The 226047-nt window shown below is 45.4% G+C and overlaps 3 protein-coding genes across 8 annotated transcripts; 2 read left to right on the top strand and 1 right to left on the bottom strand.

Moving 5' to 3' along the window:
• The first annotated feature begins 29129 nt into the window (after positions 1 to 29129).
• gjc4b (gap junction protein gamma 4b) lies at positions 29130 to 35962 on the top strand. 2 transcript variants are annotated; one of them, XM_086145336.1, is made up of 4 exons: positions 29130 to 29319; positions 30049 to 30204; positions 32931 to 34110; positions 34567 to 35962. In XM_086145336.1, the coding sequence occupies exons 3-4, from the start codon at positions 32964 to 32966 to the stop codon at positions 34578 to 34580; spliced, it is 1161 nt and encodes a 386-aa protein (XP_086001462.1). In that variant the 5' UTR covers positions 29130 to 29319; positions 30049 to 30204; positions 32931 to 32963; the 3' UTR covers positions 34581 to 35962. The 2 variants fall into 2 exon arrangements, with proteins under 2 accessions (XP_086001462.1, XP_086001461.1); XM_086145335.1 differs by lacking the exon at positions 30049 to 30204.
• Positions 35963 to 38396: 2434 nt separating this feature from the next.
• LOC147234720 (lactase/phlorizin hydrolase-like) lies at positions 38397 to 51103 on the bottom strand. Its single transcript, XM_086144513.1, has 18 exons — positions 50533 to 51103; positions 49441 to 49511; positions 48977 to 49054; positions 48682 to 48775; positions 47477 to 47561; positions 46715 to 47387; positions 45983 to 46631; positions 44335 to 45885; positions 43983 to 44251; positions 43620 to 43910; positions 43348 to 43546; positions 42429 to 42631; positions 42246 to 42352; positions 40682 to 40813; positions 40377 to 40600; positions 39872 to 40108; positions 38908 to 39046; positions 38397 to 38406 (listed from the first exon to the last, which is right to left on the bottom strand). The coding sequence occupies exons 1-18, from the start codon at positions 51101 to 51103 to the stop codon at positions 38397 to 38399; spliced, it is 5583 nt and encodes a 1860-aa protein (XP_086000639.1).
• Positions 51104 to 70729: 19626 nt separating this feature from the next.
• hdac4 (histone deacetylase 4) lies at positions 70730 to 218129 on the top strand. Of its 5 annotated transcripts, none has more exons than XM_086145331.1 (28): positions 70730 to 70806; positions 78059 to 78342; positions 114372 to 114434; positions 146665 to 146847; positions 148415 to 148560; positions 149463 to 149613; positions 152767 to 152887; positions 153937 to 154055; positions 162900 to 163028; positions 163184 to 163290; positions 163909 to 164022; positions 164431 to 164638; positions 165157 to 165374; positions 170055 to 170336; positions 172319 to 172505; positions 172596 to 172729; positions 173359 to 173461; positions 175553 to 175599; positions 179818 to 179925; positions 182455 to 182510; positions 183976 to 184063; positions 185515 to 185634; positions 185763 to 185860; positions 196055 to 196173; positions 197669 to 197802; positions 211674 to 211758; positions 213864 to 214005; positions 214092 to 218129. In XM_086145331.1, the coding sequence occupies exons 2-28, from the start codon at positions 78321 to 78323 to the stop codon at positions 214129 to 214131; spliced, it is 3324 nt and encodes a 1107-aa protein (XP_086001457.1). In that variant the 5' UTR covers positions 70730 to 70806; positions 78059 to 78320; the 3' UTR covers positions 214132 to 218129. The 5 variants fall into 5 exon arrangements, 4 of the variants coding, with proteins under 4 accessions (XP_086001457.1, XP_086001458.1, XP_086001460.1 ...); XR_015106039.1 differs by lacking the exon at positions 70730 to 70806 and having other exon boundaries at positions 76267 to 78342; positions 214092 to 214508; positions 216393 to 218129; XM_086145332.1 differs by lacking the exons at positions 70730 to 70806; positions 114372 to 114434 and having other exon boundaries at positions 76267 to 78342.
• The last annotated feature ends 7918 nt before the right edge of the window (positions 218130 to 226047 follow it).

Raw genomic sequence — 226047 nt, 5'->3', positions numbered from 1 at the left:
GCAACACCCAGGTCTGTCTTGGAATAGATGCTGATTCACGGTGAGGCTTTTGCAGCTGCAGATTGGGATTCTTTTAGTCACTTTATTTTATTTCCTGTAGCGTACTTTATCACAGTTGTGACTCATTCTAGCTGTATTACACACACACACACACACACACACACACACGCGCACACACACACACACACACACACACACACATGCATTAACGCTTTTTATGATCCGTTAACCAACTCTCCCGCTCCCCCGCTATGTTTATTTACGATCACGCTTAAATTTAAGAACCCCCTTGTTTTCGGCCGATCTGATCTGCCGGACCGAATCACCACACCGTCACCCTCTGAACCATCTGGATTCTCATTTCTGAAGAATTTGGGAAGATCACTCATTTATCGGATCGATCTCCCGCCCTTTATTAAATGAAAAAAAATGTGCGATGAACTTCCAGCGATGTGCGAGAGACACGTGTGTGTGTGTTTGTGTGTGTGCGTGCGTGCGTGTGTGCATCCCATGCAATGGTCACAGTGTGTTGTGCAATCAGCAGAGCACAATAGAAGGAAAGGACATGAACAACAATCTGCAGACACGCAGAAGTGCGTTTGTTTGTGTTGAGTATGGACTAATACCGGATGTGAGTTGGTGAATGATAAAAGTAGTGATGGCGGTTTTCCTTACTTGGAGGATGCACACACACGCACATACACACACACACGCACCATCGCTGCAATATCCACAAATGGTCAGCAGCATGGTCGTGCCAGGCGTCAACCTTTGTTATTTCTTTTATGAATTTTTTGCTATTATTTTAGCTATTATTGTATCCTTTTAGCGATTAGCATGTAACTGTTAGCACTGCTGCTATCATTAGCATTAGATCGTTCGTGTCTGTCCCCTTGAACCCTCATATCTCTCTTTCCACCCCGAGTGGTCGAGGCAGAAGGCCCCCCACATTGAGTTTGGATCTGTCTGAGGTTCCTGTGTTTGCATTTCCTCGTCAGTGTCGCCAAGCAGTTGCAGTAGCCAGTGGTAACTAAACAAGTTTAATCGATGTCAGACGCTATTAGCGCATTTCAAGGCTTCAATTGTTCTGCGTTTCCAAAGAGGACTGAACTTTACACAAACAAGTTTGGAAATTCAGGCAAAAAAGGAGACGCAGTGTTAAATTTACAAAGCACTCAGAGACCATAAAGCTTGCAATGTGTCAACTGGTTTGGAACATTGCATCGGCCAAAAAAGCCATATTCATCAAAAAATGCCTCAGTTATCTTATCTCCTGTAAATGACAAACTAAAACGAATAGTATGAAACATCCAACTGTCCCTTCAAACTGTTGAACACATAATATTGGACATTAATATGGCTATTGAATAACAGTTGCATTCTGACCTCCAAACAATGTGAGCATTGGATGATTATTGCAGTTTTCAAGACAAGCCTGCGCTAGCAATATTTGCTCAGGCTGTGTCAAACGAAGGTGCAACAAAAGAAGAACGCCTTGATACGGTGCCATTAAAAGACAGAACGTGTTGCATGGACAGGAATGAAACAATGGTGGCGGCATTTGCAAAAGCAAATCCACCAATACAGAAAATAACTGCTTTAACCATGGATGGAGCGCAAGCCATGATCGGATCTGTGAACGGACTTGTTGGGCCGTTCAAAGCCGAACAAACATTACATTACATTACATTACATTACATTACATTTGGCAGACGCTTTTATCCAAAGCGACTTACAATAGAGGACATAAGGACTGCAAATAACACTTGCAAATACAAGATGCACAGGAAATATACAGAACAGTAAGCTTGGGTTAGTGAGTTTTTTTTTTGTTCCTTTTTTTTTGACAAAGACGTACACAAACGTACACACACACACACTGCATAGCCTAACTTGGTGCCTAACCTGATCTGGGGCATCAGCGCAGTAAAAGGTCCTGAAAGAGAAAAGTTTTTACCTGTTTCTTGAAGGTTGAGAGAGATGATGCTAGTCTTGTTGCTTCCGGAAGTTTGTTCCACCACTGAGGTAGTAGAACTGAGAAAACATTTCCTGGGAGCGACTCGTGTCTAAATCATTGAATTTTAGACAAAGTAATGAATCCCATGATGGGAACTAGCTAACTATTGTTGATCCGGACCGAGGACTTCCAGGTGAGGTGGCTCTCAAAAGACTAGGTACTGTCTCGCTCTTTTGAGCCTCAGGGTGCCGTAAAACTGCTCCTGGAAGAGAAGGGCACGGACTATCCCGAACTATCGGACACCGACTGGATTATGGATCCGGCCTTTTTGTTCCACGTGCTGCGTCCCTCTGACAGGCCGACCCTGACCCTGCAGGGTGAGTCAGAAATTCTGCAACAAACTGTAGCCGTCCAAGACACATATTCAAAATGCGGAGGGTGGGTCAGCGGCACTGCCCTGAAGAAGCAAACAGTAACAATGGTTGAAAACCTGTACCGAATTTTTGTACAACCAAAAACGCCACAGATAACATTCCTTGTCGACCTGTTTCGTGCGGAAAGGGAGTGTAGAAAGTCCTGCTGGTAACAGATGAGGCTGCAGCTGAGTTGGAGATGATCGACCAACCGAGAGCTCTCTTTTAGGGAAGGGACCGTTGAGTTTTGGACAATTGTGCCGATGGAAAAACACCCTTAAGTCCAACGGGGCTGCACTTAAGATACTTTTAATGTTCGGCGTCGACATTCGTCTGCCAGTTGGATTCTACACTCATGTTAAGATTCAAGATTCCAAGTGTTTTATTGTCATATGTACAGTGTGGAAACGTGTTTCCACGCAAAGAAATTGTGGAGTTGACAAAACCAAAATTGTCAAAAAGAAGTATGAGGATAAATTGCGTGATTTTCACATACTGGACTTTTGGGGGGAGGTGCAAAGAAACCGCAAATTACTTTAATACATGTGGAAAGCAGAATGGAAGAATTCCTCTTGCAAAACTTATGTTGGAATACGTTGTGAAAATAAGCTATAAAATAAGTGACTGTTTGATTGTGCTATTTTGATATAAAAAAAAAGGTACAACCACAGGACACGACCATAAATGAATTCTTAAACCCTAATAATGATGAGATAAATAACCAAAATGCTAAGAATCTATGGTCAATATTTAAAAAAATGGTTAAAAAGGAAATAAACTAACCTGAAATCTAATTTTAAAAACTACATGGCTGTGTTTGTTTACAAGAAAAGCTTAGATTTTTTTTTCAAAGACATTATAACTCTGATTATTTAAAAAAAAAGACTATTTTTTCATTAAATAGGTGATAAATGAAGCCATTTTATTTTTTGAAAGTTATTAACAAGTGGGAAAGAAGACGCTTTTCACCAAAAAGTGAATTGTTGTGAATTATAGTATTTTTTGCTTTTTTTGCAGACTTTGGTCTGGTGATCTACTGGCAGCCTCTCGCCAAATGACAGCTGGGACAGCGAGTGCAGGATCAGTGTTATTGATCATGAATGAATGAATATGCTCCTCATACATAATATGATCTTTGGTCTCGATCTGAGTTGTGGAACAATCCCTTTAGAAACCTCTCCCCTACATTGTTGCAACATTTCCGGCTTGGTTTTAAAGTGAATAGTGAAACCCGACCGATCCTGCCAGACCATCGGCTTCCTCTTCGACTCACAATTCACAAAAAAAAAAAAAAAAAAAAAAAAAAAAATCAAGGAAAAAATCCGGCCGCAGGGTCTAAAACTGGCTCTCATTTATGGCCGACCGCTTTTCCATTCAGGATTTTTTTTTTCAAGCATCCCAGTCAAGTCTAAAATAACAGGTCTGTTCTCTCGCTGGGGGAAATGTGATGCTGGCTGACGGTGGCGTGTGTTTTCACTTCAAACTGAGGAGGAGTTCGGTTTGTCTGGGTTTCTTAAACAGTTACCCCCTTTGTTGCTATGATTCCTCTAAAAAAAGAAAAGAAAAATCTGCAACCTGCAAAGCCCGGCCCCGTGATGTGTAATTTGCCCTTGTATCGTTAAGGAGAGATGCAAATAAATAAGATTTCCGTCATAACTTGCAAGAAATGGGGTAGGGAGTTCCAGGAAATATCGTGAAAATGGTTTTGTGAAGGTTTAGCCATACGTCTTCCGCTTCTTCCAGCTCTTCCGGTTGGGGAATGGACCGGTGTGATGCAAGTGTTGGTGACGCACCTGAACCGCCACACTCATGAACAACCCATCACATAGAAGAAGACGAGAAAGATGACTCACAAGACATGTAGAGCAAAGCCGCCACGGCAGTCATGGCGGACAATCAAATGGGCTGATGCTGCTATGTGAGCGCTGGAAACAACCTCTTTGGTGTTGTTGGTCATAGGAAGACCTCATTTTGGTCAATTTCTGGCTGGTACTGCCCATTTTGTTGCAAAAAAAACAGCTGACCGGTGACCACAGTACTTTTCAAAAATGTTATCCAGTAAAGGTGAGTTCCATGGGGCGCCTGTGGAACCGTAAAAAGACCCGTGAGTAGGAGCTAAGATGTTTCTTGGAACTGAGGCCCATAGTTCCTGCTTCCTTCCAATGCACCAAGAAATGAACTTGTTCCTGAAAAGGTTCTAGGAACCGCAAGAAGTCGTTCATGCCAGGAACACCTCACCGGGGAGGCGTGCTGACGTGACGCCGTGGCGAGTCGAGCTCGTCACCCTATCTATGAGGAGGAGCCTCATTTCAGGAAAATGGGAACATAGGTCAACTGGTAGATCCTTCTTTGACAAGTCAGCATGACAACTGACACAGCAAGGATCCGCCACCCGGTCTGTAGCTCCAAGATCTCAAGATACCTGAGGTTGAAAGAGCTGAGAGATTGCGGCTGGGTTGAAGCCAGCAGAACCACATCGTCTGCAAAAAAGCGGAGAAACCGATCCTCAGGCCACCGGGAAATTCAGTCCATTGAAGCTGTGACCTTCACACGGGGTTGGCAAACATCAGTAGCAGTTCAAACATTTCGTTTGGTGTTTTGTTTACTGTACCGGAGGTTTTTGGCTGGTCACGAGCTGGACTCTCAGGATTGCTGTTTTGTTTCCTTTATGAAAGATCCCATGTACTTTGTGTCAACCATTTTCTTTGCCAATGACACTGTCCTCCTGTTCCTACTGTCTGGTCCCTCACTCCATCGCGTTTTAGCCCTCCGGAACTTCGCAATCCGGTGCAAAGCCTCCTGCCTGAAGCTTAATGTGAGCAAGACCAAGGACATGCTCATCTATTCTCCAGCAGGCAAAGGCAACTGGCGGAGGCAACCACCACCGCCATACAGGGGGAGCCAGTAGAAACCGTGAGTATCGATACCCGGGTACTGTCGATGATAACTGTAATGTTTCTCGGTTCGAGAAATGTACCGTGTGTACAAGAACAATCAGTGGGACGTTAGAACGGGTGTTTGCTTTAATGGCAGATCATATTCCAGAGTGAGAATAAGAAGAGGAAGAAGAAGGCCAAATATACGTATCGTTAACATTAAAGGCACAACATTAAAGGATCAACATTAAGGCATCAACCTTATGACATCAACATTAAGGCAACAATATATTCCTACGGAATATTACAATAACCTCCTGAAGTTCTCCTCTAAGTTCACCAGTGGCAGTGCCAGCACAATCCTGACCAGGTCCTTTTACTCCTTCATTGAGAAGGTAATGACCTTCTCCTTCACCTGCTGGTCCCACTCCATCATCCAACCTGGAGCGCACCGCCTTGGTCTGCTCCAAAATAACCTTCCAACCCCCCAGACCCCTCCTGCTTCCACGACTGTCAAACTATAAAAACAGCCAAAAGGATCCTCCAAGCTCTGTCCCACACCTTATACCGGGTTGCAGACTCTGCTGCCCGGCTTGCGAAACCCAAAAAAGGAGTGTAACCTTTGTCCCCCTGAACCTTCCAACTCCTCGACTCCCAGCATCTTCGCAAACCCCTCATCCCCATCCTCACAAGTTCCCGAGACTCCTGCGACTGCGATCGCTCCCGAGCCCAGAAACCTACGTCTCACTTTTCCTTGCAACTTCCTGAGTTTCGATGCAACCCCAGAAACACCCCGGATCCAGCACAATCATCCGTGCACTTCCTTTGTAAATAAACCCCTTAAAACATCTTACCTCCTCAGAGTGTTTTTGCATTTGGGTAAAGTACTTGCAAAAACCATGACATTTGGGGACGAAAAGTTTTTCCGCTTTTGAATCATCAGGTATAGTGTTACTATCGACCACCTAAAAATACGTAAACCTGGCTCAAGATACACAAACATACTGTGCGATACTTCCCCTTCCTGACGCGCAGGATTGCGTCTCGCTCCGGCGACTCGGAGGACACGCCCCACCGCCGCCGCTGCACGTGGCACCTCCTATCCTACCCTTGCCTCGGGAAACAAAACAAAACAATCAAGTTTGGGATATATATTTTTTTGTGTGGCGAGAGCTGTTTGAAAAAGGTTCGGCTGGCATGCCGCTCGACGAGCCTCATTCCGAGAAGCGAGGGCTGAGTGGTTTGAGGGTGGCGGTCGTGAACAGAACAACATCTTCGTCACTCGTGACAGCCATTATTCTAAATCAGCTCCGGTTATTTATACAACGCCGTAACCGTTGGAGAGTCTGATTAGAATGAGTGAATACCCGGATGGCAGATTGACATTGTGGGTGACTGATTGACAGCCGGCCGCCAAGGGGCTTGGCTTTGTGTTCGCCTGCAAAAAATAAACCCTGGACACAAAAGACATAGCAAATAGGACACGGAGAAAGAAAAAGCCCCAGGACCAGGTTTCACTCGGTGACCTGGAAACATGATTTTTTTTTTCTTAATCCGCTGAAAACGCAGATGACGCCCTCTGTCATATGGACGACGTCTTAAAACAAGAATTGCGCAATGTTCCTCATACCGATCCAGGAGATTCGCATAGGAAGTAGCTTCGTGAAAAATGAAGGACTGTCTTTGCTTACTTGTCCCTTTTGAGCTTCATTTACGCTATGGTTACGTAACGGCAAATGTACTTCCAATGGGTTCTTTATGTTGCTATGGTTGCTCCTTTGTACCGCCTGTCTAAATCTTTTGTCGTGACAACTGAATATCTTCACTTTAATACATTGCACCCCTTATGTGGAGGCTTTTTAATTCCAGTGCTTTTGTTTTTTGTTATTTTGTTATCTTTAACTTAAAAAAAATACAAATACTGTGCAATATTTCATTTCACTGTGCAATATTTCATTTCATAACAGCTACACTACAATTTTTCCTTTTATCATACTATTGTGCACTCCTTACCTCACTTGTTACTAAGACACTTATAGTTTTATCACTTGTTTACTAAGACACTTTATAGTTTCACTGAGACACTTTATAGTTTATAGTCTATTTCTATTTCTAATTCTGCCTTTTTCTTTTTATTATTTATTACTGTTATATTTTCTGTAACTCTGGCACAACAATTTCCTTCGGGATTAATAAAGTTGTTCTTATCTTATCTTATCTTATCTTATCTTAAAACTTTTTGGTTACTATTGTTCTGGTTGTCTCCAAGGCAGCATTACACTACAAACGACTGAGAATTTCAAATTTTCATTGTGATTGAGAAAAAAAAACCAACAAAAAACATGTATTCTGCACTCCATCGTGCTAGGTGTCTACAATTTCCCCGACTGTGACATAAAACCGCAGCCAAAGGGTCGAATATACACTGCTCAAAAAAATAAAGGGAACACTTAAAAAACACATCCTAGATCTAAATGAATGAAATATTCTTATGAAATACTTTGGTCTTTACACAGTTGAATGTGCTGACAACAAAATCACACAAAAATGATCAATGGAAATCAATTGTATCAACCCATGGAGGTCTGGATTAGGAATCACACTCAAAATTAAAGTGTAAAAACAAACTCCAGGCTGATCCAACTTTGATGTAATGTCCTCAAAACAAGTCAAAATGAATCTGTGTTGCTTCCTGAGTCGACACTATGATTTCACAGAAGTGTGATTGACTTGGAGTTACATTGTGTTGTTCAAGTGTTCCCTTTATTTTTTTGAGCAGTGCATTTCAACCAAAAAGAGCACGTCTGCCACTGGACTGTGATTAGTGTGAACGCTTCGTGGCCCTTTTTTTTGCCGTGTCATTGTCCCGGCGTACGCGGTGACTCGGCACAGAATACCTGCCTGGCAGCCGGTCGGCGACGGGACACGCGTTCTCATTTACCGTCACCTGGGTTCTGTCTGTGGCATTCAGGAGCGACACCACTGGAGTTGTTGAGGGAGAACACCGATAGCTTTGTCCTTCTCCTAATAGCTTTACCAGGAGGGCAGGGTGCTGCACAACAATGCACACACACACCGACTAAGTAGTAAACGTGGGCTTCTCACCCCTGGAAATACGAAACAGCTTTCTTCGCCTCAGGCATTTCTTATGCAAGTCATGATGACTCCGGCACCGCAATGTGGGCTGAAATGGAGCCAGAGAGCTGACAACCGTCCACACAAAGGGGAAATAAATCTCGAACCGGGGGTTTATTTTCTCTGCAGATACTATTGTGTTAAAAAAAAAACAAAAAAACGCAATATGGAGTCGGAAAAAATGCCAGAGAAACCAGAGTCTGCGCACATAAGGCTCTTTGCCAAACACAGCAATGTGGCGTTAGAATTGATGGAAAGGTGCCATGTCAACATTTTTACAGTCCGTCCGTCGCGGCATGTTTTTCTGCTTGTTGTGGACTAACCCAAAAATCCCCGGATACAGCCATTGGTTGGCCGGTGCCCTCCAACGGGAAGTGCCAGGGAAGCTTTCAAGTTAAACTCCCCTCCAAGAGAAGCTCTACTTTATCTACCTTAGCCTGTCACTGAAGGGGACTTCAGACGACTCGGAGGATTCGCGTTCATGTTAAACTTTTCCCTGCCAAACACAAAAATGGTCGCGCAGTAACCGAGGCTTTACTGACTGCAATCATGTGTAGATGGGGAATTCTGACCGAACTAAGCAGTGATAACAGCGTTCACGTTGCGAATCAGGCCATTGATGAGGTCGGAACCTTCCAAGGGATCGACATTGTGATCGACACTGAGCTTACCGCCCACAGAACGCGGGTGCGGTCGAATGAGAAAACGGCACTCTAAAAGCTAATCTGGCAAAGCATTGTGTGGAAACAGGTCTCCCCTGGACAAATGCGCTGCCTATAGGACAGGTAGGACAGGTGAAGAACACACTTCCCGGGTAAAGAACACAATTCCCAAACAGGCTAGGCGACTGAGCCATCAATCTGAGGTCGGACCCAAGCACCAGCGCAAGTCTGGATTTAATAACTAAGCACTGGATGGTTGGATGAATTGGTGAGGGCAGGAAAAGGTAAGTGGACGCTGGGCTGGACAGGTAAAGGAAGGAGCAGGAAGTGCTGCACGGCTAGGTGTCGGGTCCTGGCATCCATGCTGAAACCGACGGGAGCCCGGTTGGGGAACGGGCTGTCAAGCACAAGGCGTTGGCATACACCAATGAGAGAGGGAGGAACGGGGACCCGGACAAAATTGGGGAAGTGGCGGCGCTGGTTTGGACCGCTGGGGGAGAGGGGGTGTCTTCCCAAAAGCCAAACTAGATAGGAGAGCGGATGTAAACCCGGGAACGCCCGATGGTGACAAGGCGCCTTCCAGGTCCTCTTCACCACACGCCACGGTGAAGGTCGAGCAATGTCGAGCAAGGATCCACGCAACTCATTGATGACTTCCATCCCAGACTGCGTCATCCTACTTACCATCGAGGGAACACCTACCCCTCTCAAGGGTCCGACAAGTGGCCAACACCCAACATGTAGACATGTAGACTAGGATATCGCATCGCACACAGGACAAGAATGAGTGGTCCGAACTCATGCCCGTGACACCCATTCCGACAGACATGGGGACTCCACACAGAAACCCCCCCCCCTCGCCCCATTGTATTAAAGTCGTACCTTGGTTGAATATGGGTTACGACGTCAGACAATGTTAGATAACTAATTATGTAATGCTGGAATACAACCTTTTTCCAACCTCATAAAAACTGGTTGTGAGTCCAACCGGGGAGCTTCTTGACACAAGGCGGAAAGCGCTAACCACTACGCCGACGTACGGCCATGTCCGTGTTTTATCAAGTAAGCAAGAATGCAGAAAACAGGTAAAGGAGGAATGAAACAAGAATAAAACCTGGAAACCAGAGTGGAAAAAAACAAACATCGCAAAGTCAGAGCTGAAGTGTTGACTGAGATGATGACACAGCCTGAGACTGATGAGGGGGAGAAGCTGGTCGGACAGATGTACAAGAAACAGAAAGTGCTGACAAGGACCAGTAAGAGGACGTGAAGACAATACAAACAGGACAACAGCTGGCAAGGGGCGGGGTTTAACCTGGACCTGTCAATCACAGGGTCCAAAAACAGAGACATCTCTTAAGAGTCTTTAAAGAACGTAGGTGGGAGGACGTGGAGAGAACTCAAGCAGATGGAGAACATCAAAACTCTGGGCAGAGAGAACCCAGTGGAGGATGGCTAGATTAGAACTTGGAGCCATTTTACTGGCAGGTGAGCCTGCTGAACACTGGTTTTGGAACTGTGGAAGAAAGTTGGGAGAATCCAGGCGGAAGAAAATGGAAAAAAAAAACAGAGGAAATGTTGAGACAGCATTGACAGAACTCAGACAGGAGAGCTTGGGGAGAATCCAAGCGGGGAGAATCCAGGCCGGAGAACCTCAACTGGGAGGGAGTTGGGGCGCCTGCCCGAAAACTACCAGCTCATCTGATGTTCGCTGATGACCAGAGAGGCCTGCTGAGAGTGGAGGGAGTTGGGGAAACGGCAGCGTTGCGCGAGAGCCAACCGGCTTAGATCCCGGACAGCTGCGCTGCTACGAAAATGGAAAGAATGACGGTATTATTTTGGTTTGGAGGAAAACACGGCTGTTGCTGTGAGCCTACGCCACAACCCCCCTCCCACTCCATCTTTTTGTGAGTAAGAAGTGACATAAAGCTGCCAGGACAAAAAAACAAACAAAACAAAAAAAAAAAAAACAGGGGCGTTAAACCCGGAATACTGCCTGAGTCATCACTGAGAAGCGGCCCAGTCATGGCGCTCGTGGCGTCACTCGTTGAACTAGTTCGGCAACGGGGCCAACTGTAAACTGGTGTGAGATCCAAGTCCGATCTACATCAGGTAACGCCAGAAGATGTAATTCACCTTGACCTTCTTGAAAGGAGTTGATGGAAAAGTGGCGCAGGGTGAACTTACTGATGCCGAATGTTACATTACACTCATTCGCTGACTAGCTGGTCAGGAAATTATTCATTCAGCTCAATTACCGGGCAACATTAAAACGCTTAGATTTTCTCAAAAATCATCCGTTCGCCTTATAATCTGGTGCGCATTATGCATGAATTTTTCTGCTTACTGACCTTAAACCATTTTTATGCGGCACTCTGTGCTCTTTGGGAAGCAACAAAGCAGCTCCGCTTGATCGATTGTTGGCCCATTGTATTAAAATCGTACCGAATATCGAATACAACCTTTTTCCAACCTCATAAAAACTTCAGGTGAACCAACCAGGGAACAGTACATAGTAGGCTTACCTCCTCCACGTTTCGTAAGGCTAATACGTACCGTGCTTTGACATAATATCACTGTAAATTTGTGCGTATGAGGAAAAATGGCACCTGTTAAGAGACATGCTTTCGAAGTGGAATTCAAACTCAAGGCAATCGGTCACGCATGAGACATCATGAGAATAAAGAGACTCCAAAAGAATTAAACATAAATGAAAAAATTGGTACGGAAGTGGAGGAAGCGAGCAGAGGAACTGCGTCAAGTAAAGAAGACCAAACAGAGTTTCCGAGGGAACAAAGGGAGATGAATAAAGTTGGACTAAACTGACTGTTTTGTTTTGCTGTATATTTCGTGTGTTTTATCACGCGCCTTTCAACGTGGTGCGCCTTATATATGAAAATAGACCCATTCATTGATATTGCTCCTTATAATGCAGTGTCTTATGGTCTGCAAAATACAGCACTGACTCATTCATACATCATACAGGGACATGCAATCATTCACCCTCTCATTTACGCGTCATATCGAGAAACAATCATCCACGTTTAATTATGAATAAAATGTCGTTTGAACATTTCGTGACGTAAGACGCAAATGCAAATAAGTCGCCCGAGAATGCAAAAAAACCTGCATAAAAATACCGGTCCAAGGAAACCGACTTGGAGGCAGACACATCTTTGAACTGAGTTCTTCGGACTCCTCTGACAAATGTGTGTGCAGTAAGATCCCTGATAATGGTTGGTAAATCCAGTGATGTATGTTTGTGATTGTGAGATTTTTTAATGGTAAAAATGACTTTTATTTGTTTGTTTTCCCTATTGGTCGTTAAAACAAGCCGCGAAAGTTTTCCATTCAGTCCTTTCATTGGCACCTTTTCACAAAGGCTAAATAAGGTGCGGCAGTGATTGATTCTCTGCATATCAGATGTGGATTTTAATAGAAGCGAGTCTGAACAGATGTCCCCGTTGACGGTTTGCTCGGGCTTGTCGTCATGACAGGGACGGGCGTGAAAAAAAAAAAAAAAAACAACAGTAAAAATTCATTCCAGGTCCCTCCTGCTGAATTAAAAGTGCCGCTCTGCTTGTCGCGTCATGTCTGCCGTTTCGTCAGACTCGCATTCCAAACGCCGATCTGGATCGGATTAAGGAAAACACGCAGAGTGGCGGCGGACCCAGATGTCTCTGGGCCGCCGGGTTAAGTCGGTGCCGCTCGTAGAAGAGAAGACCCCAAGTATCGGTCGATCTGAACCAGGGACGTCGAGTACCGTCCGGTTCGCGATGAAATAGCCAATGGGGGAAGAAGGAGAGGACGATGTTCAGGCAAGTAATGTCAAGCATTGAAAAACCCTGATTTGACAATTACCATCACACACACACACGCGTTTGTTCCGTTGAGTGGTGCAACCACGTGCTACGCTCTTGTCCACCGGCACCTCGGCAACGCCGGCACATCCCAACATACTCCACCGCTGACTGCAATAACCTTCCGGCAGAAGAATATTAAAGCTTGTAGTTTCACTTCTGCTTCCTGACTCTCAAAGGAAGAGCATTCAGTTGGGTTTTATTTATTTTTTTCGCCTGTCACTCCCAACATGTCATCACACGAAGAGTTCAAAACTGTTGATTGGGCGTGGGATATGTGCAACGCCATCAAAACTCCAAATGTCAAGTCAGCTTAGCTGTAAACTGCTCCGCTGGCCACAGGAAAACAACAAAAAGGATTGTATAGCAACTGGTTTGAACTCGGTGACTCAAACATCTCCTGGAGTGTTTTCAGGGACTGGAGTTTGTCAGCGGTTGAATCGCGGCTGCTCGCTGAGACATCATCTGTTTACTTGCATGAGTCTAAAGGCCGTCTGCTCCTTTCAGCTCCAAATTGTTTGTGTGTTTGCGTTTGCTTATGTGTGTGTGTGTTATTTGTCTATGGAGATCACGTGGAGGTGTAATGGAGACCTAATGAGTTAGCAGGCTGACGACTGGTTGACAGGATAATCTTCTCATTAAAGCTGCATAGCTCTAAACTTTAGCTTAAGCGTTAAGTGTAGGTAGGAAAATACAAATCGCTGCGAGCGTCCGACTGATAGCCGGGATGTCGGCTTGGATATTCGAGAAGCAAAGCATAACCTGACGTTGACTGGCGATGTCCTGTTGGTGAAGAAAATGACTCATTTGCGCTCACATTATGAAATACGTAAATACCTGCCACATACTACCCATGCATACATTACGTCGCCATGGTTGCTGAACAACGCAGTCACTAGAGGGCAGTGCAAAGTTTTGTGCGGCCATTAAATAAATAGCGTCATGTGGACGGAGAGTTCTCCTTCCTGGTTTGACCATGGCATGTTCTCTACTTTTTCTTCTCTGTTCCTTTCCCTGGTGAGCATACAAGAATGGCCCCCCTCACGACTTCTGGCGGTACTGCTGAGTTTGCTGCATTATGCTACGTACGTGCCGAACTCCCCGAGACCCTGCGATCCCAGAAATCTGCGCAGACAATGAAGACAGACGATGGACAGAAGACCGTGTCTGCATATGGAGTTAGTGTGGAGCATTAATAAGCTAGTGCTAATCCTGGACTCGCTTGTTTGTCAAACAGGGTTTTCCAAATGTCAACCAAGAAACTAGTACTTATTTTGTCAGAAGCATTTGGCTTTTGTTTGTAAAAAAAAACAAAACAAAACAAAACAAGGTCTCGGATCCAAACCGCTGCTGTTGCCGATGTTCCCTTGAGAATTCTACTGTGCTGCCTCTTTATTTCTTTTCTGAATATTGGATTGCGGGAACTTGGGATTTGAGGGTGAGCTCCGCATTCCCCTCTAGTGGATCCGTAGTTTAACAACCACGGCAACATATAGCAAGCGCTGGTAAGTATTCGGGCAACGACATATCTATTTTGGCATGAAACCTTAGCCTAAATGAGCCTTTAGTCTCTCGAAATAAATCTGAATGTTGCAAAGATGATGCGCTCGGCGCCCCTGACCTCCTCAGCGACATCGTTTTCTCCCGATTCGCATTGATTCATGGACATACACGGCAGGTGACGCTCGGCTTCATTAAATCAAATACATGCGGCGAGTGCATGTATGAAATTCAAATGTAATCTAAAAATAATAGTAACTCTGCAGCCTGAATCTTGACGACTGAGCAGTCAAGCATGTGTCATCTGTTCGATGGGAGTGACCGACCTTTCCGGCTGTATCTCTATTTTGTTTAAGGAGCAAATCAGGATTTTTCTTCTCCATCTGCCATCTGTCATTTTGCTTGTAACCCCCACCCCCTAGAAATGGCCATTTTTATAGGATCAGATAGTCAAAGGTCCCGAAAAAAAAGGGAACCCAAAGACCCCTGCAGCCCTCCTTCTCCAATTGTGAGTAAGTACTTAGCGGTGAGAGAGGGGGAAAGAGCTCTGTCATGGAAAAAAACTTGGACTGGGATGAGGGGGTGGGGTGGGGGACTAAAAGAACGCATGTAGGGAAATTTCAATGATGCTTCTTCGACACATTGAAGTAGCATCGATAGTTCCAATTCCAGCCGTGGTCCAGCTATTAATTAGTCAACCCGCGCCGCTGATGAGGTCAGTTATTTCCTGGCGATGATACTCTCGTACAGGAATTCCCCGTTAAGTGAATGGAATCACAGCGGACATGCTCTATCTCCCACAAACAATGAGCAAATTCATTCATTCATTCATTATCTAAACCGCTCATCCTTCAATCGGGTCCCAAAGGGAGTCCATGCAGACGAGGGAAGAACATGGTGACTCCACAGAGAACCCCGCCAGAATCCAACTAGTGATCTTCTTGCCGTGAAGAGGAAGCGCTAACCACTTCGAATTAGTATGTCGGAATGCACATTGTAAGCACGTCTTCGCACCCGGCTCGTGACACGGAGCAGTTGTGCGTAACATCTTCATCGGGAGGTTGCAGGTGCAGCAGCTCTTCCTGTCCTAATGCCCGACTTCTTGGCATCTGATCTACTGCAAGCACCGCTGGGTACATGTGGTTTCCCAGCTGGCTGCACACCTGAATGTGTGGAGACCAGACAGGATGAGTTTTCCAGCTTTAGGTTTGACGTAGCACCATTGGCAATGATTCCGGATAGGGGGGCGTCCTCAATTGGTGTTTTTATTCGGGCTCTGCGGCATACTGATGTCTCCTAGGGACTCCACCTTTGTGCGCCATAGATATGTTTTTGCTTTCCCCCGGTGTTTTTGTCCCTGTCGGCTCAGACTGGTTCCCCGTGTGCTCATCCGGTCGGCTCCAGACTTGCCCTCTAGTTGCTCATCTGACTCCCGTTGCGCTTGTTTGTGTTAGCTTGTATTCCTTGTCAGTGTGAGTCACGGTTGAACCCCCAAGTCAGCTTTCCTTTAACCACGTAAACTCTGCATTCGGTTCCAGAAAGTCAAAAACTTGGATGACTCCTAAGATATATAAAAGTGGCGCATCCCCACACAAGACCCAGTGGGACTACCTGAGTAGCGTTAGCATGCAGGGAGGTTCTTTTACTAGGGCTTTAAAATGGTCTTTGATCTGATGACTGCATCATAAAGCATTTTATTAAAAGCCCTGGAACGCCGGCTCTTTACGGAACCTTCTGCCACAGACAAAGCCATTAATCAGAATCAACCAGCATTCCTTTTAAGCATGACAAGTGGGAGCTCATAACAGCGGGTTAATCTGCGATGAGTTAGGATCGCACTCTGTGCTGATGGCACCCTCGGGGGTTTGGGGGCACAATGGCGTGGCGGCGAAGTACCCGAAAGAGTTCTGCGACCGTGTCGTTACATCTCGAGAGTTCAGATATGTCACTGGAATTTTGGCTGTCGTTCTGCAAGTGAACTGGGGGCCAGATGTGCGTTGGGCCATCAGGGGTCGGGAGGGAGATGGGCCACAACAAAGGGTAGCTTTGTGATACAGGGTGGATGGGTGTCACTGAGTCAGAAGATGGCTTTTGCATAGGGGGGGGGCAATGAGTGTACCTGTATTGTAGTGGAGCTATCAGGGAGCAGAAGCTCCCTCCAGGGTTGGAATATCCGACCCTGGAGATCGTCCGCAAAAACGTTGCGCGTTGAGAAGCCGGGAGACCCCGAAGAGCCTCCGTCGTTCATGACATCACCACTCAGACATGAGCAGAGCTGAGACAGATGGAATAAAACACATGTGCGAAGGGCAAGAACCACAAGTGCGAAGACGGCGTGTGCGCCGCGCAGGGGGAATCTGGCATTTATAACCATCACCTCTTTTGGTTTGTTTGCGAGTTCCGCGCCCGACATGAGTCACGCCCGCGCTTTCGAGCAGGGGATGAAAATTCCAGTTCTGGAGGGAAAACCGACTCTGGGCTGCGTACACAAATCATCTTTTCCTCTGCAGTCTGGATCCGCCGCTTTGATATATGATCTTATTTTCCCATCATCTGGGCTGCCGGGAGGGGAGTGGACGGGGGGAGACTGTACGCGCTGAATCAATGGCCATCTTTGCAGTTTCGCCCCGGACCCATAATTCCTACAGTGTCTCCGGCGGTACGAGCTGCCAAGCCTTTCAAACATTTACAACCCCGGCAGTCACGCCGGCATCGGGGAGTCAATGAGAAGACGGTCGAGGGCGAGGAGGGGGTTCATAATCCCAGTTCAGTGGTGTTATTCCCACGCTTGTACGTGGACTCGGCTCCGGTCGCGTTTTCGTAGAAGGCGGTACTTCTGCAGAGATGCGGCACAAGAATTACATTTTTTCTTCCTTTCCAGAGTCGTGGTGAAATTGCCAGCGGTGTGTGTGTGTGGGTGGGGGTGGAGGGGTAGAGTGCATAACGTTGCAAAATATCCAGACCAGATGTTGACAACTAAAGAGTTGAGTAACATGGTAGGTTTTCTTCGGGGAGGGATCCAAGAGATAACTAAGTGTTTATGAGTCAATCCTCCCGGACGGTCGGCGCTTCTGCATCTTTTCTCTGCTTCTCTTCGCTAAGATGCCAATCAAAGCATACAAGGAGAGGAACATCTCTTCGGGGGAGAGGCGGGATTTGTTTTTGTGCGACAGCTTGTTTTGCTTGTGCTCTTCTAAATGTAAAAAACGCTTGAAACGGATGAGCGTTTCGCGGCGTTGGGGGAAAGAGGCCTTGATACCAGCAGCGGGGGTGGGGTCTCACAGTGTCTGTTTTCCTCCCTTTAAAGCTCTGCCATTAACCTCATGTAAATTGGACACTGGGCAATCGCAGATTCCTCCTTTTCAGGCCTTTGTGACGCCCCGGCGCAGCTGTCAGGGGAGGGGGAGATACCGAAGCACCAAGGGAAGTCATGCCGTTGCACGCCGGGAATTTGAACTTGTGGCCGATTTCTGCAGGTCAGAAAACGAAAAAACACACATACTTGGGGAAGCGGCTAACATCTGTTTTTTTTATTACAGTGGCAGAACCTTGAAGCAGTCGACCGGTTCCACCTGTAACTGGAACCGGAGGAGACATGCTAATTCCAGCCTTGGTTCTGGAGTCTCTTTGCCGTCAGGTGGAAACTTTTGAGACTCTTTGCAAAGTAGTGCTTAAATTGCAATGAAATAGGTAAATTTAGATGCAATGGCATGTTTTAAATTTTCAATTAAATCTGCGTTGCAGCCAGACAACAGATGGCCACTTTGGAAAGTCATAGAGCAAGAGGCAAGAGGATGAGTGATATGAAAAACAGAGGTTATGCAGATAATAATCACAATAATCATTTCAATCAGATTGTATTAATGTTTCCTGACGGCTGTGGTGTCCGAGCAGGTAAATGCAGGTGATATTCCCCCTTAAAATGAGCTCAAAGTCAATGTAATCAAGAAGAACCATGAAGCTGCACAGCGGAGATGCAATAAAACAAGGGTTTTATGGACGTATTAAAAAAAAGAACGAGTGAATAAAAAATTAACCCTCCGCTCTTCTCAACTACACGGGGACTTGTTTCCGAAGCTGTTGATTCGGGAGGAAAATCCAGAGTTCCGCCGTCACAACACCCAGCCCCCGATACCCCACGCCATCTGCTACGGGGGCAGGGCTGTCTGTTTCCATGGAAACCAAGTACCCCTCCTCCCTTCCAGCGTGAGGGTCTTCTTTTGTACGCCCCACGTGCGGTCTGTTGTAACTGTAACCTTCGCGCGCCGCCGAAAGGGCCCGCCGGTCAGCGACTCCGAACACACGCGGTACAAGACCGACACGCAAGCGGCGTCGGCGATAAATAAACTGCGAATGCGGACTCGTAAATAACCGCGTGCGTGTAAACTTCTGCTGCAGCCCTGCTCCCTACGCTCACCTCCCCGCTTTCAAAACAAAGTGACCTTGCAAATTAAGCCCCTCTCACCAAGTGCCTCGTCACCCTGCACCCCTCCACCTCCACCCGACCGCCCCCCGGGCCCTATCCCAAAGCCGGGGGGGGGGGGGGTGATGGGCAGGAAAGACAGACACAGTAAATCGGCTCGTCTGGGGCTGTAAACCACACACACAAAAAAAAAAAAAAAAAAAAAAAAAAAAAAAAAGGTCCTTCTGGGCCGGACGAAAGCGGGACGGCTTCAGAGGTCCTCTGGGTTTTACAAGCGCTTGTAAAAAAAAAAACACCAGCGTTAGTTCCAGCATGCCATTTTTTTTTTGTTTTGTTTTGTTTTGTTTTTCCAGGGCACAAATTACCCTCGCTTTAGTAGCATACCACGCGAAGTCTTGAGGTGGTTTTTGCAGCCGTGGTAATTATAGTTTCACCAAGCCAAGTGCGGCGCTCTCACACCTCTGCCTATTGTTCGGCTATACTTAGCTCTGCAGGTGTGAGGCAGCGGGAAGCAGTTTAAGACTCCATGCGGTTTTTGACGCTCTTTGGTTAAAACAACGGAAATTTGTCAGCCCATCTGTATCTCTCATGAGTCGATGTGAACTTGCGTCTTCTTATCCCGAGGCGGCGCCGTTATAGGCGTTCTGTGGGATTCCCTTTGGCGTGCAGGTTTAAAGGAATTCGCTAGCTGTCAAGAAACCCCGCGTCCCCGCTGCCTTGTTAATAAGGCCGTTACCGCTCTGACTTAATCGCTCCACGTTTCGGTGGGTAATTGGTGAAAAACACTCCAGGTGTAGGGAGATTTAGTGCCGAGGGATCACTTTGCCTTTTTCCAATTTCCTGACTCTGCACTTGGCTGGGGCCCCATCGTTAGCTGATCTCGGTATTTACTTTGATAAAAGTCTTTTCCGTACTTTAGGTTTGAATCAATTTATAGAGGGCTGAAGTCGTTCTCCTGTATCTGCTTTGACAACCCGAGTGACAGTCAGTTATTACAGTTATTCCTAATACTTCTCTAGAGGGCTTGCAAAAACAACTCCAAAGGAAAAAAACAACAAATCAACAGATAAATTTTCGTTCGTGCAGTTTTGCAACGAGCTGTTGTCTGGCTTGAATTGCTTTTCCTTTTTTCGAAAGGGGAAAATAAAATGAATTGTCAGGATGAGTCAGTTTTAATGAAGACTATGAAATGAAATTCTTCAGCCATTGAAATGTTGTTGGTTGGCGTCCAGCGAGGGCTCCAGATCAGCGCCTGGTTTTCGCTTTTCGACCAAAATCTTGCACGTGTCAGCTGTTGCAGGGACTAGGACAAAGAATAGTACGGGAGGGGGCATATAAATAATTGAAGCGGGGGAGGAGGCTCTCCGGCCCACAGCGAAATCCAGACTGGTCAATTTTTTTTTCAAAGAGTCGCGTCGGACGGTCGCCAGGCTAACCTTGCACTAATGCTATTTAATAAAATGATTCAGGCTCTCGAGCTTCCTGCCCCCCTAACCCTCCAACACCCCCACCCTTGGCTGTGTTGGCAGGGAGACGGCCTCAAGAATGTGAGTTAAGAGATTAAATCCAGCAGCAGCGTGTGGGCATTCAACCCTGGCTTGCTCTTAAGACTGGATCTGCTTAGGTTACAGAATCTATGATAGACATAGGAATTCCACCAGCCGCTTTGTCAGTGCAGTAACAACCACGTGGGTTCATTTGAGATGTAGTATCGGCCAGGAACGGCGGGCTTGTGGAAGCGGGAGTTGCACAAGCGGGCCCTTTTGCCGATCGTGACCGAGCGGACATCACGCCTGCGTGATTCACTTGGCCGGGGTGAAGATCCAGAGCGCAGCCCTTATACCTCCTCCGGAAGGTTGCATCATTGTATCCGCGGCAAGGGGAAAATTAGAAGCAGAAGGCGAAAGGAGAAGTGTAGGGTCGGAGTCAAAATACTGCACAACAAGCACCGCTGGCTCCACGGCTGCGGTTAGAAAATAAAAACGCCGGAGTACCACATCAAAAAGCGAGTGGAAATCTACCACTATTGACTAATTACAGGACTTCGACAAGATTGCTTTTTCTTTCCGCAGGTTGCCGGTGAAAGACGAACAACTGCAGTCAGTAAAACTCAACTGATCTCTAGAACGAAATTAATAGCAATGAGCTCCATCAAAAAAAACACAACAAAAACACAACAGATACTGCCTTACTGCCATTGGTAGACTCAATATTTGGAGTAGGGATATTGGATGAAACCTGTCATTTCCTTATAAAAAGGTGGTTTCTGCTAAACATCTGTATTTGGTGCAAAACACAATGGAATAGCCACTTGGGAACTTGCAGTTCCTAGAACCTTTTCAGGTTCAGACAGCATAGGAACCAGGGACCATCTTAGCTCCTGCTCCATAGCAGGGTCTTTTTGCAGATCCATAGGAAATCATGTAACATGGTATGTGGTCATTGGTCAGCTTGGTCTTGCAATAAAATGGACGGTGGCAGCAAGAAATGGAGTCACGAGAAGGTCCAGGGTCTTCTGGCCTGCGACGCCACAGAGCCGTTTCAGGGGCGCGCAGAGGAACATCAACATTTTAGCCAAAATAAGTGCAGTTAGCCACAGGTGGGGCTCTTCACATGGCAAAGCAGTGCAGGGAGAACAACTGAGTTCTTGGAATTTTTCTGTTTGAAAGCCGCCGGCCGTTCTGTCTTGTTGTCAGGCACTGGACCGACGTCTTGACATCTCACAAATCAAAACATCGACGTTGGCAAGTTGTGGCAAAGACAATTCAACACATAGACAGGAGAGGCCAAGAATCAAACTAATCAACCTTCTTTTTGGAGGGATGCCTGCTCTCTCAAATGAGCTTAAGCTGCCCCTAAAGTAGGATTCAAAGGAAATCTTCAATTGCTTCCTGTTTGTTTGTGTGACCCCAGGTTTTGTACACCGTACACCGTCAGGAATGCGGGCCGATCACGGGGCGAGCGTCTGCAAGGAGAATCAGATATCTCAGTTCCCCCTCGTTGCCGAAGCGCGCATCTGCACATCCGCCGGAAGGCACTCACGACCGTCGTCGGTATCTTTCCATCTCCACAGCTGGTGGGTCGATGAGGAGAACGCAACGCAGCCACGTCGCAAACATAGAGAAGCTAGCATGGAGACGTACTGCTGCTTGTGCAGGTGGAGAACATAGACGCTGGTATGGCTTCTGCCAAAGCCTGCAGTTTGTTCCGGTGCTGATTTACTGCTGGGACACAAAGGGCACGGGGGTGGGTGGTAGGGCGGCCGTCAGGGTTTAATAGGGCTGGTAGTTTATGTCAACAAACAGAAGCATATATCTGATCCTCTTTGACCCTTGTCTCACACAACCAGATGTGCCCCTCCAACAAGATGTACGGCGCGCTCAGGAGCGGGAAAAACGTCTGGTTTTAGATTTTGTTGGGCAATCGGAATCTTCCAGAACACAACTAATGGATGCCCAAATGAGTCTACGGGAAGGTTGACATTCGGGTTCCAATGCAGGAACTCAACTAGGTTGCCTAATTAGCTCCGTTCAAGTTAAGGCTTGTCTTCGCCAGTATGCGGGGGCAGCTAACAGGTGGCTACCAGCTTGCTAACTGGTTCACGTTTCTACGGCGACCCTGCAACACGATGGCGATGGGTTTGTGTTAAGTCATGTGTGTAGCTTTTCTTTGCTTCACGGCAGACAGAATATTTTCTCAGCACATCCGGCCTGGATGTGAGATGTGTATACGACAACATACAAGTCACAGATGAACTCCGACAAGTTCCATGCAAACAAGTGCATTCATGTTCCTATTCCACTTGACCCTTTTCTGCACTGCAATCGGTATTCAAGAAGGTATTTTGTTTTTGTCTGCTTGTTGCTTGAACCTTGCTGGGGCTTCACTAACAGTGATGATATTTCGGAAAATACTGTAATAGTTGCGGAGGAGAGGTGTCGCTATGTCCCTTTTGGAGGGCGGGACCAAACGCGCTCGTGTTGTCCTTTGGCTTGATTTAATGTTTGTGGTCTGGATTGTTTTGAGAGCTCCTAACGGAGTGGAGCTGATGGAATTATCCTCCTCTCTTCACGGCGGTGAGTTGGCCACAAAACAAATCTTCAAAATGCCTGTCAAACCACTCGTATCCTGAAAAAACCCGGCTATATATGGTCATCTCCGCGATGTTGAAAAAAAATGCCGGGGGTTTTAAAGAGGCATTTGTAGGACGCCGGCAAGTGGAACAAAGGATCGCCCTCACAAAATGTGGATGAGCTCACTTCATCTCAGTCTAGCTGAATTTATGAGCCAAACAGCCACAACCTGTCCCGGTCCTCAAGAAATGTTCGGTATAAGAAATATTTATATCGCGTGCAAATACACAAATTTAATCTGCTCTCATCAGAGGCAGAGCCACGTGGCTTGGCTGCTCAGCTTCCAGATTATCATTCCCTTCCCTTTTGGACCGTGGCACCCCACGTTACACCCCGTGAATAGAAGCACGCTTGCGGCTCACAATGGAGCTCCGCCGCTCCCCTAAGAAGGGGGAAGGGCATCGCATTCCTTCACTGCCCCCCACCCCCTTCCCCACCCCCCATTTTGCAGCAGATATCGAACAATAACCACTGCTCATATGAGGTTTACCTGCCATAGGTTCTCACACATAAGCTTTTGGCCTCTTATTTCTTTTTTGTGCCCGAATTCACGACAAGAAGTAGTGGAGGCCAATTTGTTTAGCCCAAAGAGGCAGTGATTGACGTCTCAAGGGTTCTCGGTTAAAACAATGCTTTCATTCAGCCTGAGTGATAACTTCCGGACATTTAGCGGCGTACGGCTTTCTCTCTTTTCTTTAATCTGGTTAACCATATGGATGTTATTCCGGTCACGTCAGCTGAGAAAGTGCACCGTAAGCTTGACCGCTTAAAGGGAATCTTACTTTTGATGGAGTGCAGCTTAAAAGCCAACACAACACGCTATTGTGGAGGATGGATGCCGCACAGTGCCCGGCCCCGAGCGACTTGTGATTCATGACGGCGCCGGGCCAGGCCCCTCGGTTAAGACTGTGCGACGTAAATCCGGGAGAAAAAGGGAATGAACGTGCATTTTTCTCTGTAGTGTCCTCGTGTGAACCTCCTGTGCAGACGGATCAATTTTGGTGGGGGCTTGCAGCATCATGCTGTAAGCAGGTATGCCTAGAAGCTTAGAAGGTATGTGCCTGGCTGCAGAGGCAGACTGCAGGTTGCCCCCCCCCCCCCCCCCCCAAAAAAAAAAAGCAGAGATAAGGTGCTGATAAGGCCACATTGTGCTCGTCTTATCTTAACCTGCCGGTGGAGGGCTTGTAAGAACGGAGATGCAGATAACACTTTTATCAAGTCAGAGCAAGAGGAACAACCTCAGACGTTGTATGCTTGGTTGAGTCGGGGTGTACCAGGGTATCCGATGTCGTCTGACAGTGACGTCAGATCTTGGAATCTCTAGTTTTTCCTCCCTCAAAAATGTAGGTACACAATATTCCTTCATGTATCCATGAATTTTTTTAAATACGGATCATAGTCTTTGTGACTACACTCATTTGTTCATTCTCAAAGGGAAATGTGAGATAAGAATGCTATCTTGCCCCAGAGGGCAGTTGGAAAACCAAATATGTCTTGAAGCACCTTAGGCGCCACAAGCCTCCAAAAAATCATTTGATAAAATCCTGCCATGAAACTCGAACCGCACAGGCGAAGACGGGGGAAAACAAAGCTAAGAAAGAAAAAAACAGGCACGATACACTGAAAAAGCCAAAATTAATGGATGGCACAATGGATGAACAAAGTGAGAAGAATATTAACTGATGAAAAGCAAACGAGATTCCAGGGTGATATATCCGGCATGATTTAATTTGGGGGATTATTTATAAAGATTTGATCATAAAATAGCAGAAAAATTCCAAATGTTTTAAAAAAATTGCTCCACAGAAAGAAACCCAGAAGAATTGCATCCAATCCAGCCCTCATCAAGAAGAGCCATTCATTATCAACTCATTCATTAGCTAACTGTACAGCAACCCCTTCTTATAGACAAAATTACAGCATGTAATCATATACATGTAATTGTAAATGCACATGTATATACGTTACACATATTTTTATACATTTTTACATACCTATAACTTTATCTTCATTTCTGTCTTTCAATCTTTACTGTTCTTTTTATTTTATTTGTATAATTCACTATTTTTTTTCTTTATTTTTATATAGTTCTATTTTGATTCTTCCTCACTTTACTCTGTAGCAGGAGCTGCTTTAGACAAAAAGCAATTTCCCCTGAGGGGATCAATTAAATATTCTGATTCTGATTCTGATTAACCGCCTATCTTGCGCTCAGGGTTGTGGGGATGCTGCAGCATATCTCAGAGGTGATTGGGCGAAATGCGGGGTTCACCCTGGACCGGCCACCGGTCAATGGCGTGGCCACACACAACAGACACACATTTTCTCATCCCCCATTCCTGGAGTCATACAGCCACTCACCATCTCATTCACACATCTGGGCAATGCATGTTCTTCAATTAACCTCTGGGATCGTGGGAGGAAGGCGGAAAACCCAGAGGAAACCCACGCAGACGCAAGGGGTACATGGTGACTCCACGCAGAAAGGCTACCCTGTCAGAATCCCACCAGTTAGCTTCTTGCTGTGAGGCAGAGGCGCTAAATATCAAGTCATTTCACTTCATTCTTAAAGGAATGAGTTTGTCAGAGGGACAGTACCTGTTAGGTGTTCAGGAGATACAGTCAGACGGAGATGGTTTGGACACGGACACAGGAGGGAAGATCTGGGGAAGAAGATGCTGAGGTTTTAACTGGCAGGCAGGAGGTTCTAGATTTATGGATGGAAAGAGGACATGAAGTTAGATGGTGTGAGTGAAGAGGATGCAGATGAGGGAGTTAAATGGTGGATGATGATTGGCTGAGGCAACCCCTGAAGGGAGCAGCCCTAAGGAGAAGATTACTTATCTATTAATCTAGTAGACGCAAATGAAAACCATTTGTCCGTCTTGCAGCAAAATCACTGCTGCATTTTATCGCAGTCTTAAATAAAAAAGAATCTTCTTTGGGATTTCACTCTGGGGGGAAAGAATGGGGAAACGTAGCTCTGTGACCAGATGGGATGCGCAGCTTCAACATATTTGACAGGGAAACACGTGTTTCTGAAATCATATTCTCCCAATAAATATGCAATACATCCTGCGGATCTCCTGCAATGAGTGTGACATGAGGAAAAGATTTTATTGTAAAAACTGCTAAGAGAGAAAATTTCAACATTGTGCCCGTACTGCTGTCATGTAATCATACAGAGTCACATGATTAGACACATTTTCCTGGGACGTTACTCGGTGCACTGTTTTGTTGCAGGTTCAGGGATTTATTTTTCACAGAGGGACTTGGAAGTTTTGTGGATTTCTTCCAGGTTTCCTCCCACAGTCCAAAAACATGCAGGAGGGTCATTGGAGAGTTTACATTGTCCAGATATATGAATGTGAGAATGAATGGATCTTCGTGTCCAGGGTAAACCTCGCCTTTAAAAATATGTGGAATTTTTCCTCTATTTCATGGTCAAATCCTCAATAAGAGATTTAGATTTATTCTAAATGGATGTTTTTTTTCACTAATTCAGTTTGTTCTTCATCAGTAAATATTATTCTGACTATTTTTGATTAATTGTGCCATTCATTCAATTTGATGTTTTTGGTTCATCGTGCCCGTTATTGAAACTTTTCTTTCTTGGCCCCATTGTTTTCTTGTCTTCAGTGTGGCTCGAGTTTCATGGCAGGATTTTATCAGGGGATTTTAGGCAGGCATTAATACGTATTTGGTTTGTCGACTGCCCTCTGAGTCAAGATCGTATATTTATCTCCCACCCCGCTGTGGTTACTGATGCAGATAAGGAACTGTGCGTTTCTGTGACCTTTCTTGAAGTTTATGCAAGATCACATCAGGGACATGGTGCGCCCTAATGGTCCTTTTCCATTACTTCACAGCAACTCCTCAATGTGGGCGGGATCATTGTAGCACGGCACCGATTGCCGTGACGTTGTCTTATATGCACATTAAAAATCCTAAAAAGTGAAAGATATGGACGCAACGGCTTCAGGCTTAGCCAGTGGCTTCTTGTCAGTCAAAGTGGGGGATGAGTCAGGGAAAATGTAGCAGTTGCAGCCATTCAAACATGGAGCATTGGCAAGTTTTATTTTTTCTGAAGTGGCAGTTGTGATTCTTGTGTCAAACTCAGCAACGACATTCTCTGGCCAATCGGTGGCCGGCAGCCTTTCAAGGTCACATTTTCATATCAGCTTGGATCCAGGCAGGTACCACAAAAAGTAAAGGTCCCAAGGCACTATTCCTGATGGACCAACTAAAAAGAACCGAGTGCGGTTGAGTCTGCAGGGAACTGTTGTGGAGAGGTGCCTTGAATCTTGCCGCCATGATGTCTGCCCCTGAAAAAGCAGCTCTGGCACCTTTATTTTAAAATAGCAGTTGCAGATCTTGTGTCAAGCATCCTTTGACCTCCAGATGACTCCTGTTCACTTTGTGATCACATAATGTGCAATTTCATTATTTCACTGTTAGGTGATACCCACGTGCCCTCTTCAGAGACCAGCAGATAGTCAAACATGGTGGGAACGGGCAGTTCCCCTTTGCAAACGTTGCACTGTAAGTACTTTTTGCAGTTCCTAGAACCTTTACTAAAACTGGAGAGTTTCTTAATGCATTAACATAGGAAACAGGGACCTTGGTCATAGAATTTGAGCTCCGATGCATTTTATGGTGCCATAAAAACTCATGTAACATAAATGGTTAGTCATTGGTGGAATTCACAAGCTGCATTCATTGCAAGATACTTCTTGATGACTGTAGATCGGCAGTTTTATTAATCATTGTGGTCACTGGACAGCATTCTTCTTGCGACCAAGGGGACAGATCCAGAACATGCTGGAGGGACTACAGCCTCTTTTGCATTATAGGAACTTTTTGCACCTCCCAGAACCTTTTCAGGAGCAAATCAGTTTTTTGGAGAACTGGGACAGCATAGGAATCAGCAGGGACCATGGATCTCAGCTCCCAGAACCATCTCAGCTCCTACTCAAAGGCAAGGTCTTTTTACGGTTCCATAGGAACTCATGTGACGTAGATGCTAGGTGACTGGCAGAACTCATAAGTCGTGCCCATTACCAGATACCATTTCGAAAAAAGTACTGTAGTCAGTGATCAGCTGTTTTCTTGTGACAAAATAGACAGAACCAGAGAGAAATGCAGTGAAGAGCTCCAGGGTCTTCCAGCTACTATGCCATAGAGAGGTTTCTAGAGCTTGCAGCGAAACATGAACATTTTTGCCAAAAGAAGTATATGATAGGGTTCTTCACATGGCGAAGCAGCGCAAGAAGATGAAAACACTTCAACCCATCTGATAGTCCATGGTTATTATTCCTGCCATGCAGAACAGAAACACTGTGGCGACTTTGAGCTTCATGTCGTGCTGTGTCTAACCCTACCGTGGACCCATTTTGTCTGTGCAAATGCAAAACGAAAGGTCCCCTGGTGGAGGGAAGTTCCCAGAACCAAATTGGAGCTGAACAGTTCTTTTGAACCGCATTCTTGGAACTTTTCTGTCTGAAAGCGGCTCAACAGTTCAAATGAGCTCCGTCACTTCTGTCCTAGAATGTCCGTGGAGGTTCTCAGTCATCCAGGTCATGGTTAATTCTTGTTGTGGCAGCTGGACTTGAATTTCTTCACTCAAAGACATTTCACCCCTTATCGAATGGCTTCTTGAGTTCCAATTAAAATCTTTCTGAGGCAACTGTACTTGAATTCCTTTTCGCGCAGACATTTCACCTCTCACCCGAGATGTTTCTTCGGTTTCAAAATGTAGAAACTGAACTGAAATTCAATGTCAGTCGCCAGAAAAAGATTTCAACAGCAACAATTATCCCAGAAGACACAAACATGACATGGGCAAGTTTTAGAAATACTCCCAAGTATGCATTATTTTTAGTTCACTTCGTGGTAAAAGGGGCTAAAAGAACGAGGTGTTTTTTTTCATATAGGCAAATGTCAACAGTGCCAACAGTATGCAAGAGAGTAAACACTGAACTTAACTTGTGGAGCAGCGGCAGGAGGAGCAGAAGGAAGAGGAGGAGGTGTTGCAGCCACGTCCACGCTCACTCCAGTCCTGCAAGAGGAGGAGGAGGAGGGTGGGGAGCCCCTGATGAGAGAGGGAGGGGTTTAGGAGGGGAGGATTTAGGACTAGTCTTTGTCTCAGCCACCCCCAAACATAACGACGCACAGCTGGAGGAGGAGAAGGAAGAGGAGGGAAGACGAGCTACACGAGGGGGAAACGGAAGGAGAAGAAAACCTCGGATGGCCTGATCCCAAAGGAGGAGAGCCTACCTGTTGGAAAACCAAAATTCCTGTGGGAGAAAAATTAACCCGAGGAGGGGTGGGGAACCTGAGATAGAGAAAAAAAATCTTAAGGTAAGTTTTGCAAAACAAAAGCGAGGCAACGCGGCGGTATTATCATTTTTTACATCATCATCAACGTGCGGTTGTAAAGCCGTTTTACGCTAGCAACAGACGTTAGCTCACCCCCACCCCCCCAAAAAAAAGCTATATTCTCAAGCTAGATACCTTGTCTGGAAGCGTCTCCCCAGTTGGATTTTTGGCATGGGGACTGTCTGCTTGTCCGCCCTAACGGCTGGGGGGAATAAGAGAGATTTAAGTAAAAAAAAAGATATGTATATGGAGACAAAATTATAAAAAAAAAAACCGTCGCCGGAATGCGCTCTGAAGTTTGCGCGCTCTGGGGGTACGGTTAGCGCGGGGGGCAGTTAGCATCGCGCGCTAGTAACCGTCGCGTTTCGCGAGTAATTTTGAATAAAAGAACTTATCGATATATAAAATATATATTAATTTGTTTTTCAAACGTAAAACGATGACGGTCGACTAGGGGTTTATTAATTTATATGTTCTTTTTTTATATTTATATTATCTGAGAAATCGAAGAAAAGCACGCGCACCGTTTGGCTATCCCATTCCTGAAGTGTGCGTTCACTTCACAGATATTACGGTAATTGACGGCACTCGCCGCTAACAATGAACACTAATCGTGGAAAAATGTGGAGCATTTCTACGTATTTTTTTTAAACTTATTCTGGTATTTCACAATACAATTCTTATTTTTCTTTTTGTTTTACTTGACCATAGCGCATGGACGAGTCACCCCCAACTGACTCATGTTTCTGCTCATTCCTCTTGACCACTACCAACCCCCCTTCGCTCAGCCCAGTCTGCGGATGCACTGAAATATCCCACCAGATGTGAGAGCCACAAACGTCTCTTTCTGGTCTGCAGACTGAAACGGTAACCAGAAAAACATTACTGCCCCGGCGTAGGATGTGATTTAAAGCGGCATCCTGTCTGAAAATTGCTCGTAAAACGCCATAAATAGCTAATTCTAGGTTGCTGAATGATCCTTGCGGACCCCGCTGTATGTGATTGGATTTCCAGAGTTTGGTACAAAAAGGGGGCTAAAACACACATCTCAACACATAAATATGTACAAGCGCCCTTAAAATTTCATCGGAATTTATTGTTGGCGGTGTAAGCAAATTTAAAAAGCCGCCGGCAAACTCTAAACACTGTCTGTGTCTCGCATTTGCCTCACATTTCATTATTGATCAGTGTATTGATTTAGGTAATCGTGCATTGAGAGCAATTTGGCTTTTCAAGGAGTAAAAAAAACAAGACTGATCCATCAGTAGAACGCTGGGTGGATGCTGAGTTGCTTGCGTCGCAAAATGAATTGCATTCTGGGCTAAATAAAGAAATAGTCTTTGGAAACGACCTCTGGTCGCCGCATTGCAATACCCATCAAATTTGTTGCGTAACTTGCTGTGGCAATAAATTATGTCCTAGTATTAAAGTGCCGACAAACCCGAGCTGGCTTTGTGATGGGACCAGAGTAATTTAGTGTAATTTAGGTGAGGCTGTTACATCAAGTAGATTGAAATGAATAAACAGGGGTGGGTGGTGTCGTACAATGCAGGTTTGTTTACTCAAATTGATGCGGGGGACGTCAATCAAAACCAATTGCCCCGTACGGTGAATGGAGATAAATTACATGTTAACTTGTAATGTCTCATTTCAATGGCATACCCCGCTTACAATATGGTCGACGGTCTGAGCTGCTTCGCCACCTGGTGGACTGGAGTCGCCCTACTTCCAGTTGTAGTCGAAGGGTCCTGTGCCAAATCTTGTATGGAGAGGGGCAATGCGCGTTATTCACGTCACAAAAATACTACCTGGAACAGGGTTGTATTAATCCTTGCCTTCATCGAGTGCCATTTTTCTGTTGCGGCATATTAAACAACTCTCATAGGAGATTCCTGCCTTGTTCGTTCCTGCTATTTGCTGCTGTAAACGCTAAACAATGCAAGCAACAAGTCCCTGTCTTGGCTGCTTCTCAGTCCTTTCAGCTCTAAATGGTCTTCATTGTCCAGTTCCCCCCCCCATATTATGCGCCACATGCGATGACAATTGTTCACGTGGTGCTGACCTGCCACGGCCACTTTCCCAGATACTTGAGACAATCAAATCGACTACATTCTCAGTTCCAGTCTGACTGGCTTCATATTATTGCCGTTCGACGGCACCGAACACACGTCGGAGGGAGCAGGCGGCCGATCCATTGCGCCCGACAACACAATCACACACTTGAAGTGTTAAAGGTTGTTGTTTTTGCAGATTGCCCATGAAAGACTTTCTCAGAGATTAGAATCACACCAAAAGCCATTGGCAACATCTAACACTGACCCTTGTTACAAGTCATCTTTTGTTCAGACCCATTGTGTTGAGTGACATAAATCTTGGCATTTCAGTGCTGTAACTGATACCTGGATGTACCTGATGTGAAGGACACTAAGTTTCCCAGGCATATTATATTCAAAGGGCAGAGCCAAAAACATCTTTGTTTGTATTTGGATTCAAGCCACGTCTCCCCAGTGCCAAACACAGATTGGGAATGCGTGAAGATCGCCTGCAATGTTCTCCGGGCCTTTTGGTTATCAAGGGATACTGTCATCTCGTCACTTTGGGAGCTTGCATGCCTAGGAGCTGCCCAGCACCGACACTTTCAATTCCATGCCTCCACTCCCGGGGGACCATTCTCATCCCAGACGTCCTTTCAGCTGTTGTTTATTGTAAAGTTAATTTCACTGATTCGCCCAACCCGAGGGGAAAAAAAAACGCAAAGATTAATGTTACATCTCCACCGCTGTTAAAGAGCTCACTGTGTTCACAGGACTGGCATTTTACACTTGAAGATGGATGAAATTTTCTTTGCAACACCCAAAAGTTGCAGAAATGTAAATCAGTAGATTAATATCAGCTGGAAGTGAATGAAAGTTGAATTGAAGTCGGCAGCCAACTAGAAGAATATCTGCTGATGACAGTCAGATCAAATCATCGCACCAGAGGTGGAGAATTCTTTGGTAGAATTCTGTTGCCACCAACTCTGTGCTATTTTTGTGTCTGACAATCAAACGATTAGTTGATTTATTTAAAGCTTTGAAGCAAACCCCAGGACCTGGCAACGTCGTTTACAGTGACCGATAATTTATTCAGCAGAAGTGCCTGTGGTTGGTCGCAGATGGTGGGAAACCGCAGGATTTCTTCATTGTGTATTAAAGTGCCAGCGCTGTGTGTGACCCCGCGACGGCCCCGCAGAGGAAAACAAAAATTACAGCCTGAATTAAAGCAATAGCTTCTTATCACGGCCAGAATAAAAACAAGCAGGATTGTTTGTATCTGATTGGAAACTTCCATCGCAGAGGGAGCGCTTCACGCACATGTTTGCACTTCACAGCTGGGCGTTTCTGTTTGATGCAACCCTTGTCAGTGATGCAACAGCGCTATCCAGTGGTTGGTACGGCATCATCTCCAGGAATTTGTGTTTGCCTGTGCTCTGTCCAACCATGTCTCATTTGAGACCTGTTGAGGCCGGTTCCTGGTTCAGATCTGTAAATGGGAATGTTTGAGGGGGCAAGATTGCAAAACTAACTGCAGCTACCCCCTTGTTTGCTTTCCAGAGTTGACAGCTTTCTCCAAATACAAGAGGCAAGATGAGCTGGAGCTTTCTCACCCGCCTGCTGGATGAGATCTCCAACCACTCCACCTTCGTGGGCAAAATCTGGCTCACGCTCCTCATCGTGTTTCGCATCGTGCTGACGGCAGTCGGGGGCGAGTCCATCTACTACGATGAACAGAGTAAATTTGTCTGTAACACCAATCAGCCCGGTTGCGAGAATGTGTGCTATGACGCGTTCGCCCCACTGTCGCACATCCGCTTCTGGGTGTTCCAGGTGATCATGATCACCACCCCGACCATCATGTACCTGGGCTTTGCGATGCACAAGATCGCCCGCATGGATGACAGTGACTACCGGCCCCGTAGCAGGAAGCGCATGCCGATTGTGAGCCGCGGCGCAAACAGAGACTACGAGGAAGCCGAGGACAACGGGGAGGAAGACCCCATGATCCTGGAGGAGATCGAGCCGGAGAAGGAGAAGGAGGTGGTGGAGAAGCCGAGCAAAAAGCACGACGGGCGCCGCCGCATCAAGAGGGACGGCCTTATGAAGGTGTACGTCTTCCAGCTGCTGTCGCGTGCCATCTTTGAGGTCGCCTTCCTGTTTGGCCAGTACGTCCTCTACGGGCTAGAGGTGGCACCGTCGTACGTGTGCACACGCTCTCCCTGCCCGCACACAGTGGACTGTTTTGTCTCTCGCCCCACGGAGAAGACCATCTTCCTGCTCATCATGTACGCGGTCAGCGCCTTTTGCTTGCTTTTCACTCTGCTGGAGATCCTCCACCTGGGCATCAGCGGTATCCGCGACTGTTGCTGTGCGCCGCGGTCCCGGCCTCCCACCCCTCGCCACCCGGCCATGGCCAGCCAGAGGTCCTCCATCTGCCGCCAGCCGTCAGCGCCTCCAGGCTACCACACAGCTCTGAAGAAGCCCCCGCCGGGGAAAATGGCCTTTAGGGACAACCTGGGGGATTCGGGCCGCGAGTCTTTCGGGGACGAGACCTCGTCGCGGGAGCTGGAGAGATTAAGGCGGCATCTGAAGCTGGCCCAGCAGCACCTGGACTTGGCTTATCAGAACGAGGAGAGCAGCCCTTCCCGCAGCAGCAGCCCGGAGTCAAATGGCACGGCAGTGGAGCAGAACAGGCTGAACTTCGCCCAGGAGAAGCAGACTGGCACCTGCGAGAAAGGTGAGGTTTTCGACCAAATCAACCTTCTGATCGAGGGTCCAGGGAAAAAATCTGATGTGAACCTCGTAAAATAAGTCTGCCGGTACAGTGTCTCAGTAAGGCTACGGTTTTCAGTACGTGGACATGGTCCCTTCACTGACCTCTGAAGTAATGCGTTATCATCCTCATTGAGCACTGCTTTGTGTTAAGTGACACAAATCTTGGAAGGTGGGTCTCGGGATGTTATGCTCTGTCATATGTCAGTGCTGCCCCCCGCTGGCGTAAGTAGAAACTGCACCACCTCAAATTCACTGTAGGCTTTGTTTCCTCAAAACTTGGCATTTAAAACATCTGGATTGGATTGTTCTGTTAGTGCATAATGAAACACTTAGAAGAGCAAGACACATTTTATTGTTTTCATCACTCTAAACTTTAGGTTAAGTGAAAATCTAATCCCGTCTTTTGCTCTGCCCCCAGGTATCCGTGCCTAGGTTCTCCTCGGTCCTGCTGAAGCCGTGGACCAAAAAAGTTCATATCCGAAGCGGCGAGCAGACATGGGGAGGGGGCAGGGACTTTGCGTGCGATTCGTCGAACGTGCTCGAGACCGATGAAGTAAAATAAGACACGCTCAAGGTCGCAGAGCGACACCAAGTCAATAGGAGGAGGGCCTTTTTGTCTCAGCCCAGCAGTGCTCGAGACACCATTTTGTCTGAAGATCCAAAGTGCTTACAAGTTACCGTTGTGCAACAAGAACGGTGGTGATTAAGAAGTGCTTCTCCCTCAGGGCAGCTAGTCTTTTTCATGTTCTTTTTTAATAAGACCTTAGTGCTATTTGTTGTTGAAAACTTTGAACTGTTGGATGTGCATCTAAAGTCTGCCTTTGACCTAAACTGGAAAACTCTCGTTTTTCTTGTCTTTTTTTCGTCTTTTTTTTTTTTTTTTTTTTGAGGAAAAAGGCAAAGTTATCGGTGCAAAAAAAGAAAAGATAAAAACATTTAAGCTGTAAGAGTTGAGTTTTGTGAGTCAATGAGTGAGTTGTTTGTAGATGGCAAAGGTTACAGGACAAGGCGCTACTAGCGAACAAGGTACTGGAGAGCCATGCTGGCATTTTCTTTTTCTTTTCTTTTTTTTTTTTTAAAGAAACATGTTCATCCAAAGGATTCCTCCAAGTGTGTTAACGGATTTAATGTTCTGACAATGTCGACGCTGCACCGTTCCAGCTTCTGTTTCCAGGTATGGAAACCGAAACCCACTTGTCGGGCCTTTGTCCAAAGGAATAAACAAACCTGGGTAATGCTTGAAAACAAAACATTTAACTCTTTTTATATTGTCTCGTTCAATTACGTATTTTATACAGTTCTACTGTTAGTATTAGATAAGTGTTGTGGTATTGAATAAGAGGCTCTTTTGGTTTGACGTTCACTGCTGTCTTAGCTCCTGAAGCCTGGCTCATCCTGGGCGGACACATTCCTTTGGTACCCTGAGTTCAATTGTTTTGCTTGCTAGCTTGTTTGAAGAAAAAAAGAATCCCTTTCTAAGGTACGTTGATGTTGGGCAGCATTCTGCAGAAAACAGATTTTGTTGGTTTGTGTGTATGTATGTGTGTGTGAGGTCCATCTGGCGCTCCTGAGTTCTGACCCCAGGGTCGTAAAACATAATCATTTCAATGTGAATTCAATGCCTTTCCAAGAGCGCTCTTGAGACGCTGTCTTTTGTAACGTGCTTTCATACCCACAGTGCCATGAACGCCGACTCAAATACTGTCATCTCAAGTTATTTTTTTTCAATCAATGTTTTTTGTACTTTTTATACCTTTTTTGTATTGATAGTATTTTTGTGGCTAGTTTTTAAAATAAAAAACATTTTCAACAAACAAGTTGAAGTTCTCTGTTTTCTGCCTGGCTTTATATCTGGACCTAATGTTTTTGAAATAATAGCGGTGTGTTTACAAAAAAGTGAGTAAAGCTAAATTCTTGTTAAACAGCTTTTCTTTCCATTAATGTCACATTGTTCTTCAAACCAAAATGTAAGAGGATTATTGATCGCTGGCTTTACGGAAAGTGATGAAAAAGGAGTTTTAGACTGTTCGAAAACATACACATTTCTTCATACACTAAAACATTTGCTATACAAACTGAAAATGTCTGAAGACTCCGCTGCCCTGTGAACCACGGCACTAATATTTACTTGTATGACCACTGTTTCCAAGAACATCTGTGTTGCATGTGCTTGGCCAGCTTCCTGTATGCAGGAATTCTTACTTTGGCAGATTGGACTACATTCCATACTTCCGCTCCCTTTTTAGGTTGAGCCTCAGAACCCCCTCTTTTTGGTGTCGCCCTACAAGTTCCATACAATTAAGGGTCCAGGGACTTGGCTGACCGCTCCAAAAATGATCATCTCATTCGTCTGGAACCAAAATGCTGCTCTCTTACCGTCAGATGTTAGGTTTTCCGGCATGGCGCTGTACTGCTGGTGCGTGAGTAAATCAAACAAACTCCAACAGTGACTTTGACCAGTTATCTTTTGCAAATCAAAGTGATGGGTAGCATTATTAATGGTATGGCACATTGTGCAACACGACCGCAAGTCCTAGCCTATCATATGTAGACTTGTTGGATGGGCGTTGAAGTTTTTCAGTGTACCCCATGACAGGTTGAGTCTTAGCAGCTTGCTAGCCTGTGAACCTGGGGAAAAAAATTGTGTGTGCTCGGTCATAGCTGAACGTCGTCAGATCTGTGCAATATTAGGCCTTATACTCGAATCTTTGCGGCATACAATCAAGATTTTCACTAGGCATCACCGAACCTCTGTGTGCCACTGCCGCATCACCTAAGGCCACTGCTGCCATCCCAAAGCCTCCCCTGCACCACCCCAAACCTCTGCTGTGCCACCCAAAGCTTTCATGGTACAAAATAGTCAAAAAAGGGCTTTGAACCAATTTTATAAATTTTGACCCGCTGTGAATTTTTGTTTGACCTGTGCTTGAAGCAACGCCTTTGAGGTTTCTATTACTTCACTACAACTACTAGTACAGGCATGTCCAAAGTCCGTCCCAAATTGACACTGGCCCGCAGCCTTTGTCATAAAATCAATAATATGCAGCCTCCAGTACTGTTACAGTACAGTACAATACAAGGATTCATAGTTCGTATGTTTGGTGCTTCTGAATAAAATCACTGTGAGTGCTGTTTTCCTGTTAATGTTTTGAATTTAGAATAGTGCTCATAGTTTGCATTTAACAATGAATAATATATATTGTTTCAAATGAACCTACATATGTTTTATCTGATTTTTTTTTTTTCCCCCAGACAGACGTTTTCTTCATTTGATGTGGCATACAAATATGAAAGACGGATTGATTTGAGTAAAAACTTCAGATTTGTGTTCTGTGTTAATGAGATGAGATGAGATGAGAACAACTTCATTAATCCCGAAGGAAATTGTTGTGCCAGAGTTTCAAGTAAAAAACATAACAGTAATAGATAATAGTAGAAAGGAGGAAGAATAAGAAATATAATGAAATATGAATTGTCTTAACTGTTAGCAGTAACTACAAAGATTGACATAAGACATGAAAAGTATCCCATTTGCAATAAAAACAAAAGAATGTCAGGGTGAATAGTCAGCCCTCACTCATTTTCACCTCACCAAATAAGGTCCTCTTTGCAAAAAGTTTGGACACCCGTGTACTAGTAGGTTGTCTACAGTCAGAAAGAGTGATCTGGTTAGTGCTATTATTCTTAGCATAACCATATTTCCCTAATTGACCTCAGGCCTGTTCTATGACACTCAAGAGCATCACGCTCTGCCGATCGAATCTTTATTTTTCTGCCGATTATTAACACTTCTGAGGGGATCGGACCTCATTCTGGGTGGCACTGTAGCCTCGAAGCCAGTCGCCAGTTTTCAAGCTTGTGAAATCGGTTTTAAGCGATTGCAATAAAATATGAACGGTGCAATGAGTGACTGTTGAAACCGTTGGAACATGTTCTCGCCGTTTGGAACAACCTGACAGCCTGTTTAAGTGTTGATAGATTACTACCAAAAGATACCATAAAATGCATGGCAGAAAATCCCCCAATTGTACTCCTGGTTGTGACATTTGGACTTGTAATACCCAGAATATTGCAATTGGCTAGTAGTATTCATGAATGAAGTAAACCAGGGACCTTCTTGCTTTGAGCTGGAAGTGCGAACCTTTGCACCATCCTGAACTTTTTTATGTTAGCAGAAATTTCAGAAACCCCACATGGATACTTTTCCTGCAGGCCAAACTGGGTTTCCTAGAGGATTCAGCTTTTCTGCTAGATACCACTGGGTCCGCGTAAGCCCTTATGTTTAACACAGAGGATTTTTTTTTCATTTACACAAGTGACACACTGCTGCACAGTGGTTTATTTCATTCAAACTTTCATTTTTGCACATTGAGAAAAAATCTCATGGAAAACTAGATTGGGTAAAAAAATAAAAACGAAATTCTCTGTTGATGTGCATGAAGGAATCTAAACATGTCATAAAAGAGAGCAAAATATGCAAAAAAAAAAAAAAAAAGCCCAAAGATGAGAAAAGTGACAAGACTGAGATTTCTTGCATACAGTTCGGTTTCCGTGCATTTAAGTCGATCAACTTAGCTGGGAAAAATACAAATATTTTGAAAAATTAACTAAAAAAACAGAAAATACAAGTCATTTAAATGACTGACTCGTTGTCTTAGGTGAGAATTTAAATGCCCACCAGTGAAACTTGTGGAAAGCTTTTTCTCCATATCAATGGACTACCTTTGAATGCTTTCTGGCCTTTGAAAAAACAACGTACGACAAACCGAAGGCACCGAGCACGGCCACCGCCAGGAGAGCCAGTGTGGTGTACAGTCCAGTCTCGGCCTGGCTGGCGGACAAAGCCATACCCAGGAATCTGACGTTGCCGGCAGGGGGGACGGACGGGTTCGGAGGATCTGTCCTTGCAGGGGAAGATGTTAGTGGGGTATTTGTTCCTGCAGATAAAGTTGTGCTGGTTGTGCTTGTTCCTGTGGAAGGGACTTACCAAAGACCTTAAGGTTAGTAACTGAGAGGGGGGGGGGTTCTGTACATGAATTCACCCAAAAATGACTGATCTGGATAGAACCAAAGCTGTTGTCACCGAGCTTTTGTCATCCTCTACTAGAAGTAAGAATTCAAAATATTAAAATCCTAGGATGACAATGACCATCCTAGGTTTTTCAGAATCAGTCCTGCGGTATGTTTGGCTAAGGATGCAAGAGGTTTAGCTAGTAGAGCTGATAGCTAAAAGGACTAACAGGGTGTGGGAAATTGACAGCCTTATAGAATGGATGCACACAGAAAAAAATGATTTCTGTGACCGGCAGCCACGAATTCTCTATGTCATCTTCTAATGTAAGTGGGTCAGGAGGCCAGAAGTGCAGCTGACCTGGTTACAGACTAAGATATTGTGTGTGTGTGTGTGTGTGTGTGTGTGTGTGTGTGTGCGTGCGTGTTTATGCCGATCTTGTTTATCTCAAGTGAGCTTGAAATGTACCATGTAAATTCACCGTTGTGGACAAACACAAGTATCTTTGGGAAAGATAATATTCTAGACCTTTTACAGAACTTTTGTTGCTAATCTTTGCATGAAATCCAAACTAAACAGACCATTAAAAATGGACGTTTGTTTAGAATCACTATTAAATATCTCAGAGGCTCTTGAGTACACAATTATACTTTCAGAAAATATAAGTCCTAATTCCCTCACATACTGATCTGGAATCTTTGGAGCCGTTTACCTTCTGGCTCCGGGCTCAGGCACTCGTGGGGCCCCGAGGCGGGGTCCGGAAATCCGTTGCAGCTGACGATGGCGGAGTAGGAAGCGACAGAAGCCTTGGCCACCCGACGGAGTTCGGGGTTTGAACGGTTGACGTAGAAAAGGCCGAATCTTTCCGAAAACCCGGTGGCCCACTCCAGGTTGTCCATCAAAGACCAGGCCGTGTAGCCACGGATATCCACATTGTCCAGTAAGTACGCTGCAGCAAGGAATCAACACACAGCTGAACACACAGCGTCTCCGCTGGGCATCGTATGCACTCTGTACTCTGAATCTGGATTGGCTGAACTTATCAAAGTATATCACGATTGCAAACCGAGCTGCCTCGCAGGCTTATCAAACTCCAATACCGCTTCAGTTAGCTGGCTAATCTGCTCTTACCGATGCGCTAACCTTGGTGTACCGATGAACCCGCATCTCCGATCTGGCAAGCAGGGTTACCAGATGGTCGAACTGTGGTGTCTTACCTTTCAATGCTTGGTTGATGTATTTTGTGTAGTAGTAGCTCCGGTGGGTGTCATTGAGGTCCACAGGGCCGCGCTCGGAGATACCGTTCTCCGTGATGATGATGGGCGGGTTGCCGTACTCCCGCTTGATGAAGTTCAAAATCCGTCGGAACCCGAACGGCGTCACCTTGAGCCAGGAGGAACCTGAGTCGAGCCATGTCCGATCCGCGACAGTTCCGGCACCCCTTGGGAAATCGGATCAGATGTTTTTTTTTTTTTTTCTTGAGAAACTCAGCCACGGGTTTGGATCCTGAGCGGGAGCTGACCTGTCAGCGTCGTAGTGCTGGAGGTTGTTGTAGTCCACTGGAAAGGCCAGGACGGTGGTGTAGTGGTTGAACCCGAAGTAATCGTGAGTGCCCTTGATCCTTCTGATCTCGGCGGGAGTGAATTCGGGAAGCCTTGAGGAATTTCAACTAAGATTATTAAAATGCCCCACGAGTTTCACTTGAAAATGACCTTTAGAAACTTTTTTGCGTTATTTATACAATTTCTTGTGCATAACTAAAACATTGTCTGCAATCATTCAATTAGTCACATAATATATATAATTTGGGCCATTTTTAATGACTAGTTTTTTGGCCCTGTCTCACAAAACTGAATTTTGTAATGGTCATTGATCTGTACGATAATGTTCTTCACCACTGCCAGTCATCTTTTTCCATCTTACCATCTTTTCTGCATCCCCTTCTTTAACACCAGTTAACTTCCTGTTCTCCTTCCCTCCATACCAGACATCATGGCTGTTCTCGCCTTTGTCTTGTACACCTTTCTGATACTCTTTTCTCTCCCCTGACAGTTTTCTCCACCTGTTTTTAAGCCGCTTGCTTCTTCACCCTCTCCATTGCTCTGGACTGTTGAGCCGAAATGCTTAATCCTCCACCTTCTTTATCTCCACTTCTTGTAGCCTCATTATTAAATTTTGGTCCCCCTCATTCACACATATGTATTCTGTTGTGGCTAACTTTCATCATGGAGATTCCTGTCTAACCTCATCTGTCAGCCTGTCCATCACCATTGCAAACAAGAAGGGGGTCAGCCCATCCTGATGTAGGCCCACCTCCACCTTGAACGTTTCTATCACACCTACAGCACACCTCAGCTTTGTCTCACAGCTGGCATACAAGTCCTGTACCAGTCTAACCTACTTCTCTGCTACTCCAGACTTCCTCATACAACACCATAATTCCTCTTTCCTCTTTCTTCATCCTATTGTATGCTTTTTCTAGGTCTACAAGGGCACAATGCAGCTCCCGCTGACCTTCTCTGGAATTCTCTACCAGCATTCTTAGAGCAAACACTGTATCTGTTGTCCACAGAGTTTCTTGCCTAACCTCATCTGTCCATCACCATTGTAAACAAGAATGGACTCGGAGCTGATCCCTGATGCACTCCCCCCTTCACTTTAGAGTCCTATGTCACACCTCATCACTATCACTCTACAGCCCTCATCTGCATCCCGCACTACTCTAAAATACTTCTCTGCTACTCCTCGTACTCCTCACACAGTACCACAGTTCCGCAAGAGGTTTCTTGATGTTCATTATCCATGAAAACAATATCTGTTGTTGATACGTTATGATTACACATGATGGTTTCCAGAGACCTCTTTGGAGACCCCTGTTGCTCATTTACTTGTTTTTTTTCTTCTTGTGATATTTTTTGATCTTTATACACACTGGTCACCCATTGCGATTTGCTAATTTGTTTTTAGCGTTTCACTTTCCATTAAGTTTTATGTTGCGTTGAGGTTTTATACACAAATCAGTTCTTATTTATATCCAGAGGGAGCAATAAGGCGTGGAGGTTTTTCTGTCTGTGACGTCCTCGTACCGAGACTTTGGCAGGCCAGCAGCTAGACTTCTCTCTCGAATGATTGTCTTCATCAGACTGTTGTAGTCGCCATTGAATATGGGATGGGCGAACCAGCCGATGTAGAACTGTAAGGAGGGAAGTGAGTATTCACTTCACTGAACCGTGTGTTCAAAAATTGAAAAGGCTTTACATTAGACGTACCTGAACGACGCGCCTTGCAGCATCTACGTCCTCCTGCTTGTAGGGGTTTCTGGGTTCGGACCAGTCGGAGTTAATGGTGATGGAGATGAGCCCTTTCTGTTTGGCGCGGTACTTCTCGTCGTAGAGATGCCAGGCTTCGGCGTGAGCCTTGATCAGGTTGTGACCCACAATGTAAGGCAGGGTTCCCGGCCGGAAACTGATCCCTAGACAGATGGGGAACATGAGCGCTCAAGGCGCTGCCTCGAACAGACTCTTATTTGTGTAGCAACACTGTTCTATCTCATTCTCACAGCCCGCGCACACACTCGCGCACACACACACTCACACAGGCAAGATTCATTTTCTTGCCCCAGTAAGTACAAAGTTCTCCTTCATGCTTGGTGTTGGCACCTGTGTCCGAGTAAATTATCCGAATAATGACATCCGATTCTTAAACCTTCACATCCTCTCTGGGTGTCCCCTTATAATCTCCGCATCCTTTATCTCAGTCGGCGATCAGATAAAATGGCACATTCCAGGTCAAGCAGGAAAGAAGGAGTGACATTCATCACCTGTTCCAGAACACTGAAAAACTGCTGTGACGGCAACCCCTGTTTTTGTCTGGCTTAGGTAAAGCTGGCAAGCTAGCAGCCTCATATGACCTTTTGGATCAAACCTGACAGTATCCGACCACGAGGTAATCTTTTTGTGCAGTACAAACAAGGTAGAAATACCCTGTAGACTTGGTTGGTAAAATAGTTGAGTTCAGCGACAACAACAAACATCATCAACTAGATTTTGGCAACAATCTTCTTGGATTAAATGTATCAACTGGATCACCTTCGAGCCATAAAAGTCATCGGAAGACTCAGGAAAAACTTCATGATTTAGGCAGAACGACCCAAATCAGAAACTGGTTTCCATTTAAGAGGAAAAATACCTGGTGCCGCTGCTCCGTAGCCGTGACCTACATTGGCAACATTGTAGGGCTCGTTGATTGTGATCCAAAATTTCACTTTGTGGCCAAGACTGCTGAAGATGAGATTGGCGTAATCTCGGAATTTGTCGATGATAGTGTCATTCTCCCATCCACCAATATCCTGCAGAGCCTGCGGCAGGTCCCAGTGGTAGAGGGTGACCTGGAGGCGGAGCAAGAGCCATTTGGTCGTGGTGAAATTTAGCATCGGTGCGGTATATTTTAGTCACGCTCACATGCGGTTGAATGTTTGCAGCCAGCAGTGCATCCACCAGCCTGTGGTAGTAGTTCAGCCCGGCCACATTGACGTGCTTGGTGGTTCCGTCAGGAAGGACCCGGGGCCAGGATATGGAGAAACGATAATGGGTCACTCTCAGTTGCTTCAGCATAGCAACATCCTCGTCTATTTTGTTGTAACTGTCACAGGCAATATCTCCGTTGTCGTCATTGAAGACCCGGAGGGGAGTGTGAGCGAATTTGTCCCAGATGCTAAGGCCTTTTCCGTCCGCTCTCCACCCCCCTTCGATCTGGGGAAAGGAGAACAAGAGTGAGGAAAGGTATCTTGTACAGCTAAATTTAAGCACAGTTTTTAGAGTTACCTGGTAGGATGCGGTTGCTGTACTCCAGATGAAGTTCTCGCGGAACTGTCCATAAAGTGGCTTTTCATCATCTGGTAGAGGAAAGCCGTTGTCCTTTATGACTTGGTGGTAGTAATGAGCCGAGTACTTGGGTGTTCTTGGCCGGTTGGGGTTTGTGAAGTCAACATGGTGCAACCCAAATCCTACTTTGTACCCATTTAGCCACTCGAAAGAATCCATGAGAGACGTCGCTATGTATCCTTTCACCTTCACGGCATCAAGGTCAAAGGCTACAAATAGATCATATTTTAATAATAGGAATTATAAAAAACGATGGTTATGGATAATGAAATTAGCATACAAGTCGCCGCACCTTTGAGAGCCTCGTTGATGTATGTCTTGTAAAAAAATACCCTGGCAGAGTCATCCCACGTAATCTTTGAAGGTGTGGCCACCCCGTTCTCAGTGATGTAAATCTCTGGATCGCCGTACTCCTCCTTGACCCAATTGAGGAGTCGTCTCAAACCCCAAGCGACTGCTCTCTGGCCACTGATGGCGGTTGTAGGTGCGTCACCTTCCTCCTCTTCCGCCAAGTCACGGTCGTGCTCATACGAGTGAGGGCTAAGCTTAGCTGTGATGTGTCTCGCTACCTTTGTAGTGTAGTGGTTTAGACAGAAAACGTCAGCTGTCCCTCTGATGAAACTCTTCTCCTCTTTGGTGAAGGTTGGCAGTCTGGACTCTGGAAGACCCTGGAGTTCACTCTTGTTTCCAACTTGCCATTTCATTGCATCAGGATAGTCACCGTTCTTGAAGATGGGGTGCGCGAACCAGCCCAGTTGGAACTGCAGGGCACGGTCAGCAGCCTCTACTTCACGATGGACATCGACATCTTTAGGTTCAAACCAGTCTGAGTTGAGGGCGATGGAGACCAGCCCTCTTTGGGATTTCCGGTATTTATCATCATATGTGTGATAGGCTTTGGCGTGCGCCTTGATCAGGTTGTGTGCGACTCTGTACGGCGCAACTCCCGGCCTCTTCACGTTCGGGGGAATGCGTCCGAGGCCATATCCCAACCATGAGATTGTGTACGGCTGGTTGAAGGTCACCCAGAACTTTACCCTGTCTCCAAAGGTGGCAAAGCAGAAGTCACAGAAGTCATTGAAAATGTCAATCATCTTCACGTTGTCCCAGCCGCCCATGTCCTGCAAAGCCTGGGGGAGGTCCCAGTGGTAGAGGGTCACCATGGGCGTGATGTTGTTCATCAGCAGCCCGTCAATGAGCCTGTTGTAGAAGTCAACCCCGTGCCGGTTGAGGGAGGCCCGCTGACCATCCGGAAAGATCCTGGACCAGGATAAAGAGAATCTGTACGACTTTGCCCGCAGACCTCGCAGCATGTAGAGGTCCTCTTGGGGTCTGTGGTAGCTGTCACAGGCCACGTCTCCGTTGGAGCTCCCTGAAATGCTGCCAGGTTTGTGGGTGAATACGTCCCAGATGCTGGGTCCTTTTCCATCCGCATTCCAGCCGCCTTCGATCTGGTAGGCCGAACTCGAAACCCCCCAACTGAAGCCGGGAGGGAAAGTACCATAGTGGTAGAGTTTGCTTTGGAATTTTGACTGCCGGGAAAATTTCTCCCAGACGACTTTGGACTTAGATGGAACCACTGAGGGCAGTAACACTCTTGAACGTGGGGGACGAGGCATCTCTATACCTCTGACAGCGTCAGCTTTGAGCGGAGCAAATCCATTTTGCTTGATCACCTGAGAATAAAAATACGCAGATTGTTTGGGGGTTCTCGGCCTGTCGCCGTCTTCGAAGTCGACGTGATGGAGACCGAATCTCTGGCTGTAGCCTCGCTCTCCCTCGAATCCGTCCATCAGTGATTGAACCGTAAATCTCTGAACATCCACTCCGTCCAGTAGTATCGCTGCGAAGACCAGAAGCACAACAGAGGAAGAAACTGGAAATAATTTCAACAGTGGATCTTTGGTCGAAGTTTGTTTCCATCCAATTCGGGCACAAACCTTTCAGGGCCTCGTTGATGTAACTCCTCATGTACTCCACTCTGCCGATGTCGTTGAGAAGGTCCCCGCTGTCTTCGGTGGGAAGACCGTTTCCTGTTATAAACACAGGCACTCTGGTGATACTTAAGTATTCTGCGGAGATGTAATTCAGAAGCCTCCTCAGTCCCCAGGGTGCCGAGTAGATCCAGTCGGATGCAGTTGTGGGCCAGGAGGGGTCCACGTAGGCCCGGAAGTCTCCCACCCCCTCAGGCCCCGGGACGCAACTGCCATCGCTATGGTTGACCATTCGTGACGTGTAGTGGTTTAATCCAAAGAAGTCAGCCGTCCCGCGAATCCTCTGCTTCTCCTGCGCTGTAAAAACCGGAAGGATGGCCGGCGCAAAGCGGGAACACTCCTCACGTTTCTTCTCCACTTGGGATTTCAGCACGGCAGGATAATCTCCATCCACAAATATGGGATGTGCAAACCAACCAAGCATGAACTGCAGGTAGCGATCTGCAGCTGCGACATCTTGAGACGCGGAGACGTTCACGGGCTCCGCCCAGTCCGAGTTCAGCGCGATGCCAACCTTACCGCCCTGAGCGCTCCTATACTTGTCACTGTAGACGTGCCAGGCCTCAGCGTGGGCCCTGATGATGTTATGAGTGACCTGCGGACGTGGAGAAAATGTCGGGTCGGTGTTTCGGAGTGTCTTTTTCTATACCGATACTCCGCTTGGATGATCGTTCTCACCTGATAGGAGGCGGAAACATAGTCCTTCAGCCCGGGGGGGTGTTGGCCGGTTCCATGCCCAGCGTGACTCACCACCCACGGGCTACTGAAGGTGTTCCATGTCTTTACCCTGTCTCCAAACCTGGAGAAGCAGAAGTCTGCGTAGTCCTTGAAGGCTTGCACGATGGAGGGGTTGGTCCATCCTCCCTCGTCCTGGAGGGCTTGAGGTAGATCCCAGTGGTAGAGGGTGGCGACAGGCTGCACGCCCGACTCAAGGAGAGCGTCGATCAGCCTGTCGTAGTAGAGAGCGCCCGCCTCCGATTGGCTGCTCCGACGGCCCAGGGGGAAAACACGCGCCCAGGAGATGGAAAACTGGTAGGCGTTGACTTGAAGGCCTCGCAGGAGGTAGACGTCGTAGTCTACCTTGTGGTAGCTGTCGCACGCAACATCCGCCGTCTGATTCCTGAAAACCTGGTTCTGATGCCCAAAACGGTCCCATATGGTCTCCCCCTTCCCGCCTTCAGACCAGCCACCTTCCACCTTGAAAGACTCGCTGGACGTGGCCCACTGGAAGCCCGCCGGGAAGGACTCGTTCAGGAAGACGTCCCCGTCGGATATCAGACGTCCCCCAAATTTACTCAACACATTCGTCTTCACGACACTTGTTTCGTCATGGACTGAAAAATTGCCGTCCCTGTTGCAGAGAATTGATTTCAAGTGCTGAACAGCAAGTAAAGACATTAAAAGGAAAATTAGTATATTCTTACAAATGTAAACTTTTACCAAGTCATAAAGTCCTGCAGGTCCAAGTTAGGCAGCATACCCGTCACCTCGCATCCTTCAATCCCAAGGTCATTTTCAATGAGGACTGTGGTGAGCAACACATAGAAATAAAGAGACGTAGGAACTTTTGCAGTTACAAGAATCTTTTTGGCAACTAGGTTGTTTCATTGTGCATTCAGACTGCAGAGGAACTAAGGACCGGGGACCTTATCTCTGAGAACCATCCTAGCAAAGAAGGGTCTTTTCCACAGGAGTTACATGTTGTCTGGTGGAACTCATAAGCCACGGCCATTCCTAGCTACTTCTTGCAGACCACGGAGTGCCATTTATAGAGAATAGCCGTCACTGGTCAGCAGTTTTTTTTTTGTGACAAAATCTACATTTCAAGCCAAAATACATCTGGAAGTAGCTAAACTCTGGGTTCTTCAAACAGCAAAGCAGAACAGAGAGAAGATAGAAAAACTTCAACCCAATTTGATAATCCATGGTTGTTATTCCCACCATGGAGAACATGAACACTGCAGGAACTTCACTCTCCGTGTTTTCCATGCCGTCCTCCTCTTCTTCTTCCTAGGAGTTTGTTTTTGATTGTGGCACTAGAGCCACAAGCTGTAGATGCTTGTGTCACAACTGTTCCTACCCTGGTCCTTTACTGCCTGTGGGGATGCAAAACTAGAAGGTACCCCTGGGGTAGGCTAGTTCCTGGAACAGAATCTGACCTGGACACTCGACACACACTAGAATCTCCAACAGCGAAATTCTGACCAAAAACAAGAGCCAAATAAAAATCCCCTTTTCTCATCACAACATAGCTTGGAAACTCCACTTTTGAATTAAGTAACATATTGATAAATATCCAAAAATGCCATCGATTTGCCCTCCTCTTACCACGCGTAATTCCTTGTGACAACCAGGAGGGGTTCGTGCTAATCACCGTCACCTGATAGCACCCAGCTTTATGGCACCTTTCATGATCATTGCACTGTCAAAGTTTCTAAAAATAAAACTGATATCTGGTCATTGCACACGACAGATGTAAACCAATTCGAGCTTTAAACCGCTGATTGTGTCCGAAACATGTCAATAACTGACTTGACTAGCATGGAAAATGCTTTATTTGTCGCTAACTATGCAGCACTAAGGAGACGCCGCTACAGGTGCCTTCAAGTGTAACCCTAAATCCGAGTGTGTGATGTGACGTTTACCACTTAGGAAGTCCCCGAGGAGTCGGAGGTGATCGCCGGGGCAGTCTCGAACCGTCACCTGGTATATCAGGATGGGCAGGCCGCCGCTCGCCTCCTGCAACATAACACAGGCCATCGCGGTCCAAAATTATCCAGCCAAGTTAGATTAGATTACATTGGATATGCTCCAATAGTACATTGATACTGTAAGGAATAAACCGCACCAAGATAAAGTCCACAGTGCAGAACAAGACAAACAGATCCACAAAACAACATCACCGGCGATAAAATGCGAAATAAACAGATTTCACCGCACCTGTAGTCTCCTCAGCTCTTCGGCCAGGTCGAACGTGGAAGCGCAGCTGTAGTAGATGTGGACCGACAGGAAGTCCGTCTGTTCGGAGATATCGGACGAGCAATTTAGTGAACCTCCACGGGCGCCGGGCAGTTTGACCGACAGGGAGATCGGGACAAATCACAGGCTTTTGTTCTTTGGAGCTTCAAGAAGCCGGAAGACACTCATCTGAAATGTTTGAGGATTATAAAAGAAACGTATTGACAGATTTAAAATCGAGCTAAGCAATTTATCAGGGGAGGTGCGAGATGGTCTGGGGTTGGATTCCAAGTTTGCAAGTTCCTCCCGGTTCTCTGGCATGGAGACATGCATTCACACATCGCCTTAGTGAATGGTTGGATGCGCCTGGAAAGGTTCATGTACCCGCTGCTTGTATTCCAATAAAGTAAAAATGTGAAAAGGTGCCGCAGAAAGCATGTTCTTACCCAAGCGGAGGATTTTATCTGCGGGAGAAGAGCAGCGTCGGCAGCTCTCAGCCCCACCGACACACGACCACCTGCCAAGAACAGGGTGGGATGAAACTCAGGCCAATGGGTGTTTATGAACAACCGGGAACAAAGTTATCATCGTCAACTCCGCTGAGTGGAGCCTTCCTCATCGTTCTTTCACACTGATCCAATATTTCTCTCCAGCCTGTTTGTTTTTATTTTCTCGTAAAGTTGAACAACTTAATTCTGTTTTTTGGTGGTAGCCCAGTCTTCTGTTGATTTTCCCCAACGCGGCTTTGCTAATCACATGTTATTGCTCTTCTTTTGGAAAATGATGTTGGAAAATCCAAATAATCATTTGTTGTTGCTGTTTTTGATTGTCTCTCCAGCTGTCTGGTGCCAAAAATCGTAAATAGATATTAAAACTTTAAGCTGTATTGAACTTGAATCAATTTTTAATTGGACAAAAAACCCTCAAATGGGGAAGATGGGTTTATTTTGCTTTGTGAAATGAGCTGAAAGTTAATGATCTTTACTTTCATCGCCTTTACTTTATTTATGCCCAGTGTACGTATGAAAACAGATTCATCCATTTCAAATTTTTGCCCCCCCAAAAAATTTGGCTTCCTATGCCTGCTTTTTGCGTTGCCACGCATGTTAAGCAAGACTTCATTTCCAAGTTCCAAGTCACGCGAAAAGGGGCGCAGTGGACGGTGAAGTTCTGCGCAGCTACTATATTCCTGGTAGAATTCTTCACCCTGGTCATACCGAAGCCACGCTGCCTTCTTCTTTTCTGTCCCTTTCGCCGGTAGCCCTCGAGCATACCGTGCCACACTGCACCCCAAATGCAGTTACACACCAGACGTATAAATGAACGTAGACGAGCCTTCAGTATGACGACAACAAGTCATGCTCAAGGAACCTCATGTCATCATAGGACTCAGGTTGCACGAGGGGACTAAATGTAAAAAAGGCAGTTATAGAAATGTACTTCTTGGGCACTTAGGGAGTTTTGAACCCATCTTTGGCTCACAGTTGACGACTTGATGAATTCTAAAGGCCCTGGAATAAGAGACCGAGCTTACTCACCGTCATTGGGGAAGAGCTGATGATAAAGCTGGGAGACGTTCCTGTGGAGCTGCAGGACATTCTGCAGGTCAACAGGTTCACCTGCAGCCTGCTTGATGTCGTCCAGCTCGGTCAGCGTCACCCAGGACCGAGCCAGCGCCCCTAGCTCTCGGAAGACAAACTCAGCGTAGCCGACGAACATCTCCTGCACCGCTGGGCTATCCCAGCCCCCGAACTTGGACCCGAAGTCCTTCGGCACCGCCGCCCCATTGAGGCTGACCAGGGGCTGCAGACCCGCCTCCACCAGCTGCCCCAGGAGGGCACGGTAGCATGTCAGCGCTGCCCGCCGGGGTTGACCCGGGTGGCCCGACGGCAGGAGTCCAACCCAGGAAAGGGGCACCTTGAAGTGAGTTACTCCTCTGCTCTGGAGGTACTGAAAGTATCTCCTGGACCCCGTGGGTAAGGAGCTGCTGCAGTCCAGTCTGCTGCCGGGCTCCGGGCCTGCCAGGAGGACAAAGTCCTCTTTGGTGCCATGTGCAGCCCCATCGCCACGAAAACCAATGCAGAGAAAGACGAGCCAAAGGTGCTTCATAACTACGGCTGACGGACAGACTGAGCCGCGAGCTGCTCACGGCAATGCGCCCTCCTCCATCGCCGTTACGTAATCGCATTGCTAGCGAACCCGTGGCGTCGGCCCCAAAGATTTATTGCAGGTGATAGGATCCCGGAGACTATGGACTTCAGATTTCTGCCGATAAACCGAGGTTCTCTGGCAGGCAAGGTGAGAGCGTGCCCACTAGCGGGCCCGGGCCAGCCCACACACTCACACAATGCGGAAATATAACAAGCTTAGCATCACTAATAAAATGGACTTGATCATGAAATAATAAAAAAAAAACTGTGTGAAGAAAGTGTTAAGAAAATATTTTAAAATCAGGGGTGTTATTATCATTATTGTTATTATTATGATCATCTAGTAATAACTCTATTAAATATAGACATCAACTCAGACTGGTTTGAACCCAAAGATGTTGATGTCCATGGTGATGTAGCAGCTGCACCCCGACTTCAAGAACGGCGACTATCCTGCGGATAGTATAAGTTAAAATTAAACTGATTTTTATTGAATAAGCTACAATATCCTGTATATGACAGGGAATTTACACACATCTTCAGATGAATCCAGATAATATTTAATACATTATGATATTCCATATGGCTTCACAAAGAGAAGTTTTTCTACTCAATAGCAGGTAAAGCTGTCAAATACCTTTCAAGGAGCAGAAAAATTTAGTGTTCACAAATTATTTTAAGTATTTTACTTCATTCATTCATCTATCCTGCCTGTAACAACGGGTGCATCGCTGTTCGCAAGATTAATTCAGTTCTTTATCGTTGATTCACCTATCCCATCTACAACGGAGATTATCCTCCATCCCGGTAAGTGGACGCTCAAGTGCAGATACTATAAAATAAGGTAAGCTAGTAGGAATTTACAAGTAAGAATCTTATGATATTATTATCATTATTATTATTATTGTCCATGTCCTCCGTGTGTCTGCGTGGGTTCCTCTGTGTTCTCCAGTTTCCTCCGACTGGTGAACGACCGGTCCGGGGTGAACCTCGCCTCTAACCCTGCTGGGATAGGCAGGAGTGTAGATAATGTAGATAAGCAGTGTAGATAATGAATGACTTAATATTATTATCATTGTTATCATTATTATCTTACAAGGGACAAACACTTGCTTCGCCCCTTCCATGGCTCTTGACCTGCAGCGAACATTTACTGTCAAAAATGTCATTTCTGATCCAACACTGATGAGTTCAGGTCAATCCCAGGACTATCCTGTTATTTTAATTCCAATTATCCAAAGGGCCAATTGCAAAGCAGAAGAGGAAGTCTGGCTGTTACACACTGAAGCGGAAATGTGTTTCCATTAATTTCCTATATATATCTTTTAAATATCCATATTTACATCATATTTGATGGCAAATATCCAAGGACATTTGAAATGTTTTGATAAGCAGGGGCCTAAAAGATTATGTTGACTATGGCGATACTAAAGTGAAGCGGTTTTCAAAAGATAGAAGAAAACAGCAAAGAAGCGCGATATAAAAACAAACCAGTTCAGGTTAATAGAGCATTGATGCGACTTTATCTTATCTTCTTTACAAACACCTTTATTTATTATTTTGAATTGTGAATCCACCATATCACTGCGGTTCTTCTATTGTCCACAAGGGGGCCACAGTCCACACAACCACGTCACAGAATTCAAGGGTTTTTTTTGCAGTTATGTGAATTACAACTTACAGCTTTTGAAGGACAATTCAAAAAATGTCAATTAAATCTGTTTTTATCATATTTTAATGAGTAGTGAATCATGTTTAGACTTCTTCTTATGGGGGCGGTGTGGCACAGGAGGTAGAGCGATCGTCCAACATTCCTGGTTCGATTCCCGGCTCCTCCTAGTGTATCGAAGTGTTGCTGAACAAGACGCTGAACCCCTAACTGATCCCACGGTTAATAAAAAATGATATCTGCTATCTGGTCGTCGGCATATCAGCAGTGACTTTCTGGGAAAATTACACGCTGTGATTGGCTCTTTGCTGTATCCCGCCTCATTCGCTGCTTGGAGATTTAGCGAGTGTTCAGTGAACGCAAATACAGTGTTTTCGACAGGGAGTTGCTGGCCCTGCACCTGGCAACGCGACACTTCCGCTTCCTTCTAGAGGGCTGCTCCTTCATGGCATATGTGGACCACAAACCGTTGAGTTTCGTGGTCTGCCAGCCAGCAGCGACACCTTGCGGCCGTTTTGGAGTTCACCACAGACATTAGACATGTGGCTGGGAAGCCTAACCTGGTTGCGGATTGCCTGTTAGGGATTCTTGTGTGTTCTAGCTCTGAAGTCATCGCACACTGGCTTCGAGCTGGAGGATGTGCAGAACGGTAGCCCGCCCTTCTCTGTGACGTCTCTACCGGCCGGCACTTCCCGGTGGTTCCCGTTACTTGGCGGCATCAAGATTTCCACTCTCACTCACCCGGGGATCCGGGCATCAGTGAAATTTCTGTGTGCCAAGTTTGTCTGACCCGGTGTTCATAGAGGTGTCAAGGAGTGTGCGGCCGCTTGTGTGGCGTGCCGGTGCGCCGAGGTTCACCAGCACGTTAGGGCAGTCCTTGAGCCATTTTGAAGGTGTTTCGACCACATCCGTGTCGACCTGGTTACCTTCTTCACAGGGCTTTACGCACCTTCTCACCCCTCTGGGCCAATCAAACCACCAGGTGGCCAGAGGTGGCCAGTCCTCCATGACTGCTGTAGACGTGTCTCTGGCTTTGCTGTCTTCTTGAGTCGCCTGTTTCGGCACCCTGTCCGACAATACTTCAGATAGGGGTCTACAGTTCGTGGTGGCGCTCTGGTCGGCACTAGCAGGGTTAATGGGTCACCGTACGACGATGTACTACCCTAAGGCTAACGGCTTGTGCAGGCGGTTTCTCCACCCGCCCAAGACAGCTTTGCGGGCTGCGTTCTCGAGTGGCAACTGGTAGACTTTGCCGTGGTTCATACTGGGGTTGCGTTCTGCCCCTGAGGGCGACCTCGACTCCTCGCCCACCAAGCTGATGCTCGGCCATCCGCTATGCAGATCCAGTGCCTTGTGCCTCCCGCCGTTATGACCAAGGGACGCCGCAGCCATTTCGGCAGGCTGATCAGGACTCCCGTGTGGGACGAGATGTTTTCACAGGGTCCCTCCTGGGTAATCGGGGAGGGCAATCCTGCATGCTCAAGGTTGTTGTTGTTGTTGTTGCTGTTTCTATATTAAAATATCAGACTCCTCCACGTCTCCGCCATCATTTCCCCATAGAAACACTACACTCTAGCCCTTCACACGTGAGACAAGTTCTACTTCCCGTCTGGCCTGGATTTAACACAAACCCGCTGGCCGATGCTAACTGGAAGCTATTAAAAAATTTTTTGGTTGATAATGAGTCAAATTATCATGTTCATAATGTTTCATATGTCATAATTGGAGCTCTGTCCTTCCGCCTGTGAGAAAAGTTCTACTTCATGTTTGACCTCCAGCTGTGGTCCTGGATGGCGTGGATCTCAGGGGCTACACCGCCTGATCATCGCCTGAACATCTTTGAGTGGGCAGCAGGATACTTGGAGATTTTTGGCGTTTTCTGCGCCAACCACTTGGACCCAGCTCTTCCTTGCATCGTCAAAAGCTCTTTTTCCTGCTACCCTTCCATCGTCACGTGCAATGGGTTCCCGGACCCTGCTTTTGGGCCCCACAACCGTCTGAACCCAGAACCACAAGGTGATTTTACTGAGTTCATACCTCTGAAGGTCAGGATTATTATGTTCTCAGTAAATCATCTTATTTCATTACTTTTATATTTTGAATGCATAACAGGAGTAAAGAATTGAATTACAATTTTACCTTGATTTACGAGTTTAATTTGTTCTGAGACCGAGCCCGTTACTCCTATATCAAATTAAAGTTCCCCACTGAAATGCTATTAATCGTTTCAAGAGCTTTGTTTTGGTAACTTGTTTTTGAAAGAGAAAAATGTGCTTTATAAATAACGAGTAATTTATAAAATTACTGGTTTATAGATGGCTATTGGTAGAGTGGTGACTTCTGAATTACGACTACTGGTACTTTGGATCTTCGGTTATTGAATTGCAATTTGGATAAAAGCATCTGCTAAATGACTGTAATGTAATAGAGATATTATTTTTTTGTGCAATTTTTGTGCAAATGTATGCAATACACATTTTTTGAGTGTTGCACTTGAAATACCAAAAAGGCAAGGGAAAACGTCTTTCATGTTGTTTTTTTTCCCCTTAATGTTTGCAAGTAAGAAGAGTCTTGTGGTTATCCAAAACTTTGACACCAACACCATCTATATAGGATTAAACCAAATTGATGTAAAATGAAACAGACTGCTTGAAGCAGTCACGTTTGTGGAGGAGGAGGTTGTACAAAATAAATAGCAATTTTACTATTTCTTCTGATTTCCTTATTTCACTATGGTTTCTGAATACTTTTAGTATGTTTCCTGTTGATAGATGTCCACCTTTTCATTTAATTTTTTTTTCTTGATTTCATTTTTGTTCATCATTATTTCCTTCTTTGATTTTTAATTTTTTTTTTGCTTTTTTGCTTTGCTTTTCCACATCATTTTTGCTAATCTGCTGGTTTTATTTTACTTTGACAATTCACACAGTGTTTCACATTTTTTTGTTGATTTGAAGTTACTTCCTCACTCACGGTCACTCAAACATCCCTCTATCCTCGCATTTAAATAATTATTTGAAATAAATAATTGAATTGCATCAATTATTTGTGAAAAAAAATGTAAAATATTTAAAAGGTCTAGACACTGTCTTGGATGCGTTCACCTGAAGACATCAGCCCTGAGGTCAAAATCAGAGTAAGATTGAGATGAATAGGATTGTGATTATTACCCTGTAAACTGAATCTTCAATTGAGGGTATTGGGATCATCTGCTGCTTCACTGGTGTTTTTATTATTATGAGAAATGAAGCATCTCCACATGACACTTGTGACACTTCAATGACTGACCTCTTGATGGTGCCATTTTCCATGTGTACTCCGGCTCCTCTCCTCAGGAGGAAACGCTGGTTTAATAGCCAGGTTTAAAAGGTAAACGCTGAATGGAAATCATGAAAATAGATGTGGAAATAGTAATTTGTCCTGGATTTTTTTTTTTCTCAAACTATAAAATATTTCCTAGCTCAGAAAAGTACTACAAATCAATGACTTTTTGTGGCCTGACTGACCTGTTGTTGACTCTGACGCTCAGTGATGTGCCGTGAAACGGAGCAAAAAACAAAATTGCTTGATTTTGTTTTAGTTTTTAGACTGATCTTAGTCAGTTTAACATTCAAACGATAAGGTCCTCCGGTTACTGAAATCACAGCTTCAGATCACATCTAGCGGATTGTTAGCTGGCTATTAGCTGTTAGCTGAAGACGGCAAGGATATTATACCATGATGGCCCCATGGCGATGACAACTACTGGTAAATTTAGATGGAACAGAGATATTATGATGTTTGCATCAACTTTATGTTTACTTTCTGGTGACCTTTTTATACAGTCTTTGCTTTTTGCAGTGAATGTTAGCCTGGTATACAGCCATTATAGTGTAAGGCTAATTTATGCTTTGTATAGGTGTTGTGTGGCTAACGATACTCTGGTTGGGTTGCAAAATATTTGTGGCTAACTCTAGCCTTCAATGCAGTTATTGTTTGAGTTTCTATTTTTAGTCTTGCACACCGTCATTGTTTTTGTGGCTTACGTTAGTCTGGTATACAGTTAAGTGCTTGTTGCTAACGCTAGCCAGTTATAGGGTAATTGTGTTTGTGGCTATTATAAGCCTTGTATTGCGTCAAAGTGTTTGTGGCTAACGCTAACATTGGTAAACGGTCATAGTGTTATTGGCTAACATTGGCATGCTATACAGACAGACACAGGAAATGGGTTTTTGCTAACACCTGGAACAGGATGCTATTGATAATTTACACCTAACCTGGTGTGTGCAGTTGTCATAGAGCGAATTTAGATTTTATGTAGCTTTGTAAACCAAAATCTGTTTTGGGTAAGGCTTATTATATGCATTTTGGGGTCTGCTAATCCTGGTTCGGGTCAGCCGTCCTGCTTTGAGGATATGTGGTTTCAGTCGTTTAAGGAAAAATATCAACTATTATTGGGGGGAAGTTGTGAGAAACTGCTAGAAAAAAAAGTTAATTAATCAAATTAAGTCTCATAATATCACCTTCTGAGTATGCTGTCCTTAGAAGACAGCTTCAACACTTTGCTATAAAAACAAATTCATCTCTCAGTATTGAAACATTGTATGTTATATGTAGGTGTAATAACAATATCATAACAGCACCATTTTATTATTTTTATTTATCTGTAATGGTTTGATAATTTTTTGTGCAAATGTCATTTTAGCTGGAGAGAATTTTGCTTTTTCACTACTGGTAAACAAACATCAACTCCAATTTTGGTAACTTCATTTTTACATTTTTTTTCAACAGATGTTTTTCAACTTTCTAATCTCTTATCTTAATGTATAATAGCTATTATCATAATATCATGACTTTATTTTTCTTATATTATTCTGTCATGGTTTGCTATGTTTTGTAATGTGCAACTGTCAGTTTATCTGCAAGGCAAATTGTTTTTCTGGTTAACTGGTTAACAAACATCAACTCCAATCTTGGTTACCTCACATGTTTACTTTTTCTTTCAATGAAAGATGACGGCTGCTGGTAATGCAGTCCAAGTTATTTTAAGAAAAATGTCATGAATGTCACGACCGCCCCCAGAACTCTCCAAAACATCCAAGGAAAAATGTAAACTATTATGGGAGCGAAGGTAAAAGAAATGTGAGAAAATTATTCATTGATCAAATGAAGTCTCATAAAATCGTCTGCTCAGAAAATATCAACACACTTCTAATAACAACAAATGAGTTATTTTCATGTATAATTACTGTTATTATAATATTTTGACTTTTTTCTGTGATATTTTTTCTGTCGTGGTTTGTTATGTTTTGTAATGTGCAACTGTCAGTTTATCTGCAGGAAAACTTGCTATTCCACAACTAGTTAACAAACATCAACTCCAATCTTGGTTACTTCATATAATAACAATTTTTTTCCTCACTAAAGATGTTGGTCGTGCAGTCCAAGTTATTTTAAGAAAAATGTCAAAAATGTCACGACCGCCACCGAAACATGCAACTCCCCCTGCAGCCTCCTCTAATAAAAGACAGCAGGAACCCAGTAAAAGCCTAGAAAGAGAGGGGGGGAAAAAAAAGACTAAAACAGACCGCGTTCGCTCGTATTTCTTATTTGACGTCTGAAAATGAAGTGTCATAATTCACAGGGAGTCGGCGGTTGTAATCTGGCGTCGGTGCTCAGCAAACAGCCCGCGGGAGCCGGCGAGGAGCGGCGAGCTGGATGCCAGCTGTTGTCCGCCGCCGTGCCAAGCGTCCTTTGAAAAGCTGCAGCCGAACAAACGAGCCAAGGCGACACACACACACACACACACACACACATGCAGAAGTCTAGAGGCACCACATGGCACAGCACTGCCGTGTCAGTGCCCTGATAGTAAAATGTAATTGATCTATGAAGCAGATAGGGTATTATGGGGTAATGCTGCCGTATGAGTCCTAGCAGGATTGTCCCTGAAGGACAGTGAGGGTTATTAGATGGGGCATCTGGTTAGACTGGCAGGTTGGGAGGAAATAGCAGTAGGCACAGCGGCCTCCAGAACACAACGGGACCCCTCTTTTCAATTTCCTGCTCCACTTTCCATTCCCCGCTTTTTTATTTTGTGTAGGGACCAGTAAAAGCAGGGTCGCGCGGGAGGGGGGTTAGGGTACAAAAAAAAGAATGAAGACAAAAAGCGAAGATGGAACATTTAGCCGATATGGCCCCACGGAGCACCTGACGGCGGGAAATAGTCTGTCAAAGGCAATATTCGCAATAATGATGCGGGCGATGAAAAAAAACAACAAAACAGAACAGCGATTTCCAACAGGGTTAGCAGGTTTCCACCCAAACCCACCCCCAGGAGGTTTTACTGCTAAGTGCCGCGCACATCGAGTTTAATATCAGCCTTTTCATTATTTCCCTGTCCAAACAAAAACTTGTCTTGTGCAGTCAATCAGAGTTGATTATAATGCCTTTTCTTCCTGTTTTTTTTCTTTTTTTTCTAATTTTCCACTGCAATTTCAGGGCCAAACAGTTGCGGTCTGAGTAGCAGATGTCTTCACATCCTTTGAAAGGAGGGCCTCCCTTTTTCCACTCGTCTGATAATCTGAAGCAGTTCTGCCCAACAAAGACACTTAACTGTATTATGACCATTGATGCTAACAATACTGCTAGGAAAAGAAAGTAGATGGAGTTTACATATTAGTATTTATGCTGCTAATGTGAATCAGTGCCGTCCAACAAATACACTTAACTATATTATTAGCATTTATGCTAATAATGCGGTTAGGAAAAAAAGTGTTTGGAAAAAAACAGTCTATGGCGTTAACATATTAGCATTTATGTTGCTAATCTGAAGCAATTCTGTCCAACAAAGACACTTAGCTGTATTCTTAGCAGTAATGCTAATAACGCAGCTAGGAAAAGAAAATACGAGGGGTTTATGTATTAGTATTTATGCTGCTAATCTGAAGCAATTCTGTCCAACCAAGACACTTAGCTGTTTTATTAGCATTTATGCTAATAATGCAACTAGGAAAAAACGTGCTGGGAAAAAAAAGCCTGTGGAGTTTACATATTAGCATTTTTGTTGCTAATCTGAAGCAGTTCTGTCCAGCAAAGACACTTAACTGTATTACTAGCTTTTATGCTAACAATACAGCTACGAAAAGAAAGTGCATGGAATTTACATATTGGCATTAATGTTGCTAATCTGAAGCAATTCTATCAAACAAAGACGCTTAACTGTATTATTAACAGTAATGCTAACAATGCAGCTAGGGAAGGGGAAAAAGATGCCTTAAGATGCTTTAAGATTACAATTAATTATTAAAATATGAAATATAATAAGATCAATATTCTGTTTACACATCTAATAATAATGATAATGATAGAATGAGGTGAAAATATAAATGTAAATGGTGTGTGGGTTTGAAATAAAATAAAATAAAAATTAGCATCTATAGCATCTAGTCACAAATCAGTAGCGGCTCAGTGGTTGCATGGTTGTTCTAGACGGTCTGTGGATGGGGATGGAGGCCTTCATCCGCTCTTAATCCGATGAGAATATCCTAAAGAATTGTGCAAACGAAAGGGGGAAAACATTCCAACTCAAATAATAGTAATGTGATTCACTGAGGAAAAGTTTTTCTGGACGATTCCGGGAATGAGGGACTCAAAACGACGCTTTAAACAACGAAGTCTTCATTTCACACTCCAAAGGAGACTTTGTTTTCTTTGGGTAAGCAAACAGCTGATGATAAATATCAGATGGGACGGGGGCTGGAAATCAGAACGGGCGAATCAGTTGGAAAGATCCAGCAAGAAAAGGGAAATAAGAGCCAACAGAATGTCTGAAGGATTTCAGAAATCATCTGAAAATAATGATAATAATCCCAAAATAATCCACTGGAAAATGTATGAAAATCTTTTAAAAAAAAAAAAGGAGGGGCATAAAAATAAACCATAAAAAATCGGAAAATCAAAGATATTTAAAGTAAAAAATAATTATTGATAATTAAAAAAAGAATAGGAATTATGCAGCAAATCATGATTGTTACATCATGTGAAAATATTATAATCATTATTATGTAATGTTTATGTAATGACATATATTAATTACTATAAGTTATTTAACCTGTTTTTATTACTATGTATACATATTTATAGCTTTTATTTCATATATAATTTTTTGCACATATATAATAGTATACAATATTGCCTGATGACAGCTGGGATAGTCTCCAACATCCCCTGTGACATCATAGACATCCTATTTAATATACATTTTTAAAGAAATATGATTTTTATCATACTATTCTAATGATTATTATATGAAAATTATTCTACTATTTTAGTATGATTGTTATGATTATGAATAATAATAATAATTCTTTTGCTAGAAAAATGTTAGAAAATGATGAAACCAGCCGACGGGAGCAGGCCCTCAGTGCTGCCGCGCATGTCGAGTTTAAAAACAAAAACGGTCTGTTCGTTGAAGACGTTTTAAAACGACGAGGCCTTCGTTTCGCACTCCTTCCTCCCCTGTCTGAGTGTGACTCAGTGTGTGGAGGTTCTTTAAAAACTGCTTAATGGGCAAAGAAGGGTTTCAAGGGTTTCGGTAATCGTCCAGGAAGTAGGTGTATGTGTGTGAGTGTGTGTGTGTGAGAGAGCGAGAAGCTGAGGGCATGTGTTTTACTAATTATGCTCGTAAAAGGCAAACACGTGAACGCATCCGCCGTGGGTTTCCCACATCTGACGTTGCCACGGGACGCAGACACAACACCGGCCGACACGCTGTTATTAGCCTGATCCCTGGCAGATGTTTGCAAAGACCGTTTTTGTTTTTAAACTCAACATGTGCTGCGGCGTCGAGGGCCTCCTCCTGTCCATCTGCGTTCGGGGAGACCTTTAAATTTGATGTTATTCGATAAGGGTTTTCTGAAAGGGAGATACTCATATTGACTGATTTCATAAATTTAACTATTTTTTTCTGGCAAGTAATTATTTAGGATCTGTATCTTTTTAATTAGCATTATTAATAATCAGAACTTCAATGCAATAATAGTATAATAATAATATATAATCTATAATATAATATAATTTATGTGTAATAATAATATAATCATATAATAAGATTATATATTACTCTAACCCATAATTTTATAAATATACATATAGCAAATATTATGTCTATACTGTGATATAATATATATATAAGATACAAATATTTTTATATATGAAATAAGCATGTGAAAATATATTTATAAGAATAAAAATATCATTTAAATGATTTAATATAGTTTTATACAATTACATAAATGTTAAATAAAAAAAAAAAATTGGTCACATGATTTAATAATATTATTACGAGCAGCAGGATAATTATTATTATTACCCTAACCCTAACCCTAACCAGTCTTCCTATTATTAATGATTTATTTTTTTAATTTAAAAATCTTGGATTTTCCTTGTATTTTATGGTTTATTTTTATGTACCTCTAAATATTTTTTAAAGATTTTCTTGTGGATAATTTTGGGAACTTTTAAGATGATCTCTGAAAACCTTCAGACATTCTCTTGGTTGTTATTATCCCTTTCCTCGCTTGTGTACAATTTGTATAATTTGTAAGCAGTAATATCATATTTCAGCCCCAGAAAAAGGATCTCAGCATGTTTCCTGGAAAGAGAAGTACCGGTGTGTGTGTGTGTGTGTGTGTGTGTGTGTGTGTGTGTGTGTGCGTGTGTGATGAAAAAAAAATGTAAACAAAACCCCAGGCTTACGCTGAGAGTGTGAATGTGCTCACAGAGCAGCGAGGAGGAGGAAGATCAGGCCTTGTTTTCACCGGAACCAACAGCAGGAGCATGATGTTTGGGGTAATAACACACACACACACACACACACACACACGCACACAAACGTGCTGCACATCCTGCATGTGTGTGTGTGTAGAACAAAATTGCGCATGCTTGAATTTTGGTTTCAGTCATTTGCTCGTCATCCTGAGTCACTTTTCAGATGGACAGCACGTGTCGGATGTTCTTGCAGGAAGATCTGGAAGATGACCAGAGAGGAAGGTTTAGGGATGGAGGACAGAAGGGGAGTTGACGTGGGAAAAGAGAGGGTTAGACGGAGACAGATGATGGGCTGATGGAGGCAGGTGATTGGCTGTGAGTTAGATAAAGGAAGATGATTGGCTGATGAAAGCAGGTTATTGGCTGTGTGTTCGATGGAGGCAGATGATTGGACGAAGGTTAGATTGAGGCAGATGATTGGGTGATGGAAGCAGGTTATTGATTCAATGGATACAGATGATTGACAGATCAAGGCAGATGATTGATTGTAAGATGGAGGCAGATGATTGGATGATGGAGGCAGGTGATTGACTGTGAGTTAGCTGGAGGCAGCGGCTTGGCTGATGGATGGGAGGCAGACGATTGGCCGAAGGGTAGATTGAGGCAGGTGATTGGCTGATGGATGGATGCAGATGATTAGCCAAGTTTTAGATTTAGGTTGATGGAGGCAGATGATTGGCCATGCATTAGGTGGCGGTAGATGAGGAGTGAGACGATTGGCCATGGGTTAGACAGATGCAGATGATTGGCTGATGGACACAGATGATTGGGTGATGGATGCAGATGATTGACTTAGGGTAAGATAGATACAGATGATTGCCAGTGGTGACCCCTGGAGGATATAGCCCAAAGGCAAAGAAGAAGTTACTTTTAAAAATCCTCAAGATATTATGTGAAAAATGAAAGTTCCTAAAAGTTCTCAAAACAATTCACAAAAAATATGATAAATGGTGTAGAAGAAAAAAAATCAGGTAATAATTGATGAAAATGCTTGACGAACGACTCCGTGAGCTTCCCGCTCAAAGTGTCATTGCCACGTCTGGATTAGTATCTTACTATATCCACTCCCATTCAGCCGGACCCCATGGTTTTATTCACCAGCGAATCTGTGTGAAATTCTTTCAGCTTTGTACTGTCACACACACACACACACACACATCGGAAAACTTTCTAGAGTCAGAGAAAAGTGCGTACTTGCGAAGGACAATTAACGGTTGATAACGGAGAAGCAGATCTAATTAAAGCAGCTGGATTTCTGGCGCTCACAGCTTGGCAGTTTGAAAGCACCTGTCTGGCGTGGGGATTAAACCCAGTACCAAACAGCAGCGTCCCCCCGACCCCCTCCGCCTTAAGCGCCTTTATTGAAAAGGCAATCAAATGTATCGAGGGGGGCCCGGCGGCAAAAAGCCATTTCGGTAAACAAAACGCGGAGGGGAGATTAGTTTTAAACTAGGGGAATTTTTTGTTTTGGAGGAGATGCGGATCGGAGGCGGTGCTTTTGTAGTTCGTGATGCGAGCGCTTCCTGCAGGGGGGAGGTGGGGATACGGCCAGGATGCTGCTTTCCCTGGAAGGGGGTCGGAGGAGCTGCCCACCCCGGCTTTTTCAAACCCTCACCTCTCAATTTTAGAAAACCTTTCCCGTTCAACATTTTCATTACAGCGGCTAATATTTGATAAGCATTGTTGAGGACTAGCAAGTTTATTGCAGAGCCAGCAGTATCCCCTGCTACGTCCGGTGTTGCTGCATGTTTACGTGTCCTGGAAGGACCTCATCTTGTTGACCTGCAGCAGGTCAGAGGAAATATAATTGTAGAGAATTGTAAAAGAAAAAATAAATAATAAAATTAGAGACAAAAATCTTTTTTCCAGAAACATTAGTTGGTATGAACCTTCACCTGAAATGATTTGACAGATATAAAAGTAAAAAAGGAGAAACACAAATCCAAAATATCATCATCAAAAAATACATTTCAACAGCACTAAGCTGAAAAGTAATTTATTTATTCTCTAAACCGCTTATCATGCACTCAGGGCCCAATTACCCAGTGGTAATTGGACATTAACCCAGGAATATGCAGGAATATCCTATAAATTCATCCTCTATGCAGATGATGCTATAATAATCAGTTTTCCCTCAGATAATTAATGAAGACCATGCATTGGTTTCATATCTTGAATTATAACATCAAATCTCATCAAATATCCATAGCTCATGGGCTTACACAGTACAACCTCAGCTTAGGAATTTTATTTGACTCCGTTTGTGAAATTAAATGTTTGTGAATCGAATCAATGTTTCCCAATGAAATCAATGTAAATCCCTTGGATCCGTCCTCCTGCACCAAAAAAAAAACATACTGCACTCTTTTGAAACATGTTTATAGGTTTATTTGTAACAAAAATACAGAAAGGGATTCTAAACAACCTGAATTATCAGCGTTTCTGGTGTTCTTTTCTTATTGCCAGCACTTGTACTTTACGCCGTTTATGAGACCCTCGCTAATGCTACCTCCAGCAAGCTCTCCTTCATCCATCCAAACTGACAAACATTTTACTTCTTCTAAGACTTGAGACCTTTGCTTCATTAACGTGGTCACTCCTTTTGCTACATCCGCCCTCTTTAGCACATCTTTGTTTTTCAGGATCACCAACACCAGCACCGCTCTTGTGTTTCGTTTAGTTATTATTTCCTTCTTCAGATCAAGTGTAATTCTTAACTTCTTCTTAACACCACTAGCACTAGCACTTTTAACTTTTTTGGGAGCCATAACAAAGGATAACTTACCAGAAAAAGCACAAAAAAGTGTTATAACAGGGGAACATGAGGATGGATAATGTAAATAATGCGGTGTAGCACACACGACTGCTGCCATGCTACAACACGGAAAGCCCACGAGATTTACCGAGGCTTGTTCGCGGTTCGATTCAGAATTTGATCGAAATCTCTGTTCTCCGGCCAATTTGATCGTGAGTAGGCGTGTTCAGAAGCCCAGGTTCTACCCTGTGTGACATTAATCTTCATTTTAAGATGTGTAAATAGTTTGGGCAGTTTTTAAAAGATCTGTAGAAGAAAAAAAATATATAATTAGTGGCAAAAATCTTATTTACATAAACAGTTGAACTTAAGTTTCACCTAAAAAGATCGGATGAATACGAAGTCAGAGATCATCATCCAGAAAAACATAATCAAAAAATACACGTACACAACAGTCATACACTATTCATTAATGCATTCATCCTTCAAATTTACAAATTTGTAGAACAAAAAATATATATACTAAGTGCCAAAAATCTTATTTACATAAACAGTTGAAATTAACTTTCACCTGAAAAGATCGGATGAATATGAAGTCAGAGATCATTAACCAGAAAAGCATCATCAAAAAAGACACATAGACAACACTCATCAACAATTCATTACTTCATTCATCCTTCAAATGTACAGTGATTATAGGTATGCATATATTTATATTTTAAATTGTTAGCATTCTTATTTGTTCCTTGTAAATATCCCGTCATGAGAGGATTTTAGGTCTGCTCAGCTCGTCTTCAATTCAACCTAGTAAAACTTTGGGGTATCTATTTCGGGCCTCCCCTGTTGGTCTCTGCCATTAATAATGCATGAGGCCTCTGGACAAAAGCTGCAGAGTTGGTCTTTTTGCAAATTGTCCGCTAAAAATCCTGCCACAGTCACGTCGCTTAGTTTTCCTTTTAAATCGCCTGAAGGGAGAATTCTTTTCATTGGCCTCACCTCTGCATTTAACACGCGTCGACCGGAGCTTGGGGTTTTATTCGATTTCTTTGTAAGTGAAAACTTTGTGGGTTTTATCATGGACTTTTTAACCAATAGGATACAGATAGTGAGGAGTTTGTTGCTCTGCTAATTACTCCACTCTCGTCATTATACCGATAAATTCTTTCACCTTCACTGTTCCTTGATGTTGCCCATTGTTATCCCTGATGTTGTTGTTGTCTGCTGTCTATTTAATCATGGACGTCATGCTATCGTCTGTCTTTTGTCTTTCTATTTATAGTTATATTCATATTCATTTACTTTTTTTTTTTTGACATTATAACGGGTTATGCTGCCGTGAAAGGAATTTCCCCTATGGGGATCACTAAAGTTTATCTTATCTTATCTTATCTTATCTTATCTTATCTTATCTTGTCTTGTCTTGTCTTGTCTTGTCTTGTCTTGTCTTGTCTTGTCTTGTCTTGTCTTGTCTTATCTTATCTCTATGCAGATGATACTCTAATAATCAGTTTACCCCAGACAACTTAAAAAGAACAGGGATTGGTCTCATATCTTGAAATAAAACATCTAAAATGTCATCTGTGGATTGTGTGCTGTGCAACAATCATCTACCATTATCTGTCTTGATTTCACAATAAGATTTGAGATTTTCAAGATTTGCAGTGGAAAAAATAAATACTATTTGTGACAAAAATCTGATTTACAGGAACATCAGTTGACACTAACCTTCACCTGAAACGATTTGATATCACTGAAAAATGACTTCACGGCTTGAAGAGACATCACTCTGAGACGGTGCGGTGATGATCAAGTGCCGTCCTATCCTTTATTGATTCTTCTCTGTCTGTTCGCCGACACGGTTCGGAAATGCCTTGAGGGAACAAATAGTGTCTGACTCAAATTGTGAAAACAGTAAATTGAGCTGATTGGTGAGTCACGGCTGCTCAAATAAGGAGATCTGTAAACTTCTCAGCTCCCCCTCAAATAAATAAAAGAGACAGACAGCAGTGACATTCACTCTTCCCGGAGACAGTTTGATTCTATACTTAACTTTTTAATTTATCCAGTGGCAACATTGACGCATTTAAATGTTATTTTATAAATTTTTGAAATATTGAAAAAACAGATATAAATAAAAAAAAATCTGCCAAAATGAATCACTATATGAATAATAAATAGAATTATGACATTTGCGAAGACTTCAAAAATGACAAATTGAAATTACAAAAATGACATCAAGTGAAACTTTCGTGCTACATATGAATAAACCCTTCCACAAGTGGTAGGACATTTGCCTTTTTTTCCTCATGGCAAGTTAGTGGGGGGGGGACGTTTTTGTCAACTGGACTCAAATCACATACAAATACACTGGTCTCGGCAATGCCCCTCTGATAACCAATTCCATTTAAGTCAAGTCAAGTCAGAGTTTACTCATATGACGCCAAATCACAACATATTATATTGACATTCCATGTGGAGCAGGTCTGAATATATGGGGGGATTTTTAAGTATGCATTTTTTTTTACATTTTAAATCATTACTATTTTTATTTGTTCCTTATAAATATCCAATCCTGAGAAGATTTCAGGTCATGTTATGATAGTACTCCCCACATTGAGCAGGTCTGGACCGCACTCTTTAAGATGATCTATAGAAACCCTCATGAGCAAGGCGCTTGGTGACAGCGGAAGTGGAAAACACTGCCTTTTACTGGGCGGCAACCTTCGACAGTTCCTGGCTTAATGTGGGTGGCCTTCTGGCACGACCATTAAAAATAGAGAGATGGGTACAAATGATCTCACATCAATAATAACATCAGCGCTGACTTCGAACTACTTTCACTTCCATCCACACACACACCACCTTACGCTTGAGTGTGTGCCTCAGTGTAATCCTGAAGGACAAGAAAATGGTGTTCCAGCACCATGTTGCTCCCTCTGTTCCCTGTTCGCAGCAGATCAAACCCTTCCAGAGTCTGAGAAGGCTCTCATCATGTCGTCTGGGGAGGAGGAGAGTTCGGCCCGGCCGACGTGCCCGACGTGTTCTCTCATCTTGCTAATGTGGACGTGCCGTCTCACTGGCTGCTTATCCCGCTGTCGGTTTTGGGATATTCGCTGCACCGAATAAATTAGAGGAACACTTCGAAGGCACATCAGAACGATATTAAGAAATGCAAGTACCCCTTGGCCCCCCCTGTACTTGTATGCTTTCTCAACAACAATGGGGCGTACTCCTGATGAGATGACGGATGGTGTCCTGGGCGATCTCCTGGGCATCACCGAGCTCCTGGACAGTCCCAAGAGCATGGAGGAGGTAGGTAGTCACTACAGGAGAGCAGGTCAGGGACTCGAAGGTACTCAACAGGATTGGTACCTGCCCCTTTGTGCAATGGAGAACAGAATGAGCACTGCCTGAGGCCTGCAAAATTACCTCCGGCAGGCAAATGGTGGGAATGCGTTTTGACCAAACAATCCACGAGGGTGGCCTGAGGGCCCGACGTTCTTAACTGGGCCCTGTGCTCACCGCCCAGTACCGTATAGCTATATTGGCATTAGCCAATACTGACAACCAGAACTCGCAAGTGCGCCACTAGTGCCGTGTGCTCAACCAGAGCACAGACGTGAAAGGGTCTGGAGATGCTGTGGAGTGGGGTCAGCAATGGTCTGGGGAGGTATGTCCCTGGAAGGACACACAGACTTTTACAAGTTAGGTAATGGAATCCAGATTGCTATTAGGTATCATGATGAAATCCTTGGACTCATCAAAACCTACATTAGTGGTCGAACCTCCTGTGGCTAGAATATGCAGACAGTTACTGGAATATCAAGGAATTAAACTGACTACACCCCCCCACCCCCCCACCCCCCCACATTCACCTGACCCAATAGAACACCTCTTGGATGTTATGTTTCGGTCTTTCCGACGGTTGCTCCCCAGACTTCCCAGGAGCTCGGTGATGCCCTGGAGATCCCCCAGGACACTATCGGCCTCAGAAGGAGAATACCCCGATGTTGGCAGGCACATGAGGGCCACACAAACTATCGAGTGTCATTTCGAGTTTCTACGATGACATTATAGCAAAATGGACCAGTCTGATGCATCATTTTTTCCACTTTGATTATTGGGGTGTTTTTGAGTTCACCCCTCTATCGCATGATCATTTTCATTTCAATCAAATGATATGGCGTCCTTTTGTTAATAGTATGTCACCTATTCATTATAATGAAATATATCCAAGATTATTTCCCTCCAATTTTGATCAGATGGGTTGTCAAATTGTTTTTTTTTTCGTACATGTATGTATTTTTGGGGTGGGTTGAGTGGCAGCGCTGGGCTTGCGTTTTGTATTTCCCCCCCAGGTGGAGAACACCATGTATCTCCATGTTGGATGTCAGTGATTCAAGGACGTACTTGCAAATTGTCCCCATTCTTTTTTCAGTTTTGTCAAGTGTGTCTCTGCTCAGTGGCTGCTTGTCTGTGAGTCCGCTTTGCTCACGGAAGCAGACCTGTGTGTTCCTAGAAAATAGGAAGAAAAAATGAAAAATGTCAGAGGTTTCTTTTAATATATTTACCTTTCGTGTTTGCAACAAGTTATTTATTTGAAATTTATGTTCTCCCATTTCTTCATTTTAATTCTATGAACATCCTGGTACTAATTGTGGAATTGAATGTTGTTGTTTCTTGTGTGGCTTGCAACATGGAGTATATTTCTTAATTTTTAGATGTCTCTTTCAGTTCATTCTCTGATTACCTGGTTGTTTTTTTCCCCAAAAATCATTATTTAGTTTTTTCCCATTTCCTTTATTTTTGATACATGTCAACTACATTGTGGGCAATGGGTAATTTAGGACCAGTAATCTGGTATATGTTGTTAATACTGGAATACTTGTGCCTAGGGCTTCCTTTAATACTTGCATGATTCCTTTCTGCTTAAATTTAACTTAATTTCATCCTGATTTTCTCCAAAAGAAACATTCCCACTCACATTTTCTTTTCTTTCTAAATGATTCTCAGGTAATTACTGGATGCAGTTGCAAGTCATTTGTCACTATTTTACATGCATTCGTCAGTGGATGTTTTTTTTTACCCTTTAAAAAAATGTAATCTATTTACTCTTAATGTTACAGTATTTTCAGTTCATTGTCAGGCAAAAAATACCAAAATCGATAATGAAACAAAAAAATTCTTCTCGTCACTGGCGCTGCAGGAATGACAGCTCCATCAGGGCGTTTCTCTGAGCTGTCAATCATCCTCCTCCAGGCCCCGCCTCCTCCCGACGGAAACACACGAAGTCACCCGATATTCGCCGAGTCCCGCACGACAGAGTCTCCCGTCGCTGTGACGGGTCCTAAAGCCCCCGCACCGCGGACGCTCCCGGACGCCGGGCGCAGCCTATCCAGCCTTTCGCGCCTCCAGCGTACTCATCGAGGTAGCGTTTGTTTTCTGTCTTTGCCATTAAAAGAACAAAACACACACACACTCCTCCCCGTGACGTTACAGTGTGTAGAGAATCCAAAGCGTGCCTTGACATTGTTCAACTTAAGTTGGCGTCTTCCTGTTCGATGCTAGTGAGACTCGCTGTTACTTTTTCTTTCCTTTCGGCGTAATGTCAGCGCCGGGCAAGCCGCAAATGTTGCCGCTAAACAGTTTTTGCGTTATTTTATTCACCCCTGCGGAAGGCTGTGTGGGTTTTGTTTTATTTTTCATTTTTGTGAAGGGGAGTGGGTTATTTATAAAGTTAACGCTAGCTAACGAAAGATTCAGTGCTACTCGACCACAACATAAGTCAAACGACACCCACTGTTGTTATTATTATTATTATTTATTATTATTATTATTGTTGTTGTTATTATCTAACGTGAATCACTTGTGAGGCGGGGTTCCCTCAATTCAATTTTTTTTAAGATGAAATAAATAAACAAGTTGCCAGATGCTTTGAGGAGTTTTGTCGTTCGTGAAGTGTCCGCTGCGTCACGCACGTTTCGAAACATCCGGTCTGCGCGCGCCCGTGACGGAGGTCCACGCAGAGATTCATCCGCCGGAAGCTCTCAAACACCTCGCGTAAAGTAGTCCCTCCCACACCTTCACTTACTTCGTCATATCATTTCCTCCTGAAGGATGAGAAGTTCTCCGAATGATCACCTTGTTTAATTCAATTTAAAACGTTTGAAATAGGGCAAAGTCAATTTCATGGACTTGCTTGTTAATTCTGGTTGTGTGTTAGTAAACAACAATGTTGTTTGGTAAAGATAAGTTCACCTATTTTGAAATGAGTATCCGTGTGTTTTATTTTATGTAAATTCGTGCTCGTTTTATGCTATTATTTTCTTGTCGGATATTCAAATTTTCTGTTATTTTCAGAATTTTTAAGCGCTTTTCCTCTATTTTTTTATTTTTTTCAATTCTTGTTTTTTTTCAGGTGATCTACTTTTGAATTTTCTCATTAACATGCCCCCTCCCCAGATTTCCTGTTTTAGTTTTTTTCTCTAAACTATTGGTAATCTAAAAAAAAAAGTCCTCATTTTCCATTTTTTTTTTCTCTCCAGGCTTTCAGTTAAAGTCTTATTAATTTCAAGGTCATTTTAAAATCAAACGTTCCAAAAATAAACTTCCACATCCCAAATCAAACATGGTCCACTTCTGGGTCAGGTCACATCTTACCCAAGTTAGAAGGATATAATTGTTGTGCCAAAGTTTGCCCCTGGTAATCTCATTAATAACCTCATTAACCTCAGTTCCATTTGCAGCTTTTCTTCATTTGTTTAGCACAAGCTGGAGCTGACAAAACCTGTTTGTTTGTGAATGGATACTAATGGGGTTTATTAATGCCTCTGTTGTATCGGAGGGCAAACAAGGTAATGGGACCCTGTGATACACAGACACCCAGCAGGAATTTGTAAACTGCTTGGCAGGGTGTTCGCTGCCACCTGGCTCATTTTTACAACTCGCCTCCAAGGCTCTCGGCCCGTTCGCTCGTCCTCTCGTCTCCGGCACGCAATGTTTCGACAATTCACATGTGACGGCCTCATCCCCAACCTTTGAGCGAATACAGGGCCCCCGACCTGGACCGACATCTATAAACGGCTTGCGCGTTGTGCCAAATTTCATGCCATTTGCCAGATTTACTGTTTTTATAATGTCTCACAGAATATCTGCCCGTTAAGTTGTTTATTCCACTGCTTGGTGAGAGTGCGGCCTTTGCCAGGGAAGGTAATCCAGATAGGAGCTGCGATCACTATGCAGCTGTTCCTTATGATCGGGTGAATAAAAGGACAGGAAATGGAAGAGTCCAATGGAAATGTACTGTGAGTCAGCAGGGCTTGGACACATGGCATGTTGCGAGCTGGTATGTCAAGTCAGCAAGTTGCTGCTGCAGCTGTAAATGAAATGTTTTTTTTTGGGGGGGGGGGGCGATGATCTGTTCTGGAGTTTTGGTTCCAGCCTTTCGGCGCCGCGGTGTCACCTGCGTGCCCGAAGGAGCAGTTTGAACATGAAGGTTTTCTTTGCCGGGAAATAGATCAACTTATTTATGATTCCCTTAAGATAGGGAAGGACAAACTACTTTCACTTTTATTGTCACGTGTGGTAGCTTGTGATCCCAGGGTTCCTCTAAAAGGACAAGAAAAATACTTTATTACCAGTATTTCTTTTTCTTGTTTTAGTGTTTAGCTCATTTCCTGGTTATTTTTGTGTAACTATTACTGTTTTGGTGACCGAGAGTCTGGGAGATTTTTTTTTCTCACAATGTTGATTTTGATGTTTCGGTGCTTGGCTTAAACATTTTTATCCCTAAGCACCCGGGAGTGTTTATAAAACTTGAATTCCTCATAAACCCCTGTTTGTGTGCCGTGGTGGTGTTGCAGGCCGTAATATTAACCTGTGAATCAGATGTTTGGTGATTTTCAACCACCCTCCCTTCCAGGAGGTCCTTGACAAATGTCACAGACATTTATATTCCTGTTCTGTGATTATTTCTCAATCACAACAAATCCTTGTTTGTGTGCGCCTGCAGATTCCAGTTCCTCTATCTATTTATGGCAAAGCCTGCACTTTCCTAGGTATGAGAAAACCAGCATTGTTTACCTCTCGACAGCGCTTTCCCACCACTTCCCTCGGGAGTGCATTGAGGCAAGTGGCAGAAACTTCAGCAGAAACATCATGCGCATCTTTCCAAGTGACGTGCGACCAAACGGCAGCCGCTTGCTGCAAAAGAGGCTCGTCGCGAATCTTTTGTTGATGAAATGAAATGTGGAGGTCTGCTATCAGTGTGTTACTTCCCCTTCTCTTTGCCCAATAAGGCTTTATATAATGCAACTGTGGTAAAAGAAGGGAACTTGGACTTTGTCCAGGGGGGACAAAGATGCAGTAAAATTAGACAAGAGGAAGATTCAAAGCAGTAAAAGGGACATTGAGCATTAAATGTGGATCCATACAGAAGCCCTCAGCCTCGACTGATGTGATTTGAAGCCTGATGAATCATTGTGTTGATCCAATGAGCCCATGGCTTAGAGTCCTCCTCCTCCCATACTCCGCTGTGCCTCACAGCTCCAACAATAACCCTATTTTGGTTCCTTTGTTACTCGCCAGGATCTTGTCCTGACTTTGAACCGGCTCTATCTCCCCAAACCCAGTTAGCAAGTGTTGGAGGGGTTGGCAGGCAGGGAAAGGCATCCTTGTTTGTGGACATGTTGCAGATGTCACGCTAATGGTTACTGATGGCGTCTATTAATGGCTCCGGAGAGGAGCTCGGCGAGAGAGAAGCCCCGCGGAGCACGGATACGCTCGTCCTTACCGTACCCACCAGCTGAGCTCTACTGTGTGGCGCGTTAACAATAAACCCGCATCTGTCGTCATTGTAATGCCGCGAAATTGGTCAAAAATGACTTCTGCTGTCGTAGCCTGGATCGTCCTGATGGACCAGCCGCTTTGGTTAATGCGGTTTCTCAGTTCATATCTTGTGCCAGTTGACAGAGGTTCAGAAAGAACTCGGATGACGCCGGTGGGGGGGAAAGTCGGGAGACGCGGGGGTTAAAGAGCGACAGCAGTGCTTAAAGAATGTGAGTCATAAAGAACAGGAAGTCGAATGGGCCTCAGTCGAGCTCTGGACTCGACACCCTGCATGGAAAGATGTTACTTCCTGTGTTTTATTTGACGAGTGACCTCCTGTTGCCGGGGCAATACAACAAGGGTGTTTGACTGACGGTCAACATCAGGGTGCTACTCAGTCACATTGAGCTTGGGCAGATCTAAAAATCGATCGGTCATGGATGGGTTAGTAGCAGAAAAAGATGCTGTGCATGCTATAAAATCACAATTTTTAATTGATTTTGTGGTGTCTTTTTCTTTATGTGTCTTTTTTTCATCAAATCCTTTGACATTTCAATTGTCAATTTCTGCGAATTCTTTACGATTTCTTTGCAATTTCTCAGCCATTCAGGCACTGCTGATTTGCTGCTAATGCCTTGCTTCAGTGTGTACAGCGTTAAAATATGGTTTTAGACTTGCTCGAGTGGATGGCAAAGAAGAACAGATAGAGGTTTTTTGCAAAAAAAAATTTTACAAAAATAATTGTTATGTCACAAGAAATGCAACATTGTACTAAACATTTAAAATAAAAACGTAGAAAATGAAAATAGCATCTTTCCGATTCTTTTACGGTCAATTTCAGTCCGTGTCAGGAACAGATTCAAGACACCAAGCCGATTCACATAGAACTAGCCCAGACCTGTGACCTATCTTGTTATGACTCATGTTGCCATGACAACTTCAATCTCCTTCAATTACTTTAACCCCTCCCTTAGATCTCAAAATTACTATCAGCTTGTGTTTATGTGCCCCGGGAAGGATCAGGTGGTGTTTCCCATGATTCCAGGTTGTTGAGGAAAGGCAAGACCAATGGCGTCCCTGGATTTCCGTCCCCTCTCAGCGCCGGCCGTCATCTGACACGTAGTCTTTCACCCTTTAAATAGCAGTTGATCTGTCCCAATGTCTTTTATGGTCCCTTTGTCGAAGCAGAACACAATCGGCCGCGGCCCGTTGGAGCCTCGGCATCGAGAAAAACAATCCCCTTGCGTCACTCGAAACCTGTTCTCCTTTGTACCGTAAGAGGCTGTTCCCCAGCGTTTGCAGAAATCAGACACAGTTTAACTGATCTAATATATATATATATATGTATATATATATATATATATATATATATATGTATATATATGTATTTATATATATATTTTTTTATCTGTAAAGTAAGTTCTTTATCCTTCAGTGGTCCTTCATTTTTTTGTTTCAGAATCATCGGATGTTCTAGTGATGCGTGGCTCATCCTCTTGGAATTTTTGCACTTCAGTTTTTGGACATTTTTTGCCAGTTTTTTAGGTGATTTATTATTTTTTGTTGGCAGATTTTTGATATGTTGTTACACTTACTCATTCATCCATTCATTATCTATTCTGCCCATCCTGCACTTGCGGGGATGCTGGAGCAGCTGTGATTGGGCGAGAGGTGGGGTTCGCCCTGGACCAGTCAGCAAGAATTTAATGAGTTCTTTTCTTTATTGCCTCATCAAATGGACTGGCCCTTTGTCAGGAATGGTTCCCTCCATTCACGAAAACGGTTTAAACTCCAAACAGCTGAAACAGTCTGACGAACCATCAGCCATTAATGGGACACGACGGATTTCAGGTTTTCCCGGATGCGCTGCGCTTTTCCGAACTCATATAGTTCACTGTTAAGTCCATTTCCTAAGCCATAACAATTTTTCTCCCCTGGGGAACAAAGACGATATAGGGAAGTGTCAATCAGGAGTGCCGCGGCGGTGTTCTTAATCCCACTCAGGAGCTGAATAATTCATAGTCAATTAGGGCTGAGAAGCTGAGGCTGTCTTCACGACAAGTGCATTCTCAATGATTAATTTCTGGAGCTGTGCGAGGGGGTCTGTTTAATTGTTGTTTACTACGAGCTACCTTGCCGCAAGGTTTTTTTTTTTTTTGAAACGCTTCTTTGATTACCCCTCGGCCGTAGCCACTGGGAGGTGAACACGTCCCTCCAGATGTCCTTACTTTTCAAGCGCCATAAAACTTGAAATTCTTCAGATTTGTCGGTGGATGAATCTCATCTGCAGATCTTTTTGCGGCTCGGTTTGTAGCATGGGCATCCCTGCAATTGGAAGGTTTGTGGTGCAATGTCCAACCCCACCTGTCTGCATGCTGAAGTGTCCTCAGGGAAGGCGCTTGCATCCGCTTGTTGCCCCCGATAGCTCGGTTAGCGCCCTGCTTGGCAGCTTGCCCTCCATTGGTGTTGAAGGTTGTGAAAGCGCCCCCACAAGTTAAGACCGTTTACCGTTTCCTTCTGATGCCACCCAGTCTAACGGCCAGTCAAATCTGTAAGCCTCAAACTTTGTGCAACTTTGTGCAGAGCCATCTCGTTCAATCCTCAGGCCAGTCACGATCTAGTATCTCTGGCGGGAAGGGTTGGATACCAGGATGCTCGTAGCTACTGTGGAGCACCTGATGTACTGTCTGACGTTTTTATCAACAACACACAGCTTCTGCCGCAGCCAGAGTTGACTCGAGGACCAAAAGGAGCATGTAGATCTGCTTATAACAGTGGTATTTGTTTACTCCGAAGGGGTTGTTGGTCCAGCCCATCATGTCCACAGCTGTGTTTGGTCTGAGTCCGCCGTCAACGCCATCTGGAAATCTGAAATCAATTTGAGAGCCGACCGGACCAAATCATCCAGGCCATGCGAGAGACATTAGGAGCAGAAAAACAAAATCAAGCGCCGTTCTCTGAACGTTTAATTGGGTTTTCATTTTGACTTTCTCTTTCTTCATCAGGTTCCACTTTAGTGTTCACGTGGCCTCTAAACTGTTCACTCGGCCGGCGCAACGAATATTTGCGTGGGAATTTCACTCTCAGCGGCATCATAATTTGACAGCTTATTAGCTGGCATCTGTGGTCAGGTACAGGCCCCTGAGTGATCATTAGACTTGCGGGTCATCGGGTTCTCCGTAGCCTTGTGAACCGCCAGTCCGTCTTGTTCTTTGGCTTCACGTTAACACTGTGGCTCGGCTAAATATGGTTTAGCTAACTATGGTTTAGCTAAAGCTTGACAACCCCTAATTTACGATATGACATGTTTATTTGTTTTCGCTTCTGTCGGTAAAAAAGAAAGGTTCAGAGTGCAGTGAGGCTGCGGTACACACTTAATACACTATTTATTAGGTAAATATGGACAAAACAAACATGGTATAATGAGACAACGAAGCCACTGCAATGATCCGAATCTGTTCTAGAGACACTTTGGTTTATTTTTATCGGTCGCTCATTTGAGAGTCGGAGCTGCTTCTTGAAAAATCGGTAGGCATACCGTAGCTTTGTCACTTAACGTGAGCTTTTAGAAGGCTCTAAAAGTTTGTTATTAATTTCAACATTTTCAAGTTATTTATAACAAATTAAATTTTCAGTTTATTGGTATGTTTGTCTAGCCGGTTTTCTCTCTTGCTTTATCTTACAACATGATTAATTCGCATCAAGCTGTTGCATTTTGAAATACGTTTTTCAAACTGACAGAAGAAGTCATCATCCGATTCACTGAAATTTTCTTAACAATATTAATACACGTGGGTTTGTATGCCTTCAACGTGACTGCTACCTGAAAATACTGTTACCCTTATCTGTCACAGGCCGTTTGATGGAAGGAATCCTGCAAGAAAACACTGCTGCGGTTGTCACCTGTGTCGGGGTTTGATGGGGCTTTGAGAGACAACAATCCTCTGTCCCTCACGAACCTGGCGAGCGGTGACTCCCCCTGGCAGCAGACCACTTCACTGGGATGCCCATGGTGGTCACAGCCGCCAAAGTGGTGGACTGACATCCCCTCCCCAACCCCCTTTTCCCTTTTGGCTGTCCCATCTTGCTCCAGTCTGCCCGGGCCAACCAATTACCATGAACTCCCACAGCCGACAAGGTTAGTGCAGTTACACCAAAGAGCTTTATGTTGCTGGAAACAAGAGCGCTACTGCAGCAGATGCTGCGATTATGACGCTGAGTGTCTGGGATCGCACACCGAAACCCATAACTGTCTTTTGTGGGTAAAAACACTTGAGAATGTGATACTTTCAAATCGAAATGACTCCCGGCGATTTGATCTTTTTTGCTAAATAAGTATCCAAGGTTGTCGATGAAGTAGGCAACCAATTGTGGGATGCTCTTCTTTGGTGCCCCCTGCAGGCGCTTGGGTGCTTTTTTTCCAGCCCTGGAATTTATGCATTTTGGTTGTCACCATTTTACCTCAAAGGACTGATTCCATTTGAACGGTTTGTTTTGCTCTGCAAGTTTTATCGTAATGGTGCCGCCTCATGTCTCCCTGCTGCCAAGCGGAAAAAAATAATCATGATAACTTTATGGGCTTTTTAAAATTCCTTGAATGGTATGAAGGAATGATTTGACGGCTTTCTTATCGTCGTTTGCGTAGAATACACTTAACTGTTCATGTAAGACGTACAGGAGATAAGGGCGTTACGTTATAACTGGCTGTAGGACTATTAAAATGGAGTAAACTTTAAAATTATGCCCGATTGTGTGTGTGTGTGTGTGTGTGTAGTTTGCATTGAAGCACCCATTTATTAAGGCTAAGGCATGAGCCTTTTAATCAGGCGGTGATGGGGTTTTATTATCAAAACACCCTGGGTTTGACTTTCCAAATGCAGTGGTTTTTTGTGCCTTAACATGCCTGCTGCACGTTCAGCCATTTATATCAATATTAGCTTGTAGGTGTCTGTAGCATACACTCCTTGTGTTGCGGCCCTTTACTGACGCAGGGACAAATTTAAAACATGCCTATCATCAGATAGTCATCGCGATGCTGTCAGACCGGTCTCGATGGTGTCGTATACAGTTTATGGTAGAGCACATACTTCGCATGTATGAGATCCTGGGTTCAATCCCCGGCATCTCAACTCTAAGTCGCTTTAGTCAAAAGCATCTGCCAAATGACTGTGATGTAATTTGTAGGTCTGTGGATCTATAAAGGGTTTATGAAGTCTGTGGAAGGACTTGTTCAGGTCCATCGAAGTATGGTGGACTGTGTTCTGCCCTGTGTGGAGCAAACACCATCCTCAACAAACATGAATTTGGATTGTATTCATTTTATTCATTTATTCACAAAACACTTGTGGGGAAATTATGTCTTCAAGTTTTCTGCGTCTCACAAGGGAAGCAACCATAGTTGACGTCCCGCAGTTTGGCCAAAATGTAGAGTGGGCTTTCACACGATCAATACCTGGAAATCTGGAAGTTCTTTAAACAGAAATATTTAATTTGTTCTGTGGCCGAGCTTGTAACTCCATTTGCTCGTATATCAAATTAAATGTCCCCATTAAAATGAACTGGAAAGCTATTAATCCGTTGCAGCCCTCCGGTATTGTTACGTGTTTTTAAAAGAAAAATGTGCTTTATAGACAGCAAATAATTTGCAAAATAATAATTCATAATTAAAGATGAAATATAAATTGGTTTCACAGAATGAATTTTCAGAGCGAAAATGATCAAACTGTCCCGGACTGGCTCTGAATAACTCATCCAATGTCTCACCATTGATGTTCCCATTATCTGCTGGACCAAATCCCCGTAAATATCTCTTACCTTCTCACAGATGAAGCTTGCCATTATTTTTTCCGGGCTACCTAGTGGCAGGCGGTCAGCAGCAGCCATGTCGGTGCCAAATGCTCGCCCCGCTTACTCCCAACTCAGATCTTGGCTCGTATCTTAAAGCACAAACATCTCGGAAAACCCGAAAGTCGATGCGCTCATGAGTCAAGATTCCACTGGACATCCTTGTTTTGCATCCTGACTGTCTATTGGGTTGCGTGTGTTTGCTTTTTCGATATTTTCCCAACACATTTGAAAGAACAATAAATGCAGTCATTTACGAGTGGAACGCAGACTCAGAGTCCAGAAAACTGTTGAAAGTAAAGTGTTGCACGTCTTAATGTCTGTGACTTTCCAAGCGTGCATCCAGTTTGGAATACAACGCAAGTTTTCAAAAACCATGTGTGACCTCTGCGACCCAGATGGTGTAAATGACTTTACAGAGGCTACATGTCTGGAATTCACCATCGGTCGGAACCAGAGAAGCCTTTTGGATCAGAGGCAAACCATTCTTAAGAATCTACAACCGTTTTCTCTTGACCCCACCCTCCTGGAAGTGGCCAGCCCCGAAACCTCTTCCCTTAATCACATTCCCAGTGCTTTTACTGTTTGACAGGGCAAAAAAGCTTGTTTCCCCCATTGCTCGTCGGTCGCTTTTCGGAGCCGGGGTTCGTAGCTTTGATCACTGCGTGGGATGTCAGTAGTCCTGTGTGGTAGAATGTAGGCTGTCTTCATTTTCCTTCCTCTTAAACAGCTAGTCTAGACTCGGTTTAGTCCGAGGGCCAAGACTTTTTACATCTAAGTGGATGTTTGAGGCCGTCCACATAGCTGGGAACATTGGCGCAGACCACAGATAGCTATTTCTTTTTAAGAAAACATTGTTATTTAAGTGGAACTTTTGAGTGCCCTATATTTCATCCCTCTCTTCTGATAATTTCCAGAAAGTGTCAGAAGTTTATTCCCTTAAACGAGTGGAGGTTTCGGCTTTTGAAGTTTTCACTTCCCCTCTTGTCATCTTGAAGTTTCCCCTGTCAGTTTTCCAGCCCCCCCCGCCCCCCACGGCCATTATCTGATTCATTTATACTTACATGGCCAGTGAAAGTTTCGGGACAATGGGTTTTTGATCCACAGTTGTCAGACCAGTCACCAGGGGAAGTCATTTAACTTCCTTTCCATGTCATTTTGACAGTTCCAATAAGGGAAGTGTGAGCTGATGGATGAACATTAATCCCGCTTTTGGAAAAACAGATTTCTTATTCTTCGTAATGAATCCAAATTATTCCCAGCGGCGTCCACCACCAAAGAGGCAATATTTTGGGTCAGTTGAATTTTTTTGTTGTAAAGCCAAGCCAAACAGCTCCGACTGCCAGAATTTTCTCCACCTTGAGAAGCTCGGCCGCCTCCTCCCTTGTTGTCCTCCGGGTTTTTACAGCCCTTTTCCATACATGACAGATCATCGTTTCCTCTTCCCAAACCATCGCTTTAGAGCACTGAGGGGCCTTTTGTCTGTCTGAAACTTGGGTGGCAAAGGCTGGCATGTTGACATGCTACTTGGCATTTTGGAACCGGGTTTATGGCCTTGGAGCCGGAGCAAGAACACACACAGACAAACTCTAAATCCCAACAAGGGCCTCCCCCGCCCTCCTCCCTCCAGCAGCAGTAATGGGTGGCAGGTCCTGGCTGGAGTGGATCTTGCGTCAATAAACGGTGACGCAGAGTGATTCCCCTGCCTGAACACAAACACAGAGAGGGGTCATCTGCCTCTGGGGACTTCGCTTAGCATGTTAAGCCTCCTTTGAGGCCCGTAGGTCTGAAAGAACAGACAGAGGTCTCTATGACGGAAGGCCCCGACATCGTTTTCCGGCCTTATCGATGACTCGTGTTTCCGACCTGCTTGTTTGTGGTTTCGCCGCGAGAACTTTTGGTGCAGCTACTGTACTACCCTTTGGCTTTACTTTCCTTTTGCATAAATATGTGATTTTTATTTTCTTTTGGAGCGTTTCTGTGAGTTCTCTAGCATCATTCAAGCCACAAAAGCTAACACAGCAGTGGCCTCTTGTGCCCATTTTACTGCGATTTTGGGGTCCTCTTTGTGAACGATGGCGGCATTTGTCTTCGGAATTGGCTCACGAGCGGTTGCCCTACGTCAAACTGCAAGAAGGTCGTGGGACCATTGACAACTCACAACAGGATCTCGGGATGACCATCAAACAATGTGAAACAAAGGTCACCGAGTAACCAGCCGTTAGAAGCACTGCATGAAATGAGGTGCTGATAAACACAAATAAACAGGTGCTTGACATCTAACTTTCTTTTCTAAAACTTTTTTCCACCCAAATCTATTGTATCTATGGGACAAAATGGACTACGAGGACAAACAAGGAAAATATGACTAATGTTTAGCATGACAGTAAAATCACATTTTCAAACTTTAGAAAATTTATATAATCCACAATTAAGCCAAGGATTTAAGGCTGGAGAGTGCTACTCCTTATTCAGCCCTAATGGCAAAGAAGGTTCTGTGAAATTAGGCCTTAAAAATGCTAATGAATTTCATTAGATTTAATTGGACCATAAAATTGATGTTAGCGTGTAATATTCTGTTAATGTTGTTAATGCCACTCTCAGTTATCCTTAAACATCCCAAAATTAAAGGATATATCAAGACACAGAACTAGGACACAGGAACTTAAGGGGAAGGATGTAATTATTGTACAGAAAAATACAAAAATGATATTAATAAAAAATACAATCCCCAAAGAGTGCATGCTGGGAGTCAAGCGACGCCATCTGTCCCAAACAAATTTTCCCGCATTATTTGAAAAGTCAAAACGTCATTAGTGGTGGATGACATAGGTCGAGGACCCACCGAATTATCACACTTTGGATTTTGGGGTTGGCTGTGATGGGTTTTGCAGCAAAGCTTTGCATGTTTAACTTTATGACATTGTTTTGCGAATCCCGAGTTGTAAATAAAAGACGTCACCGGTCAGTTGCATTTCCCCGGTGGTGAAAATAACCTGGAACTGAAGTCACTTAATTGTAGAACCTCTTTACTGGCTCGGGGTGTGTCGTCAGTGTCAGGATTTTTTTATTTCTAAAACACACACACACACACACACATACACACACAAAAAAAACCTATTCATTTCGGAGTCGTATTGAGACTACAGCTCCGTGACAGGTGTTTGTGAATTATTCATGGTGAGAATTATTCATGTTAAGTTTACCGGATGGGCACACGTGTGCTTTATTCCGGCGATTATTCCGTATCAGAGAGGTGATGTGAAATGCCTGCGAAGAGCCCCGAAGCAAAACCCTTCAGGACCGAGCTAGTGTGAAGCGAGCACCAGACAACAACTTTGATATTTTATTTTCGGTCGTTGTGCAGACTTGAGGGCCGCTAGTTTTTAAGCTGTGACAGCTACTGTTTGGTTTCCCCCACTTCACATTTGCAGCCAGCTTGCGTGTGAGCAGAAACTTCTGGCACCATTGGAAAAGTTTTTGAGGGAAAGCAGGGATAGACACCATATTTTGAAGCACCGGGACCCCTGGGGCCCTAAATTTGGTGGCCAAAGTACATTTTCAGTGGCTCAAATTTTAGCCCACTGAAACCGCCGAGAGGGATTTCATTACGTTCTGAGTAGTCCGCAATTTGAACGGCTTAATATTTTCTCCTGCTGTCTGCTCCCCCGTCAACATGTTTGCCTATCCGCGGGTTTATCAGGTGAGGAAACTGCAAGAGACGCAATCGTGTACCGCAACTTTTTCCCTGAAGTGTGATATTTTCTTGTTTTATTTTTCTTAAGAGTCTTTAAGAGTTACCTGGAAGCAACATACGTGCGAGAATCTGAATCAATACAGTATTTCTGATTCTGGTTCTGAAGAAAGTGATGACAGAAAACACACATTCTTGTCGTAGGTCTGCTTTTCGCTTGTTTTCTGTTGTTGTCCTCTGTGTTAGTCATGGGGATGTGCTGTAGACCTGTTTGCAGAATCAAAACTTGAAACACAGAAATGAAAGAGGCCCAAGTTGGTTTTGTAGCAATATAGGGTGTTTGCTTTTGCCAGCAGTCAAAGAAGTAAACCTTTTTCCTTTTGTAACACTGCCTGTTACTCCTGAAACAAAAGCATACCAAAACATTACCGAGAGACTGAACCTAAATTCTTGCATCTTTACACCTTTCTTGAATCTGTATGCAGCAGCCCTGATGTTTCAGAAAAGAGTTAAGGACTCCGCTATGGAGATGCCCCGATGAAGAGATGAAGAGGCCCATGATGGGTGATGGACTCCGAACATTCATTCATTCATTATCTATTCCTCTTTTACAACAGGTAGGGTCACGGGGGGGCTGGAGCCAATCAGGCAAGGTTGACCCTGGACCGGTTGCCAGTCGCTCACAGGGCCACATACATTGGCATACAACTGCAATTTTGGGTCTACGATGGACCTCCAGTGTATTTTTGGACTCTTGGAGGATACCTGAGAACCCACAAAAAACCTCTGCTGGCACGGGGAGAAAATGGCGACTCCGCACAGAAAGACCCTTCTATCGGAATTCAACCAGGAGCCTCCTTGCTATGAGGCAGAAGTGCTCAGCATCAACCTGCTGCCCCCGTGCTCTGCAGCTGTAATCTAACTTAGGAGAATGAGGAAGTATTGATGTAGTGTGCTTCAAAAAGCTTCCCACAGAGGGACCTGCATGGAACAGATACTGTAGATGAAAGCTGGTGTCTTGGACCATTTCATATCGTGATACCAAAAACGTCCAGCTTTGATGAAGGGAATGGGGCGAGCTTTGCTTCGATGCCCAACTGTCATATCAATGACGGGCTGACATCAAGTTGACGTTTCGATATCGGTCACTTCATTTCGAGGCATCTCCAGGGGAATATCTAAAAAGTGTGAATTACTTGAGCACAGGGATGAGATTTAACTGATCAAAGTCCACTGCTCTGTAGTTTCAGCTCCTCAAACAGGACCGGTTTTAATTCTTTCATCTGGCCTTCCTATCGCTCTCTCTCTCTATCCGTCGCTCCGTTTTATTCCGTCACCGTAATAAAGACAGGCAGGGGGAGTTATCAAACCCCAGCAGCGGTGGATTAGAAGCGAGCGGCTAGTGTCTGGGCCGGGCCGGCTGGAAAGTGAAGTATAATCTTCAAAAAGGGGAGCTTAACCCCCGCCGACCCCCTCGCCGGAGATTCCTCATTCGCGGAAAAAAAGGCCGGCAGTGTCAATTGTTGTGTTTTTACTCGGAACTGTACAGTTCTCTTCGCATGATTGATGCGGAACCTGGGTGGGAGGTAGAGTCGGGACCATCAGTTCATTTTCAAGGAGGTTATTAAAGTGGTTCTTATGCCAAGCGATGCGTTTGGTTGATCTGCTCGCTCACCGCCATCGCTTTTATCCGGAGGAACACAATAGCCCTGTTTCTTGCTGAGATTTTATGTTTTTTTTTTTCCACGTTTATTCATCATTCTGAAAAAAAGCTCCCTCAATAGAAAGAATGGAGGGGAGTTGAATCGACCAAACGGAAAGGCTTTTTACCACACAATGGTTGCTGTTGTGGAGAAGAAAAAAAGATCAGCATCATTATTGTCTGACTCTCCCTTTTACCCACTACGCAATTTGGGTTATCTCATCGCCAGATGAAACAATTGACCAATTTAGCCGCGGGAAGATTTTATTAAAATTTCAGATGCTTGGAGCTGGAAGCGTAATGCTTAATTTATTGTCAGCGGTACTCTTTTTGTTCAGTCACTCGAGGGATTTGTGGTTGATTTGGAAGCTAATTTGGAAAATTAGGTTTGGGTTCTTTTGTTTTTATCAAAGAAGCATTGAAGATGTTGCTATTTGCGTTGGTTTCTCCTGTCCATCACAGGATTCAAGAATCCTTAATAGACCCCCTCTTGACTGTTGTTGTAATACTCATTGGCACCACAGGAGGGCTTTGTTTTTATTGCATTGCATGTCATTAATTAAAAAAAAAAAAACATCCTCCTATATGCTCCTATAACCAAATGTTAGAGCTTTTATTTTGTGATCAAACATGAGCCCTTTTATCTCCTGCTAAATGGCAGGGCCTTTTTACAATTCGATAGGAGCTCATGTACCCTAGGCGCTTAGCGATTAGTGAAACTCATAAGCTAAGGCCATTTCCAATGGAGAGGTCCATCTCTTCTGGCCTGCTACACCTCAGAAGACTTTCCAGAATAAGTATGGAGTTAGCTAACTGTTGTTATTCCCGCCATGCACAACATGAACGTTGTGACAGCTTCGTCAGCTTCGTGCTTTCAATGTGGTCTTACTCTTATTATTCTTTGTTTTTGAGTGTGCCGCTTAAAGTGCATATCAGAGCACGTCACATATATATGTATGTATGTGTATATGTATGTGTGTGTGTATATGTGTGTATATAATGTATGTACATATGTTATGTTTTTTTCGTGTTTTTACCAAAGAGCGGTGGCCGATACATGCTGCTGTATTCGTGCTTCAGTCTGTGCGTGAGGGGAATATTGTTTTGTGAAATAAACACTCAACAATGAGGCGGTTGGTTTAAACAGCTGTCAGTATTTGGACCGGAGATCCAGATATCCACCGCCTGACCATAGGGCCGCGGCACCAGATTTATGCCGCTGATATGTTGCGGCACTCGAAAGAGTCCAGATGTCCACTGCAATAGATATGGAGATTAAGAACATTCAGGACCTTTAAGATTAACCCATAAGGACTCACATCTGCTACTGAGCTTACAGTATGAGGAAGAGGAGGAGAACTTGCCCTTATTCATTGTCCAGTGTCTCAGGCCGTGTGGGAATGGTGGTGTGTTGTAACACCGCTATTTTTTTTGAATAAGATATACAAATTATGGAAAAGGAAGGATTGTGTCTTCCTGTTTGTGGGGGAGTAAATGAGATGCAGCACACATTCACATCCTGCGGGAGCCCAGTCCGTCTCCCGTGTCTCCTCCTGGGGTTTTGTCTGTGTTTTTGCTGTTCACTTCTGTAGATGTGTGTGTGTGTGTGTGTGTGTGTGTGTGTGTGTGTGTGTGTGTGTGTTATAATCACTGACTGAGGTGTGTAAGGACAGAGGTTGTCGTACCTTGTTCAAAGTGAAACAGCCCAAACTTTCTTTGATTTAAGGTCTACCTCAGTCTATTCAGAGAGCATGGCTATGTTTTATAAATATCAGTCTGTATCTGCATGTACTTTATATTTCATACCTCATGGTTAAATGTAACAGTGCAGTTTACTGTTAAATTGCACTCTATTATCGTTATTATTATTATTAGTATTAGTAGTAGTATTATGTTAATTCCCTGTCACAATGGGATGGCGAGAAAAATCTTCTCCATTCCTCTGTATGTCCAGTACATGTGGAGAAATTGATATTAAAGCTGACTTTGCATAATTGCAAATAATCTAGATTATAGTCTTGATATAAATAATTAGTTTTCTGTACAAAGTCATCCATAGGATGATGTCCCAGTCAGCTACTATTCAGTGTATGTATCAGTATATTACTAAATCCATAATCCCACAGTGTAGTGTCGTGACAGAGGCTTTGTTTTGTTCAATGCAAAAAAAAAAAAAAAAAAAAAGTGAAAGCAGCATAATAACGGGGATAAAGAATCCCCGGCTTGCTGTATTCCCATCTGGCAGCTCGATGGAATCTGCCGTGTGGGTTCAACAGGGGACATCGATAGAGGAGGGGAGGCGGGTCAGACCTGCAAGGATGTAATCCCCAACCACCCACCCACCCCCCTGTCTCCACGACCAAAACAAAATCAAAAGTTCTCTGCAGTTACACAATCCTTATTGGAGGGGGAGGTTCTGGGTGCCCCCCCCCCCCCCCCCCGGGGTCTCCCAAGGTAGAATGAACTTTTCCAGGCACTAATCCAGGCATAAGCTCCTGAAACAGAGGCTTTAAAACTTTTGCCGCGTGCTGCTTGCTACCGAAATATGCGCATACAAACCCCGTGGAGCCACCGTGTCGCAGCGACTGCGCGGCCAGTGTAAAGATGCCGCCTCCGTAGTCTGGCCCGGGGCGTTTTTCAAAAAAACACCTCTTGCTTCCATTTTCAGGTGGGGGACAATACTCTTTTGCCACCTGTTCGCAGAGATCCAGCGTAAATAAGAATAAGAACAACTTTATTTATCGTAAAGGAAATTGTTTTTTTTTTTAAATAAATAAATACATAAATTTACATTAAATATTCTCCAGCTGTTATTTTTTTTAACCTTTTTTCAAAATAGGACCTCAAAAAAAGAAAAGAAAAAAAAACATTAAATCCAGATTAAAACATCAGATTACAGGATGGTCCTCCGCAGTCAGGATTTAAGGGTTTGGGTGGGAGGGAGGAAAAAAAAAAAAAATCAGAGCAGTCCCTGCCACTAGGGGGTGCAAAGGCGTAGCCTTCAGATTCTGGGATTTTATTAAGAATTATAGATCTCAAGGGGCTTTGGATTAATGCTGTGACGTCACACAGATGATCCATGGAAGGACCCCTCCCATGCTGAAGGTCAGGCTGACACCGTGAACCCCGTAGCAAGAGAGAGGACCTTCAAACTTTTTAAAGCATTTTTTAATTTTTTTTTTCATTTATCTGAAAATATAATAGGAATTGGTTACGATGAGACCAGAAGTATCTTGAATTTGAGAAAAAAAAAAAAAGATAAGATCTAAACTGTCTTCGAACTAAAGGTCATCCAATCAGCGTTTTGTGAAAAAAAATGTCTAATGTCGCTGCTATGTGCTGGGGTTTCATTTGCATAAACCCATTCTGAAGGAATGGAAACCCTCGAGAGGCTGGTTTGATTTCTCCTCGGCCAAATTCGTCCTGATCTCCTGTATCGGCCGATATGAATCGCCGATATGCACTCCTTGCACCAATAATTTAAACTCGGTGGGGAGGAAATCTGGATGGTCACTGCGGACGCTCCGTGTTTGGCTCCCGGAGCTTCTGCCGAACCGTGGGGATTCTTCCCGCCTTGCCGCAGATGCTCAGCTGCCAACAGCGGGCTTCCTGCGGTTAGACTTGGCAGCTGGCGAGTGTGAATGTCATTTTAAGGCCCTTTTTTTCTGGAGGAGAAGGGGCTGCCTGTTTAAAAAAAAAAAAAAAAAAACAACAAAAAAAACTGTACATAAAATGATAGTTTTTAAGATAGGATTCCTCTGCTTTTTCCATTTATAAATCTTTTTTGAATTATACTCACATAAATGTGCATGATATTACGCTTATTCTTAGCTAAATTCGCTCTTCTTCAGCCAGTTTTTTTGAATTATCCCGGTACTTCAGATTTGTTTGTTTTTTACTCTTTTTGATCGTCTCGTGGATGGCACCGCTGCGCGTTGGTTCGCGCTTACGCCTCACAGCAACAAGGTCCCGAGTTGGCCGTTCGATGTGGAGTCCCCACCCACGCCCTCACTGTATCCATGTGGGGTTCCACCTTGGTTTCCAAACACATGCAGGAGGTTAATTGGAGACTCTTAATTGTCCAGATGTGTGAAAGACACTGAATTGTTGCGTCTCCTGCGAATGAGAGAGTGAATGGTTGAAAGTCTGTATTACTGGAATGAGGGAGTGAACAAACAAAGTGACAGCCGGAATTGGCCCTGTGAGGTTCAAGATTGATGAATGAATGAATTGATGATCATTCCATACTAAAGTCACTTGATCATTTCTTAAAAATCACTTTAAATAACGCTAAATGCAATTGATTCTTCACCGGCAGATGAGTCGTGGTAACTTTGTTTGCGTGTGTGTTCGTTCACGGTGGCGCACAGCAGACCTGATCACAGTGTTTTGGCCAAACACTGCTGCTATTTTGGATGCAGGGGGAAAAACTCACAGCCCTGTTGATGTTTATAAATGTCATGTTTACTTTCCTGGAATTTGTCAGCTTGGAGACGACAAACACTTCAGAGCCCTGCCTCTTTGGAGACGGGGCGCTGAGATCGAACCCTCTACAACACTTTTCAAAGCTTCAGTTGCTTTAACCGTTTGGTTGATGAAAGGATGAATCAGAATTGGTGGCTGGAGATGATCTCTTCTTGTTCCCTCTGTAAAAGTTTTCAAAGACAAACTTTCAACATTATATTTGCCTTTTTTCAGCTTTTTATATTATTGAATACACTTGATCAAGGCTTCATTCATTCATTTGTTATCAATAATCAATTTTAGCTCAGAATAAGCATAGTATAATTTACATTTCTGTCCGCGTAATTAATTTTTTTTTTTTAAATGGTAAAAGGTAGTAGTAGAGTACAATTAAATTTTTTTTTTTTTTTTTTTTTTTTTTACAGGCAGCCCCTGTCCGAATCCAACCAACCAGCGACCTTCTTGCTTTGTGGCCTTTTCAAAGAATACAACACATAATAAGAGAACCTACCTGAACATAAAGAACTTATTGTCATGCTTTTTCAAATTCATATGGAAAAAGAGGTGACAACTTCAAGTTACCCAAAGAGCGCAACAAGAAAGTTTAGTGAACATTTTCTGGAAAAAACTAATTTGCCATGTACTTGTACAGGACTGTTTCAGAAAATTGGAATATTGTGATAAAGTTCTTTATCTTCTGAAACAAAAATGTCATACATTCTAGATTCATTACAAATCAACTGAAATATTGCAAGCCTATTATTATGTTAATATTGCTGATTATGTCTTACATCTTAAAAAAACTCAAAAATCCTATCTCGAAATATCAGAATATCATGAAAAAGTTTTTTTTTTTTTTAATTGCATTACAGAAGAACTTTATCACAATATTCAAATTTTCTGAGACAATCCCGTACATATGTAACAATGAAGTTGAATTAAAAATCAACAGGAAATGCCTGAAGAAGTGTTGAAAACTCTATAAGATTAGTTTCGAGAAAATTTGCATTTTAGTTTTCAGTAGAGTAGAAACCCTAAACACGTCCTTTACGACAACATCTAATTCTTCCCTTTCCTTGATCCTTGATCAAAATGTTATTCATTTATTTGATTATCTGTGCGGAAAAAGATGTGCTGGCTTGATCAGAAATATTGGCGCTTGTTGGCAGCGACTGAAATAATGACCACCATGACCAATATAGGGGGCGACAGGGTATGCTTAATTTCCATCAACAACTCCAGCGTTAATGTTCATCATTGAGCCCTTGTTATCCGCTCCAGCTTCGCCGAAAACATTCAGCATTCCCCAACAGTAGGGAATTAATGGCGGCGCACCCGGGAACCCCCTCGCCCAAATGTATTCAAGAGCACCGGGTTCAGCAGCTCGCCGCCATCAGTCACAACGCACGGAGGCGAGCTCTGTCATCCTTACGCGTTTTCTAATTTACCAGTCCTCTCCCAGCCATTAGCATAACGTAGCAAGCTCATTTCTTCAGCCCGCAGCCGTGGGAGTTTGAGAGATGAATGAAAGACGACTCGCCGCTCTGTGTTTGCTGTTGGCCAGATATAAATGAACCAGCGGCTTCTCTTTCCAGTAAGGGGGGCAGCGGAGGGGGGGGGGGGGGGGGGGGTTTGTGGGGGGGAAAAAAACAAGTGCTGTCAAAAAGACTGTTTGCCGTTTGAGTAATTAGGGGCTGATCGAGAGCGGACCTTTCACAGCCGATACCGACGACATTACAAAGTCAGAAAAAGTTTCAACAGCTATGAAGTCTTTGCATGTTACCTCAACAAGAGCACCACGTGGAACGGAACAGATGCCGCTGATCACTTATTTCCTATTGATGGATATCTGGTTGTTGGTGGTTAGCTGGTAGCTTTGTCAGCGCCTCCGCCTCACACCAAGGTGTTTATATACGGCCATTCCTCTCACAGTCCAAAAACATGCAGGAGGTTCATTGGAGGCCCTAAATTGGTAGGTGAACGAGAGGGTGGGTGGTTGCATGTCCTTATATGACTTCAAGTCAAGAAAATTCAAGTCCAGTTTCCACGACAAGAGAATTTCTCACCATGATCTGGAGGACTGAGAACTTCCACAGACACGTCTCTATATGACCTGGCTGTATATCTCAACATGACATTAGGTGTTAATGAGAGCGTGAATACTTGTATGTCTCTATTTTATGCGTTCAGGAGAGAGGGAATTGTTTTATGTCCCTATTTGATGCGAGAATTAGAGGGTGAATGATTGCATTTCTGGATAACATGTGAATAGAATGGCGGCCTGTGTCTTTATGTCGTGTGATTGACCGATTATATGGTTTCAACATGAAGTATGAATAAATGAGTGAATGGTTTTATGTCGCACCTGAACCCATTTGATCACGATTAAGTCAAATATCTGTAGCAACCAGACTGATCCAACACTGGTGACGTTGATTGCACAGGGGGGAGATTATAGTTTCAAGATGATAAAACAGCATCGGTGGGTTGGATGATAAAATAGAGTGTTGGTCTCGAAATGCGGACGTTGCGTCTTGGCTCGTCCTCAACACATCAATCCAAACCGAACACGGTGATACTGATATTGACACTTGGCAAATGGGCCGATCCATATCCGTCATGGTCTCTCTTCACAGTAAAAATAACTAAAAGCACTCAGGAAGTACTTTTTCCTATGTTCTCAGCGTGATCGTCTAAACGCGGCCAAAGTTTATTGAGATAAAACGTTAATTTAATCAAAAAGTGTCCAAATTCTAGTTATTTCTATCCTTTCTTGGATGAGGTTAACTGACTTATCTCTCTCCTCCCCTCGCTCGTTTTGTTTTGTCACCCTGGCAAAGAGGAGACGGACTCCTCTCCCAAAATGTAGACAGATTGTGTTGTGTCGGCGTCCATCAGGCTCACAGCCGCTTTCACATGATTGCACCGGGAACTGATGCTCTAATGAGCCTCCGTGCGGACGGCGGGACCCGCGACGCAAGCGTTTTTTTCACTCGCATGGAAACGCCACGGAAGATGCTGACGCATCGTGTGCTACACGCAAACGCCGGCCGGCCCGTGGGAATGTCCGACGCCCCTCTTCTTCCGAAATAAATTTCATCCAGCAGGGGTTCATGCCTGTCCCGGAAAGTGGGTGTTGGGGAAAATAAGAGACGATGGAGAATCTTCAGAAATATTTTTAAGAGCGTTGTTTTTTCACGAGGTGGAATTCACTGTTCCAGTTTTCCCATTTATTAAAGACATAGCTGGGACGTGGTCAAAAATGCCCAAAAATGGTAAAGATGATGAATGTATGAATGAGGTATACTCTCTTATGCGAGCCATTATTTTGCTGATACAGTTTTCGAAACAAGAAAATCGATTTAAATAGTTTCTGCAGAGTGTGACAATTTAATGTAAGTCACTTTTAAAAGTCCACACAATTACTTAATTAAAAAAATGAGACAAAATCGCCTAAATTACCAAAGATTCCCTTTCACTGGAATGAAACGAATTAGAAATTTATTTAAGTAATTTTCCTCTGGTTTCTCCACGGTTTCCTCCCATAATTCAAAAACAGGAGGTAAATTGGAATACCTTGAAAAATTTGTCCTGATGTGTGAATGAGAAGTTGAATGATTGTTTGTCACTAATTGTGGACCCTGCGATCGGCTGGCGACGGGTCCAGGGTGAGCCTCGCCTCCAGTGTCCATGCCACCCTGACTGCAGGGTAAACTTGAGATAATGGATGGATGGGTGGATTCTACCAGGATGCAATTTATGTTAGTCCAAAATCTGCAGGAAATCCTTGCAAGACAAGCAGGAAAATTATATAACACTGAAGCATCTCAATAGCAAACAATTTGTTATCAGACATGGTTATTTAAAAAAAAAAAAAAAGTTTTGATTATTGTGTGTGTTTATTCTTTCCTCCCATATTTGCCAGCTGCAGCTTCAGTAGGTGAGCGCTCAGGTTGTCCTCAGCGGGACGTGTGTGTCCTCCAAAACCAGAATCAAAACACTGATACACTTTTGACTCACAGCTGAATTTCAGTGTGACCCGGGTCTCGTTTGCACTCGCGCTGCCGACGGTACCGTCCCCCCCCCGGATGCAGTGCAGAATAATTCCCCCTCAAACATTTTAGCAACGTCTCCTGCCACGTACCAGCTGTTTTTATTTTTCGCTCCACTCTCGTTGGAAATTGATCACTCGTCTTTCTGGTGATGCTTTAAAGGTCCCCTGCAGGAACAGATGGCTGATACCGATGACGGTGTAGCTTCGCTTAAATGGTAGTTAAAAAAACAAACAAAAAAGATTTATGCATCGAGCTATTTTCATCTCGTACATGTGCATAAAGGCCGGATGTCATCATAAATTATAATAGAATTGGTAGTTTTAGCTGTCAAACTACAGCTAGCTTGACCCGTAAGCTAACCTCTTCAAACAGGGAGCTACAATGAACAAAGTGTTAAAGGTTGACTGCTTGCTGACAGAGAGTCTGCCACATTTATCTGAGGAGTGATCATCAAGTTATTGATCTTAATCTGAAAGCGTTTCAGCTGTGCTCTAATTAATATCCTGATCATGTCCTGGTTGGGATGCTAAGCAGTCAGAGCAATGACTTTCTGGTGTTGTAATCTGCCACAAAACCAGGTATTTTAAACCCAATCCCTTTTTTTTTTTAAAATTACAATTCAACAAAGGTTTTTGCTGTTTACTGTTGCCACGGTGACCACAAACTATTGACCACACTGGTATTTAGGCAAATCACTATCTCTGTTTTTACAAGAGCATCCTCAACTGTAAACAAGTGAAGGTCTTTGTCATTTTGCTGCTAAAGATTACGCCGGTGTTTAAAAGAATCTGAGCCTCGAGATGTGATTTTTAGTTATTTATTTACCCCCCCCCCTCCCCAAGGCTTTACAAGCAGTACGATGGAAGCGGATTCTGAGCTTTTTCCCTGAAAAAAAACAAAACTGTAATTTCTCACTGAAAACATTTCTACTGTTGTAAGCCCACAGTCGGGCAGGAGTTTGTCTTGACAGGTAGTGTAGCCGTGGGAAGTTTCTTGTTGTAAAATGGCACGATGACAGAATGAGATTAAGGCGTAACAACATTCATCTAAAAGGGAAAACGCTGTTTACATAGCACTGTGGCTTTAGTCAGATTTAAGTCTGAGTCATGTTAGATTTAAAGACACAGTCAGTCGAAATCGGTCTGCGAGAAGTGTCCATGCAACGTTACAGTGCAGAAAGTAGATGTAACACCACCTAAATTTTATTTTTTTTCACGGGTATGAAGTGCTTGTCTGTGCTGGGATCGGGTCGCAAAACAGCCAGGTCCAAATCTGGCCCTGAACTCCCGCTAGTCACCTGAGTCGATCTATTACCTGACGACACTCTGCTAAGGAAACTTAGCAACAAACCCAAGGAAGCGATTGCTGTGATTTTTGATCTATTTATAGACACTATTAATAGACACAAACTGTCCACCCCTTCCAATATTTTCCTCTCCCACAAGTGCATTCACACATTCATTTAGCCTACAAAGGGCATTTTGTTGTAAGCACGGATCTAATGGGGCCCCGAACCCAACCCCTTTTGTCTACAGCTGATGAGCTGTAGCCTCATACCAAAACACAAGGAAACCATGTGATGCTCAATCCCGGCACTAAAACTGACTATTGTGCTTGTGTTGATGGTTTTCCATTACAGACTTTAATTGCATTAAACCGGAGTTTATTTATAGAGCACACAACCTCTCTGTGAACATGCTTTGAAAGGAGATTGAAATAGGGATACACGAGAATATTTAATAAAAATGACTATCAGAAGAATTAAATCCATGTAGAAAACTTAAATCCGGTGCTTGAGCTGCAAGCCAAGTTTGCTTTCTGCTTTGATTAAATAAAGCACACTCGATAGTAATAATATTTATTTTGTTAATTTTCTTGTGAAATGACTCTTCAGTGTGTTTATTTTATTTTTTTTCCATCTTAGTCCATCACCAACCAAACTTTTATGAAGTCCGCGCGGGGGGGATGCAAACTTCTGCTCATTTTCATCCAATGCTACTATACTCAGCTGTTTCCCAGAGATAACATGCAGGTGGTGCATTCCCTGTCCTGGATTAAGACACTTAATAAACCTCCAAACCCAACACTAAAAAAATGACTTACGTTAATTCAGATTTTTACATTTTTTGCTGTTTTCCTGCAAAAGGCAGCTATAAATAGTCTGACGAAATTCCAGCGTCGTGATCCGCCAATGCTGAGTGATATTATGACCCAAATGTTGGGATCCCGGGATCAAGGCGGCCTGGTGGTGCATTTCCTGCGAGCTGTTAATACCCTGTAATCAGGTTCATTCTCATCAGGACTCCGGGAAAAAAAAAATCCTTTTAATCACTCAAATGTTAGTGGCCTATTTATTGGCCCGGAAGTGCCGCTGTTGCGCACTTTTGTTGTCGCTCATGCAGATTCTGGTGCCCCATGTGGACATACGTAGTACGACCTGCCACCTTTGGCTGTCGTCAAGATCCTCACCAGCAATGTTCGTTAACGTCGAAGCAACAAAAACACATTCAGTCACTGTGATCTTTGGGATTGACTAGCACTGAGCAACAGTTTAGCCTAGCCGAGCTGTCCAAACAAAAGCTCCTTTAAAACCGTGAGGCCTTCAATATATGCCGCTTTCACGTGTTATTCACGTGTTAGCATGACCAGCGTGGAGATAATTTACAACTAAGGCAGAGCAGTTAGCGCTAATGATGCGTTGCTAATAACAACAGTAGCACTAACAGCTACACGGATTGAGTTGAGCTGTAGCCGAAGTACCGCTTTGCTTATGTCGTTGTCCATGTTAGTTTTTTTTTTTTTTTTAATCTCGTTATTTAATAAAGATATCGAATAACCGTACAGGATTCCTATTCATGTGCCGTTCACTCATGAACCTGGACATGAAATTATTTACCCAACTAATATTCACGCTTCTGCCTAATATTCCGGCTTGTGTCTCATTTATTCCGGCTTGTGTCTCATTCATCCCGGCCTATCCCTCCCATGTCAAAGGTCCCGGCTCCTATTATGGAAGAGGCCGCCGTCACCATGACCACAATAAACAAGCAAGCCATTCTCAGCTCCGCTCCAGTGTTTCTTGTGCCCGCATGAAAACAAGCGTGACTATTTTAATTGTGATAAGAGGGGAGTAAATTGGCGTCGGGACGGGAGACAGTCATAATGAGCGAGGGACAGAGTGTGTGTTTGTGTACCAGGACATTTTCCTTATATAGTCAATCCCAAGCAAACACAGGCTTGAGGCCCTTTGTCCCTCTAATCTGTCGTGACGGACGCTCTGTGAAACGGCACTGCCAGTGGAGGTTAGTGGCGGCGACGTGTTAGATTTAACTGATCCGCCCCCGGTTTGGGAAACAACGTTTTCTTTCGAAAAAGTGTGATTGACAGGAACGAAAATCTGTCGAAGACAAACTGTACACAAGCCGATAAGGACTTGTTTTTGTCTAGCAATTATTCCTAACGTGACACTCAATAAAGCATAATTTCATGCAGAATTAAAGCTATTTTCACCACGTCGCTTGATATCCTGCTGATTTTAACACAATATTAGATGTTTCTTTATGTGGCAATTATGATTTTAGATTAAATTATATGATTTTGCTGTGCAATTTCAGATTTTAAGGTGACATTTGATGGTTTGAGTGGTTAAAATTCTGATGTGTCTTCTTTTGGCTTTTCAGTAAATTTAAGGATTTTGGTACAGTATATAAATGCTGATGATTTTTTGAAATGTTATTTATGTATTAATATTTTTAACTTAAGGTCATAATGCCAGAATATTGTTAGTAATTACCTTCTCATTTATTATTTTTTAAAACAAGTATCAAGACATTTTTTCTGAATTTTTCCAATCATTTCATACATTTTACGATATTATTCACACATTTTTAAACACCTCATCGTCAGTTTACTTGCAGTTCTTTGGTGATTCATTTGAACGCAGTAAATAATATACAGTGATTGATTTTATTGAGGTGAAGCGGCGCATGATAATGCGCACCTTAAAATGTCACTTTCCACTTTCCACATCTATACCCGTGACAGTGTAACCCCTTCCCCCCGTGCCAGCACAGTCTTCAGTGTACAAGATTTATGTCTAATTATCGGCTGGAAACTCTGGAAGGCTTCATGTCGGAAACCAAATCTTACAATTAAGCCGTCGTCTCGGATGAAAGCAACGGCGGCCGGTGTTGACAGTTCTGTCATCACGTCCCTGACCCCCCGACCCCCCGCGAATCATCCGGCACTTCGAGGAAAGATGAGCTGACTAATGGAGGCATTCTGGAGGGAGGGCAGAAGGCCAGAGTCGGCCTTAAAGGGATCCTTGGTAACCAAGACGTTATTGTCCTATTAAATCAATATATGTGCCAGCTACATTAAAACAATAATAAAATCTCTCAATTTACCTTAGCTTGTATATAATTGTGAAAAAAAACAGAGAGTTGGCCAATGTCACCAGTGTGCGTCAACAGCGTTGCTATGCTAATAGCTGAGAGAGCTTCACCTTTTGTCCATGGCTGTTCACTTTAGACTTCTGGACTGCCGTGCTGACTGGATGTCAGTTTCCTCCGCGATCTTGCCGGTGCAGGTATTTCCTCATCAGATGCTACTTCTGCACTAGCGGATTGTTGACATTGTCGCAGTGTCTCCTGCCGAGGCGTTTTTTTTTTTTTTTTCATGTGAGGTTCACTCTTCCCCGAGGATCTTTTGTCTGCTCGTGAAGGCAAACTGTCGGCACGACGTTTGGCCTACGCGCCTGTTAAAAACTAGCAGCATCGGCGAGCTCTTATAGCAGCTTAGCTCGGCTAGATGCGTCAGAGAGAAGTGGCAAGAACGCAGCCGTGGATCCTTTGTTCACAAGCAATTTCCCACCGCTTTCTTCTCTGTGTGTCTCTCAGAACACTGTGTAGATGAGCGTATGTCCCTTTTTGTTTGGAAATGGCACCCAAAAGAAGCACAATGTAGCATTATTAGCATATATACCGTACTGAGCTAAAGTTAACGCTAGCGGAAAAAGCAAAGCTCACTTGAGCATTCTCTATACTTCAGCATGTATTGCGCTAGTAAAACAATGACGGTGCCCCTGGGTTAAAATATCTTTAAAGAAATGCATTTTTAAAGAAATAACATTTCTTGGTTTATCTTTAACAACACATTTTAGCATGAGGCAAGCAGTCAAGCATACTTATGCCTGAGAGTCCTCCCAGGCAGGGTTCCCTTTAAAGGTTTCTTTTTGGTGAAATAGCAGCTGCTCGGAGAGGAAAATCCAATCAGTTGGGCAGGAAGTGGTTGGGCGTCTGGTGTCACTCCTAAATACGTCCCCTGGCTACAAGTGACCTTCCGACCCATCTACTTTCAGACTGAACGTTTCCTATAAAGGTCGTGCTGTATTTATTTTATTATTCTATTTGTTCCTACTCTCTTTCTAGAAAGCACCAACAGTTTTATTCATTATTGTTTTGTAGTTTTTCCACTCCTATGGTCATATTCTTCTTATTATTAAATGACGCAAGAGGCTCATAGTGGGGAAAAAAACAAAAAGGGGAGGCGTCAGTTTCATAAATTGTTGTTGCAAAGTGAAGAGAAGAACCACTTTTCTGATACTTTTTGGTTTCTAAATCCTTTGTTATTTACTCTTTGCTTTTGTTATCACACAACTTCTGATAATTTTGGACCTTTCAAGGCATTTTTTTTTTGGAAGTTTTTCTGACCTTTTCCTGCAGAGTTTTGTATTGGAAAAAGGTGCTGTTGGTAAAATAAGCGTATTTCTTTCATTTTCAACTCGTTCATTGATCTATTCACTCATTATCTATCAAACGTTCACCCGCAGTCTCACATCAAGCTGCCATTTGCTCTTATTCATTCACACGGGCAATTTAGTGTCTCGTGTTTTTTGAGATGAAATCTGAGAATCCCACGCAAACAGGACGACATGCAAACACCACACGGGAAAAAAAAAAACCCTTTGGGACCCTCTTGCAGTGAGATGAAACGACCCATCTTTCCTTTTACTCTCTAGTTTTTTGTTTTTGGCAAGTGCAAGTGTTTGGAGGCGAATATTTGCCATTTCATTCAAGACTTTTGAAAACGACTGAAAAAGCCAAACGAAGGAAAATGTGAAATCATTACCAGAGTTTTCTTGTCACAGGGGAAAAAAAAAACCAAAACGCTGCGTCGCCGCGGTGATTCCCCGCCGCCTCTCGGGACCACGTTTCCACGGTGGCTTGGGGAAGGCGGGGCGGATCCGAGGAAATTTTCTGGAGTGGATTAGTGCCGCCGAGGTGGCTTGTTGACATCAGATGGCATGGGAACTGCCAATCCACTCACGGGGCTCAGAGAAGAAGCCCGAGCAAAGCGGCGGCGGGCACGTAGAGAGGGGGAAAGACAAATAAACTAAGCCCCGAGCCGCCGTTGCTTCGGTTGGCGTGTTCCCATGGAGGGGGGTGGAGGAGACCAGAGCATTCTGCTCATCAAACACTCCTTTCTCCATGGCTCTCAAAAAATCGACAGGGACGCTCATCTCTCTGCATTTGGTTTTGATTTTCCTCCCCTCGCGGTGCAACCGGGAGAGGGATTTCACATTTCCCGACAGTTTTCTCGCTCAAAATCCATAGCTAATATTTAGGGTGGAGGCTCATAGGTCATTTGTGTCTGAGGATTTATCATTACTGGAGTTAATGGCAGATGTTCTGGTGTCATTTTCTTTCTTTCAAGTTCCCTTCTTAGATAAATTTATCTGTGAATTTATCTCTTTCTTTACAGTTGTTTTAAAGCAAAACTGTTTCCCTTTTTTTTAAATAAACCTATATGTATATAATTTTTGTTTATTTTTATTCATTTATCTTTTTTCATTTTTTTTAATATTTTATTACATAACTTATTGTTGACATTTTGAAGGACAATCTTGATTCTCTGATAAATATTTCATTTTAATCACAGTGATTACGTTGTAATTAACTTTTTTTCTTTACCCCCATGTGAGCAGCAGATTAGCCGGAACTAATCCCTCAAATTATGAAAGGACTGCAAAGCAATGATTGAATCCCTCAAGTGGGTAAAATTAGATGTCATCAGTTTCAGATTAATTCAATCTGATTTTATCCTGTCATGTTATTTCAAGCACTATTTGTTCCACCATGAAGTGCTTGGAGTTGCGTGAATCAAAGGTGGAATTCCATCATTTCAGGTGTCCACTGCTGGTGTTGTGAGTGACGCCTCTGAGAGAGAGATTGTGTGTGTGTGTGTGTGTGTGTGTGTGTGCGCGTGTGTGTGTGTGTGTGTGTGTGTGTGTTCATGCGTGACAATAATAATCATAATGACGGTACCATCCACTCTGCATCAGATTGCTGCTAATTCCTCTGTAAACTGGTGCTAAAACCCCACGCAGTCGGCATTATTACACATAATCCCCGAGTCTGCTTTATGGAGGCGGACACGCCGGTCACACACACACACACACACACACACACACAAACTGAAACACAACCATTGTCTCACTGTCAGCAGCCAGTTTACAACAGATGGCTCCTGCATGTAATATCAGTAAGAGTCTCAGCTTAGAGCGATGGAGTGAATGCATGAATGTTCGACTGAAGCAGCTCATTAATGCATGAATTTGTGACTGCATTAATATACAGATGTATGACTAATTCCCATTCTGTATGAGTGAATGAACACGTCAACGGGTGATTCGATCCACGTACGGATGTGTGATTGAATAACCATGTAAATGTATTCATACACAGAACAAATCAATGCTTTGGCGTCTGCCTGCATGATCAAATGAACGCATGACTAAGTAGCCAAACCATATGCTGGGATTTTTAAAAGGAAAAAAAAAACACTGTGAATGTGTGAGTTCAGATGTCGCTCACGCGGGAGATCTCCCACCAGAGCACCTTGGTGTGCCGCAGCCATTGCCAAAAAAGTGGCTTGAAGCTAAACATTCCCAGTGGCGGGCAGAGAGCGAGAGCGAGGGAGAGCGAGAGAGAGACCTCAGGAAGGTGCAGCATTGACGTCAACCAGGGCCACATGTGAGGGATTCCTGTGTAATTACGGCCGAGGCTCCAGGTTATTGTATGAACACACTTCCGGTTTGTGCTCACCTCTTTTTCAAAACTTGGCCCCGGCACTCATGTCTACCTGTCACTGCTAATCCCATCCAGCTCTGCTACTTCCAAATCCTTTTTATTGCCTCCACCCGGCTTCCTTCCCCTCCCCCGCACGTTCCCACCCCGTCCTGTCCGCCGCTCCGCGGACCTGAAACGTTGGATTGGCTTACATGTCAACTCCCGCTGGGCAGACGTGTTTGGACCATTTCTGCTGAGTGGCTGGTCCCGGAGCTGCACCTGCTAGCAAGCCTGTGTGTGGATCAGAGCCAAAGCAAGGCTTTTTTTTTTTTATAGCTGGGACGCTAAACATTTAGATGGACCATCACCATAAATATTCTTTGTTTTGTGGGTGTATGTGACAGCTTAGCGACATTATTCCGTATTCTCTTTTAACATGAAATCTGATACATTCGTTCATTACCGCCTATCCCGCACTTTCACCGGAGCCTATCCCAGCTATGATTGGACCGCTCGCCTGTCAATCACGTATAGAGACATACGACTGTAGCATAGAACTCTTTCAGCCCAACTGCCATCAGACTCACAAACAACTGACAGGAGTCAACAACCGTCTACTACCTTCAGAACAATTCTGCACTTTTCCATCCAGCACGGCCAGTGCTGCACTCGACTCCATGTCACTTAACTGTCTATTTAAACTGTTAAACTGTTAGCATCCAACCTGCATGCTGCCAGTTACACACTCAAAGTTGCACTTAGCTTTATCTCATGTCCGGGTATGTTTACATTCCCAGCGCTGTTTGCGTCTCCCTGCTCGCTCGTATTAGCACTGTATTTGGCAGCTTTTCCGATCTGCCCGCTAGCTCCAACGGGTTTAGCATTGAGGGGCTAATGGAGGGTGTTGGTGCTTCCCACTTAAAGTGAGTGGACCAGCATTTTTGTGCATACCTCCACCTGGATGTTTCTTGTAGGTTTTATATATATATATATATATATATATATATGTGTGTGTGGTGTGTATCTGTATATATACATATATTTGTGTATGTATGTATACATTTATATCAATTTGCAAATATATACGTATGTATGCATGTATGTATGCATATATATATATATATATATATATATATATATATATATATATATATATATATATGTACATATACATATATAGGAAGGGCTTGTTAGTCTGAGGCATATATTATTGTATCAAAGAATTACTAAAAAACAAAAACCAAACACTATTTAACACGTCCGCCTTATAAAGTGCCCTGTTATCTATCACAGTTTTCATTTATAAAATTCCACTAAGAATGGAAATATTACGTAGTTAGAATTTACTGATCTGCCCGCTACTACATATATATATATTATGTTATCGATATTCATCTTGATTCTTGAAAATAGAGACATATAACCATTTACTCTCATTCGTGTACTGCATGTATTTGGACCTTTCAAGGTGCATTGCTAATGTTGCCAATATCCACATTATTAGTGGTGAAATGGGGTAACGGTTATTGCGATATTGCGATATGCTTTTTTTCCCCTCCCTCCGCTGGCCTGCTGTGGCTCAGGATGCACAGAACATGGGATTGTGTCGATTACTGTGACGGTCAGCATTACGTGCCGTACCCGCTAGGTGGATGCGACCATGTGACGACCACATGTGTTGCCTTCGCAAACAGTGAGGCCCTTCTCTCTGCCCGCTGACCCCTTCACTGCTCCACACATGGCATGGCTGATCTTGCACACACTTTTAAGACCTTTTTCACTTGTGGAAACACACACGCACACACATGGACATTTGTGTCGGGTATCAAAGGGATCTCCTGCCTCCCAATGGACTGACCTTGTGCCGACTGCCTGCTGCCGCACCACATGGTATACTCTCTGAGCAGTGTGTGTGTGTGTGTTTGTGTGTGCGTGTGTACATGCATGTGTGTGTTTGTGTGTGATGGATCGTGCATGAGCCCAGATCTATGCCTCGATAAAACCCTCCCAATAACGTCATGTGAGCATCAAGGTGATAGTCTGCACCCACAGGACAGAAAACATGACCTCTCCAAGGAGTTCAATATTTTGGGGGTGCAAATGTTGTCAACGAACTCCATATCTTGTCACCAAGAAATCTGGCACCTTTGTTGTGGCAATGGAAAAAAGTTTGGGATCCCGATGGGAGGAGGGTTAGAGTGACAGACCCTGTCAGACTGGCTCAGTTCGATCGGAGCAGAAGGCCAGGTTCGGTGGAGCCTCGGCAGACAGGATGGCACAGTTGGCTCGGGAAACGCCAGACTGAGCTGCGGCGAGGCGGGCAGGTGGCCGCGTTCGCCTGGCAACGCCGCCCGGCGACCGGCGGTCAGGTGGAGGTGAAGCCCGGGAACGAGGACGCTTGGCAATGGTAAAACACGGGCGCCCGCCGAATCCGCTCCCAAGTGAAATGTTTCATGAATTATGAACATAACCGTGGCGGGGTCCTCCTCGTACGCCTGGGTGTATCAGCCGGCGCAGACACGTCTGCTTCCTGCCGGCGTTCCAGCCAACTTGTCCCGCTGCCAGGCGTCGGTAACTTGGCGCGGCGTCCCCCTTCCTTTTTCCATGCGGCGATCACGTATGTCCGTCCACAAGGAAGTCTGTCAACGCATCCAGCCTTTCTACAACTAGGATATGACGCACGTAAAAACATCCCATCGTTTTCAAACCAATCTAATTGGGCCTGATGGCTTTTCACTCCTTTTTTTTTTTCCTCATCCCGGTCGTGATGTGTAATGCTTATGTGTCATTAGAGAAATATAAAATGGTAAGAGGATAAATAGGTCACACACATTACGGCGTCCATCAGTGATCCTGGTTGCTTAGCATTAACTCCCTGCAGGGCAGGACTTTGTTACGTAACGCTATCTGGCTTCATATACTGTATTGTGATGCACAAAGCCGTCCTTTGTTTCTGAACTGTGGAGAAAAAACTCGAACCCGAAAAGTCCACGTTCCCCAGACTTATGTGTGAACGCGGTGTCTGAATAAGTTGGAATTCTTCTGCTCACACACACATAACACACAGCGCAAAAAATTTAAATCTCAGGTTTGGGTGCTTTATTCTATGCTTGACTTGCACCAGGATGCAATTACAATGGCGAAAGACGAGCTGGCGCGCTAATTCTGTACTTCAGTGTTGACAGAAAAGTGATAAGAATGCAATTCTAAGAAGAGTCCAGCTAGCATTTGGTTCCAGGGATTAGCTTCCTCCGGGGGAACTTTTTGATTTGCATTCACACAGGCAGTAGGGGTAGGGATGGGTGTGACGCCAGAATCTGCAAATTCAAAAACAAAGAGTAGGAAAAAGACATGGACAACATGAGGAGAAAAGATGCCACAGCGTTCATGTTCTGCAATGTGAGAATAACAACTATGCACTATCAGATTGGTTAAATTGTATTTATCTTCTCCCTCCGCAGCGTCGCTGTGTAAAGAACCCTGCTGTTAGCTAACTCTGGACTTATTTTGGGCTAAAACACTGATGTTCCTCTGAAACTTGGACCTTTTTGCCGCTCCATTTCTTGCCGTTTCTGTCAATTTTGGTGCAAGAAAACTTCCCAATAATGACCAAGATCATTTTTAATAAACGGCATACCGCAAGAATCGTCTGCCAATGGGTGTGGCCAATGAATTCTGCGTCACACGAGTTTCTATGGAGCAATAAAAAGACCCTGGCTTGGATAAGATGGTTCTAGGAACTGAGGTCCTCTGCTGTCTGAATGCACCAAGAAATTACCTTTTTCCTGAAAAGGTTCTAGGAAGGGGCAAAAAGTTCCTGCGATGTAACAGCGAGTTGAATTTTTGTGCACGTGTAAAAGTTGTGGCCCGGACCGAAACCTCTTGCACGATGACAAACCAGCGTTGCATTTAAGCTAAGGAGTCTCGGTAAAGTTTAACAGAGTTCTCGCGGCTGCTGTCCTGTGCTGCCGGCTGATCTTGTCTCCAGAAATTAACTTTATGCATCTGTTAGATTGAATTAAGCTGCATATCAGGATGTGGAAGGCTATTAGCAGGCAGAAGTAGAAGAAGAAGAAGAAGAATAAGACAAAACACATCAGTGAGCAGAAAGTAATGAAGAGAAACTAATGCAGCTTTGATCTTATTAGCCGCCGCATCCTAGCCTGAGTGTTGCCATCAAATCCTCAACTCCATATTCTGCACATCTTTGTTTGTTGTGGTTTCCAAGGAAATCCCATCCCAGCCCTGGATGTTTATGGTGATGGAGGGTGGGTTGTAGGTGGGGGGACCCTTGACCTTCCCTTCTTCCCCCTCCAGACTCCTGGTGTCAAAACCCTCTCAGTCATGGGGCGAACGAGCCGTAAACCTGTCCGGTTTCCAGGAGGTGTGTGTGTGTGTGTGTGTGTGTCTGTGTGTGTGTCTGTGTGTGTGCGTGCAGGCAGATATGTGTGTGTGTGCAGTCCATTTCCTTGGTCCGCGGACAAGGGCTGACAACGTGTTATCTGATCTTGGAAAAAATGAAAGTCAACAAGAAATAAGGAAAATAATTTCTGAAATTAGCATAAAATTACAAAAAAAAAAAAAAACAGGTCTAATCCGCTTCAAAAACATGAAAAAATATTTAAAAATTAGTTGTTAAATGAAATTTGTAGTTGATGGGGAAATCCTGTGTGTGTGTGTGTGTGTGTGTGCTTAGATTCTGGGAAAAAAAACATAAACCAAAACCAAATAAATGAATTACCCATGAAATCATACCTAGAAAATTAGCATAAAATTACCAAAATAAAAAAGAGCTAAAAATTCTCAAGAAATTATTTAAAAATCAGTTATTAAAAGAAATGCGTAGTCGATGGGGAAAACTTGGCATGCGTGTGTGTGTGCGTGCGTGCATGTGAGTGTGTGCGTGTGGAGGTGGACAGGCACAAGTTTACTGTCCGTCCCTTTGTCCACAGATGAGGACTGGCAACATGATCATAAGTTTTAGAAATTATCTCCAAAATTAGCATAAAATGACCAAAAATGAGAAAAAAAAACTAAAATTTCACATTTAATTATTTAAACATCAGTTATTAAATTAGATCTGTTGTTGATGGGGAAAACGTGCTTGTGTGTGTACAGGCAGAAGTTTGCCATTCATCCCTTGGTCCACAGACGAGGACTGGCAACACGCTATCCGAGATACTGAAAAAGAAAAAAAAGAAAAAAAAAAAGGAAGGAATTACATAAATTACCTACAAAATTATCCTGAAATGGCCAAAAATTAAAAAAAAAAAAAATTTATTAGCTTAAATTAGATCTGTAGTTGATGGGTAAATATGTGTGTGTGAGTGTGTGTGTGTCAGTAGGGTGCAAGTGGCAGATGGGAGAAAGATGACACCAGAGCTTGATGGGCGAGTGACAGGCCTAGCAACATGCACACACACACACACACACACACACACACACACACACACTCACACACACGCACACCCAGTCCATCCGCTATATCATAGTGTAACGATATAAAACTCTCACTCTCTTTTCCATTCCTCTGTTCCATCCCCCCTCATGTCATCTACCGATCCGACTCCTCTTTTTTCTACTCCTCTATTCCCTCCTCTTTTCTCCTCCGCTCCTCAGAAACAAAGGAATCTGGCATGTGTTCCAAGGTTATGTGTTTGCTATGTTAGTGTGTAGGGATATGAATATTTAATGGAGCCCCTCCCTCCATCATGTATTAATCATGGCCCGGTCTGCTCGGGCTGAAAATAGCGCCTTTCTGCAGCCCAGAAAACAAAATGTTGGGCGTATTAGCGGGCAACGACATGCGCTCGGATCCTTCGTGTGTGACAATGCACATGGACTGCCGAACTTATTTGTCTGCGGCTCTCTCTCCGGGGGAAGCCGGGGCGATGGAGATGTCAGATGTTTGCAGAACATGTTTGCACTAAAACAAATGTTTCTGTACATCCTGGAATTTTTTTTTCTTTTTTTTTTTTTTTCTGGGTCTTACAGCTTTCGGTGTCCTCGGGGGGATTCACTGCGAGATGATGTTCCTCCCTGATTAAAGAAACCTTCACGAGTGTGGGGGAGAGAAATCGACTTACTTTAATATTCATTTTTTTTAAATTCTTTTCACGAGAGATGGAGGCATATCTGATCAACACTGGACATTTTGGACATTTTAACAATTTTTTTTTTTTTTTGTTGGAATTATTACTTGACCATCGTCCTCCAACTGCCTTCTGATTTCTGGCTAATTTTCAGCTAGTTTCAGCTAGTTGACAGTTTTTCCCCTTAAGTTGATTATTTCTTGATTTTATATCTCTATTTTATATGGTGTGTGTATATTAGGGGTCGGACTTACTTAAAAATCAATCAAATCATTAGGATACTTTGTAGTTATTAATTAATAATTATGATTAATTACTAAGTAATTAATTAGTTGCAATTAATTGTTTTAATCTATTTTCAATATTTGAAAGGAGAAAAACAAATATGAGTTTGTTTGAGGAATGAATGATTGTACCTGTTCTTAAGCTCCGGAATTTGTTTTCCCACCATTGCCCCCAGCATGGACTGATAGACGAGCGTGTCATGAACGTTTGTTTTGTGTTTGGGGACGGTGGTTCATATTTCTCATCGTCTGAATCGCTTCTGCAACTCCTCCTGCAGGCCTTGATCTTCTACTACAGAGAAGAGAGAGGCCCATGGTCCACTTTGCTCCATTTATCTGACGTGGACATGGATTTTGTTTTTGGAATTGAACCCGGACAAGCGACTACTTCAACCTGGACGTTTCTTATATATATATATATATATATATATATATATATATGTATAGCCCAAGCTGGTGTGCGAGAGTTTCCGACTAGATATAGCCCGACTCACCTCCACGCATAGCATGGGGTCTGGAACCAGGGCTCTCGAGAGGGGCTGCACTCTTTTTTTTTTATACAGGAGTTGCCCCGGTGAGAGGCGCTGGGCAGGTGTGGGCATATTGATTGCCCCCCGTCTCCACGTCTGCACTTTGGGGTTCAACCCAGTGGATGAGAGGCCTCCGCCTTCAGGTGGGGGAACGGGTTCTGACTGTTGTTTGTGACTATGCACCCAACAACAGTTCAGTTTAGCCACCCTTCTTGGGGTCCCTAGAGGGGCTACTAGAGAGCACTTCTACCGGGGACTCCCTCGGTATGCAGGGAGACTTCAATGCTCACGTGAGCAACTGAAGGGTATGATTGGGAGGAACAGCCCCCCGATCTGAACTTGAGCAAGTTTTGTTGTCGGACTTCTGTGCTCGTCACAGATTGTCCATAACAAACACTTTGTTCAGGCATAAAAGTGTCCATACGTGGCACCAACACACCTTAGGCCACGATTCATTGATCGACCTTTTGGTCGTATCGTCGTAATGTGAAAGTCTGCTGCAAACCTACAGCCGAGTCCCCTGTCAGAAGGAGTTTCAACTCCCGGCTCTGGTGGAGCTACAACCACGTCCCAAGGGAGGCGGGGGACATTGAGTCCAAATGAGCCATTTTCCATGTTTCCATTGTCGAGGGGGCAGACCAGAGCTGCGGCAACCCTTGAACCTGCTGGTGGCCTGTGGGGCTCCGGAGGCAGCTAACAGGTACCGGCAGGCCAAATGGCATGCAGCTTCGGTGGTTGCTGAGGCAAAAAATCTGGCATGGGAGGAGTTCGGGGAGACTATGGACCACTTCTGGTCCACCATCCGGAGGCTCAGGAAGCTTCCGAGACCTCCTCAACCCTGTTGTAACGCCATCCAATGAGGAAGCAGATGCACATATTTCCGGGGCTGAAGTTGCTGAAGCAGTCAAAAAGGTCTTCAGTAGCAGGACCCCGGGGATGGATGAGGATCCCCCTGGATTCCTCATGGCTCTGGATGCTATAGGGCTATCCTGGCCGACACGCCTCTGCCGCATTGCATGGTCGTCGGGGACAGTGCCGCTGGACTTGCAGACTGGGATGGTGATCGGTGTGTTTCAACTAGAGGGGATCACACTCTTCAGCATCCCTGGTTTAAATTAGATTAGATTCATTATGAATTCATTGTCATTACACATGTAAGGATACAGAGTAATGAGATGGAGTTAGCATCTAATCAGATGTGCAAAAAGCAGAAATGCATATGTACAGAATGTACAGTATTTACAGATAAATGCAATATTGAAGAATAAATGTAATTTTCCTTTTTTTTTTAGCTAGCGCAAGTAGAGGTGGATAAAATATGAGTAGAATATGTACAGCTCGTGCAAGTATGGTGGATAATTGTTATGTGCAGATTATGTGCAAATAGGTATTGATTAGTGTGATTAACGGATGGCAATATGCGGATGGAACTATAAATATTCTGATGTCTTATACAGTAAATCTACAGAAGGGATAATAAAGAGATGTTATATGAACAATTATACAGAATATACAGATGAACTATAAATATTCAGGTGTCGTATAGAACTGTACAGAATGGATAATATAGAGATGTTATATGAACAATTATACAGAATATACAGAATTTCACAGAATATACAAGTATAGATAGTGTAACCAGATGAGCAGCTGCCAGATGCTATTGAAGAGAATATGTTATAACCAGTTTAAACAGCTATGAGAAATGCTGAGAGGGGTGCAGAGAACAGGTGCTGGTGAGGAAGATCACCTACTGACAGAGTTCAGAAGGGTGACTGCTGTGGAGAAGAAGCTATGGAGAAGGATGCTCTCTATTGCACAGCAGTAGAAGTTACCCAGGATGTCAGCAGACTGATGGTGGTTTTTCAGAGTCCTCAGAGAGAACTTTGCCCAACCAGTCTACATGTGTTTTGTGGTTCTGGAGAAGGCATTTGACCGTGCTCCCTGGGCAGTCCTGTTGGGGTTGCTCCAGTGGTATGGGGTACCCAACCCCGTCGTATGGGCTGTTTGGCCCTTTTATTATCGGGTTTGGAGTCAAACTCGTTTCCGGTGAGAGTTGGACTCCGCCAGGGCTGCCCCTTTGTCACCAATTCTGTTTCCTAATTTTTATGGACAGAATTTCTGGGCGCAGCCAGGGTGTCAAGTGGATCTGAATGGTGGCTACAGGACTGAGTCTCTGCTTTTTGCAGATGATGTTGTTCTGTTGGCTGCATCGGGCCATGATCTCCAGCTCTCACTGGAAAGGGTGTGAAGTGGCCGGGATGGGGATCAGCACCTCCAAATCCGAGACCATGGTGCTTGATGGGGAAGGGGAGTGACAGGCCGATCGGTGTGGCGTCTGTAGTGATGCAGAGCTGGATGTATGTATATATCTGTGTATGTATGTTTGTGTATGTACGTATGTACATATATGTGTAAATGTATATTTACATGTATATGTCTGTGTGTGTGTGTGTGTGTATTACATTACATTACATTTCATTTGGCAGACGCTTTTATCCAAAGCGACTTACAATAGAGGACATAAGGACTGCAAATAACACTTGCATACTATATTGTATACTATATAAATATATATATATATTCTTCTTAAAATGGCCTTATTCGCTTGAGGCAAATATTACTGCAGCAAAGGATTACCCAAAAACAAAAATCCGACACTGTTCTCGCTCTCTTTTTAAATTGCCCAATTATCTGTCACATTTTCCATCTATAAAATACTACTAAAAAATGGAAATATTACGTACATCTTGACATGACACCAGCTGGATTACCAGCTCCCACAGAAACGAGTATCTAATTAAATTAATGCGAAAAAACTAAAGTATCTACTTACCATGCTGTCAGATGTATATATATTTATTTTATTTTGTTTTTTTTTTGTTTGACTTTAATATTGTTTTTTTTTTGTTTGTTTTATGAATTCTTGAGACAAAGCACAAGGTCAATACCCAAACGCTCTGGGCCGTATGCCTGCTGAAACATTGCCGTGGGTAACCAAACACCACCACTCCCGCCTCCCTCTACACCCAGACATCCGTTTCCCCACGCCGGCTCCGGCCGACGACGCGGCGCAACGGCATTGTTTACGTTTTGGAGCGAGTTTCTGTCGAGGCGGACTCGCAAAAAACAGATTTACAAGAAGCGGGGAAGTCAAATAAATTGGATGTGGCAGCAGTTAGCGGAGAGAAGTTGTAGTACGTGAGAAGAGAAAATACGCAGCTCACTCGCTCGGAGGATAATTATAGACGTTTATAGTCCTTTGGGGATTTAGACCTCAATCTGTTGCCGTTACTCGCCTTATTATCAAATGCAGCATGTTAGTGCTCATTCATGACGCCGGGGCCGGTGCTCGTAGATGCCACGGAGAGGCTTCCAGGCCAGGGGAGGGTTACGCAACCTCTGCGCCCAATTGGTGATTCCTTCTCTTTGTCTGGATCTCTAAGGGGAAAAAAAAGGGAGAATGATTTGGTTCGAAATCGGTCGCAGCTGTGTTCTGGAGCAGCCTCCGCGGCGTGTAGGCTATTTTGGATGGCGCGGCATCCCGGAGAAGTGTGCTAGTCATTATGGGAATTTGTTTTGCTAAACACAGCGTAGAATTGACCGAAACCGACCGCGTAGTTGTCGAGCAGGGTTTTCTCTTGTAAACTCTGAACTGCGAAGTACTCTGGGAACTTTTTTTCAAAATTGACCTTCAGCTCAGCACGGCATCAGAAAATCATCATTGTTTCTCTGGTTTTAAGACTTGTGGGTTCAGTCGCCATCCCATCCGCTCCGCGTTCATTCCTGTGGCATTTTTCAGGCGGTTGTGGTGAATTTTGTCGCCATGGTGACCTGAAACACGGCTAATCGTCTTTCCGCACTTGTCAAAAATCGAGATGCACAGTTTGACATCGGCCTTGTTGTGATTTTGGCAGAAAGAATGCCGTAAGAGTCGTCAAATTCAAGCCTCTTTCATTTCAAGGGGATTACTTTGCCATGGATTTTGTTTCCGTGGTGACTTGGAATGTCTGTCCACTCTTTCTCGATGGAGATGATTTGGTACTCACATCAGCCGCATTTGGACAGAAAACTTTCAAGAATACACTTCTCAGAACCGTCCAGATTGAAGTCCATTCCAGGAACGAGCCTCCTTCCGGGGGAGCCTTTAATTCTGGCCGAAATGTTGATGTTCCACCCCGAACCCTGGACACCCCTCTGAGGCGTAGCTGGCCAGAGAAGCTCAGACCGCTATATTGCTCCTTTTCTCGCTGGTTCTGTCCACTTTGTTCCAAGAAAACTGCTGACCGCTATAGATTTTTGTCCCCAAGAATTATCTGATAATGGGTGTGGCCTATGATTTCCACCAATCACCAGTAGCATGTGGGGCTATTAAAAAGACTCTGTCTCAGAGTTAGAGCTAAAATAGTTCTGGGAACTAAAGGTCCACCCTCCCTGATTCCCAAGCTGTCCCAATACATCAAGAAATGGCCTAATTCCTGAAAAGGTTCTAGGAATTTCAAAAACAATTCCTAAAGTGAGAAAGTAGTTTAAGAGGCCCGGTGAGCATATAAATAAGAGTTGTAATGAATATCTATTTATGGGTGTGTCTTATGAGCTCAACCAATCAAACTTTGGAACCAAAAAAAGACCCTGCCTCAGAATAGGGGCCAAAAGAGTTTTGGGAACTGAGGTCCATGGTCCCTGGTTCCTATGCTGTACCAATGCAGTCTACTTCTTGGAAATGTCCAAGGTACTGCAGAATGTTCCTACTGTGGGAATGCAGTTTAAGAGGACTGTGCGAGAGTATAAATGAATATCTATTTTTTTGGGTGTGGCTAATGAGTTCCCCCAAAAAGTGGTCAAAAGTTTCCACAGAACCATAAACTGACCCTATTTTGGAGCAGGACCTGAAATGGTTCAAGGAATTGAGGTCCATGTTCACTGGTTCCCATGCTGTTCCAATGTACCAGGGACAAGTTTACGTCTTAGAAAGATCCTGGGTACTTCAAAATGGCCAAAATGAATTGGTAGAATCAGACTATGTACCTGCTCGGCATGAAAATGAAGTCGCGTGACAACCATTTGAAAATATGTTGACTCGACTAAAACTCTCACAACCGTGTCATTTGTGTAAATATGTTTTCCACGGGAGGATCTTCTCCTCACTTTGGTTGACCAAAGCCAATAACAGGGCGGAAAACACCTACCGGGGCCTAATGGTTGGTTACGACCACAGCGTTTTTCCCCCCTGGGAGCCACGAGGGGCAGAACATTTCATCTCACACAAGAAAATAAACTTTTCAGCGAGGTTTGTGCCCGACCCTCCTCGAGTGTCACGGGCCTGTCCATGTCTGTTTGCCCTCCTCTCCCGCTGTGGACAGATGGAGGCGGTTTGCAGCTTTTCACCGATGCCAAATTTTCAACGATACTTTTTTCTCTGCTCTCCCTCAGGTGGTTTGGCCCGTGACGAGCAGCCGCTGGAGCTTCTTAAACCCAAGGCGCTCAACCATTTCGGTAGGGCTCGTTTTGTAAGGGCTTTCCCTTTGTGCTGTGTGTTGCTGTGTGTCAGCGTGGCCCACTTTCTCATGTGTGTCATTGGGGTTTTCCATCCTCATTGTTCTGAACCTGTTGACTACCTGTGAAAATGGAGTCATTTTCACAAGAGGCCCCACTTGGGCTATCTCTATTACCTGCTGCAAGGGCTAGCAAGGCTACAGTCAAAAAAAAAAAGTGGGGGGGGAGTTGAATGATAGACTCCCAACTCCACTAGGAGGCTGGCAGGAGGCGACACTAAAACCGTGTTTGTCGGATTATACCTACGTTCATTCATTATTTCACCCATTATCTCTCGTGTTTTCAAGATAGCGGCGCTAAAGACGCTCTCCCGACCTATATACCATTTTGGTACTACCTACTGACCTTTACACTAAACCGTACACGAAAAAAAACTCTGCTGCTACTCTCTCATGCCGTCAAATATTAGTCCGTATCTGCGTGCACTTTTTACTTCATACTTCATACATAGATTAATGTTTACTGTTTTTTGGTAACACTGCACTTTATTGCTTATTTGCACCTTGTTCATTTCACGCTACCGTGGGATGGTGAGAAACGTCTTCTACATTCTTCTGTATGTCCGGCACACGCAGGGAAATTTTGACTTTGACTCCCAGCTGTCATTGGTCAAGCGGCGGAGTTCACCTTGACCTTGTTGCCAGTAAATCACAAGGTCACAAATAGAGACATATAACCATTCACTCTCTCATTCACATGTCATTTAGGGACATTCCACCACTCATTAGCACGTCTGGGTGATTCAGAGTCTCCTGCAAGTAGAACTTGAAGGAACCCCTCGCACACACAGGGAGAACGTGGAGACTCCACATGGAAAGGCAGAATCCAAACTACATTCAGTGTTTTTTTTTTTGTGCATGTTGAGGCTTTGGTAGACAAGCGAAAGACTCGGAACCAAAGGGCCTGTCAAGACCGAAACTAGAATGACCTCGACGATCTTTTGGCGGACTTAAGGAAGGGTTTTTTCACACTCTCTCTTTGCATTCCCAGTATTCTCGGGGGCCCGAGCCAACCCAGCCGGCACATCGGCTTTCCTGAGCTCTGGCATTTGGAATATGCACGCAGTGTTTTGTTGTTTTGCAAGAGCTTCCTTCATTTGAAAACAAAGACCTTGAAGAGGCGCTCATAAAGGAAATGCCCTAGTAGAGCATAGACTTCTGCCAAGGACAATACACTCCCCTCCCCCACCCATCTATTATATACAGTTCCTCACCCTGTAATAATTTCTTCTTGGCGGGTGCTTCACCTTCCACCAACCTTAAGCGTCTGTAAGCGATGGCCTTCGCCAGGAAAAGGCAGTGAGTACAGCAGAAATGCCAGAAAACGCCTTAAACAAACAAATGAAACTTTCATATTGAACTGTAAGAAGTGGGTTTTGTGTTTGAACGAATATATGAATGCTGTTAGTGTTATTGATTGCCGTTATTGAGCCAGAAGCACAACGAAATGTGCATGAATGTATGTACTTAAAAACAACTAGGAACTGTCTTGAAATCATATGAAAAGCAGCAAGTAGAGAAATACTGCAGAACTTTCTAGGTATGTTCTGCGAAATCTTACAGTGCAGTATTGAAGTTGATGCCTGGCATGTTCAACGCCCCCTGCAGGGCAGAGCCTCTGGCCTGAGATGTAGAGATTTGACAAACAATCCCCTGAGATGTGTTTTAGGTCGTGGAGCTGCTCGGTTTTTAAACCTGAGCAGACATTGGATGTTTGGAAAAAGGAATCATGTCTGGACCTGCCGTTCCGCAGCAGTCCACACCAGCAGTCACATGATCACAACTTGGAGGAGAAAAAAAAAAGCAAAAAGCAAAACAAAAACGGTCACGGCAGCTTCTGTTGCTTTTTCGGTGCTTTTCACAAGGAGTCTTACAAACCGGTCAACTGTTTTCTTAGATTAGCCGACCGCATTGCATATGTTGGTTCCCTTCCCGCCTGTGGGAACGCAAAACTAAAAAGTTCCCCTTACAGAGGAATCGTACCTTAGATGAAATTGTAGCCGGGGAGTTCTTCGACCTTTTCTGTCAGAAAGACGGCTATTTTTTTATGTCTATAAACCTGTTAGCCGACACAGATGTATAAACTGAACTCATCCCGGTGCTTCCCGGATCGCTCCAAATCGTTGCACGGTATGTCCGATGAGGCGGTCACGGGCTTCCCCTTACTGTTGGCCGTGTCTTTCAAAGTTCCTCAGGGGCTAAATATCAGTTCCCTTCATATTTCACATGAATCTCTCTTCTCAGGTCTTGGCGGCCCCATTCCTCTTTGTCCGCCAAAGTCCTGAAGAGCACTATGATCATGTGACCGAAAAAGGCTCAACGCTATCTTTACTGCTATCAGCTTCTCATCGAAACCTTCTTGCTAGACTGTGATCACTCTTACAAGTAGCTGTCATCAGTGCCTTGTTATTTATCTCTATCACATCTGCTGGAGTATTTGTGCATTGTTTGTGTGTGCTAATCAGCGTTGCTTTCGCGTGTGTCAGTGTGCTACCGTGAAGTTGATGTGTGTTTTGGCATTTTCATTGTTTCATGTGATGGTTGCTTCCAATCCCCGTGGGATGTTCTGACCTTCCTCACCCACCACTTATTTAAAAAAAAAAAAACCAAAACACTCCACTTGTTTTCCCATTTGTAGGTGCAAGTGAAGTAAATGCAAGTTATTTCTTGTGCTCATGTGTTTGGAGTGTTGTGAGTAGGTTTGTCATGTATCAATACGAGCTCTCACTCTGGTTTCCACCCACTCAGAGCTTTCTCGCAGTGACTGAAGCATTTTATTTTAATTTTTTTTTAGCGCTTTCACCTCACACCAAGGAGGTCCCTTGTTGGATTCCCATGGGGGGGCCTTTCTATGTCGAGGCTCCATGTTCTCCCCGTGTCTGTGTGGGGCTCCTCTGCGTCCTCATGTCTTCCCACAGTCCAAAAACAAGCAGGAGGTTCGTTGGAGAGCCTAAATTACCCAGAAGGGTTGTATGTCTATATAGGACATGTGAATGGTTGCACGTCAAACTCATTTTAGTTCAGGGGAGGAAAATGTATTCTCCAGTGGGCTGGATGGGTAAAATCATGGCACAATAACAACAGCTTCTTTCATTGAAAAATTGCAGCTCATTTTTATACTTTACAAAATAATCTTGCATAAATAGTCTTGAGTAAACGCCTTTGTGGGTAAATTTGACAATCAGTCACATCATGTAGCCTCTACATGATGTGAATGCATGAGGCGTGCGAATGCTAGTGATTGGTTCTATCTACATGACATGTGAATGAGCGAATGGTCATATAGCAGTGAGAGGGTGAATGATTTTAGGTCTCTTATGATGTGTGAATGAGAGGGTGAATGATCATGTCGAAACATGAATGAGGGAGTGAATGGTTGCAAGTCTCTACATGACGTGAATGAAGCAGTGAATAGTTATGATATGACGTGTGAATGGTCGTGTCTCCATCATGATGTGTGAATGAGAGTGATTGTTGTGTTTACATGCCATGTGAATGAGTGAATGGTCATGTTTGTATTCGTGTCAATGAGAGGGTGAATGGTTTTAGGTGTCTATATGACGTATGAATAAAAGAGTGAATGATTGTGCGTCTTTATGCATGGCCTCATCATCATTTATCATGAATGAATGAAAGACACACAAAAGGGGTTTGTTGAGTGTGTCAACCAATGAGTATGGAGCATAAACACATTAGCATCAGGTGGTCGGACATCGTCCTGCGGCGTGGACGCACGCGGATCGCGCATACACAAACAAGCGGACGCAAACAGAACACACACAAATATGGTTGATTCCGCGATGAGATTTTCCCCCTTTTTACAAGTCTGCGCTCATTTTTCAGATTCTCATAAAGTCATTTTATTGTTGTTGGAGTCCCTCTGAGGGAATTAATGAGGTCAGCTTGTTTATTTACATGGCTGTTAAAAATAAGCTGCTAACACGGGGCCTGTCAGAAATTTAAATCAATCTCCCACCTTGAATTAAAACATACAGGCGAGTGTTTTGTCCTCTCCCTATTTAAGGTGGTTCTATGGTCGTATTTTGGGGGCGACGTCGAGTGATGTGTGAGGGAGAGGGTGAATGGTTGTGTGTCCCTATATGTGACCCCATGTTAACCCAGGGTGAACCCCACCTCTCGCTCACTGACAGCTGCCGTAACCATGAGCGCGGAATCAATGATGTAGAAAATGAACAAATTAATTAAAATCAAGCCGTCCAATTACCTTTAAATAACCCTTTTGTCTTCTGCCACAGGTGAGAATGGGCTGAAAGTAGAGTTGGACTGTAACTGGGCACTGTATTACTAAACTCTGATATTCACTGGGACTTCTTTGAGCTGCTTGAACAGCTAGACCGCGTGTGTGTGTGTGTGTGTGTGTGTGTGTGTGTGTGTGTGTGTGTGTGTGTGTGTGTGTGTGTGTCGTTGGATCCTTCTATGATGGCATGGAACTCTTCTCCGCTCTGTCACTCTTCGCTGGTGACAGGAAACTCAAATATAACACGGACTGAAACCGCTTAAGCTCACACACACACACACACACACACACACACACACACACACGCACAAGCCAATGAAGCGAGACAGTTGACGTGAGAGTCAGTGCCAGCAACAACACCACCGTGTGTAACGTTCGATTAAATTTCTAGTGCCGATGATGCGGAGTCGACGTTTCCGGCTCAGGTGTTAACACGCTAACTCTCAGCCTCGGAGCCATCAGACTGAAACTGCTGAATGAAATTAAGACGTGAGAATTTCGCCGTCGGATCCGACAATAACCTGCCAAAACGACAGCGGCGTTTTATCTGATGGGGGAATAACACGGGCGCTCGGCAACGTTCTATCAACACGTCGGTGTGACGCGGTCGGACTTATTCCGCCCGGATGCCAAGGGAAAACAAAACGGCCCCCTGTCCGACCGCGCAGCTGCTGCAGCCGGTGTCGGCCGCCGACGTGCGCGCCACAAAAGTGGACGGGGCTGTCAATCAAATGCGAAAGACGAGGGCGAGAGAGAGATGAAGGATGACGACGACGAAGGTGTGCGAGACAGATTTGAGCGCATATTAATCAGGATGACTGCATTGTGCGCGGGAGGGGGGCCGGGTTCGGGGAGCAGAAGTCAACACCTTTTCGGTGTCACTTCCTCGCATCTGTGTTAATGTGGGGCGGAGCGTCTGCTCGTGTCTGCGACGCAAATGCGACGTAAAGAGAATAGCAGACAAACATGTATAAAAGTGTGTGAATGGCGGAACCCGACATATAGGCTAAATTTGGCTTTTTTCCCTTTTATTTTTATTTTTTTTTTTTTCCCTTTCCACGAGCCAAAACAGTTTTCTCCCACTCTGCACAAATTAGCAGCGGCCCACGCTCCACTCACACATAACTGTCAGAGCACAGACGCTGCAGGGAGGGAACAGGGAGGCGGGGAAGGTGAGAGAAGAATGAGGAAAGGGAGGGCGGTGGGGGGTTGGGGTGAGAGGAAGACAGTTTTGGAGGAGAGTAGGAGCAGAAGTGACGGATAATGAACGATGTCCTCCTGGTCCCACTGACGAGACCCACCGGATCCGGAGGGCCTGGTTCGGATGCTCCTGTGCGACCGTTGACCCCCGGCTCTTCTTCGCTGAACCCGACTTGCATCGGTCTCGTCTTCAGACTCAACCCCAGAGCCCTCTGGATTCTTTTTCTTTTGTGACTCCCGACTTTCCTCAAGTTGCTCAGACCCTAACTTGGGTTGTTTCCGGTGACTCTTGGGGCTTCAAAGTTCATCCCAGACACCTCCGATAACCCTGGGAGCGGGGAGTTTAGCCGACTGATTGTTCTTAAATGACATTTCTTAGGTGACTTGGACCTGACTCTGACTCTGACTCTTTCAGGTCTTGAACAGAACCACTTGGAGGACATGTAAGCAGCTCACACACTTATTTGATAACTTGAAGACACTGCTTTAGTGACTCAGACTGTCCTTAGACTCTTTCAGGGTAACTTAGACTCTTCCCCTATGACCGCATTCCCACACTTTCCTGGTGAGGAAGATCTAATTGGATTCTTCCTTGGTGATTTTGGTACCACTTTGCCTCTTTTTTTGGGGTCTCTGAGTCCTCTTTAGTGACTTGTACTAAACTCGGACTCTTTTAAGTTGAACTGTACTTTTCTTCGATGACCCCACTCTGATTCTTCACTGGTGATGAAGATCATATCCGACTCGTCTCCGGTAAATGTGGCTCCTATTTTGCCTCTGTGGAATAGATCCCGTCTTTGGTGACTGCAAGTTTTTCTTTGGGGATTCTGACTCAACGCCGACACTTTAAGACTGAGCTGGTCTATTCTGGTCTGAGGAAGCCAAATCAGATTCTTCTTTGGTAGATTTGGCTCTACTTAACGTTGTTGAATAGACGATGAGACTATGAGTCTTCTTTAGTGACTTGGACTTAACTCAGACACTTTGAGGTTGAAGTAGACTCTTCATGGATTCCCTACTCCAATTCTCCACTGGTGATGAAGATCAAATGGGACTCTTGGATAAATTTGGCAGAGCTTTGCCTTAACTTTGTGGAATCCATCTCCTCTTTTTCTTTGGGGACTGGACCTACTGTAAGGCAGATTCTGACAGTTTACTTGTACTCTTCTTTGGTGACTCGGGCTCAACTTTGACTCACCTCTGGCAACTCCAGAAAGATGTTTGTCAAAGCCAATATAGCCGACAGCCCCTGCCCTTAAGCTCTGACACATGACAGGAAGCAGCAGTGTGTAGTGACTTGTTTGTTTTGATTTTCATGTCTTTATCTGGACATATAAAAAATTCCGGGAGACAGAAGTCTGATAGTGGCGTCTGCCTCAGTTCTGCACTGTGCTGGCCTTGGCTTCGGTTCCTTTGTGTTCCAGAGGATGCCCTGTCTGTGGGTCACTGTGACCATGTGAAGACACTTGTCTACAAGCCAGGTGTGTGTGTGTGTGTGTGTGTGTGTGTGTGTGTGTGTGTGTGTGTGTGTCGGAGGGAAATACTGAAAGACTACTTACCCAGTAACACCCAGCCAACTACCTTCAAATCCTCTTTCCCTCCCTCACGAATCTCTCTGGCCTTCCTCTCATTCTCCTGCCTGGCAGTTCAAACCTCAGCATCCTTCTAACCAGATCTTCACCATCCCTCCTCTGTACGTGTCCAATCTTTTACCTCCAGAACATCTCACATGTGCCGTCCCTCTGATCCGATTCTCGCTCCCGAAGAGAACTTAAACATTTTCATCCTTGCAACTATTCATCAATTCATCTACAGGATTTTAACTCGACTTTACCAGATGCCGATCCTATCTGTTCCAAGTTGGTATCAAAGAGATAAAGCAGTACTCCTCCCAACATCTCCAAAGTCTTAGTGTATCATCAACATGAATGAATTATTTCTGAATATTCCTAATGGGGTCAACAGAGCAGATCAAGAACGTGCACTTTTGTGTCGATTCATTGAATCATCAGCGCTCAAACACCTTCCCGACACGAGGCGACCTGTTTTGTTCACACATCCCCACCAGGAGGCAACGCTGGGCACCAGATCCCCAGATTGGGACCCCCTCTCCCCCCCGCTTTACCACACACACACACACACACACACACACACACACACATGCACACACACACTTTTGGACCTGGCATTGGTTCCCAACCGCCTGGTGCCATCTTGGTGTAGTCAGGAGTCAGTGGCAGCTGCTTCTTTTCCACACAGCCGCCATCAGGTTCACACACACAAACACACACACACGTAGACATGCGAGCACATTAACAACCGTGTCAAAGTCGTTGCCCGGGGGACCAATCCAAACGCTCGCTCTTGAACTGCAGATGAACTGAAGTACAACTTCAGTCCCCCCTCGTCCCCCGCTATTCTTTTACACTATACTTAACGGTTTCAACATAATGCTCCCTCCTTTTGGGAATCAAGAGGGAAACCCGCAGCGCGTGATCTGCCGGGGCAAGAGGTTTAAAACGGCCGCTAAAATAAACCAGGAGCTACCGAATAAGCAAAGGAGGAAGTGAATTCATCGCCAGAGTAGAAGACTGTACTTCCAAGCAGAAAACTGCCACAGAAATGTTGGTACGACACTGAATCGCCGGCCTCAAATCCACCCTTCATCCTTTCCTATGGGATTTATATCATGGCTTTTGTTGCCACGGTTACACGAAATATTACCGAAAGCCAGTCCAAACTCTTCCCAATCAAGGCCGGCGTTATGATTTATATATTGTTTGGGGTTTATTTAAAGCCGCCGCAGGAGTCTCCCGCTCTGCTCTTCAGTCTTTCCTTTGGAAATTCTCAACCTATTACTGGGTTGGTTTTTGTTGCCGTGGTTACATGAAACATCACCAGAACTCAACGCTCATTCCTGCTCGCGTTTTGATCTCAGCGACATCGAGGTTCGGGGGGCTTCGACAGCTCTGCCGAAAAAACATGTTTGGAAAACCTTCGTGTAACGCAGCAGGTACATAAAGTGCACCTGCAGATGTGGACTTTATGCCAGCCTTGCAGCCAAACACACACACACACACACAACACACACATACACACTTAGCATTCAGATCTAAGAAAGTCAGCCAAACAACTTTTTTTTTTTTTTTCATTCTGAGCCAGACGTGTTTTTGTCTTCCAGTAGCGCAGGGAACGCTTTAGCCTACTTTGTCTGCATCAGTGCCATTATTCTGACAGCTGTGTGTGTGTGTGTGTGTGTGTGTATGTATGTATGTGTGTGTGTTGTGTTGCATGTTGCAGGGTAGGGGGAGAAACATTTTACCACGTTATGAATTTTGCATACCATCCGAGCGTGTTTTTGCCGTGCTGGCCCAGCTCTCCGAGACGTTCATGTCTGGGGTAGGAAGATGGCGATGATGATGATGATGCTGTAGTTGTTATTGTTATTGTGCAGTTTCATCAAAGTGTGCTTTGTGCACTAGCACTTTTACAATAATTAGCCTTTGTGTAGTCTGCTCGTACTGCAGTCTTGTTGCTCTGCCAAGTGTAATGGTTGCCAGAAGAATCCAGTTGTCTTTATTTGAGCAGATGTGGATTTGTCAGTAAATCAGTGGAAACGGGGAAGAGAAGGACACTGATCACGATCATTACGTGAATCAAGTGATTGATATTTAGAACAGACAACAATGTAAAAGAATAACTGGAAAAAACATGTTTTGTTATGACAAGTTGTTGAATTATATTCTGAACAAAGCTGATTGTCTACATTTTCCTTATTTCAAAAAACAGTGAAATTTATTGTAATAATAATGATAAATGATATTATAAGTGCCCTTCTTAAAACTTAAGAATACTTTAAAAGAGAGAGCAGTGTATAAATACATCACAATAATTCAAAAATACCATCGATTTGATCCAAAATATACACTGCTGGTATTTATTCATTCATTCATCCATTCATTCATTTTCTGTACCTATTTGGGCCGCCATTGGCCGCGAGTCTGGGTTCACCCTCGACCATTCGCCTGTCGACCACAGGTTCACACACACAGACGTCCGACCTTTCACCCTCTCATTCACGCGACATATGGACACACAACTATCCAACACCTTGTTCACATCTCACATGGACACACAGCCATTCACTCCAAGTCACGCAGAAGAAGAAAGAAGATCTTTTATTCACATTAAGTTATACGTGCGGCAACATCACCCAAATTCGACCACTGTATTTAACCCATCATGGCTGAACTGAACAGCGCCGGGGGAGGAGTTAGGGGTTCATTGTTTTGCTCAACAGCACTTTGACCGGCTCCAGGGAGCTGGAATCCAACCCATAATGTTTGGGTCATAGAGCAAATGTTCTAACCAAATGTTGCCCAACCTTTTTTGTACTAGAGGAGGAACAGATATAAGGAGAACATGGGAACTCCTTGCTGTGAGGTAGAAGCTTTAAGATAAAAATTAGTAATAATTCAAAAAAATGAGTTCACTGTTGAACTGAATGGAGACGGAAAATGCTGTTTTTTTTTTGTTTTTTGTTTTTTATTAATCAAGCCGCTGCCGAGGATCAGCGGCGCGAACGTGTTCACTTAAATTAATCAGAGAGATGAAGCGGGACTTGAACACCACAAGCACGATCCTCCTATTGCGGCATTTCGATTGGAATTAATTGGGGGTGGTGAGTCCGTCCATATGCCCCGGTTATCGGTCCAAATATTCCTTGCCACATCATGTTGCAGGACAGAGTGGAAACCTTCTGCTTCAGCGAGATATTCCAGCTCGGCCTATAAACTATTGCAAATGCTAATCCGAGCAGATTTCACCGCCTGTGAAACGATGGAAAGAAATGTTCCTGATTTTCTTCGGTGTTTTCCAGGAACCGCTTCTTCATGTTCGTCTATTAAAGGTAATTCATTGGTTGTTTTGTGACAAGTTTTAACATGTTTTCAACTGTTTTTTTTTTTTTTTTTGCGGATTGTACTTATTTATTCATTTATTTGTCCGTTTATTTTACAATTTTCGCGTCGGAAAAGAAAAAGCTGCATCACAATTTTCACCTCCCCAGAAACCTCGGCTGATATCCGATCCATATTGATATGCGGCCCAGCCCCGGCCCGCGGTTTCCCTTACATTCCCATAATGGCATCCCAAGGCTAATGACCGAGTCTCAAAATAGGTTTTCCACTAAAAGGCTCTGCAGCGTTTCGTAATTTGCATTGGCTTTAAAAACCGAGCAGAATTGTTGTTTTTTCATGCGGGGATGAAAACCTGTGCACGTATGATACGCACAGACGGAGCATTCTGCACGTTCCGACTCAGGGTGCTGCCTTTTCGCTTCCTTTTCACTTGTTAATTCAGAGGTGTGTTTTGTAAAGGCTCTTAAAAGCCGGAGCAGAAGCTCATGGATACAGAGAGGTCCTCCAACGACCATCCATTATGGATGACCACTCCAGGGTTTCAGACCTTTTGCTTGGTGCTCGCGGGGGTTTCGGCTGAGCCCCGGCCTTCTACACCGCCTTGACCGAAAGGGCCGGAAGAGCAGCTCATTACAGGCTAATGGCTATGGCACCGCAACGCGGCGGAGAGGGGCCGGGTTCTTTGCGCACTTAGAGAAGAGACGTCTGTTTCTATCAGCAGAGTAAACAGAAGGAAACGAAAGGAAGCGGGACGTTTTTGAGATTCGGCAGTCTGAATCCTCCTCCGAGGTTTTCGTTTCCTTAAGGGAGCCGTCGAGCATTCGGTTAGCGAGCTCCTCTCCTGGGAACCGTCTTCCACGGGAGGGGTGGGGGAACTCTCTTTTTAACAATAGGCTTAAAACCTTTTGTTTTTGAGAACGCTACGAGTGAATACTAGGCTAGCGCCTTGTGATGTTGCCACCGGCTTACTCTGCTGAGGCATAGATCATCTCCCAGCTCGCAGCTTCCCTGGGGCGTGGCTCGACCTACCGCAGCATCCCACCAGACGTCCACTATTGTTTCTTCTTCTAAAAATCGTATCATAGCCTGGCACTGTTAGCGTTACTGGTAGTTCCTGTTCCTCCCAGCCCTAATACCCTCTTTGTCTCTATCGCACTCGTACTTTCTATCTCTCTGTTCGTCCCTCTTGCTCTGTCTTTTTTTATCCCAACTGGTCGAGACACCGATCTGTCTGAGGTCCCTGCCGGTTCCCTCGCTGCTGTCACCAAGCACTTGCTCATGGAGGGAACTTTGGGTTTTTGTGATTTAAAGACTTTGGTCGGGACAGAAGGCCGCCAGAAGTGAGCTGGGGAATCCTGGGTGGTCCAGACCTGCTCTGCATGCAAAGTGTCATCAGATGATTGGATTGTGATTTGGTGCCATAGAAATACAAGCTGATGTGATTTAACTTGTTAGCTTAGCATAATAAACAGGCATTTCTGTAGTCACGATACAGGTAGTAGTTTGAAATAAGGTAGCAAAACTTGTACACCATTTTTTGGACAATTGAAGCAGCATTTGGGAGGAATGATGAATGCCAGACTCAACACACACACACACACACACACACACACACAGACACACTATCAGACATAAAGGATGTCTGGACTCTCTTTATTTTGGCTGCTTTTCACTGTATGAAATCTGTTTATATCTCTGAGAGAATATCGGCACGGCCCATTTGAGGCCTGGTGTGGGGTTCTATTCACATGACCTGTGTGCTTTTTAAGTGCACGTACAGCAGTGCGATACATAGGCCCCGACGTCCAATGTGAGGTCATTTTAGCATCGCCGATAGCTAATGGCTCTGTCTGCCGCAAGCCCGACGCGGACCGGGGGGGCATTACCATTGAGAGCGTAGGAGAGGGCGTAAAATATGAATGAACGGAGCTCCCCGCTGCAGCCAGAGGCTCAAACCCCCCGCCGCCTCCTCCTCTTTGTCTGGGCTGAAGCCTTTACATGTTGAGGTTTTTCCTTCCCAACGGTTGATTTGTGTCACTGCTATTTTAGTGCTTTTTACCTTCAGCGGACAACACCGGGCCGCCTCGGGCGCCCGTCCGTATTGCCTCCTTTGTGTGTGTGTGTGTGTGTGTGTGTAATACAGTAGGTTTCAGCGCGCTACTGCCTGGGTCGTACACACTTTTTAAATTGTTTGCACTGGTGTTTTCGTTGGGCTCCTCATCCGCGTCAGCCTCGACTATATGTGCGTCACAAGCCAGGTAACGGTCGGGACGAGCCCGCGGTGACTTTTTGTTCAGGCTTTCGTGTCGCCACGGCAACAGAACCGCCCACCGAGAAGCCTTGTAGGAGTCAAAGCGAAATCGATCTGCTCGCATCCGTCAAAGTGAGCTCATTAGCAGACGCGAGCTACAGGTGACACTTGCAAGACACAATGAAGTGCATTTTATTCGTATTTCCACATACTTTTTATTTTTCCATATTTTGTTTTTGAAGCAGCCACAATAAAGGTTCCCTCCACTTGGGAGTTTTAACTGAAGCTAGGATTTCACTGTTTTTACTTTTGCATCAAATGAACCAAAAATGTTTTTTCCCATTTGGGGACTTTTTCCAGTTTCTGGAACCTTTTTCAGGACCTGAGATGTTCCTCAGTGCATCGGAACAGCAGAGGTACCAGGGGATTGTGGACCTCTGAACCATTTTTGCTCATCCTTATGGTTTCACAGCAGCTCTTGGTGATTGGTGGAACGTCCATTACTGGATTGTTCTTGAGGACTGAGCTTTTTCAGCGTTTTTCTCGCAACAAAATGGACAGAGCCAACGAGAAATTAAGTGACGAAGAGATCCGAGCTCCCCTGGAAAAGAAGAGGTGCAGTTTGCGACTTGGTTCTCCATGTTTTACGTGTCCCCTTCTTCACGGCTTTTTGTTTTTGAGTGTGGAGCTTAAGGTTCACGCTGTTGTTGCGTTTACTGCCTGTGATAATGCAAATCTACACCCTTTCCCCTGGAAGAGGCTAGTTTCTGGGACCAAATTGGAGCTGGACCCTTTTTTTTGAACCTCCAGAACGATAAAATGCACAGGTTTTTGAAGACGCTCTGGAATATTCCGTGTATATTCTGGGTAATCGAACCCTCTCGTGCACACACGGCTCGTTTCAAGTGTTAGCAGAGCGCAAACACAGAAAAGCCAATACGGTAGATATAAGGTGGAATTTTAAACTGGTGATAAAATGAGATCGACATCAAGAGCCCAATTTATGGAACCCGGCGTCCAGATTCTCAAAGTCCCCAGGGTCGCTCGCTTGTTTTTGAATTCACTTTCCTGTGAAATGGCTCTCTGGTTTGCGCCGATCCCCGAGTCCTGTTTTGATTTCAAATCTATTTCAGTGCTGGCATGTTTCCGCGCTGTCACTTCCAGGAAAAAAAAGTTTTGGAGTTTGGCAGGATGCTGCTGTGAGGGACTTTCTGATGTTCCTCTCCTCAACTCTCACACTCTAATCTCTTCTTCATCGGCACGTCGGACAAGCGGCGCCCCCGGGCCAAGCCTCACCCACGGGCCCTAGGAGATGGACGGCTCGCACGTCTGTTGCCGTTCTGTTTGCCTCACGCCGAAACGCGAGGAAAATCGCCGCGGACCTGAGGTTGTTCATTCCGACCTGCAGATTATCCAAACGTGGCACAAAAATAACATAATCTTTGCTGTTTTTTTTCTGAAGAAGTTCTCAGTCATCCAGGTCATGGCGAATTTGACAATCCGCCACCATCCTAGAAATGCGAATTTTATTCAAATTAGTAGAAATTAGACGTTTTAGCTGATGAGATTTGGAGCTGGAACCAGCGCGACTCGTAGGAGGGAGTTGGTGTGGGTGTGGGTGTGTGTGTGTGGATGGGGGGTTACAAAGCGAAAGAGCGTGTATTATAAATAACCCCAAATCAATAATAAACGACACCGTATCTCACATATTTGGAGTCGGGCCCGCCGCTCTCAGGGGAGTCGGATGAAAAAAAGCAACACCCCCCTCCGACCATCCACCCGTTACCGAGGGAGACAGGAACATAAGAAGCATCAAAATAAGAGTCGCTGTGTTTTTTTTTTTTTTTTTTCCTTCCTCCATCCCCCTCTAGAACATGAACTAACTTGTGGTTCATGTGTGCGCCAAGAGTGTGTGTGTGTGTGTGCGAGGCGTATACCGTCCATTACTTATTCATCAGGCCTGTCTGCCTGCCTGCCACGCTGTGTACTTCGGCATGCCTCGCAATCATTATGCCGCATGCATTATTTAACGCACACACACATGCACGTACGTATGCATGCATGCACGCACGCCGGCTGCGGTACAGATTGCCGTGTGAGATATTTATCCGGAATCCGCTCTTTTATCGCCCCGTCCGTGCCTCGCGCAGGCTACTGCGAGCCAGGCCTACCTTGCGCGGACGTTCGACAGGCTTATCGGCGCGCGCACACACACACACATACACACACACACACACACACACGCAAGGAAATAAACACACACTTTCACACATCTTTTCATGTTCCGCTCATCCTTTAATACGTATCCCCTCGTAAGGTGGTTTTGATTGAGCTTGCCGGGGATACGACCGCCTGGCTAAAGCATCGCTAGCTTGATAGCTTTTAAATAAGTTGTTGGATATCAATCAAGTCATTTGTTCTGGAAGTTCAAATACAAGTAAAAAATGTTGGAGTCCATCAGACGGTTTTGAATTTTTTGTAATGAATGGATGAAATGTGACAGAGAGGACGGGCAGGGTGTTTCCTCCTTCCTCCTCTGGTCATGACCTGCCGAAATGATTGATGATTTTAAGAACTCATAAGCCACGCCCGTACCGTGTAGTCCTTGTGGCCTTGAGTAGTTCTTGTTTTTAAAAAAACAACACAAAAAACTGCTGTGGTCACTGCTCAACAGTTTTCTTGCAACAAAATGGACAGAACCAGTGAGAAGTAGACCGACTCCAGAAACGTTTTGGCCAAAATAGTTCCAGATTAAGTTCTCTTCTTGGCGGAGGTTTGTTTTTGGTTGTGATGCTCAAAGGTGCACCTCGCAGACACTTTCTCACCATTGTTTCCAAAAGGTTGTCAAAGTTTGACAGGGAAACCAGCATTTCAGCTTCTTCCCCAAGTCACCCTTGAAATCCCAGATGGACCGATAAACAAAACCCAGCGATATATTCTTCTTCAGTCACTCCTTTGAGTAACTTGATCCAAGTCACTCAACGCTCCAACATAAGTTGAGTCAAAAAGACGTTTTTGGCAAGGTTGTAGTGCTACTACAATGCATTGTTTACGAACCCGCATCAGCAGGGATTTGAACTTATGTCATCACTGACCAGAGGTCAATATTGGGACCAAATATGTATGCTGGGAAGCGAGGTCTCTTTTGCAACGCACGGTTTTCCCATGTTTGTTTGGTTTCTGGCTCTACTCTGATGTCACGGCAACCACCGGAGTCCTGTCGTTCTCCGTCGCGCCAGTGATCCTCCCACCTTCTAAAAATGCAAAAGCGCTTGTGTGCGTTCGTGTATGATAGTGGCTCGCTAGCATAGCTTCCAGCGGGGTCATGCTACATGGAGCTTTGCCTTTGACGTCAACGCCACATAACGCTGAGCTGATAACGCGGATTTTTATCACAGCCAGGTGTGTGGGTGTGTTGACTGATCAAACACAACTTGGCTTCCTGGATTCTGTGCTGAACTTCAAAAATAGTTTGCAAAACACATACCCCCTCCTCCCCGCCCCCTGAGCACACATAACAACACATACGTGCATAAACACAAATTTAGCGCTCACACATGCTGGACTTATCTGATGTGAGATATCGGACTTTGTGAAAAACCGAAAGGAAACTTTCAGTTGGGTCAAGAAAAATCAGATATGATGATGTTGTGAAGTGCAGGATGCGAGTTTGAAACACCCAAACTCTGATATGTGCTAAAAAAATGTTAACCTCTGCTGTTACTTTTTCCTCTCACTGAGAAATGCTGGATTCATGATGCTCTATCCACCTTGGAGCTGTTAGCTCCCTGCCCTGTTAGCTCCCGGCCAATTGTGGTTCTATTCCAGTGAAAAGGTTCTCACCAGCTGTTTTCCAAACAGCTTTTTACCATCCTAGGATGATGAGGGAGGAACTGTCTCCACCATGGCATGGTGACAGTGTTGCTAATGCTAGCCTGCTGGAGGTTTACTGGAGCTACCCCACATTTAGTTATGTGACGCATTGAATGTTTGAGTTTGTGCACAGAAACGGCAAATTTCCATAGAGGCACCGATACAAGTCAGTTTAGTTGAAAAACCTTCAAGCGGAGGGGGCGTGATCTTGGTGGGGACGCCTTTCTCGAGAAGTTGTGTGTCAAATGGAGATTAAACAAATCACAAAATCATCCGTGGCCTTTTTTGTCATAGCCTGGCAATTCTACCTTCTTCGGACCGCGTGACGAATTACCCGGCATTTTTGTAATCCGATGAGTCAAAGTGCGACTTTCCGTTTCTACACCCGCGTCTTCACGCTGCCACGCCGGACGCTCTCCTGGTGACTGAAAGCAGATGGTCGTGTCTCCCTTGCGCGGCGTGGACCTTCAAAGGCCGCTCCCGCTGAAGCGATCCCATCCTGTCAGTTTCTATTGGCCCCCGTTGACTATCTATCAGCTTGCCGTTGATAGAACAGCAGGGCGATTGTCAGGAGTGGCCCCCCGGCGGAGCTCACGTCATTACCGGACAGTGATGGCCTTTGACGCGCCGGTTCCCTCTGCCCCTCTAATTGTATGCCATGTGCGTTCGGTCAGGAACCCACGGCGAAGCTGCTCTGCAGCTGTTTTAATTCTCGCTCCTCGTGACCTCCGACTGGGAAGTTGTTGCCGGCCGTCTGTCAACGGAGGTTACGTTGAGGAAAAAAAAACAAAAAAAAAACGGCGTGCAGATTTTTTTTTGCTGAAACTAGATGGAAGTTTGGAGTCTCAGGTGGAGGGAGAAAGCGTTTGTGTTTGGTGATGGCCTACAGCCATCAGTCTGTAGGACCAGAATGTGAAAACATTCGTCTTTTCCTTCTTCTGCTCCCTCCAGTGGTCCCCTCAGAGAATCATCGTCCTCAGCACACACCCATGCTTTCTCAGTCTGACTTTATCTCCAGAACATCCAACACCTGTGCAGGGTTGTGGTGAAAACATCACCGATCAATATCCTATCAGTCAAGGATCTGATCTGTACACTCCAGTGTTGGACACCAGTGTTTTCCAGATGTTGGTGTTTGGTTAAACCAAGGCGGAGACGCAGGTTTCCAGACGTTCATGGTTGATCCATTTGGACCCCGACGGCAGTTGATGTTGACATTTGGATGTTTTTGTTTGTGCTGTTAGTCTATTGATTATCTTCCAGCCGTTAAACTGGATGTTTTTTTTTTATTCAACATTTCCATCTTCTCCTGCCTCTTTTCCACTTTGGGCTTTTCCCTTCAGGGGTCACCACAGCCTTCTCCATCTAACCTTACTCTCTCTATCCTCCTCTCTCACACCAACTACCTTCATATCCTCTCTCACTACGTCCATACATCTTCTCTTTGGTCTTCCTCAAGACCTCCTGCCTGGCAGCTCCAATTCCAGCTTCCGTCTACCAATATATCCACTATCCCTCCTCTGCACATGACTCAACCATCTCAGTCTGGCATCTCTGACCTTCTCTGACCTTACAGCATCGCCGGTCACGCCACTGTCTTGTCCGCCTTTCCGATAGTCTTCTGTCACATAGGACCCCTGACACTTTTCTCCCCCCATTCCAACCTGCTCGTTTCATCACCTGAGCGTCATTTTCTTGAACACCTAATCGCCAGGAAGTCTTTCAGCATGAGATAAAGAGACGCGCCGAACTCTTTCATCAACTTTACTGCACAGCTGGTGTGTGGGAGGGCCTGACACACACACACTTACTATATATGTGTGGAAGAAACACACTCCGCGACTTCACCGGGGATGGTGGAGTCAAGCGTGCATCCGTCAGGTTAGAGGTGGCGGGGGGACACGAGCGGCATCTCCCGGAGAGCCGGACGCGCCCGAGACGGCCCCCTTCGACGTGATGTCAGAGCAGCAGCAGCAGCAGGAGGAGGAGGAGGAGCGGAAGGAGGGGCCAGGAGGCAGGCAGCCGGAGGGCAGAGCGAGGCGCGTCAGAGAGGGAGAGAATCGCGGACGGAGTGTGTGAAAGAGACCCGCTCCCGCTGCGGACGCCTGCGTCTCCCTGCCGCTGCAAGCGGACTTTACCACGTTTTGTCACAGTTGCACTTCTTTTTTTTTTCTTTTTTTTTTTTTTCTTTTTTTTTTAATTAATTTTTGATATTTTTCTGGCTTTTTTTCCTTTTTTCCTTTTTTTTTCCTTTTTTTTTTTTTTTTTCTTTTTCTTTTTTTGTGACACTAAAAACACACACACACACACACACGTGAGAGAACATCACACTCAACAACCTGACAGGACAGCACAACTAATGGGTAAGAGCTGCTGCTGCTGCTGTTGTTGTTGTTGTTGTTTTTGTTGTTGTTGGTGCTGTTGTTGTTTTTGTTGCTGTTGCTGTTGCTGTTGCTGCTGCCGTGCAGGATCCCTTTTTGAGGGTGTGTGTGTTTGTGTGTGTGTGTGTGCGTGTGTGTGTTTGTGTGTGTGTGTGTGTGTGTGTTTTGTGAGTGTGAATGATCAAACAGCATCTATGTTGTGATATCACTGGCTGCTCATTTAAGGAGTTCTTGTGTGTGTGTGTGTGTGTGTGTGTGTGTGTGTGTGTGTGTGTGTGTGTTCAGCTTGGAGTTGTGTGTGTTTATTGAATGGTACTGATGTATGGACACTGTCAGTCCCGTTCAGAGCAGATGGCAGCAGCTGCATCTGTCCGGCCCTGGACCTTATTGTATACATTTCTGTATGTGTGTGTGTGTGTGTGTGTGTGTGTGTGTGTGTGTGCATGTGCGTGCGCACTCGCCGTGATGCCCTCTGCATGCAAAAGTTTCAATCTCTTCCCTCAGCACAACGAGGGCCATTCTGCAGAAATAAATGGCCGCGTATGATCTTTTAGAGAGGGTGGGGGGGAATCCGACAACAGCAGCTTTATTGTCCGACCAAGACGATGAGGAGTGCATGAGTTCATGTTCGATTACTACACATTTTCCGCCATATTATACTCTGATGTCTTGAATTATGTAACAATAAGTTGTTTTTTTTTTTTTGTCGTCGGCGGTGCCGGGGTCGCCATGTGTTTTTGTTGTCGGGTTTGCAGCCCTGTCAGCAGCAGCGATTCACAAGTATTCAACGCTAACACATCCTATGTCGACTCGTATGTCGGGTGACCCCGGGGTCACTTCGACGCTTGCTGGGGGGGGTGGGGGGGGACAAAAAAACGGTAAGAAGTGCGGGGCGTCCCTGCTCCCCGGAGTCGGTGCGATGAATAACACATCCAGGGATGGCGCACGTGATGCGCAGGGCCTCAGGGCAGAATCTCCTCCACCCCTCCACCCTGATTAAGAGAGAATCAAACACGGCTCAGTTCATGTATTCAAAATTAATGATGAGAACTTGGGCCAGGTGATAGCTGTCTAAATTATTATTTGCAGTAAATTGCCTGTAAAGTAAGAGAGAGACAAAAATTACATGATTGTGAATTGGCGAAAAAATGGCTACATAGAGAGGAAGCAGTGTCTGGAAAATCATCAATGTGGGAATGATGACATTTTCCCCAACAGTATAAAAAAACACCCAAATATATGACATTTTCTTACTATATGCAAAAAATTGAATAATATTACAGGGAAATGATGAATTTGGAGGTGCTGACTGGTGGGAATGCACGCACAGGGCCGTCCAGCCTGATTTCTGGGCCCAAGGGCAAAATGCCTCACAGGGCCCCGTCCATCGACTTGAATCAAGGTTAAAACCAAATTGTTTACTTTCCGACTGAACAAAGCTGCTGTCCCATGGCTGGTGGCTTGTTTCAAACCGGTCCAGGGTGGACCTCTCGCCCGGTGACGGCTTCATGAATGAATGGCTTTCAAACTTTATTATTATAAGCATGTTGTCTGGTATTTCAGCGTCGCGCCAAAGCTACTGGTCAAAATTTCGCAACGAGGAAAATAAAGATGGACCCATGTTTTGCAAGATTGCTGAAATCATCCTGGGCGTCTTTATTAAAATGAAAGCAATTGCTAGAAAAAGACGAAGCCGGCTAAAATACTTTTTATATTATTCCAGATTATTTTGAACCTGATTGGCAGCTCGGGTTGTGTTTAAATACAGACGTAACTTTGTCTAACTCTGTCATCGCACTGTTGCTCTCAGAGGACGGCCTCTCTGAATATTAGACTTGCAACTCTTTGGCTTTATCAGCCTGCGTTTGGCTATTTTTCCGTTATTTTCAATTGATTTATCGATTTATCATTATTGACTCCAGTCTCTCTTTAAACAATATTTCAGAAGCCTATTATTATTTATAATGTCACTGTTCAATCATTGTTATAATTATTGGGCAATTTTCGCATGTTTTTTTGATTTAAATTGATACATATATGTGTGTGTACGTACATATATATATATATATATATATATATATATATATATATATATATATATTTCCAATTTTTATCATTTATAGTATACTATATACTATCATTTATATCACTACTTGCTAAGTGGGTCATTGCCATTTCCCCTGAATCTACATCGACGGTCATGTCTTGATGTAAAATTATGTTTGACGAGAAAGAAATGAAAAAAACCCGAAGATGGTTAGAAGATGCACAGAATAAGTAAATATCACTTTCACTGAGTTCAATACGGATACTGCATCATCAGTCATTTTTATTTGAACCACGCAATATTTTTACTCCTTCTGTTCATAGATCTGTTCGTTCTTTTTTTTAGATGTCCTGTTGCGCAAATATACAGATTGTTTTACTTGAGATAAAAGCAATTTTGAGTGTAAACCCTTGAATCTCGAGTTTTCAATCCCACCTCCCTGCTGTCGGCGCAATCCGCCGATTCTGTTGGCCGACCCCTCCCTTCTACGGATCAATGTCTTAGCTGTCAGAGACCCGATTGGCTTGTTGTAGCAACATCCTCAGCTGGACAGCAATGTTGTTCAGATGTGCATGCTTGGCCGTGACTTCAGTGTCTGATGTCAGATGGTTTTTCGGCCAATAGACGCCAGGTTGTTTTTAAGTCGTGCTGCGAACCAACCGAGCACGATGTCTAACAAACCATATCGATGTTAGGGCTGCGACCAGGAGGCGATGACTAATTTAGAAGCTGATGGGGTGTTCGTGAGGTCCGAGCCACACTAAACAACGTTTGACCGCAGCCGGTGGAAGTGCAGTCATACCATGAGTTGAATTAATCTCGTGACTGAGCTCGTAAACTTGCTTGTATATCCAATTAAACGTCCTCATTAAAATGAATTGATAATGTATAAAAAATAATAAATAATAAAAGAGAACGCAAAGAAATAAACTAGATAATAAACTGGTTTTATTAGGTGTGATTACCTTTAAGATTGGATAAAAATGCCATTTGGGGGAGGAGCTTTTCATTCGCTCTATCACTGAACTTAACTACACACTTAATGCCACAATGTTTTGCTAAATGTAAGTTGCACACTTTGTTACACTTCATGGCTAAACGGCTACACTTCATTTAGTCACAGAGCGACCGCCGCTCCTCTTTTTAAAATGATCAAACCATCCCCGACCGTGGTTTCCGATGCCTCGTCTGTTTACGTTCCAGACGTCTGCTGTACTGAATCCCCGTAACTAAGCGATGCCTCCTCACAGATGATGCTCTCGGTCATGGTGTCTCTTTACCTCACCTTTTTCAATCTTTTCACGGACAACAAGCCCACCTTGCTCTTGTTTAGGATGATTTAGCCGGGCCACCCGCTGGTGGTGTCCTCGTCAATCGCTCCGAACTCAGATCTTGGCTCATAATGCAAAGCAAAAACCGGCGGAACGACAGCTCATATCTAGGAAAGCTCGTAATTTGATCCACCGGCGAGTCAAGTTGCCACTGTAACTCGGAATGAGAAGTCTTATTTTTTCCAAATTTTTGATGCGCTAGTGACCTGGGTAGCAATCGTGCCTGAGGCGAGGCTGAGTTCAAATAGGCAGCCCGGATTTTGGGAAGATGTTTTCGCCTGCGACGCGACCATGAAATTTCCATTTTCTCGCTAATCGCAACTCTCGAGTATTTAGTCGTTTGTTAAGCCCACAAAAGCCCCGCTTGCAATATTTGTTGAATATTGAATTGAATGAATACAAACGGGGGCTCTTGTGCTTTTTGTTCGGTTCATAATCTGATAGTAGCCAGCTAGTTAATAGAGTTGTTGATGACGAGTTGATTTATCCAGTGGTTCAACTGAATTTCCTTTATGAGTCGACATTTTGTACATTAAAAACATTGTCCCCTGATGTTAATTTGATGCGGTGCACGGCTTGTTGTTAAAAACAACAACCATAACATTGTGCCATGAAACGAGCTCCAGCGTGACAGCGCCGAATTCTGCGCGTTTAATGGAAGGGTGAATTATTTTTCCTCGCGGACGGCGGTATCGTCTCCGATTGTTTTTTTTTTTTTTTTTTTTTTTTTTTTTTTGAAGAACATTGCATCCACTTGAGTAAAGTTCACCGCCTCTGATGAGAGCGGCGGCACTTTAGCTGTAAATGTCAGCCGCTGACGTCCACACCAGGAATGTGTGTGTGTTGTCCTGTCCAGCCCCGGCGAAGGCACTTACGCAACCCACTGTCCTCTAGCCACCCCACCTCCTCTTCCTCCCAACACGTAACCTCGCTCGGTGTTCACGCGGCGACGTCTGAGGAAACAGTGCCGATTACTTCCCAGGTGCCCCGCGCCCGGCAGCTCACCGTTCGCCCGCCGCTGACACAAAGGCCTGTTTACTGTAAACACCCCTCACCCGGACTGTTATTCCAAGATCGGGCCCGGATCCCACTCAGCCGCGTCGGGCCGACCAGGAATCTGTCAGTCAGTTGTGACACAGGAGGGTTCCCATGTGCTGTCTAATCCATGCTCTCCTTCAGGGGAAGCGTTGCGTAACAAATGTCTTATTTTGCACCCTTGTCGTCCTTTTCCGCTGCGATGAAAATATACGTATTACGACTTTCGACAACTGATGTGGATTATTGGTGTTTTCAGGAGGATGTTGGAGACGGGTGATCATTTGAATTCACCGAAAGTCACAGCATGACGTCATTGGTTCGTCGTGTAGATTGTTTATCGGAGGGTCACAGTGGGGCAAGAGACAACGGGCACAGCAGATAGAATTTTTTTTTTTTGAACATTTATTAGAACAGGTTCCTTAACAGAGTCATACACATTCTTACAAAACCTCAAAACAAGATATACATTATACAATAATCTTTATAGGTCACTTATTTCCTCAATAGCAAACGAAAAATAAAATAAAACTAGAAAAAAAAAAAAGACATCTAACTCAGTCAAATAGAGATAATATCTCCAACTCTCCAAATATTTTTTAATGGGTGCCCATTTGTCAAGATATAGGTCTGTCTGAAGTCGTAAGTTTGCTGTTATGCGTTCCATGCAGTTTACATCCTTAAGTCCCTGACGCCACTGGTCCAGGGTAGGTGGGTGGGGTTTGAGCCAGTTTACTGTGATCATTTTATGTGCAATTAATAGAAGAACTCTAAGCGAAAACACCTGGTTTTTCCTTAGGTCGCTTGTTGATGCTGTACCCATAATAACTTGCTGTGGATCAATTGGTCTGTTTAATTTTAAAATCTCACTTATTTGTTTTTTCACCTCTTCCCAGAATTTCATCAGTTTAGGGCAGTCCCAAAAGATGTGGGAGAAGTCCCCCGTTATGCCACAGCCCCTCCAACACAGGGGAGAACAGTTATTATCAGATCAGTTATTATCAGTTATTAGCAGATAGAATTTTATAGAAAATATATCGAGCAGTAATTAGAGCTTCCAGCAAGAAGGTTGCCGGTTGGATCCCAACAGGGGAGCCCTCCTCCGGCTCCTTCCCACAGTCCAAAAATATGCAGGAGGCTCATTGGAGACCCTAAGTTTCCAAGATGTTCGGATGAGAGTGACTTTCTTTACATTCGCCGGCTGTACGCCATATTGGATTGTACCACATTGGCTTTCTCTTGTTTGTGTTTCTTTTTTTGGAAACCTATTTTTACCATATGTGAGGTGCAACTTGCATCTTTGGAAGGGTATTGCGTATACATGAATACGGTTTATGTATTTATGGCTGGGTCTTACAAAAAGAAGTTTCATGATGATGCGTTGTCAGCCATTACAAGAGTTTTTTAACCCGCAGAAAACTCTCTTTAACTCTGTTTTTGACGCAGAATGACAATCACGGTTTCAGTCGTAACAACATTCCAGCTTCTTTGGACAATGAGGGGATAAATAATCCCTAATTGATGAAATAAATGACACCATTTTTTTTTTCTTTCTGGGGTGAGCATCTGTGTTAGTGGGTTGTTAAAGCGCCGAAATGCTGATAGCCTCTGTCAAACAATCTTGCGTCTCAGAGAGGAGCGCTAAGCATGCCAAAATGACTCTCATAATCCCTCAAACACGGACAAATAAGTAAATTAAGCTGATAATTGTTAAAAAACCAACATTACCGGTAATTTATAGCTCAGGTGTCTGAATGAATGTTTTTATCTACTAAATGTTCACATTTCTGCAGTTTTAGGCTCTTTTTTTCGCTCCCCGATTTGTTATAATTTGTATTTTCACAAACTTCAGTAGATTATAATATCACGCTAATCCTATTATCGCAACAAAATTAGCATTGTGTTCAAAGATTGAGCTCATAACAATGTTAGGACCACAAGGTCGGTCTTTGACGGGTCAAGCCATTACAGTCTCACGTTATCTTTAATGAACGATTGCATCAGATGACCAGAAGCCATGATGCAATGTTGCGTGGGGAAAATAATCCATGATTGTATGTTGCATGGGGAATTGAACACTGAAATTCAAAGACCGTGACATGTTTGCAATGCAACTGTTAAAATCAGCATTTGATGCAGGAGAATTCATCCTAAACTTGCATTTGCATCCAGGAAGTAGACTGCAGGTAAAGAGGTGCCTCATCCTCTAGATCAGGTTGTCGCCAGCTTCGCCTCCGTCCCGTCGTCCCGGTATCCAGTAGAGCACCTGAGCTGAGACTGTTGCGCCCGCGGGTCGGAGGGTTCCTCAGAGGCTACAAAAACAAACTGTGCGTCAGTCACATTTTGCACCGCAATAGAAATAGTCTGGGTTTTGACAGGCAGTGCTACGCTAGCTCGGAGGGCCAGAGCCCTCCGTTTCTAGAGGAAATGGAAATTGCTGGGCTTTGCGTCTGAAGCGGGGGCCGAGTTAAGTCTGCATGGGAAAGTATGCAGTTGAAAAAGTGCGAGAATGGCTGGCACCGGGGTCCCGGTGGAAGGGCCCGATGTATGGATTGACCCTCCTGTTGAAGTGCACTGAGCTGCTTGATGCCCTCACAAAAGGTTTTGTTTGTTTGACCTTGATGTTTACAGCTTGTTAAAAACGGGAGAGAGCGCGTCTACACACATGCACGTACCGCGATGTGCAAGGCGCCGGGCCAAATCTTTATGTGCCAATCATCCGTGCTACACAAACAAGCCTTTCCCAGATTGTTCAGAGCTAGCATGACCGACGCTGGCATCCCCTAATTTGGTTCGTCCTATTGGCCTGTTAATGTGGAAGTGGCAAACATACAACTTTGTGGGTCAGAGGTCCGGGCGCCATGTGATGAGCGCATGATGCACCCGCAGCGAACGAGGGGATAAACAATCCCAGGTTGGAAGCACATTCGTTCGAGGGAAACCCAAGCCAGAGGCGAACTTTTCTCAGAGGCCGAATTTGCCCTTGGACCTTGCGCAAGGCTTGGCCAGAAGGGGTCGACGGAGCGGTGATGCTTAAAGAAGTTGCCTTGCGGGAAGGTCCAGCTTTCCTTCCCGGCGCTCTGGTACCTCCGGCTCGCGATACAAAATGCCAGCATGATTGAGCAGGATTTTTTTTTAGCAGGGGGTCTCTGCCAGTACTTGTATGGCCCACTTTTTGGTTTTCTGTACCTTTCTGACAAACAAGTGAAGGGCTGGATGTCTCATGACAAGAATGAGAAAGGGAACGACCGTCTCCATTCCCAAAGAATGGTCCAGAATGGTTTTAGTGAACCCCACTTTTTGCCCAATGATTGCTGGCATAAGCGAAATTAATATTAATAAATTAAATAATATTTGGGAGACACTGATAGACATTTACTGTTTTTAGCCAAATTAAGTTGATTCATTAATCTAGTATCCACGGATTAATCAGAATAAATAATTGTTCGTCATTACCCGCGTACATATGGTCCATAAGGTAAGCCGTTATAAATTATAATCATGAAATATATTAATAATCAGTGGAACATCTGGACTGGTTACTTTCATGAATGCTGAGAACTGCAGGCTGGGATGGTTAACAACATTGGATTGGTTACTCCTGATGTCCAGAAGTGCGACACACACACACACACACACGCACACACACACACACACACACACACACACACACACACACACGCAGACACGCACAAGCACCAGCATGTCTGGCCGGGCCACACCCTTCCTTCCCTCCCTGCCCTCCTGTCGGTGGGTGTCAGGTTTCCCCCTGCAGCTAAAACCTGCCCGGTACCACGGTCGCCATTGGCTCGCCGGACGGGGGGATAACCTCGGCGATAGGCCGACGGTGCCGTTTTGCTGGTGCCGGGGAATCGATGAGCGGGCAAGGTGGCAGAGGATGAGGAGAGCGGGGTTTGTTCTGCGGCCCAGATGTCGAGGACAAACCAAATTGGAAGATGTTTGAAGGGTTAATGGCAGTTCGCTTCATTTCCAGCAGCGTCGCGATTTTTCAGGGGGCGACGTTAACCGTTACATCACGGTTACACAACAAGAGGAGTAATCGAGTGAATGTATCCACCACAGTATCATTTGTGTCGCCTTTTTATTGCATAATTCCGATCATCTCTGTTTTTCTATCATTTAATACAACCGCTTCCCTGGATGATCTCCCTGTGTTTGCTAACGCCGGGCAGATCTTAATGTCTTGCATCCGGGATCTCCGAGCAGCTTCCTCTGCTCAGAATTCAAAGCGGTTTATTACTGCGAAAATATAATTCATTCATTTTCTATACCGCTTATCCTGCGATGGAGCGTTGGATAATCAAACCCGTCACAGCTGTGATTGCGTGAGAGTCCGGGTTTCACCTAGTTGGTTCGCAGGGCCGCATATTGAGACATACAACCATTCACCCTCTCATCCAACTGTTCACATGCCATGTCAAGACATACGAACATTCACTCTTGTCATTCAAACGTCATGTAGAGACATCCACATATCCATTATCTAATGCTTATCCTGCAGTCGGAGTCCCAGGGTCACTCTCATTCTCACATCTGGGCAATTTAGGGATCCAATTAAGCTCCTGCATGCTTTTAGACTTTATGCTTTATGCTTTTTTTTTTTTTTTTTTTTTTAATTAACACACACACAGAGAACCAGTGTACCACCCGCTCTGATTCTCAGCTTTCTTTTAAAAACCGCGTTGTTTCACATCTTATTCCCGAACCCATGTCGTGTGTGTGTCGGGAGTGTGTGTTTGTATGCGGAAGTAAGCTGACATGTTGTTTGCTTGTTTTAGGAGCAATAATCTGATTGCACTAATACTGTGTTTTTTGAGGGTCGGGCATGTCAGAGCAGAGACCTCATCCCCGCTCGGACTCCCCGGCATTTCGCCGTCCGACAGCATTATCGGGATAAACCGGCGCGAATGTTGCAGATTTGCTGCAAACGTAAAGATCCGTCCCCGTCTGTATGAACCGGTTGAAGGGTTCGGACATATGTCTTCAGGTCGGGCAATTTATGTTATTCACAGTCCAGCAAGAAGAAAATAGACCAGAAAATAAAACACGCTTTCTTTTCTCTCTCTCTCTCTTTTGACCAAAATTCAATAAAAAACAATATTATTCTTAGTCTCTACGTTTTAAGTTACATCCTCATGTCTTTCCAGAGCCGGACCATTCATTAAATGTTTGCGAAAGGATGTTTTACTGATCAGATATATTTCTGACATCCGTGGCATCTGAGCTGAGTGTTTGGATCCCGTCTTGTCGGAGGATTGTTTCCAAAGACGGAACGGCCGAATGTCTGGAACAGGCTGGCTCACGGCAGAAAAACAGATATTTGTTAAGTAAAAAGCGGATTCAACAGCATTTGTTATTTAGACTTTGGACAAATGAAATTTCATTGTGATGCATTATTGTTCAGTTATTCGTTCGTTCAAATATTCGTTATCTATATCACCTTCCCTGCAGAGCTGGCCTTTCACCCTGAATCGATCAGAGACATGCAACCATTCGCCCTCTTATTCAAACGTTCACACTATTCAGGGTTTCCAGTGAAACTACTGAGTGTGTTTTGACCTGGAGAACCCTGAGAAGCCCACGCAGACACGCGATGGACATGGGAACTCCACGCAGAAAGGCTCCTCTATCGGAAACCAATCAGGGATGTTCTTGCTGGGAAGCGGGAGCGCTAAGCGCTGCACCGCCCTGCACAAAAAAGGAAAAATCTAAAATTTGTTCCACTCTGGTGACCTCGAGGGAAGAAGCTGCATGGGACGTTTCAGAACCTCCTCCCAGGTGCCAGCAAGTAGACAAGAACATGGATGCAATAATCCCGGCGCACATCTTCACATTTCAGAATCCTCCCAGCCTCAGATGCGATGTGACGCCGTGAAACAACCACCGCCGTTTCTGCAGATATTTTTAGCCAGAACGTTCACCGGCGGGGCCAAGTTCAAACCCTAAGCGGCACGAAACTGGAAAGAAGTTAGCATTACCGTTAGCGGTGCGGCGATGTGGACCAGGGGACTGTAACAGGAAGGGGGGGGGGATTTTCCACGGATCAGCGTGGTTTACAAATTGCAACTTTTCTGCTGCAGTAGAAGCAAGCGAAGCCTCGAAAAAGGATGATGTAAACATTTCCTAGCGGCGCCCCAGCTCGCGCCCGGGACATCCAAGCTCCTGTCTGCGTAAAAGCAAAGTTGGAAAAGCCAGGGTGCCGTCTGAAGTACAACTTGGACCCCGGCCGACTTCGCGAGTCGTATATTACGCCACGACGCTGAGAGAAAAGGAAAAAAAAAAAAAAACATAAGAAAAAACGACGATTAAGACTCTCGCCCGTGTCGGTCTTTCCTTACAGACGTCGCCAAAAGGCAGCCAAGATGTCGGGGAGGTTCCTCCACCATCAGAGGGCTGCTGGAAACTGGAGACTCTGTCAGTAGATTTCAATCATCGCACACAACGTTCTAAAAAAAAAAAAAAAAAATTCCACCTCAATTTTCTTTGCTAATTTATTTTAGATAATTTTCCTGCTTTTTATTTATTCATTTTTTATTCCACCATTCAGTCACCGTTTCAATCACATTTGAGTTACTTGGGGATTTTGGAATTTCTTGATTTTTTTTTCTCAAGTATCCGTAGATACTTTTAGGGAGAACTATCAAGCTTCAATTTAGTTCCAGAAAGTAGGTCGAAGGGACCTCGGTATGGACCGATGTGAAGAAGAGGAATGGTATCAGCAGACTATCAGATGGGTTGAGATGTTTTTATTTCCTCTGTGATCTGCTTCACCATGTGAAGAACCCTGCTGTTAGCTAACTACATACTCATTTTGGGGGAAAATGTTGACGTTCCTCTGCGAGCCGTGGAGACCCCTCTGTGGCGTAGAAGACCAGAAGAACTCAGACCTCTTTATCGCATCATTTGGTTGGAAGGAAACAGCCGACTCGTGACCAGGGTAGTTTTTAAAAATGGTAGTATCTGGTGTGGCTTATGAGTTCCAACTAGCACCTATGAGTTCCTATGGAACCATATAAAGACCCTGCCTTGGAGTAGGAGCGCAGATGGTCAAGGAACTGAGATCCACTGTCCCTGTTTCCACCAAGGAACGGTCTATTTCCTGAAATAGTTCTTGAAACTGCAAAAAGTTCCTACAGCGAGAAAGGGGGTACGAGTCCTGAAGAAATGCACACTTGTTGCATGTCAGTTTGTGTTTATTTGGAAGTGCACTTCCAGTTTAGCTGTAGAGTGGTAACACACACACACACACACACACACACACACACACACACACACACTTACACACTCCCTAAGCTTATATGCGTGTCAACAAATCCCTGCTCCAAAACTCATGTTGCAGGAGGATTGTTTTTGCTCTCTGCTGCCATATTTTATCATTCTGGCTGCATGTGTGTGTTGATGAGCAAATGAACAAAGTTGTGCGTTTTTGTGTGTGCGTGTGTGTGTGTGTGTGTGTGTGTGTGTGCGCCTGTGTTTGTGTGCTGGCCTTAGCAGTGGATGTACGGGGTTACAGCTCAGATTGTGTCTCCTCATGATCTCCGCCTGCTTTAATCACATTTCATGTTTTTTTTTTTTTGCTTTTTTTGTGCATGCTTTTTTTTTTTTGCTAATGCTCTAATCCGGTGTGTACGGCTCTAAAACAGGTTAAGTCCTCGGTCTGACGGCATTACATGCAACCACAAACAAATCGCGCCGTGGCGGCGAATGTGAGCAGACAGTGCGGCGTGGTCCCCCGAACCCCGGGGCACACCGAGAAACACCATTTGTCTATGAGTTTCCTGAAATCTCCCGGACTCTGAGCCTGCAGCCTCTCAGCTTCTGAGCCCAGACACTTTCACTTTCATCCAGAGGATGTGTGAATGAGAGGATGAAAAGCTATATATCTCTATATGATGTGAAATGAGTGGGTGAATTTTTGTGTGTCTTGAATGTGTGAATGACAGGGACGGCCCCGTCTTATCTCCAGGATATGGTGGAGCCACATGTCCCTACCCGTCCCCTCCGATCTGCCACCTCTGGGCGACCGTCCTCCCCATCACTCAGAGCCCCCGGGCTGCAGATCGAACCGGTCTTGGCTCCGTAATGTTGGAAAGAACTCCTGAAAAATGTCAGAACAGCAGGGTCGCTGCCCATCTTTCGCCGTGAGCTGAAAACATACCTCTTCACCAAGCACTACCCTACTAATCGCACTTAGCCCGGAAAAAAACAAAAAAAAAAACATTAACAATGAAACGAATGTGTGTATGCATATGGTTCTGATGGCTATTTGGTTGAGTGGTCACATCTGACCTCCGACTACTGGTAATTAAAAACTTCGGTGACTGACTTTCACCTTTTGCAAGTCGCTTTGAATAAAAGCATCTGCCAAATGACTGTAATATAATGTAATGTTATGTAATGGGTGAATGTTGTTTCTATATAGATTTGTGAACAAGAGCGAATGGCTGTCTATATGATGTGTAAATGAGAGGGTGAATGTTTATGTGTCTTTATGATGAATGAATGAGTGAATGAAGGGTCGTAGGATGTGTGAATGAGAGGATGGTTGGTTGCAGGTCTCTTTATGACGCGTGAAACGAGGGTGAATGAGTGTCTCCTCATGGCATGTAAATGAGAGGGTGACTTTTTTTGTCTCGGTGACGAATAAATGAACGAGCAAATGGTTCCACGTCTCTTTGAAATGTGAATAAACAAGTGAAGGATTGCAGGATGTGTGAAATGAGAGGGTGAAAGTTCGTATATCTCTGTATGACATGTGAAATGAGAGGGTGAATGTTGTCGTTCATGTTCCTCCCGTCCATGTCAAGCAGCCGTATGTCCTCGCCCTCACCTTCCTTTCCTCCTCCGCCCTCCAGTTGATGTGAGCCCAGCCTCGCTGCCCTCGCAGGTGTCCCCCTCCACCGCCGCCAACCTCCCCATGGACCTGCGCATCGTGGACCACCACCACCAGCAGACCCCGTTCGGACTGCTGCCCCAACCCCACCCGACGCCGCCGGCCTGCTCCACGCCGGGCGAGCAGCGAAACGGGCCAGTCATCAGTGAGTGCCGCTGATCTCCTAATCTCCATGTCGTGCGCGCTATTGTTGCTTTATGACTGTTCTCCTCCGCCCGGATTCAGACGGCGGGAATTAGTGACCGAGGGATTAATGGGACTGATTTAGATCGTCATCACTGGATGGGGCTGGAGCTCCTGAGGTTCGGCGGAAGCGAAACACCTGCAGTCGTCTGTCCGTCGGCTGCTGACGAGTGAACCTTGTTTTTGTTCTCGACCGTTTGATCAGTTAGCGCTTCTGCCTCGCAACAGGAAGGTCCCTGGTTGGATTCCCGTTGTGCGAAGTCTCCATGTTCTCCGCAGGTCTGCGCGGGGTTCCTTGGGTTCTCCGGTTTCCCCGCACCGTTCAAACACATGCAGGAGGTTCTCTGGAGGCACAAAATTGTCCAGATGTTTGGATGAATGAATGAATGGTAGTTTGTTTCTATATAACGTGTGACTGAATGAGTGAACGGCTGTTTGTTTCTATACAATGTGTGAATGAGAGCGTGAATTTTGTATGTATGTATATATATGACGTGAATGAGTTAGTGAATGGCTGCGTGTCTATACAACATGACAGGTTGATTAGAGAGTGAATATTGGATTATTTCTATGTGACATGAATGAGTGAGTGAATGGTTGTATATCTAAATGGCTTGTGAATGGTTGACCATCAGTGTGTGATCAAGTACTGGGGAGACAGAAGTACTACATCCGGGTTGCACTGACCTTGAAGACCTTCCCCAATGTGGTGTAGTCCAGCCTATCAGAAGTACTGTAGTACTGAGATGTTCTCAGGTGTATTTGTTCCGGTACATAACATGTACTGTATAACTCCATGTACTGTAGTAGTAGATGCGTCTGCATAGTGGTACTTCGAATGATGGCACTTTGGGATGCATGCTTCAGTTGTATTCATTTATATTGTGATTGAGTACTTGGAGACAGAAGTACTATATCCAGGTTGCACTGACCTTGAAGAACTTCTCCAGGTCGCTGTTGACCAGCCCATAACACTACGATGCTCTCACATCTATTTGTTAGAGCACATAAAGCAGGCATGTCCAAAGTCCGGCCCGCGGACCAAATGTGATCCGTGTTCATATTTACACGGGCCTGCAGCCTCTGTCATAAAATCAATAATATGTGGCCTCCTGCATGCAAACTACATCTAACTGGGAACAAATGTGGTGAAAAATTGAAGCAACTGGAAGCTGTTAAACGGCACAGCGGCGCTTTTGCCACAAATCAAATGAAAATGCCACAAAGGCAAGCTAGGAGGTAGCAGCGCTGAGTGCCAAGCTCTGCTAGCCTTTTACTGAAGGTGGAATTATTAAAGACTGGGTGATTAAAAATGTTGGAATAAATTTGTCTTGAGAAGATGCGAGAGTTTGCTAATGTTTACCTTGGTCGTAACACTGGTACGGAGAATTTAAGACACAGAATAAGAGACAGAGGCCAAAGGAACAGAGCTTGGACACCCCTGACATAAAAGTGTGTCTTTATGGATGAATCCTATCGAGTATAAGACCTTATGAAAGTGGAAACCATAATGATGGGTCCTCCTCCAGGCCACCAGGAGCAGCAGCTGCAGCAGGAGCTTGTGGCCCTCAAGCACAAGCAGCAGCTCCAGAGGCAGCTGCTCATCGCCGAGTTCCAGCGGCAGCATGAACAGTTGTCGCGGCAACACGAAGCCCAGCTGCACGAGCACATAAAGGTGAGCTGGAGTAGGAGTGTGTGTGTGTGTATCAGGAGTACAACCGAGCTCAGCAGAAAGTGCACGCCAATGGCTGGGAGGTAGTGAGCACCCGCTTAAGTGACAGAGCCATAATCTGATCAATCTCGCTCCCCTCAAAGACCCCGAGTCCAAAATGTCACACGGATCAGCTGAGAAATGGCAGTTTATCTTCCTCACAAATCATACACAGCAATCTGACTGAACAAGAACAAGAGCTTGCAGAAAAAATTTCAACAGATATGTAATTTAGTTTTCTTAAAATTAGCTGAAATTGTCACTGAAGACTGCAAAGTAGAAAATACACTGCTCCAAAAAATAAAGGGAACACTAAAATAACACATCCTAGATTTGAATGAATGAAATATTCTTATGAAATGCTTTGTTCATTACATAGTTGAAACCGTTGACAACAAAATCACACAAAAATAATCAATGGCAACCAAATGTATGAACCCATGCAGGTCTGGATTTGGGGAAACACTCAAAATGAAAGTGGAAAAACAAACAACAGGCTGATCTAATGTCCTTAAAACAAATCCAAATAAAAACAGTATTTTTTCCTAAATGGACAGAAGTGCAATTGACTTGGACTGACATTGTGTTGTTTAACTGTTCCTTTTAATTGTTTTGAGCAGTATATATCTATAATATATATATACAGGAAGTCCTTGACTTACGTTGGAATTCTGTTCCTACGATGCAACATAGAAATCATGAGTAAACGAAGCAACACCGTAGGTGGAGAACATTGTAAACCAAGGACTTCTTGTATTTTAAAAGAGAAAATAACAGCGTCCATTTTTCCTGATCGGGCCGGCCGGGGTCACCGGTGGTTTTAAATCCCCCCGCTCTCTCTCCCGTCCTCGCCATCCCTCCGCCAGCACCAACAGGACCTCATGGCCCTGAAGCACCAGCAGGAGCTGCTGGAGCACCAGAGGAAGATGGAGCAGCAGCGCAGCGAGCAGGAGCTGGAGAAGCAGCAGCGCGAACACAAGCTGCAGCAGCTCAAACACAAGGAGCGAGGCCAGGAGAGTGAGTAGACTCCGCCAACTGTGGCTACTCCCTGACAGGATTGTAGGGTGTGTTTAAAGAAAGTCAGATGGTTGAGATGGAGCCGTGGGGGTTCCTAAAGCGGCGGAGCAGTGTCGTAAACAGGCTTTTAAAAAAAAAAAAAAGCCCGGGCCGACCTCCATCCGTCAAACACACAGCCCGGAAGTGGCTGTTAGACTGGAGTCGACTGGGGTTTTTATTTTGACAGGCATGTGATTCGGGATGAAGCTTCAGAATCTCAAGAATATGCAGGTAGTGGGAAGATCCTGACTTATAAAGCAAATGTGTCTTCATCTTGCCGGGGTTTAGACCGCTCCGATCCTCCACTTGGTTCCTCCGAGGCTCCCCGAGCATCCCCGGCCCTGGTACTCCAGGCTGGGCGAGACCACCGCTCACGGCAGAGCTGCAGGTCTGTCGTGACTTCGTCAATCTCCGATTTGTCCAAATTTCTTTCTCAAGTCTGCAAAGACCAACAAACACATGGCATCGGCGACGCTGGCTGGGTTGTCTTTTATTAGCGGCTAAAGCGCCGCTACTTTTGTATGATATATCCCCACGCTCTGGCGCCGCCATCCTAATCCCCATCAACCTCCCGATTCTCAATGCTCTCTTTATTTTAACTGTAAACACTCACAAAAACGCAGGAGTGCTCCTTCCTATTCACCGACAATGTTCGTTTTTGATGCAAATCGCCAAACTGAGACTCATAAACGCGAAGCCCGGATCTCCAGTTGTTGCGATTAACATATTCTCTGTTAGTTGCCACGTTGAGATCCGTCACAGCCCGCCTAATCTGAGTGAATTTGGGTGAAAGTCTGGAGAAGATACAAACGGATGTGAAATTATCTGTTGTCGGCAATCTTAAAATAGTTCATCTAAAGGTCTCATAATGAGAATGAGAGGTGAGGTTTAACCCGGATGGATCATCTGTCAATCACAGCGAGAGACATTCAATCATTCACCCTCTAATTCACACCCTCGAGATAATTTACACTCTTCAATGAATGGAGAACCTAGAGAGAACCCAGTCGACCAAAGAAATCCCCGGAAATTACCTAACACTTGCAGAAAAACCAAGAGTTTTTATTTTGGTTGAAATAAATCATTTTATTTTACTTCGTGAAATGAGTCGGAACTCACATACGGGCAAAACGTTTACACACTCACAAGGTACATCAATCTGACTGTGAAGTAAACAATCCTATTGATTGCTAATTCCTGCTAGCCACTTATCCCTGAGAAAAGGGGTTGCTTAAATGGGAACAAATAAAGATGAGATTCCGGGAGAAATCCCCGGAAATGACCCTAAACAGGAAAAGAAATGGAAGAATAACCAAAGGTTTTTGGTGGATATGCGATACAACGTTGTGGGATTAGCTTCCTGCTCAGAGGCAGGAGCACCAACAGATTCTCCAGCAAAGGCTAAGCTGGAGCAGTTTTGGTGGTTCGCTCTTCCGCCGCCTCACGGCAACAATGTCCCCGGGTCTTTCTGGGTGGAGTCTGCATGTTCTGCTCGTGTCTGGTTCCTCCCACAGTCCAAAATCATGCAGGAGGTTCTTTTGAGACCCTGAATTCACCAGACGTGTGACTGAGTGAGTGAATGGTTGTCAGTGACGTGCAGTCAGGGGAGGCAGGGAAGGCCGTGCCTCACTTGCTCATCTTGGAAAGAAAGAAATGTCAAATGAAAAACAAAATTAGATGGTTATATTTATCAGTGATTTGCACCATACAGGTATTTTTCATTTAACTTCACCAGTTTTAGATTGTTTTTTATTCAGAATTTTCCAAATTTACAGTTCAAATACTGAGTAGCGACATGTGGTGAGGCCACGGACTGTTGAGCCTCAGTGTGGATTGCGTAAGGACGGCTGACTGCTGGCTACTCTGCACTAAGACCGTTTACTGTTTCAACAAACAATTTTGCTTTATGAACAACATTTCCAATGTGCAGTGTTTTTTTTTGTCAACAACTGTATATGTATTATTAGTTTATAAAACCAAGAGCCACTTCATGAGGCACACAGTTCTCCTGCCTCACCGTAGGGGGCGCCTGTAATTCCAGGGATTCTTCTTGTGACTCCTTGGCTGCAAATACAGTGACAGCAAGCTAGAGTTAGCAAGTCAAGTGGCCGCCCTTGACTACATATGTTTGTAAATGTGATTGTGATGAAGTCAGTGCCTCACCAGCCATGAACCTCACCGCATGTCACTGATGGTTGTGTGTCTCTATATGTGGAATTGGCCAGTGACCTGTCCGGATGCTCAGTGACAGTCAAGTTCCAGCATCCCCGCAACCCCGACTGCAGGATCAGCACTTAAGATGATAAATGAGTGACCAAATGTTTTTGGACTAAATCATTTTCTGTTCATTTCACCTTGGCTGGTTCTAAATCGGTGCAGTCCACCCCCTTATGGCGGTGTAAACAGAGCAGGCTTTGTGTTAACCCCCACCATAAATTGCATTGGAGGCCAATTTGCGATTGGACACATCAGGATGTCAGCGACTTGCTCACGAGTCCGGGGAAATTTATCGGCCGTTTTTTTTCCCGGAGCCCCGTCTGATTTATTTCCCTCCCTGTGCTCTCTCCGGTCTATGTCTCTCGTAAGCACACCTGTTTCAACACCTTTTCCATTCCCGCTCAAACCTTATTTACGAGAAGGGAGTTTGGAGTTATTCGCTGACGTAGAAATATACTTTTAGTCGAATAAAACGGGTCATATTTAAGAAATGAAATATTGCCGCATTCCGAAACTATCATATAATTTCTAAAAGTAAAAATGATTCCTTTTGAGAAATTTCATGCAGATGTTTTCGTGGATTGTCTTTATAATCACAGATTTTTGCTGTTTTCAAGTAAATGGTAGCTTACTTTGGGGTCAATTTGTGCTGTTTATAGGTAATTTTGTGCTTTCTTTTTTTTTTTTTTTTTCTTATAATTTACCCCATATTTTCAGCATTTTCACATTCCCTCTAGAACAAGCGCGAAGAAAACAATTTTCTGTTCCCATCTTGCTGATTTCAAGGTTATTCAAGCAAAAGAGAAATGTGAGCTATTTGGCCTCGGTCTTATTGCTGAGACAACGAACAAACCCTGACCTGCGTTTCCACCCCATGTCTCCATCTGCGTCCATCAGGTGCCGTTGCCAGCACCGAGGTAAAGCTGCGCCTCCAGGAGTTTGTACTAAACAAGAAGAAAGCGCTGGCCCAGCGAAGCCTGAACCACTGTCTGCCCGGCGACCCCCGCTACTGGTATGGGTGGGTATCACAACCCACCCGCTCGAGAGCTAAATTCCTCCCGGCCCATAGTTTCACACAAGCCGAGCACCATCAGACATACAATTAGGCTGGTCTCGGTCCTACCGCTGAGTATCAGGGTAATTTTGGTGAACTAATAGTCACGATTCCTTATTGTTGCAACTGGATATGAATTTTATAAATATAAAAACAATATTCGGAGACTCCGCACAGGTCATTACCCCATCAAGTGAAGAAATACAAGTCCAGTTGCCACAACTACCGTCATTTTTGGACTATCGAGCGCACCTCAATATAAGCCGCAAGGGCTAGCCGATTGCTATCTCGGGCTTCCTCCTGTGACCTAAAACCGTCTAAGTCGTCTTCTTCGGTGTCGGAGTTGAACGGACTCAGAATTTCCCGGTCATTTCATCGGTCCGATGTGACCCGTTCCCCCCCAAAAATCCATATATTAGCCGCATTGTTGTTTAAGTGAAAAAAGTCACAGCTTATCGTCCAGAAATTACGGTAGAAGATTTCAACAAGAATTCACCATGACCAGGATTACTGAGAACCTCCACAGACTAATAATCACGATGAGATGAGATGCACTTTAATGGTCCCATAATCGTAAAATTGTTTAGCAACAGCCTCAAGACATACAAGAAAGTATGAAAAAGCCTGAAATAATATAAAATAAACCCTGAAGTGGAAAAGTAAAAAGTATAATATAAACAAACAAGAAATAATAAATAAACAAATAAATAAATAAATAAATAAAATGTCTATTTGATAAGATAATATCTCAAAATGGGAAAATCCAGCCTCCGTGATTAGTGCTACACTATGAGAATTAAGCCTAGATTTTGCAACCTGATGATTCACCGTTTTTATCTATTTTATTTCATTTTTTATTTAATGTCAAGAAATCCCCATCTTTACTGAACAAGCAAGCAACACATACCAGCGGGTTAAACCATAGGGATCGTTCACCGGCTGCCCCAGATGACTTTTTTTTTTTTTTCAACATATTTCTACATCTTAATTCTTTTTCATTTTATTTGTCGCAGAAAAACACACCACAGCTCTCTGGACCAGAGCTCTCCACCCCAGACGGCGATGTCAGCGTACCATCATCCCATGCTCGGCACATACGACACGAAAGACGACTTCCCCCTCCGCAAAACAGGTGCGCACCACTTTTGTCACATGTCACCTCCTACGGGACTACGAAAACAAAGAAGCAAAAATCGAGGAAAATCTGCGCTTAAAGCTACTTGGATGATAACATGCATGGAACAACCTGGCCTATCCCAGCTGTCATTGGAGGAGAGGCGGAGTTCACCAATGTAGATGTATGTCAGTGACTCCACACAGGACATGTAGGTGTCAAACCTGGGACCTTCTCGCTGAGTGGTGGCAATGCTAGCCGCTTGTGCTCGATCGGATGCTTGTTTGCGGTGAATTGGAAGGACATCCGGCTCATCGTCCTATTCACTTCCATCCCTCAGCTCTTCTGTCTACACTAAAAGCGTGCGAGCGGCAGCTGCTCTGGCACCTCGGCCATCGTTTAGCCGCCCCCTGACGAAACACAACTTCCAACTCTCCTCAATGGCGAGGATTCAAATTCACACCGGACGCAAATGCCACTAACAACCAACCGGCGCTGCGGTTGCCTAGCGCTACATTTCCACTGGTCACAAAAAAAAAAAAAAAAAAAAAAAACGCAAACACTGGCTAACATCTGGTTGTTAGACGGCATGGAACTAGCTCTGTGGCGTTCACTGCCGGGTGCTAGAGTTTGTTTCCAATGTGTTCGCAAGGTCGAGTGAAGGGGGGGGAGAACTCGTTGAACCCATTTTGTTTATGGCTCTGTAATAGTTAGGCTTTGAAAACAAATAGAAATATCTAATGAATAGATTCAATATTTAGCCATTGCTGATGGTCTCTAAATTTAAGACAAAAAGACAAAAAAAAAAACCAGTAACGGTTATAAATTTAAGAATTTGTCTGAAAATTTAATCAAAATATCCAAAATATGGTTTAAAAAAAAACCTTGCATCTAGTCTGTCTGCCAATCAAATTTCAGCTCCAATCTTTTTGTCAAAACCGCCGGGAAAGCGACCCCATTGGCCGAGACTCCACCAACTTTCAGGTGCAGCAGACATGACAATTTGAAAAAGAGGAACGTCCTCTGAAGGTGTGTGTGTGTGTCTGTGTGCGCGCGTGTGTGTGTGTGTGAGTGAGTGACCCGGCTGGTCCCCACAAATCAGACAGAGATGATCACTGTTCCACAGGAAGTGGCCGCCACCGGCCGCCACAGTCTGCGCGCTGTGCTGACGCCCGCTGCCGTCATGCGTGACGCTCTTTTTCGCTCGCAGTGACCCACTTGGGTAATTTTTGCGTGTGAATTATAAATACATCCAGAATTATTTTCTGTCCGCCGCTCTCTGCGACACAGGGCTCCATTGTTGGGGCGCTGGGGGGGTTTTGTGGCGAGAAGGCCCTCAGAGCACAGAGCTACACTTTGAATGACTGTGGCAGGAAATCTGTTTGGCCCGTACGGCAGACGCAACCGCTGACCCTCTCTCCGTCACTGTCACACACACACACACACACACACACACATTGGTGTGTGTCCTTCTGGTGAAGGCACCCGGTGACTTAATGCATTACCTAAGCCCTGCTGTTAATCACCACCAGCGTCAAACCTCAAGCCTCTTCCCTGAATGGTCTACAAACCTCACCCTGACCATGAACCCGCCTCATGGAACCCCTTAACCCTTTCAAAGCTCCATCCCCAAAACGAGGGGACAGAAGATCGAGTGGTTTCCCCGTGGCATGGTCGGCCCTCGTGGTTTGTTGTTTAGCCGAGACCAGATTGCGAGTGCTCCTGCGTTGTGGCCATTACGGTAATATTCATCCATTCATTCATTCATTCATTCATTCATTTTCTACACCACTTATCCTGCAGCAGAGTTGCAGGGGGATGCTAGTGCTCGTCCTAGCTATCATAGGCTGAGAGGCAGGGTTCACCGTGGAGACATGCAACCATTTACCCTCTCTTTTACACATCAGATGGAGATAATCTGGTGAGTTGGTGCCCTTGGTACCCTGGAAGCTCATGTCCTCATGTCCTTTGGGCGTCCTTCATTCCTTCTCTAGGCCGCTTATGCTGCACTCAGTGTCACATGGGGATGGGAGCTGATCCTAGCTCTCACTGGAAGGGGCGGCATTCACCCTGGTGAACCACAACCGTTCACTCATTCACATGTCACTTAAAGGCATTCACATGTCACATTAAGGCATACAAGCATTCATTCAGATATGGAAACATGCAACAATTCACTCATTCATACATAAAGAGACAACCCTTCACCCTCTCATTTGCACGTCAGATACAGGCATACAAGTACTGACCCTCTTATTTACGCCACAGATACAGGCATACAACTATTGACCCTCTTATTTACATGTCAGATACAGACATACAACTAATGACCCTCTTATTTATTCTTCAGATTTAAGCATACGACTACTGACCCTCTTATTTGCACGTCAGATACAGGCATACAACTATTGACCCTCTTATTTACGTGTCAGATACAGACATACAACTACTGACCCTCTTATTTATTCTTCAGCTATAAGTATACAACTACTGACTCTCTTATTTACATCTCAGATACAGACATACATCTACTGACCCTGTCATGCATCTCGCCTGCGTTGAGAACGATCTGTGGGATGTTCATGTCCAAACACTCAGCACTCGCCCACCGATGTGTTTGTGTTTCTGGCACCGTTTCCAGATATTTCAATAAAACCCGATGGCGCTGGTTGACAAAAGAAAAAAAAAAAAAAATCCCAGTACTTCCTATGTGTCGTCCGATGCCCTCTGTCCCCCCTCCTCGTATCGTGGAGCTGGCGATAATGGAATTTCAAATACCAAGAGCTCCGTTGCTCTCCCGTGCCGTGCTAATGCGTTATAAGTGTGTATTTAAATATGCAGATGAGGGGAAAAATGGCACCTGCCCGACGGCCTGTCGCGCTTGTTTACCGCCTCGCTGATGATGCCAGCGATTGTTGCGACCTCGCGTCAGGATGAGGCCTCATCACCTGCCAGTGTCGGGGAGTGGGGGGGGGGGGGGGGGGGGAACGCTGCCTGCTTTCCAGGAAACACCATGGCGTTCTGGGAAAGATAGACGACATTAATTGTCCAGACATGGGAGAATGGTTGTATGTACATGGGAGTGACAAGGTGAATGGGGTATTTTTCTATATTATGTGGATGAGAAGATGAATAGTTTTAAGTCCCTGTTTGATGTGTGAATGAGAGGGTGAATGGCTGTGAGTCACTATTTAATGCAGGGATGAGAGGATGAATGAACATATGAAAATTAGAGTGAGAGGGTGAATGACTGACTAAATGAATGAGTGAATGACAAGCAGGGATTTTTCTGAAACACAGTTTTGATGTCTTGAACCCCCTCTGGCACAGCGTCAGCCAACCATCACATGATGCATCGCCCTCCTATGATGCTTCCGGGAAGCTACATTGATTTGTTTCTGCAAACGGCTCCATTGATTTCCATAAATCTGCCCCATCCCCCCCCTCAGGACTCCCGTCTGTCCAAAACAAGCGGCCGGACGATCGATGTGTTTTGTATGGCAAACAGTTTTTTGTAGTGGCAGTTTCATCTCCCTTGTCACCGAAGTATTAAAACCGCGCTTATGCAAACACTTCATCTGATATCGACGTTTCGTCAGCGGGATAGAAATAAGGGGAACGCTGCGTTTTATTAGCACGACTGGATCATTTTTACCTTTTTATTTTTAGTGCCTCTGTGTTTGCAGGGAATTGATTTATCCGTCAGGGAAACACTGAAGTTACCATCGGACGGCGTTTCCTGTGTGGGTGCAGTCTGAGGTGCCTTTTCAGTCCCGGCCGGCGGCGTTTCTGCCTCACGGCAAGAAGGTCCTCAGTTCGAATCCACCAAAGGGGTCCTTGAGTGTCGCATCTCCGTGTTCTAGGAGTGTAAAAGGGGTTTCGCCGGCAAAAACAAGTTGATCATACCTTAAATTGCCCAGACGTGTAAAGGAGAGGATGAATAATTGTATGTCTCTTTACGAAATGTAAACGAGAGGTTAAACACTTGCTTGTCACTATATGATATATAAATGAGAGGGTAAATGGCTGTATGTCCATATGACAAGTGCATGAGAGAGTCAGTGGTTGTATGCCTGTATCTGAGGAGTAAATAAAAGGGTCAGTAGTTGTATGTCTGTATCTGAGGAGTAAATAAAAGGGTCAGTAGTTGTATGTCTGTATCTGAGGAGTAAATAAAAGGGTCAGTAGTTGTATGCTGGTATCTGAGGTGTAAATGAGAGGGTCAGTAGTTGTATGCCTGTATCTGAGGTGTAAATAAAGCAGGCAATAGCTGTATGCCAGTATCTGACATGTAAATAAGAGGGTCAGTAGTTGTATGTCTGTATGTGAGGTGTAAATGAGAGGGTAAATGTTTGTGTCTCTTCATGATATGTGAATACCTGAATGAAGGACTGAATGGTTGCATGTCTTTATATGGCGTGTGAATGAGTGAATGGTTGCCCCTCATCCAATGAGAGCTGGGCTCCCGTCCCCGTGTGACATAGAGTGCAGCATAAGTGGCACAGAGAATGAATGAATAAATGAATATTCCAGTTCTTGCACCAGCATAGAAGTAGTCATGTCTAAAGAACATGAGCTTCAAAGGGTGGCGCGTGGTCACCAAGTTGCCAGTTTATTAGGTACAGTCAGACAATGCTAATGAATCATGACCTGACCCCAAATCCCCACTTTGGAAACCAGGATCTTCTGAGACTTGACTTCAGTAGCAGTCCATGACTGTTCTGCTCTCTCCCGAGGTCTTGGGAGATGCTGGCCATCCGCCAGTGGTGCCTCGTCCCGCACATCTCAAGGTGCTTTGTGCTGTTCAAACGGTGGCGAGCAGCAAAATAGCCACAGCAGACAGACGGGGAGGAAAACCGAAAATGAGTTCTGTGTTTTCAGACTTTTCTGGCGGAGGCACATCTGAAAGCAGCCCGGACAGATTTTAGTTTCAGCCCTGGGAACCGCCAGCGGTCCGGGAGTCCGGGTCCAAAACCGTTCGCCCATTTACTCCTGATTCTTTCGCACACTGTCAGCCAGCCGGGGGCGATTACGGAAAAGGCTTGATGTGGTTTTTCTTTTAACGGCCCTGGGAGAAGCAGCTTCGACCGCATCCCGTGAAGCCGCCATTACGGTTATCCGCTCGAAAAAAAAAAAGCCCATTTCCAAAACCGCTTGCACCCTGTTAACATTCTGCCTCCTCGCCCGCATCCCGTTTCTGGGGTGGGTGGGGAGGCAGCAGAGTATGTAAAGACGTTACACGGCTGCTGGCATCGAGGGAGGGGGGCAAGTCAATCACCTTGTGTGCAGATGAGGGAGAGGGAGGTATGCCAAGGACAAGGAGGAGGGGAGGGGAATTGGAGCGAGGAGGAGGCGGGCTGCGGTGAAGTGCCAGGGTCAGCAGCGGCGCCGGCCGCGGCCCTCCGCAGAGAGTGTGTTCGCACGTGTGCGCGGCCTGCGCGCTTCTGCCCAGTTGGCAGTAACACCCTTCAAAGTCACCGCGTCCTGAGGCGAACGCGCTCGCCGGCGTCCGGCAGACACCCACCTCCCGTCCCCCCCCCCGACCTACCTCTCACCTTCCCCCGCCTCCTTTTAATGTGGTAGTTTATATTGACATCCACTTTGAGCCTTTGGGCAAGGCGGGAGGTGATTGCGGCCTCTGCTGCCAACAAAACACACAATCCAGGCCCGGATAGCGCAACGTGTTAATTCTGTAGGCTTTTGAAAGGCCGTCCACCGTCAGACCTGTTAGCAGATAGCAACACTTCCTTATTCCTTGACTCACACTCTGTTTGAATGCACGCATAACGTTGTGTGTGTGTGTGTGTGTGTGTGTGTGCAACACTTGCCTTTTGTGGCCACGTGTGTGCTGCTTGGCCCAAACGGTCCCATAACTTTAATTTGCACTATTTATGGCCGAATTTCAAATATCATCGCTTGGTTGGGAAACTGGAGTGGCGCTTTTGCAACCCAGAACCAGACTGTAAAAAAGTACTATGGGATGGATTACGTGTTTTGTTTTTTTTTTCTTGACTGCGACAAGGTACATATACAAATATATCTCGGAAAGAAGATGCGGTTTTATCTGTGAAGCTTATCCTGACTCACTGAAGGGGGTGGGAGCCTATCCAAGCTGTCATTGGGCGAGAGATGGGACTCACCCTCCAGTAGTGGCCAGTAGAATACAGGGCCACATGTAGACACATACAACCACTCATTCCCATTCGCCTGTCATAAAAAGTCATGCAAACACTCACGCTCTCATCCATCCATCCAACCATTAGCTACCGCTGATCCTGCAGTCAGGGTCGCGGGGCAATGGAGCCTATCCAAGCTGTCATTGGGCGAGAGGCAGGGTTTACCCTGGATCGGTTGCCATGCAACCGCAGGGCAACTTGTAGGGAACAACCATTCATTCTCCCTGGGCAATTTAAGGTCTCCGATTAAATTGCTACTACTACTACCAACCTACTACTGCATGTTTTTGGACTGTGGGAGGCAACTGTGGAACTTAGAGGAACCCCGCACAGACACGGTGAGAACAAGGAGACTCCAAATAGAAAGAGCCCAAACATAGGAATAAGAAGTTTGCGGCCTGTTGTAGAACATCCACACATTCTGCTGAGGTCTCCGGTTCCACTAATGCACGGCGCTCAACCCTCTCAACAGGGACGCCGGAGGAGCGCCCTCCACTTAGGAGGAGCCCGTCTCTAAATAATTGAGTTTTCACCAGAACAGCGCCACGTTTCCCCCTCAGAAGTAAAAGTGCATTTTAACATAAGGTACTTAGACGTTATGGATCCTCGATAAGCCTCTGCGCCGTCCGACCGCGGGCCGCGAGTGCTCGTACCGCTTCCCCCACGCATTAAAACTTCCCCGGGCCTCCCGGGGTCAGAAGGGGGTTCGTAAAAACCCTCCGTGAGTCATTTTGCGAGGAACGATTGGCCGCCGCAGCGTCAATCTCACCGCGCCCAAAAAGTCAAAGCCCCCCTTCAACTTAATGAATGCGGCGCAGTTGGCCGGACTCAAGGTCGGAGGATGAGCCGGCGGTCAACAGTTCGTTAGCTGCCCGGCCTGGACTAATTAAACGGAAGGAAGTCAGCGGAGGAGGGAATAAAGCCGCCAGTGTTTGAGGATGTCTGAGAGAGAAAGAGAGGTTTGTTGGCCGGCACCCATCATTATAGCCCTCTGGCTTGTCGGCGGAGCATAGGGAGAACTCAGACGTATATAGAAGCACATGCTACGTTTGCTAATTGCGAGTGTTTGAAAACAAGCGGTGTTCATTAGCGGAGCACCATTAAGCGTGGGGCAAAAATGGACACGCCACTTGGCTGCCTCCACCCCCTCATTGTCGCACGACGCCGGTAGGAAAAAAACAAAAAAATAAACCTCGGCACCCGAGACTGCCGGCCAGCTCATACCGTATGGAGTGGTCTATAGGGAGTCTCATTAATCCCAAGAGATGCCTGTGGACAAACTCCCAATAATGAGGCGGGCAATTTACAGCGGAGCTGGGTGCCAGATAGTTATGAGGGAATGTGTATTTTCATTCACATAGCAACCGGGGAATATATTGAGGGGCTCAAATCTGGCCCAAAAATGTTGCTTGGCCCCATGACGATGCTAACATTCCATCCTCCAGTAGCTTTGGATGCTAGGTTTTGACTGTCGGACTGGTTGTCGGCTCCAATGTGGAGACACGTGCTCCGATTTTGACTGATCTGGAATTAAACGGGAGGTAAAATGGCATTTACATTCATTCGCTCAGAGGATGTCTTATTAATGGGGATTATGAAGGAGTCCCTTGTCATTTTAATTGTTGTAGAAGGAGAGTAGCTAGCTGTGACCGCTATCAGCTGCTTTCTCTATCTTACTAACGCGTCTGCACATCCCATGTGGGTCACCCGATGTTTCCATTGCAATAAACAGCTTATGTTTTTTCTCAACCGTCTGCAGGCGCAAAACTCAACGTGGGGTTAGAGTTTGTCCTTCGTCCAAGGCGGTTCTTTTAATGTGCGAATCAACGACCTGAGGAGGGGAATTTATGTTTATACCAAACGGATTTTCTGGGCGGACATGGAATTGGACCCCAAGCCTAGAATAAGAGACGCTTTCGAAAAGAAAACTTTTTAGAAGAGTTCTAAGAACAATCAAGCACAAATTGGTTCCAGGAACTAGCCTCCTCCAGGGGACCTTTTTAGTTTTGTAGTCCCATGGGTAGCAAGGGACTCGGGTCAGGACCCGTGGGACACCAGGGTCTGCAATGTGCAGCTTAAGTGCTACTCTCAAAAACAAACCATCACAGAGACAAAGAAGGGGAAGAGGACACGGACAACAAGGACGGCAAAACTCATCCAATGCCCTGCAGGGCAGAAATGATAATAACCACGGGTTGAAGTCTTCTTATGGTCTCCCTGTGCTGCTCCACCCTGTGCTGGATGAAGAACCCTCTAGCCTTTTGCTAATTCCATACTTATTTTGGCCAAGATGTTGATGTTCCTCTGCGAGCCCTAGAAACCCCTTCTTGGTGTTTTGAACTTCTTTGTCGCTCCTTGTCTTAGCTTTTTCCATTTTATTGCAAGAGAACGGCTGACCAAGACCCTTTTTAAAAATGGCGGTGCAAGGTCTGCAAGAAGTATCTGCCGATGGCCGTGGGTTATTGGCTCCATCAAGCACCTATGTTACATGATTTCTTATAGACTTCGGGGTAGGAGCTAAAATGGTTGTAGGAACTGAATTACCACAGTCCCTGGTTCCTCTGCTCTCCCAGTGCACCAAGAAACTATTTTCTGAAAAGGTTTTAGGACCTGCAAAAAGTTCCTATTGAGGATCACCTTTTTTTTCGCCTCTGTCTTGTTTTCTCATTCTTCTGCGACCCGTCAGCCTCCGAGCCCAACCTGAAGCTTCGTTCCCGGCTAAAGCAGAAGGTGACGGAGCGCCGGAGCAGCCCCCTCCTCCGCAGGAAAGACGGGCCCATCACCACCGCCAAAAAACGTTCCCTCGATGTCGCTGGTGAGCGCTCTCACTTCAATCCAATGACTCAATTCTGAACCCGCGCAGGTTTAATAAGTGCGGAAATACCTTGAATTCATCTTGCCGGGGTTTTAACTAAACAGGGAAGTAAGAACGACATCCCGGCCCGCTAATCCGTTTGTCCAACAATCCAGAGTCGGCATGTAGCAGCGCCCCTGGCTCCGGCCCCAGCTCCCCCAACAACAGCTCCAGCAACATCCCCAGCGAGAACGGGGTCGCCATCTCCAGCAGCCCGATAGAGGTAACCTGCCCGGACCCCTCGCCGCTCCATGAAATGACTACCGTCATTTTTGGAGTATTGAGCGCACCTGAATATAAGCCGCACCGGCTAAAAATAGCTAAATAGATATATGTGCACATATAGAGGCTGCATTTGTCTAAAAGCCGCAGGTGTCTACGCTGTAACTTGAGATATTGACTCAGAAACATTTTTTATAGCTTTTAATTTAATACACACTGGTAACATCCACAAATATGTACTGGAAATGTTTTTCTTTTTCCAAACAGTACGGGTAATGAGACTGATGAAAAAGATTAATGATAAATAACACAGGGAGAAGTCCATCCGTACTCCAGCTGATCGCTATCTTCATCTTCCTCCTGCGTACTAAAATCATGAAAGTTCTCTTCTTCAGCGTCGTTATTGAACGGTTTTAGAATTTCATGGTCATTTCATCGGTCATCAAAAAAATCCCTGATTTAGCCTCATAATTGTTTAAGCTGCAGTGTTCAAACCATGTGAAAAAAGCAGCCACTTATAGTCCGGAAATTTTGGTAATTTGTCTTCTCAAACGATTGCGTTGTTAGAGCGGCGGGAGGGTTGTGATGCAGTGCATGTCTTGTTTGTGTGTCTATCCAGGCCTCCCTGCTCCAGCGTCTGGCCGCGAGGGAAGGACCGGTCAGCCAGCTCTCGCTCTACACCTCCCCCTCCCTGCCCAACATCACCCTCGGACTGCCGGCCGCCGGCAGCACGGTGAGAACGCCTCGGGTCCAGATCAGTCGAGTAAATCGAGATAAATCGCGGAGAAGACGCTTGCCTCTCAAATGGGTACTGGCTAAATTCTGGATTCGCAGGGAAAAGAACCCAACGGGGGAGCCGTTGAACCAAGCTGTTCCTCAAGGTAGCGACCAGGCTCCGGCCCGGGTCCGCTCTTTATTTAGTCGGATCGAGGGAGCCGAAGTGGTTTGATAGTTTTACCCCAACAGTTTACTGCGTCTCATAGCAACGGAGACGAGGCTAGAAGAAACCTAGATCTTCAGCGCCGGGACCTGACGCTTCGAGCGGGTTAAACAAACGGTGGCTCAGGGTCGGTGCTTTTATCGTGTTTGTCCTGTCGTTTTCCATCGCTAATACTCCACCCCTCCTCCGTTTCCCCGCCAGGCCGGACTTAAGGACAGCGACGGACGCCTGGCGTTGCCCGGGCTACAGCAGGGCCTCCCGCTGGCCCCTCCTTTCCTGCCGGCCGCCCACTTGCCCTCCTACTTGGCGCCATCCGCCCTGGACAGGGAGGGGGCCGGAGGGGGCACAGCTGGTCACAGCCCCCTCCTCCAACACATGGTGCTGATGGAGCAGAGCCACAGTCCGATAGGTCAGCGCCGCAACTCCTCGCCGCTCCCTCGCAGACCACGTTATCCGCCAAAATCGAGCGAAAGGCCGTGAACGACCGAGGTTTTGGGGAGGAGTTCATCACGCGAACACGAGTTCTAGAGGGACAGGAAAGCCGATCCCCTCGAGTCACCGGATGTGGAGAATTCTTTTGCTAATCGCGTTTGGGGAATAATCCCTCCGATTAACACGCGTTAGCTTCGGCCGTCCCCTCCCGGCGAGGTCGGAAGCCGAACGTAGCGGAGACGACTTGAAAACCACTTATCGGAGTGAATTAGCGCCGCCTGTTAACGTTCCATACCGCATTAAAAGCCAGCCGCCGTTGCCATAGTTCTTCCCGGACCCAGGACGTAAAGCACTTTAGCATAACAACGGGCTCTTACATTGTGATTTTGACGGCTAATTTTGTCATTAATCCGCCGTTTCTTCCTGCGAGTTGACACTCGAGAGCTCCCGAGAGACCCGGGAGTTTATTAACCGAACGATCTCCCCTCGCCACAGTGGGTCTGAGTGGCCTGCCGCTGCCGTCGCCTTCCGTCTCCAAGCTGGCGCGCGGCCACCACCCCCTGGGGAGGACCCAGTCGGCGCCGCTGCCCCAGCAGCAGTGCAGCCAGGCCCAGGCCTTGCAGCAGCTGGTGGTCCAGCAGCAGCACCAGCAGTTCCTGGAAAAGCACAAGCAGCAGTTCCAGCAGCAGCAGCAGCAGCACATCATCAACAAGGTGCCCTGCTCCGAGAGTGCGCGGCGGGTGTCTTTGTGTGTATTTGTGTGTTTGTGCGACCCCGGCTCGCTCGATATTTTGCGAATCCTCTGTCTTGAAGGGCAGCATGAATCAGGCGGCAATCAGCAAGTCTCACAGCCTTTCTTGTTTGTGTTCCCGCATCCCTACTTCTCGTCACCCTGGCAACTGTGCTCAGGAGGAAGCTGCCTCCATATATGGTCGCACATGGAGTGTGACTCAGTGTGTGTGTGTGTGTGTGTATGTTTTTGTGTGTGAGTGTGTGTGTGTGTGCCTACAAGGTGTGAAAGTGATTTATAATATTATGATGCCACTCTTGAAAGGGACATGTTTGTGATTCTATATGCATCTGTGTGTGTGTGTGTGTGTGTGTGTGTGTGTGTGTGTGTGTTTCGGTCGGCAAGAATACCTGTTGAATACAGCACCACTGATACTGACACTGCTGTTGCTATAAACGCAGCAGGCAAGTCGACTGTTAGCACCAACACGACCGCACAAATGCTACAATTCAACATTATTGCTAGCTGCACGGTAGCATGCTCACACACAGCTATCACGGCTGTGTACGGCTTAGCTAACCGCGGTAGTGTGGTAACGCTAACTCCAGCTCACTAATGTGCTAGCCAGAGTAGCTTTTTCAGCTGTTATTCCTCGCTAACAGAATAAATCATTGTCTTCTTCAATTAACCGCCCAAGTAATTATTTGACAAAAATATTTTAACTCTTTATCCAACATATGGGTCCGTTTTCTGTCTTTTCTAAACAGCTTGAAAAAAGAACTTGCATTGTAGCAACAAGATAGCATTAGCTTACCAGACAGATTGTCTGGGATACACACAAAACATGGGTTAAAGCAATATGATAAATAACGCCTGTAAGCGGCAGGCAGGAGGTTCTCAAGCAGGATGAAGATCCGGGATGTTTGAAAAACTGCATAAAATGCTAAAATTTATAATTAAAACCAGAAATCCAGCAGTCACCAGTCAACACCACAACGTAAACATGACGTCTGTTGGCTGCCGTTACAGAATAACGCTCCAGGGAAACCAGGAATAGCTTGTTTTTTTTTTTGTTTTTTTTGTCCAACATTATTGCTATAATTTCCACAAGGCAAAGGTTTAAAGTCTAGAAATACAAACCCCCGTTAATCCCGGTCATTATCAGCCGCGCTGCCACCGTAAGCCCCTCAAATCTCCTTTGAAGCGGCCGACATTCCAAGTTTCTTGTTTGCACACTGAGAGTCTAGCGACTTAACGGCAGAGCGACACTGCTCTGATTACATAAACGGATTATGAAAACACGTAGCCGTGATTTGTACTCTTCCCCCTTTTTCTGCGCTGCGACTTGATCCGCCGCTGCTGGGAATTTAGCCGCCGTGAAACTATAGATTTGACAGCATATTTCAAGCGTTAGGTCACGCGACGCAGAGCTGAGCTAAGCTACCGCTAGACGTTCGCTTTGTATCGCGAGAATTCCTCCAATCTGAAGGGTTGCTGTGATTAGCCCTTCATGAAAACTTTCTTTTTTCTCCATCAGAGAACTTGATTATATCCAAAGTGTCATCGACAAAAGAGGTTTGGCGGTCAGCCACTTTTAAAAAAACAAAACAAACACCTTGGACCAGAGAAGGAGTAAAAAACTATTGAAGGAAAACCCTGGGAGTTATCAAGAACCCACAAAATGAGCAGGAAGACGCTTGAATTTTCACTTAGCCGTTTATCAAAGTAAGACAATAGCCGCTTTTGGAAAGAAAAGTTCCTTGAACACGTCCAGGAACTAGCCCCCTCCAGGGGCAGCCTTTTAGCTTAGCACTCCCACAGATAGCGAGGGACCATGGTAGGGTGTGACGTCTACCTTAAACCGCAACAGTCAAAAACAAACCGCCGTGAAGAAGAAGAGGAATACGACAAGGACAACATGGAGGGTGAAATTCATCCGTGTTCTACCTGGCGGGAAGGATTTCCTTGGACTATCAGATAAGCTTTTGTGTTTTTATCTGCTTCACGTGTGGAGAACCCCACTGATAGCTGACTGGCCCTTTTTTGCTCCAAAATGCAGGAAAATGCCGGTCCATTTCTCGCTGTAAGTAAGTAAAACGACCGGCGACCTCGATATTTTTTAAAAATCCCGCCCCACAGTCCACGAGAAGTATCTGGTTATGGGCGTGGCTTAAGAGTTCCACCAATCACCAAGCACCGAGGTCCCGAATTCCCTCCACCAAGGAATGGTTTCCTTCGCTTAGAGGTTCTCGGAGGTGCAACAAGTTCCCACAGCCGAAAACCGGCTTAACGGGAAAGATGGCGCGAGAAACGTCTTCACAAACATCACAACCTCCATTTCTCCGCCGCCGCCGGCCTTTCCTGCCGACTCCCGTTCTGCTTTAACAGCTGGACACGTCTGGCAGCGACACCTCCTCAAAGGCCTCTGTCCCGTTGACGGTCACCCGACACCACCCGGGGCGCCGTTGTGCAAGAGCCGATGGCCGGATCACCGCCGGAGTCAACGAGTGTCAAGTGTTTGTGTAGACACACACACACACACACACACACACACACCTCAGCTTCCTGCTCTCACTTTCTCCCAGCTGATTCAACAGGCTCGGTTACTCAGCCATGTTTCATAGCGAAGGCAGCTATTTCCTCTGTTCGAGGAAAAAAAAAAAAAAAGAAAAAGAGGCTGCAAACGGTAGGGAGGACAGAAAGAGAGACGGCGAAGAAAAACAAGAGGAGGGGTGGAGGTGGAGGTGGATTTGGAGGTGGAGGTGGAGAGAGAACCAGTGCAGCGGGAGTGGAAGGGTGTTTTGAGTTTGTTTGGAGAAGAGGGACTGGGATGAAGCAAGAGCCTCCTCTCTGACGTCAATGGACTGTTCCCTGGGCAATATGCCAGCCCAGTGTGTGCTTGTGAGTGTGTGTGTGTATGAGTGTGTGTGTGTGTGTGTGTTAAACGCACAAACAGCGGTCCAGTCCAATCATGACCTACACATCAAGGTTGAGGTCTTTGACGACAGGGACAGGGACGGCTGCCACAAGCAGATCCAACCTCTCTCTCTCTCTCTCTTTCTCTCAGTCTTTCTCTTGCTCTCTCGCCCCACGTCTTCTTCCCGCCGTGGCGTTTCTCTCCGTCCTCGCAGGCCCGGACAAGTCGGCCCCGTTGTTTAAAAATGCAAGCGTGGAGATTCTCCGGGAAAGGGGTCGGACAGGGTTCAGGGTTCAGCGGTGGTTTATCTTCGCGCGAACAAAAAGTACCTGGTCTGGTCAAAGGTTTTTGTTTTGTTTTGCTTTTTTTTTTTTTTTTTTTTTTTCCTCCCAACCCCCTGTGTTGTTTGTTGTACCTCTGGCAGGCTATTTTTGGATTGCAAAACAAGTTTAATGAATCGATGCTCGCCGTGGCTTTCTTGGCCCACCTCCTCTCAACTCCTTTTACATTTTTGTATTTTTATTCTTGCATATCCTCAGAAAAAAAAAAAAAAACCAAGAAACTTATCGACATCCAGCCGGTCTGTGTGATGTCAATCCAAGATGTCAAACAGCCTTTTGTCCATGAGCGACTTTAAAAGCAAACCTCTGTATTTCACAAGCGATGTTAAACTGACATCTGAATGGCGTTAACACTGATTTTTGCTCGGGTCGCGTAAGCGAACTGGTTCGTGATCTCGCCATACTCCCTTTGAGTCGCCATGGCTACTAAGCAATAAGTCCACTGGAGGGCGCTGACGAGTTCTGCGTACCGCCAGTCGCTTTCAGCGACAAAATGTCCAGCTCTTATTCACACTCCTCATGGGGAACCTTTTAGTTTTGAGTTATGACCGGCAGTTAGAGACACACTTCAATCAGAAGAAGAAGAAAAAAAAAGGAGAAGGAGAAGAAAAGACAAAGCTGGAGACGGAGAAGAAAAGATACGGAGATGGAGAAGAAGCAAAAGGAGAGGTGTTTTTGTCTTCTCCCTGCACTGCTTCGCCATGTGCACAACCCCGCCTTTAGCTTACTCTGGACGTATTGGGTGCTGAAATGTTGATGTTCCTGTGACAGCCCTGGTAACCCCTCTCTGGCGCAGCAGCCCAGAAGAGCTCGGACCTCTTTGTCGGTCCATTTCTCTCTGGTTAAGTCCATTTTGTCGTGGCTTATGAGTTCCACCAAGCACCTAGGTCATACAAGTTCTTGTGGAACCGTAAAATAAAAAGACCCCCTTTCTCGGAGCCAAAGTGGTCCCATGAAGGTCCACGGACCCTGGTTCCTCTGCTGCCCTAATGCACCAAGAAACCGCCTCGTTCCTGAAAATGTTTTAGGAGCTTGAAAAAGTTCCCACGGTGCAAAAAGGGCTGTAAACAAACATGGCGGCGCATTTAGCATTTAGCAACGATTAGCGCAACCAACGGATCACATCTTTGACCAATAGATTATTGATCTGTAAAGTTCTAATATGGGTATTGAGACGATTCTTCCTTGTGCCAAAGATTCTTTTTTCACCGTGCGTGTTATTTGCATATTAGCTAGCGCTAATATAGCGCTATGCTATAAGTGAATAGCATAGCATAGCAACGGCTCCAATCCCCCCCTGCATTGTCCTGTAGAGGACCAAAGACAGGAATCCTGATTCTTCATTCAGTTTCTACTGGAGCTGTTGGACACAAACATCTCAACGGTCTTCCTGTTTTCCACCCAGATCATGTCCAAACCTGGGGACCAGGCCTCCTCCGCCGCCGCCACCAGCTCCGGCGGGTCGGTGTCGGCCCGGCAGCACCAGAGCCACCCCGAGGAAACAGAGGAGGAACTCAGGGAGCACCAGGGCCTCTCCTCTTCGTCCTCGTCCTCGTCATCCTCGTCTCAGGAGGCCAGGTCCGGACGGGGCCTGGTGATCAAACAGGAGCCCCCGGATCCCCAGGAGCAGGAGGAGCAGGAGCAGCAGCGGGAAAGGCAGGCCGAGCAGGAGTTCCTGTTCCGACAGGTGAGGTTCTGCCAGATACCAGAGGGAACGGATGCGATGGAGAGCTGCAGTGGGCAACAGTTCCCCCTCTCAACTGCACAAGAGGTTAAAAAAAATTAGCAGTTAGTGCTTCGACCTCACAGCGAGAAGGTCCTGGTTGGGTTCCCACAGGGAAGCCATCGATGTGGAGCCTCCACGTTCCCCTGAGTCTGTTTGGGGTTCCTCCAGGTCTCCTTTTGCGTTCCAAAACCATGTTCATTGTCCAAAAGTGTGAATGAAAGGATGAATGGTTGTTTTTCTATCTCTTTATATGACGTTGTATGTATATATGGTTGTATGTCTCTGTATGTGGCCCTGTGATTGGTCCAGGGTAAACCCAGCCTCTCGGCCAATCACAGCTGGGATAGGTGCCACCCCCTGACGACCCTGAATGTAGGATAGGCATCATAAAAGTTAATTAATGCATTTTTAAAATAACGCAAACAGGAAAAAACACTTTGGTGGTTGTTTTACCAAAGTCTATCTTTTTTTTTTTTTTTTAATTTTGTAATGATAAAGTACTTTTTTTTTTTTGAGTTTGCTAATTTCACCCCTCACTGAATCCACCTCATTCTCAGCAAACAAACAGACGGGAATTCAACTCGCAGACGAAAAGCATCTTTGTTAATGGAGTTGCCATCCCATAATCCTCTGCAAAACCCACCAGTGGGAGCTTCAGCCGAGGCTAAAACCTTTCCGGCCCTTCATATTTTCTGCATTATATTTTATTTCAAGACTGCAGACATGTGATTCTAGCAGCTCGGAGCATGTGAGCCTCCTACACACACACACACACACACACACACACACACACACACACGAACGCTATGTCCTCGTTTGTCCCGCCCATCCCTGCTGTCTTCAGCCAAATTCAATCAGCCACTCGTCTCGCTGTCGCCATGGCGCCCATAGTGTAAGTAGACACGCCCACTGGGGTGAAAAGAAGCAATATCTTGGTGAGACTAGTTTGAGCAGAGAGAAAGAGAGAAGGAAAGATATAAACGCATGCACACACGCATGGATACACACACACACACACACACACACACACACACACACACATACATCAGTAAATCATCCACCCTGATGCTAATCCTGCATGAATCCGCCTCCGTTTTGGTTTTTTTTTTAGCTTGTCAACAGTCTGAGTCTGTTCCCTCTGTGAACAGAGGGCGTCGAGACCAGATTATGAATGAGTGAATGGGTGAGTGGCAAAAGTCTGGATCTGCTGCCGGTGGAGCAGCACTGAAATATCAAAGATCTAGAATCTTGAGGATGAAGGTACTTGGGATCAACAGTCCAGAGCAGTGGAGAGTGTGGAAAAGAGGTGAAGAGACGGGTCCAAGTAGGTTGGAATGGGTGGAGAAAAGTGTCAGGGGTTCTGTGTGATCGAGGATTATCGGCCAGAATGAAAGGAAACGATGCCGTATGGACTAGAAACTGTTACAGTGATGAAAAGACAGGAGGCAGAACTGGAGGTTGCGGGGATGAAGATGCTAAGGTTCTCTCTGGGAGTGACCAGGATGGATAGGATCAGGAATGAGTCTGAGGAACGGCACATGTTAGATGTTTTGGACCAAAGAGAAGATTTATGGACGTAGTGAGAGAAGATATGAAGTTTGTCGGTGGGAGAGAGGAGGATACAGAGAATAGTTACATGGAGAAGGTTGAGTTGCTGTGATGACGCCTGAAGGAAAAAACTGAAAGGAGAAGAAGAATTACTCAAGGAAATTGACTTCAGAAATGAATATGATGTTAGTCAGTACATGTTAATCTTAGTTTTAGAATCATTAATTAAGAACCAAAACCTTATGTTTTGAACATTTGACTGCCTGAGATGCAGTGCAGGTCTGCACTGCAACCTTGTGGCCAGACATGTGTACTACATCACCATTGTCGCAAACTGTACTTCACGTATCCGTGTGTGTGTGTGTGTGTGTGTGTGTGTGTGTGTGTGAGAGCAGCAGGCCCTGCTGTTGGAGCAGCAGCGGATCCACCAGCTGAGGAACTACCGGGCCTCCGTGGAGGCGGCCGGCTTGTCGGTGAGCTTCAGCGGTCACCGTCCCCTCTCCAGGGCCCAGTCGTCCCCGGCCTCCGCCTCCTTCCCTATGGTCGTGCAGGAGCCGCCTGTCAAGCCGCGCTTCACCACAGGTCTGCTGATACCACCATGTTCTCATCTCTGAAACACATCAAGAAATCTTTTAGTATTCACTGTGTGTGTGTGTGTGTGTGTGTGTGCAGGTCTGGTGTACGACTCGCTGATGCAGAAGCACCAGTGCATTTGCGGCAACACGACCAGCCACCCCGAGCACGCCGGCCGCATCCAGAGCATCTGGTCGCGGCTGCAGGAGACGGGCCTGCGGGGCCACTGCGAGGTGACGACGTGCACACACTCCCGCCGGGGACATTATTCATAAAAACTTTGAATCAAAATACATCATTTTAAATTTAAACGGTCACTGGAATGGAGCGCCTTAATTGACGCCAGCCAGTCTGTTCTGCTGCACTGCTGGGTTTTGTACCACACTTCTTTTTTTTTTTTTTCGACTGTTTTGTCGTTTAGTATTTGTATTTTAATGTTTCTTATCGTATTTTTTATTTACCTTATTTATTTACTTACCTTATTGATAGATAGACAGACAGATAGCTTTATTATTCCTCAGGGGGAAATGAATATACCTGGTTGCCATGGCGATTGTACTTGCCCTTGGGCAGCAATAAAGCTATCTATTTATCATCCATCCATCCATCCTATCTAAATTATAGTCTATAACAGAAACCACTGGGGGTCACTGTTTAGCCATTTTTCTTTTCCCCCAGTCGGTCTCGAGGCTTGCAGCCCAATAAAACTTGACACTCTTAAAAGTTACAGCTTCATGAAAACGATTTTTGACCGTAATCCCGTCCAAGATCAGAACTCTTCATCCGGCAGCTCTCGCTCCTCTTGCTCCTCATTTTTCGACGTGGTGAGATGTGACGAAGGTGTTTCGTGTCCCTCTTCCAGTGTATCCGCGGGAGGAAGGCCTCGCTGGAGGAGCTACAGACGGTCCACTCCGAGCCTCACGTCCTGCTGTACGGGACCAACCCGCTACGGCAGAAGCTGGACTGTGAGGACCCCCCGCCATTGCGCACGCTCTTGAAACTCGTGTCTACCCGATCGGCGACGTGAACCGTCTCGTATTTAGCACAGAAGGAGACGCCGCTTTGCACCCTCGCGTCCGCCCGGGCCCGTTTTTCTAGAAGAATCCCGGCCTCCCGTGAGGAAAAGCTTGTCTGGGTACAAACGCTGTAGGACCCATTGAATAACCAGTGATTCCCGCTCACGCGACCGCGGCCAGTGAGACCATTAAGTCGCCATTGATAGCAATAACGTTAGCGCTGCTAGTTTGTCGTAGCGGTGAACGGAGCCCGCGGTCAAAGCGGAGCAACACGGTGTTTTGTACGCCGTGGCTCGCCGCTTCAAACTGACCGGGACTGGATTTACGCGTCCCCGGTGTCAGGGGGCGGCTTAAGAAGCTGGGGCTCGCCAGTAGTTTAAGGTCTCGCCGCGCGTCGTCGTAAATCTACGCTCCAGACTGACTTTTCTTTCCATTATTATGATTCCGCAATGAATCCGCTCCAGTTATTAAACCCGGCCCGGCACGGCCTAATAAAGTCCCCGGAGGATCCGCGAGGAGCCGAGCTGAAACGGCGAGGTCGGGAGGCCTCGGCGCATGAAAGCACAGGTGTAGTCGCAGTAAATCCAGCAGAGAGACGTACATTCCTCTCATGTTACACATCCTGAGCGTTGCCGTCCTCGGAAAGAAGGAATGAAAGCAAGCAAAACACTAAACGGGAGTGAGTTGTCATTGCAAAACAAACTGATTTCTTCTTGAAATCTTCTCACGACTTGAATTTCTTCACTTGAAGATGTTTTCCCCTCCTCATTCGAGAGGCGTCTTCAGATCAAAACAGACGGATATTTTCACAGAAAGTTTGTAAAGTTATGTTCGGTCCTCCGTGGCTGTTACGGAGTTCGGTGAAATCCAGAGGGACGCCGTGCGAGGGATCAATCGACCGCGTGTTTTTTTTTTTTTTGGCGAGGGCGTGTTTCGTCTTCGTTGCCGCACGTGAATCCGAGCAGGTGCCGCCGCCGGCCTTTGCCCAAGTCTGCTGCTCTACTCACGAAACTTTCCGCCCGTCCATCTGTCAGCGCCGAATCTCCCGTCGGTTTTTTTTTTTTTTTTTTCCTCTCTGGCGTCACAACACCTCTGGAAAATGTATCGCTGGAGTGACTGTCCACCGTGCGACAGCGTTACGTTAGGTCGTGTCACCGTTAGCAGATTGGTTTGTAAGTGTGATCGGGATATCCCGCAATACGCGCCCCCCCCCCACACACACACACAAACACACACACTCACAAAACCCGTAAAAATAATCAAACCCCACGGACACATCGCAGCTGCTCGCTTCGCAGAGCGCCAGAATAAAAAGAGGTGAATGAAAGCAAACCGCAGTTTTTGGGACAAAGTTATTATTAATATTATCATATTATTACAGCTGCTGTTAGGGCCAAGACAAATAGCCAAACAGATGGAAATAAAAAAAATCGCAAAAGCTGTCAAATCTGTTGCATTGTTTGTAATTGAACTATGTTAAACTGCATTGTCCTCCATCTACAAAAAGAGCTGTTATTATTATTGTTATTAGGTAATAATGTTAGGAGGAAAAGACCGAACTATTACAGAATGCTTCAGTGGGGAATGTGGTCATTATATGAATAGAAAGGCATTAATATTACGATTAATTTTGAGATTAATTAATTGTGATTAATTAACTCACCTCTTGGCGGGACCTGTCAGTAGTTTCTGTTTTTTTTGGGGGGCCGACCTACGCGTGCTTGCAATCGAGCGACTCAGCAAAAAATAAAGTATTGCATCCCCTCGTAATTACTTAAATTCTCGATAATCACGGGAAGGTAACAAAAATGTCATTTTATTCAAAAGAATTTGTGCAAGAGCGGCGCCGTAGGTCTCGCCGTTTGTCTGTGAGTAACAGGAATGACATGTCGCGTCGTGACGTGCGTCCAAAATAAAAAAAATAAAATAAAAAGCCTTCTCTTCGTGTTCCCGACAGGAAGTGAGGGATTTGATGCGTGAGGCTCCGCCCCCTCCTTTGTAACCGCCTGTTGTTTTTCTGATTCTGTTGTTCTCTCGCAGGTTCTGTGAGCCCCATGTTTGTGAGGCTGCCCTGCGGAGGCATCGGGGTAAGTCACGCTCACCCCCCCCCCACAACTCAGTTTCACAACGATGCGCCGCGTTCCCCGTGGTGGAAGGTAACGGTCGGACGGGGTTTGCTCATCGGAAAAAGTGTCGTCATGGAGCGGCATGTGTTTTTTTTCAGCCAGGCGGCGGCGATCTAATCGATGGCCGCCCGGCGCCGCTCCACCTGACTAATGAAACAAATAGTCCCCCGCATCATCATCATCCACTCTTGGTGCAGCACCAGCCTCCTTCTCTACCGCCGGAATAATGCCTCCATTTATTCTTGTTCCACCAAACAAAAGCGACACACACACACACACACACACACACACACACACATATACACACACACACCGCCCCTCCAGGACCAGAGGCAACAAAAGCTGTTGCTTGCCTTTCCGCTGTGTTCGTAATGATAACCAGATGTTGTTCAGCACACAAGATGTGTGTGTTAGTATGTGTGTGTGTGTGCGTGTGTGTGTGTGTGTGTTGGTATGTTGGGGTTGTATGTTTGTGTGTGTTTGTATGTGTGTGTGCTTGGTAATGTTTGTGTACTCGGGCAATGATGTATATAGTTGCTCTGTGCTGGAAATGCAGTCACCACGAAGCCATATCTGCGTGCATAGGCGTGTGCATGTGCAAGCGTGCATGTGCATGCGTGCATGTATTCATATGAGGCTGGGTGATTTGTAGAAAAATGTATATCCAAACATTCAGGCACTCTGTGTGTGTGATGCAGACAGATATCAGGATAATAGCAGATACACTGCACCAGTAATTCTTGTGTAATTAAACTAAAAGGAGGTTAAAAACATCCCTTTCTTGCGAAAAAAAAAAAATTCCTGACACTTTGGTGTGCAGCTCGTGAAGAAGTTCCGGCTAGTGGTGCCTGTTTAAAGTTTCCCGTAACCTCTGCCAATAAAGTTTTCATTTTCTCAAGTTTTCTAGCATTTCTATTTGTTTTTTGTTTTTTTTTTGTGGGGAATTTGTTTTGGATTTTATTTATTTATTTATTTATATTTTATTTCTAGTTTTTTTTTTTATATGTATCCAAATTTTATTAATCGTTTATTGCTAATTTCTCTATGTCCTGTTCGGTCTGATCTTTCCTGCGGATTTTTTTTGTAATCAAATTAATTTTATTTTATAGTTAATTAAATGTTTTTACTTACTTTATTTGCGTGCCTTTTTGGAGTTTCTGGAGTTTGCTTTTATTTTTTTCAGATTTGATCTTAATTTCATTTTTACATTTTAAGGTATGTATATATATTTATATGTGTGTGTGTAAACATATCTATATATTCACACGTCATATATTTATAGATATATGTAGTGGGCACTGATCATTCTTCAATTTTTTTTTTATTGATGTACCACTTCCTTTTTTTTTACATACTTTTATGTTAAATATTCGCATTTATATATTAGTATTAATAACTTTTTCGGTATCTATTTTTAATCTCTTTTTTTGCACCGTCTTGAACATGGTGTTTCTGACTAGTTTTGGGATAAATTAGCCCTTAAAAAACACCAGTTCCAAATCCGTTGTGATTGAACTGAATTTAAATGACAATGAAACATATTCTCATTAACTTCCGCGAGAAGTTCCCAGATTGGAGGCATATTTCGTATTTTAAAAAATCTGCAAGGATGGACTCAGAGGAGCTCTGCATCCACGCCTCTCCCTGTCACACTCACCTACAAACTCCCAAACCTTCTCCTCCTCCTCCTTTTCATTTTCCTCCTCCTCCTCCTGCTGCTCTCGCCACCACTGCTACTGCTGCTGTGGGAACAAGAAGAGCCAGAGCTCAGTTCTGCTCTTTATAATGGCAAATGGGGCTAAATTGTTGTCTTCCTGTCACACGCACACACACACACACACATGCACAAAAACACACACGACTCATGCAAAACACACACACAAACACTTACAGAGGGAAGGGGGCTGAAATTAGGCTGTCAGCCTGCAGAGAACCATCATTCCATCATAGCAGCACATTCCCGCTCCTTTTTTTTTTCCTTTCTTTCTGTACCTCTTACACACACACACACACACACACATACACATACACGTCAACAGCCTTTCACTTTTCCCTTGGCGAGGTTGTGTGTCAGCGCTCACCGGAGGCGATGCAAACGAACATGAATAACAACAATAACGCGGTAGAAGATGCATCGCCCCCTGGTGGCCATTACTGTGACAACCCTCTGACCCACCTTACTGCGCTGAAATAAACCTTTTAGCTTAGCATAAACATTAACTTTTTATTCCTGGGTGGGCTTTTTCTGTTAGCTTTTATTTGATTGAACCACATTTTAAACCAAGAGTTTTATAATTTTTTGGATTATTATCGTTATAACAACAAGGGATAGCAGTTTAAAGTAGTTGAAAAAATTTTATTAAAATTATGAATTAGTAGCTTTGAGCTCTGCAGGGCATCCGTTTTATTTTGTGAAACTATGTCAAACTATCCTCTATCTAAATAAAGGCATTATTATTAGATTAATTAGATTAATTAAATGTCAAGATCGATTAATTAATCAATTAATCTTGACATTTGATTTAAGGATTAATTGAATCAATCCGACAAGATGAGCATCAGATTATTATGGCAATAAACTCTTATATTGACAAATCAGAAGCCAATACTATAAAATCATTTTGCGACGTTATTTTTGTGACCCCAGTTGTTAGTCCACAGAAACCACTTCACCGCGTTTTCCAGCTGTAGTTGCAGTAAAAAAAGAAAGGGGGATTTTTTTAGAAAGTATTTATTTATTTTGATTTAACATCATCTTATTTAGTCATTCATTTCTTTAATGCTATGTTATTTTTCTTGTTTTATTTTATCATCATGACTTGGGATGAGTAGGCCGTTGCGTGGCGTTAGCAATGGAGCTCGGGCCGCACACACACACACACACACACACACACACACACATCAAGTTCAAACACAACAATGCGCAGAGTTTTCCTCTTTTCCCCTGCCAGTGCTTTCTCTCTCTCTCTCTCTCCCTGTGTTTATCACGCGCTCCATCTGCCTGAAGGAGGCTGGGTGTATTATCCATTACGATCAATCACATACAATATCGTGCATCATTGGTGTGTTGCCCACATGGGAAATGTGTGTGTGTGTGCGCGCACTCGTGTGTGTTTGAAGGCTTGGGTCTGTTCGTGCAGCGGCATTAATCAAGCCTGACCAGTGAACATTTGCCTGAATTTACTTAAACACACACACACACACACGGTTAACCCTGTGGTGTTATTTTCAGGCTGTAAAATGAATAAGTGCAAACACTGGATGTTACTCGGGAATGAGTCATTTCCTGTATTGTGTAGTTTTTCGTTAAGCGATAAATCAGCGGGAAGCCGGGAGCTGATTGGTCGGGGCCGCGTCCTTTAACCCCACGTGTTTCCCGCCTCCTCCTCCTCCGTGAATCCGTCAGAGTTTTTGGGACGAAGCTGCAAGCTAATGGCGTTTTCCCGCGTTGAACGCGCATCTCTGCTGTGTGTTTTGTAACTGTCCCTGCTTGAAAAGAGAATTTCTCGCACTCGGCAAATTCAAGATTTTGTTTTTTTTTCCTTTTGCACATTTTTCCCTCATTCGCTGATATTCACATTGATCCCTGCTTTCAATAACTTCCAGGGGCGTTTTCTTTTTGAAAGAAAAGTTTTTTGTTTTTTTTATCTATTGCAGATTGTTTTCTCTCGCAAAATCGTGATTTCACGTTCTAGCTGTCACATAGTTTTGTCTTTATATCTATCATATCAGGGTGAGCCCTGTCCCGTATGCAGACAATGAATGAATAAATAATTAGAAAAAGCTACTGAAACGAAAAACATTTTTAAATGTTCATGGTGAATGATGGTGCCTGAAAAGACTTAATGAATGAATAAGTGAAGCCATTTAACCAAATTTTGCCCCGATATCCATTCACGAGTGTGTGTGTGTATATATATATATATATATATGTATATATACATATATATGCTTTTTTTTAAAATCTATAAATACATGTTCATATATATACACACACGCACACATACATATATATATATTTACACACACATACATCTATACATGTTTCTTCAAAGAAATAATAATAGTATATATTGGGGGCTGATATTCTCTATGCCCTGTCTGGTGCTGCTTTAACCTTTTGTGACGTGTGTGTGTGTGTGTGTGTGTGTGTGTGTGTGTGTGTGTGTGATCCCGCAGGTGGACAGCGACACCATCTGGAACGAAGTCCATTCGTCCAGCGCCGCCCGCCTGGCCGTGGGCTCGGTGGTGGAGCTCGTCTGCAAGGTGGCGTCGGGCGAGCTGAAGGTCAGTGGGCGGAGCCTCTGAGACCAGAACCTCCAGGAGAAACTGGCTTTTTTGATCCAGGGGCTCAATGTGATTTCGAGCCGTCCTTTGAGCAACTTTGCTACGACTATAATTGTCCTTCAGCCGAAGGGAATATTCAAATCTTTGTACTTTTTAAGACCTTAAAACACTTGATAGCCTTAACTTTGACACTTTATATTTTATTGTATTTCTTATTCTCCCTCCTTCCTACTATTATCTATTATTGTTATGTTTTACTTGAAATTTGGCACAACAGTTTCCTTCGGGATAAATAAAGTTGTTCTTATCTTATCTTATAAAATGCAACATACAAATAGATAACTTATAAAAACATGATTAACTTTAAACTCGTTGACTCTGGTGACGGTGGTGAGACCATCATGACCTCGCTTGTTTTGAAATCCAGTCGTTTCCTGTAGAGTGTCCGATTCCTAGATATTTCAATGTTTTTCATGTAAATGTTTATATGCGGTGTGAATGAGAGGGTGAAAGGTTTGTACGTCACTATATGATGCGTGAATGATAGAGTGAATGCTTGGCGTATGTCTGTGTCGCATGAATGAGACGCATGAATATTTGTATGTTTCTACTCCAGCAAAGTCATTTATATTCATCGCCTAGGCAACTACCTGGACGTGGAGACATAACTGCACTATTGGCAATTCTCTCCTGACAGCACGATGTTCAAGCACCTATTTGTGAACTTGTTCCTCTGGCTGAGGCCATCTAGCTTTTAGCATACGATTAGCTTCTTTTTGTTTTCCTTATTGCCAGGCCGTCGCTAGTTTCTCGCTCGCTCCAAACTTTCTTTCTGCTGCTCGATTACCATTTTCCGCTGCATATTTCACTACTCGCAGCTTGGAATCTGCGGAAAATTATTTTCTTTAGGGAAATTTGTGTTCCAGAGCACACTTTTGTGGCTGTCAGTGTGAAAAAAGTGTGAAACATATGAAAATATATATTTTAATATACAAGTCACACCTGAGTATAAGTCACAGGACCAGCCAAACCATGAAAAAAGTGCAACTTACAGTCCGAAAAATACAGTGTATATGTATGTATATAACATATGAATGGTTGACTGTCTGTATGGCTTGTAAATAAGAGGGTGAATGATTTTGTGTCTTTCACGAATTGCGATGGATCGATCTAGGTTGAACCCCGACACTCACCCAATGACTGCTCAGGTCGTCTCCAGCCCCCCCGCAACCCTGGGTGCAGGAAACGAATAGACAAATGCGTATTCTGCCATGTTATCAGGTGTAATGTGATTACAGTAAAGTGTCCAAAACGGCTGGGGTAAATCGTTCTCGCAGGCAAACCCCCTCACCCCCCTTGTCTCTGGCGGCGGTCGCTAACCATTTGAGCCCAACAGACGCTAACACCCTCCCCTGCCACTCCCCCGACTTTATTAGCACCGTGCCGCAGCCACCTGCGGAGTGCACAGCATACTTAGCGTTAGCTTAGCGTCGGCATACCATCGGCTAATAACATTCCTGAGGGGAAACGGTAGTGCGCCCCGCTTACACCCCCGTGGGTCGCTAGCACGATTCTACATGTGGGTATAATTACAGTAGTCTGGTTCTCTCTACGTCGCACGTTGTGTTATTGTTAATATCAGAGCTTGAATGTTGCGCGCGGTGCCTGCTGGGGCGGACAAACGCGACTCCCGCATCAAAAAACAATCCCGGGGTCAGAGGTCACAAGTATTGACTTGCCCTCAGCTTAACCTGTTTTTAACACGTCCACGCACACGTGTTCCGCGGCGCACGCGCATGCTAACTGACACGTACCGTCGGTCCTCCGAGGATCCTCCGCGGCCGAATGAGCGAACTCCACCTGCACCAACAACCCCCGAGCTGCGCGCTCGTAAATCTGCTCCTCACACACCTCCACACACACACACACACACCGGTGTCTCTTTATGATGCTATTTCTTTTTTACAACGTCTATTTTAATCCGGAGTGCTCGAGGAAGGAATGTGCCCTCCGTCCTTTCGAAGACGCCCACGTCCTCACTGTCCCGCCGCCGCCGCCGAGCCCGGGCAGCCAGCCCTCTGTAAGGACCCCTCCTGCAACTGCTAATCCACAACAGCTGACTCAACATCATTAGTCCATCTCGACTCGCCCCGCATCAGCCCCGACATCTATCTCCTGTCCGTTCGTACCGCGGCAGCGGGAGCCCGCCCGAAACGAAGCCTCCTTAACTGACCCCGATATCATCTGTTTGCGCGCACATGTGTTCGGACTTGGAGCGCGATCGCCCGTGAGAAACTTCCCCCTCGGATGTCGAGCCAAGACACGGGGACACATAATATCTGTGTTTGTTGTTGACAAACATTCGTCCCGGGGGGATTTTTCTCATCAAATGCAAGAAAAGGAAACGCACGAAAGGTTTTTTGAGAATCTGCTGCGAATCGGGGTCTCTGGAACGATTGTGTGTTTTCGGTGGTAAAACCTTTTTTTTTTTTTTTTTGTTTGTCTGTGTGTGTGTGTTTCTTCGGGCAGAACGGTTTCGCGGTGGTGCGGCCCCCCGGACACCACGCGGAGGAGAGCACCCCCATGTAAGTCGTTCGTAAAATGACGTCGATTACTCACAAATCCTGACATTGTCATCGGCACGGAGGACGCCGTTTCTTCCCCCCCCCCCACAGGAGCACTAAATCACATTTACCTCCGATCGTTTCGACCTGTAATTTTTTCGGCGTAACATGTAGCCAAGTTGTGTTGGATGGAGATGGAGGATTTTAAGTACCTAGCGTCAGCAATGGGGTGTTTCTTTTCCCCGATTTTCCACATAATTTCATGTTGATGCTCTGGAACTGTCACAATCAGGGACTCTGATGCTTTGCAGATGACTCTGTGATCCATAGCGCGAGCAGAGAGCAGGTGGTGGAACATCTAGAGAGGTGGATATGTGTTCCGCAAAGGAGTCGGATGACGTCTGGAGTGGTAAAGAAGTACGGTGCGGGACTCCGCTGTGACATGTATGACATGACAGGAGTGAGGTGTGACCTAGGATGACAGAGGAGTTCAAGGTTGAGGTGCAAGTGCATCAGGGGTCAGCTCTGAACCCCTTCTTGTTTGCAGCGATGGACTGGCTGACTGATGAGGTTAGACAGAGTCTCCATGGATGATGATGTTTTGCAGATGACATCGTGAGCTGTGGTGACAGCAGGGAACAGGTGGAGGAACATCTAGAGAGGTGGAGGTATGCTCTGGAAATGAGAGGAATGAAGGTCAGCTGCAGCAAGAATACATATGTGTGAATAAGGAGAACCTAAGTAGAGCGGTGAGGGTTCAGGGAGTGGAGATACATTTAAGTTTTTAAGTGTCAGCAGTCCACAGCAATGGAGAATTTGGAGAATATATTTCTCCAAAAAATATATTCTTGGAGACATATTTATATGCTAGTTGGAACAGGTGGAGAAAAGTGTAGTAGATGGAGACACTGTGGAGAAAACAGGAGGCAGAGCTGGAGACAGCAGAAGATGTTGGGGTTCTCCAAAAGAGAACCTCACCATGAAAATAAAGACAGAGAGGATCAGGAATAAGTCCCATCAGTGGGATGGCACATGTTAGATGTTCTGGAGGTAAAGTCAAACTGAGATGTTTTGGACATGTGCAGAGCAGGGACGGAAGGATGCTGAGGGTAGAACTGTCAGGCAGGATGCTCTAGAGGAAGACCAGAGAGGAGATTTATGGATGGAGACAGCGAGGTCATGATGTTAGTTGGTGTGAGAGAAGAGGATGCAGAGGAGAGGGTTAGATGGAGGCAGATGATTGGCTGCGTAGACCCCTGAACGGAGCAGGAAAAGAGGAAGGAACCGGTTAAAAATGTAATCATAGACGTAGAGAAACCAGCTGCCTCAGATCATCCCGGTATTTTTCCTTTGCTTTTCCTGAAAAATCAGGGTTCCTGCACAGAAACACCTCCACCTACTCACACATTGGGACTTGAGTTCCACCGGCATGATGCCATTTGGTTTGAACGATTATTGTGTGACCGTGCTTCCGCTGTCCTCCCAGGGGATTCTGCTACTTCAACTCGGTCGCCATCGCCGCCAAGCTCCTGCAGCAGAGGCTCAACGTCAGCAAGATCCTCATCGTGGACTGGGTGAGGGAACGCGCCATCTATTTGTTACATTCTACATGTAAACGGGAGGTTGGACCAACCAGGGAAAGGCAAGAAGTCCCTTCTGGGGTTTCTTGGATTTCTCCTAATTCTTAGCTGACGAGGACACCAGACTAGAAACACTCCTGCAAGTCTTGTCCGATTCAACATGGTGAACTTCTCTCCCTCTCTCTCTCTCTCTCTGCTCCCCCCTCCTCATTTCGAAGTCTGCCCAGCGTTGGACAGACAAATAAATAAACCGCCGAATGGCTACAGGCCCTTGTGTGTCGAACAAGGTTAGAGTTCAGGCGGAGGTTCATTTCTGCCAGCCGATCGGGTCACGACAGCGAAAAGGAAATCGAGAGATGTTGCCGGCAATATTAAGTACGACAAAGCCTCGGCGGTGTCTAGCAGGCGCATTTTCCAGCGGCGTCCCTGGCCGGTCACGGCCATTCCCAGAAGCCTTTGAAGGGCCTCTTCATTTCCTGTCCGAGGCCCTGTCGCAGAAGGAGCGGCGGCGCTGCCGCCCCCGGGCCGGCTGTCGTGCCTCGCCGTCACCGCCGGCCTCCAGCCAGCGCAGAAGTTCTCAGCGTCAAGTGCATGAAAGCATTCCTCGGATGCAGAAAACGAGGGCTTTTAATAGATGTCACATTGTTGGCCGAGCCGTCCGGTTCCGCGCTGCATCCTGGCGGTTTTGGACAAAGATAGCGTCCCCGCCACTCGATTGGAAATCCGTGCTGCTCGCCATGTCGAGGTGGCATCCCTCTCGGTGACCTGTTTCTATGGCAACAACATTTAAAAAAATCATCCGGGGTACTGTTCAGACCCGCTGTCGAACGCAAAGGAACTTTAGCATGTGGCTAATACCTTATCGGAGGCAGCCATCTTTACAGCGCGGGGCGCAAGTCATGAAGCACATGGTTACACAAGGAATTCTATTGTGGTGCTGCTTGCTATTTCCAGACAGCGTCCTTTTCGGTGCCACGTTTCTATGGCAACAGCAAGAAATCAGAAATCATCCGAGGTACTGGCCTTTCCCCAGAGAGCCCGTCTTCAGAGAACACGCCGTCAAGATTACGCGGCGTCGGGATGTTTGAGATGTTGCCATTGTGGGAGCACATTTGACGCACTGCGGACAGCTCAGGTCCCGCTACCGATTGCAGAGGAACTTAAGCATGCAGCTAATAGCTTAGCACAGACGGCCATCTTTCCAGCAGGGGGCCAAAGTCCGAAAGCACACGGGGGTGTGACGGATCCAAATGTGCCTGAGAAGAAACGCAAAAGATCTGGAGCTGTTTTTCTTCATTGGTGACATAAACAGCGACTGGCTTGCGAACTAACGCCACCTAACGCTTAACCTATGAACCAACTCTGCATCACTGCAGGAGCTGGAGGGACGTCAAATATTTACATCGCATTTGTTTCTCTCTTTTTTTTTTTATTTATGTTGCCAGGACGTGCACCATGGCAACGGCACTCAGCAAGCCTTCTACGCCGACCCCAGCGTTCTCTATCTGTCGCTGCATCGCTACGACGACGGGAACTTCTTCCCAGGCAGCGGCGCTCCAGATGAGGTGACCAAAAAAGCCGTCCCGTATTCGCACCAATGCAGTTTTTGTCACTACAGTTTATGAATGGCTTACTCTGCGTGTGTGTGTGTGTGTGTGTGTGTGTGTGTGTGTGTGTGTGTGTGCGTGCCCAGGTTGGCAGTGGACCGGGAATGGGTTTCAATGTAAACATGGCCTTCACGGGAGGACTGGATCCCCCCATGGGCGATGTCGAGTACCTGGCTGCGTTCAGGTGAGGCAATGACATCATCACTGGCATTCCAATCACCAGTCGATCGGAGTTATTGATCGTGTAGATATCAGCAGCCCATCTAAGGACACGGTTCCTATTTGAAAGAGTTGTGGTTCAAATGATTTTTTAGAGACCATCTTCTGTAAAGAGAGTGTGCGTGTGTGTGTGAGAAAAAAAAAGGGGGGGGGGGCATTCCATTACTTCCAACACACACACCTGCGCACATGCGAACACCACGTGCGCGCATTTGACAGGTCTCCAAGTGCATGGATATACACAGCTCTGGGTCGCATCGGTTCCCCTTTGAAAACCAGTCGACTTCTTCTCTTTTTTTTGGACCCGGTGTCCATCTGGCCTGAGACAGACACATCAAAAAAAAAAGAAGAAAAAAAAAAAAGCCCTCCGTCTTCTCGCGGCTTTCGGCACGCAATCTCCCGGAAGCACACCAGCGCTCCTTAATGCACCCCAGACCCCGGTGTGATCTCTCACTCCATCATGTTCCACTCCTCCTCCCCGCCCTCCTCACCCTCCTCTTCGCTGCTGTCGGACCAGAGTGTATTTCACCTTTTTCGCAGATAAAACCATGAGGCGTTTTTTTTTTTTTTTTGTAGTACCACAGGTTCTAAAACTTCCCATTATTTACATTGTCGCCTTTTGAAAGACGCCACATGTGTCCACGCAGTTCCTTTTGCCAGGTTGCAGTCTGAGTGGACCGCTGCTTCGAAGGGCTTTTTGCTGGCGAACACTGACTTCTAATTCATGGAAGTTACCGGAAAGCGCCCCGTTTCATTCAACCATCATCCACAGCGCTCAAGGGGAGTCGGCGCCTATCCCAGCTGTCATTGGACGAGAAGCGGGGTTCAACCTGGATCAATCATGGGGGCACATGTTGGGACGTACAACCATTCACCCTGTTGTTCACAAGTCATACAGACATACAACTTTCGCTCCGTCATATGTTTGATCAATTGATGGTGTCCAATGAACCTCTTGCGTGTTTTTGGACTTTTGGAGAAAACTGGAGAACCAGAACCCCATGCAGACACAGGGAGAACATGGAAGCTCCACACAGAAACCATGCTGGAATCCAACCGGGGACCTTCTTACTGTGAGGCAGAAGCGCTAACCGCTGCGCCAACCGTTTATTCCAAGTCTTTCTTGACTTTATTCGTAGCGCTGAAATATACAGACGGTTCTAACTGCCGACGTCGGTGTGTTTTCTGCGTTGAGGCCATGCACGTGCAACCGCACTCCCTTTTTTTTTTGTTTCTCTTGAAATGAGGAATCTATGTGGGCTGAGAGGAAAAGAACTCCAGCCAATAAGGGCGTATTAAGGCTAATCGAGCCATTTGGGTTAATTGGAGCCTCCGTTCTGTTTGTGTACGTTCGCAGTGATTTATGGCCGCGTCTGCGCGCAGTGGCGTGTGGACGCCCTGTTTATGTAATCGTCGGCTATTGAAGCGCTGCTCCACGGGTCCGAGGAGGATGAAGTGAAGGAGAACATGATTTTTTTGGGGGGGGGGAATATTTATAGGCCCGGCAGGACAAGCAGGAAACCTGTCTCACAGGTCATAGCTCAGCGACGCGCATAAGCATACCGTGTGTGTGTGTGTGTGTGTGTGTGTGTGTGTGTGTGAGCGTTTGGATACTCGTACATGCAGATGCACGCATTAATGCACCAGCGGATTCTCGACAGCAGACGGTCGATGGCTTCCCTCATTGTTTATCTGCGTGTTTTGTCCGTACCCTTCTTCCTTCTCCTCCTTTTCTTCCTCCTCCTCCTCCTCCTTCTTCTTCTCCTCCTCCCACCCACCATTTCCACCAGTCTTTGGGATGCGTGCCTTGCGGCCAGCACCTTCCTCTTCCTCCCTGCCGGCCTGTGCCACGTTGCATTTGCAGGGGATCAAGTCTGAGCCTCCAGAAAGCGCAGGGAAAAAAGATAAGAATATTGGCCGTAATGAAAACCAGAAACTCTCTCTCTCTCTCTCCTCTCTCTCTCTCCATTCCTCTCTCACCTCCTCCTTCCACCCGCTCCTTTGCCATGAACTTGGAAAGACGAGAGAGGAGGAGAATTAAAGTTAATTCAAACCAGCTCTCCGCAGCGCCAGATGACAGGGCTTTGAAGTGTAAGTGTGCGTGTGTGAGTTTTCTTTTTTCTTTTTTTTTTTTCTCTCTTATTCCCTCTCTCTCGCTCTCTCTTTCTCTCTCTCTTCTCCCGCTCTCCACTTTTTTTTTTTTTTTTTATGAACGGAGGAGGGAAAGCCCTGGAGTTTGGCAGTTTAACCTCTTACTGGCCAGTTTGACGAGTGGCTTCGCTTGACCTTTGGCCCCCTCGGGCGGGTTTCCCTGTATTACCTGCTTCTCATCCAGCTTCATTCATTCATTTATTATCTATAACCCTTTTCCTGCACTCGGGGTCGCAAGGGTGCTGCAGCCTATCCTCCCTGTCATTGGGCGAGTGGATCAGTCACCTGTCGGCTACATGTTGGGACATACAAGTATTCACTCTTTCATTCACATGAGAAGCATACAAGTCATCTCCCTGTCATTCACGTCATGTAGAGATATACAACTCTGGGTCTCCAGTGAACCTCCTGCATGTTTTTGGACTGCAGGAGGAACCCCTTGCCAACATGGGAAGAACACGGAGCCCCTTTTTCTACTGGGGTGCGGTAGCACTAACCACTACGCCACATCTCATTCAATCTGCACATGTTAGAACCGTGGACATTCGACAGCATCGTCAAAAAAGATGGATGAAAGGTACTGTAGTAGCAGCATGGCGTTGGATCCTTCCGTGAAATATCTACAATGGTATGGCTCGACATAAGGTCACTCAGAGCTGTGTTGGATGGCAAGCTCCAAAATAACCCAATACGCCGTCACGTATCAGGAATTACTCAGGAATTTAAGACTTGTGAGGCGGAGATGTGCTCCAAGGACAGACACCGGCGGGAATTCTATCTGGCGGAACGCGTCCCTGTTTGCGTTGGACCAAGACGATCTCCTCGCCGGGGCCGAAGCTTCTTAATATCCTCGGATCTTGAGGGAAGTCGACGCCAAAGCCCGAACGACGGGTCGAAAAAGAAAATCGCCCGACGGAATTTTATTTCCAGTGGGATAAGTCCCTCTTTATTACTCTCCCCCCGCCGTCATCGACGCAAGCCACCGCGAACCGAGGCGCTAATGAACACTCTGGGTCGTATAGTGCAGATTCAAGTGCCACGCCGCGTTCTGTGTGTGTTTACGCCGGAGTAACTCAATGATCAGGTCAGCTGATAATGTCGTCCCGTTCTTACGTTTATTGAAAAGATAAAAGAAAAGGAAAGCAGCCTGTGGAAAGAGAGCATGGAAAAAATACACCAAAGCCAACAGGTCTCGGGGTATTTTCTGTGTCAGGCCACGTGCTGCAGCCAGAATTACAACTTTGAGTCGAACGCAAAATGGAAATGCCGAATAGAGGTGACGTTATGATGCCGACTCCCTTCATCCATCACGGGGACGAAGGCGACGACGAGATCGGTATCCAGGTCCGGATGCCTGTCCACCCCGGGCTTCTTCGCACTCTTGGTTCCCATTGCTCTGTCCTCTCTTGCTCTCTCCCTTGCTACCCCTTTCGGTCGAGGCATAAGGCGGCTCAGGTCCAGCCGGGATCTGCCCCAAAGGTTCCTGACTGGTAAAAGTCGGTTGTTTCCGCATTTGCTCCTGAGGTAGTGTTGGGTGACCGTAACTACAGAACGCCACTCGCATTGAGCCAGTATCTGTCCAAGGTTTTGGCCCGTAAAGGGCAATGTCAGGTTGCGGTTAATTATCTTTGAGAGTCCTGTTGGAACAGAACGTGTCTGTGGAGGTTCTCAGTTATCCAGGTCCTGGTGAATTCTTGTTGAAATCTTCTTGTTGTAGCAACTAGACTGAAATTTCTTCACTTGAATACTTTCTACCCCTCGTCCAAGAGGCTTCTGCAGCTCTGATGACCTGTGGGGAGTTCCCCAAAAGAACGAAAACCCTGGCAGCTCTATTTGGAAACTCCCCACGGGGTCATCAGACCTGAAGAAGCCTCTGGAATGAGGGATGAAACGTCTTCAAGTGGAGAAATTTAAGTGCAGTTGCCACAACAACAAGACTTTGACAAGGTCGAGACACGCACTTGTATCTATCCACGGCTCCCGGACGGTACAAGGCAATGTTTTCGCTAATCGAGGAGCGATCATTCGAAAGCGTATGGTCCAGACCCGCTCAGCATGGATTTGGCGCCACATCAGTAAAATCTGACTCGACTTGACTTGGATCATTCCAAAGTCAGCAGGTGGATATTTCGGTTATCAGACTCTTTGATTGTTTTCTTTAAAAAGCAGACCAGTATGTGCCCCACACATAGAAGTGTCTCGCTGGCCCTGATAGCCGCTTCCCTCAATTCGCTTGACCAGCTTGGGTGGTTTGCTCCCAGGCGCGTTTGGCAACCTCTCCTCCTCTTTTGGCCTCCAAAGCTTGGCCTTCGGCGTCCCCGGCGCGGCACGTGCAGAGCCCGGCCCCGGCCCGGATCTCCCACAGGTGTTTTCCTGGAAGCGAAAGAAAAAGAGCCAAGAAATGTGACGTCGGCGCCGACCCTCCCTCCCACAGCCCGTCTCACCCCGACACCTCCGCAACCCCAAATAGAGAAAATGTTTTTGTTATCTTTAATTTTTACCCCTCAGATTTATTTATTTTGTGCACCCTTTAGAGACGTCCCGCTCCCTCTCAGGCTTTTGGGAAACCCTGCTCCGCGCCGCAGCTTCCTGTGTCAATTCAATGCAGATGTAAGGTTTTCAGGGAATAATTCCACAGATTTTTTTTACACTTCTAGATCCATGTAGTCACTGCGAATAAAACCACCTTGCCTATAAAAAAACAATTCTGCTCCACTGAGAGTCCAAGAAGTTAAACAGCTTGGAGAAGGCGCTCAGCTTACAAGGTGCGCTATAGGAATTCAAAAGATGCCGTGTTTTTGGACCCTTTAGCTCTACAAATTTTAGGCCCTGCTCCGTAACTGCTTCTGATCCAGCTTGTCTCCAGGAAGGCTTCCTGGAGACTTAGAATAGTACGCAGAAGAACCCCTGAAGCTCCAGCAACCGAACGGCATCGCTCAGGAGCAGGCACAGTCGGCGTTCGAACTGTTGCCTTTAGCTAACATGTTAGATCAGAAGCCGTTAGCTTAGCTTACAAGGTGCACTGTAGGAATTCCAAAGATGCCATTTTTCTGGACCCTCTAGCTCAGGGGTGCATACACTTTTCGGTATGCAAGCTACTTATAAAATATCCAATTCATAATGATCTACCTAATTTAAAATGGCAAAACATATATTTATTTTGGAATTTATAGAGAATTCTTTATATGTACAATATATGCTGGTGTACCTTGCATAACTGCATGAAACAATATTGCACAATGCAACTGTGCATTTTTGGTCATAACCTTAGTCTGATGACTTGCACTGGAATGGGATCAGCCAGGGACATATAGCCCGGACAGTAGCTACTGATAGCCAGCCTCAAGCCCGCTTACAAATGATCATCGTAGTTTTAATGTCCGAAAATGCTGTTCCGCATTTCCCTTCTCCGGTATAGCGGTGGTGGACTGTCAGATGAAGCAAACTCACTCAAAAATGACAAAGTCGAAAAAAAAAGTCCTCCTCCCACACCCTGTGGAAGTGGTAAGTTTCGGGCTTCTTACTTGGTCCGGTTTTCGCACTCATATTAATACCTTTTCCTAAGTTTAAAAGAAATAAATTAGACGATAACTAACCAACTAGCTTGCTAGAGTTTTGCAACACTTAGCGCCGCTGTAGGCACATGCGCGGTGACAAGTGTCAAAAAAGGTCAAATGTCAGACTGGCTGCCCTGTACGTTAATTAAGTGATAAATTTGACAGTGCGGATTGATAGGCTGACGTCTATTTTTTTTAAATACCATGCAATCTACCTTTGAGATCAACCGTTAGATCACGATTGGGCACTCCTGCTTCAGATCTACCGGTCAACAAATTTTCAACCGTCTCCGTCACTGCTTCTGATCTAGCTAGTCTCTAGCAAGGCCTCCTAGAGACTTGAAAAGTACGCAGAGGAACCCCTGGAGCTCCGAAGCCGAAGGACATGGTTGACGGTCGCCATTGTAACCATTGACCTTTAGATGAGGAAAGGGCTCTCGGGGAGGCAACTCGGCACAATCCGGTTCCTGTAAGGTAAACCCAGGCTGTTGATGGACTCTGATTCATGCACAATTAGTCGTTCAAAACCACCAGCTTCCTCTCAGCGCCAGTCTGCTAAATGATGGCTGCGGCTTCTTACACGTCAGAAGGCTGGGAGTAGCTGCTAATTACGCTTTTCATCATCGAGGGGGACCAGAAATGGCTCTGTCTGCATTCAAGGCTGCAGGGGTTGGACCCTCCGAAGTGGAGGCTTTCTTGGCCGTCCAAGGTTTTTCCGTTTGCATCATCTGTCAGGCCCCCGTCGATGTTGCGTGAGGTCTTTAAACAATCCAGATATCAACGAGTGGCGGCGGCGGCGGCGGCGGCTCGCAGGTTTGTATTTCGGCAGAGACCTCAGGCGCAGAGCCTGAAATCTGAGCGTTTGAGGGTTTAATCCCCGCTGTTTTATGAAGGATCACATCACCCTTAAACATATTTACACAAACTGTCATTTTCACCTCCCTCATACACTCATTCAGAATTCTCCCCTTGACTCCGCCTCCTCTCCCCCTGACGCCCTGCGCGTTTGTCTTTCTCGCTCTTTTCACCCCCACATGATGATGTCGCCTTTTGAAACGCCGCCAGAAGCATGGTAACACACAGTGACGCACATACTCCGTGCACTCTCACCGTCTGATACTACCTCCCAGCGCTTCCTCGGACAGCTGTGTGTACGTACGAGTGCGTGTGTTGTGGTGGCGGTCGGAGGGGGGGGGGCGCGCAAAGCATAGGGTTATAATTTTGGCGGCGGAGAGGAGATGGTGGCCTCTGGAGTTCAGGGCAAACTGCGAATCCACAGCCGGTGAACCTGAGGTTGGCAAAGTACAGGGGACCCACGGTGGATCCCTGCGGTACCAGCAAAAACACGTCCCGCCCAGATATCACAGCAAAGAGTTCTCTATAGGATCCGAGCGACGACGGATCTCGAAGAGGCGCGTGGTCGGCCATCTGGGAGCTATTTATGAACCAACAAAAACATTGTAAATCACGCTAAACAAGATAGCGGCGACACGTTGTTGGTTTTATAAAAAGCTATTTGGCTTCGGGCGTGCCAAACTTATTACAGAGCGCTCTGGGAGAGTCGTAAATCCACGTTTCAAATGATAAAAGACCCTCTCGCAAAAGTTTAGGCGAATGACAAACCAAAAAGCAAACGTTATCTCGGTATGGTGTGATTAATCAAGCTGGAAGGAAGTCGTGATCGCGGTAGTCGGACGACGGGAAAGAACCCAGTTCCGTTTCGGAGCGGAAATATTCTTTTCACAATGGAAAGCGCCAGCAGCTTGGAAAGACACCAAAATAGAAACACAGGGTCCGATGTTGGGTTTAGATCTTTATCGTAGTCCACGAGTTTAAGCGTGAGAGGGAAATAAAGGTGGGAGAAGTCATAATGGGGAGTTATTAACCAAATCAAGAAAGGAAAACAGCAGAACCAAAATGAATCTCTGCTCCGACTAAGAGGCTTCTTGGTGAATCCGGGGTCAGGCCATCTCAGTCGGGGGGTAATTTAATGCTCCCCCCTACCCTCTCATAATATTTTCACTCGCTTTGACATTTTATCCTTTTTCCCCTCGGTTTTCCTCGACTCCCTTGATTTCTCAGTTTTTTCGCATTAAACTCACAAGCCGCCTTGTTTTTTTTTTTCTCAGTACAAATAAATAAACTTAATTGGCAGATATATTTTCCAGCCACAAGTTACACTCCGTCATTACGCGTAATCCCACTGTTTCTTCTGGGTGAATGGCACATTGTGCGCCCGTCGCCGCCCCTCCCTGCGCGCTGTGTGTCAGATGAAGGTTGTACACAAACCATTCACCACACCCATCCAGTTTTAGAAGCATCTTCCATACACGAGCGCACTCTGACACATGCAATTATAACTGTCCTTCCGCTTCTCCTTTTTAACTAAAGGAGCTTGTGTCGCTTCCTCAAACCCGTCCCGGTGCGGTACTCGTAGACCGAGTGCCACTCGGACGTACGACCTTTTTACTTGGACGCTTGCTTCAAAGAAGAAAGGGGGGAAAAAGCAAATCTTTGAGGGCAATTTGGGATCCTACTGGCCTGTTCATTTTTCGTTTTTCTTTTCTTTTTTTTTTCATGAATGGAGTTTGGCAGTTTAACCTCTTACTGGCCAATTTGACAAGCGGCATTTTTGCTCAACCTTTGGCCCCCGCAGACTGGTTTCCCTGTATTATTTACTTCTCCTCTGGCTCCATTCATTCATTCATTCATTATTAATACCGCTTTTCCTGCACTCAGGGTGCTGGAGCCTATCCTGCCTGTCATTGGGCGAGAGGCGAGGTTCACCCTGGACCAGTCACCTGTCATTCACAGGGCTACAAGTAGGACATACAAGCATTCACTCAAATTCACACGCTACATTGAGGCATACAACTCTTGCCCCTCTCATGTAGAGACATAGAGTTCTGGGTGTCCAATGAACATCCTGCATGGTCCCTTGACTGAGATTTTTTTTATATCCTACCAGCTTGTTAATAGGAACTTTTCGTGGTTTCTAGAACCTTTTCAAGAACCACACCGCTTTTTCGGGCATTTGGACAGCATAGGACCTCAGCTTCAAGCACCATTTTAGCTCCTACTAGTCAAAGACAGTTGGGATCCCTTACTGCAAGTGATAAGGCAAAAATTAAACATTTGCCCTTGATGAGGGTACTTGCTTAAACCAACTTCAAGCTGGATAGATCTAAGTTCTGAAAACTGTCCGACAGCTAATGCTTCTTCTCTTCATCTTCATCTTCAACCACATGGATATGTGGCATGAACTGCTGGCACTCGGATTAGCATATTCCACTGGACTTGTCTGTATATGCGCCCCCATGATCGACTAAAGGCCGGTCGAGGTTGAACCCTGCCTCTTGCCCAATGACAGGTGAGATAGCCTCCAGCATCCCTTTTACCCTGAGTGCAGGATGACCGTAGATAATTGATGTATGCAACTTTCAATTGTCATATCCTACGCTCGCCCTGTTGTATTGCAGAGGGCAGCTTTAATTGTGCTTCTGATTGACTGGAGAGGAAATTAAAAGTTCCTTATTTCAGGAATTTTTGTATTTTTCATCCAACGCCCAGTATCGGGAGAAATGAAAGGCTTATTTATTTACCGGATTTATTTACAGGATGAACCTTTTTAGTCTCCTATGTATGATGGAGCTATCCCAGCTGTGTGTGGACAAGACAGACCACAGGGCCACGAAAAATAGACATACAATCATTCACATGTCATGTAGCGATGCAAATATTCACGCATCATAGAGACATGCAGAGTCAGCGTTATTGTTTCTGCAGAGATGTTTCTCACACTCCTATGGTGACATGAAATGAACACAATAATAAGTGCAAATTAGCAGCAAAGTGCACTGTTGCAGCAAACAGTAAACAGTAAACTACGAGGTATGAAGTATAAAGTACATGCAGATACAGACTGAGGGGAAAATTGGATACGCAGGTCAAGAATGGAGTGACAACAACAGAATTTTGTACAATTTAGTGCAAAAATTGTAATCTTCTTAATCAGAGCCATAGATCACAGATAGGCCTGCTGCCCCTTTCGGAATCGAACCAGGGACCTTCTGGCTGAAGCAGTGAGCCGCTGTGCCACCCGATAGATGAACATCTGTTATGTTTCGACAAGCGGATGACAGTCATATTCGCTCAAGACGGGACCGGAGAGATGGGTTTGGACAAAGCGGAGGAGAGCCCAGACGGTTTTCATCAGAAGTCCATTAAGAAATTACAACAAACTCCAAGAGCAATCAAAGAGAATCTTGACTTTCTCTCTCTTCTCAAGCTGATCTATCTCCGGCACACCTGTAAGCAAAGTCCAAAAAAAACAAAAGGATCCAGATGTAGTTTCCTCTCGGATCACATTTTGGAACGCAGGATCGAGGTTGTCTGGTTCGTTTAACGTTGCGGCAACATTGTTGGGTGTAACAAACACGTGGTCTCTGCAGGACGGTGGTGATGCCCATCGCCAACGAGTTCTCCCCGGACGTGGTCCTGGTGTCCTCGGGGTTCGATGCGGTCGACGGACACGCCCCGCCCTTGGGAGGATACAAACTCACCGCCAGATGTAAGTCTCAGCCACAGCTGACCCGTTCTTCAATCGTCTCTGTACCGGGGTCTCGTCCCTGCCGTGCTTCAATTCGATCAAATCACCTTTTTCGTGAAATTCCCATTCCGTTTCTGGTCCAAAAACAAGCCTTATGGGACAGACCGGTCCACCCGTGCCAAACAATTCCAGCTCAGCTTGAATTTACGGGGTTGAAAAGTGACGAGACGGCTCAGACAAACCCAAATTAGCTTGGAGGGGCGACTCGCAACCCCTGATGCTGAAGCCTTATTCTGAGCTGACGTCATCGAAGGTCAAACCTTAAAGAACACGTGTGAACGAGAGGTACCCAAAAGGAAAGGTGAGGCTACAGGGAGCAGAGATTTTAAGTACCCAGATGGAATTGTGTCCTTGAAAAGAGAGGAATGAAGCCCTGCGTGGCAGACTTTTGTTGACGGTGCAGGACATGTATGACAGCTCCAAGATAGCAGTGAGGTGTGATGGAGATGCTCAAGGCGGAGGTAGGAATACATCAGGACGGGTAAGATCTGGGTGGAAGGATGCTGAGGGCAGAGCTGCCGGGAAGGAGGTCTAGAGGAAGACCAGAGAGGAGAGATGTATGGCTGGAGGGAAAGAGGACATGAAGTTAGTTGGTTTGAGAGAAGAAGATGCAGAGGACAGGGTTAGATGGAGAAAGATGATTGGCTGTGCTGACCCCAGGGAGCAATGCAGAGGCAAAGAAGAAAAGATGGGCCGGCCCCAGCCTCCGCCTCAGGCATGGGGGTGTTAATTGAGACCCGCGATGCTGAGAACATGAATCAATCGCCTTTAGGGGTGTTTAATTCAACTCACACTGGAACTGCACTGTGTGTGCCTCTGAGTGTTTGCATAAACCGGCGACCCTTTTGTACGATGGACCTTCTCAAAGCAGAAAAAAAAAAGACGACAGCCATGCATTTATTATTTCGGGCCTCCGACTTTTTTGACTGCGATCGGATGGCGTGCCAGCGGGGAGCTCTCCCCCCCCGAGCCGTCCTCCAATGAGAGCGGTGGTCTTGGCTGCAGCGGGGCGATATGGATGGTTTACAGAGGATTGCAGGAAGAGGGGATAGGGGTCCAACTTTGGGGTGGAGGAGGAGGAGGAGAAAAGTCCGTCTGAATCCATATATTGAAACTCCCCTCCCGAAAGCGAAGATCAAAGGCTCTGACCGAGCCTAAACGCAAAGCCGCAATTATTAAAATTAAACCTGGATCGTATTATGGCTTGTTTTTTGGCCCCCCGGTAAATCCACGGCGCGCCCCCATCCCGCTCTGCCTCCCCCAGATGCAGTCGCCCCGCTCCTCATCCGCACTCAAACCCCGTTTCTTTTGATGGATATCCAAAAAGGAAGTCGGAGCTTCGGCGGCGGCGCTCCCACCCCCAACTCCCCGACTCATTCTTCCTCTCCCGCTCTTTTCTCCTCCCTTCCTCCACCCCCTCCTTTTCCTCGCTGCTGTCATTTCCTGTATTGTCCAGGCTTTGGCTACCTGACCAGGCAGCTGATGGGTCTGGCAGGCGGCCGGCTGGTGCTCGCCCTGGAGGGGGGTCACGACCTCACCGCCATATGCGATGCCTCCGAAGCCTGCGTCTCTGCTCTGCTTGGCAATGAGGTAAGGCCGAAGCTGAGGAGGAGTTACAAAAGGGCCGTCCAAATATCTATCGCAGCATCTTAATATCCAACAAGCTCATGGGTGCAACTTTAAACGGGGAATTGAAAAACTACCAGGTAAATAAAGACGGTGGACCGGCGGGGAGGAAGATTGACTTACGGCTCACCGCCGACGCCCTGACATCATTCCCTTTGAGCGTAACCCCGCTAGAACGACAAACTTTCCGCATTTGCCTTTGCAAGGAAAGCCTGTACCAGTCCCAAACTCAGTTGCGTAAATTAAAAGGTTACCGTCGGACCGCCATCGCGGAGTCGTCGGCCAATCCAATGCACCATACCGTCTTTGCCTCCCTTCACCAAAATGCTAAATTTCGTCACGTTGTGTAAAACCGGATGCGGGTGACCCCGTCCGATGGCGGGAACTTGGACGTAGTTGGACATCGAGGGTTGCCGAAGCAGTGCTTGGATCTCCGTCGTCCCCTCTTAGTCCCTATCGCTCCGAGAGGAACTTGGACGCAGAGTTGCGTCAGAGCGAGAGGATTTCCAGGCGTAAGGTTAATGGCGGGAGTGGGAAGGTTGAACCGCGGCGCTGAGAAAACACCAGGCGTCTGTGATTCATGGCGCACAGCGGAATGGCGGCTCGTCAAAAGCCGCCCACCCCTTTTTTATTTCTGCTAATGGAGAGGCTGGAGCGATTTCTTGGACGGGCCGCCGGGTCTCATTTTCCCCCCGCAGATTATGTATCCAAGATAACTTCTTTTATGGTAAGAGAACTACTGAATTGCGGTTCGGAGCAGATATTCTGGAGCTGAGCTGGGGAGGGGAGACGGCGGTCTTGTTAGCTGGTTTGTGTCAAAGATGGAGGACAGGCACGCTCGGCTGTCGGGTTCTGCGCTTCGAAAGCGCCACGTTTCGCAGCTCCTTGAGCCCGACCTTCACGTCTGCCATCAGCGTGAGTCTCCAAAGTCCCTCGGGGCAGCTGTTAAACTGCAGAATGTCTTATTCCTGACCGCAAGGATGTGGACATGAAACAAAGCAGGTCAACGTGAATGTTTGTTGCATCCGATGACATCTTGTGGTGAAGTTGTACATTACAATACCGCCCCTTATCCCACTCACAAGGGACCTATGGTAGCCTGCGGGTCAGTGAGCCGATCAAACTATTTGCTTTTCAAATATACCAGCCCCCTAAAACCTTAATACTCAGCGATCGAACAAACAACCACGCCTCCGGTCAGGAATCCCTGCTGGGAAATGACTGAGTTTCCCCGCTATTGCGCAAAAACCATTGCTCATTGATTTAAATCTTTCCCCGAAGATGAAGAACCGAGCACTACCTGTTTGGAACTGTAGGGAATGCAAGCAACTAATTTTTCCTCAGCACTAGAGTAACAGTTAGATGTCCTGGCTGTGACCGTACATCTCCATTTGCTCATAAAACAAATTTAATACTTCAATTGGTAAGCACTTACTATGTCTGATTGGTATAAGTCGCATCTCTGCTTTCCGCATACCGCTCTTTTCCCTCAGCAGTTTGTTTCCCCTCTGTCCTCTGGGCTGCAGTGCTCAGACAGGACGCTACAGCTGCCGCAGGGTTCATGTTCTGCACGGCGCGAATAACAGCTCCCGTCTGTCGGACGGTTCGAAGCATCTCCTTGCACTGCTTCGCCGTGTGAAGAACATCGGCTAATGCTAACTTTTAACTTAATGTAGCCAAAATGTTCCCACAAGCCCTGGGAACCCATCTGTGGCGTAGCAGGCCAGAAGAACTTGGACCTCTTCATCACTCCTTTTCTTGCTGCTTCTGTCCATTTTGTTGAAAGATGCAAGGAAATAGCTGCTTATCACAGAAGTTTATAAAAATGGTGCTCTGAAGCTCTGGTAATGGGCGTGGCTTAAAAGTTCACGTGAGTTCCTATGAAACTGTAAAATACCCTGCCTCGGAGTGGGAGCTAAAGTGGTTCTAGGAACCGAGGTCCTGGTTCCAATGTCGTTTGAATGGCAGATGTAGTTTCGGCAAAATGGATCCCAAAGGAACGCCAGAATGTTCCCAAAGTGAAAGCCACTATAGATAGCATCATTTGTCCTTTGCACAAATGAAAGCAGTTATGAAAATGTTATGCCCGATCCTTGCGTGTCCTCTTCTCAATAACTTACGCGTGTCACGCCGCCTCGACGTCGAGACAAAACATGTAAATAGCGCTCGACAAATATCCTGGCCGTATTTATTTCAGTGTAAAGTGAGGCATGTCAGCGCCCTTACAGATCGCACTGCGGATCACGGGCGAGTATCCGGACGGACAGCCTTGTTGTAACTTGATTTATTTTGAGAATGTGACCTCTCCCGAGTCACGAGCGCACGCCCCGAGTGTTGGCTGTAATAGGAATAGCTACTGTACCTGCTGAATCCATCATCTTCTCCCCCGTGACACTTCGAGAGCAGTCATACCGACGGGGGCTCGGACCTGCCTTTTCTTCACTTTCCACTGTACCTTCTGGACACGACCCTTCGTCTTGTCGTTTCACCGCTCGTGAGAGACCGCCACACGAAATAACAACATTGAGTAACTGTGGCGTGAATGGCAGACCAGGTTGAGAGTCCTGGGACGGCTCGCTTGTTGTTCTTGCCAATCAATTTGTACTTGCAGCAAGTTGGTGATCACACATGCTTGGCTTCAGGAAGAGAAAATGATCCAACCTGATTATTGTTTTTCCTGTGCTCATTCTGGAAATGTACAAATCTGCCTTTGGATTTCTAGCTCTTGTTGTGGCTCTGAGTGAGTTCTCGGAATCCTTGAACAGCCCCTCTGGCCGGTGTGGACTATTGGATCGAAATCAAAAAGAGCAATATTACTATCAAGTGGAACACGAAAGATGCAGACCGGCTTCCAAAAGATGATCACCGGTACGCCGGGCTGAACCAGGTTCAGCATGGAGCAAGCGGCGTCTTCAACCTTCAAGATTAAGGAGTTTATAAAGTCTGACACCGCAGACCTCCCTGCAGATAAAATTCGAAACGAGGCACCGAAACACAGCTCAAGAATGCACAAGGCCCCCAGATGCAGAATTAGCTTGAAATTACCGAGAAATCAGTGGGACTTAGCTAAACCTAAGTGACAAAGCAAGGAATGGGCTATTTTTTGTAAGAAGTCAACTACAAATAAGCAGAGGTCAACCTGAAGTTTGGCAAGAAACTGACTTGAGACTTGCAGGTCATCAATTGAACAACTAAGCATGACATTTCTGGAAATTGGGGAAGATGCTGAGCACATAACAAACGAATTTCAGATTTGTACGACTTTAGCACCACTCTCACTGATGGAACTTTGAGCAGTTCCTTGACCCTTTTAGGAACTAGGCCTTTTTTGTGCATCCTCTGTTCCTAGAACCATTTTAGCAAAGCAGGGTCTTCTTTAGGGTACTTGTATGCCTTAGTTTGGTGGTGATAGGTAGAGTTCATAGCGGCCATGACTAGATGCTTAGTGTGGGACTGCGGACTGCTATCTAAAAAAACAAACAAACTTCTGAGCATTGGTCAGCTGGGACGGCTCGCTTGGAGAGGAGAGAAGCAGCGAGAAATAGAGCGACAAAGAGGTCCAAGGTCTTCCTGGCCGCGGCCCCACCGAGGAGTTTCCAGGGCTTGCAGAAGAACAGCAACAACTTGGCCAAAATAAGTCCGGAGTTAGCTAACGGCGGTGTTCTAGACACAGAGAAGCAGTACGGGGAGAAGGTAAAAACACTTCAACCCGTCTGATAGTCCGTGGTTATTATTCCTGCCGTACAGAACATGGACGCTGCAGCAACTTCACTGTATTTGAGTGTTGCGCTAAAAGTGCGTGTTCCAGATACTTGTGTCGCACCTGCCGTGATCCCTTACTGCCTGTGATTGTACAAAAACTAAAAAGGAGGCTAGTTCCTGGAGCTAAATTCAAGTTAGACACTCCTTTTCTTTCCAAAAGCGGCAATTTTCTTGATTGGAATGGTCGTCGTGTTCAAATCTTTCAGAGTTTTGTCAGACGAAATCAAAGATCATTGTCTGCGAAAAGCGAGATATGCTCAAAAATCCCTCCAAACCACCTCAAATCTTCGACCACATCCCGTGCGTTTTCAGGTCATTGCATGTCACCTCCTTTTCATAACCGAGCGAATATTGTTTTACCTGCAATCACTGAGGCTCCTGTGAAACCGCGGACTCCCCCCTCGCTAGGGAGGCCCACCTCGCCGCTTTGAAAACATCTGCTGAAGTGTGTTTCTCCTCGATGCAAGGACAGTCCTGCCGGATCCCGCTCCGCCTGCGAGGGGGGAAATGCTACAGCCTTAATCTAATAATTTCACCTACGCTGTGACTCAAAGCTACATAGCAGTGCAATTACAGCTGGGCACGATTCAGGAATTCAAGGACACTCCAACAGGGTGGATGCTTTTCGCTGTCATGGGTTGTTTTTTTTTTTTTTTTTTTTTTGTACGGAGGACTTCCCGTTCGAAGGACACTCTCCTCGCTCACAACGCAGCCCCGCTGCAAAAATAATGAATTGGATCAGGGGGTCGGCGTCTTGGGTTTCAGCAGCCCGCGGAGCACCAGACGCAGCGAGGGGTTTGATGGAGGTCACTGGATGAGTGCCACAGGGAGCTGAAAATTCGAAAATAGGCAGGAGGCGGCGAGCGTCAATTGCCCGGGCCCTGCAGGACGCCGCTCTCACCCGTTCACCCGAGGCCCCCGTCGGCAGGACACATCTGAAAATGGTTACCCTCACACCTCCTGCAGCAGGGTCGGCCGGGCCCGGGGATCAGATAATGGAGGGAAACGGAGTAATCATTTGAAGTGGTGAGGTGGAGGGGAGGGTTGTTATGAAGCAGCTGCAGAGTCTTGTACCTATGCAGGTTTGCAAAGTCCAGAGGGGCTGATGTGCAGGATTTCAAAAAGGAGAATGTGACAAGCAAGACATCTATGTGGGGCCGTAGCCCGAAGATTATCTTGAGCTCCTGGGCCATCACTCCTGGAAAGAGACAACGCTGTACATTAGCGGCCCTCAACTTTTTCCGTACCAAGGACCGGTATTTTGCATGAAAATGTTTCCACAGTTCGAGGCGCGGGGTTCAAATGACAAAAGCTTTTATTAGTTCACAGTATTTACTGTGATTACACCCCTGAAACCTAGTATGTTTTAGCTTTGCGAGGCGGATCAAACCCATTTGTTTGCCAGATCTGGCCCGCAGGCCTTGACGTTGACATAGAGGAACCTTGAAATCAGGGGGACGTGTAGTGGTCAGACCCTTTCGCTCTCTGGGAACACTTTGCAGTCCCTAGAACCTTTTCAGGAACATGGACGTTTCTTGGTGCATTTCGACAGCAGAGGAACCAGAGAGCAAGGACCTCAGTTCCTAGAACCGTCTTAGCTCCTCGTCCGAGGCGGGGTCTTCCTCCATCTCCGTAGCAACTCATGTTACTTGGTCAAATGGGATGGTGATCGACTGCAATCTACCTTCTCTACAGGACCTGTACACTTCTAGGACCCACAGGCACGCAGGCAAGATCCTGGGTGACCCCTCCCAGCCAGAACATAGACTTTTTGAACCACCTCCCTCTGGCAGTGGGCTGTGGTCCATCAGGACCAAAACTACCCGCCATAAAGTCTCTCTTCCCATCGACAGGCCTCGCTTCCCCACTGACACTGTCCCAACCCCTCTAACTTTGCACAACTTGCCACTTTGCACCTCCAACCACAATCGCCCAGATTTCACCCTTAATTTATTTAATGCCTCTTTCATGTTGTCTGTTTAGCACCGTTAGCCATAGCAAATTCCTCGTACTGGATTTTTGCACCGTAGGGCGCACTTAAAATCTTTAAATTTTCTCAAAAATCTGCCGTGCACCATATGTCTGGATTCTTGGAACTATGTGGTCCACTGCGCTCAAAAATTTGTCAAAATGTTTTAGCGCAACTTTGGGAAACAACGACGCCGCTCCGTTGTCCCATTCCACCTGACACAGGGACGTATGAAGCCCGTCCTTGGTTGAATAGTTGACGTTCGATAACTAATTATGTAGTACTGGAATACAACCGTGTTCCAACCTCACACTACTTTTAGGTAACCACTATCAGTGGCAATGATAAACCAATCAGAGAACAGAACGTTTACCCCTAACACTTTTTGTAATACCGGTACATACTGTGCTTCAACATAATATTACTGTACATTTGTGTGTATGAGGACCCCCCCAAAATGGCACCTGTTAAGAGACATACTTTCGAAGTGGAATTCAAACTCAAGGCTATCGGTCGCGCATTAGATCATGGCAGTAGAACAGCTGCGAAAGAATTCAACATTAATTAATCAGTGGTAGGAAAGTGGGGGAAGCAAGCAGATGAACTGCACCAAGTAAAGATTTCTGAGGGAACAAAGCGTGATAAAAAAAAATAAAAATAGACCCGTTCATTGATATTGCACCTTGGTGCACCATATGGTCCGTAAAATAGGGTAGTTGTAATTACTTGGTGATTAAAGCGATTCGGATAGTGACGTCAGAATGGTGCAAGACCGTACAGGTTAAGGGTGACGTCAGCTCTGAACAAAAGGGCCGATGACGGCACTCTGATAACGGGCGATACAAGGGGAGAGGGGAAGGGTCTGAAGGTCCCCGATCGGATCAAAATGGCAGGAAGCGAGCGCCTTTATCGTAATCTCAGTGAAGGTCTCAGTAATGGACGTGGAATGTAGCTGGAAAACATCAGCGAGGGATTGAGCAAGAGTCTGGTGTGCACTCGCTGAGCTCCGAGGGCATTTCAGCCCCATCGCAGACGGATCGGGACCTTGGACGCCGAAAAGACCGGCGGAATTGAGTCGAGATAAGTCAGACTCGGTTTTTACAGCTTCAGATCACAACACGGTTGTCTGATGACACTTTCCATGTAGAGCGGGACCGGACCGCACTCTTCGAAAGGATCCACAGAAACCATACGTTCACTATGAGCAAGGCACTTGGAGACGGCGGCGAGGAAACGCCGCCTTTATCCGTGCAGAAAGCTTGGACGGATCCCAGTTCGATGCAGGCGGCCTTCCGTCTGCCTGGAGCGGTTGGGGTACAATTTTAAAACAGACTCTTCCCAAGGTCTCCTTTTTGTTCAGACCTTTGAAACGCTGTCATTCATTGGATATTTTATTGATTTTTTTTTTTTTTTTTTTTGCACTACTTTCATTGACATTTTTGGCCGGTTTCTCTGCAGTTTCCTTTGATTTCAGCTTCCAGATCAGAATTCACTGAACCCCCCTGCTGGCATCCCTTCCATTGAATTTTCTCTTGAAAATATGACAATTATTTTAAAGCTGCCGTCTTTGCAGAGCCATGTATGGACAGTCCAGCCCAGAGAGCAACAGGCAAATCAGTTTGAGATTTGTCATTTCCAGAGTTTTCAGAGAGCTTGTGGAGTGATAGTGGAGGAGAATAAGTAGGCTCAGTCATTAGCTGCACAGAAAGGAATTTTACAAAGGAATTTCCCCTATGGGGATCAATAAAGTTTATCTTATTTTATTAAGTGTCCAACTCGAATTTGATTCCAGGAACTACTCACTTCCAGAGAAACCTTTTTTTGTTTTACAATTTCCCAGACCAGGGGTCGGCAACCTTTACCACTCAAAGAACTTTTGGAGCCGTTTCCCCACAGTAAAGAAAACACACAATCCGTTTGAAATTTTAAAATGAATTAACACGGCATATAACCTTATTTTTGGCCTTTATGCTGTGTATAAGCAAAATATTACAATTACAAAAACAAAAACAATTACATTTCTGTATGAGACAACACATTTTGAACTCCAAAAAGAGACGCCGGGTTGAAGGTTACTTTTAAGCAAAATACTCAAAGTCTATTTGAGTCCTCCTTGTATTTATAAAAACTTAAATTATCCACCGGCAGTAAACCAAAAATGCCGGTCCTCTCTCTCTGTGTACTTCTGGCACATGCAAAAATATTTTCACACATTTTATTTAGATGTTACGAGATCACCGTTAATCTTCAAATTTAAAATGGCGTTTTAATAATGAACGAACTAAAATAAAATATATTTTAATTAAATACTCGTTAATTATATTCAAAAGCCACAGGGAGCGGCATCAGAGGGATCAGAGAGCGGCGGGTTGCCGACCCCTGGCCCGGGCAGTAAGGGACCACGGTAAAGACGTGCACCTTGAGCCCCCAACTGAAAAACAAACCTTTAAGAAGTAGTACAGGAAGAAAAGATGGAAAGCTCAGATGCGTTGGAATTGTTTTCATCTTACCTTGCTAAGAACCCCGCCGCGAGCTTACTCCGTACTTATTTTAGCCAAAAAGTTCACGTGGAAACCCATCCGTGGCGTAGCAGGGGCTACATGAGCTCGGACTTTTTCGTCGCTCCATTTCTCACTGCTTCTTTCCATTTTGTTGCAAGAAAACAGCTGACTAATGTAGGATCCTTTTTACAAATTGCACTCTCCGGTCCGCAAGAAGTGGCTTTTGAACACCGAAAAAGACCTTGCCGAGGTCCAGAGTCCCTGGTTCCTCTGCTGCCCCAGTGCACCAAGGAAGGTTCTCCGATCTGCAAAAAATGTTCCTGCAGTGTGTCAACGCCGACTGACGCCGCAGTTGCATCTTCTGGTCGGCCGTCCTTCGATCTGCGTGATGGATTGGTCCACGGAGACGCCATCACGGACGTACCAGATCTCGCCACATCATGTAGATCGCGTCATTTCTACCAGGGACCGGTTTTATACATGGAAATACTTTCGTGGATCGGTTAGAGGTGCAGGGGCTCAACTATTTCACTTTATATTAGGCAATTACAAGAATTTTGCGTTGACTGCAACTAATAAATAGCAGGCGCGGAGCTGGTGTATCACCTATTGTGAGGAACCTGTAAGCGAGGGAGTAATCTTGATCATTTCTTTTAAATGCAGCTTCCCTTTTGCCGGCAGTTTTCAACGCTTCTGCGCTCTCATCGTTTGCTCGTTTCCTCCCGAAAAAGCTCTCCGGCGACTTTTGTTCCTGACGCAAGGGCCAGCTTGTGGCTGATGTGGCTGATTCCTGTGCATCGTGTATTTGCAAGTGTATTTGCAGTCCCTATGTCCTCTATTTTAAGTCGCTTTGGATAAAAGCGTCTGTCAAATGCAATGTAATGTAATGTAATGATGTGTGAAACAGCGCGGCCGTAAGGCGAAGGCGGAAACGGTCGTTCAAAATAAGATCCGGAAGTTCAAATGAAAAAACTATATTGTGTACCAAAAATGATTTTCTTTGCCGATCGGTGCCAAATGATTAGCGGGGACCCCTGATGTTGATGCAAACAGGACATTTGTTTCCCAGCGTTTGATATTCAATTCAAGAGAAATTCAATTGGATTGAAGTTAAAAAAAAAAAAAGATATGTCTGTGTGTAAACATTGTAAAGGCACTCCATGCATCCTCTCTAACCTGGTGTGTCACCGGTGTTTTACTGCTCGCTAGTGTGAAATATATGCCTGCTTTTACTGGCGGGGGTAAGACAAGCTATGCCATAATGAGCGTTGGGTTTCCTTTGAAAGCGGCTCAAATGATCTGGGAAAGAGAGGGATGAAAATTGCTGAATGGACTTTACGGGCGTTTTTTATTCGCCCCCGCCGACGCAGTGCGTAATCGCAAAGTCTTTCTTGTTAAATAGCTCATGAATGATGTATTGGCGACTGCGCTCGTCAACTCTGAACCCGGGACTAATTGATGATTGCCCGCAAACAGATGTTGGCCCCTGCGAGAAGCGCGGTTGTTAGCAATTATTTGATAAACAACAGGCTAATATGCTAATTGTTCCCATCTGCCTGTGAGGGCTTTTTTTGGCGTGTTTACACTCCGGTTACAGTAAGACGCTCGAATTCACCTGTCCCCCTTGGGCCCGGCCGTTCCCCCCGCCGCCTCCCGTGACAACAAGGCAAACCCCCCCCCCCTCGTGGAAAAGGTCACCTGGTTTGCACAATACACGTCATTACCTCGTTCAGTTAGCATAACATAATCAACTGGTTGCGGTGACCGCCAAACGTATACACACGGACACAACAGTAAACAATGGACGCCTTGTGCAGCTTTCTTCTGCTGAACAAGTGGAATCCCTCGTTTTTTTTATTTTTTTTGGGGTTTTTTTTTCCACTGTTTTTGTTTCAGCCTTCCCCCTGGAATGTTTTCACCGGGGCACATTCCGGACTCTTGGCTCGCCGCTTTCCATAGTGTCTCGTTGGCCTGGACTTCAGTCGCTCGGAAGGGAGAGGTTTGAGATAGAGCCGCGTCCGGTCGCGTCCACGCGATGGACGCCGCAAGGACGGAGGGCCCCGGAGCCGGGAAACTCAAATAAACACACATGGAGCAGACAAAATGTCTGAGTACGGTAGACGTGTGTGTTGCCCTACCTGCCAGGTGGAGGCCCCCGGAGTACCCTGACAAGAGCCATTAAAGTTTATAAGCGTGAGGCCCGGTTGTCAATCACGCAGACAAGCCGCCGCCCCCCCCTCCAGTTCAACCCCCACTCTGAGGTGAAACCCTTGGAGAACCCCTGACCCCGCTCCGACGGGGAGCCGAGGCGTCCCGGGTCGGAACGGGCAGGGCTCCGGCGAGCTGGAGTGACGGCGAGGGTTACGGGAGGCACGGCAAAAAGATTGACAGTTTCAAGCTGAGGAGCGGCCGGGGGTGGGGGGGGGAATCTGGGATCGGCGTGATGAAAGTCATGCTTTCTCACCCAAAAACCGCAGCGGTCTCCCAGGACCCGACATGAAAGCGTTGGATCGGATCCGTGGTTGACCGTTCCCAGGTGCAAGGCGCTGTCCGGACCAAAAATAGCGGCTCGACCACAAGGCGGGTGAGGCGCCCCTTCGGTCTAGTAAATCTCAGCGCTCGGTCGAGCCCCCGGCTGACTGAGAGATTTTACCTGACTCGTGACTTTACGGCACGCCGTATTGTTGACGAGCCTTGACTCGGGTCATTCGCGTGATTGATCTACTCGGTTTTAAGAGGTAAACGGCAAAACTTCTGAGACGTCCTACAGATCATCAGCGTCCTGCGCCTGGAAAAGACCAGAAGAGGAGCAAGAGGAGCTCGATGCCAACCGTCTGAGTGCAGCCGCTTTGTTGGGCGGTCAGCAGGCTCAATATCGGACACCGTCAGACATTTTGTTTTGCAAGCTATTACCAATTATTCATTCATTTATTTGATATCTGGAACCGGAGCTATCACAGCTGTCATTGGATGTGAGGCAGGGTTCAGCCTGGACCAATCACAGGGCCACATACAGAGACAACATTCACCCCCTCGTTCTCCAAATACAGAGACATATTGATGTATTTACACCCAAACTAATACATCAAATTGAGATATACAACAACTGCAATTATCAAAGGATTGAGCGCACCTGAATATGCACCGCATCAGGTAAAAATAACTAAACAAATATGTTTGTGCATATACAGGCAGCAGATGTCCATGTTGTAATATGATATATTTACTGCCCAGAAAGATGTGACACAAAAATTTTTATTTTTTTATTTTTAATTAAATACATACCAGTAACATCCACAAATACGCGCTGGAATTTTTTTTTTTTCCTAACAGTATCTGTAACACAGCTGATCCATTAATTTTCAACCCCCGCTTTTTCCATCTCCAGCTGATCGCTATCTTCTTCTTCATCATCTGCGCACTAAAACCAATAAAGTGGTCTCTTTTTTTTTTGGTGTCAGAATAGAACGGTCTCAGAATTTCACGGTAATTTCATCGGTCCGATGTGTCGAGGCGAAATGTCTCGGCGGCGTGAAGTTCCTCTTTAGCCCCAAAAAAATCCATAAATTAGTGGCATCATTGTTTAAACCGCAGCGTTCAAAGCAAGAGAAAAGTAGTGGCTTATAGTCCGGAAATTACAGCATTCACTCCCTCATTCACACGTCATGTAGAGACTCACAACCCTGTCATTCACCAAATATGGAGACAAACAACAATTCACCCTCTCATTCACACATCTGGTCAACTCCGGGATAATCGCCAGCGCCGATCCTGCAGACCGTCAGGAGCTTTTAGTAAACCGGTTAATAAAAGCTGGTCTCCTGCCTGTCAGCTAATTAACCGCCGACGCAACGTAAACAATTTCTGCACAAGCTCCGCTCTACACGTGTGTGTGTGTGTGTGTCCATGATGTAGCCTGTCGTGACACAGCAGGATTAAAGTATGCCTCTCCCCAGACCCTCGATCGTCCCCGAGGACCCCCCTCCTCCCCACGCTATTTCTTCTAATTAAAAGAAAAACTTCCAGTCTGGGGAGCCGAGCATCGCCGGGGGCAACCATGTCATTTTTCCTCCTCACTGTTCACAGCTTTGCTCCCAAATATCAAGGCGGACCTTCTCTCCCTCCCTCTCTCTCTCTCTCTCTCTCTCTCTCTCTCTCTCTCTCTCTCTCTCTCTCTCTCTGTTGTTGTTTAATTCCGCCGGGATTGTGACCGAGCAGAAACAGTTCGAGCCGAGCTGAATGGGCCTTTTTTGACAAAAAAGAAAAGAAAAAAAAAAAGAAAGGATGAGAGCGTGTCGTATGCGCAGTCGGCCAAAGGGGAAATTAAATCATTCCGGGTTGGGACGGCGCTTTGGGGAAAAGCCCAGTTTCCTCTCAATTGCAGTTTTGGAGCTGCTCTCCCTGAGGTTCGCCTTCTTTTTTTCGTGTGTGTGTGTGTGTGTGTATTCGTGTGTTTGTATGTGCTGGCAGTTTCCATGTGTGTGTGTGTGTGTGTGTGTGTGTGTGTGTGTGTGTGTGTCCTCTGGGTGGAACACAGTACAAAGTGCACATTGTAGTATTGTAGTTTTGTTTTTTTGTTGTTTTTTTTTTTTTTTGCTTGGTCCGAGTAGCGAGGCTCTTGTGAGCAGGCGATGGCGTCCCGACTGCGGCCTGTTTTTTTTTTTTTTTGTATTCTTTTTCTTGTTTTTTCCTTTTCTTTTGCGTCAGCAACCCCAGTCTCAAAGTGATTCAAACTCGGGGACCGCGATCCGCGTTCGGCTTTCCGGTTCAGGTGAGGTGAACGCTTGCAAGGACACATCCGGTCAGTGTATCCGAAAAGTGAGCGCTCGGCTGGTCGAAAAGCTGTCGGCGGGAAGCCGCAGGGAGTCACAGGCCGCTTAAATCGGAGGGGCTCAAACGGTTTTGGGCCTCAGCTCCAAAAATAAAAGGTGCTAGACACACCCGCCCCCACACACACATGCACTCATGGCATTGTGATTATGGCAGAGGAAGTCTGCCTCACTTCTAGGCTTTTGCCTGCATTTCTTTTCTGCTTTTTTAGCTGCAGATATGGTGGAGGGGGTGCGGCTGCAGCCAGAGAAGGTCCCTGGTTGGATTCCCCTTTCTGTTTGGAGCCTTCATGTGTTCCCCTTGCGGGCGTGAGGTTCCTCCTGCGGTCCCAAAACATGATGGAGGTTCATCTGAGACCCCAAATTTCCCATGAGAGAGTGAACGGTGTTGCCCGTTTATCCTACCTGTCACCGGGCAAGATCCTTGATTCACCCAGGATCGATTACGTCCACTCATCATTCGCTTTTTCACAGAGCCGTCATAGATACAACCATTTACACCTTTGGGCAATTTAGGGTCTCTGATGAAGCTCCTGCATGTGTTTGGACTCTGGGAAGAACCCGGAGATCCCAGAGGAACATGGAGACTCCACACAGAAAGACTGTCGGAATCCAACCAGGGACCGTCTTGGTGCGACGAATCAAAACCCGCCCCGCCTTTTTACAGCGTAAACAGGACAGGTTTACTTATATTTAAATATGAGACCCCTTACCTCTTACAGACGGTGCCACGAACCTGCACTGTAACATGACATGTAACTGTGCCTGTTTCAGTTGGACCCCATTCCGGACGAGGTGCTGCAGCAAAGACCGAACGCCAACGCCGTCCACTCCATGGAGAAGGTCATCGAAGCTCACAGTGAGTGATCTGCTGCTACTAGATTTCTCATATCTAGTCAGGTTTTAGTTAAAATGCAATTGTCTGACGACGCTTTCCATGCAGAACAGGTCTTTAAGATGATGGGCAGCCTTCCGCCTTGACCGCACTCCTCAAAATGAGCATCAGAAAGCATACATTCCCCCAGAAACATCATACAGATCCCAGTTCAAAGTGGGCGGCCTTTTCCCTCAATCTAACACTTTGAAAGTATTTAATAATAATAATAATAATAATTGTATATTAGGCACCTTTTTCAACACTTCGGGACAGCATACAGATGTACCGGTGCAGGAACCTCAGTTCGAAATGGGCAGCCTTCTGCATCGAACCCCCATGAGCCGGGAAGGACAAGCACTAATGATCAGTGCTAACAGCTACATGCTAATAGCCGAAATGATGCCGTTAATATTCACAAAAGAAACAATAACGGTGGACGCCTGGCTAGGCGCTGCAGTTCATGGCATTGTTACTCTTATGGGATGTAAACCAGATGGACTGTTATTTATGTGCTCAATCAGATGTTAGCGTTGGAGATAGGGTTATTTGAAATGGTTGCTAGGAGCGAGCGAAACGAGAAGCGTCATCAAACAGATGGCACGTCGGCACGTAGCGGTAGCTCACGTTAGCACCTCCTTTGAGACAGAAACATTTCATTCCTCAGACGGCCCGGGGCCACGCCAGTTTACCCATGACTTCATCTGCAGATTTCATTTACGCTCCAGCGCAAAACAAGCAAGGAGCAGCTGATGATGAGTCCACCTCCATGTTTGTTTATATCTGAAGTCTCGTTCAATCAGGAAAGTTTCTGCGGGATCCGGACGCTGCAGCCTCTCCTCTGAAGTCATTCAGGCTTTACCACCAAGTGTGTGGTCCCGCATCTCCCGCCTCTGAGCCTCTTCTTCTCTTTTTCGGATCATATTTCTGGTCGTGGAGATTGGTTAAATCTGTCATTATGTCCTCTGGTCTCCCGCGTTTGAAAAATTGCTTGAGCTTATGAAGATTATGCACTCTGAAGTTGGTCAGCGATGACATCATGGATCCAGGGGTCGGAGCACCGACGCATCAGCACCTGGTTTCCAGGGCATAAAACGTGCGCAACCGTTGTGATATTCACAATCGATGTCCACTTTTGGACAGAAAAGTTGAGGGTAGCGTCCAAGTTGAATTTAGTTCCCGGGACTAGACTCTTCCACTTTTTGGTTTTGCGTACCTGCTGGCAGTGGGGGACCACGGTAGGGACTGGTGTGATTAGCATCCTAAAGCGCCACACTCAACAACAAATCTTATGAAAGAAGACGGGGAAGATGACATGGAGATGCTGCAGCGTTCATGTTCTGCATGGCGGAAACAATATTTATAGCCTATACCCAACTACAGTGGGGTTGAAGTGTTTGTATATTCTCCTTACGCTGCTTTGCCTTGCGAAGAACCCTGTTAGCGATTAGCTAACTCCACACTCATTTTAACTGTTGGAACCGTTGATGTTTCTCTTGCAAGCCCTGGAAACCCCTCTGTGGTGTAGCAGTCTTACTGTTCTGTCCTACTTGTCGCAAGGAAACAGCTGACCTGTGACCACCGTAGGTTATAAAAACAGCGTTCCACTGGTATTTGGTAATGGGTGTGGCTTATGAGTACCACCGACCACCAAGAACCTATGGACTCTAAAAAGATCATGACCCAGAGTAGGAGCTAAAGCGGTTCTGTCATCCCTGGTCCCTCTGCTGTCCAAATGGACCGAAAGCAGCCTACTCCCACAAAATGTTCCTCCAGAGCGAAAGCAGCTATGTACACGTGATTTTGAAAACCTCCAGTCAGACTGTCTTTTTAGCAGATTCAAGTTTGGCCTCGAGAAGCAGCATCTTGTCTATGCAAATCAAGACACATGGATGACATCCCATCCAGTTGCCTGTGGCACTTTTCAGTTTATACTCGTGATTTTTGTACAATTGCAGCCGTGCTTTTCTGACCGATTTAACGGACTGGAGAATTCTGTCCAGCCGTGAGAATCGGAAATTACGGCGCGCAGTGGCCGTGATGCCTTCAGTGGTACGTCTGAGGTTTCTCACTGCGCTTCTTGTTTGTAGGTAAATACTGGCGCTCTCTGCAGCGCTCCGCCTCCACGCTGGGGTGCTCTCTGAGCGAAGCCCTCAAACGAGACGCAGAGGAGGCTGAAACCGTCACCGCCATGGCCTCTTTGTCAGTCGCCAACAAGCACATCGGAAAGAGGTACGTTACGCCAGCGAGGGGACCTCTAGAGAAAAGGAGTTCTCCTTTAGCTGAGATCAACGAATAACCGCTCTTGTTTTATTCAGGGCCGAAGAGGAGCCGATGGAAGAGGACGCACCAATGTAGAGAAGAATCCTTGAACTTTTCCTTTTCAACGCCGCTCCCTCGTCCCCCCCTTGCACTGCGCCGAGGCGGGGGCGAAAACTGCGAAGATGACTGGTCGGCGCCAACGTGTCGCATCCTCCCATGACACATCTGACATGGACCATTCCACGAGTGCCAGTAACCTTTAGAAACACCAGGCAGACGTCGATGGGTCGATGCCGAAGTCTCCTTTTTTTTTTTTTTTTTTTTTTTTTTGTACCTTTTTCTGTCTCGTCTCCAAAAACGAAACCACCAGAGCTAATGTGATTGTGACTCTGCGCTCTACGTCGCACCGTCCCAGCTCTCCCCAGCCACCCGGGCGAATGGAAACAACTCTCCGAGGTGATAAAGGTCCACAGGTATTTGGACAGTTAAAGACTGTGCCTTTTTTTGAGGGGGGGCTCTGTTGAATCACAGTGACAAGACCTTTGCCTTAAAGGAGAGAAGAAAAACAGGCTTGGAAGCAGGTCCTGATCTCCGCTGCTCCTCCACATTTCCGTTACGCCAGGGCATCCAATAGCCTCCCATGTTGTCAGCACATAAAACTGGAGTGGCCTCGGCATGTTTACCTGTACTTTCCCCACTTCCTGTCTTTCCTTTCAACCGTCTTGTTTGAACCATGGCTCCCGAAGGTCACTTCCAGCCATAAGATGGAGTTGCCTTTAAGGCGGAGTTTGTCCCCATAGAACAAGAGGCACTGTATCCCTTCTCTTTCCGGGGCTTGTTTGAACCTCGGCTCCAGAAGGTCACCTCCGGCCACAAGTTGGAGTTGCCTTTGAGGCCGGGTTTGTCTCAATTACACAAGAGGCGCTGCTTCAGTTCTCTTACGAGGAGCTAATTTGAACCACGGCTCAGAAGGTCACTTCCAGCAAGAAGTTGGAGTTGCCTTCGGGGTGGAGTTTGTCCCTGTCCGATAAGAGGTACCGCTTCAGTTCTCTTACCGGGGCTAGTTTGAACCTTGGCTCAGAAGGTCAACTCGCGCAACGATAAAGAGGTTCTTATTCAGGGGCTAGTTTGCTAGCATGCTCCGCTGGGAGACCCTGGAGACTGTAGTGCTTAGAACACTGACTAACTACCCGCGGTTCAGACATCTGGATTAGTTTCACGCTTTAGCAACGTCCCTGCCATAATAAGGCTCATACCACCTGGGAGTTTCCAGAGGGGTGTGACTGGGTCACACTAGCTGCCGTAACATCTGCCGCGCAAATGTCAGGTGTACCAGCGCGAGGCAGGTGTGCACGCGTCTCACACACAAACACTCACGCCGGGTTCAGTCCTCCATTTTTCGCTCAAACGCCGATGTGGCCGGTGGTTCAAACGCCTCGTGGCTGCACAGTTTGCTCACCGGCTCGGGATTCAGATGCATCACAGCCCACTGGCCCCCATCTTAGCGTGATTAGCTCGTCCAGTCCAAGGTACAATGGTGATCTATTTAATGAAGTAACAAAATAAGCCCTTAATTTACCTCTGGTTGAAAATTGTTTAATCAGCACGCTGCTCCTCCAAGGACCAAAGCCCCGCCCCCCTCTGGGGTTCCCCCCACACACACACACACACATGGGCCACAAATCTGAAGCTATCCAGGCTCTGCTCTCGCGGGCCGTAATGTGTTGAAGCTAATTTTTTAATGAGCCGCAGTCTGAGCAACGGCTGATCAAGAACACATGTGACCCTGAAGCGGTGTCACGAGGGACGGCGAGGAAGGGCATTTCGGTAGAGAACCGGAAAGTTTACGATTGGATTAATCTCTGGTTGCTGCAAGTTAAAAACAAAACGAAAAATGGCACATAATGGCTCCTATTCGGGAGCGAGCAGAGCCAAGATGGCGGCACATTAGCAAACCTCCACTGAAAACATTCCAGGCGATGGAGCGCCGCCTTCGCCTTCGTCTGCTCGCACGAAGTTTAGTCACAACACGAGATCTATGATGTAATCGACATGTTGTTACATCACCTCGGTGTGTGCGTGTGAGTGTGTGTGTGTGTGTGTGTGTATCCTGCAGAGCCAGATGAGAATTGGGGGGGCAAAGGGTTAAAATCCAGACGCCTAGCAAGTCATATTGGCCAGTGGGTTCGAACTTCCTGCCTATAACTTGTGCACACGTATGTGTGTGCGTGTGCGTGTGTGTGTGTGTGTGTGTGTGTGTGTGTGTGTGTGTGTGTGTGTGTGTGTGTGTGTGTGTCCTTCACTAGTAAACAGGAAGCCATGCCACATTTTTATTGCTGTTTTTCCTGTACATAAAGGACCGCCGCCGACTACTCCTGCTGTGTCTTCTCTGGACGCCACCTCTGTCCCCCCAACCCCTAAACGCCCCCCACGGCGAGCAGCGGCGCAGGCCGCACCCCGCCAGCGCGGACTCCAGACTTTTGACATGAGGTGTTTTGTAGATGGAAGGGTTTTTTTTGTTTGTTTTTTTTTTCCGCCGGGGGGGTTGAAAGGGTTTGTACTTTGTATACAACTGTGTATTTACTGTCTGTTCATAGTAGAGTTATATATGAAAAAGAAATGATATATTACACATACACACACACACACACACACACACACACACACACACACACACGGGTGTATATACACACATTCACAAGCTGTACCTTTTCTAGGGTGTTACTGAAGGCATTAACTGTCCTCACTGTCGTTGAGTGGGTTTTTTTTAGTAGCATTTACCGGTTTTCTTGTCTCATCGGTTGACGAGACGTCCTCCATTTGTTTCTTTGTGACGTTGAGCGTCTCATTCTGGACGCCACCGGTTAACTTGCAGTGAAAAAAAAACACCTGGGATCTATATTTACTAGAGTCCTGCATATTTTGAACATACACACACACACACACACAGTGTATTATATCACACCCGATCATCGCCGCCTCTCCCTTTCTGCAGATCTGACCCGAGCCGGCGTTCCGGCCTGGTCCGGTTCCCCCTCGTCCACGGTTCTGGGTTTCTGGGTGGGCCTCGTCGAAGTCCTGCAGGTGTTTGATCCGCATTTCTTTCCGCCCCCCAACCCCCCCCCCCCCCCCACCCCCCCCCACCCCTCCACCCACCGAGCTCCTTGGATCGGGTTCTCCGAACGGCTGCTCGCCACGGAGCGACCTCCGCCGCCCCCGGCGGTGACGCAACGCATCTAAATCACCTGCCTTCGGAAATCCTTTCCACATGTCCGCCTGTTCCCACAATGTGGATTTCCGAGGCAGGAGGACTCATTAGAAAGTCACTAATTCACCATCTCGGAGATGTTTTTTAATTCAATTTTACGTCGCAAGAACATCCAGGGTGACGTCGGGACAGACGTCTGCCGTTGGAAATCGTTTTCGTTTGACGGGAGCGAACTCCAAGGGCCGACTCTCATATGTCACGTCCAACTGAACGTCCCATCGATCGGTGAGAGGCGTCATTGACGTGTAAAGATCAAGCTGAGGTCCACGGCTCTCTAGCCATCACACCCAGAACTTTCCCGAAACCACAGGTGAGTCGGCAGCAGGCTGGATTTTAGAGGTGGCGTTTCCCCCCTCTTTAAGTCGGGAGGCGATCAGGGTTTCTCGGGAAATAAAACGGCAGTCCGAGACCAGCGTCAAGTAATCGGCGTCCGTTAGCGTAAGGAAAAGAAACACCGAACCTCACTGACATAACGGCTCCTTTTGCTTTCAATTCATCCCTTTGGGTGGTAAAATGGCATTTTTTCCAAAGGGTCCGTGGTTACGGTGAGAAGGCGATGATCATTCATTCATACATTCATTCATTCATTCATTCATCTATGGAGGTGATGACCACTGCAGTTCAGAAGGCGACGAGCTCTAGTTTATAAATGTAAAATTGAAAAAAAAAGAGGTTTTTAAAATTCTTGTTTTTTTTTTATTGTTTTTTTTTGACTTGTTCCATCGTTGTCACGGAAACTAGTACATTTTTTGTTTTGTTTTTTTTCTCAGAACTCTTTGCTCTAACATGTTGACATTTACAATATTATAAAGTATTGTTTTGGAAACGCTGCTTCCTGTCTTATGTCCCTCCAGAGGTCAGTTTGGCAATTTGATTCCCGCCAAAGTGCCGTTGAGCAAGAAAACAAGGTGCTTGTGACGGCTTGGTTAGCTGCTCCGCTGCGATTGGTGTGTGAGTGTGTGTGAAGGGGTGAATGCTATCAAGAAGTTGAGACCATGAGGTGCGAGGAGGCGATGTTTAACCTGGATGGGTCACCTGTCAATCAAAGGGCCACGTGCACAAGCATCCAACCACTGACCCGCTCATCCGCAAGGATCTTCAGTGGACTTACTGACTGTTTCCGGACTGAAGATGGAGAACAAGGAGAACCTCATACCAGCCAGGAACGTTCTCGCTGTGAGTCAAGATGTTGTTGTCACATATTAGCACGTTAGCGAAGCTTCTCTGGTCCTTTAAAGCAACAAGAAGATCAGGCAATTAACCAAGATGAAGCTTCATGATCTTCTTGCCGCTTTGAAGGACCAGAGAAGCCTTGCTAACGTGCTAACATGTTGTAACGACATGGACGTTCATCTTGGATATTTTTAAAGATTAACGAAGAAACATTCCAGATTTACACGTTGACTCGACCCCACGATATAGCTAAAATCATGCTAGCATAGCAGTGTAAAGGTGAAGACAAAAGCTTAGCAAAGGTTAACATAGACACTAGTAAAGAATAAAAAAAGTTTAGCAAGGAGTTTTAAGTTCACCAAGTCGCTAGTTAGCCTAGCACATTGCTCACATGTCTGCATTAAGGAGTCATCAAGCTAATGTTTCAAAAGCTTCAGATCAGCGCCTTCATCCGTCAGGAAATGAATCAATGTAAAATTAGAATCCGGAATTATTTTACAGATTTCACGCAACATCTCAGTGTTGTCATAGTGTTGCCATAGAGATTTGACCGAAATGAAGGTGAAGTAATTCCATCCTCCACCAAGAGCTGCTGAGAGGGGGATGGAAGTGATGGATGAAGCAGTGAAAAAGCCTTTCAGAGTCACACTTTTATGTTTTCGCATCGTGCCGGCGGAATCTGTTGGGAGGCGGACACAGTAGCGGTGGGATTAGCCCCCCATTTGGCGAGGTCAAAGGTCATGTCTTGTCTCCAAATAAACAGACGTGAATCCACGCCGGCGGTGGAACTAACGCAGAGACGACGTGTCCAAAGCAAACACGGATTGAAGGAGGGGGTGGACGGACATTCCGCTACGCCGCGACCGCGTCTGAATTAACCCGGTCGCAGAGCAAATAGTCCCGCCGCCACCGCTCAGCGGACCCGTCGCTCGCGACCCGTAAATCACGGGAGGAAAACCAAAGCTTCAGAGGTCAGCTGAGGCTCCGTGGGGGTGGAGGGTTTTTTTGGAAGGGGGTGTTTGCCATCCTGAAAGGAGAGAAAACAAGCGGGGGCGTTAAAGGTCGGAATGTTTATGGCTCCTCCAGAGACGGAGACGTTCACCTGAGGAGCTACGCGGTGATTAGCGTCCTAGCTTCTCACCGGCTGGTGTTTTTGAGGAGAGCTCAGAGATTATTTTCACGCCTTTTCAGTAATAGTTTCAGATTTTTCCCGGGCGGGCAGAGCAAGGGGGGGGGGGGGGGCCTCCAGTCATCCGCAGGTTTCCAGGAACTTTTCCAGATGGAGGTCACAACAATAAGAGGAGCTCCGCCGCCCCGAGAAACCCACAATCCCACAGCGTGCTCGTCCCACAGCAGAAATCTGAAATGTCGCCGGCAGCCCGAAATCTTGGAAAAAATCCTTACTTGTCTATTTAGCTCTGCTGTCACGGCGATGGCGGATGTGAGGCCTGCCGGACCGTCGCTGCCGTCTGCCACCAGGCCTCGCCCGCCCCGCCGGGTCAGAGCCACACCTTCTCACCACCGGGCGAGTCCTTCGTCCACGAGTCCGACCGATTACAGGTCAGAGTCACTCTGAGTCATCGGCGCGAGTCAGGATGTCCATTTAATAAGACTCTTCCAATGGAAATTGGCCTTCGGTCTTCTGTCATTAGGGCTGAAGAGATGGTGTGTGTGTGTGTGTGTGTGTGTGTGTATGTGTGTATGTGTGTGTGTGTGTGTGTGTGTCTGAGATGCTGAGCACGTTCCCTATTTTAATGTCAGTTTGCATCTGCCAGTAAGTCTGATGTACGCACACACACACACACACACACACATGAACTGTCACTAGACATTTCTCCAGATTTATTCAGAAAAAGAAAAGTTAACCCAAGACTTTTTTGTCATCCCGGCCTGGGGCCTTTGCTCGGTGCCCGGCGGCCCCGGCCCCCCTCTGGCCGGCCCTGCAGGCTCCAGATCTTTTTACCCTCTGCTTTCCAAGGGACAGAGATCTGCTCGTGTTGTTTTTTCCTGCCGACGTTCCACGGTCTGGTCGAAGCTTCTGAACCGCGTGTGTGTGTGTGTATGTGTGCGTGTGTGTGTGCGTGTGTGTGTGTGTGTGTGTGTGTGTTTGAAAAGCTGTGCAACGTTTGCTTGTCTTACTGCTGCGTGTGTTTAGTCTGGTGTCGAGCTGAGCTGACATCCCAGAGGCCGAATAGACCCACACACACACATACACACACACACACAAACACACACACACACACTTCTGAGTCCTGGCATGATGCAGAAACCAGGGGGCGCTGCTGCGCACAGGTGAGTCCAGTGGGTTTTTAAATGTATAAACACCCCAAACGTCCAGAGACTGGTACTCAGTCTTACAGTTTTCTCATGCTTCTCTAAATTCATCCATTCCTTCAGCATCTGGACCGCCTCACCCTCTCCCTTTTGAGACAATTCCAGTTGGATTGATCAGTGTCACATATAGAGCCACTATTCACTCACTCATCCACACGTCATAGCAGTTATTGACTCCGTCATCCATGTCCACATATTGTTTTCATTCAGGTCCAACACGTCATACGGAAACACGCATTCATTCGACTCACTAGCAAGATAATTTGCGTTCTCGCCATCAGGATGTAAGGATGCTCAGCTCCGTCTCCACTCTTCCACTCCCTCCGTTTGGCGTCACCCCAAGTTGATGATTATATACTGGTAGCCAGTATACACTGTACAGAGAGAGACAACCATTCACTCACTCATTCGGGGCAATTTTTCACAATTTTTTCCAATTTACCTGCGGTATGTATTGCGGGAAATGTTGTTTATGGCCCATTCATGCGTTTGACTTATTTATTTTAAGATAATCACACCTTTTAAGATGTTATCGCAGGCCACATAAAATGATGTGGCAGGTCACATTTGGCCCGCGGACCTTGAGTTTGACAGGTGTCAGTTTTAGGTTTACTATTTAATATAACGGTGCACTTTATTGCTAATTTGCACTTTATTATTATTCACATCACCGTTGGATTGTAGGAAACGTCTTCCATACCTCTGTATGTCCAGTACATGGACATACATGTATGACTAATCTGGCCAACATTAGCAGAGATGATTGGGTGTGCAGCCCAATATGACGCCCTCTGATTGGTCCACTGACAGCTGGGACAGGCTCCGCCCCTGGCGCCACCCTGAGAGTAGTAGCAGTGAAGCTAATGAACGGAGGAAGGCTAATAAATGGTTGTAGGTTCCCGCCATCTCCTCCCTCCTCCCCTTCGTCCTTCTCTGCTCTGGAAGTGCCAAAAAAAATTAAAAGCAATCAGCGTCGGCGTCTCCCTGCGTCAGAGTTTCCACAAATCAGTGGCGGTTAATCCTCGCCGTTCCACACACGGTAGGAACCTCCAAGTCCAGAGGAAACGGATCCCGCAGACCCGCCGACAACAACGGCTGCGGATTATGTGCAGCAATCAGGCCACGGTTTCTGGAAACCCACTGAGGTTTTTTCCTTTTTTTTTTTTTTTTTTTTGCTTTCAGATTTCATATATTTGGCCACCGGCGGAAACGAGAACTTTTTGAGTTTTATTAAAACCATTTTTTTTTTCAAATCCTTTCCTGCGTTGGTTTTTATTTTTTCAGAAAATCCAAAACCTTAGCTCCCAAATTTACTTCCACCTCGTGATGGTTTTATTATAAACAGTAATTACATGCTTTGCACAGGAACTGCCTCCTTTTCTAGTTCACGTTATTCTCAACAATTATTAAGCCATAAAAGGCGGGTCAATCCAGTTGAGATCATATATTAACATCATTTAAGAAATTTTGAACGGAAAAACTCCCATTAATTTAAAAGGAAATTTGTCTCCCAGCCGACCTTGCTTATAATGAAAATAATTTTTGCATTTTATAAAGTGTGAGCGACTGGTGAGGCTCCAGGAAGTATTTGTGAATCATATATAACTAATCATGATGATGGAATGTGTTTATAGATGTGTTATGAGCCGCTCCGAAAAAGTCACATTGGGAGAAAATAGACGTTCAGAGGACGAATCAATAAAAATTGAGACTCAAAACTCTCTGATCATTGATCGTTGTTGTTTTGCATTTTCACCCTCCGTCTGATTGACCTGGTTTTTGTCTCTGGTGGCGCCAAAATAAAAAGTGAAAACTAAGAGCCGACCCCCTGAACTGACATGACCTCCCGACTCCGCCGGCCCTGACCTCCCCAGCAGCCATCACTGACGCTCCTGGAACACTAATGAGCTAGTGTGTGTGTGTGTATGTGTGTGTGTGTGTATGTGTGTGTGTGTGTTTTGGTTTGCCAAGAAAACAGAGTTGTGGAGACGACTCTGGTTTCACGGCCGAAGGTGAGGAGGCTGGAAATGTTAATGAGCCGTGGATCAGAGGGGTTGTGTGTGTGTGTGTGTGTGTGTGTGTGTGTGTGTGTGTGTGCGCGCGTTTGCGTGCATGCGTGTGCATGTGCAAGCCGACGGGGGCTTAAACGCACAGCTAAAATAGTTTAAACTGACTGTTCTGTTGTTATTGTTGTTCCAATGTTGTAAATAAAGTTTTTTTATTTTTTCATGTTGATGTTTAAAGGTTCATGGTAGTTAACAGTAGGTACTTAGTAGTAAATCATGGTTCGCTAATGCTAACTGCAGATGTAAGCTCATAATATTGTCAATAGTAGCTAATAACAGCTAATACATGACTTAACAAGCTACATGTTGTTTTCCAATCCAGGCGAATAACATTTAGTACCCAAATGTTACCCAACCTGTTTTTTTCATAGAAGGCAACAGGAGCTTTTCCGTGGCTGAAAGTCGCGGGGCAGTGTGTGTGTGTGTGTGTGTGTGTGTGTGTGTGTGTGTGTGTGTGTGTGTCGTCAGTTGTTATTGTTGTTCCAAAGTTGCAAATAACTTAAGTTGCGCCATTTCTTGTTGGTGTTCGAAGGATTAAACATGATGTTCATGCTAATGATGTCAACTCATAGTAAGTATTGGCTAACTGATGCTAACAGCAGAAGTATCCACCTAGTATGCTAATAGCCTGCTATGGAGGCTAATAGCAGCTAGTAGACACTGACACTTGGCTAACAGTACATAATGAAGAACTGATAAGCAACACGGTATTTTCCAAATCAAGCTATCAGCAGCTAGTAAAGTCTTACACTAGTTATTTTTTCCAGAGTACACAGTGGTGGATAAAGGCGCGTGTGTGTGAATGTGTATATATGTGTGGGGAGACACAGCTAAAACTTCTTAAACTGACTGTTCTGTTGTAAATTGTTGTTCCAAAGTTGTAAATGAAGTTATTTTAATTTTTTCACGTTGGTGTTTAAAGGCTCACGGCAGCTAACAGTAGTTAACAGTTGGTACTTTGTAGTAAACCATGCTTAGCTAATGCTAATTACAAAAGTGAACTAATAATTTGCCAATAGCAGTTAATAGCAGCTAATACGTGTCAACAGGCAACATATCATTTTTCAATTCAGGCTAATAACTGTTAGTGAGGCGTTAGTCGAGCTGTTTTTTCAGTCATTTCAGAGCTGGCGACTGAAGCTTTTCCGCGGCTAAAAGGTGTTTGTGTTTGTGTGTGTGTAAGTCTTTAGTTGTTATTGTTGTTCCAAAGTTGTAAATTAAGTTATTTTTGTCTATTAATGCTCATGTTAATGGTAGCCAACAGTAGCAGTTAGTTAGCTAACTGATGCTGAAAGCAGAAATATACACCCAATTTGCTGAAAGAGGCTAATCGCGGCTAGTAGACATTCACGGACGGCTAACACATGGCTAACAGACAATGTAGCATTTTGCAAACTCAGGCTATCAGCTGCTAGTAAAGTGTTAGCCTAGTTATTCCTTCCGCAGTACACAGACGTTTTCGTGTGCGTGTGCGTGTGCGTGTCTGTGTGTGTGTGTGTGTGTGTGTGTGTGTGTGTGTGTGTGTGTGTGTGTGTGTGTGTGCGCGCTTTGTCTCCTCCTTTCTCCCAGGTGTGCCGGTGGGCGAGGCGCCGCCTGCAGGATGACGACCATCGCTGATAATTATTCCTCTGAGTTCGCGGAGAACTGAGGGTCTAAGTTTAGCGGCGGCAGCGGCAGCAGCCAAGCGGTAATTACAGTTTTGCTCCCCAGTTCAGATGAAGGGCAGCTGGAGGACGATGGAGGGCAGGGAGATGTTTTCCAGGCATGATGCCGGCAGACTCAACATGTACACAAAGAAGAGTCGCATGAGGAAGAGCACGCTGAGTCAGGAGGAAGGTTGGAAAAGTCAAGGGTCACTCTGGATGGACTGATTTGCTCTGAAAGCAAAATATATCTCTATCTTTCTTTCCTTATTCCTTTCTTTTTAATTTAACATTTTGGGGATTTTTTTTCTTCCAATTGTGCTGATTTTTTAAAAATACCTTTCATTTTTTTATGTATTCATGACTCATCTTCAAGTGATCCTTAAACAAATTTGTTTCTATTTTTAATATTAAAATGGTGGGTTTTTTTTTATATTTTAATTAATTAATTTTTTTGAAGGTATCTTTTATTTTGAATTTTTTTCAAAAAAAAAAAATTGTCATTTATTAATTAGAAATTTTCATGTGAGCCCTAAAAACATTAGTTGAACGTGTGGTTATCTTTTCATTAATAATAACATTACAATGATTTTTTTTTTAATTTTCTTTGAAAAGTTGAATTTTTTTCTTTGAATTTTTTACTTTAACAATATATATATTTTAGAATTTTGCATATTTTTTAGATTGCCATTTACTTATTCATTAGTCATTTTCAAGTGATTGTTAAGCAATTTTGATTAAACAAAAATGTATCCTTGCATGAATAATATTATACATACATATATATATACATATATATATATATATATTTACATCTATTTAAATATTATATATTTACATATATTTACATATATTTACATCAGATTTTATATGAATTCATTTTTTGATTTATCTTTTACTTAGAAATATTCAATTTTTTTCAAATTTTCAATTTTCTTAATTTGCATTTATTCATTACAAATTTTTTTGTCATCCTTAAATAATTTAGATTGAACAAACGCTTATTCTTTTATGAACAAACAATTATTGACTTATCAGACAAATATAATAAGTCTCACCGTCCTGCGATTATTGAATTAATTCCACATTTATTACACAGCAAAATGCCACAGCAAGTCATTTGTCCTGTGTTATTACAGGGTAATAAAGCCCCAGGACCAAAACCAGCTGCATCTGCGGTTGGAGAGCAAAAACACAAGTCCAGATTATATTTATGTGAAGGCAGTTCAATGTCACTCTTTATTTGCAATGAAGGAAGGATAAAATATCGTGAATGTGACTTCTTTATAATTGTAATCATACTTTCGACGTCCAATAATGTCACAGATTTTTTTAGAGACACAGATATTCACCCTCTCATTCATATAAATTCACTCATTCATGATGTAACAGAGGGTGTTGTTGTTTATTTAATTGTTGAAAATTATCTCATGATTGTTCAGCAATTTCGGGAGAACAGATGTGCATCCCATCGTGAATAATATTACGATGATAAAATTTTAAAATGATGGGATTTTTTTTTTATTAT

This window comes from Fistularia commersonii, chromosome 4, assembly GCF_037954325.1.
Source record: "Fistularia commersonii isolate RoL2024-O1a breed Wild chromosome 4, RoL_Fcom_v1.0, whole genome shotgun sequence".
NCBI classification, from domain to species: domain Eukaryota; kingdom Metazoa; phylum Chordata; class Actinopteri; order Syngnathiformes; family Fistulariidae; genus Fistularia; species Fistularia commersonii.
The sequence above is the reverse complement of the archived record's forward strand: the minus strand, read 5'-3'. Positions and strand labels throughout refer to the sequence as shown.

What these genes read in the sequence shown, in the direction of transcription:
- gjc4b (XM_086145335.1), top strand. Translation starts at nt 32,964, where the DNA reads ATGAGCTGGAGCTTTCTCACCCGCCTGCTGGATGAGATCTCCAACCAC.
- LOC147234720 (XM_086144513.1), bottom strand. Translation starts at nt 51,103, where the DNA reads ATGAAGCACCTTTGGCTCGTCTTTCTCTGCATTGGTTTTCGTGGCGAT. An exon ending in TCAGCTCTTCCCCAATGACG is followed by an intron (nt 49,512 to 50,532) that starts GTGAGTAAGCTC and finishes TGTTCTTGGCAG; the next exon opens with GTGGTCGTGTGTCGGTGGGG. An exon ending in CCTCGGGGACTTCCTAAGTG is followed by an intron (nt 47,562 to 48,681) that starts GTAAACGTCACA and finishes TGCTCACCACAG; the next exon opens with TCCTCATTGAAAATGACCTT.
- hdac4 (XM_086145331.1), top strand. Translation starts at nt 78,321, where the DNA reads ATGAACTCCCACAGCCGACAAG. An exon ending in GCGGAGGAGAGCACCCCCAT is followed by an intron (nt 182,511 to 183,975) that starts GTAAGTCGTTCG and finishes CTGTCCTCCCAG; the next exon opens with GGGATTCTGCTACTTCAACT. An exon ending in CTGCTCTGCTTGGCAATGAG is followed by an intron (nt 197,803 to 211,673) that starts GTAAGGCCGAAG and finishes TGCCTGTTTCAG; the next exon opens with TTGGACCCCATTCCGGACGA.